This window comes from Amia ocellicauda, chromosome 10 (genome assembly GCF_036373705.1).
Source record: "Amia ocellicauda isolate fAmiCal2 chromosome 10, fAmiCal2.hap1, whole genome shotgun sequence".
Classification (NCBI taxonomy): Eukaryota; Metazoa; Chordata; class Actinopteri; order Amiiformes; family Amiidae; genus Amia; species Amia ocellicauda.
This window is the reverse complement of record NC_089859.1, coordinates 9,193,127-9,481,484: the sequence shown is the minus strand read 5'-3', so window position 1 is coordinate 9,481,484 and position 288,358 is coordinate 9,193,127. Positions and strand designations below refer to the sequence as shown.

Below are 288,358 nucleotides of genomic sequence, written 5' to 3'. Positions count from 1 at the left end.
GTCTCACTAATAGAAGCAAATATATGCATTGCATAAATTACCTGAAACTTACTTTTAACTTGCTTTGCAAGCGGCTTCAGCAGTTCCAACCATACCTGCAATGATATTTCAGACAATGAGCAGAAGTCCACAGATAAAGAGGTGTCTTAAACGTAGTAAATTTAAATGACCGTGAATTTAAATTGAATTTGTAAATTTCACATGCATACTTTGTGCCTCATGGTAGTAGCGACATTTGATCTCAGCCCCCACAGCACATGTTGATGTATGGTATAATTTATAAATGATAAGGTACAATTGTAGAGACATGCTTGCTGTATTTGGATAAAATCTGTTCTTTTCCACTTGCTTTGAGATATTTTAGGAGCATTATCTTATTTAAAGTCAGAATACACATGAACAAGTAAAGTGAGTTTTAGAAATGATAACCTTTCTTATGGTGATTATGAAGAGAGTTTAGCCTGAAGCAAAATTATTAAAAGCATGACAAAATGCAATACTGGGCTTTGACGCTTTTGAAATCGAAGCTGTTGAAATGAATCTCAGTTAAGATATTTAATGTGACATTTATAATACTCTATTGCCGGGTTCCTGGAAGTCGGCAGCAGAATGCCTTCTAATTTTGTTCAAAACTGACATGTGTATGAAGAGGCGCTGCTATTCATTTTAATAGCCTCCCTCTTTCTTCCTTGAAAGCATATCTCAAGGGACTTTTGTTGGAAATAAGCCTACACTAATTACAATTTGAAGGTCTCACAAAACACCTCCAGATTAGGCATTTAGGGCCACATATACACACATTACCATGATAATCTATGGGGCATGCTATAAAGAGCAGCACCCTAGGGTATGCAATGCCTACTAGGGTCACATGACTATTTCTCCTTTCTCCAGTAACTCAAGCGTCTCCCTCTTTAGCAATCCATTATAACCGACATCAGCTGTATTCCTCACGGTTTGTACTGTAGTTGAATGTTTTAGTGGTTAAGATTCTGCTTCTCTCTTTTAGAGGTTACCAGCCCATTACAATATATTAAACTAACTGAAATAGAAAGAAAATGTCTCCCACTTAGGACAGGAGAACAACTTATATTATATAGATACTTATATTATCTGATGTTTTCAAATTAAATTTAGAACTTGGAGGGGATACAGACGGTAACAGTAACATCTTTATGGTGTCTGCAGCTTGCTAAAAAATATTTCCAAAAATGGAATTCAAATATCTGGTAAGTTATTCGCAGTAAAAATTGATATTATTATATATTTTCAACATACAGGAATTTCTCCTCCTACGCTACTGCACACACAGAGCCCAGGTTTGGGGTCAAGTCCACTTTTTCCATTCCAATAGACCTTTCCAAATCTTTTTTATGCCACTGACATAATAGGCTCTACTGGAATTGGAATTGAATTGGAAAGGGAAATGAATTGTAATGGAAAAACGAATCGTGACGCCAGCCCCGACAGTCGCCGCAAAGGACGCACTTACGTAGCTCCCAGTGTGATTCCGGAACTCGAGCCCAAAGTACTCCTTCTCCAGCAGCTTCAGGTGCCCACAGACTTTGTTGTAGAAGTCATTTCCCAGAATTCTTTGCTAAAATAAAAAATAAAGATGGGGCTTTATTGTCAGAGACTAACTGGATTAAAAATAAACAAACATATCCATGGATGTTTTAAACTGTACCTTTTAAATACAAGTCTTTTTTGCATCACTTTCGACATTAAATTGTTACCACTCGTTAATTGCAAGATAAGAGGACATTTAATGCTGCAAAAGGTAGAGGCTTTTTGAATTCCAATTCTATTAGGCACTGTTATAATGTCCACACTTGCATGCAGTTTACTGATTAAGTTACATGGAGCAGCTTCAATTTTAATTAGAAAAGAAATGTAAACTCACTAATTATAAACACATTGTTTTGAAGATTAAATTTGATACTCATTAGCATTTGTTTGGCTTACTTATAAAAGGTAATCTGAAAATATAAAATTATGTTTCTTTTTTTAAAATATAATACCAAGGGGTTACATGGGTCTTACTCAATTATGGTAAGGGATCAACCTGGATTGTACACTGACAGAAACATTTAAAGTTCACATTACTGTAATGAAACACATGGAATTAAAAACAAAGTCCTTGGAAATGTCTGTAATAATGTGAACATTTCAATCAAAGCTTGTCAAGATTTTGGCAGTTCACATTCTAATAAATATTATTTTTATTTTATAGCCCATTTCTATTTTGGAGTTAAAATGAACCATACTCCTTCACTGCAGCTAGCCATGGGTAGAACATGATAATTTAAGGTTGTTAAACAAGAGACGCATGAGTCAGCAACTTCTCGGCAAACGTATGTAATTAAAAATAATCATTAAGCACAGGAATAACAGGAATACCCTGGGTCTGGCAGGAATTGTATTTCATGAAAGATCAGAACTTGAGCATGCATTATTTTATTTTTATTTGCCAAGCATGTATTAGATTAAGTGAATGTTTATTTCACATTTTTCCTTGACGAACTAGTAGATAAAAACATAGGACATAGATTCAGGATTTCTACTTAGCCAATAGCAAATCAAAATAAAAGGAGACTTTTATACCATGCTATGGTTCTAATTGTTTATAGTTTCTTCATATCCTGCAGATACTCCACTTTATGGGGAAACACAAATGGGTTCATGGTATATTTTTAGTTTTCATGTTTCTGAGTTTGTAGCACAGATGCAACTATTTTCACAAGTACAGAATTTATGTATGCATGTATTTATTTAATGAATATGTTCAGAAAAGCTCTACAAGCCAGGTAATTTAAAAAGGCAATGCAAGATGTAAGATGTTGTATAAAACAAACGCAAACAAAAACACCGATCTTTTCACTCAGATCTCTATATCCAGAACAGTAAAGGATGCAAAAATCTACAGGCACATGTCATTTTCATTCACTCTCATGCTTAAATCATATTTTTGGTTAAGTTCAAATAATTAGCTCTCTTCATGTTGCCTCGCATGCCTGGAACACATTAATACGTTTTGACTCATCTAGTAATTACTGGGGCTAGTTGCAAAGGAGTGGGTTTTGCCTGAAGTTGGGTTTCAGTCTGTGAAGGTTGTTGAATACAGAACCCTATTTATGATAAGAAAACAGTTTGCTGTGTTAGGAGCTACAGGAAACAAACCCTCCATTTACCAGCACTAATGAAATGCTTGTTTCTCCATTATCATGTCAAATCAGAAAGCTAAATTAGAACGAGAGAAATGGAACCAGTCATCACCCAGCGACCCCGGGTTTAGTCATGTGTCTGTTTTAACACACGGAGATGTTATCACAACTTCCATATGGAATGCTGTTCATGAAACAGTCAGATGGAAATCAAACCGTAAAATACTGTTTCCATTTCAAATAGAAGATGATTTCAGCTGCTTGATTTAATCATGGTATGATGCCATTCTATGACGACTGAAAAACATCACACAAGATAAAGTAAAACAATACTGAAGTAAATATATCTAATTTATAATCATTAAACAAGTTCCTGTCAGAATCACACAGGTCTATGCATCAAGACAAGCCCAGGTTCCACACTTAAAATGAAGTTAAATGTTAAAGATGAAGTAAGTGTGCCGTGAGATGTGGAAACACTGTTATAGAAGGCTGGGTAGGGGTAGGCATACATGACAATACTGTTCCTGAATTGAGAGGCTTCCTAGGTATGAAGAGAACTAAGTATGAGCTCAGGGTTGTCTCAATGTCTACTCTTATGTAATGTTTCAAAGTGGACAGACAAGGCAAACAATAATTAAAGTTCAGCTATGGAGTAACAGTTTTGTATTTGAGTTTATTCTGCAATTAAATGATAGTGAGAGTACAAAGCTGAGGAATAATAGCTGATATATTAGTCTGCTTTTTTTTGCTGTCGTGTAGCACAATAACATTTTGACATACAGAACATTACAGTGGTTTTACTTCTAGAATTGGAGCTGAAATAAAGCTTTCCCTTTCACTCTCAAGGCTTTACTAGACTTCTACAAATGTTGTTTGCTCATTGTGGTGTTCATTTAAATTACTATTAAAACAAATAATCCAACAAATGTTTATATGCCTTCTAATTTTCAAGATATCATCCAGCAAGGCACTCCATTAATATTTATTCTGAGGTTAAAACATTCAATAGTGTATTTAGGTGAAGACAACCACTCACACACATTCAGAGATATGTGTATCATCAATACATATGCTGCATTCGCACTGCTAAGAACGCAAAAAGCAAGAGGAGCCTTCATGTTACAGAGCATGGCCTGAACCCTGCAATGATTTCTGCCAGGTGAGCTTCTTACTAGCATTTTGATATCACGTTTAATAACACTGTTGCTTCCATTGTCGGCGCTTTCTGATAAATGAAATCCTCTCTTGCATTCTTGTGTCTCGTGTCCTGAGGAAAAACATGTTTGCATCGCCACAGCTAACAGAGGATAAGGTGACTGGATACAGATATAAAAACCAGTATCCTCTCTCAGGGACTAAAGGGTTGAATGTTAAGCTATAAGAGGCAGGTGATGAAATGATGAGCAGACGGAGGCAGATCAGCCAAACTTGACATCTAGGCAGGTGGAAGTACACTGCGAAAGATATTCATGACTCAGTTCATGTTATTTATTAAAATGAGAGAGAATCATCCTGTGGGAATCCCCAGAACAGCTTAAGTCATCTCCCCACTCTCGCTCTCTTCCTACAAAGCAGGACGGGGGGCAGCTGGAGAATTCCACCTCAGTGAACCTTCATGCCTCACTCTGCCTTAGATAAAGCAATCTAAAGCCGGCACACTTCCCAGTATGCTATAATATAGGACTACACTGCTTGGTTTTGGCATTAGGTGCAAACAAAACAAACCAAGAGAGACGACACAATATTCCGCAAACGAGTTATGTGATTTACACAGTAGTGCAAGACTTTATAAACCACAAAAAGCAAATTCAAACAATTAAAAGTTACAAGATTCAAGTAAAACTCAAGGAATGTATACAATAAGTACAATGATGTAATACTCATATCAATGCCTGGTTGATATCCCATCCCCCCATATTTCAAATCTGATGAAAATTGTGATTCATACACAAACACAAGCAGGTTTCATGCTGTAAAGTAAAAAAATAAAAAATAAAATGGCAAGTTAAAACAAATGATTAATTCAAATATCATTGTGAAGATCCATAAATAAATATCAAAGAAAATTACACTTCTCCATCAAATACTCTTTGATCAGGGATTGTGGTTCCCTTATCTTTCCTCACAACTGGGACGTGTACTTTAAGTTTCGAAATGCTGAACTACATGTACAAAAAAAGAGATTCAAAGATCTTATTCCTGCCTTCTGTGACATGAGAATAGATTAGATAGAATTCTGTCTCCTAGTTTTGGAAGGAAAACTGAAAACACATTGGTATAGCTGCCAATAAGCGGTTTAATATTGCACAAATCTCAAGAATTTCCTCAGTTATGGGGAAGAAAAGAGCATGTCTGACGCCTTGAGGTAAAAGGGCTCGAAATGGACCAGTTGTAAACATCCAGGATTTCACCGGCACCCTTTGGCCCGAGGTCACTCTCACATCAGGCACTCAGATTTCTCTTTCTATAATAAGAAACTCTCCATTCCTCTCCATTCACTTATTGTCTCAGATGAAGATGAAGATGCAGAAAATGCCTTGGAGCTGTGGGTTTCAAATGCTTTATGCAAGAAAGCAGCAGGGACTAATGGTGTCTATAATGGGAATACTTTACAAGCATAACATATGGGGGAAGTTAAGGCCCCACTACTACCCCACCTCCTCTAGCCTGTAACTCTGAACGGAAAGTCAGAAGAAGCACAGATGACATTTTACAATCTGGTTAATCGAATACTCACAGGCCACCCCTGCCAACACAATTCACAACCTTGAAACACAATTCTTACTAATATGAATCTGTAATGCACAAACTAATAGCCCAACTGCTTAAGTTAAAATCCATAACATTATTGCAAAAGGGGGAAAACAGACAGTTGTGTATTCACATGTATGAATGTGCTCAAAAGGATCACCTGAAATGTTTGCACCAATCTCCAAGCAAGGAATGTCCTCAGAATTTCCTTACGTGATAACAATGAGGATATTACAGCAGTAGCCCTGCGTACAGGAAGATTAATCACAGATATATATGTAGATATATATGAAGACTCAATATGTAGTCTTCAAGATAACTGAAAATCTTCAAGTATATACCCTAGAACACAACCATGTTTGAAAGCAAAGGTATATGAAAACAGTTTAAGACATTTACCTTTTTTGGGGAGATCCATATTTAAAAAACAAAAACATTTAAAATATCCTGATCTCTCAGTTAGATAACACTGGATCTTACCTCAACCTCAAATATCTGTTCAGTGTCATCCAGAAACAACACTTTTAGCTGCAGGGTCGTTTCTTTGGAGCTCTTGCGGGCCACTGCAGCATTTTTTTCTGGGGGCTTTAAGAAGTCTGGTCTGCCCCTGCTTTCACACATTATTAATCCCTCAAATGGGGTGAAGTTTCTGGAAAATCAAAAGCCAGTGTAATTACACCAAATCATACCAACTGGAAAGATGCAAGACACATTTAAATATTTTGAAGATTCTGGTGACATGATGTGATGGCTTGATATAAAACAAGGTACTTGCTAGACATGTAGACAGCCATGACACAAACAGTAGGCTCATGCCAACTGATGACTTTGAAAAGCTGAGTCTACAGTTAGCCAAAGGGTGAATGTGTTGCTCTACCCCACATCAACCATGCTGTCAATCAAAGTAAAGTCCATCATAATATTTCCATAGCCTGGCACCAGTGTCACCAGTGTCTGCAGTAACCCACCTGCTGGGACTCCTGAATAGGGATGCTGTGCCAGGACTAGGCTGCAATCATGTGGACCAGGATGTCTGATCTTATGCACGTGTGTTAACATACAGCAAAGGGCTTTTACAAAAATATTCTCATTCATAACATTTTAGATTATATATAATATAGTTGCACTGTGATAAACACTTTTCAGTTAGTCCGAATTACCATTACCCAGTATTGTATAAATGCTTGTTTAAATGTCAATCTGAAGACATATAGCATAGGATTTGGATTTTAATATTAAAATGTGGTTTTGCACACCACCTACAAGTGCTTATACTGTACAACACAATCCACATTCACTTTTTTTCCCATTACTACACAAAAGCTTTATATCACTAGCACCAAAAAGACTTATGAAATAAAACATGTTTTGGTTTTACAGTTAATCATTTAAAACATGTTCCTTTATTTCTTAGAATTGGAAATCATACATATTGCTCATCTAATATACGTCACTTTCATCGAAGGCTTTATTGTTAACAACTACAATAAAATGATAATCATACTTACACTATTCTTACTAATAACATGAAAGATTGCACACTATATAGTTTGATTTAGTAAAGACAGGACTGACCACTAAGCTTGAGAACATGTAAGCACAGTTAACCGGAATATGCTGTGTAGTTCCTTTAGATGGCCAGGGTTCTTCTTTTACTGGAAAATAACAATAGTTACAAGATGTCAAAGCCAAAAGTATTCAACATACTTTAGTTATTGCCAATTTACTCAACGAAAAAACACAAAACCTCTCAACAAAATAAGCTTGCTTCATAAGGCTCCTCTGCTGTACCTAAGAATTAAGTAAATTACACGAATTCCGAATTTCATATTTAAAAGTGTAAAATACTATTCATGTTAAATATCCATTTTACCTGTATTGCTTTTATTTCCAGGCATCATAATCCCCCAAATGCACAGATAAATCCTCAGCCGCTGCCACACTGCACAGCTGTGCCATTACCCAGCTTTCAAAGTGACCCACAGGGCAGAGCGCCGAGCAGCAGCGGCCAGTAGGCGAGATAATTGGTCGTCTTCGTGTAGCGCAAATGTCCGCAGCTCTGCGCGGATCTCCACGGCTGCACCAATGGAATCGCTAGGATTCTGCAGATCTGTGCAGTTCTGCGCAAATCTGCGCTACTAGAACGCGAACGTAATTGCCTATTGAACAGAGAAACCTGACTGGGAACACGCAGTGAAGCCACTTTCGCTCTCTGTCGTTTTCCTGGGAAACAGTAAAGCCTGCCCACTTGCTTTTATTCAGGTAATGTCGAATCATATTTATATTTGAACGAGACAAACTATTAATGAGTTATTTTCCACTAATCTTCGGTATTACATTATTTATTATGCTTTACTAATTTTATTATCAAGTATTATCAATTGCAAAGCTGATGCCAAAACACGTACCTCTGTTTAGTTACAAAGATCATACTTCAATTACAAAATGCATTTCAATACTGAGAAGGAACACACAAGATCCAGCATATTAACCATCTATGGTATATTGTGTGTGTCTGCTGTAGCTCAGTGGTTTAAATCACTGCTTATCTTCGCATTAACTGATCAGAATCACAGATAATTCAAATTTAACTAACTTTAAAGGATCCAGTAACTACCCATTCAGCTTTAGCCAAGCAGCAAATTCAATCGTTTCTGCACATAAGGAGTGCAATATACACTGCATGGCCAAAAGTATGTGGACACCTCCTTGTTGAATATCTCATTCCAAATTCTTGAGCATTAATATGGAGTTGGCCACCCCTTTGCTGCTATAACAGACTCCACTCTTTTGAGAAGGCTGTCCACTAGATGTTGCAACATTGCTTCAGGGATTTGCTTCCATTCAGCCACAAGAGCATTAGTGAGGATGGGCACTGATGTTGGCCGATAAGGCCTGGCTGGCAGTAGGTGCCCCAATTCATCCCAAAGGTGTTTGATGGGGATGAGGTCAGAGCTCTGTGCAGGCCAGTCAAGTTCTTCCACACCAATCTCAGCAAACCATTTCTGTATGGACCTTGCTTTGTGCATGGGGCACTGCCATGCTGAAAGAGGAAAGGGCCTCCCCAAACTGTTGCCACAAAGTTGGAAGTGCAAAATTGTCTAGAATGTCATTGTTTGCTGTAGTATTGATTTCCCTTCAGTGGAACGAAGGGGTCTAGCCCAAACCATGAAAAACAGCCCATCAAACTTCTCCAAGATTCGTCCGTTGGGCTGCCAGATGGTGAAGCTTCATTCATCACTCCAGAGAACACGATTCCACTGCTCCAGAGTCCAATGGTGGTGAGCTTTACACCACTCCAGTCGACGCTTGGCATTTTACATGGTGATCTTAGGCTTGCGTGTGGCTGCTCGGCCATGGAAACCCACGTCACAAAGCTCTCGCACACTTATTGTGCTGACATTGCTTCCAGAGGCAGTTTGGAAATTGGTAATGATTGTTGCAACCGAGGACAGACGATTGTTATGTGCTATGTGCTTCAGCTCTCCGCAATCCCATTCTGTGAGCTTGTATGGCCTTCCATTTTGCGGCTGAGTTATTGTTGCTCGTAGATGTTTCCACTTCACAATCCCAGTACTTACAGTTGACCGAGGCAGCTCTAGCAGGGCAGAAATTTTGACGAACTGACTTGTTGGAAAGGTGGCATTCTATGACGGTGCCACGTTGAAAGTCAATAAGCTCTTCAGTGCGGCCCATTCTACTGCCAATGTTTGACTATAGAGATTGCATGGCTGTGTGCTTGATTTTATAAAACTGCTGTCAGCAATGGGTCTAGCTGAAATAGCTGAATCCACTAATTAGAAGGGATGTCCACATAATTTTGGCCATGTAGTGTAGGTAAATAGAGGGAAATTAAACTATAAGGAGCGCATTCTTCCTGGTTAAAAGTAATTAATTTGTTGAGTTTGGCAGTGTTCGAGCGGGATACAGAGAGCAAACAGAAAGAGGTTCTGATGTTAGACTGGGGAAAAGGCAGTTATACTGTGATATACACTCACCTAAAGGATTATTAGGAACACCATACTAATACTGTGTTTGACCCCCTTTCACCTTCAGAACTGCCTTAATTCTACGTGGCATTGATTCAACAAGGTGCTGAAAGCATTCTTTAGAAATGTTGGCCCATATTGATAGGATAGCATCTTGCAGTTGATGGAGATTTGTGGGATGCACATCCAGGGCACGAAGCTCCCGTTCCACCACATCCCAAAGATGCTCTATTGGGTTGAGATCTGGTGACTGTGGGGGCCAGTTTAGTACAGTGAACTCATTGTCATGTTCAAGAAACCAATTTGAAATGATTCGACCTTTGTGACATGGTGCATTATCCTGCTGGAAGTAGCCATCAGAGGATGGGTACATGGTGGTCATAAAGGGATGGACATGGTCAGAAACAATGCTCAGGTAGGCCGTGGCATTTAAACGATGCCCAATTGGCACTAAGGGGCCTAAAGTGTGCCAAGAAAACATCCCCCACACCATTACACCACCACCACCAGCCTGCACAGTGGTAACAAGGCATGATGGATCCATGTTCTCATTCTGTTTACGCCAAATTCTGACTCTACCATCTGAATGCCTCAACAGAAATCGAGACTCATCAGACCAGGCAACATTTTTCCAGTCTTCAACTGTCCAATTTTGGTGAGCTTGTGCAAATTGTAGCCTCTTTTTCCTGTTTGTAGTGGAGATGAGTGGTACCCGGTGGGGTCTTCTGCTGTTGTAGCCCATCCGCCTCAAGGTTGTACGTGTTGTGGCTTCACAAATGCTTTGCTGCATACCTCGGTTGTAACGAGTGGTTATTTCAGTCAAAGTTGCTCTTCTATCAGCTTGAATCAGTCGGCCCATTCTCCTCTGACCTCTAGCATCAACAAGGCATTTTCGCCCCCACAGGACTGCCGCATACTGGATGTTTTTCCCTTTTCACACCATTCTTTGTAAACCCTAGAAATGGTTGTGCGTGAAAATCCCAGTAACTGAGCAGATTGTGAAATACTCAGACCGGCCCGTCTGGCACCAACAACCATGCCACGCTCAAAATTGCTTAAATCACCTTTCTTTCCCATTCAGACATTCAGTTTGGAGTTCAGGAGATTGTCTTGACCAGGACCACACCCCTAAATGCATTGAAGCAACTGCCATGTGATTGGTTGGTTAGATAATTGCATTAATGAGAAATTGAACAGGTGTTCCTAATAATCCTTTAGGTGAGTGTATATATATATATATATATATATATATATATATATATATATATATAAAACTTTGTTTTTATAGCCAATATTTGCTCTAGGTCTTATTATTATTATTAGGAACACAGTTGCTTCTCTCTCTTCATGTAATCCTAGACAGACTCGATGATGTTCCAGGACTCCTGGCTTTTCTTTACGCTGAAGATAGCTCTTAATGACTTTCGCTGTATGTTTGGTGTTGTTGTCGTGCTGCAGAATACATTTGGGGCCAATCAGATGCCTCCTTGATGGTATTGCACGATGAATAAGTATCTGCCTGCACTTCTCAGCATTGAGGAGACCATTCATTCTGACCAAATCCCCAACTCCATTTGCAGAAATGCAGCCCCAAACTTGCAAGGAACCTCCACCATGCTTCACTGTTGCCTGCAGACACTCATTCATGTACCGCTCTCGAGCCCTTCAGCTAACAAACTGTCTTCTGCAACAGACAAATATTTCACATTTTGACTCATCAGTCCAGAGCACCTGTTGCCATTGTTCTACACCCCAGTTCCTGTGTTTTCATGCATAGTTGAGTCGCTTGGCCTTGTTGCTACGTTGGAGGTATGGCTTTTTGGCCGCAAGTCTTCCATGATGGCCACTTCTGACCAGACTTCTCCGGACAGTAGATGAGTATACCAGGTCCCACTGTTTTCTGCCAATTCTGAGCTGACGGCACTGCTGGACATCTTCCGATTGTGAATGGAAGTAAGCATGATGTGTCTTTCATCTGCTGCAGTAAGTTTCCTTGGCCGACCACTGCGTCTACGGTCCTCAACGTTGCCCGTTTCTTTGTGCTTCTTCAAAAGAGCTTGGACAGCACATCTGGAAACCCCTGTCTGCCTTGAAATGTCTGCCTGGGAGAGACCTTGCTGATGCAGTAGAACTACCTTGTGTCTTGTTGCTGTGCTGAGTCTTGCCATGGTGTATGACTTTTGACAGTAAACTGTCTTCAGCAGCCTCACCTTGTTAGCTGAGTTTGGCCGTTCCTCACCCAGTTTTATTCCTCATATACAACTGTTTTCTAAGAAAGTTTACAATCGAGAGGAGGCCATTCGCCCCATCGTGCTCGTTTGGTGTCCATTAATAACTAAGTGATCCAAGGATCCTATCCAGGCTATTTTTAAATGTTCCCAAATTTTCAGCTTCTACCACATCGCTGGGGAGTTTGTTCAGATTGTGACGCCTCTCTGTGTGAAGAAGTGTCTCCTGTTTTCTGTCTTGAATGCCTTGAAGCCCAATTTCCATTTGTGTCCCCGGGTCCTTGTGTCCCTGCTGATTTGGAAAAGCTCCTCTGGTTTGATGTGTTTGATGCCTTTCATGATTTTGAAGACTTGAATCAAGTCCCCACAATCAATTAATGATTGTGTTTCAACCTACATATTGATGATGATCATTAGCACTGTTTGGTATAATTGTTTAATCATACACCTGACTATATGCCTACAAAATCCCTGACTTTGTGCAAGTGTATCTAGAAGAATTGATGCTGCTTTGAAGGCAAAGGGTAGTCACACCAAATATGGATTTGATTTAGATTTTTCTTCTGTTCTCTCATTTTGCATTTAGTTAATTGATAAATATAATCTATTAACATGTCTATTTTTCAAAGCATTCTTACTTCACAGCATTTTTTCACACCTGCCAAAAATGTATACATTAAAAATGCTTGCCATTCTATTACTTTCCACATATTTTTATTATTTGGTCATACATTTCGTTTTAATACAATTAATTTGCCATTTGACTCCATCTAGTGGTTAACTCATAGCATTGAACATAGCGTCTAAAATATATTTTATTTTTCAGTGATATTCACAGTTACTTAATATTTAAGTAGATATTACAGTATAGACTTAAAAATTTGAATATTATACAATTTATTCTTCATAAATACAATTTGAAATTAATATGTGAATATCTTAATCCAGATTGTCAGAAGATGCCTATTCACCACTGAATACTGCAGGGATTGAAAATTAACAAAATTATTGGGAAGTCATCACTGTCTCTGACCAACTTCAACCAAACTATGCTCTGCTCCTACCACAACATATTTATAATCATTTCCATCAGTGTAGGCTATTCTTTCCTTTTTTCTTTTTTAATCATTATGATTATTTTTAACAGGAAAAAAGGAAACCTCAGCTCACAATGCAAGGGTAAAACCATGTCAGTCACCAATAATAGGAATGATATGCCAGCACAATACTGGGCTGCTATTTCTGTAATTTTTTGAGGATTGCAAATCAAAAATTGAACACAAGAGGGCGTTCAATGCACAGAGAATGAGCAGGTCACCTCTACCTTTGGCTTCCGATAATTTATCAGCTGTTCACATGTTCTAAAAGCCATTATTTTTCTTAGAAATTGTTGAATTGTATTTTAATATAACACAAAAAGGCTGATTTAAAAGTCCATAATTCAACTTGAATGTTCATGTGAATGATTGCATTGATTGTGAATCAGAGAGCATGCATTTGACTAAGGACAAGCAAGACATGTTTAATTATACGAATAAGAAGAAAAACATGCATTAGCAAACATCCCTAGATACAGTTAGTGCAGAGAAACTAAAATCACATTCCAAACTGGAGTAACTTCCCGGCGTTGATCTTCAAATACTTGAATAAGCCAGGATAAAAGATGACAGCTGTAGACTGTCAGTTGGGAGAGTGGGAGAGGACATGGTGCCATTATGGCCCTCCTGGATCCCCATGGGGTCTCTGATCTTTAGCTATTCTTTCCATCTGATGATGTCACTGGGACCATAGAAAGGTGACTATGATGTAATGCTTTTTTGTGATCTAGAGGAAGTAATAAGTGAGTAAATATGAATATAAACCAATTAAGGCACAGTTAAGTCTAATCCTCTTGATTATGAGGACATGCTCAATGGGACAGGCCAATAAATCTTGTTTGAATTCACTTTTTAAAGCTTTCTGTATCTGTATGGACTTTGTTACATAACTTATAAAGCTCCTTTATTTAGAGAATGAACAATCCTTTACGAAGAACCTGCTTCCACTAATCCTTTATTCAACAAGACAGGAAAGTTAGAGAACGAAAGACTAATCCCAAAAGTTTGTCTTTAGGAGTGTCTTTAATTCTCCCATCTGTGTAAAAGCAGCTTATTTGTGGACCTACAGAGCAGTAATCTCTTGTTTGATTTTTGCTACAGGTTACAGAACTGAGGTACTGACTATAAACACCTGTTGTCAAGCTTTCTACATGTAATAGCAAAATGCACAGCAGATGGTATTTGAGCACTGAACGGTACCCAAATGCAGGGGAGAATAAAATGCATCGGTCATAAGTCTGCAAAAGAGTATTTAGAATGGGGTAATCAATGAAACAAACAGCTTTCTCTTCTTATCAACTCCAAACCAGTTAAAAAGCCCTGGATACAGACATAACTATTTACAACAATGAGTTAAACACACTTTCTCTTGGTGTTACATTGATCCTTAGTGTGCTGTTCAAAATGCAAAGAACCTCTGTAATTGCTTAGCATGGTTCAGTTTCTGTTCCAGTGCCGTGATACTGATCTGTGATAAGACCCCCTGTTATTACTCTTTGTTGTTTGAAGACAAAGACAAATGCCTTGGAAATTAAACACACTGCCTTAAAACGCAGAGCGGCCGACTCTTGTAATTTAATTGGGCACTTCCATGTATAAGAGCTTTTGATGAGAAATCTTCCCCCCTCGTGACAAAAAGCAAAAACTTCAATGAGTTATTGAGATTGGAGGGGGTTTCCACTTGAGCACTCTACATCGGCATTAAATAGAAAATCTCCCATTATAAAATGTACTTTCCAGGCATTCTGCAGGGTTTCGGGTGTTTTAGGGAATGTGGTTGAAAAAATATCAGCATCATAGTCGTTATAGAAATTAAGACTTTGTTTTGAATTAATTTTAAAAGTGTAAAAAGGAATGTAATTATAATAAATCAATTGTATTTATATATATATATATATATATATATATATATATATATACACTGTTTTATTCTACTGTACATAACAGATTTAAAGGTGATTTAAAATATGTATAACCTTTTAAATCAAGCAACCCCAAATTGCACCTTTAACACATATGCATATAAATATAAGAAAAGGTGTATAATTTACAAAGGCAATTTACCCTGTGTTTAACATTTCACAAACTATTGAGCTCTAAGACAGTTGTCGACAGAAAGGGCTTCAGGCATTAAACATTTGATTTGTAAAACGTGTAGTTTTCTTGACAAGGACAAGTTCAGTGTTTTATATCTTAATAATAAAATAAATAAGCTGCTTGACTCTTGGGCTCAAAATACCTTGATTTTGGAGAATAAATCCCTCTTGAAAACTCCTTTGCTGTCATCCAGAAGGACACGGAGGGGCGGACACAGAGTGAGACCTGTAAAAGTTAGCTTCACTCATCAGACTATTGTATGAATAAATAGCACCTTCTCCACTTACCTCTAATGCAGGGTTATTACTGGGACTCCATGGCAGTTCATACTTCTGGAGGGAGCTGCTAGGACAAGCTTAGGGTTACAGTTTGACAAAGGAGGGTTATGCAGGGGGGGGGATGAAGAATAAAAAGAGTAATCTGGAAATCTTTCATTAACCAATCCACAGCTGTCTGCCAGTGAGCAAACTTTTCAGCTGGACTTTTTTAAGTAACAGTTTTTCATGACAGAGAAAAGCCTCATGTAAATGCTCCATTTTACGCACATCACCCAGGCAAATGTTTGCCACCTTGTCCGGGGAGAAAATGAGGTCGTTTACAGTCTATATGTGTGCAGCCAGGAATATTTGGATAAATATTTAAATATTTAATAACTCCTTCATTCCCAACACTGTCTGTGTCAGAGCCCCCGCCACCACCACACCCCCCGTGGTGTAAATTAAGTCTGTTGCAGATTGCCATCTTGCCTGTGGCTTTCTGTAACCTTTTCATTTTAATGTCAAGACTTGTCATGCATAAAATTGATTCCCGATGAAACAATTTAACAGTAGGGTCACTCCCAAGGAAAAGTGAGCAAAACTAATTATTTCCAATACATTTCAGGACTGTTGTATTTTTGGAGTGAAGGTGGTGTTATCATTACTGTGAATAAAACTCACCTTCGGAGCAGTGAAGAGCTAGTCTTTATCTACCAGGCAACGGATATTTGAGTTGGAACCAAATTAAGCATCCGCACAATTGTTAATGTAGCTGAAGGAGGTTGTGTTGTAACAGCACGGTTACTATGACGGAAAAGAAAAGGAAAATTACGTTTTAGCATTATAACGTCACGTAGAGCACAGCCATTGGAATTAATTATAATATAAATATAAAAAGGAAAAGCTTAACTGAGCATGTTATTCATATTATGGATGTTTATATTAAATTAATCACTATATAAGTTTTATAAAAGAAAACTAAATCAAACTATTATTGCTATGTTCAAGAGAAAATATATTTTTCACATGATTAAATCACCAATATTGTTTTGACAGTTATTTCCTTGAGTAACCACCCTGCAGATTGGCCTCTCTTGTAAGCAAGTAAACAAAAGCAATGTAGTAGGTTAATGAAGTGGAAAATAAGTTGAGTGGGGAAAGCATACGGGGAAAAATACTGGGAATCAAAATGAGTGAATTGTATCTACTGTATTTAAAGGACCTGCACATAAGCACAGAAGGGACACCCGCCGACAAGTCCTAGAGTAATAGTGAAACTCAAAATGAGGTCAGTGAGAAATAAGGAAGTGCAAAGAAGCAAGCATACAGATGAACTACTGCACTACTGTTCACTAGTGTCACAAATGATCTCATTGCAGTTGCTCCCCATTTCTACAGACACCCAAGTGTCTTTTTAGCACTCTGGAAATGTCTAGATTGTGCCATGTGGTACAGATAGTTGAGAATGACCCAGTTGCTCCCCCACTTTATAAAAATACTTGCTCTTTCTCACAAGCTGAAAGAGAATCTGTTGCAAGATGCCAACATCACAGATAAGTTTTGAAAGATGTGGCATAATTTCCTAAACATGACACAATCCAATACCCAGTTTCACACGCATGTGTTAATACACATTCAGCACAGGTATATATTATCAATTGTGTCATGCTGGACATAGAGTAATCCCATTATTAGCTAGCATTTTGAGTATAGAGGCAGTGCCCCCCCGTATAAACAGAGGGGTACTGGTTCACTGGATCATTGGGGGCAGTTCTTTGTAAAACTGAGCGGTGGATGATAAGTAATGCGTTAACCTATTTGCCACCCTCTAAATCCTCTCACAGGATGACTGCCAGCACTGCTTCAAAATTTAATTTCATAACAATCTTTAATTTTAATAAACATAGGATCAAAGTGAAATTGAATATATATATATATAGATATCAAGCTGCTATTGCAAGTTGTTAATTCCTCCAATACAAAACAAGCATGAGGAACTTGTACAAGTGCTCCAACATTATCAAAATGACCTCAATCTTTTTATTTTCTCCCACAAGCTTTAATAAATATTCTAAAGAGAACTTTAATTGAATTAAAAAAAAAAAAAAATAGATTGCATATACAGTACGGAGCGAAGAAAATATGCACATATGAACCACTAATGAACCATATGTTCTGTCAAAGCTCCGAAATAAAATGTCACTTAATGTTCCATTCTTTATTTCTTTTTGTTTTCATTAGCCCTTTTCTTTGCAGGTAACTGCAAGCTTTGTTTTTAAACAGGGAATACCTGGGTAATGGGAAACGGCACCTTGTTCTGCTAAACATCTGCTGTTCCATCACATATCATTACAGTTGTATTTGATTTTCCACACAGAAAATTGTTTGCACCTGTCCACACTTTCCCAGAGTATTTTCAGTGCTCATCATTAGCACTTACTTTTTGTTTTGTTTCCCACTAAACAGCATTTCAAGACTCGGGATAGCTCTCACAATTCATGTCAGAAAAAGTACTTTCCAACATTTATCACAGTTGCCCATCCTCCGCGCAGCATCGTTCTCAGAGCAAGCTTGCACAGGACGGCTTGACAAGCTACGTACACAGCCATATGTAGGACATCAGCAAGATCTTGTTCTATGAAGTTGTGATCTCTACTAAACAGAATGTACACACACACAGACACCAAATGAAAAACAACCACCAAGCTGTCCTTAACTTTGTTCTGAGGGAGATCAGGGTATAGAGAAAATGATGGTGTCTAACCATCCATTGGATGTTAGTTCAACCAGTGTACCTATGGGATATCAGATTTTTATTTTAAGTTTAATTAATCATATTTCAAAGCTATAGTACTGCAACATCAAACTAATCTCACTCATAACAACACAGGGTATAAAGACCATGACATCCGATACAGGCACCAGCAATGCTTTTCGTCGTATAACCCCAACTGTAAAACAACACTTTTATTTTCATAGTTGACATTTTACTAAGCATGAAAGTGTGCTTTAACAACCGATATATTCAAATGTAACACTTTTCATCACTCATGTTGGTGAGTGTGGAAGTGGAAACAAAGAGGTCTTATATACTTCATAGTCTTTATTGCATTCTTAGCTTCAACCCAGCTTAGTAACCCCTATATTCCTCAATGGTTAACAAAATTCTAAATTCACATGAACACTATGTCAAGTCTAAAAAGCAAAACATAGTGTCTACTGTCAGTTTCATGTTAAATCCACTGCTTTTCAACATATCCCGCTAAAACAAATTGCTAAAATTAAAATATTATTTCACATCGCTTGTCAGGATGGTCCACAACATCAAACTGTGAACAGAGAGGCTGCTAAAGAGTAATTAATTTAAGGCTGACAGTTCATTAAATTAAAATCTCGCTATCCTAATGCAAAGACGCCCATTGTATCACCTGCGTCGTGGCTATTGATATCTTGTTACAGAGCTCCAGCACCTATCAGTTCAGTGTTCAGAGTGTGATGAACGTGCTCAGGGATCTGAAGACAAGTACTTACTTAACACTTTGCAGGAAGTAGCTGACTTGGACAAATGACCTCCAACACTATCGCAACCCAATTAAAACTATTAGACAAGGGGTGAAAGTGTGAAGAGTGTGTTCTGATGTCCCAGGGAGGAACTGCTGATTGGTGCATCAGAGGAGAAAGGGGATAATCTGAAGAAGAAATTCGAAAACACGAAGGAACCCATTTTAATCTGAGAATACACGTCAGAAATCTTTATTACATACCAAGAAATAATACACAAACTTTATAAATAAACATGTTTAACAAGGACAGCAACAACTACAAGATTTTGTCAGATTGCACATTGCACAAGCTTTATATAAGGACTAACGCATCATGCAATACAGTTGGAAAGTCCAATCTTATGTAGCTAGTCTTTTAGTGGAAAAGACAACATCTGTTAAGGCTTTGTGATGAGTAATTTTGAACCTGGGCAAGAACTGCTTTTTTCCAATGTCTGCCCAGACTTTTTCCTCGATGTGGATTCCAAAATCATAGCTATTATTTTACAAGGAACGCAATAGATATTTCTGCTGTTAGGTGACCTCGAACAGTATTTCATGTTACACTTTTGCAGCATTGGCTTGCATCTGTTTATGTTACTAAGCATTTGATCAGGATATATGATGAGAGAATTCTGATTTCAGTTCATGGACAATACCCCCCGCCCAATATTGCATAGTTTCCCTTAGTAAAGCGAAGCACATCGATGCATTCCCATGGGTGTACACTATTCTTTCTGCAGAAGCATTATAAACATGCATATCTGGGATTCCATGTGCATTGTGAATGGCAAAGCAGAGCAGAGCATAGTGTCTGTCTGGACAGTACAGAGCAAACAAGTGGTAAGACCTTCTCATCTGACCATGTATACAGTTAAATAATAGAAAAATAAGAAAAAATCTTCTATACGGTATACTTATAGAGATTGAAACTGATGTATTTGTAGTGATTATATATATACACACATATACATATGTATGTATGTATACATGCATAAACAATCTAATTTTCCAGAATTAAACTGAAAAAGTCCACTGGTATTAATTCCCTTTACTGTGACAATATAACCGTAAGGCATTAATAAAGCCAAGGATATAACCAAATACAGGATTAAGTTATAAAGCCAATGACATGTAACCTGTAGCAATCCTTTGATTAATTATAAATGTAAAATTTGGTAAACTACTACAACGGTGACAAATAAATGCAGTCTACAATTGTGAATACTTCAGTCCCTACATGCACAGATATCACTCTGAAGACACCCATTACGCACCACACCCTCCTCTTTGAGAATTGCTTCCCAACGGTGAAGATTATACCAACTGCTGTTTAAAATATAGGATATACTCAGTGTACAGATACTGCTCACCTTCAGTGAAATGTTATATTACGTCTAAGGCTTTGAGGTTTGTAAAAGCTGGAATACTGGAGATAACAAGACAACAGCACATTACATTAACAAAAAAACAAATAAAAGTGTTTTAAAGGGCAGTTATGAAATGGGTTATTTAGTTGCACTGGGGTCACTGGCAGCAGGAAGCACCTGGGAGTACGGAGCGGGCGTCTCAGTCTCTGCAGTGGTCTCTTGTGGGGGATCCTCACTGTCCACATTAGGGTCAACGCTCTCTTCTGACTTGGGGGGCTTACATTCCATGGAAACAGCGCCCTCTGCTGGGTTGGAGGCCTCGGGCTCCTGATGGTCTCCAAACCCAGCACCCTCTGCCTGCCCTCCGTCGCCATCATAAATAATATCTTCTGGGTTGGGAGCCGGTGGACAGAACTCCTCATCTGGAAACAGCTGCTGGAAGATGCTTTCAGCCTGCCAAGAGGAAAAAACTCAGTTCATTAGGGGGAAAAGTAATATTTATTTTGGTAATGATGGGTCAATTTAATGTAGAGTTCCCATTGTTTCTTACTATGCTATAATCTGGTTTTGGATAACATAGAAATCGGGTAAGTGAGATGTCAAATGTCTGAAATGAAATCTGAACTGAAGTGAACTGAACATGAATTTCAGATTGCATGATAGCTACGCATTTGCGAATGTTCAAAGCTTTGATTGAAGTGTTCACCTTCCAGTAGTCTGAAAATTCATGTTCAATTCAAACATAAGATTGGAAATCAGAGATGAGTAACAGGAGAGAAATTCCCTACCAGTCTGACAGAGTGATCGCTGCCCAGTGCCGCGGCAGGCCCAGAGCACACGTGGACATTACTCGGCAGATCGTAATAGCTCCTCTCCACCTCGGAAGAGTCTCTCATGTTGAAATAAAGAGCCCATAACACTGCAGGCTTCTCTTCTTCCGAATCTTCTGTTAAGAAAAAGACCAAAATGATCTGAATCAATTTGAAATGTGATCAACTTGCATAAATCAATACAAATTCTATACTGCAAATTATTACAATCACTGCTAACTTGTATAACTTTCATTATTTCATATACTAAGATTAGAATCAATATTTGACATTTATATAAATTGACAAACGCTTAAGGAGAGAGCAGCAATTTAGACACATTGTCTATGTACATGTATATTTCTGTATTGTAAATTATTACACCGAACTTGTGAAGAAAACAATATGACGTTATGAAATCATTTTCTTTTTAAATGATGATCTGATATAATTCTGCTGAAATACGTTGATTCTACCAAAACTTTATAAATGTTCTATAAATGAAGAGCTTATATAGGCACATGATTAGCACTCTAGGTATTCATTTGTCATACGGGAAGTTTAATTTGGTCTTAAAAAGTGTTGGCATCAAGTCCTTGATCAATATCCCCAGTACTGTAAGCACTGGGGAGAATTGCTGCGTATTGCAGCACATGTTCCTGCAGGGGTTCCAGCTACTAGACTAAATTAAGAGTTTGATCCACAAAAAAGGCAGGATTTGTGAAAGAACAGCTGGGGCTGAAAAAGAGAACCAGATGAAAAGCACAGGGTTTGCTTTCCTGCTGAGAAACCCTGGTGATTGGACAAGTGTGACCAATAGCAAAAGCCCTGCGCATCTCAGCATGGTTCGGGCTATACATCTAAAGCATGGCGGAGAGGGACTGCACGCCTTGGTAGTTGACAAACCAAAATAATCCAAAGGATGAAACAAGCTGTAAAGAAAAAGTGTTGTCAAAAGACATTACGCCCTATGCAAGAGTCAAGGTTTTCAATCTGAAATATAAATACTCTCCCATTCAGTAGACTTGATATTATCAAATAGTTACTATTATTGCAAGGTTTCTAGGAATAAAAAAGGATGTATAACATCTGATTGAGAGGAAGAGCACAGATCAAGTAAGCAGCAGATCCAAATGCAAAATAGTGCTCTATTCCTGTCATTCCCTCTCCTATCTTTACGAGAGCTAAGGGGCAGGAACAGTCGGAAAGACAGCTGGGGATCTTACAGACACAACAACAGAGAATCGCGCTGAACTCGTCTCCACACCCATATGGCAGACACCATGCCAAATCAAAGCTGCCTGGTGTACACACCAAAAAATGGCCAATCGAATAATTATTGGCAAATAACAGAAAAAAAAACGGCACCTTTAATTTCCAAAATAACAACATAACACTGCGTAAAAGAGATACAGTAATATAATTCACACATAATAAAGCAAATATGTACCATCACATTTCCTTCAAGTGAAGTAAGGTAACAGACAAAAACCTATGGTAAAACAATAACTAGATGTGTAAATTGTGAAAAAGGTGTTGCTTTTCTTTATGTCCTATTCAAAAGGTAACAAGATGTCCACTGATAGTCCAACATTTGGCTTGCCAACAGGCAATTCACAAAGTACCATTTTCTGTATTCTGATGTGAATTAAATGTGGAAAGTGCTTATATAAAAATATAAAAATTAGAGAGGGATTCAATCCTGTTAACAGGCGGTGGTTTAAAATACAGTAAACCTGTCACTGTGTATCATTACCCTTTAAAATGCAAGAGACAAAAAAAAGGTGTCAGTCTAAAATGTCAGGACAGTCATTATCAAAATGTCACACAATTACAATATGTGTTACTTTTCCTGTCTTTGGTTGCTGACTGATTTTTAATTTTTAAAGAAGTGAAACCATAGCTGCAAGACAAGGTTTGTTAGTACTTTTTCTAGGTCTTTTCTGGCTCATTCTCAGACCACTATTAGTGCTTCTCTCCACGTCAAACTGTAGCTATAAAATAAAAAGAGCTGGGATTTCATGCTAGATCATCCTGCAACCTGACGTCAATTTGAAACTTCTGGGGAAGAAATAAAATAAAAAATAGTCCTGGTTGTAATCCATATAACCTATCACCTTGAAGTTTAATATGGATTTAGTTAAAAGATGTACTGTAAATTTCTCAAAACATCTTACATCTTTCACTGAAACATTGAGAAATCACCAAAAAGAGAAGTGAAAGTGCATTGTTGAATTGTTTCAATACAAGAAGACAGATAAATACATTGTTGTTGATCTTTTAAAATCAATGTTAATATCCTTTATCATCTTTCATTTGTAACCCTTTTTGTTGAAATGTATATATGATAGAAACAAATGTGAAAAACATGTATAACCACTAACAGATTTTATAACCAAACCAGATGTGCTCAAACAAGTATTCAGGAAATCTTATAACAACTCTTCCGGAAAATACAAATTCATTGATTATTATTCGGTTAAGCTTTACGTTTTTTGTGGGAATTTCTTTTGGCTTAAGGTAAATATTTTCTTGCATTGCACAACAATATACTGCAGAAATCTGGTTTAGTTTAGTTACATTTTTATTGTAAATGTCTTCATCATTGAACCTAAGGTTTTGTTTAACACAAATTTCAGAAAAACAGAGATATTTTCCACTAAGAAGCCTTGTACAAGTTCAGATATAAGATGGAGTTTTAACTTGGTGGAAGAGAATCATTTTAACAGTTAAAATTCCAGACTCTTCCGATCTTCCGATGGCTTCCTCAACATGCCCCGTCTTCCAAATGATCCGACCCAATTATCTTATCTCATAAAATGATGTCAAAGAACAAAAAACTACAGGTATCTTATTTAAATAATGGAAATTATTATTATTATTATTATTATTATTATTATTAATAATACTTTGATTTATTTTTGTGATTCACAAATGTGAAATTACCCCTGCCATTTAATCCCAATGCTTTACAAACTATTTTTATATATTATACATTACATACACACGTTTTATTCGCATTGACACTACATTTCATTAATACTGCTGTAAAATGAAATCATAAGAGCATGCTTCGGATAAAGACCTGTCTATTCTGGGCAGTTACAGACACCCTTCTCTTTTTTCCTACCAGGGTTAATCAATACAGATACAAGCTGCCGTTCCTCGGCTGCAGAGGTAAATTATCCACAATTGACATCAGTTACCCACTCCCAGAACACTCCACAGAAATAACTAAATAATGCCTTTATGGAAGTCTTACAATTACATGCGATGAGAACACCGTTAGACCCACATTACGAGGAGCCTTGTACATCAACATTTTGATTTGGCAGCAGAATATAAAGTAACCTAGCTTCTCTTTAGAATTGCCCCCACCATCGTACACAAAATTGGTAAAGAGACAGTATCACTTCGAGAGGGAGATCGGTTTTGTGTGTGCACATTTCCTTCATAGCCCTGTCACAAGAACAGATGTGAAAAATGTCAGATTAACATACTTTACAGCGAGTTAAAAAAAAAAGGGGGGGGGGGGGGGAGAGAAAATGCACAGCTGTCTCTATGCAAAATACATATGCAAGCTGATTCATCCGTATTTTCTTTTGACAAAATAATTTAGACTCTTAAAATCCAGTTAACTGGAAAGTAGACATTATATATTTTGTACTACATTAACCCTGAAATAGCAAGTCTCTCTCCCCTCTATTTAATTTAGCCAAGAGGAAAGATTTAAACAATTTGCCCCATAATTATAATAATAAAACCTTGTTAAACCTCACATTTCCCAGTTTCTTTGCCTCTCTCCATTTGTTTAAATGAAGTATTAAACACTAAAAACATATTTTCATAAAAATTATTGAAGGTTCAATAAATAAAGGTTATGAACAAAACTAAAATGCTATTACAAATTCTGCAAGAACATTACAAGCATGTAGTGGCGAAAGGGTAAGCCCATTTGAATTCATTTATGCTCCACACAAATGTTTTGCCGGCTGTGCAATTTGAGATTAAGTTTTCTGTGTAGCTGATTTTTCATGCATAGTTTTAAAGTAGGCCTGGTTTGGATGGGAGTTCAGTTGGAAATCTAGTCTGGGCCTTTTAAACTTCAGGAAACTGATGTGAGGCGGCACAGAGGCAAAAATCCATCGAGACAAGGTGAGAAACGTAACGAAAATCACTTACTGTCGCTTCCAGGAAAGCGTGGCAACTGAATGAGCAGCCTGCTTTTGACAGGCTTCATATCTTATTTCTCAGAGTGAACTTTTCCTTTAACAGGATTAAATCACATTTTTCACAACTACTGTATTCGTTTGCACCTGTTAAAAGGGATTACTTATTTTCCCTCAAAATGTTAACATTTATACTATCGTTTGTAGTCCCCACATCCCCCCTCCCCTTCTCTTAACATCAAAACCCCCACCCCTCCTTCTTCTTAGACCGGTAAAATGAATGAAGTGCTACAATCCAGGTGACTTTGCCTCTTTGACCTGTTCTGGCCCACTGCTCCTCTTATCTGGTGATTCATCCTCAATAACTCTAACAGTATTTGTTCTGACATTTTAATTAAAATACTACTACCTCATTCAGATGATAAAAAGGGCCATGTAGCAGTGAAAACTAGCTTTCCAGAGCTTAGCTGCACCTGAGGACCTCCACAACTCCAACAGAGGAGAATTTCAATCATGCAAAAGACTGTCATCATTACCTCGGACAGTTAACAGTTAACAGCGGAGCAGGGGATTGAGATTGGAGGCACCCGTATTAAGTGGAGAAAGTGCTGGCATGTGGCTGTTCTCAGCAGTCTGCTGTAGCATAAAGACATCTCAAGGAATAACCAGAAATTCAATAATTCAATGATATTTCTGTACACAATGAACAATACAAGAATATCATTAAATTACTTGACCTAACAGTATATATGTTTTACTCGGTTGTCTGTTTTCAGTAGCATCCCAGTACAATTGCATTTTTTTCATGAGGTAAAAAAGAGTTCAGACAATTAAATTAAGACGTTCTCAAATGTAACCCTTTTATGGGCAGTGATGTCTCTTGGCTTTGTCAAAAGCTTTTATTCCTCTTATAACTCCACTTTCCATGAAATACAGTAAATAGGATAACAGCTTAACTACTTTTCTGTTAGAATTAATTTCTATATAATACTTTACAGCATATCAATTACTATGGAGAAATGTGTTAATAGCAAAATTGGTTTGATTTATGTTTTTCCTTATTCCAATGTCTCAAACATGTATGACACAAAGTGTTGAAAGAGTAAACGATGTTTAGGGTAAAGTACAGAAAAACTTAAATTCTAAATATGCATACATAACGAACTTAATATTTAAAGTATTCAGAACGTTAACCGTACATTTTTTTTTAAAGGATTGTGTTCTCTGAGAAAGTGAAAGTTGAATTAACAGTATTATTTTGTAATGTAGCTTTAGTAATTTAATACTAGTAGTTTAAGATTTACCAAGGTATGATAAGTAATGTATTACTTTTTTGAGTTTAGAATGACACACACCACAGGGTAGTGTGCAGGAGTTCACTCCCAAGTTCCTCTTAAAGAAGGAAAAAAAAAACATTAAGTTACTGTTTTTGTTCATATCTAATGTAATTTAATATAATTAAAGGTCACATTTAAGGTTGTGCTCTGCTTTTTATCACCAAACTCTAAAGCACTGACAGAATATAATAGAAATCAATGGGACAAGTGCCTAATAATTTAACTTTGGTACTGGCACACTCCCATTAATATCAATCAGATTTATTAGTGATACTTGTCATTTCGACCCTAAAACATATTACACTCCATCCAATTATTTTGGCTGCCCGGATTTCTCAGAGAATAAAACATTTTTTTTGTAGTTTTTTCTAAAACAGTTTTTATATTCTTAGGATGAGTTAATATATAAGCAGTTGTTATTAAACTGTGTTGTTTATGTAGATGAGTCAGCTCGTCAGCTAATTGTGAAAAATAATGGTAAAAGCAATAATATATAAAACTTATCTTAGTGGCCATTTTTTCCCAACCACATTATTCTCTGTCATGTGTACTTCTTTATGATGGGAGCATCATTATAAAACAGACAATGATTACCTGACTGAGTCTTCATAATGAGGAGTGACTGTATGTTCAACACCACTTAAAGAAGAATGAAACAAGTGTAATGATAGATATTCACTTGGACCTGAAAATCTATGAAGCTGTTGGCTTGCTTTACCAGACACTGACATCACAGTCAGTCTTCGTTTTTCCAGGGAGGGCCTTAATATCTACTGTCTTAATGTCTTTTAGGATGGGTTCCTGTGAGTCAATACACTGCTATGGTAACAGAGATATTTTGTTGCAAAGGAGTAAAAGATGGGGGGGATCCTGAGTATGACCTTAAGTTGAATATATCAACCCTCTGTAATAGTGATCAACCTTTTGGATGAAGATTTTTTTTGTATTTTTTTTTTTTTTTTACAATCTAAAGTGGTAGTCATGATCCTTATTGTTATTAGAGACATTTTAGCTCATATCAACATTTTCTAAGTAAAACATATTCCTACCACTAATGTGGTCAAATGGCATTGCATTGATATTTCAAATCGAAGCATTTACCTGCACAGCTCCTGTGAAACAAATAAATGCAATAAAGCCCAGGTACAGAATCTGACTGGGAATGTTATTCTATCTTGTTTGTCTGTTTTGCAAACATCTCATCAACTCTCACTTGCTTCATTAACATTGTTCTTTGTTTATTTTTGTAACAAGGTTTACAATCAGTCACCAGTGACTATCATTTACTATCATGTAGCTAATTCAAACAGACAGAAATAAAATGTATAATTTACTTACTGCGGTTTAAAGTGGACAGTGGGGAAACATTTCACAAGCAGAGATCAGAGTCAGTCATCAGTGATTACAGGTAAACAGTGGAAAAGTTTCAGTTTAGTACGTGGTGTGTGAAAAAAGTGAAATAAAAAAGGTATATGGAAAGTAATAAGAATGGAGAGGTTTATATTTTTATTTTAGGGGGTTATCAGATTTCTTTATGGAAAGTTTAATTAAGCTTCTTAGACCCTTCAATCAATAAACTGCCCCAAAACAGAAAAGCGATGAAAAATCTACAAAATTAAATCAAAATGGAAATTCAAAAGTATTAGATACATTTTAGATTATTGTACAGTTCAGAATATTGTTATTGAGAGCAATGTATTTTATTTTATTGTGTTTGTGACTGGAAATTTAAATAAGACAATACTTTGCAGGATTTCCATCTGCTCTAATTGCTGCCGAGTCCCTTTGGGAAACAGTATCCCAAAGACGCTTGGTGATGGCATTTACAATCTTGTTCCATTTCCCAGTCAATTTTATTTATAGTTCTGCCTTTGACAAACACTTATGCTTCCTGACATTCTCGCTTGAAGTTACCCGCATGTGCTGCGTTTGGTTTAAGTGGGAAAATGGGGTGGGGGGAGGGGGGTCAGCAGAGAAAGTTAAAATGGTTTCTTTCAAACTGTCACCAGGTAGCATATGACATGTGTCAGAGAGCATTTATTAATTTTTGTAGGAGCAGAACCTCAGAGGGCACGGAATTGAAAAACACATGATCAACGAAGGGTTTCAAAATGTCTCTGTATTGATGTTGTTATTAATATCAAAACATCACAAACTGATACGTTTCTGGCCTTTACTCATAGCATAGCCCATAATCCTTCCAATACCATATCTCTTAGTAGGGACAATAAAATTGAGTTAGGTATGTTTAGTTATGATGGGTCAAAGGTATATAACAATATTAACCACTGATGCTAATAATACAACAGTAATAAAAATGTTACCACATCATCAATTGATTCAGAATCTACAGGTCAGTGTTAAACAATTTTATCAGTTATTTCTTACCATTCTCTTCTGCATTCTCATATTCCTTAAAGAGTCTGGACACGACTGGAGTGAGATCCTCTTTAGCAGTCCCAGAAGACTGACAGGTAAGATGGACCAAGTCTGTTGACAAGAAAATATAAATTGGAGTCTATTAAAAGATGACTCACTGTAAAATATTGTGAATCAGGATGTAAAACTAAAGAGCTGGAGGTTTGAAAACATATTGCAAAAATCTTGCAGTTAATAGGCCTTACCAAAAAGATAAGTAGGCATATGTAGCTGAAAAGTCTCTCCATCCCAAGAGCACGTGTGTGTCAATACTGAACATCAGTGAACATCTGCTAATTAACCAGTAGACATTCGCAAAACTATGATACTGAAATTCTGAAATTGGCCCATCACATCTTCAAAGATGATAAAACATGTCAGTAACAATACAAGTTATTAAACAAGTGAAACTGGGATGCTATTCATTCATGGCTCGACTGAAGTATTGTGCATAAGAAAACCTGAAACAAAGAAATCAATAATCATGTTTTTACAGTCACGTTATACCAGTTCAGGCACCTGTGTATCTCTTTCAGGAAAGACAAGAATATTCTAAAGGCCATCATTACACGAACTTCTGAACACCATTTTTTTTTTTTTCTCTAGTCTCATGAACCTGTCACACCTGTGAAAAGGCTCTGATTTATGACATCATCCTTGGTACCTGGCAGACTCATATTAGGAAAATGAATAATGTGAGCAGGTATGTAAAAGGGCCACTACTACTGAGGTCAGCACTCCCCAAGTCCACAAGCTCTCAGCCATCAGCCTTACTTTGAAGTGAACTCCCCAAGGAGAAAGACATTGTGCTACAGCCAGGTTTCTCTCTGTCTCTGTATTTTGTGAAATTAATTTAAGTCGTTGCATTGCAAATTACTTGTAATGGAAACAATTAACCATGAGCACATATAGCGGCAAAGGGATCAATTTAAATATTTTAGTTCCATAGAACAAGCTGTGTGCAAATACAAACATAATATTTACATAATACAAGGTTCAAGACTTATATTCTGTTGTAGTAAATAGTGGTTTAATCATGAACTTTATCTGCAAAAACTAAATTAACAGACATTGTGAATCATTGAACGTTCCTTTTTAAAGTTCAGCTTACAACACAGTACTAATAAATAGCTAAGGTTACAATCTGTCAGACTGTTCTGGTTTTTAATACTTATGACCTGGAATATAAACGAACAAATTTCACTTTAGTACAACTAATGTTAAATACCGCAAATGAGAGATAATGTAACAAGTCACTTCACTGTGATTTTGGGGCTTATCTGATACTGAAATGTTACAAAAATGGTGCCATTGCATTATACTGAATGAATACAAAATTAAATGTAAAGAATGTGTTGGTTAATATGAAATCTAATATAAAAAACTTGTTTCCAAAATACATATGTATATATTTAAGTATTATATATTAAATAAACTACTTATCCTAATGTCATTGGTGGAAAATGTGTGATTGCTATTTAAAGTTACTGAAATTAATCCAACATTTCCTCACCTTGTCCAAGATTTACAATGGCATTTCCCCTCATCTTTACCTATTGAGCTCTAAAGTTTTTAGATCCTCAATCTCCTTTTCATTTCCAATCAGGTACTTAGTGCCTTATTAACTTGATCAGATATGATCTTCAAAGCTCAAACTATATTGCCCTGCAGAAACAACCAAGGGAATATTAGAAACTCGGAAGTGCAAAGGGAATTGATCACAAAATCCCCCAGAGTTCAGGTAGCCCTTAAGTGTTCTCAACAATCCTTTAAAGAGCTGATCTTTCATGTTGGCTAAAGAGATTTCAAAGATAATGTAAGGGGAAAAAAAAAAAAAACACTGTCACTGTGAAGTCACCCTCCTCAGCTAGCAAAAACCTCACCTGAGATTGCACTCCAGAAACTTCTTGTTATAGGCTCTGAGAAATGCCCACCAACATACACAGATTATAGAATATTGTTTATGTGTGCCCAAATCACTGAAGCTAAGTGTGGTCACACCCAGCATGCTATAATCCTAAGCAGAAAGTATAGCATGAAACAGTGAAGTTTCTCAATACAGATTTTGCAATACAGAATCTTCAGTTACGAAAAGGAGCAAAAGCAAATTCAAGTAACATAAAATGGTCAAATGGATCATGTAAACTCTAAAGAAGTTGTGTGCAGAATATGGATATTGGTTCAGTAAGTATTTGAACCTCTAGCAAACTGAAAACAAATGGATCTTCTAAAGTGATTTTCGAAGGAAAGAGCTAAAGGCTGGGTGACATACATTTGCTTAACTTAGAGCTAAGGCTCGGCATTATATAAAATACTGAAATGGATATGACATTTATACATAAGTATTTAGGGAAACAAATTAATCCAGTGTTAGCATAATTCCTAATCTGCACAAACCAACATCAGCTGTGCCTTTTTTTAAATGGTGTGTAGGGTTTAAATCAAACCTTTCAATATTCCAGATACTACATTTTTTTAGTGCATTTTTAGATGGAAGTGAATATACCATTTCCTTTTTTTTTGGAGGCTGAGAGGTTTTTGATAAATGAATGCCCTCCTTACAGTCTCATGTTGTTCCAGCCGTACATTAGATCCAGCACTCCTCTCCCTAAATGATGAGTACTCGCATCCAAAGGCATTGCTTTTAGGACATGTATCACATACCTACAGTTGATTACATCTGCTAAAACAGAGTCAACTAGGACCCATTTTTCTGCAGAACAAAAATAAAAACACTCTTAGATTCTGATTTATAGATCTTTAAGATTTTCAGAGACAAAAGTAGTTGGGAGGGAGGGGGTATGTGCCGAGTTCAGTCAGAAAGAAAATCGCAAGGATTTGTTCTATGAACACACAATTTTAGGGAAAATATAGGAAAACGTCTGCACAAGTTTTTCAAAGCACAGAACAGTGAGGTATTTACACCACCTTATGCCTCTCAACAAAATCACATTAGGTTTATTTTATTTAAAGGGGATGAAGAATACATCACACAGAAATTGTGATTTGCATTATCCCCACGTATTACTTCAGAAAGTGAAAGACAAAGTAGAAGGCAGAAATAAACCTGCAATAAAAGGGTACAACATAAACCCTTGCAGAAAACTGTAAAGGATCACCAATCACAAGTCGGGAATATAAAAATAGTGTGGTCTAACAAGAAGTATGGAGAAAATTGGTCAACAAGACCAAGGTGCAGCACAAGTAGGTCGCCACTCAAGCATCTGATATGTTGCCGACGGATCCTCCTTCACTCCTCTATACCGTACTGATCAGTTGTGGAATTAATCCAGGAAGGTGTTGCCAGGATCCAATAAGTCTTTTCAAAAGCATCCCAGACAGGTTCAATTGGGGTTGAGATCAGCCAACCTCACAGGGCAATCCAGCCTAGTGATACCTTCATCACCAAGGTTGTTGTCAGCCAGACTAGCTTAGTGTGGGAAAGTGTTGCTGTTAAAATAGGTGTGTGAGTGTCATTCCTGTATACTAGAGCAGTTACACTGCAGCTGTCAACGGTGTCACCATCAGTTCAGCCATCTAAACTGATCCCTGCCAGTATTTTCTTGCCACCACCCCAGTAAGTATCTCTATCACATACTGTAGTATGAAAAAGGCAGTGACCGTATACTCTCAATACAATTACCAAGCACAATGTTTTGAAGAAGGTGTCTTCACATTGCATTTCTTCAAATGAGGCCACATTCCCTAAAACATACCTTTTATACCAAACACTTTGAAGTGGGTGTTATAATAATAATGAAGGGGTTCACAAACATGACATTATTTATTTCTGCTGGATGTACACGTCCACAAATAATCTTCTCTGCTATACAGGTCATGTTTGTTCATTTCCTTCATCCATGCTACCATGACATAAGTCATAGGTACAATGAAACCCTTCTGATGTTTAAGCATCCTTGATTTCCACAAAACATTCATTTATCCTCACAAACACTGCTTTAGGTATTTCTTCATCCTGGGAGCAAAGTGAAGTGACTCAGTCCCCTGTTCTTAAAACCCAGATGCACAATGGCAAATTCTGCACAAAATGGTAACCCTTACTGTAACTGTTTTCCTATTCATATAGTATTTATGGATATATTCCATGGTAATACTTTTACTACCTATTATTATATTGCCATTGTAGCACAAGTGTTGTGCTATCACTATGGTACCGTCCTTGTGAGCACATAATGTGTGTGGTATTTTTGTTGATTAATAAACGCCATCCCTTCACAGGACAATTCACACCCCCACGGTGAAAGACAGTTAGTGTAAAATGAAAAGAAGTTGAAAGGTACTAGTCTACACAGTTATAAAGAGAAAGTACTATATGTAGGGTGTCACAAGTAAATATGACCCTCATTTTTGGAATATGAAGTGATCTTAACAGCTTTAAAGGGTTCAGTGATTGACTTGGACCATTAAAAAAGACTACACAACAGAAATCAGAGGGTTTGAGTTTCATTAACCATCTAAAAAACACTGACCTGCTTCATAAACCTGACAGCTCACTCTGGCAGTGTGGTATTTTAGTTTGGTATGTATAGCTGGAGCCACAGGAACTCGTCAGTCTCTGCACTGGTCCTGCAAGAAAGTCTGCTGCTGGAATTGACGAGGCAATGCAAAACCTGACAAAATGTTCACTGGGAGATGTCAACGGCAGAACACACAAACCTGCCATTATACTCTGAAAAGTGCTGAACAGCCGCTAAAAAATAAAAGGAAGACATAAAAAAAATAAAAATGATGGAATAAAAATAAAAAGGTGCTCGTATTGTGAGCTTATCTTAACAGGAGACAGTCATCTCCTTACTTCTAACAGCAACTATAATAAGTGGAGTTAGTTGTTCAAGAACTGGTACCAGGTTACTCTTCTCATCTATCTTCATTGTCTGTCACTGCTCAAGTGATAAAAACAATGAAACACCTGATATTAAAAAACAAAAGTGTAAAATTTTACTTCCTGCAATGAAACTACTAGTTTAACACTACACCCACTGGTATTTACATTGCAATGTGTTACTTGGATATAAGCCCAGCAGTTAAAATTATTTTAAAATCATGACTATGCATTATAATGAAATCTATAGTCTTCGCTCTAGTATTGGTGCACTGCAAAATAAATGCCTTCCTTCTAATAAACTGATATTGCTAAACTTTGTGTTTGTTGTGTGGGTTTTTTGCACTGTGTTGGATATTTGTGATACACTTTTACAAAGTTTGATTCTTTTAAATAAAGCTTTACTACTACCACCATCTCAGCACAAAGATCTCTGACAATCTTACATTAATTTAGACCATGCAAAGAATTTTGTAGTTTTTTTTTTTTTTTTCTATGAAATAATATTTTAGGAATATTTATGTCACAGATAAAAATGTTACATTGATCTTTTGTTATTGCTCTTAACTGTTCAGTACACTTGATGTAACTTATTTTTTTAATTCTCTTAAGCTGTGTTATCTAGGAAAGTATGAAGAACAGATAAGTTGTCAGCTTTGAGGCTTTTAATCTCTTTAGGCAATGAATTCTACTGGGAAGCAGAAAAATGGCAGAAAAAGCACTACTACTTAGTCCAACTCCCCTAGGAAGACTTACAAGAAGAAAAAGCTTGAGGATCCTCTGTGTCTTTGCCAATCGAGCCAACTCCAGACCCCGCTTTGCACATGGGAGAGGTAAAAGAGACGAAGTCTTATCCGTCTCCTCACACAAGGTTCACAGGTTGGAACTTGGATGGAAACAAATTTCCAACTTCCCAGACAAACTGAAACAAACAATCATCTTCGTATAAAATACACTGATAACAAATTGGAGATGCGGATATATTGATTTTTAAATGTTGTAGTTCAAAAACGATACAAACCTTAATATTAACTAAATACAGTTGTTAAAATATGGTATTCGAATTTAGAATCCTGACCTTGGAAACACTTGGTTGCCATTGGAAACTCCAGGAACCTTCTTTACTTTGATCAGACCACACAGGGGGAGAGAGGCCAATGTGGCAGTGTGGTCACACAGAGCTGGTATTGCAATTGACGGGAAGATCAATACCAGATCGCACATTCCGGGACAAGCAAATCCATCCATAAGTAGGGAATACATCATAAGCACCGCAAAAGAAAATCGGAAAAGGGAAAACGACATGTTCTCATAACCCGTAATGGTGTTGGGGCTGTCAGAAACCATTCTGCCCCAAACTCAACTATAAATCACCTTCCCTTATTTCATTTGCGCATCAATAATAAAAATCGCATCATTGTCTTGGGGTCCCGAGTCCTGTGTCTGTCACGCTCATCATTACACAGTGTGATTGCATTTGATCCACTCAGGTATAACTGCATTAGTTAAAGGGGCTCTGACCATTTATCTTACGGTGAAACCTCTAACAGGAAGAGCAATGATTTTGCTTCATGATTCCATCATTATGGACTCAATTCGGCGGGCAAGTGAAGGAGTTCAGTTCCACTGAGCCAGAAACACTGATTACATTGCAACCTTCTCCAAAGAACGATCCAGTGCCGAGAGAATAGACATATTCATCTTAATTGTTAGGAGTGGGTGAATAATTCAGTTCCAAATCAATCTGAGACAAAAAAATAATAATAATAATGATCAACATCAAGGAAAAAATAATAATAATAAATTACTTTTTCAAATATTGCCGACTAATTGGAGTACCTTCCAGACAAATCAATGTTCTGACTGAATGTGACATCTCTATAAAGCATTGGTTTTATTTTCAGTGGCTTTCACAGAAAACTACTATGAGCAAACAGAAAATACAATTACATTTAAAAAATACAAATATATACTTTACTGGAACTCAGTCATGGATACCGAGTATCTCCTTTAGAAAGAACAGTAGTTCACTTTGTTGTATAGGGATATTTGTGCAAACTTAGCTTGTACCCAGAAGGACCCTAATGAAAAAATACAAAAATCATAAGCTTGATTTCCCTTATCATGCTGAAATGATACCTATCTAGCAGATAGTCTGCTGAGGATGATACTGAGGTCCAACTTAGCCCAATTCTTGTGGATGTAGTAATATGCCTACTGTCAGGGGAGAAGTTTCTAGAAGGTCATGTTTAAGGTCACTCATTGATCATTTGTCCCTCGACTCAACACAGCAGTGAAGTGACATTTGTATTGGCATTATAAATTGGGGAGGGCACAATAAAAACCAAAATGCTTAGGGTATCCACTACCAGTACTTAGTATAGTATAAGAACTATGATTGCCTAAAAATAAAATAAAAACTTGAAATGTTACTCTAAACGTATTACTTCTTTACATGGTCCATGTGTTTGTATAAGTAATTTGGGAAAGAAGAGTTGACAGGCAGCTTAAATCCAAATACTGTCAGTTTAGTGTTACAGCTGCTGCTCCCCTCCAACAAATGCCAAACAGTTACAGTCCGAGTCATAGTCTCGCAGTCTTACAAGCTGTGAGAGAAACTCTTCAACATGAAACTGCACATTGAAATTATAACATTTCGTAAGAAATAATTTACAAGAACATGCAAAGAAAAGAACATATGGTGTACTCCACATGCACAAATTCCTTTAAAACTAAGCATTCATGTCTGATATGATTCTGTAAGCAGTCCTGAAAAAATGAATCAAACATTTTGATGTTATTTTATTTTCATTTTATCGATTGTATTTACAAAGGATTCGTTGTTGCTCTTTTTGCTGCAGAAATATTATCAAGTGTAAATGAATTAGCACAAATAAATAAGAGTGCATAAAACACTTAAAAGAAGGGATCAAAAAACATAATTGTTTATTAATCTGATGAAGAATATGGTCCTAAGCTTTGCTAGAATTACATAATTTCTTCAGGAAAAACTTCAGGACTGGACGTGAAATGCTATGCATGAGAAAATGTCATATAATCCCTTTCTTTAAAGTTGATCTGCCCAGGATAAAAAAAAAAAAATCATCCCATTACATGTTTCTCCTTACATTTTGATGGGCAACCATGGATAACTAATAAGGACAGATTTCCTACACATTTTAATTTCCAATTTCTCCCTCTAGAAATATACTGGAAGTATTAATAAATAAAACACCAGTTAATTGAAAGGCCTAGGATATTCATGCAATTCTAACTTAGTCCACAACAGATAAACATTTGCCTGCTGTCTTTCCAGCAAATGTTTTGAAAAGCAATACTGAATAATAATACAATATAAAATCCACCAAGAGAAGTTCAGTTCTGTTCACATCAAATTGGCTCAGAATAATCAATACTATTATTTGTTTGTGCTGGTGAAGCAAGATCCCAGCAATGCAGCATCATATTTTATTGATACACACTTCAAAGTGGATCCATAAAGGCTTAATGCTACCGATAGTATCATTTTAGAAATCGGAAAGTTTTGCAGATTCAAATATGTAGCAGAAACACCTTTAAAAAGTTAACCTTAAAACACACACACACAAAAAGCAGTATTAAATCAGCTTTTCTGTTTTACTTACAGGTGCCTTGCATGCTGGTCATGGCCGAGGAGCAGAGCTCAATAACACGGACAGCAGTCTGCCCAGCCTCCAGTGGAGGGACAGATATCAGAGAAATCTGTGGAACAGCAGCACACAGTGAAACAAATCTGCTACGAATAACGTTGCACATATAAAATAAACACAGATAAAATCAATTACATAAGCAGGCAGGTAACCGGCTGGGCTCATAAATAAATTTCACAGGACTTTGTGTGAATCCCTTCCCTCATTTGAAAACAGATGATCTATTGAAGTAAACTGCATGGTATAATTATGCTCACACAATGCAGTGTCCCATTCTGGGCTTAAAACAGCCAGACAAATAAAGCAGGGTCAGCTTACGAGAATGGACAGCTATAAAAAAGGAAAAAAGAAAAGCAACTGTTCTCGACAAGATATTTTGTGTTATAATGGATCTGATGCCACAATTGTTATAAGAACTGCATTAACAAGACTTGAAAGGAAATTTAATGCGCATAGGAGAATTCTGAAGTCCTCTTTTACTCTCTCTTTTTTTTGCTTAAACAAAGGACAAATTGCTCATTCTAGAAATTATCAATGCAGATGAAGTGTCGGATTGAAAGATTTTGGTTTAAAACGCTAAGATGGAATGTGCACCAATAGCGAACATGCAAAAAAAAAAGCAGAATCTACACATTTAATCTGTGAACGTCCACACGCTGTCATTTAAAAGGACGAACGGCTAATTAAAAATAGACTGAATATTTAATTACATTTTGTCAGACCACCTTGGAATATTCAATTTCCACAGTATGTCAAGAAATAGAAATTAATTTTGTTCTTTACTTTCTACCAGCATAAATTAAATTAGCCTTTTCTCTTTCTTCATATGTAATACTTAAAACAAATATGATTTATGGCTGAGTTGAAACTATTAAACCACCAAACACCAATACAATGCAAGTATTAACTTTAGAGTGAATGTCTTTTAAATAAGTAAAAATAAATGTATTTTTTCATTTTTTTTTGCTGATATGCTTGATTTTAATATTTGCATGCTTATGACATTTCTTTATTTTGTGCTTTCCGATATATTTAAATCACACAGACTTCAATTTCAAATAATATGTAATCTCTAAAACTGTATCACTGTGCCTCATAAAGATATTTCACTTTCCATTATCCTGGTGCTTATAAAATTATACATCACTGAATGATGTGGTTTAGTTAGATTTTTTTTTTTTAATTGCGAGGAAAAAAAAAATCACTGACAGAAACCTAGACACGTACAATAAACACATAAACACGTAAAATAAAACTGTAAATGTATTAAGAGAAAGATTAATAATATAACAAAAATGTAATATCCAAATCCTGACCAGCTTAATATCTATTCTGAGATCAATGCAATGATGATTTGTTAATACAAACTAGTGTGCAATACCTGTTGATCTGAGTCTGCTTTTAACAAGGATCGATCAGTAATGAGAACTGCTCGAGAAATTTGCCTGTGAACACAAAGAGCAAAAATTACACCTTCAACCAAACATTAAAATATGTTCTTTATACAACAAGAAAAGCAGGGATAGAGGGGTTTAAAATAAATACTGATCAAGTGACGTTTTATAAAAAAAAAAAAAAAAAAAGCCCTGAGGTAACACTTTATGCTCCATTGAACAAAATCAACTGTGCATAAATAACTGAAAAGCAAATGTTTTGAAAAAGACAGAACAGGAACTTGAAGAAGAGGTATATTGTACAACAAAAAATACCTCAGGTGATACATACATTTTTTCCACTGAGCAATTTGATTTTGTGAAATGTTTCAAAACTCCAAATGTTTAATCTTAAAAAAAAAAAAAAATCGATAGCAAACCATAAAAAGCAGAAATCTTCAATCTTTAATTAATGCCTTATTTTCAGTGGAGACATACAAATTATCAAACATTTCTGACACATATGAGATTTTCTAATAACTCGCGTTAAATATTGATTCAATTGTTAACTGCTTAAATATTCCAGCAACATTTTTTAAAGAGTTTCTGGGCTATGTGAAATAAAGATACAATTCAATTCAAACCTCTCACCTGCTCTTTAGTAATGACCACAGGAGTGAATGATCATGACCCCAGGAATGGGTCTCACTAAGGGTGCTCACCTGTACTCAACACTCTTGCGCTGTTCATCAGCCACATAACCGTCTTCCACAATAAAGTGGTTGCAGCTGATTCGCTGTCCGTGTGTATCAATCACGGCTTTACATCTGGAGATAAATAAATAAATAAGTGGTAAAACATAGCTTGAACTTATCATTATGGGTTATTGTTTTCACTGACACACTGCCCCAGGAAGATGTGTTCATGAAGGTGTTGGGATGTTCCGATTAATTAAAGGTCAACTTTAAACAAAGCCTTAAATCTATTTGCTACTTGATACATGAAACCCAGAGAGAGAGAGATAAAGAACTGAAAGAAACTAAGAACTTTCAGGTTGGGATCATAGACTTTTGAAAATCTTTTATTTTTGTTTTGTCTTAAGGACTTAAGTCACACACTGAATTATCATCAATGCAAGTATCTTACAAAGTATTTTTTTCCCCATAAGGATTTAAACAGAGCATCTTATGGGCCAAGTGAAAGATGGATAGAGCCCTGATGGAACAAGTCCATCTTGAGAAGCACTAGACCAGGCTGCTTCTGGGTAGTGAACCAGTGATCTCTGAGAATATAGTGCATTTTACTTCCGAGAATTTGCCTGAAGCTGAAATGAGGAACTGAATGAGCTTTGAAGCAAACTTCCAGATGCAGTGTGCTTTGTATGGGACTTGGGTTGGCTTTGGGCATTTTATTTATTTTTATCTTCAAATCAGTGATTTAGTAGAAAGGTTTGGGGTTTATCATTTAAAATATATGCAAAACCAATCACTAAAGCCTGTGCCCATAGCCTTACCAAGGAAGACACAAACCTGCAGGTGGAGAGATGCTTAAAGTGAATGGTTGAAAGGACAGCAATAGCTGACATTTCTGCAGCACATTCCAAAAAACATGAAAGCACTTTACAACAAGAGCAATAAACTTTAAATCTGCCAAAAATTATTCTAATGTGTTAAACCATTTTTTGAAAATGCAGGTGAAAATGTGAAAAAAGCTATTGGGTCAGAAAAATCAATGAAATTAGAAAGATGTCACTTTCATACCCATATTCAAAGTGTTCTAAACAAAAGCACATATGAAGGGAGAATTTTCCAGAAGCACTTCGCAGTTTTCAAATGTCTACAGTGAACACATACTCCCTTATGACCTTCTTTCAATGTGCCTTAGATTAAAAGGTTGAATGGTAGAATCTGTCTGCTTGTTATGTCAAGAGTTATAAATGTGCTTTATAGGGCTCATTATCCAAACTAATGGGCTAAGGGTGACATCCTTGAAATGGACTTCACAACACAATAAAGGCAAGCACACTATGCCAGGGCATAATACTTTACCAAAGAATTGACTGTTTATGTAAATTAAGATTTATTTACTTCGGTTTCCCTACTCAAGACTGACATTTCTAATCAATCCAGATGCAAACGAATAGGATATGGGTGACTTCCGCCAAGTAGTCCTCACGTCACACCAAAGATAAGCTCACTACATCATCAGACTGGGCTGTGAATATTTACATAAGTTATGGTTTATTAGCTTAAGGTCTTAGCAATAAACATTACTTTCTGTAATGAAGTTGGGAGCACAGGGCCATCTGACATCAAGGCTATTCTTGAAGTTGACTATGCATAAACCTTAAACAAGCCATACCTTATACTTCCCAAACTGATCAAAAATAACATAGCCGATGTGTCATTCCAACCTTTTAGACTTAGTTAATGCACTTTTAGGACCACAAAACCGTGTACCTGCCTGATCACCTATTACACTAAAAGTTAATTATAATGCTAGACCCTGAGTCATAAGGACTAATTGCTTTCTCTCCTATTAAAACGTGCGAGGCTCAAGTACGCCTTCACGCCATGGGCAAACTGACCTTCTTGTTGTGAGCTGAATCCCCTTACCTTTATTACTGTAAATTAAATATAATTTTTACTGCATTCCGCTTCATCATCCTCAAGCCAAGCTATTAATGCACATTACAGCTTATGAAATGCCTCTCTAAATGTAGGGTCAAAACCCTGGGGATGTTGCTGTGGGATTCAACGAGAACCTAAAAGGAGCAGTGTTTCCACGGTCAGATTTGTTGCTATATGATTTTCTATAAAACCCAGAATCTAATTCATACAAGACTGAACAATTCAGAGAATACGGTCACTATAAAAATACCACAGAGCACCTAATTTCCCCTGATTTTACATTCTCTACCAAAAAGAAAACTCCTGGAAAAATTCAGCAGGGTGCCACATTCCTCAGCGTTTATTTTCTCCATGATATTTCTGCTCTTCTCACAGGTTTCCCCTCATCCTTCATAACTTTCTGATCCATATTTAATTTCTTTAATTTTACCACCTACACTACCGTTCAAACGTTTTAGAACACCTCAATTTTTCCAGTTTTTATTGAAATATACACAGTTTAATGTCTCAATGTACTCTGAAATTAAAGCATAGAACAAGTAAACAATTGGAGATAAAAAGAAAGCATGGAATAATTTTGTTTAACAAAATGTAATCTCTTAAACTGACAAACCCCTCTGGTCCCTTAAAAGGGCACCAAATCCGTGTGCTTCTCTTTAATCCCATGTGTTCTCTTTACTATTGTGTTGTTTGCCAAGTGTTTGGTATCCCATGAAAGCTGAAACTCTCAGCTTTCTAACGATGAGAAGCATTCTCTTTGGTTTTTACACCCTCTGAATGACAGCAGGCAACACAAAAACTGTGAATTGTACGTGTTTGAGAATGAAACGCGCTGGTAGCCAAGAGAACAAACTTTCAAACGATGTGCGCATTGTAGGAATACAGTGTAACTTTTATACACAGGAGCTATGTGTAACACTGCCAACTAATGCTTAAGAGGGTGTAGTAACACAGTAACTCTGCAATGTACATTTTTTTCAGTTTTTGGTAACCTAAACTTATTTTTTTTTACCTCTGCCAGTTTACCGTTTACCTTTGTATCATTTCAGGTTATTCACTGGACTTTAACTGCTTAAATTTCAATAAAAACTGGAAAAATTTGGGTGTTCTAAAACATTTTACTGGTAGTGTATACCATTATACTTTTAGGATACTGATTAACTATAACAGTTTTAAATAGCAGACTTAGTACAAAGCAGCCTGCGACACAACTACATTTTGTTTTGACATTGTTCTCTATGACCTTTCCAGAATCACCATTTACACCCCCTCCATTTTTCTAATAACTCTTCCAAGTCGGTAAATTAAGTTTGCAATGGTCCAGCTATTGCAGGGCATGTGGGAACCTTCTTGCGTGCCTCTCAACATCACAATCTCAATTTGACAAAGCCAAGCCAAGTTCTTCTAGAACTACAATATTTCTCCCAGGAAAGGGGCTAAAAATGATTTCCTTAATGGAAGAGGGATCTTCAAAATAAAACCTTTGGAGAACCCCGGTGGACAGAATGCTGCAGATAGCCCGCTTAGTATCAGAGCTTGCGAACATCAACAGGGACCAGGACTCCTGATGGTAGAAACAAGCAAGTGAAATTTTGAACTTTCAATCACTGTGTGCACAGAGAAATAAAAATAATACTTTAAGGACACTTTCCATCTGTCACTCTTGGCGTTCCTCTGCTGCCTGTCAGTAGGAGGAGTAGGCCTATGGCCCAGAGGCAAAATGATGCAGATAAAGTGGAAACAGAGTTGATGTAGCACGGCCTGTTACAGGTTTGAATGATGTGTAGAAAAAAAAAAAGAAATGCAGAGGCAAAGCTCCCAAGTTTAAGAACAGCCATGTTTCGTTCAACCTTTTCAATGACAATTTGATAACACAGTTCAGCACAATTCACAACCACGAAGGAAATGTCTCTTCTTTAAAACTTTAATTTAAACGTTGTCTGTATGGTTATACACACACATTTTCTGGTTTTCTACTTGACTAGAGTTCCACTGATATATGTTTGAGACTAGATCCGTTACAACAGAGAAATTATGCTAACAGTGAAATTGGTTTGATAAGGCCGAGGGACTTGCTTTGTAGTGACGCTGCTTTCCTTTTTGCATCTGTGCTTTATAACAAAGATGTCTGCTTTGAATCTGAAGTACAGAGGGAAAATGAAAGAAAAGCCAGATGATTGGACAGACAGTTAAACTAGGCTACACTGTTCAGAATATTCACTGCTAGTGTACCTGAACAGGTGACTGGTACAGAGCACATGTAGATGGACAGGACATCAGGAGAGACGCTTCACTGATTGTTATATTTGAATGTGTTTTTATATTTTAGTTTTTGTTTCCATGATGTGTTTAATTGTCTTTTTCTACAGCTTAACACTTTTTTCAGTCTTTCAATACCTCAATAATTTAGCTTTCCATTTTGTCCTTGTCATTTTGCTTCTATACAGCAGGTCTGATCATAAAGATCCTTTCATCGAACTCTGTTTTGCTGCATGATCTCTGATTGATGTCTGTGCTTAGCCAATTTTGTCTTGTATTGTTCAAGTATATTGCATTATAATTCTCCACCTTAGTTGCTGTAGTCTCCTATACTGCATCTCAAACTGTAGTTGTGTTTAATGGTGTAACTTATTGAATTAGGTTTATGCTGCATCTTGCATTTGTTTTAAAGCACTGTACTTTACTAAAGTTAACTGAGATATAGAATACTCCATTATATATATAGCAGTGCATTTCTCACTGCAAGCTTCATTGCAAAACAAATACAAATATATTAATGCCAATTCTGAAAAGGAAATATTAATTTAAATGAATTAAAATCAATTCAATTAAACCACTGTAATTACCATAAAGTCAATATTTTAAGTTTGTATTCTGACTATAACAAAGGATTTGAATGAAACATTGTAATAATTTACTACAAAGAATGCCCATGAAGGTCAATCAGCAAAGTAAATCATTCATATGTTCTCCCATAAAAAGTGTTAAATTACCCCAAGCAAAATCACCCCAGTAGTCCAGCACTAACAAAACAAAAACTGTATCCTAGATTATAAACCTACCTGTACAGACAGCATATACTGTCATTTACTTGGTTTGCAATGCTGATATCTCTACGTTAATTCATTCTTTTAAAAACAGCTAAAAGAAATGCTGACTACAGTGGATCTTCAGTTCGTCAAAGTATTTCTCAGTATCCAGTTTCTAGATGCTGAGAATTGGAATAATGATTAAAATCTGTCCAAGATCCCAGTGCTGCACACAAACCACCATGCTCATCACAACCTTCTGGCTTTAATGCCCAATAACAAACCGCTATCAGATTGGTATCTGTCACTCATACCATCACAGACCACGGCAGAGAACTGAGGACAAATTAAGTAATAAGTAATGACCTCAACAGAGCAGACACACACGAGGAACAAGAGGGAAAGTCGCCAGCTTCGGAGTTGGACTGATTATGAGCAGTAAGTGCTGGGAGACTGTGCCATATTAATTTCCTTGTACCCTTTTCAGGTTTTATGTATATAATAAGGGAAGACGTACGGTGATAATTTATGATACCTGGTGAATTAAAATCATTGTGGAGGCCAGACACCTTGCAGGTTTTTTCATATTCGCTAAACTTTTTTCAGCAGATGAATAATAACCCCAGTGATTTCCTGCTGGTGAAGTCTGTGCTGCACCAAGAGTGAAACGGATCCATTTAATCAGTTTTTTTATTGCGGTTAATCTGCACTATCTGACATTCTGTTTCTTCAGTGTGAACTACATCGATGGTTTCGGAGCTTCAAAGATGAGCACAGAACCACAGAAGGGGGCTTGGAAATGCAACCAAAGACATCATTACATGGCAATTTGAAACAAATGAAATCTGTTATTCATACAAGTGTGTACTTTGTTTTATTGATGTTTGACCTTCATTCTCAAATTCCTCTCACTAGAATTGGTAATGTAAATTAAGTTAATTTAACTGAACCGATAAATCACCCTAATTTGTATTCAAATAAACCATTGCATGTTGCTCACTTTTATATTACAGAAAAATATATTGTAAAAAAACATAGGATATTGTAACAAAACAAGTAATATTCATGGATTGTCCACTACACAACTGTCATCAATATTATCAGGGAATTAACTTAAATTTAGTACTTAAAATAAAAATAAATCCATATGTTAACCAGGATATCAAAACCTAAATCTCACCTGAACCTTATAAACAAAAAAAAATACTTTGGTAAATATCTTCATAATAAATTATTGTCTTTAATTTAACCCCAAAACCTTCCTTTTAACTTCATTTAATAAACCTAGTTCAGTCCAAGTATGAAGGGAATTCTTACCCTAAACTAAAAACAGAATCAAAGCAAAAAAACGATCCTGATGTTTATAGGAAATATCCCCACAACCCCACTGAATAACATGATGCAAATATGATGGTAGCACCATCATTAAAATAGGGCAATATATGAAAAAAATATATATCTAGAAGTCACTTCAGTTTGCTTTATTAGATCAACGGTCAATGGAAAGAGTTCAGAAATGCTGAAGATGTTTATACAATCTGTTACATACAAAGAAACTAACATTATTTGTTAATGAAGGAAAAGGTAACTAAACATTTGCAATCTAAATCTGTACAGGAACAAGCTTACCAAAAAAAAAAAAAGTTCTGAAAAATCAAACCATTTGCCTTAAATACCCAACAACTTATATCAGAGAAAAGTAATAATAGATTTTTGAACACTCGACTCCCAGCAACAACATTCCCAAGCAGCTATTTCTTACTCCCCGGTGTGACATTAAGATTTTTAGCCTGGGGTCAGCCACTGTAAAGATGAAAGAATTTATCTTTTGAGTAAAAGGGGCTAACCTAGTTTATGACAACAATCTACCTTAAAACTCATTAAAGCTCTTTCTCTCGAAATGACATGCATTATCAGCAGTGATTAATCTGATGAGACTTTAGGTGAACTCAATTTTTTAAAATGCAGTAACAGAGGGCTTTTTTGTCTTCTGATGAAAATCAATTAGTGTAGGTAAGGCCACAAGGAAAACTAACATCACTCATCACTGGCCCCCTGGCAGCCGGAATGATTTGTCTTCCAAGCTTGGGTGATCAGGAGCTGTAGTCCTACCTCAAGAAAATTAATTTCGTATCTATATTCTGGGCCCACTTTCCATGTTTGGAGGACCAATACACAAATTACTTTTAATCAAGGTTGATCCCCGATTAGAAAAGAGAACAAAAGGCTGAAAACAAGGCTTCTTTTGTCCATACACTGAGCACTATTTTTTTTTCTTTGTACGAGCCGTGTGAAAGCAGGGTCAATGACACAGAACTCACCTCCCAGATTCTTTGTCAACCACCAGGCACTGGACAGAATGCCGAAGACAGTAGATTCCTCCAAAAACCGCGCACATCCTGCCAAAGATATACAGACAGATTGAAAAGTTATTTTATCTTGCACATTTTCATCTTAACACTTATCACCACACTTGAAAAATAAAAAAACACATGAAAGTACACCTTTTCCAAGTATAGGTGTGTGTTTGTATGTGCATGTCAGAAAAAAAGGAAATGTAACGTTTTCAGTTTTTTGTTTTTTCCCCCTTTAAAAACAGAGGATATGTACTATATATACAAAACTATGATGTGTCCTTAAAAACCATCACCATTGACCAATAGTGTTTACAAAGGAGTTGTCCAGGTTCAGATTTTCAAGCTTTGAAAGCCCCTATTTGGTTTCACAGACATGCTAAAAATATCATCATTTATTTAAAAAGTTGTATTATTTTACACTGACTGTAAAAGGCAACACCTATATAACGTATCAGCTTTGAAAAACTCAATTCTGTCAGATACTAACATAAAAACCTGTCAGAAGTGTGGTTATTTATAACACCACCAGCAATATGTTTACTGCAGTAAAATCATTTAAGACACAATCTCCCTATTTCCAGAACATTTTAATAAAATAGCTACATAAAACCTTATTCAATTACCTTTTAATGGGAAAGTACAACACTATCATTGCAAAAACAAGGTAGAATCTTCAAAACAAACAAAGTGCTTAATCCTTACATTTCTGTTGCAGGGACATTTCATAAAGAACTTTGCATCTGACTCTGCCAAGTCAAGGGTTTTCTTTATTAAGGTGAAGCTATAGAATAAATAGCAGCCACTGGAAACAGATGCTCTGATAAAGTCACTATATGCCACGGAGGCTTTTAGGTCATACATTGCTTATAAACAGGCTTTTAAGTGTTCTTTGTGCTACTGTTCATGCATTATGGATAAACAGACATCTAATTTGCAACACATCGTGCAGGATGAAAACCATGCAGACGTGGTGACCAGAGAAAGAGGTTGCCACTCTCCGAGTTATAGACCTGCAGTGGAAGACAGGCAGAATGCTTCACCCCACCCCATCTGTACATTATACCTGTCTGAGTCCCACCATATTAATTATGAGACATGACATCTTAATAAAGTGGTTTGGATAAAATCATGAGCAATCATCAAGCCAATCTAATGTCCTTACAATAGACCATTCAGGCAATTTGGCCTTGATATGGAAAACCAGGGAACCCCTTTGATGCCATTAACCCTAAATGACAGACGTTTAAACTGATATTACTCTAATTAACTGGCTGCTGTCTTCAACAATGATGCAATTTTTCCCTGAAAGATAACGCCGACACTGTTATTCAGATTCACCTTTGCCCCGGTGACATCAAATCACATTACTGCTAAATTAACAGTTGTGAAAATTTCAGACCTCGCAGCCCACAGTCCTTTATAGCCTTTAAATGCCATTTCAGTTCCTATCAAGGCAGGAATCGGGGATGTGATTTTTTAATACAGTGGCAAAACAATAGAACCCATTAATAGCTGAACTTTTGACAGCACTGTTCGCGATGATTTATGAGTTTGTGTATAATTTGATTATTCTATTAATTCCACTGATTACTGCTCCAGCTAATGTGGTGAAGGTCACATCCAAAATAAATCTTCATTCCATCCCCATATTAACCCACAGAAAATAACTGCCTCTAACTAGTTGTTTCTGTAATTAAAAGGTAATGTAACAAGAAGCAAAAATAGGCTTAAGGGCTCTAATATCACCTCCGTGAAATACCACTTGAAATAAACAGCACAGACCTGTTAATAATGGCTGTGGTTACATTTAAATTGAAGAATTTGCTGTTAATGGTTCTCATAAAGATTATATATTTCTGTATATACATGGACAAAAACGTAATAATTAAACCAGACTAAGAGAAAGTTCTTAATGTAATGTACCAAGACAGATTAATGTTAAAAATAAACTATTTCTGCTTCAGTGTCCGGCAGTATTTAAAAACTATGGGATGACAAACTGCCTATTACTTTTTAAAGTGGTCTTCTGTGGGGGTCATTGGCTGCCAGGGTTTGGTGTGGCACAGTGAATGTTTTCCTATAAATTGTATTGCTTTAAAATGGTTTGGAAATGGAATTGTTCCATTCTAGAACGTTGTTAATACCTGTGTAGCCATCAATTTCTGTGAGGAATTATGCCCATTAATCTAAATTAATAATTTTAGTGCTGACCGCTATCGGCAGCTTTCATGGCATCGTTGAATCCTGTAGAACAAAGCCAGGTGGAATGCAAGTGGCTTTTGTTTAATAATTTCTATATTTTGACAAAGGTTCATATTGTTTAAGTATAATTAAAATTTTTAGATTTTTTAGGCCACTGGAAAGATTTAAAGCTCCTGAGAACATGAGTACTTTACAAGTACTCCATGTATTAGTAATAAATCCTGTTCTGTCCTGACCATACTAAACCAACAAAATTACCAGACGTACACAGCAACTACAAGTTATGTTCATTATTTGCGAATATAATCTCAGAAGTCGAGCTACAGAATGGCTTAATGGTAGTGAATAATTTAGAGACAACAAGAGAGTGGTCTGCAAATGGCTTCATAGAAATTAAATCCAATTTGATGCAAATAAATTAGACTTTTATCTTTATGATGGAAAAGGCGGGTAATATGATCCATGACCCAAATGATCACGAATCTTCCTTCTAATAAATGTATATTACCTTTCCAACCATCTATTTAATTTCCCCTGCTGGTCTTCGATGACAGCAGAAAAACAGAGCAGTTTGTCTGATTGGAATATCATAATCCACCATGCAAATTAGAGCACAAAGGTACAGCACAGTGACATGCTTTCACAAATGAGTTATTCCCAATCGCCGGCATCACTGGCGAAGAGCTTCTGCCCGAAAGGTTATTTACAAATTAAAAAGTCTTTTCTTGTCAAAACTTGAGAAATAATATGGGCAAGGACACAAAAGCATTCCATAGCTTTATTAACAGCAACGCTCACTGATCTGTGAATAACCTGAAAAAATGAAGATTATTGAGTTACTTTCCCCATCTATCCATCCATCACCCAAGAACAGGTTTCAAAGTGATGGATTATCTCACCTCCCTGCCGTTTATCCAAGTGCGAGGCTCTCCTCAAGGGAAGAACAAACAAATGAAGCACATAAACATAATCAGGCTTTCGCTGCTTAATGTGGCATCATGCTTTCAAGAAGCTGCTCGAAACCTGGGATCAGGAAGAGATACCTGGGAATAATTTCATTATTACGGACCGCACTCCTCCAATCATCTTGTCTGGGGCACAAAGATCATTACATAAGATTGGATGTATTATTATTTACATAAATAATAGCACTTCCTGTTAGTGCAGTACATGGTACACCTGCTATTATACAAAATACCAAGTAATCAATTTTAATTATGAATAGGATTGTGCAAAGGCAGGTATTTACTAGGAGTATAATTGAAACCAATTACTTGTCAGTGCAGTTCATTACTACTGACCACAAACATGAAATAGTATGTGTGTATAAAATGGATTTCAACAAACTAATTTCAGTCTTTTGTTTTCCATCTACGCACCAAATGAAATGAACCAGTTACTGGCAGAAAAAGATATAGCACCCATACGGATAATGGTTTTTTTTTGTTCTAAAAAGGGTGATGTAAAAGAGGGTTGTGCAAGTGATGGTTAGGGGTGGTTAAGCATTTATTTAACTGATATGCAAAAATATTTTGACTATCAAAATGAATGTGAATGACGAGGGTTTATGAACTTAACATAACCTAACATATGAACTGATAAAGGTTGTACTACAAAGTACAAGCGTAATATTTCACTGATAGTAATACCCACATAACAATAATACTGAGAATATAAATTATTATTATCATTATCATTATCATTGCTTTGCATCACCAGTATAATCTGTGGTTTATCATATGTTTGTTATTACTGCTCTCTATGGTCCCTTGGTCCTACCAATTGTCAAACCACTCTTTCTGTAATGGTGGTTTCATTTTCTACACCCTACTGGCACTTATAGGCTCGTTGTGCCGAGTTGCACAGCTTTATGAGTAGCATCTGCTAAAGATATGATCACCAGACACCCCCTACACATAACGGAGCCACCAACTTGGGTTCCTTTCTTAGATGGCCTCAACGCCTGCTTCAGAAAAATATTCCAGAAAAAAAACTAGCTGATGACTTGAGCAGTAGAGGATTTCATTGAGGCTTATATCCACTGTAACGTAAAGCTCTAGTAACTTATTCAGTCATCGTAAACCCAACCTAAAACAAAGCATGTCAACAACTTAATCTTCATATCTTCACTATGCATGATTTCAACAAAAGCAAACGTATATTTTTTATATTTTTACAAAATGAGAGAAAAAATTTTCTCTTACTTCAAAAGTAAGTATGATCCACATCTTGTATTATTTATTTGAACAAGAGGAGCTAGTCTAACGGGGCTTGATACTGCTCTCACTGCAAAATTAGTGTGCCAGGATAAAATAAACTATAAAATGTTTAAGGCAGCTGCAAAGCTTTACAAATAAAGCTAGGTATACTTCCAGAAAGTTATATATAAATCCCAACAGCACACTTCTTCATAGCAAGATGTAGACACTGAAATTTGAAATATGAGATTGGCCTGGCAACCAAGATAGTTTATATACATAGATATCTTCTTTATTTTTACACCAACACAAAATTTGAAAAAGTTATTCCACAGTCATCTACAAACAAATAGGTATTGGCAGAAAAAAGATGACTGCTGCTCCCAGCTGAGAGCTAATAAGGTAAAGCTAATGTAAACTATTACCGATTCTGGAGTATTTAAAACAAATGGTTGAATGACATTAAGACACAGATATATGGAAGTCATCATTGTATTGCATTCACTGCTAAATCCTTTAGTATTCCTCTAAGTACCACAGTTACAGAGAAGTCCCAAATGTATTGCAGTGATAAAACACTCTTTTCGAGTACTCAAAGTGCACTATTCTGAACGGTCTTCTATGAAAAGTAATACCCTGTTACTGGAAACCTCCAATTCATTCCAGTGTTAAAGCTTTCACTATGCTTTGAAAGGATACATTAAATAAAATAAAAATGATCCATTTTTTTATCCCCCTCTTACCCCATAGCTGGCTGCATTCACTATAATTTTAGTGTTTCTTAAATTTGGTTATATTTGGACATATGAATAGGATAACGGAGAGAGACAATACTATTAAATGGATACTCTCATTTTCAAATTCAGACATTAGCTACAATACCTCCTCTGTACGATTTAATTTGTGTTATATGGCTATATTTTGGATAAAATTCAAAATGCACATGATTTTGTAATTTACAAAACTTGTGCATTTATAAAACCAATGGAGGAATACCTTGATGAGGCTTGGTTGTATAAAATAAATTAGCACACCATATTTTCTAATTAATGTTTGTTTAGGCAAAATATTTTAAGCACTTTGTTGACATTTTTTGATATGCTAGTCCAGTGTGAAATTAGGGTTTGCACAAAGATAGTGGCTGATTGTAAAGCCTCACAATCCACCTTACACACTTTATCACTGAGCAGGATAAAGGGCCCAGGATAGGAAGGTATACCGACTTTGTGTTATAATACAAATTCAAAAAGAAATTTTTCCCCACTCTGACCTGCAGAAGCACTGCGGGATTTCTCCCAGCCCGTAGAGTGGGAAGAGGAAGGGCGTGTTCCCATAGCGCCCCAGACACTGGAGGAAGTGCTGGGTGGATTTCAGACCCTCGGTTGTGCTGTCAGCCTCCGAAGCCATGGCGATTGAATGCAAAACAAAATGCTGCAAGTTCTCAGTTAGCTTCTTAGTCTTCAGAAACTCTGAAAATGAGCGGTCTTTGAAATCTACAAAAAGACCAAGAAAAATAGAAGACAAAACATGTTAAAGATTTCTTGTTTATCAGAAGAAAACCACTTTCAGAAGGGGGGTGGGGGGTTGTAGGAAATTCCAACTTTGGAAACCCTACATTATATATGGAAGAATCTAAGCCTTATCATTACTGGATATTAGTCTCATTTTTCACAATGTGTCAGACATGTAGCATTGATGTAGCTGAATAATACCCTAACCCTTAAACTGGTGTTCCTACTGTGGTTAGGCTGTACTTTTCTTTGAGGGGGAGCAGTTTCTATGCCAGATCAGTTTATAAATAAATTAATAAGTAAAATAATATTATTTTTGTTTATTTCGTATTTTTTGCTATATTGTGTTGCCTTTTCAGAATGCTATTTCATTGCTGCTATCTCTTGATGATGTCCTTCACCAAGAGCAGAAAAAAATGTATGTAATTTTCTGTGTAGGAAAAGGCAGTTTAATTTTCAAATCTGCAATTGCAGAACTTAAACAAGTCTGAGGGTCATAACCTACTTGTGAAGTGGACATCAGCCCATTCTCATACAAAGGTACAAAACCCTGCTTCTGCTTATTTTTCAAAGTCACCACAGGAATCCCACCCTCAGTGTCTTTAGTTCTGCCTTCCCTCACCTTCTCTTCAAATGTAGAAAAAGTCAGTTATACCCAGGTACTCTTCGGGATGCTGCTCGTAGTCCATACAGAAGGTCAGGAACTTCATTAGCATTCTCTTCTCCACGACGGTGAGCTGCTTGCTCGCAAAGACATCTGCTCGAGAACAAGGTACCTAAAATGAGGAATAAAGTGGGTTGTAAAAAACTGCAGTTAACTAGGCCTCTTCACAGGTCACAAATCACCTCTGTTTAGTCCAGTCTTTCATAGATGATAAAGTCAGACTTCACACCATGAAGAAAGTACCAGAACACAGACAAACTTCTAACTGTTTCTGTTCCCCTGCCGTCACTTGAGATGCGATTAACAACAAAAACAAATCACAAAGTCTACTTTAAAATATATAACCAGACGTCACTCCATTTTTATCAACCTGATGGACCTATATACATATATAAACATAACAGATAAATGAATGCACTTACTCCATTGGACAAAGGTTCAGTAGTGAAGGAAAGTAAAAACAAAAAACAAATTCCTAAAATGGATTTTAAATTCCTCCCCATTGCCTTGTAAATGTCTGAAATTTTGATTCCTCCGTTTGGGATCATGTTCACTGTCTGACCCCTGTAAGCGGATTGTTATTACTTATCCAACTGAACCCTGTCCTCCTTAATCAGAGAGTTGTCATGATATACCACAGATCCATTACGGTGCTGAAAGATGTCTGGAAGGAGGTACACCTATCCTATGAAACTGAATCAACATAGCATGGGTAGGGATACTGCGTTACTGACGTTTGATTTCAACAAAGGCCCACGCAGAGGAAACATTATATATATATATATATATATATATATATATATACATACACATACACACACACACAGGTACAGGGACAAAAAGAGAAAAACTTTCCCTAGATGGATACTTGGAGAGTACATTCTGTTCAAAAGGAAACTAAGAAGAGACATGCATCTATAGCAGAAGTTATATTCTGAAGGGTATGTTGGGAGCAACTTCTTTCAATGGCAAAAGACAAATACATGATAACCAACTATGAAGTAAGGCTGCATTTGGGTCTGTAAAATGGTGCCATTGCATATTAATGTTAAAACTTCTGCTAATAGACTCTTAACACTGAACTGGAATCTTAGAAAAACAACTTTATTTTTGATCATGCACGATATCACACACTACTCCAACCACTTAATGACGACAACAGGCATTCATTTCAAACAGCCACATTGGGATGCCCACCAAGCCAATTAGTTAGCATACTAAAGAATGCAGTCTGAGAAATCTAGCAAATAAATTTGGTATTTCCAGTCGTCATTGTATTGTCAAGGTATGGTTAGGCAAAGGTTAGAGACTGAAGCCTTTAATTGTTCAGTGATGATCACACATAATAAGCCTTTAATAGAAACACCTTATAAACCACAGCTCACAGAAAATGACAAGATCTGGCTAGACAATTTTTCTTCTAGCAGAGAAAATGTTGGTTAATGTCATTTGACTAAAGAGACACATTTGGAAATAAAATGCCAAATTTCTTACATTTAAAAGGAAAAAAAATAGTTAATCTGTTTATTACGGCTCAGGGCTCTCCAAGTAATTCCCGTTTTATCCACTAGCTAAATGACATTTGCAAATCCTGTTTGGAGAGGGTCTAGATTTTGCATTACATATGCTAAAAAATTACTACATTGTACTCAAATGTTCCATATTCAGCTTTAACAGCTTAATACCATATGCCAGTGGCTGTTAACTGCTTCATGTGTTTAGAAAGTAAGAGTACATCTCCAGGATTGGGTTAAGCCACAGCAGAACATTACACTACATTAATCTTATGATAACTACAGTTTTCACCCTATGAAATATAATAAATACAAAAATAAATTGATGGGCAGGTGACCTCTATAATAGTAACCTAAATTTTACAAATGTCTATATATACACATTTCTTTTTTACTATTGTACGATTGTTCTGTATTTCTCCCTGGTTCATAATGTAAAGCGTTTTAAGATGGTTTTCAGAAATAAAAATGTATGTGCAGAGTGGGACTGCACAGTCAGGGTTGTATGTTTCCAAATGGGCACATTATATGTTCATGCACAGACAAAACAGTGTGAAGACAACCTGTTTACTGCTGCATAATTCAAACGTGAAACACTGGAGTGACTAAATAATTATACACTTTTGTTGCCAAAAAGTTGATTTAAGATTTCTCTACAGGTTAATGAATCCACTGAACTGTTTAAAGTGAACGACATTTAGCTTCAATTAAAGTTTCTGTCTTGCTAAACATACTTTGTGAAAATCCGGCTCACATTACCTGTTGCACCTTTCCATTCTGGTAGGTGAGAATTCTAGTGACGTTTTTAAATTCTGCATATCTACTGACGTTGGACTTGATAAGGAGATCAACCAAGGCACCTCGCGAGTATAGGAGCTGGGGGGGAGAGAGAGAGAAAGATAAGTAAGAATAGAAGGACATCTGAACTCTTCAAACCAGGGATCCATCACCTTTGAGAGCTTTACTGGTATACCTTCGAAACCAGATCAATATTGAACCTTCTGCCTTCTTTCAGGATTTTGGAGTAGGTAATCGGTTTTCTCTTCCCCTCTTCAGTGTCCTGTAGCTGGCTGGGAGTTGGTTTGGTCTGCTCAGCTTCTGGCGTTTCCAAAGGCTCAGTAGGTACGGCATCACTGTTGTTGGTGGCAGTGTGTTCCTCCACAGGTTCTCCTTGTTCTTTGGCCTGGAGTTGGGGCTGTGGGTCAATGTTATCCAGTGTCTCTGAGGGGTGGTCTTCCCTGGTGGTCAGGTGATCTTCCCCTTGTTCTGGCTCTGCAGGGGTCTGTGATATCTGCGGGGGTGATTCCTCCTTCTCCTCATCCTCAGACTCCTCACTGTCAAAAAAAAAAACAAAGCTATTTTATTTCATAGCGATTTAATTTTCTTCAGGTTTCCCAACTCGGGGGGGGAAATTGGTATGCTCGATTTATTTATATTTATATTGCAAATGATAAAGAGTTGCTCACTCATGCCATTACATTAATAATAATTCTATCAAATTGAACAATCAAAGGCAGGCTTAGTATTTAGCAAAATTAAAGGCATAAGACGTCTTCCCTTTTATTGGTAACCAAGCTATATGTATTAACCATGGATTGTGAAGTAAAGTCTTTAATGTACACCAATACAATATATTTTGGAGGCATCTGTGATAGAGACTGTACTTGTTAAATACATCTAGCAGTTGAAGAGTTAAGGAGGTACTAAATCTTCATTTAATCAAACAGGTATTCAATCTACACTTTAAACTTTTTTTGTTGTTTTTCTGTTTTTAATCACTGTAACGAACATAATTTATGATTTACTAGACATAACTCCTTAAAGCAAAGATTTTTTCCCCCAACACTTGAGCAAGAGTATCAATCATACTGACAGCTCCATTGTCAGTTCAGTTGCAACCTGCAAGTGAAGTAGGAATTAAGGGACAGAGCTAGAGATACAGAGAATAAATTAACACTTACTGCATTTGACTAATAACTGAAGTGACTGAAATAACAACAACTTCAAGCAACTTAATCTAAGGTTAAGAAATTACTATACATAATGTTATACACTGACATCCTCAGATCAGATCTTCAATACCTGGCATAGCAGAAGACTTCCACATTGGAGATGGCTTTATCCACAGGGTTCAACAGAATTGCCTCCTCCCCTTCCTGTAACTTATCCCTCCATTCTTTGACTTCAACTGTGCTGTGGCCATCTTGCTGATGAAGAGAAACAACAACAAAAGACGGGCTTTGGGACATCAGTACATTCTCCCCCCTGCTTTAAACATAATTAGTTATTGACAGATGTGCTACTGCTCACCTCAAATGCATAACATTGTCACGTGAAACAAGAGAAATTAAACAAGGCTTAATACATTTATTAGACAGGATGTGCCTTATCCTGTGTGCATCACACCCAAGTAATATTGCCATGTCAATTACATTTGTCAGACAGCAACATTAAGCCTAATGTTCATATTACATTACGTCTGCATCATGTTGGCTGTACAGCACATAAATAATTTCTCTCACTTTACTTCTCTTAAGAGCTATAACCGCAGAAATGGCCTAATCAATGTGTCATTTATCTTCGCTTTTACCCAGTTTAATATGTAGCCATTGCCACGTCAAATGAGAAGAATGTGGCCCCATTGAAACAACCGTTACAAAATATTAATAAACAGGAAATCACTGGAGATAAATTGTTGTATTGTTGCATGACAAACAAAATACGATTTTTCATTATGCACTAGGACTGAAAGAATTAGTTGGCAACTACCCAGTAAGCATGCCGAGGTTGGCCAAACGTCTGGTGAAAGTTGACAGGAGGATATGATTAAGTTATCTGAAGGTAACCAAGGGCCAACTATATTAGGCTGGCCCAACACAAACAGAAAACACTTTCTTCTATAAATCAAAACATTTTATTTTATTTTTATTTCTAGCCCTTAGTTTAATTAAATGTATTTTGATCATTTCAATAATCTGTAAAATCTAGGGAAAAAATATTATTTGTCCGTTTATTTTTTCCTACAATAAAGCAGAATAATTAAAAATAAAACATTCTGGTTATGGTTTTATTGTGTATATATATTTGTTGTGTAGGTACATCTCAATGAACAAGTAAAGCTTGAATTATACCAACAACAATTTCTTTTTATATATATATATATATACACACACACACATACACAGACAGTACTGTGCAGAAGTTTTAGGCAGGTGTGAAAAAATTATGTAAAGTAAGAATGCTTTCAAAAATAGACACGTTAATAGATTATATTTATAAATTAACTAAATGCAAAGTGAGTGAACAGAAGAAAAATCTAAATCTAATCCATATTTGGCATGACCACACTTTGCCTTCTTCTAGGTACACTTGCACACAGTTTTTGAAGGAACTCAACTGTTTGGAGTTTGGCTGTTCCTCACACAGGTTTATTCCTCATACACAGCTGTTTCAGTTTCAGTTAATGATTGTGTTTCAACCTACATATTGAATTGATGATCATTAGCACCCGTTTGGTATAATCCCTGACTTTGTGCACGTGTACCTAGAAGAATTAATGCTGTTTTTGAAGACAAAGGATGGTCACACCAAATATGGATTAGATTTAGATTTTTATTCTGTTCACTCAGTTTGCATTTAGTTAATTTATAAATATAATCTATTAACATGTCTATCTTTGAAAGCATTCTTACTTTACAGCATTTTTTCAAACCTGCCTAAAACTTTTGCACAGTACTGTACATTATATATATATATATATATATATATATATGTCTGTGTGTGATATATATATATCAAATGCACATCTCTTTCTCTTGTAGGATACACCCCATCTCAGTTGCGATAACTTGTTCAATTTGGCATGTATAAATATCGAAATAAACAGCTCAGGAAAAGCACTCTTTCTTCAGTAGTGGAAAATGTAGCTTTACAACAAACGTTGATTAAGCTGTTGTGTTGATCTCCAAAATATCTCTAAAGTAGGCCTTGATGATAATATGTACTTTACATTTCCACATTTAACAAAAATATCTATCAATATATGGTAACTTTTACAAGTTATTAATTGCCACAGAGTATTCAGAAAATACTTTTTAATATGTTAGTTCATCAACTGATCGTCTCAGAGTACTTAATTCTGAAAGGTAATCTCTGTATCTTTAAGATCATCCCCCACTAGATACTAGTCATTGTTGATCTATATTTGTCATGTCAATAATTCTCCAAATGGGTTTAAATTAATTACAAGAAATTACAGTCATATATGATACATGAGGTCTGTGTCAGTAACAAAGTGATGCATTACAAAAGACACTATAGAAGCATATACATCAGATGATTAGAAAATAAATCTGTCCTTTAATTTCCATTGGGTAATCATATTATATCATACTTATTTTGTGTTGCTTTAATGATAATAGCTGAATAGCCTTTTGGCACATTCTGAAATCAACAAACAACTTCGTACTGAACAGATTAGAAAAAAAGGAATATTCAGGTATAATGTTAGGAAAGGCTGCTTAATTCTGCACAGGCATAATAACCACATATACACAACTCCCTTGTTATATCACCCTCCACTATATCACTGATTTGGTTATAGCGCGGTTGCGGGTTGATAGGTAAGATGCGGATGCATGCCTCTGAATAGAATTAACCATTATTTTTTAGAAACCTAATTTTGTGTTATAATATACAGTGCATAGGCCACTGTTACCTGTATTGTAGGAGGCCTGTGCAATGTGTACTTTTATGGTTTGCCATATTTTACTGTATTTAGTGATTACATATTTTCATCTTTAAAGCAATAATGCATAATTTAAAGAAAGAGTTACACTATTGTTTTAGCATCCTAATCATTTCTGTGTTTCTAGATATATTGCTGCCCTGTTTATAATTTCTGAGGCCTGCAATTAAACTAATGTCGGTTTACAGTATTTGTTACTTTTTCTTTGCATCGCGGACCTTCAATATATATTGCAATTTATTTATTGGACCCCAACACCAGCGATATAATGAGGGGGTAGTATAGTTTTAAATACACTTTAAAAACCTCCACAAAAACCCACACACATTTAACAAAATAAGCACAAGATGATTGCAAGCAAAATGTTTTGGTGCTATGATGGATGAGAAGGAAGAAAAAGTAGCTGCAGGTATAACAGCAGGAGTAACAGTCAAGTTGAAGACATCGGTGATTTATCTCCAGTGGACATTGATGAGACAGAAAGCTGCTCTTTTTAAACCACTTCTAACAATTTAGAAGCACGAATGTGTGTGTGTGTGTGTGTGTGTGTGTGTGTGTGTGTGTGTGTGTGTGTGTGTGTATTAGCATATTTCTTGAATTGTATTTACTAAACAAAACCTAAAGAAGCTTAAATTGATCTATGGGGTAAAAAAAAATATATTTAATAATACATCTACATGTTGCATTTTATTAAGTGCATTTTAATGAGATGAATGTTTTTAAAAATATATTTTTCTTCGATCAAAAAAAAAGTTAAAACAGGGACTTTAGAGTTATAGTAATTATATATAGTTTCACATGTATTAATTTAATCTACAACATTGCTTAAGAATAGGTAGGTATCATATCTTTAAGCTTTTGCTATTAATGTCAGCACACTTGCATTCAGAGTAAATCTTTTGTTTTAATACTGTTTTCAGCTGTTAAAAAAATCTATTTCACAAAATCACATTTTCATTTTTAATCTGTTTACACATAACATTTATATTGTGTCAAATGTCTAGTGTTATTTTGATTGGTTCAAGTTCAGTATAATGTGGCTTTGGAAATTCTTCAATTTATATCCATGGAAGAAAGTAAGTGACTGAAAATAAAAACAACAGCTTATTTAGTACTACAAAATAAACTTGTTATAGGAAGAACTAATCATCAAGTGTAAACAAATTACCTTGTAATCTTCAATCCAAGAAAGTAATCCTGAAAATGTAAAACTGGCCCAGTTTCCTGCATAATATGTTCTCCTGTAATATAAAAAGTATAAAGCATCAATGGTGAAAAGAGTTGCTCATTGGTTTTATCAATCTATAGCATTGCGTCAAGGTGTGAAATTCCACATAATAATAATAATAATAATAATAATAATAATAATAATAATGATAATGATAATTTGAATACAGTACTTCCTATGGAAGTTTCACACTGGTCGTGTTGTGTAAAATTAGACAAAAATAATAAATAGACAAAAAAACACTTTATTTTACTCTCCTGATTTAACTGTGAAGAAAAGCAAGTTTGCTTGTTTCACTTCACGTGCACCCATGAAGCAAGACTCAACTTGCCCTCTCCAGATATTATCAATGGGCAACCAGAGGCAGAGCTATGGGCAAGACGGCTGCTGTAAGGTAAGTATGTAATTTAGTTTATGTAAGCAGCTGCGTACAGAAATAATTATGTAATGAAGTATGGTTGTTACCGCCGGTATCAGATGTGTTTATATATGACAGTACATTATGTCTCTAAGGATATTTAAAAACCGTTTTTGCTGTATATAACAGAAATAAATAATCAAGCTGCAATTCAGAACACTGTCAAAAGTGTTGAACAGAAAGTATTATTCTGAATCTTCTCTCAATATGATGCTTACCGATATTCCACTGTAGCAAGGCAACAGATAATACATTGGACATGCTCAGTACTGAGAAATTAAAATATACTGATGCTATTGTAAATAAACAGACATACCTGTCAACATGCAAAACCCTTTGGCCAATTCTGGAACATGCAGCTGCAATGATAGATTCTGGAAGACCTAGAATTAATTAAAAATAAATATATAAAAAAATAAAAACAGATGTGTGTATCATGATTCGATTATTTGGATTGTGCATTCTGCAATGGGTTCAATTCAACAGGAAGCATCTCGGTGTCATGTATAACTATAATCACATTTCACTGTCGAAAGGTGAATGGGCAAAAATGGGCATCAAAGACTGCATGCACTTTTAACAGTTAATGAGAAATATTTTGTGAGATAAGAAACTGGAGCTAGGCTATTTTCAAGAAATATACAATTCGCACAGGAAATACACAATTCAAAATAGGGCCACAAAATGTAAAACTTGATTAAAAACATGTTCTCTAAATGAGATTTAAGATTCTCTTTCAATGTACAAAGTTAAAAGATAAAACAGCTGGGCAGAGTATGTGAGAGGTATGCTACAATACTCTACAGGCTAAAAGGATTACTTTAGTATATGTAATCTGTCTTTTCCAGGTATATTCTGAAATTATATTTCAGTATTCTGAGAGTATAGGATTCATTTGAAGTATTCAGTTATATTCCTCGTATGCCTTCTCCTAGTCCATTTCTAGATTACCATTAGATTAGTTAGTACTACTACTAATAGTAAGCCTATCCCAATATGCCTCAGCAAAAACAACTAGATAAGGACTTGGTGGATGACATTGAGCGCTATTAACACACAGAAGTGACATATCATAGTCCATGTAGGACTGTGCCAGTGACAGATTTTTGGTATTGCCGTGGGGGGGAGGGGGGACGTGGCTTTGATACATTATTCTGAAAAAGTAGGAGGACTCTTCTGTTTTATTGTTCAATCAAACAGTAGCACTAGTTGCTACACAAATACAAAAAAGTTAATATTAATAAATAGACAACAAACACAATAATTTAAAGATTTAAAAGAACAATGTGCAAATTACATTGTAAACTGATTTAAGTGTTATGACTTAAAATCCTGACTTTAAAAGGAGCATTTGACGTAGACTTTTTAGATTCAAATACATATTTTAAAGAACTAAAGTGAATTTGTTTGAATGATGTTCTTGTTTTCAAGTGTTACAAACGTGTGCTTTCAGTTATGTTGTGTGTGGACAACATAACTGAACATAACACAACAGGACTGTCTGGCTTTAAAGACGATCGCACCAAAGTTTTAAAAACAAAATATAAATGGAACCTAAGGTACCTCCCCGCTAACTCAAAATGTTGCCACAACGTTTTAGCAACGTTGTCACAATGTTGTGCGTAAGCTGGGCTGTCAATTTATTATGCACTTTTCATCACAAGATTTTAATAACAATCAATAAGGTCACAGACAAAAGATTGTCATCAACAAGTTCTCTTTTGGACATCACTACTTAAGCTGTGCTAAAAACAAATAGAGCTATAATAAATCATAAATTACAGATTCGTATTGACATACAAATCACATAAATAAAACCCCAATAGAGCTATTAATAAATCATAAATAACAGATACAGTAACTATTCAATTCAGTAGCCACATAAATAAAGCCTGATCACTAATTGTTTTAATTTAGATCGAATACTTTTTAATGTCCTACAATGATTACAAAACAGCCTTTAATTAAATCCTACAGTTACCCACTGCAGTTGTAGTCTTTTCAACTCTTTAATCTCACAATTTTTTAGTGCATAACGCATATCTTTTGAGCGCGCGGCTGGTGTGCACAAGGGGGTGGGGGTGAAATGCTTGATATGCGTGTGACAAACACACTTCTAGCATAACGATACTGAATACTAAAACAAAACAAAAATAGCCCACAATGATAAAAAATAGCTGATTATAATATTTAAAAATGACCTAATGAATTGTCTGGTGTTACAGGCACTTGCTCATGCAGTGGCCACAGTGGGATTCAAACCCAGATCTGCCACGCCACAGAGCAGCAACAAAAAAATTTTTTAATAAGGCCGGTATTGAATTGACGATAAATTATTTTTCAACGCAGTGAGGGCATGACACCATGGTGAGGCGGTATACTGTTTTCCGGCACAGCCGTAAGTCCATGGTCCATATTTCACAAGACATACCCTAAATAAAGGATTGGGGAAGATTCACTTGCACATTCATAAGTCATAAAAACATTCCCTTCAGTGGGATGTGTAAACATAATAGGAAAGTAAAATATGTAGGCTTTTTTCAGATGGATATCCTTAAGACCTTTAAAACTCATCCCACTGTACAAGTCACTCTCATGTTATTATAGCTTAATCTGGCCTTGTATAGATACATCTTGAATGCAGAATAGAAAAATGATTTATTCTTATGATCATACTGTTCAATGGTCTCCCTACCACTAAATTATGACATCCAAGGTAACTAACAAGGAAGTGAATTTAGCTGAAGCAGCTGTCTCACTGAGAGATAAGAGTTCTATTTTGCTGCATCTTCTGCAGTCCTGGAGAATTAAGAAATTAAACCTGCCTGGAGTGACACATTCTCCTGCTTTGAAAGTCAACTACACCAGTGCACTGTGATACAAGTAACAGAGAACCAAATGTATGCTCAGATATGATAGACATCATGTCACTTGCTCTAACCTCACATGTCACACTGCTCCATACTGCGATACATCACAGCAGAATGTCTACCTTACTTCTCCAGATGCAGTACCTAGTGGTAAAAATGTAATTAATAATTGATTGACTGCAACTCTGCTCTGTCTCAATCAGGTCCCTGGGAAAAAAGGTCATTTCTATCTCTGTGCACAATTTTGAAAATGTTGAAAAGTGTAAATAATCCCCTAATGCTGTTTATTGTATCTGGTATTGATTTTTCCACATCATGTTTGCTAAAGACAAACATTACCTACCATAAAATACTCACTCTGCACTAGACATACTATACAATAAATAATAGATTGGGTTGGCAGGACTTTGATGACCGAGCAAAGCCTGAAATGCTTTCAGCAGGAATTGTATGAAATCATAAATCACTCTTCATTTCATAGAACATTCCAAAATGGATTCTATCTCTCTACCTTGAAAGTCATTTCATGTGTTATTTATAGCTGGGGTAAGCTGTTGGACAGCATCAAAGGAAACAAGCTCAGCCCTTTAGCTGAGTGCAGGCAGTGAAGGCACTTCAGTCAGAGAGCTCGCATTCATTGTTAGGTTAATAGCCAGGCACGGACAGCTGCAGTTCGCAGGACACAAAAGGGCAACGGATTTTATTTTATTTCTTAATGATATTGGATCAAAATACAAAACAAGGAGAGCAAACACAGGCTGCCTGTCTCCTGTCTGAAGTCAGCCTTCATTCAGGGACAAGGGACCGTATGGCCGTAAAAGCCTAACAGAATGAAACTTACGCATCCAGTAAAATGAACGTTTATGTTAATCAGTTAATTGCGATTCGCTCCGGGTGATGTTATTCACAAAGCGTTTAGAAAGTTTCTCTTAATTTTAATGCAAAGTGTAGTGAGAGGGAGTTAATACTAGAGAATTCACACCAATCCTTCTTGCTCATATATACTATACATGTACAATTATGTTCTTTTTAAAGAATAAAATAGATTCAAACTCACAAAGGAAGCCTTCAACACTTAATCTTATAGCTCTTTGGACAAAGTTTCATGGATTAAATTTAAGGTTTTAAATCTACTGTATGTGTATTTGTATTTTTACTGCATTATATTGTAACATCCTGCTTCTTAAGATCACTGAGACAAAAGAGTATACACTATAAACCATGAAAGGTATTAATTACAAAGTGTTGTCATCAAAGTACAAAATACAGTAATAAAGACCAATTACATTAATAAAAGTCAGAGAAAGTTGACTTTGGATTCCAAAGCACACAAACAGCTGAGTTAACAAATATTGTGGATCCTTTCTGAATCTATTCAGGTACCAGTACAGAGACCAGTGCTTCACACAAATAGGAACCAAGAGCAAATAATCTGCTGAAGTACCAAGACCTTTTCTCTTTCTTAATATCTCAGGTTGTATTGTGCATTTACCCCCAATGTCAAAACAGTTAAAGTTCAAACTTCAAAGTTCATCCACCAACCGTCCAACCAAAAAACAAAAACAACTGACTAGTGTTTCTAGCAATGAAAGGAAAAAAATATAAAATTCTGCAAAATATTAAGCTTTTGTGGACAAAGGTTTTTAATGACTTTGTGTTTATCAGAAAATGAACTGATCACTGTTGGATAGAAATTAGCTCCACCCAAATGCAAGACTGTTGGTACCATTTTGTTTTTTTTAAATAATACAGTAACATTTCTGATTAGAAATGCCACTCCGAGCCTCTTGGGTTTCTGCAGGAGACAACAATTATGCATTGCACTGGGGGTTCCTGTAAAACACATGAAAAGGACAAACTCAGCACCAGATGCCAAATGTGATAGAAGACACAGTGGGATATTATCCAGTTGAGATTATGTTGAGAATATGAAATAAAAATAACACTACTCAATCAAGTGGTATTTTATACAGTCAGATCCTCGTGCCAAAGAACTCGGCAGTGTCATTTTAACGATCAGAAGTGAAAAGGACAATAGAAACTAGCCTAGACTGGTATATATTTTGCATGATTCACTCAAATTATATCTTAATTTAAGCTTATTTTTACAGGGTGTATAAATGGTTGACTTCAAAGTCATGTATTTTTTGTTGCTCTTGGTTTATATAATATGTACCAGAAGATAGCATTTACCATGCTTCTCTGTATTAGAGATGGGCACTGCCACCAACATACTGCATCAGTCAAATATAATTTAACAAGCTCTTCAGTTGGGGAGGGGATGCCTGTGCTGAAAGTAAGGGGGAATGAACATTGAGCACAGAGAGCAGTCCTTGACAGTGCTCCATAATACTGTAATTGCTAATGGAAGCCATTTAATCCACAGGCACTTGAAAAGCAGAAGAGATGGATTGTTACATTAACAAAACAGCAAAAATGCTCATACAAGATGTCACAGGTTTTATTGCTTTACTATTAGGGAAAGGCTGTACTGCATGCTCCAAGATTGTGGTAGCTAATGGTGCAGCTCACTCACTTCAGATCTGTGTCAATCCACGGCTTTTGTCATGCTTTGTATTAAACACACTGAAAGTAAGGGGTGGTAAGGTGAATTGCATAGGGTAGTTAGTGATTTTCTGTGCTCAGGATTTTTTTTTTTTTTAATGTCTAGAGTTGAAAGTATAATATTATTCCTTGAAATTGATTTCAAGTAAACATGCACTTTAACAGAAGTGAACTAACTATTAACTAGTGTAGACAAAACATCTCAATAATATACCGATATGCTATAATACAAAAAATATTAGTTCATATTTGGTTAATTTGGGAATGTACTGAAGACCAAGAAAGTGAAATTAGTTTAAAACTGAAAATTAAGAGAAGAAAAAGGAACAGTTAAAATTGAAAACTATGCAATATTCAGAAGCTAAATTAGCTTCTGAAGAACATGTTAAACAAAGTACCTAAACAGATTGCAGGCACATGAAAAATACTTTCCAGACTGGAGGATAAAAACAATAGCATATTTCGAAATACACCATTAGAAATCATTACCATTCATTTCTCTGAGCCTCGGGAGCAAATGAAAATGACCTGTGCTCTGACTTGTACGCTACCAGACTGAATTAAGTACCAACGGAAACCACTCAGCTCAGGTTGCACTATAGCAAGAAGTGACAACTAGGAAATAGCCTTGCTGATATAAGAAAGATGTATTTTAAAATGTAGACAAGAGATGCCCTTTGAACACTGTTGTAAACATCTGGTAACACAAGTTCTGGTAGCCCGCAGGTTGAAACATCAGCTGACTAACTGCAGCCACATGAAAGGGGGAAAGAGGATTGTTGAACTCAAGCTCAGATGCAGCTGGAAACAAGGCAAAGTGATTCACAAGCATAAAGGAGCACGTTCAAGAAATATACAAAAACACAGGTTACAGTGCACCAATTCATAAGATAAACAGTACATTTAAACAATTAGGCTAAATCATTACATCACTAATATATTCAGAACAACAGGGCTATCCTATAGGGCTATAAAATTGACAACTCAGACCAAATAACCAACAAATCAATACTTAAATGTGTATGTATTTGGAGAGAACTACAAAAAAAAATCTCATCACATTTCTAACTAAAATGTACCCTGCAAATAAGAAACTACACTAGATTGAAAGAGTGAAACATGCATAGGTAAATATCCAATGATTCTGAGTACTGTTGATCCGAGGTAATTATTATTACATTTCTAAGCAGACTCCCTTATCCAGGGCGACTTGCAATTGTTACAATATATCATATTATTTTTACATACAATTACCCATTCATACAGCTGGGATTTTACTGGAGCAATCTAGGTACAGTACCTTGCTCAAGGGTACAACAGCAGTGTCCCCCACCTGAGACTGACCCCACGACCTTCTGCTCAGGAGACCAGAGCCCTAATCGCTACTCCACACGGCGGCCTCATTCTTAAAACAATTAAAGACAAAATAATGGAAGTAGAAACCAATAGTTTACAGTGACAAAACAAATAAAGAGCATAACGCTAAAGACCTCAACAAATAAATAACAGGAAAACAAGCTCTTAAGCTCCTTTATTGTGATAATGCACCTATAATTTTAGAGCTGCAGGTGAGATACTAAGTGTACTACACTGAAAATAAATATAGTGCAGCATTTGACAACACCCATTTCCTCCCTTGGTTAATCAAGAAAGTCTTGTTGTAGAAGTGTTTCGTGATTCTAAAAATACAACAACAACAACAACAAAAACCTGTACTAGATATTTAATTGTTATGTGGAGTCTTTCATCATGTCCTTGATCTGAAGAAGGCTGTCATCGAGATGAAGCTGTGGTATATAGTCTCTGTGACTCTGGATCATTGAGGAGAGAAGAGATGCAATCACTTCATCAGCATATCATTTTCTATGGACATGAGAAGAAATCACATAACTGCTGAAACAAGTGTCAACAAACTCAGCGTAGAGCTCCAACACATACATCCAACCTTTTTTGTGTATTATTGTATTACATAAAATGTAAACTCAAGTTACTTGGAACTGCTACAAAGTGACTGAAGTATGTCAATGATGTTGACAACAATACGAGGCCAACAGATGTAGAATTCATATTGATTATCATGTTTTATATGAGAAATTAAGGAACCATAGCAGTCCTCGGATAGGAGATGCTATAAGAATATAGTTATCCCTCTCCTTGAAAAGGGAATTATTTTGTTAAAGCCAACAAAGTTATTTCCTTTGCTGCATTACCAGCATAATCTCCTGCTGATAACTGCATGACTGACTACATAGCTTCAGAAGCAATCAAGTTAAAATTGCCTCTTTATGTACTTAGTCCACCTTAAAAGTGATGTGGCAATTACTGTAGTTTGTGATGAAAAATGAAAAGAGTCAGAATTTTTACAATTGTATTAACATATTTGGTTTTTTCAGTATGAGTAATCGTCTCTGAAATGTAATGAATAATATTCCATGACCTGATTTGTGAGCTGGAAAGAATTGTCCCAAAAAACTAAACAAAAAAAAACATGTCTGAGGGAGGGCCATGGGCCAAGCTTGAGACCTTCAAAGAAAGTACAGATAAACTTCCTGACTGGAAAAGTACAAATAGCATATGGTCCTCTTCATATCCCTCAGTGGTGAGGGACAGCCCAGATTTATAAGTTCTGTCCCTGATTTCTGGAAAGATGTCCTTTTGAATCATATTTTGTGGAACACTAAAGCTGCTTGAGGGTTGCATTTCAATAGGTAATTAAAATAAAGTCGTAAATCAACTATAGCCACATAAATAAGGATTGCAGGCAGATTTAGCACTCCTTGAACACCATAAACCAGCATTAAAAGAAGTCTTAATAAAGCACACTGTACAGTGCGTATGACCTGTCAGAAACCAATGTCCCTCTATCTTATCATAATATACGCTTTCTTCTTCCCCCCTTCATTGTGTCCCTGACAAGACCGGCTTGGAGGTTGAGACAAGTTAGACTTGCAGGCGATTCATCTCAACTGACAGCAAGCAAAACCTTGACTGTTGCCTTAACTCATTGAAATGGAAGATTTTTTTTTTTTTATTGAGGGTAAAAGGAGGGGGCTAAAAGAGCTTGGCAGGTTAATACATTTAACCGTGGTGATCTGGGATCAAAACCTGCTTTGTTCTGCAGAAACAGATTTCATCTCCATTATCACCTTAATCAAAAATATCCCCCCCAATGCAATTGCAAAACTATATTTTGTAGTCCTAATGCGGAACACCTTATGTTACACTTCCTATAAATGGAGCTATAACCTTTCACTGGCTCTAGGGTGTGAGTCGCACAGGAGGAAGGTTTTTAAACAGGAAACAGTACTATTGCACTTTGCTTTTTAACTCCTCCACTGAGGAAAGAATAAGTACATCTAAGATCTCTAGGCTATGACGCAGCCTAGTTAAATAACCTTCAAAGCCAATGCAAAATTATCTGGATCTTTATTTTTTGGCCATGCTTGACCTACGTAGCAAAATTATTCACATTCATCTGGCATTTCCTGCTAATTCCCTGCACTGCTCAGTCAGTGGCGCTAGCCAGTGTGAGGCGATCTGACAGAGAGCAACTCCGCGCTCCGGCCCAGGGCTCCCGGAGCTGTTCCCACTGCTGAGGTCAACTGAAAGATCAGGGCTCACCAGATGGAAAGAAGATATCATTAGGACCCACGATATTCATAAACAACTGTTCCCCGTCCATATCTCTGTTCACACGCATGCAGGCAAACTTGGAAACATGCTGTCTGACAACCCTGGCTACCTTGACACAGAATCGGCAAGATAGAAATAGCACTAGTACAGCATGTCACATCCAGCCAGGGGACCAGCTGTTAATAGCGATTGCACAAGTAAAACCTAAAGCAGGACAAAAATATTCATTTGCACACTATCAATCATGTAGAAAAACGTCCCTTATAGCAAAGGCAAAAAATATTTCATCTGCATTGCCCAGCATCAGAGAGTATTTCTAACTTAAGCTGCCCTTATTTCTATGTGAAATAGTAAAAAAAAAAAAATCAGGTCACTGCTTGGTCACCTTGAACTGCAGCATGCAAGAACAGTTTTAGGTGTCTTTAATGCTAGATTCAGGGTCTCGTAATTTACTAAACATATTTTTTTCATAACATGACTAGAACACCTTACAATCCATGTCAACTAGTGATTAAATTAGGAGCTCACTCGGTCTCACTACTTCGTATACACTAGTACTTTTAAGACAAAACTGATTAGTGAAGAGGTTCAAAGTAAAGAGCATTACTTGAGAGTGTCAATTAGATTTTTTTTTAAACTCCCTCTCACCATGTTCCCCTTGGCAAAATGATGTCTGACATCAGATTCCATGGCGAACTGCAGGGCAAATGCAGGCAGCCTATCTAGGCTACCCGAGATGCACAGACCAATAGCTCTACACTGCAACTGGAACCAAGACAGCTATAAATATGCCTCCATTCAGACAGATTTCACACTTCCAGTGTCAGTGCAATGCAATCCATTCCCACAAGGCTCCTGGGTCTGCAGACTTAACTGCATCGTTTTATGAACACCAGTTTATCCATTAATGTAAAACATTATGCAATCTATTCCCAAAGAAACTGATCAATTTACTTTAATTTACTAATCATCTGTAATGTAAACCCACTAATAATAAAGTAATGTATGAAATATGGACAAAGAGAAACATATTTTAGTTATTTTAATTATTTTTTTCAATTTTGTTTGGTAATCTTTGCATATCACAGCATGTGTAGCAGTCTGGAACACAGCAATATGCTAAATTCCTGTAATGCCCATAGGAATGCAGTAGGAAATGCATTAGCTTATCTGATTGAGATATGTAAATGAGAAAATGCATTAGCAAAATCATGTTGATTATTATGGGTTTTTTTGTATAGTGTGGGGCACATTTTATATGTCACATGAAAATAAATTTAAAACAGCATTATTTGGGATTGTGTTATAATATCCAAATGGGAAAGGCCCAAATGCAGGCACCTCTCATCTAAATGACAATCAGAGAGGACCTATATCAGCCTGGGAATCATAACGCTATTATCTATTTGCAGGTACGTATAACATTTTCTCTCTTCTCTAATGGCCAAGCCAGTGTCCTTTGTTTCGACTGCCTTTTTGTGATCATGAAACCAAATTATTTCGATTTTACAGTATCAAAAACATATCAAGCAGAAAAACAAATTTCAGTACAGTTATGAAAATCTGAGAATACACCACATATAAGAATTTCCCATGGCAATATATCCAAATCCCATGTTGAACATGCTTTCAATTAGCTGAGCCAGCTGCACTGTTTTTTCATGGGAAATATTTCACTTGTTCTCTCCATTTGTGTAAATAATGCTTTGTTTTAACAAGTATAGTGCAGATTCTACAATATTAACCCATTTTATTTATAGTTGATTAAAATAAGACTGTCTAACAGTGTTGCTGTGTTGTCCAGCAGTCAAACATTAATTGTATCTTAACGAAGGTTCTGCAAAATTCACAGGAAATGTAATCAATAACAAGCCTTTTTTTTTTATTTGAACACTACAAAAGGAAAATTAAATGAAGATTACTTAAATAATGACATTAACAACTGTCTTTTCTAAAATGATCTCTATAAATAGAAACATTAGAAAAAACATTCAGTGTAACAAAAGTAAAATAACATGATAAAGTATGAATTGGTAGACCAAAAATATCAGACAGAAACAAAGAGCAAAATAAATTTTCCTAAAAAACAAAACAAAAAAGTGTAATAACATATAGTCTACAAGGCATGGGCTGGGCAGATGACCACAAACCAATGATCACACGAGGAGATGTCTAAACCATCAAACATGGGATACAGAGCAGTCAGGATTCATTCTGCTGGGTAATGGGTACCACTGTACATTGTTTGCTGCCATCGGGAGAGTGTGAATGTGGCAGCAGACCCGGGGAAGCTTTGAGTGGCAGTGCATTGTTCTGGTGGTTAAATAAAGAGACCACAGTGTTAACTGTGGGCATGTTTCTCACGGTTTGGAATATGCCTGGTGATTGCTATGAAGGGAACAATGACAAACACTATGTATTGTGACGTTTTAGACAAAAGTGTATTGCCAGCACTAAGGAATCAATGACCACTATAAAACACAATGTCACAAAGTGAAGAGAATAACTTAGTTAAAAGAGAATAGTGTCCAAAAGTTGTAATGGATAGCTCAAAGTCTTAACTTAAGTAAGAAATTAAGACTTGCATCTAATGGGGGAAAAGAAAATCCTCTCTTGACACAGTGCCTGAAAAATCTAAACACATTTAAGTTACAAGCATCAGTGCAGAAGTAACTGTGAAAGTACCAGAGTAATAATTAACCTAATACAGAAAAAGCAAGATTAAACTTTCCAAAGAAGGGGTTATACAAACAAGTTTTGAACATGATGATAAGGTTAAGAAACAATGTTGTGAGACTGTCTAAAGAGATTGATGAATGTTTTTTTGTTTTTTTTTTAAAGCAGAACTCAAGATAAAGATTTTATGAATACATGGAGAGGCATGAAAGCCAAGTTGAGAAACCACACGAGTCAGTGCACGTCAAATCTTCCAAGCTTATAACCACAATGTCTGGAGAGGTAATGAAATCTAGTATAATCGACTTTTAGTGTTAAGGGTTGAAAAATATGCCCGATATTGAAGGTAAACAAAACTATATCTCTAAAATCTTATATTAAACGATAGCATTGCCTTTTAGTATGTTAAAGATAGGAAACCCACAAAAAGGTCTTTCAGTCTATTCAACATCCTGAAACAAAAATCCCATGATGACTTCTGACATTTAGCAGAGCTATGAAGTATGTGGGCTGTTATTGATGTCACTTGTACATTTTAGCCTACATTTTGTTTTTATACTCTTAACCGAAAATGTTTAACAGACAGAAGGTTTATAGATCAAAGGTAATGTTACAAATATTAGGCTAATCCTCCATTTCATTCAACTCCTACAAGTTCAAGCATAAATTTAGAAAGACAAAAAGTCTTCAAAAAAAGTTAAGCCAGTGTATTTATACAGATATAAATTGTTTTAGTACTTCATACTAACCCAAATGACATAAACAGTCCTTGAGCTGCAGAATCTCACCATCCATCATTCTGAGTTGAGTTTTAACTGCCAGATCAGCATTCTTGGCACAGAATACAATTTATACACAAGAAACTTTCATCAGATGGTAAAAGGAATCAGCCTAACAGAAGCATGCAATCCATACGCAGGCTACCAATTGTGTGTCTGTTGTTGTTTTTTACAGATAAAAGAATAGGACAAAGTATATTAAAAAATGTCACTCAATCATCCACAGAAATCACCAAAAAGCAATCTTTAATCATACTGCCTCATTAAGTTTGTCTCGCCACTGCAGCAGTTTTCAATCTGTTTTGGGACGTGCACAACCGTTTGTCTGAGCCGCACCTTCCTTAATCTCTACATTTGTTTTTCAGCATCTGATTATAGCCCTGAGGGAATTATGAAAAATTGTGAAGCAAGAAAGAAAGAATGAAAAACACAACAACAACACAGTTACTGTGCCATTGTATATCAGGATATACACATTTCACTTTGCGTTAAATGTAGCCTATACGCAGTGAATGAGCTGTTGGAGGTTAGGTCGGCGCAACACAAATCTAATTTAAATATTTTAATCACTAAAATAATCTCAAACTATGGATTCAATCATTAACGACAGGTGCTAACATGCTGACCATGTCTATGGGCTACAGCCTAGGTAAACATGAGCTGCAGACTGAATAGATCAAGTATGGAAAATAACATCCCCAAAAAAATTTGACATTACAACAATTTTAAAACAGTATATTCGTAACATTAATATCTGAATCGGAATGTTTGCGTACATTAAAAACAAGTAAACCTGTGTATATTAGCATTAGTCATTCCACAGTGCCTTCCTCACTAGGCTCCAGTCAGTACGACTGCTCATATGGGGCATAAAATATGGATATAGTCAAATCGGCCTGACCCTTGCCTTCTCAGCACTGCACCCGTCCACCTTCAACACAAATCCCACAGTTTTAAAGCCTTTCTTACCTGTTCCAAGTATCACCACATCAAACTCGCTGGGAAGGTTCTCAGCAGCCATCTTGGAACAATGTCATGTGACCAGAAATGACGTGTCCAGTGAATGATGGCAGGCGTGGACGCACATGTGTAAGATAAACAGAGTGACATGTGCAGATGCAGTGCCCTCAAATGTGCACGTACAATTCCTCAATGACGCATTGTCTTATTTCGAAATAAGACGATAAAGCATGCCGATTCGATATAGATATATTCGTTTTGCCTTTTTTAAATGCTTTTGGTCAGAATATCAACATATCTGCAATGCCTTTCAGGAAGGATAGACATAGATAGGATATTTTCTATGTATCTGGTTTAAATAACAATTTTAAACAGCTGGACAATTACAGCTGGAAAATATTATAAACATTATGTACAGATCTCAGATTATTCACAATTGTTTTTATAGATTTTATTTTATTACAGATGTTTATGTATAAAGCTGCCAACTCTGGCATGTAGTCCAGGAGATTTTGTCATATCATAAACCATTTGCACCACAAATGTATTTTAATGGGAAACTATGAAATATTATATATTTACACATTTAATTGCATTTTTTTTCTGACTTTCCTTTTTTATTTTAAAATGCAAATCATCACAAAGATACGTAACAAATACAGTATAATTTACCAACTTATATTTTGACATTGACAATTAGGAATTATTTTGGGTTGTCATAGTGTTATATATATCCCATTATTAGGCCAAACAATAACGTGAACTCCAACCTAGTCAACACCATATATTAAAGCTACTCACAACCCGGTACTCAATGTGTTCCCAAATCATAACCCTATGCCCTAATTAAGTTTAACCACGCAAACTAGGAACAACCTAAATGTAAGAATAATAACATTTCTACATTTTCTTTGTCTGAATCCATAATTAAAATAAAACAAACTCAACATGGCTCCACTGGGGTTATAATGTGAATTATAATGTGCAGTGTAAACACAACACAACTGATTGTGATCAAATGTTCCGATGCATTTGATCCAGATCAGAAATGGCAGGGTAAACGCACCTAGTAGCATGTTCTGTGTCCAGGGCTCTTGCATCATAATGTTAATGCATAGCTGAGGTGTGGAAACAAGCAAACTGCAAGGGCAGGGAAGACAGACTGGCATTGCAGCTAGCTGACCGTGCTGCACTCTGCCTGTACTGTGGAGAAATAGAGGACTTCATTTTCCATCGATGTCAATTTGGTGCCTGTCACCAGCACTTAATTTCTAAACAAGAAAGTCTATGTAACTGATTACAGTATTGTCTGAAGAGACAATGCATCTATATTAATTTGGACTTGGAATAAATTGCTGTTGAAAAGGGGGATGCCTTTGAAAACAAGGTGCTCTGTACATATGTATGTACTTGTCTGTGTTTCCAGTCCAGTCACTTAGTAACAACCAAAGCAAGTAGGGATAGTCAAGAGGTTCTGGAGTTTGACAACACATACTGTATTATCCCATACCTTCCTCAAGCTTCTGCTTTCTTAAAGTGCCTTGTCTTAAAGTGCTATACAAATAATTGAAGGCAATGTATGCATTTTCTATTTTCTTCCTGGTTTTCAGATTTTGCCATGTACTCTGCAGTGCCAACATAGTAACATGTTATCTCCTTTGTTAATGTTTCCATTGAACCTTGTTTCTTGTTAGTCTAAACAATGTCAATGAAGTTTCCATTACTTATACAATATATAGATTTCTCTGGGGTTGAAAGTATGTCCCAAGGTGTCTGTATACTGATGCACACAGACAGAGTTCTGGGATTTTCTTACACACATATGCATTAATGCACATACATCCACACATACACACATACACATCTCACAGCTTTATAATTCTTGAAGCAGGAGTGAATATAATGTTATCTTATTATTAATTGCATGCTTGTGGTCACATTATTAGTCATCTATAATATTCCCTAATGCATTTTCTGACCCAATGCTTATTTGTACAGTTAGGTCCATAAATATTTGGACAGTGACACAATTGTCATCATTTTGACTCTGTATGACACCACAATGGATTTGAAAGGAGACAATCAATATTTTCTTTAAATGTAGACTTTCATTTTTAATTTGAGGGTAGTTACATCTAAATTGGGCAAACGGTGTAGGATTTACACCCATTTGTATATGTGGTCCCCCCAAGTTTAGGGGCTCAAAGGTATTTGGACAAACTAACATAATCATGAATTAAATTGTGAGTTTCAATACTTTGTTGCAGATCCTTTTCAATCAACGACTGCCTGAAGTCTGGAACCCATAGACATCACCAGATGCTGGGTTTCTTCCCTGGTGATGCTCTGCCAGGCCTGCACTGCAGCTGTCTTTAGTTCCTGCTTGTTCTTGGGGCGTTTTGTCTTCAGTTTTGCCTTCAGTAAGTGAAATGTTGCTCAATTGGATTCAGGTCAGGTGATTGACTTGGCCATTGCAGAACATTCCACTTCTTCACCTTAAAAAAGTCTTGGGTTGCTTTCTCAGTATGCTTCAGGTCATTGTCCATCCGCACTGTGAAGCGCCGTCCAATGAGTTTTGAAGCATTTGGCTGAATCTGAACAGATTATGTAGCCCTAAACACTTCAGAATTCATCCTGCTGCATTTGACAGCAGTCACATCATCAGTAAATACAAAGAAACCAGTTCCCTTGGCAGCCATACATGCCCATGCCATAACATGCTACACAGATGAGGTGGTATGCTTCGGATCATGAGCAGTTCCTTCCCTTCTCCATACTCGTCTCTTCCCATCTTTCTGGTACAAGTTGATCTTTGTCTCATCGGTCCATAGGATGTTGTTCCAGAACTGTACTGGGTTCTTTACATGTTTTTTGGCAAACTCTAATCTGGTCTTCCTGTTTCCTGTTTACATCTTGTGGTAAACCCTCTGTATTTATTCTGGTGAAGTCTTATCTTCATTGTAGACTTTGACACAGATACGCCTACTTCCTGGAGGGTGTTCTTGATTTGGCCAACTGTTGTGAAGGGGTTTTTCTTCACCAGGGAAATAATTCTTCTGTCCTCCACCACAGTTGTTTTGCATGGTCTTTTGGTGTTCCTGAGCTCACCAGTGTGTTATTTCTTTTTAAGAATGTACCAAATAGTTGATTTGGCCACACCTAAAGTTTTTGCTATCTGTCTGATTGGTTTGTTTTGATTTCTAAGGCAGAACTGAAGGCAAAACGCCCCAAGAACAAGCAGGAACTAAAGACAGCTGCAGTGCAGGCCTGGCAGAGCATCACCAGGGAAGAAACCCAGCATCTGGTGATGTCTATGGGTTCCAGACTTCAGGCAGTCATTGACCCAAGTATTGAAACTCACAATTTAATTCATGATTATGTTAGTCTGTCCAAATACCTTTGAGCCCCTAAACTTGGGGGGACCACATATACAAATGGGTGTAAATCCTGCACCGTTCACCCAATTTGGATGTAACTACCCTCAAATTAAAGATGAAAATCTACACTAAATTGTTTCCTGATTGTTTCCTTTCAAATCCATTGTGGTGTCATACAGAGTCAAAATGATGACAATTGTGTCACTCTCCAAATATTTATGGACCTAACTGTAGGTGTGGTAAGAGGCTACCTAAAAAAAGTTGAAGAGGCTCCCCTTAGAAGAAAAGCATTGAAAAGCATCTGATTGCAAACAATGCTGTAGCACTGTCTGCTGGATCTTACAGTCCAGGGTTAAAAGACTGAGCCCACAAAAGCACTGTTTCTTCAAAACGAGTTACATTTCCCAGTACTGGAAAAGGAAACACTCTGTTACTGTCAGTACAGCCAAGGAGTGATCATTATTGTTAATCCTCATCCAGTAAACAGAGCAGTAAATACTGTACAATAAAATAAAGATAAAATACTGTGTAGTCAAAATCAAGATTAGCCGCCTTGTTTTAAGACTACTGAACATATATAGACTGTGATCTTATATATTGATAGTATATATTTGAAACAAACGAACTACATAGGATCATACGCAAGGGATTTTATTTTATTTTATTCAATTAACATTGAGAAAAAGGAAATCTGACAGATTTTTCTAGAAGTACCATCTAATATCTTTTTTAGTCTGGAAAAAATATTTTCAATCGGAGGTCATGTTTGTTGAAGCCTGATACATTTGTCAACAAAAATATATACTGATGATACATTTATTTTTCAGATGTTAATCTGTGTACTACACACCTGTTTTCAACAATATATTTGAAACTGCTGGGGATTTGGAATTATGCATCCCTGGTGGGCAAAATGTCTCCAGTTGTGTTGCAAATTAACACATAGACTATCACAGATGATCAAATATGTATTGAAGGCAGAATAGTTAATAATAATCTCAGAGAATACTTAGAAGGTAAGTGTTTATTTTCGAATCCAGAATACATTCTCCTTCAGTCTTTGATAATCTTGGCCAACGTAAACTTAAAAATTCAATTATTTAATTGCATGAAATGAACACAAGTAGTCCCCAATTCGGCAAGGATGAATAACCACATTCAATAAAGCAGATTTAACTGAGCAAATCAAACGCTGGATTAACATTTTCTGCATAACAGACCACAAAATGGACATTAGTTTTGCCAATCAGCTCCTCATTTAGAAACAAATAGAATTACAGTACGATTCCAATCCAGAGTGTTTCAATAGTAATCACTTCATTTTTTTGTGCTTATGTTCTTAATACGTGTTATAAGCTTTATGGGATGATTTTCTATGCAGTACTTAAAGCAAAACCCTTCTTTAAGATTTGTGTTTTTAGTTTTAGAATTTACAGAGATTATGTATTTAAATGGTAAGTGCTAGGAAGTGCACAATGAACTTCTTTTTCAGCAGAAAATATGCATGCATCTATGTTTCAAGAGCTGGGTTAAAAGTAGTTATTTTTATCAAATTGCCTCATTGTTAATAAAGGATGCCCTTTATACCATAAGTGGACTCTTGATCCTCTTCACTTCAATGAAGCAAAATTCAAGGGTTTTCTGCCTTTGAACATACAGTACTGATGACTGAAACAAAATGTCCATCCTATGTAAGGCTCATCTTTAAAATGGTCTCATCTTTATAATGCTGTGTATCATGCTCTTATTTAAACAGTACATCTGATCCCCAACTTTCTTTAGACACACAAAGCATTTATGGCACGAAAATCTGTTGAAATGTTTGTTAAGCAGTTGAATCGAGAAACACACAAAACGCAGTTGAATAGAACTAGCAGGCCTTGTAGAAATTATAGCAGATGTAAGACGATGACAGGTTGATAGATACAACATTTTCTCTTAGAAAATTATAGTCAGTGCCAAAACAAAAATTGCTTTTTGGGGGGAGGGGGTGGAGTATGAAACTGTACCCTGCATGATTGATATAAATTATAATGTAGACATTTTAAGATGTTTCAAATGTGGTTAAATTGCCTTTATTTGGGATTGTCTCCAAAATACAGGGTGTAGATTTGAAGGAATTGACCATTGTGCGAGACCTGTGGATGACAATAAGGCCACACTTTCCAGAGCACAAGTGATCAATGAATGAAGTTTGCATATTCATACAAATTTCCAACATGAAATCCACATTGTGCAATCTTACAAAAACAAAAAGAGAATCTATGATGTAAATAATGGTATTTAATTATTATTTTTAGCTGGCTAGAAGACCTTTAAGGATCCAGCAAGTGAAGTTAGCAATATTTTGACTTCCAATGCAACACAACCTAAATATGGGGTCATTATAGCAAATGCAAGCTTAAAAGCACTTAACAGTAATGCTTCCTCTATTTTATGGCCATTATGTTCTGAAAACACTGCTTTCATGCAATAAAAGATATAGGATTCACTAAGCAAATTCCTTCACCGGCAATCTGCTCCATGACATAAAGTCCCAGTAGGAAGGTACCATGCATCTGCAAGCCAAAAGTCTTCTTCTTAGTAACCCAGAGCTACTTAGACAATACTGAGTATGGTGAGTTTGGAAGTGCAGGAAGTGATAATACCTTTTAAATACTTGAGTTCAAGTGTAGGTGAGGTCACACACGAAAATAGTTTGGTTAAAGGCAGTCATGCACATGCGATTTCACAGCACAATCTGCCATTCTGACTTCACTGAAACACAGGACTGAGGGGCAGGAGAATCGCAGTTCAAGATCAAGGTGCAATGAAGAGGCCTGACAAGACCTGCTTGGTCTTGGAGCAGGTATCATCTTGTTTCCCTTCTCATTGTATTGACAAGAACCAAACTGGCTGGCATAAATGAAACATTTCCCAGTGGCTCAGTGAATTATGAAGCTGGCTGACAAATGACTTCCAGTGCCACGAAAAAGACGGAACCATTGAAAGCAGTCAGTGAAGACCAATAACGGAAATTTGAGGATGACCAAGCACTTATTGTTAGTGACTATGATGACCTTCCCCTTATATAATGGCCATTGTTATGTGAAGGATAAAGATATCATAGGCAGTAGTTTGTTGGTCTGAATGCGAATCAGTCAACTTTCACCAAGACACTTTCCTTATTTATTTATATTTTCATCTCATCATCAACTTGAAACACCAGCATCAACAAAGGACAGATGGTTAATTAACAAGTGTGGTATTTAAAATATATTTTCCTACTGTGCCACAGCTTTTATCAAGAGATTTGTCTAAACTTATGCAAGAAAAGGTGGTTCAATGTCAAAAGTAACTCCTTTGAGGATATGGTGTTTGGTTTTGATCCTGAAAAGAAAAAAAATGACACAATTCAAATGATGAGGAGATTCATCTTTTGCCATGTACCAGTGCATTCTGAAGTTTTTCTTGGCTGATATATCAAGGACAATAACACTAAGTGCTTTGTTTGTGTAGGTATATAAAGTAGTCTTCATTTTCCAAGTAGCCATACCTTTAAGCTGTATTCTTCTGTAAACTTCATTTCTCTGATCGCCACTTCTGAAGGCAAGAGCAGTGTGGTAGTCTACTTTCTTTTCTTCACAGGTTGTTTGCTGCAGTTTATTCTTCTCCTGGAAGAGTCAATTTTTTGTTCAATTTTACCCACCCACTGATGAAATCTATTTGTAGATTGATTTACTCCTCTAGATTACTGAGCAGATCAGTTCTGTTAAACACAGTGCTCTATGTAAAGACCCACAATCGACTGTAAAACTGAAATTAAGTTTTGTAAGATCACAATCCCTACATAATGACTGTTTTCCAACTTGAATGCTAAAACATTGATATTGGGCATCAACTGGGATATCAAAAGGTATTTGCTGGGGGGTACCTCACACATTCAGAAGACCTGCAAGGACGGAGCAGGAATAAATATTCAGCAGATTGATACTTATCATGTTTCATACAATCTTCACACCTGTTTTGGAATCAGATTTAAGCAGTGTACAACAGTAGATGTCATTTACACTGAACGAGGAAAAATCCTGAGCTTGAGCTAGCTTTACAGATACATAATACTAATTGGAATCCATTAATCAAGATTATTAGGCAGCACAGTTTTCATCTGCTAACCTAACCAACCTGACATTTTACATGTTTAAAAAAAGGGTTGTTGATAGCAACTGCAAAATGTGTAAATTCTCTAATTTATTCAGTTACCCTCAGTGGCAAAAAATGTATTTCTATTTGTTAATTTATATAATTAATATATATATATATATATATATATATATATATATATATATATATATATATATATATATATATACATAATATCATAATATCTTTTTAAACATTAGAGGAGGGAATGTAATTAAAGATATGGCAGTATAGTATATAAGATCATTTTTTGAATTGTTAACGTTTTGTTATGGTGTTAGGTTGAAAACATTCAATTGACATTAATTCTACAGTGAATAGTTTGCACCTGTTCCGGGTTCTTGGAAAGACCAATAATTTCACCCCCCTCCCTTTCCTACTGACTACGGCCACTCCAGTCATAAATAATTGGGAATTATAGTGTGAAATTCTGGCAAGCACTACATGATTTAAGTACTACATTCCACAAATTTTTAAAGTTACTTGAGAAAATTATTACTGTACACTTCCATCATTGTCTCCCTATAAGAAAGAGTGGGGTTTCTATTAGTGTATAAATTGATTAATAAGTATTTACTGCTATAGGGTGGATTGACCGTTTAAGATTCTCTGAAAAATAACTGCATGATCAGATATGTTTAACCTCTGATGTAATATTAAACCAGTAATTATAAAACCCTAAGCCTGAGACGTATTATGCTACATGGTTTTGTTTAAAACATTGATTTTTATTTCCTACAATTATGTGACCCCTGTAATGTTAGGGGTAAGTTGTTGTGTAATTATATAGAATTAGGTCCATATTAAATCAAGATTTATAGTCTTTGCTATACTTTATAATGGCTATGGTGATGCAATTACTAAGATTTACGTTATTAGCTCCAGCAAATAGGTTTTTAAGTTTTCAAATTTGCCAGCTTATAATTAGTTTATTTATGAATGAAGAATGCACTGCAGTGGGCTGGCATCCTGTTTGGTTGCACCCTCTCTTGCTCCCTGTTTCCATCGGCTTAAGCTTCTGCTCACCACAGTCTTGTACTGGATGAAGCAATTATTGAAATTGGATGACTGGATGAAGGAAAAATCAAGTTGAAAAAGAATAAGTTATAAGATTCCATACGTGTTATTATATTCATGCTGGTATTGCAAAAAACAAATATAAGCTTCACAAATCAAAAATGTAAATCACGTCTGGCAGCAACACATTGCAAGAAGAGATTTAAAGGATGAACACAATACAACAACACAACAAAAAGCATTTGTTTTTTCATGGGTACAATTAAAAGTCAGCATTGATCAGCTAAAGATTTAATCAGAGTGACCTGAATATCTCAGACCTTGTTTATTTCACATTTTACCATATTGATAAAATGTTCTTGCAATGTTTACACCTATTGCAAACAAAATAAATACAATAAAAAAAACATAACACAAAGAATATGTTAAATATCACATAAATCTCTGAGGATGCAGATTTGAGTTTCCATTTAGGCTCAATATTACTTATTGATTTAGTAACATTAAGAGTTTGTTTTTCCTTTTAAGGGTGATAGATTTAGCAGGGTGGTCAATGCTTTGGGAAAATGAAATATCTTTTGCATTTGTGTCTTCAAGATTGTAGAGAAAAGTGCCGTGACATGACACAGAATCTTTCTTTTGTACAGTTTGTGGTAAAATTTGGTAGCAGTAACAGGGTTTTTATTACTTTAATTATTATAAATGTTTAAATTTCAGTTTCTGTATATTTATCATTATAAATGTTTTTGGGGAAAAGAGTGTCTGCTAAGAAACAAAAACAAAGGAAATTAATAATAATAATAATAATAATAATAATAATAATAATAATAATAATAATAATAATAATAATAATTACTGTTACCAAAAATTCTTCATAAATGCCTTTGGGGGAACTATCCACATTAAGTTATAGATGTAAAATTAAGGAAATGTTTTTCCTGCCTCCTATACTGAGACATTGTATTTGCAGGAGGACCAGGGACACCACACTTTGGCAACAACCAAATTTAAAGGCATCTCTAAATCATGGAAGTGAGCTGCTTTAAAATAATTCAGAAGTATGAGAAGATTAAAACTCAAAGCTTCCCTTCTATAAAATACAGTAGGGAGTGATATTTTACTTGAAATGGGAGTCCATCTCCTTTTGGCATGAAGCATGGTACAGATGCATTACTTCACTGCTGATATATATGTAACATTTCATTTTGCAAAGACAAGACACAGTAATTAATTTAAAACGCTGTAATGGGGATGAATATTTATCATGGCTGACAATAAAATTAAGAAAACATTCAATTACAATCACTAGTAATTTATTATTGTTATTGATTCGAGTTATGCACACATTAATAAAAAGATTTCATTACATAGAAGAGAGATTGTATTTTGCATCTGGCCTCTCTGCAATATTTTACATTACAATTACTCTGAAGACTAGAACTAATAATGGGAAATGGAAATGGGGCCATCTCTTTTTTGTGCTTTAGTTCAGTCAAGCTTATTAACTACACTGCAGAAAAGAAGAAAAGAGGACCGTGCTCGTACCAATCAAAGTATGTCTTCATCTATGTTTAAGTGGAGCCCTATTCATGTCAGATTAAGCCAAAGTACATTGCCCAGTGCATACACAACTGACCATTCTGTCTTTGGTAAATAATCACAGAGCTTCTGTTAAAAGCAGTGTTGAATCACTGCAGTTAAAAAACAGTTTAAAGAGACAGATTGCAGACATTCAGCAAAAATGAGTCCTGAAAAAAAGTTTCAAATTTTCAAAGTATGCTTTTTGTAACTCAATATGGATTGTGTGTGCAATGTGTATAATGAAGCCAGAAGTATATCCCACATTGCTATTCATACTTATAAAATGTATTTTCCTAGTTCATCAATATACTTTGTCTCTGCCTAGAGAGAAGAAAACATGCCCAAAGCCCTCCAATACACCAATTGTTAGGTCATCCACTTATTTTCACTTATAAAGCCCATGGTGATAGAGGACTGATGCCGATCTAACTGATAATACTGCAAAGTCACAGGTGCCAAAAAAATCGTTCATTCGTGAAACAGGTCAAATGTGCCTGTGATTTCATGAGTTATTGTCTGGTAGTTTTTGCTTTTAATTCTGCCAAGCTGTTGTACACTCACCTAAAGGATTATTAGGAACACCTGTTCAATTTCTCATGAATGCAATTATCTAACCAACCAATCACATGGCAGTTGCTTCAATGCATTTAGGGGTGTGGTCCTGGTCAAGACAATCTCCTGAACTCCAAACTGAATGTCTGAATGGGAAAGAAAGGTGATTTAAGCAATTTTGAGCGTGGCATGGTTGTTGGTGCCAGACGGGCCGGTCTGAGTATTTCACAATCTGCTCAGTTACTGGGATTTTCACGCACAACCATTTCTAGGGTTTACAAAGAATGGTGTGAAAAGGGAAAAACATCCAGTATGCGGCAGTCCTGTGGGCGAAAATGCCTTGTTGATGCTAGAGGTCAGAGGAGAATGGGCCGACTGATTCAAGCTGATAGAAGAGCAACTTTGACTGAAATAACCACTCGTTACAACCGAGGTATGCAGAAAAGCATTTGTGAAGCCACAACACGTACAACCTTGAGGCGGATGGGCTACAACAACAGAAGACCCCACCGGGTACCACTCATCTCCACTACAAATAGGAAAAAGAGGCTACAATTTGCACAAGCTCACCAAAATTGGACAGTTGAAGACTGGAAAAATGTTGCCTGGTCTGATGAGTCTCCATTTCTGTTGAGACATTCAGATGGTAGAGTCAGAATTTGGCGTAAACAGAATGAGAACATGGATCCATCATGCCTTGTTACCACTGTGCAGGCTGGTGGTGGTGGTGTAATGGTGTGGGGGATGTTTTCTTGGCACACTTTAGGCCCCTTAGTGCCAATTGGGCATCGTTTAAATGCCACGGCCTACCTGAGCATTGTTTCTGACCATGTCCATCCCTTTATGACCACCATGTACCCATCCTCTGATGGCTAATTCCAGCAGGATAATGCACCATGTCACAAAGGTCGAATCATTTCAAATTGGTTTCTTGAACATGACAATGAGTTCACTGTACTAAACTGGCCCCCACAGTCACCAGATCTCAACCCAATAGAGCATCTTTGGGATGTGGTGGAATGGGAGCTTCGTGCCCTGGATGTGCATCCCACAAATCTCCATCAACTGCAAGATGCTATCCTATCAATATGGGCCAACATTTCTAAAGAATGCTTTCAGCACCTTGTTGAATCAATGCCACGTAGAATTAAGGCAGTTCTGAAGGCGAAAGGGGGTCAAACACAGTATTAGTATGGTGTTCCTAATAATCCTTTAGGTGAGTGTATAAATCTGCACAATGTTGTATTATTCATTACAATACTGTATTAATCACCCCTCTCCCGAAAAATAAGTCTTAAAGTTAACTGCTATTCCTGTATGGTTTTTCTTGTTGGGGAATGATTAAAAAAGGCTTTTTCATTAGCAATCAGACATGGCGTACTGTACTTTGCATGATGTCTCTCTTAATATTGAATAGACAATGATTTTTCCCTTTTTCTACCCACCTGTTTGGAAAGAGCAAAATGATACTCTTAAAATGTTTTGTGAAAAGAGAAGATTATTACTCTCACTTTTCACCTTGACACTGAATGGAGTTTGCTATCAGATTAATACATTCTTATTTCACATTAAGACATGAAGATTTGTAGGGAATGATGGTCTCCTTCAAAATCCTTCCTTTTCTTGGAGCCTATTTACAAGCATACTGATAAATACACTGTAATGGCTGTTATAAGAGTTTACTTAGTTTCCTACATATTGAGTAATTGAGTATTTATATACACTAATAAACAGTCATTATTTCTGGTTGTGTTAATAAGTGTGACAGGCTCACCTTACCTTATGTTTAGCATGCTTTTTTTTGTCTTTGACCTGTTTTTTATTTGGTTCAATTTGTTTATTGTATACTATTTTCAATTTTTCCTTGGTTTGTTTTTAGTCTGTTTCTCCAGCTGGACCTGTGTTTAATGAAAACCATTTATACTACTCTTCTGTACGCCTTTTTTCAGTCAAATAATCTGGCCACCCGAAGGTTTACTAAATTCACCCTCAGGCATGACTCTTGCAGTTGACAGTGAGTGCCCTTCAACCAACTGCAGGCTATCCGGCTGCTCTTTACACTCATGGGGTGTGACAGAGCGATCTTATCCCACAGGCTATTACTGCTGCATCTTTAAGCAACATACTTAATTTGCTCTATATATTATCAAATCACAATTTTGATATATCAGATCCCAATGTTTTCAAACTCCACTATTTTTTTAAACCATTCTGACAGACTAATATATTTCCGGCTTGGTAGAAAGATATTATCCCACTTTTTTCTGAAAGTCATGTTTGGTTGTTAAGGGTTAAATTACACCTTCCACACATTTAATGAAACATTATTTTTTTTAAATCTCCATACTGGTATTAAAACATTTTGAACGATGCAGAGTTTGTGTTGTATGTGTTTGGTTTGAAGTTTTATATTGGTATGCTGTTTTACTGATGTCTCTCAGATACATTATCATGTATAAAAGCTTGCAAAATCAAAAAATGTCTGAAAAATAGCAACAAAGGATATCAGAAATAAGGAAAATTAGATTTAATTGACTTTTTTGATTATTTTCTAAGGGGTGATCGCGATAAGACCTTTAAACAGAGAAACCCAGCAGGTGCAGGAATGTGTATTTGCAGAGACTCCTCTCTCCTCTCTCCTTCTTCACCTCCTTGATAATCAGGCCAACTACTCTTATGAATAGACTACAGGGAAAAACCACAAATGTGGTATTATCTGTTACATATAGATGCTGAAGGTGGCAGAAAGGAGATTTAAACGCTGCAGGGAAGTGAGTCTCAGAGGAAAGGGCAGGATCAAGAAACACACCAGGAGAATCCCAGGCATTTTTGAAGGCTTCAAAAAAATAATAATGTCACTCATTGAAACTGGGATTACAAAAATTAAAGAAGATTCTGACAATCAATTGCTGGATCCATATATTTATGTGAAAAATACCTGTGACAGTTCATCGCAACTAAATAAGAAGCAGAATTTTTACAAAACACTCAGTGCCTGCCTATCCTCACAACTGGATTTAAGGTGTTAAACCCCATAGCTTACATTTCTAGGCTGGAGCTAAAATACCATGCAATATACTGGTTTTGCAAACAGGAGTTTCACCGGTGACCTGACAGTCTTACCACAGAGGATGTCTGGAGTACAAAGGTGTTCTGGGCTTGGCTTGGGTTCATAGTGTAGGTCCATTAGCAGATTCTAAATATTAGAATATTTAGTGTCATTACCAGGGTATGTTCTTAGCTCTTGTCTTCAGTCATACTCATCAGCCATGAGAGGTTCTCCTTGATTGATGAAATAGTTATCTTCACATTAAGACATTAACAGTTTTCCAGCATTTCTCAGGCATAATATCTCCCACAATATCTTCTTATATTTTAGAAAGAAATCTAACTGAATCAATCAGTAGGCATCTCAAGCATAAAGCTCTACCACTATTTTAATTGAATTTAACATGTGATATGTTGGCTTCAACAGCACCACCTTTAGGAAATTACTATTACTATAACAATAATTATTATAATTGAATATAGAGTAGTGTAGTCGATCTCCACAGACCACAAAATACAACAAGTCTGATTTAACACAGTGATAACATAAAACCACTATAAATAATAACCACATGCTTACATTGTGTATTTTAGAGTCATGATTACATGTTTAAAACATTGTTAGAGTTTCCTTTCACATTTACAGTTCAACCTGAACATCAATGAATTAAGAGAAGAAAAAGTGGTTTCATTTTAAATGTATAAATGTATTATTTCAATATTATGTTGTTAAAAGTACAAGGATAACAATCAATTACCCTAAGAAATAATTTTCTGAATCTATATTCTGAGCTGTGAAACTACTTTTTAAATATCAGAAGGAGGGACTTGACACTGTAGATGAATGTTTCTTAACCAGCGTGGCGTGGTGCATTTATGTGCCTTCAGGCAAGAACAGGTGTGCCATGGAATTTGAGAAAAGTCACACATTAAAAATGAAAATGATAATAAATTAATAAATAAGAATAAACCTCTCATGGATTTAAATGAAGTACATGCCTGACAGAAGTAAACCAAGATTGCTGCAAAATATTGTATGCCTTATTGTATAAAAATCAATACCTACCTTAAACACAAAAATCTTCACTTTCCACCAGGATTAAATTAAATTAACCAAAGACTAAATCTATAAACAGTATTATCAATTCTGGACGGTGGTACTGCATTTCAGTGCTAAGTGGAAAGACTAAATCCAGGACACAATTGTGTAATTTCAATAGGTTACCTGATGCATTTTAAAGGTATTCTACTGTTGTTGTTTTTTTAAAAGATACAGCATAGTGATTTATTTTTTAATAAAGACACATTACATTTATTGATATGTATTCATTGATGTGTTTTTTCTAATGAATTATGCATTTTATTTAGTTTTAATGTTCTTAAAATGTTCACTTGTCAAAGGGGAGTCTCAAATTCATAGATTAATAGTCAAATGATCTACTGAGTGAACTAGCCAAACTATTGCAAGTGCTTTTTAACATGTACAGTTAGGTCCATAAATATTTGGACAGTGACACAATTGTCATCATTTTGGCTCTGTACGCCACCACAATGGATTTGAAAGGAACGGTGTAGGAATTACACCCATTTTTATATGTGGTCCCCCCAATTTTAAGGGCTCAAAAGTATTTGGACAGACTAACATAATCATGAATTAAATTGTGAGTTTCAATACTTGGGTCAATGACTGCCTGAAGTCTGGAACACATAGACATCACCAGATGCTGGGTTTCTTCCCTGGTGATGCTCTGCCAGGCCTTCACTGCAGCTGTCTTTAGTTCCTGCTTGTTCTTGGGGTGTTTTTCCTTCAATTTTGCCTTAGAAATCAAAACAAACCAATCAGAGAGATAGCAAAAATATTAGGTGTGGCCAAATCAACTATTTGGTACATTCTTAAAAAGAAAGAACGCACTGGTGAGCTCAGGAACACCAAAAGGCCCGGAAGACCACGGACAACAACTGTGGTGGATGACAGAAGAATTCTTTCCCTTCATAACAGTTGGCCAGATCAAGAACACCCTCCAGGAGGTAGGCGTATCTGTGTCAAAGTCAATAATCAAGAGAAGACTTCACCAGAATAAATACAGAGGGTTTACCACAAGATGGAAACAGGAAACAGGAAGACCAGATTAGAGTTTGCCAAAAAACATGTAAAGAACCCTGTACAGTTCTGGAACAACATCCTATGGACAGATGAGACAAAGATCAACTTGTACCAGAATGATGGGAAGAGAAGAGTATGGAGAAGGGAAGGAACTGCTCATGATCTGAAGCATATCACCTCATCTGTGAAGCATGTTATGGCATGGGCATGTATGGCTGCCAAGGTAACTGGTTTCTTTGTATTTACTGATGTTGTGAATGCTGACAAAAGCAGCAGGATGAATTCTGAAGTGTTTAGGGCTATATTATCTGCTCAGATTCAGCCAATCTGCTTCACAGTGCAGATGGACAATGACCTGAAGCATACTACGAAAACAACCCAAGACTTTTTTAAGGCGATGAATGCAATGGCCAAGTCAATCACCTGACCTGAATCCAATTGAGCATACATTTCACTTGTTGAAGGCAAAACTGAAGGCAAAACACCCCAAGAACAAGCAGGAACTAAAGACAGCTGCAGTGCAGGCCTGGCAGAGCATCACCAGGGAAGAAACCCAGCATCTTGTGATGTCTATGACTTCAGGCAGTCATTGACTGCAAAAGATTTGCAACCAAGTATTGAAACTCACAATTTAAGTCATGATTATGTTAGTTTGTCCAAATACTTTTGAGCCCCTAAACTTGGGGGGACCACATATAAAATGGTTGTAATTCCTTCACCGTTCACCAAATTTGGATGTAACTACCCTCACATTAAAGGTTAGAGTCTACACTTAAAGAGCACCTTGATTAATTAATTTCAAATCCATTGTGGTGGTGTACAGAGACAAAATGATAAGAGTTGTGTCACTGTTCAAATATTTATGGACCTAACTGTATGTTTCACAATGTTAATGTCGGCGACGTCTTTCTCTTAGAACAGTTTGTATACTATTTAATCAAACAATGTTTACCCATAATTTAATGAATATAATTTTTAGACTCATCTCTTTTCCAAGCAAGAAAATTCAGTTAAGTCAGTTAAGTCAGTAGAAAAGCCGCCCTAACCTTAAGGAAAGCCTATGTTTGCTGGGGACTCAAACCCTAACCCTTGCACAGACCAAAACATACTTACCAGTTAACTACATTTTAATGCCAAATTACTCAATTACTAAACAACAGAAATGTATCCACTAGAGCAATACTATCTTCATATATATCCTCAAATTAAATATTAATTTCTGCACATTTTCTAATTTTAGATTTCCCAGGTTCTAATTATGAAACTCTTAACCATTCAACTCGTCTTTTGATACAGATATGTCAATTAAGACCTAGATAATAAGCACAATCTTTATTCTGCATTGCTGTGTCAAAAGGAGAGGACTTACATATATCATATGTCCCAGGAGATGCGAAGCAACAGTGCTAAGTACTCCACTACCACACACCCACTAAAATAAAAAAATTAAAATAAAAAATAAAAAATAATAACTGCAGCTTTGTTTGTCTTTTATATTTCTGTGCATGCAATATATTTAAATAATTACAGAAGGATTATCCCATTTTAAACTATAATATGTTTCTGTTTTAATCTCCCATGGCACAACTGATTCAGCTAATTGAAAAGCATTAGAGTATCATGGACTCTAAAATTGTCCCATGGTACATTTCTACATCAGCAATAGCAACACAGATATCTTCCACATTGGCACACTTAAAAGTGGGTTTGCAGATTGTAAAAGATAAATTTGTAAAGCACCTAAAATCAATTTATCTCTCTCTTAAATGAGTGGTGTGCATAAAAGACTGGGAAAGCACACTGTGGGAATGTGTTTCCTGTAGAGTGCTGAGGATTGATCTAGTTAGAATTGTGAGGAATAATAGTTTGTGCATTACTGTTTGTACAACTTTTATTGTTATTACATTTAAGCTTCTACTCTTTTACTGCTTGTTATGATTTACATTAATGGAAATAAAGGATTGCATTGCCCTCATTTGGAGAAATGTATTGTATCATCAGCATTTTACAGTAGATAATATGGGTTTGCATTTGCAGCCAATGATTTGCTCACCAGCATTTCTAAAAAGGGCAATTAAAATGTTGTAAAATACAACTAGATCTTAAAGATTTGTATCCCCTGATATCTACCTACTTTCAGAAATAAAGGGGTGCATATTTTGGTTCATATCAGGTGCATTTAATACTTCCAGACATTATTGTAGTAGAACAAGAGATACAGGCTGCACCCATAGACACCAATCACTTTGATGGTGTTTCACCCTTGGGTCTCAGGATCATTATTTGGACACTGAGTTAAAAAGTTTTTGTAGTTCGGGTTATGTCTAAGAGTGTGGATAACTAGAATTCCCGCAGGACAGTGATCAATTGTCCAATAAGTGCTGGGGTAGGATAACCTCAATGCCCACACAATAACAACCCCTGTGATTTTCTGGACACCTGGGGGCCTATAGGAGCTGTATTGGGGCTGCCCACTGCCTGCTCTTCAGCTGTGGTCTGGCAGATTGAGTGGAAGCTTATTACCCGAAGCTGTGGATTTTGGAGAACATGTGCATGCTGTCTTCATCTCTCCTGAGCCATTACCAGATTCTAACTGTGTTCTTGTTGATTAACATTTTTGCAAATTGAGTAATAAAAACTGAAATCATCTAAAGAGATATAATTGAGGTAATAAAAACAACAATAATAATACTAATAATACTACTACTACTACTACTACTACTACTACTAATAATAATAATAATAATAATAATAATAATGATAATAATAATATTTCAAAACAATGACACTAAATCTCCCACGTATGGCCTACATGAAACAAGGAGTTTGTTTTACATTTATATCAACAACTTTTGTGGTATTTTTGCATGACCTTTTTCACAAAAAGAATGACCACAATGACCGTTAGTAAATTACATTGTTGTTCTGTGTGAGGAGGACAGACATCTTTTAAAACAGATACCTCAGTTTTTCACCACTACCCATTTAAATAATCATGACCTATTATTATTACTATTATCATTTCTTTCTTTCTTAGCAGAAGCCCTTGTCCAGGGTGACTTACAAAATATAAGAGTGCAATAATAGAGTGTTTTGTTTAAATGTTGTTTTAACCATATTCAAATATTTGTAAAATATAATGACTCTGAGTCCCAAGATTACAAAAAATACATGCATCACATAAATAAATACATTTTGGTGAAAAATAAAATGAGTATATACTTAATCTGTTAATGTAATAACCCCCATGCAAACACAGATAATAATCATCATAATCATAATACTAATCATAATAATCATAATAATCATACAACTACATTAATAAACCATGAGTGATTGCGCTTAAGAAATATAAAGATATAATAAATAAACAAATAAATACATAAATTGCAGGACTCTTTCAAGAATATCATTAGGGCAATGAAAAAAAGAAAAATGCGCCCCCCTAGCTGCAGGATTTTCTAATTATTATTTCAAGAGACCAGGCGATAGTGTGTTTTTTTATTTGTTTCTGTGCGTTTGGGCGCACTCAAACCACAGGGAAAACCATAAACACAGATTATACAAACAGACTCTACTTAACATACCTTCAAGTATTTTACATGGATGCAAAATATGATCCAGACACATATATGCACGATGAAGCACTAGTCTGTGCTAGTGCTGTGGGTTTGTACTACACACACACACAACCCAGCGACGCCTATAAGACATATCTGGGGAACTAATTGCTGGAAAGATTTCATCTAACCTATGGTAACCTATTAATTAATCATCCATTCCTGTTAATGTAAGTAACGTGGGAAAGTATATTCAAATGCACCCATTTTTATTCACTGAGACCGGATAGGCTATTTAGTTTGTTTTTGCACATTTCACAGTCTTAAAAATATTAGATCAATTCAATCTATATCGACAAAGCACTCTATTCAATAAAAAAAAGTAAAACGGCGAGTGTAAAATGAGTTAAGGCTGTGTGATAATTCTCCACATGTCGCATATCCACCCTCCAAATAAAAAAAAAAGGTTATAACCAGCACTCCTACTTTTACACCATCTTCATTATATATATATTTTTTTATTTCTTTAGGTGCAAAATGTTGTCCAGATTTCCAACTCAAATGAATCTGATCCCTCCAGTGTCCTGGCGTTAAGCGTTTAGAGAGAGAATATGTGTCTAATCTGATACACTGCAAATGTATAGATAATTAATGCATGTAACCATGCAAGAATGAACCAGCAACAAGCAAGGAAGTCTTTGAAGCGGGCAAACATCATTTTAACGCGGCGCAGTGTGTAGTGGGACATGAAAAGACACACGCTATGCCCAAAATAGTTTTATTGTGTGTGATATATGAAAAAAAACACACTCATAAATCAACCTGCGACACATGAATAGGCATCTCACAGCGACAGGTTACAGTCTGAGGCGTGGAAAATGCATCATAAAAAGACTTGCATGCCATTCTGCCTATATGAACAACACCCCGAATTAAGGAAAAGTGCATTTTATAAACAAGAGCAAAGACAACCAAACACCACCACCATGAAATACAGAAATGAAGACACAACAAGTACAGAAAAGTTCTCTCAGTGCGTGAGACAGCTGTCAGTGATAACCCGACCCCCTTCACTCCCACACCCGCCCCTTTCCACAGGCTCTCCAATGAGAGCGGCCGCACGGTGCGCTGGCGCAGCCGATTGGAGCACGGAGACGCCACTCTTGTGCAAGGTGGGCAGGCTGATGGGGACCGTGAATGCAGCCCTCAGTTTCCCCACCGCACTGCTAGGACGGTAGTAGTAGCCCATTGCTTACTATCCGGCGTGAGTGAGTGTGTGTGTGTGAGACAGAGAGAGTGAAAAAAAGTGACCATGGCTGTCTCCGCAACTCCGCCGGTGCTCTCCCCCACCTCCACCCCGGGCTCGGGGGGCCTGTTCCGCGCCGACCCTCTGTACAGCAGCCCCGCGGAGTCGCCCCGGCTGACCAGCAGCATGATCAACACCTTCATTAGCGGCAGCGGCGGCGGCGGCGGCAGCAACAGCACCGGCGGCAATAATGAGTGTAAGATGGTGGAGGTCCATGGGGTCAAGGTGGCCTCCTTCACCGTGGAGGGACAGGAGCTGATCTGCCTGCCCCAGGTGTTTGATCTCTTTCTGAAGCACCTGGTCGGCGGGCTGCACACCGTCTACACCAAGCTGAAGAGGCTGGATATATCGCCCGTGGTGTGCACCGTGGAGCAGGTCCGGATCCTGCGGGGTCTGGGGGCCATCCAGCCCGGGGTCAACCGCTGCAAGCTCATCACCCGCAAGGACTTCGAGGCGCTGTACAACGACTGTACCAATGCCAGGTCTGTGGGAGTCAGTGCCACTTCCCCCGTATTTAATACTCTAACTTGTGTAGGAATTAAATGCAAAGCGATTGCAATGGGGGCTTGCTTAGTCTGCACTGATCATGTCTAGAAAAGTTTCCAAACTTTCTGTGACCCGTCAGCTAGCTTAAGATGACTTGTTTATTGAATGCAGTACCACTTTTGAATGGTTCATTGTTAATACTCTCATGTGATTAATAGTATTGTTTTGCTTCTTACAAAGTGTGCACAGAAGATGCTGGTTCTGCGTGTCTCCGGTCACAGTGGATTCTGGTATTATTGTTAATTATAGCAGATCCAGCGGCGCAGTCCACGCAAAACTTTGTCTTTATACTCGCACTGCTCTGCGCTGCGTGTGGCGACCGGCAGCCACAATCCTGCTCTCATCGTGTGGGTGATTTTAAGCACACTTCTCATTTCCTTACTCTCTTGTTATTCGTATCGCGATTAATTAATCATTAGGGAACAGACACGGGCTTAGAGGAGAAACACGTATTTCAGTATGTTGCAAGCAAAGCAATGTAGCTTTAACGCGAGGGAGTGCGTCAGTATTGAATGTGTCCTATAATGTGTCCATCTGACGGTGCGGCAGGTAAAGCGTGGCGTCCAGCGTGTGCAGATGAACCGCAGCTCGCACTGATGCGCAGCCACATGCAGCCACAGCGTGACATTGTTACCCCCGAGTTAAACCGGCACCTGGAAGCGCTTCACTTTCAGACACACCGGGGCTCGAAACACATGTTTGATACATATGAGTCGTGCACATACTTTGTGAGCTGTTGGCTGAAGTTTTGCACTTTATCAGCTTTTAAAAGAAACCAGTTATAAGTAAGCTAATAAGATGAAGTTTTTCTTAATCGTTTGCATTTTCTGAGTAATGTTTATTCTTCGCACTATGGAGGGTGTATTCTAATAGAGACCTTTACAGGGATGCCAGTAAGAGACATTCATTGTTTTTACTAAGCTTGTAAAAACGTGTTTTTTTCCCTTTAAAGGTCAAGTTCAATATAAAGCAATGTATTTAGATAGGCAGAAGTTCGTGGGTAAGTAAGTACATAAATAAATAAATAAATCAATAGTTATTGTGTATGTTACATAGGATTTCATTGATCCGTCGAACAGATGCATGTCTAAGGCAATTAGAAATGCTCTTCTAAAGTATTACAATTAAGGTTTGTGATGCATATATATATATATATATATATATATATATATATATATATATATATATATATATATATTATATTATATTCTTCCTTGAGGACAATGATTTGAGAGGTAACGTTTCCAATTCAACCATATAATATAAAGTATATTCATTTTTATTGTAATATATATTTTTAAATAATGATACGTTTTTCAATTTTAAAAATGTACACATTTTAAGACATTATTTTTAAATTACATTTATAGGGCGTATATATATATATATATATATATATATATATATACGCACAACCAATTATGCAGTTAATGTCGAATAACACAAATATTTTGCTCAAAATCACATCGTGTTTCCGAATATTAGACCCGTAATAAAAGCCTTACTTAAACACAATTTGCCCCGGGAGGGAAATTTACCATTTGTCGAAAATAAGCCTGATTGTGGGACTGCATGCAAATTGTGTTTTGATTTATCTCCCTGCACTTTTTTCCATTTGAATTGATCTTGAATTAATTTTCGCAGAGCGGGCTCTGTGAGGCTGCAGATGTTACCGTGTGTTTAATAAATCAATGAGACAGATCTGAATGAATCACTTCAGATGGATTCTCTGCTCGGTTTGATGTCTAGATGTTATTCTTAGCTTGTTATCATGACAGATGCATTAATGTTCCCATGCACTGCCAGCAATGTCAATGAGAAGGAACTTTAAAGAGGCCGGGTCCCATTTTCAACCAGCTTCATCTCAGGAGTTTGTGTTCAATCGTCTGTTTGTTCATGACTGCGCTGCTCTGGAGGTTATCATGGTAATAACACACAGCTAAAATCCAAATACATACTGGCTTTTAAAAGCTAACGTGTCTTAACATTGTTTTATGTAAAGACGGAGATAAATGCAATTATTGTTTTATTTTAATAAAGTAATTCAGATAACAACAGTCAGAAACACATATTACACTTTGTAAGGTTCAAATATGAAAATAACGGTAAACGCGTATACTGGACAGGACGCTTGACGTCAGAAAGTACCAAGCTGACCCACACTGCCCTTTCTTATAAAGGAAACAAAAAAGAGAAAGAAAAAAGTTTATAAAGCATCTACAGATATTTTTAGTTATTACTAATGATCTGACACAAACCAGCTTTCTAACCTTCTGAGTTATTGTATTTGTGGAACAATAATTATAAAAAGTATTGTACACACAAGTAAAAGACACAGACAATAGACAGAAACAATATTGTTTGCATTGCTTTACTATAAGGACCATTCAGCACATGGAGTAACACATCCTACTTATTTAGAAAGTATAAAGGGCATTTTTTCAAACCTAAACACCTGAGTTTTGTAAACTTGAGCTTTGAAGCAGTTTGTGTACTGTGTTGCCGAACTCAGTTGGTAATTGATTACAAAAGTAAAAAGGAAGTAGCTGCTTTTTTGTCTTGAAGTTTTGCAGTAGGTGCATATAATAGCAATGTCAGTAAAGGGCATGAATGAAGTCTTATAATGCGTTTCCTCTGTGGAACAATATGTATTGAAATAACACCAAAAACATCTGCACTCTGAAAAGCATAAGTGGAATGTATTGCTTACTCAATAACAACAGTCTCCCATCATGTTTGCCAGAAGTAAGCTTAAGCATTTAATATAACTGAAAAACATAGACTCTGTAATGTTTCATTTGTCAGAGTAATTCGGAACATACTGCTGTTGTGTTTGTGTAAAATTATATAAAGTTGATATTGTACAGATTGTATAATTTCTTACAGTTTGAAAAGATTTCTGAAAGACTGCTACGGACTGCATAGCAATATTTTTTATCTAGGATGTGCACTTCAGCCGTAGTGATATTGACAGATTCATAAAGAATTAAAGCGGACTAACCTAATCTATAATTGCTCTTCCTTGTAGAATTACATATCATTACAATTCTCACAATTCAGAAGCAAAATATTGTTGTAGTAGGAGACTGATATTCACCTTTCGGATCCAAATTGGTTTCAAGGTACTGTAATTATAAGAACAACATTTCCTTTACTGCACAGTGTGGGTGAACGCTAAAATACAACACACGTCACCATATGTGCAAGTCAGTTTTGGGTTATCTACTTTAGTGTTTTATTTAAGTACTTGCTTTTTGGGCTATATTTCTGTGTCTTCTCTTGAATCACCGCCGGAAGAATGTGGTGTGTTAGGAGTATTTCTCCTGGAAGCAGGTGCTCCCTTTCACCTAGGCGAACTGCTACAATTACAGAAATTGTTTTGTGTTTTGTGGTGGACACCTCGAAAGTGTGGACTCTTTGTTATTTTCGGAGTGATTTGTGTGTTGTTCTTGTCCTCCCCCCAAACTAAGCAGCTTGGCAAACATGTTTCCTTGATAATAGAGAGAGGAGATCAGACCTAAGCAAACTTCATTTTCATGTTCCGTGGTAATGGTTGAGAGGCTAAGACGGAAAGATTTCAAAAAGACAGCCACGTTGGTGCACACTGAAGTCCAGATGGCCAGTTTTGGCATGATTCAGTAATTAACCTCTTAGCATTCCCCCACCTGCAAATCAGGGCACACATTATTGCATCTCCGTGTTCTGGAGAATCAATCTGCTTTCTCTGGGTTCATTACCAATGTTATTTGCAGGAACTTTTGGGGAAACCATTCGCTTTTTTTTCTGTTTGAAGATAAATGGTTAATAATTTGCTGACAAGATGAAGTGTATGGTAACGGACTAGATTGGAGCAATGAGTCTATAATGAATATCATCTCCAGTGGGTTGCAGGAGAATTACATTTACTCCTGATCTTTGAAGCGTTAAAGCTTACCTGCCAATTTTCCCATCAAGGAAGTATTTTATAGTGATATTTAAACATGATCCACCTCAGAACAACCAGACGTTTATCACGAATGCGTTTGATTTGGGACCAGCCCCCTCCCCGTCTCTTTATATTTTGTGAAGAAAAAACAAATCTGAATGTGAGTCTGCATTAAGTATTTCCTAGTGGCTGAATATTGAGGTAGAGAGTAAAACAGAAATATAAGCACTGAGAGGCATTCAGAGATATCAGGAAAGTAATCAAAACATTTCGACATAATCTTTAAAACTGACACGACCAATTTAAATAAGGGAAAACTTTCCGAATCAGCAAACAGGGCTGAGCACAAAGGGCTCCTTTTATGATTTCTCAGCTTGCAATTGATCTCCTGGTTTTATTGCATTCATTATTTATTAAAAGAATTTGCAAGCTAAACATAACGTTAAACTAGTTTGCACTTGGGGACTGCACTTAGGAAATTGAATGGAAATTGCATTAGAGATGAACATCTGTGCTATTTTTCCACTCCTGTGTTTATGGGCCTTTTTTTTCTTCAAAAGGTGTATTGGATTAGCAATTTTAACTATTTTTGCTCCAAGCACAAAATGTCAGGGTGAGAGTTTTCACTTGCTGCTGAAGAGGAATCCAGTCCATTAGGTCCTTTTTTAAGATCAGATGGGGCACTTGTGTGTGTGTGTAAGTGTGTGTTGAGGTGGGGGGTAAGGGGGTGGGGGTGGATGGGGGAGGGGGTATTCTCCTGAAACCTTCATTTAACAAAATATAAAACTGACTTTTATCTGAGGGAAGCATCAGTGTGATTCGGTTACTTGCAGAGTTAAAAAATAAAATCTAGGATTAACTGGAAGTAAACCCCTTTCTTATTGAAATGCCTGACAAAAATCTAATTGATTTTAAACTTGGTATTTTTATTAACATTAAGTATGCGATGTATGAGTTTGGATTAAGAGTTTAAAGCTGCAGTTAACTGATTAGGTTTTTACTCTTAAGACAGTGCTATACCACATATGATTATCTTTTCCCTTAAAAATGTGTGTATTTATTATGTTTTTGTGAAAGGTGTGGTTTAATATTATTTCAATTGTATTTTTTCACATGTATTTATAAAGCAAGTGTTTAAAAGTATACACTTTTCTTTATTATGAAATGAAACCAAATGTGTTTAAGAACACATATTAGTTAGGTTAAATTCTCTTTGACTGACAGGTGGTTTGAGACACCCTCAGCAAGAGATCTTTAAATGGTCTGTTTGCACAAGTACTGTAATCTCGAAAGTGTGTGCCTGCCTTGGTTTAATCTGAGCCCATATGGATGGCTTTTAGCCTTGGGCTTTGCCGTGGGCCAAAAGACCTGACGTGGGACCAAAAACCCAAGACAAATAAATTTTTCCTTAAGTGCGTTTGCCTTTTATATAAATCATACTTGGGAATAACGGCTTCTTAATGCAAAGCATCAATTATATATCATGTGATTTTATATGTGTGGTCCTATGCCCTTTTCCCCTTTTTTAAATAATGCATTTATCACCAGTTGGGCAAACCCACAGAATGTGAGAAGAAAAAGTGCATCACTTCAAATTTCATTTATTTGTGGTAGACTCAACCTATATAGGTAGGGAGTTTTAAAATATAGAGATTTAAAATATATTTGTGTTGTTTTAGTGTTTTCAAATAATAGAGTTTTAATAGTAATGTGCTTTCCACCTGCTAATCTGACCAATATTGGTTGCACTTTGTCATTGTAATGAATTGCATTGAATAGAACACAAAGGGGCTTATTGTGCCCAGTTTGTTAGAAGCAAGCCTCTTTCTGACAAGACACGGAATGAAATAATACTGCAGAGAGACAAGTTACTATTTTGATAACAAGCCAGTGTATACATTTTAGCTTTCACTAAATCAAAAGCTGTTGTTTTTCCTCTATCTATTTATGGTATGTTAGTTAAATTAACACATTTGTGAATTATATCATGGTTTTATTAATTAAAACAAGAGAGCCCCCCCCACACACGTTATTATAATATTTTTTTTACTTTTGAAGACTGAACATTTTCTTATTGTGACCTTTTGTCTTTGAGATTTATTGCATTATACTATAAAAGCAAAGGTTGTGATACTTTGATATTTTTATGGCCTGCTTAAGGTGTTCTGCATTGAAATGTGTACTGTGTGAACATTCATAGTGCTAAACTTTTATAAAGCGACCTGTGGCCATACAAAATGTTATTAATATCAGAACTAGCTTGTTCATGCTCCGGATTTTTTAATAACCAGTCCCATGCGTAACGAATGAATTAGAACTAAAAGGACACATGCATTTCATTACAAATGAAAATACACAGTATTTTAGAATATCGTCTATGCACGGAAAGCAGGATTTTAACAAATGTCATTCCAATTATATCTTAAATTAGTATAGTTGATGGGTATTAAAATAATGTCAGATTCATTTTACATCCCACTACGTTTTCCCAGTGTGATTTTAAATAAATAAATAAACCAACAAACAAATAAATACATCATAATAAAAACAAAATGTTTGTTGAATTAAGTAAGAAAGTAGATATACTAGCCATCAAAGCCCTGACTATAAAATGATACAGACTGTAACACATATGCCTAGGGGAAGTGACCCAATTAAGCCCACGTACCATATAAGCCCACTTGCTCTTTTATTTTGAAATACAAAAAAGACAGTAAATATTAGAAGGATGATCTGTTTCACAGCAAATGCACAAAGTTTTTCCTGTCATGTTACTTTTTATTTGGAGCCAATCACATTTTTTGTTATTGAGTGATGTATGACTTTGTGCTGCCACTGTGCAGCAGCATTTTTAGAAGTCAACCCAAAACTTTGCTTTATGAGGGGCCCTCCCAAGAAGAATTTGGTGAATATTGATAAGCATTATAGAATGATGTGATTAGTAAATCAAATGAAACCTTATATGATGAATTTGCTTGGTATTTAAAAGCAACCATCTCCCATCTCACCTCACCCACATCCTCCAGCCACTGGACAAGACAGTGTCTGGTCAAGTACAAAGTAGGGAAGATCTGGGCTGATACCGATATCCGATTTTCTTATAACAAGATCGTCCGATACCAATATTTTCCTATTATTTATTGGCCTATAGAACAAGAGCAAGTCATTCATATTTTGTTAAAAGTACACGAATAGAATAGAATAGAACAAATCAGATGCTTAGTTAGACACGCCATCAGAGAGAAATATTGGACATTTTAAAGCAATCGGCCAAAAGCCGATATAGTAATTTCTTGCCATATCGGCTCGATACCGATCGGTGGCCAATCGTTCGGTGCATCCCTAGTCAAAAGGTAATGGAGGAAAGAACTGCGCTTCCATTCCTGTGTTAGCAGGGACACATTTTGAAAGGAGGAATTCCCTGGGAAACTTGCTATGCTTTCCACGGCTCTTAAGCCAGAAAACATCATTGATAGCTTTGAAAACAGTGGAATATTCCCTGTGAGCCAGAGCCGGGTGGACAGACAAGTGTCCACAAACTATGCTCCTTTTTCTGAAGCACCTGTGCAGACTTCCACAGCCCCAACAGCCCTGGCCCCAACACCAACAACCAGCACACCAGCAGAGCAAACTGCCTCTACAAGTGCAACAATGCCATGTGATGGAAATTAGTCTCAGATAATATAAAAATATGATTTTGTTTGGTTAGGTTGGTTATTTGAGGTCTGAATTCAATAATCTATAAAATATTAAGTACTTAATCAATACAATTTGAAGTATTTACTGTTAAAACTCTTGTGGGCTTATTTGGGACACGTGGGCTTAAAGGGTACATATGTACCTTATAAGCCCACTCCGCACTTTTCACTTTTGCAATTAAAAAACTTAATTTAATTTAGTGAATTTATGACAAAATCTACCAGATGTTTAGATGAGAGATTAATCTTTGATTTAATACCCACTGTATTGGGAAGAAATTCACATATTTATAAGAAAACATGTAAAACTTAGATTTTGGTGGGCTTAATTGGGCCCCTATATGTTTTGTAGCATTGGAATTTAAACACGAGGACTTCTGGCCACGCTGAACATGTTTACTGAGACCCCCTTTGTCACTGTCACTTTACACCACTGAGTTTCAATGTAGCAAACGTGTCCATACTGCACTGGCAGCTCCCTGGCTTCAGCTTCACAGATAAAGACATTGTCAGTGTGCTAGTCATGTTAGAAATGTAAAAAGGTCTCCTAAAAAAGATGGACATTTTTACTGGTTTTGAGAAAGGAGACAGAGGGCTTAAACAGCCGCCGCCTAACTAGTTTTGATGGGGAGAGCATTAAGGGTAAATCTTGTGGAGGTTGGGACTCGTCATGCACTCAAGGAAAATCATGTCTTCCTTCACCAAAACTCAAGCCACTCGTGTCATTTTGACTTTGGGAAATATATTCTCTGAGCTTAATGACACATCTGCAGATGGGCTATATTTATTACAGTCATGTAGAATAAAATTGATTGTCTCCTAAAATTAATTTTTCGTTTGCCTCTAGCAGTGCTTTAATAGAGGACATTCGCCTGTGTGCAGAAGTATTGTTTAATCACATTAATATCACAGCCCCCAGGACAGCCAAGATAATTGTACAAACGAACATAGAAATATGTATCTCTAACTTTTATGATTGAATTATGCAAATGACTTATCTCCTGCCCTTCCAAGCACTAATCATCTAATTAGGAGTGATGTTTTAAATGGTTGTTTTTGGATAGGGATATGGGGAAAGCAAGGAGCAGAAAATTGGAAGTGACATTAAAATCGCCAAAGTAGTTTGTACCGGAAGAGCTGGTATTTTGTGCGTTTGTAGTGAGATTAGCCTAAAAGATCATTAATGTAATTTTGTTTAGCATTTCACGAGGTTGTTTAATGAGACCCTTAATCTTTAATTTTCCAGCGTTGACAAACTGTGTTTATTAGTCAAAATATTTGGTTGGCATGGAGCTAGAGCACTGGGGATAGGAATCGTACTGGAGGAGGTGGGGAAGAACAAAATCCATTTGTAGAAACACTAACTAGCTTCCCATTAATATAGGTTAATATTTTATGATGTGTTTAGCGGATTGTGCATTTTTTTTTTTTTGTTAACAGCCATTATCCTGCTTTGCTGGTTGGTTGTGAGTACATTGGAAGGACAAGTATCAACGGGGGTTAAGCAAATAATTTTAGACAGAACTGGTAAAACTGTTATATATTAAAAGAATCCAGAGAAAAATATGCTCTATGTTGTAGTTCAAAATGTACAATTTTCTCAGAAAGCTGTAACATCTGGTGTTAATAAACTCAACATTTACCTCCCATACTGTTCTGAATTTGCTGAGGTATACTCACCTTTAAAATATTATTTGAGGACCACTGCCGACTTTAACTCTTTCATCTCTTGCCATTTTGACACTTTAATGTACACTAAAGTAGTTACATTTATCAAAGGTATTCTACAATGTAATGCTTCCCAACTCGGGTACAGTACATAAACCTTTAAGTCCATATAAATCATATAAAGTGTGAATTGACTATTGAATCTTTTACATTTCCCTGTAGTAAAAGAAAATCACAGAAATCATAGAAACCCTTTTCCATGGTTTGTTGATGTGTTGGATCTTAAATCCTTGCTTTTGGAAAAATACATCCTGTATCGTGTGTGCACATGTGTGCGTGTGTGTTAAGCTAAACTAATCTGTTTTTTATTTTTCAAATTTTAATATTGATGTACATTATTAAATATGTAGAAATGGAACATTATAATAATAATAATAATAATAATAATAACAATAACAACATACACTGTCAAGCTCTGTCATGAAATTTGAAAATCGGTTAAATGCACTTCAGCCTGGGAAAATTATTATTGTGTGGACTCTCGGAGTGACGGGAAACCTACTAGAGAAGGGGTTAAGCAGAATGTGCTCAGAGAAAATGTTTATGCCATCTCTACCAGGCCCCTACTCTGTCTTACCTAAGTAGTTTATCCCCTTGAAAAGAATCACAAGCTCACATTGCGTGTCACCTGCAGTTAATATGCTTTGCTTCTTCACAATTTATGGCAGGGGTGACTGGCAGAATGTTCCTTTTCAACTTTAACATTGCAAATAATGTTAGCTTTCCAAAATGGCACGCTTTCATTTTTCAGTCGTAAAAATATCAAAGAGGATGGCGCCTGGTGAATGTGTACCATACGGGAGCAGCACTGGATAATGCGGAGCAGTGTCTCATGACATCATACAGGGGTTTTGTCTATAGCGGGATGTTTGAGGGATTACTCTTCCAGCAAGAAACCTGGGCCGAATTATTCAATTGTACAACTTTACTTAAAACATTCTGTGGGATCCGGAAGCCCTTTTGAAAGCTGGTTCTGCATCAGTGATCGTGTGTTGCTTTGGTCAGGTTTGGAGATTATTAAACCCTGAATTTCCAATCAGACCATTTAAAATGGAAACTAGTATGGAGAATACTTACAGTTAGATCCTCAGTGTTGTTTACCTTTTTTGTTGCAAATGCTCTGTGCAATTGCCCTTTTAAATTGCAATGCAAATGTGTGCTGCAAATTAGTTGATTTGTATAGGAACATAGGCTCAATTGGACAGTGAATATAAAGGGTGTAATGTATATATGCAATTCAAGTTATTTCAAGAAGAAATGATAAAATACTATGTATTTATTGGAAAAGAAAATGTACAGTTGTGTAGGCCTATATTGTTTTTTCATTTGTTGTTTATTGGGAAACCAGTCCTATTACATTTTAAATATTAGTTTGTTTTGTTTTGGTTTCTTTCTTTGAATTCTGTTTGACAGCTTTGCCTATGTGTCTATGACTATAGCACAAAGTATATGAAAAATGCAAGAAATTGTATATTTTTTAAGTAATCCAAGCAATATACATGCACTTATGTTTTTGTAATTTTCCCAAAAGATACTTGCAGAACTCCAGCTTTTAGTAATTTATTTCCCAGATCTTGGACAAGTACTAATAATAATTTATACCAGATATCAGTAGAGTAAGGTGCAAGCAATAAGGTGAAAGTTAAAGATTTAACTTCCTGAAGTGTTTATAAGAGGCTGTATGATGGCAGCAAGTAACAAGAGCAACAACAACAATTATAATAATAATCATAATTATTATTATTATGATTATTATTAAAGTACCACGTTTTAATGGAAGACATTTAATTAATTCCAGCAATGTTTTTACAGTTTTAACAGCATTAAGAGTTTAGCTATATTTTGCTAAGCTCAATTTCAAATACAGTTGAATGTTTCTGGGGGTGTTACTATGGTGCTTTATTGGCACACCTTCGGTGTAAGCCATTTTTGTTTTTGTTTTGTTTGTTAAATAGAACCTGGGTCTTGCGTGCTTAGTTGAACGGAAACCTGATAGCTATGTCAATTATTGCAACTGTGTTAGGAAAGAGTACATGCCAGATTGTGTATGCTGAAGGGTACTAGGAGAATAAAGGACTGTTGGAAAGGAACCTTCGATTGCAAATGGGAAAGCCAAATCGCAATACTCAAATTTTCTCTTTGGTTTTGAAAATCTAAGTAGAAACTTTTTTTTCCCTTCTCTACATTAAGCTTCTACAATTTGAATGCCACTCAAACCTTTATTACCAGCCCATGTTTTGTACACAGTAGTCCTTTCACATTATTGTATTATTGAGTGCTTGATTTAATGGATGCCCTTGAAGTTCTCCTTTTGAAGAAAGGGAGATGAAAGCTGTGATTCACCAGTAGGACAAAGAGTTAATGTACTGCCGATAACCCATGGTGCCCCCCCCCCCTAAAATAAGTGGTAAAGCTAGCTCTTTTTATTACAGGGACTCTAGAAAAAAAAAAAGAGAGAAAAAGACATGCTCCATTTTACAAAGTATTTAGAGGAGAAAAATTGGAAGCTTATAGGACAACCATAAACCCAGTTTATTGTGAGCATCAGTCTTTTAAAGAACTATCTCACAATGGGTTTTGGTGAAGCCATTACAAGGTGGCGTATGAGTTCCATTTGCCTACAGTAAATAGAATGTCAGAAGTGTCAGTGGGAAATAAATATCTAGCCGGTTAAAAGGGAGCTGAGATGGCTTAAAGCATCGTTGAGTGGATTGATTTATCTGGCATGCTGTAATGACTGCAGATGTGGATCTGTTATTCTAGATGAGCAATGAATTTGATGAGCTGATAACACAGGGCTCGGCCAGCCTGGTTTTAATTACTGATGAGGAATTTATTTGTGAAGCTTGGTGATTTAGTGGGATATTCGCCCCCTCCCCTCTTTTCGATGCTACAGGCAGGTGACCTTGGGTTTTGTCTCTTTGGATAAATCAAATATCCCCCCTCCCATTTTTTTTTTTTTTTACAAAAACATAAAGGTGTGTAGTTGAGTGTGAGGGGGAGGTGTTTGCAGAAATTGGTAATAGTTAAGTACAGTAGGGGATAAAGCCATTAGGGCTGTTGATGAAGCTTGGTGGATATCCAAGAACTACCACAATCAATGCTTTGTGATGCCGATAATTGTTTTATAATGCACGGTTGAATGCCTTTTGGACTAGGAAAAGAACACTTTATTGGTTAAACTCCTGTTTTTTTAACTGATTGTTCTGTGTGTTTGCAGGGTTTTAGGGCTAGGATTGTACTGCCACATTCCCTATGATGCGGGAGGTGTTTATGCTTAAATTTAGTTTTTGTTTTCTATTTCAGCCCCCCATATGTGCAATTACTAATTATGAATAAGATCAAAACAATGACCCACATACCAGAACAGGAGAGAGGAAGACAACATGTACCTGCATTTTCGGCCTCTTCTTTTCACACTAGTCTCAGCTCACAATGCAAACCTCAGAGCTAAGGTAATGGCCCGATGCTGCTCTCAGTGATAACAGTGCAAACTCCCAGGTACCTGGTAAGCCACGTGGGTCACTATTGTGTGATTAACCAATGGACTCTGACTGGTTTTTAATCCACTCAATGCCAGGCGTTGTCACCCCTTGGGGAATCCTAGGCCAGATTCAACCTAACAATGCAGAAAGCAATACATTTTTGATTGTGCAGTCTTCGATGATAAGCATGATCTTTGTACAAAGCACAAATGGCTAGTAATAATTAGAGTTAGACACATGTCTAAAGCATAAACATAACTGTTGTAACTAAGCTCTCTCGAAGAGACAAATAAGAAGAAAATAATACTTCAAGGACAAAATTTACAACACATTGAAAAAATGTATTAATAAAACAAAAAACAGATTAGTTTTTATGGAGATGTTCTACAAGGGGCATTTTTTAAATGCAAAAACAAAATGAGATGTGCATAATGAAAAGGCAGGAAATAAGTCATTTGTCCTGGAGCATTTCAGGTGATTGTTCCTTATTTCCCCAGATTAGCAATAAAGAGCTGGATTCAAACTGAATGCCACCTCTTTACAAGCTAAACAGGTCCCTGCTCTGCACATCATTCGGATTATGAACACAGGATTCTGATTTCACCTCTTTATCGTACAGATGATCCCTTTCACCTCTGCCCTCGTTAACTGGGTATACAGGACCGTCTAATAATGAAGGGACTAACAGGGAGAAAGCAGGCTGGATTGAAAGAAGGCAATAGTTATGTTTATAATGGTCTAAATTGGAAACAAATGATGAGGCACATTTTACTTCCTTGTTTTTAAGAGCCAGGGGAGCTTTATGACATGCTGGGCAAATGGGCCACAGCCAATCAACAAGGGGGATTTTCGAACTCCTGAGACACACCCTAATAATAGCTGCCGTGAAGTTTGTGTCTCCAGTGCCAGTGTAGACAGGAACAGTTTTTTGTTTGTGGGAAGTATTGTTTTACAGGCTTGTATATGGACACCACGTTTATTGGATCTGAGTGCGGATCCCCCTGCCCTCCCAGCCTTCGCCATCCCTCCCCTCTCCAGGTGCTCACTGTTTCTAAGGAAAACAAAGAGTACTGTTTCAACCAGTGCATCTTCAGAGACCCGCTGAAGTAAAACGCAAAATACAACACAGTGTTATCACATATCATGCAAGCTTGGCATTGTGAATCCTATAGGCAGATTCTTATACAGTGAGTGCGTGAGTGGTTTGGGAAACATGGGCTGAACTGTATTGTTTTATAGAGAGATGACTAAATTAAATGTAATGGGTATCTAGTGTTACAAATGACAGCACACACTGTGTTCTTAATATACAGTACCTTTGTAATGAGGGTTTTGCGGCAAAATCAGCAGCAATAACACTCCCCCCCCAATGTTGATCTCTTAAATATTATAATTTAAATAAGTTGTTTCTTAACAATTGTTAAATCATAATTTTTCAATGCTGGAAAGTAGCCTATAAATATGAATACCAAATCCCATCTTCCTGGGACATTGGGCCAATTGGATTTTTCTGGTACTTTTTGAAATATGCCAGATTGCTCAAACCGCTGTCTGTGTCTTGAATTAAAGCATATGAATCCACTACATGCTCTGTCCCGTCACTCTCAAACTGATTACAAACTGCCAGTGCCACCCAGAGTCTACAGGAGTCCCTCATTCCAGAGATGTTCAGCTGGCATGTAAGTTAATTTGCAGGCCCACATAAAGGGATATGACTTCTTTGGCGAATGCGAGGAATCTCATATTGTAATTGTAGCTGCCCGTAGCTTTTATCTTGCTAAAAGCTTATAAGGGGGGGCTCTCTTATAAAAACAATCAGCCTCTGTGAGGTTTCATTACAGGCTAATGTCTCAAGAAATTGTTCCGGGTAGTTAAAATGAAATGAAATGAATTAAGGAACATGAAGGAGAGCATGCAGAACGCTTTATTGCTTTCCTTTGAAGCCACAATGGCAATAATCTCCTTTAGCAATAACTCTGCCTCAGATAACATTTCACCGGGGGAAGATTTAAGGGAGAACGCTTCTTTTTATGTAATTTAAAGCTCTGCCATTATTTTCTTTTGCTGTCCTCTCTCATGCCCTATATTTATACGCACGGGCTAGTGGATATTTGGTGGTTCCTTTTTTATTTTTGAGTGAATGTCAGGTTTTTGGTAGAGCACAAAGCTTAATGATGGCACCGCCTGCATTGAGCATTAAAAGTGCCTTCTGCAGCTGTGCATTCATCCCTAGGTCACTATCCCTGGACAGATGATCTAAGCAAAAATACTGGGTTAAATGGTGTATGCTTTCTATATGGTGAACTGGAGGATAAACTGTGTCCACTTCATCACTCATGGATACAAACCCAGTCTTGCAAAGCTCTGGAAGAGAGTTAAACATTTCACCTATTTGTCACCTAGGCAGTTAGAACACAAGGCAATATTTATTTCTCATTCACTTATTTCAGTGTTTAATTTATCAACATTAAGATCAAATATTATCTTTGTATGGCATCTGTTGACATCTAAAACATGTTTTCTCTCATTGTAATTCCCCCATTTTAGTGTATATGTTATCCAATCGGATGTTTTCAACGTATTGTGTGTGCTTAAAAGGATTGGGTGTTTTGTTTCCGTATCGGGTGAATTATAAAGGCTGCTCACTCCACCTACGTCTGTTACAGCCAGGAAAATAACTGTAACAACTGGCATGAGAGGAATGGTCCTTATTTCAACAAAAGATGGAAGAAATCAACGTACCTGAGAAAACAAGTTTCAAATTCTTGATAATTTTGCAACAACGCTCATGGAGTCTCATTCACAAATACACAAAATATCTTGTTAAAGCAAGGTGATGCTTCTCATCTTTCCCATTCCTTTATTCTTAATGTCACAGAGGTCAGCTGACCATTGATTTTTCAAGGGTTTTTCAGTGAGGTGTACAGTCATCTGTGCCGTTGCAGTGTGTTGTTCAGAGAAAGTGTTGCTCCTCTCACTTTGTACCTTTTTGTTCCCTGGTGGAGCTCATGAAAGTCTTTATCATAAGGTCTCCAAGGACTGTAGTTCTCCTTTATGACTACTGGCTTAAAGGAAAATATCCTTTTTCTTTCTTTCTATGTGTAAAATGAATGCCAACAAGTCTTTTTCGCACACAGCATGGGGGCTTTTAAAAAGATGGGTTATTTTCTCTGTGGATAAATGTCAGTTTCAGGGCAGGTGGAGTCTGCGTTCACCTTTAAAAGAAAGGGTGAACTGTGATTATTTTGTACTCACTTTAGGCTGGGATTAAATAAAAACTTGGACCCACCCACTAATAGAAAACTACAATACTGTACTCATTGGCAGTCACATTTTTTGTAAGATGGTACTTTCTTCTACTAAATATAACCACTATAATGTGTAGTTGTCTATTAGTGGGTGGGTCAAGGTTTTGATTTAATCCAGCCCTTAGTCTTGTTTTTTAGATTATAGCATCCTGATTGGCAAGGCAGCTGCATTTCAGACAAACTACAGTAGTCTGTGAGTAAGAACTGTGGATGGTTACGTGGCAATGCCAGAACTTTGTCTGTATTGAATCTGCTGGCTTTCAGGATTGACTCACACTACGCAGTCCCCTTCTGTACAATTTTCCTTGCCAGTCAGCTGCTCAAATGGTTGCATTCCTGCGATGCACCTAGCTCGCCCGACGCACATACGATCAGAAATAATGTATATCCACACTTCCTGCTCAATTCCCTCTGTGTTGGTAACATAGCAGCACAAGACATAAGTGTCTCCCCCGACCCCCCACAGCCCCTCTGGTCACTAACACACAGCGCAGAATAGAAATGTGTGCGTCTGGTTGTGGATTCACGTCAGCTGTGGCAGTGAGCTGGGCCTGGTGTGTGTTAATGTGTGGAGCGCTGTCGTTTAACAGAAGCTTGCTGGTGTTGACAGATGTCCAACAGAGACACCGGGCAGGGACTGCCTGCTGGTAATGGATCGTCCTCTTTTTATTGAAAGATCACTCTGGCTGGGATGGATTTTCACTGGGCTATAAATCAGGCCCTTCCTCTGCCTTTATCTATGGCTGGACTGTGAGCTACTGTCTCTCTTTCTTTTCCTAATCAAGTCCTGGCAAAAGGAGCTTGTGGGCCGGGAGAGGAGGTTTTATGTGCCTTCTTTTCATGTTGCTGGGACGTCATATTACCTTCAATACGTTTGGGCCCCCGCATGTTTTGGTGTTTTGGCCTTATTTCTGACTGCGGTACTTTTACCTTCCTTGTTTTTTATTTGTAATTCTTTTCATCAAAGTGGCAAATTGCAAATTGAGTTGCGTAGCCTTTGCCATGACAGCACAACGTGAATATTGTATGCAGTACTCAAAATCGTATTTGGGCAGTAGTTGTTTGGTGGAAATAGTTTCCTTTCAGTGCTAATGGTTTGATTTCAGGTGGCTGTGGTACAACAAATATAGATCCTGTCTCATTATTAGAGATGCCTGCATTGTCCTGCATTGTTACAGAGCCGTGCATGACCATGTGATATAATCCCTGTAGCATTATAAAACTCTGAGGGGAACACAAGCACAATCTGTTAGGGATGTTGACAGGTATAAGATCTAATAATGTTTGTAAAAGGAAATAAAGGGGGGTGGGAATGTAGCAGTGGCTGCACAGCAAGTAGCTGCTGCATTAACAGTAATGCTGCTAAACTGTTTAATGAAGTTGGTCATTCAACTGTATCAGCAATGTCAATTACAACAGGAAAGTCAACATCAGGAGACAAACGTGGACAGTGAGACGGAGTGGTCAAGTCTGGTGACTGCAGTGAAATATTCATTCCCTCTTATCTTCACCTTTAGACAAGTATGTAATGGGTGGCAGAATCTGATACAGGGTAGACGTCTTAATAAAGCAGTAACTACAGCTTAGGGAAATAAAAAGCACTCATAATTCATTTATTTGACAGGGTGTATGGAGGTTTTTTAATGCATTTTTATTTGTTTATTGGTAATCAATACACCCCCCACCCATCCTTTTTATAATGAATCTGCATTCCTTGTTATGTATTCTTGATCTATGATAGATTTTAAAGCAGTGCTTGGCCCTACTCAAATTAGCAACCTTGACATATATATGAAATATATGCACCAGAAACAATATCAAGCACAGAACTGAGCAGACTCCAACACACCAGTATCTGGTGGTTTAGCTTTGGGCAGGGCCTGAATAATATTCTACGCAAATGGTTGATATTCACGTTATGGGTGTTACTGAACAGTGATGTTATATATGTGCTTTTATTGACATGTTTGTCCCTTATTTGAACACAACAGAGCTCATCTCATAAACATTAATAAGTGTCAGGAAGGGGGTTTCAGGAAGTGTGCTAATTCTTGGTTTATGCTGTGTTCTGTCTTTTTTTCCATCAGGTTAATCCAAAACAGAGCAGGCCAGTGCAGTGCTACTTGGCTCATAGCTGCATAGCTGTCTGCCCTTGATTACATGTATATAGTAAAAGCCTTTCATGCCGTTTGCTGTAAAATGCTGGCTCTTATCTTTACACATCGCATTAAAACTGCTGAAACAGCACATAAATATCATTTTCTCACCCTATTCTTACAATGGCTGTTAATGACTTAGTTGATGTAGTTGAACATTTAGTTAATAAATATGTCAAGAGTTTTACCACACAGTTTTTTTTTTTCTCCTTTTTGTGCTGTGTTGTGAAATTGCAATTAGTTTTAGATTTACGCCGTGATGACAGACAGTGCTGTATAAATAGAGGTTAAACACACAATTTACATATTAATTTCATGATTCATTTAATCAATGATTTATGTGGATATAGATTGCTTTTAATCTCCCTCTCAGCTGTAGTGTTTTTTTTTTTCTTTTTCCCAAGCATGACAGAATGAACTAGTTTACTCAAGCGCTGTACTGAGCGATCTCTTTGCGGTGCATTGAATTGTGGAAAAACTAGACCAGAATCGACAAATGCTAGACTTAATTGCTTTAATTTTTCAGCTTGTATAGTCTTCATGACATTCACTTATGGTGTGCAATTTTCAAACGCTCTATGATCACAGAAATTATCTGTCCCACGTTGTCTTCTCACATAAAGAGTACTAAACAAATTGATGATGTCTTGGCAGATTGCATGATTTCATGGGCAAGAAGATCCTGGTACTGATAAAGCACAAGACAATTGGTATAATATATATTTTGTGTTGTTGTAGTTTTTAATAACTTCAATAAACAGGATATTTAGTTTTCTATTTTTAAAGTGTTTGCACGTTTACAATAGCAGTTGTGGAGATACAGTTGTTGATTTAATTGTTTATGGAGTGGCAGTCCAATATTTGCATTATTCTTTTCTCCGCACTATGCTGAGTGGTAAGTTGGAAAGACTTTGATAAATGGGACCATATACTGTAGGTATGAATGAATAACAGAATGGTAAGAAAAGTGATCATATTTAGTAGCTAGATCTCAGCTCAGATTTTTCTTGAATAACTAAATACACTTCTATGTATATCTGATTTTATATACACATGCAGTTATAGTATAATTGCACAATCTTAACCAGAGTATATAAGCCCATGCCTATTAAGCATATATGACATTTGTGTTAAATTATATGAAATGTGTATTCATTTTCTTTCAGACAGACAAATCTAATTAAATGATGCCTCCGATATACCCCGACTGAAACTAAATGGAGATAGCATTGGATAGAAATTACCCATATGTATGTATTGTTTAGACTGGAAATTAACTAGCCTAATTTTCACTAGTTTCACTAGCCATTTTTGAAATGTATCGATTGTTGAAGGGGTAATTGTCATTGACCCTGATATCCTTGATATGGAGGAAGATTGATTGATTGGTTTTGCCAAGGAGCTCAAAGGTTACAAAGGGTTTCAGAGAGATGCTCCTCCAGTGTACGAAAACAGGGCAGTCATTTCCTGCAGGTTTCATGCTCAAGTGTTGAGTCTTGTTTCCAGAGAGCCCAGGCCCTGGCCGAGGGATCCTCCTGGGATGGGAACGAGGACACATGGGTCACTGCCCCCTGCTCTCAGGCAATGACACGTGACTTGCAGGGTCTGCAGTGTTTGAACAAAGCAGGCACCTTCACTGCTTCATCACGTCTGAAAGGCAGCCTAAAGATGCTTATCAGCACTGAAGAAGGAAACACACTGTACCAGGTATCAATAGATACATGTGAACAAGATCCCCAAAATATTACTTATGTACCCATTTTACCCTTTTCTTCTCTAGGCTATATGTTATTTACCTTGGCTGTGGTCTTTTATACTTACCACAGTTTATTCAAATAACAAACCAAATTGTACTACTGTCCTGATAACTAGGATATTTAACAGATTTGGTTAGACTCCAGAGGGGCATGTCTTGTGTCTTTTGTGTTTCTCAGCAGTCCTGTCAAATGGCTTTTGTTTTTTGGCGGTGGGGGTGGGGGGTTGTTTGTTTTGTCCAAGATGATTTGTATCTATAATACTTATAGTGAAGCTGCTAGTCTAGACCCAAAGATACTCTGCATTCATTTATGCACCAAGCTAGACCAAGCTAGTACTGGAATTGTCATCCTGAAAGTTCTTCACCAGAGATCGGAAACATTTACAAAAGAAACCCATGTGGGTTTCGCAGGGAAACTTGAGGTTACCCACACATCCACACCCATATGCCAAAGGCTTTCAAGAGAACCCCTCAAAACACAGATTCATTTTAATTTAGTCCATGGATTCTCATCTCTGTACTTCCCACCGCATAGCAGACCACTGTTGTGATTCGGCTTAATATCAACCAAGGACTATGTTCGCACACCCTGACATTTAACTTGTGATCTGTGCTAGATTGGAAACCTGGGCCTCCAGTGGTTAAAGGTTTGGAAGCCTAAACTGCCAGGCCATCTTTCCAGTTTTAATGTTAATCTTTGAAGGATTTGCCTGAAGAGCCTACTTTCCAACACAATTTGATCAATTAGGGGCTATTTTCAAAGAAAATAAGTAAAATAATATAAAATAAAATCCCCCCAAAAGAGTCACAGGAAAAGAGTGGAATCGCACTGTCATTTCTCTGATAGAGTAATGACTGCCTGAAAAGCTGGATCCCCACTCATAGTGAACCTCTTTGACATTTGTTCCTGGGGAATTATTCACACTTTATCTTCCAAGCTGGAGCATTTTTATCAGGACAACAATTGGATTGTGCAGCGGCGGAGAAAAAAAATGGTAATTGAGTATTTTATCAGACGCTTCCGCCAAACGGACTTTTGTAAGTCGTAAATGAAGATTAAAGCCCTTGTTGGCAGAGAAGGAACAAATTGGAATGATTTATTATTGGTGACATCAATATGTCACTGCTCGGAAACCAAATGAAAAGAGGAGAGAGGGAGAGAGAGGGAGAGAGGGAGGGAGGGAGTGAAAGAAAGCGCAGAGTTGCTGCTCGCCCATGGAAGGTAAATATCATGTTTTAATTATTTTCACCCTCAGCAGTAAAAACAGTGAAATGAAAGTGTCATTAAGACTTGCACAGCTGTTGCTGTACACTGCTGTGTAAATTAAACGTGATAAAAGAATCACATTTGACCCAGGGAACAATGAATACCAACATAATGTTTGAAATTATTGAGATATACTGAGAATAAAGAGCTGCAATTATGTATATTTAACCTCTTAATTCCCAGCATATATTTAAATAGAGGTTTTTATATAACAGTTCTCACTGTGGCATTTATTTATCTAAAAACTGGCACATTCATATGGATAATTTTGCATTGTAACAGTTGTAAAGAGTAAGATCTTCCCAAATACCATTTTTGAAAAGGTAATATAATAGACATTTTCAGAACATTGTTTAATTTGATAGTTCACAGTGGTCTCATTCTTGATGTAATTAAAGGTTGCATTGTTCAAAATCATTCCAAACAATCATAAAGTGGGTAAATCCCTACAAAAAACTACAACATGAATTCAGATATTCGGCTATGAATGTAGAACAATTACATAGATTCAGTCCAATCAATGTTGATGCACAGTGATGCCTCAAAGACAAGACTAAATGACTGCGTTATACTTTTGGACTACAAAACAGAAACACATAGAAAATAATAAACATAATATTCATCATCATCATTTGAGGTTAAAGAAATAAAAGGCATGATCTTGTATTGTAGCAATTGAAAATAAGAAGTCCAGAAATAAAATATAAAGGAATATAAAATCAAGGAAGGATAACAGAATTCTATTATTTGTGATAAGATGCTGATGTTTACTGCTAAGAATTTTGATTCCTAGATTACGGTTGGTTAGTCAGACAGACTGATGCAATAGACTGATAGTGTCCTGAGAAAAGCAGAACTACACTGTTTTTCATTGCTTGCTGAGAGTACATCTATAATCAAACATGATATTTCCTCTTTTTCTGATGAAAGTGAGTAGAGGAGGTTATTAAAAAGCATTTCCAGAGAAATCGAATGCTCTCTTACCATTTTTGTTCCCCTGGACTTGCTATTCACCTCCAGGGAAGTTGTGTACCCAAATCTGTATGTGAACATGGAACAGTTTGAGTGGCCTATTTTCCCCCTACTTTCAACTTACTTCCCTGACTTATTTCTCCAATTTCAAACATTTATTATCCATATTCTTAGTTTATTTTGAAAGCCAAAGACAAACACAGCCTGACAAGTGAGTCAGAGGGCCCGTGGATCAGCGATCCCTTCTGTAGTGCTCCCGAGCCCCCCTGGTAAACAAAGAGAGTCACTTCTTTCTTAATTAGAAGCATCTACAGATGCACACCCACAGTCATCTGACTAGCCATGCCTGGATTTCAGGCATGAACATTTAATTAATGTGGATTTCATTTGCATTCTGGGAGTGGGCAGGAGTTAAACTGGAGCTTTGAAGACCTCCAGGGTTGTTATCCTTCCCAAACCATCGAGATCACTCATCAGGAACCTGTGTGAAAGTTTATGACCATTTCCCAAGCCAATCTTCTTTATGGGCATCTACCTGCTTTATGTGTGTGCAAACCCAACGTCGCCAAATTATGTGACTGAGTCTCTGTAGTAGTTGCGTCGTACCTTGGGATGTGAAGTGTGAGGGCACATTCACTCCCAGCATTCACAAGTAAAGTAGCCTGCTCTGCCACAAAATGAAACTTTGACACAACAAACTTGATTTTCCAGTGGGACTCTTCTCTTGAGTCTTGTGCTTTTTTAATAACACAAATAAGCATCTGGTTTTGGGTTCGGATTAGTGTAGTTTGACTGTTTTGGTTAATTGAACTATGCTATACCTGACACTGTACATAATTATAACATTGACAAAAGTTATGTAAAATAAATTTAGTGCTGGTTTTCACTAGAATGTTGTAAAATGTTTCAGGCGTTGGTTTTCCATGCTTTCATAGATCCACTTGACTCTTATAACATGAGTTATCCCCCTTTAACACACTGATAGTGTGGTATGATTTCCATCAGCACATTTCCAGCACTTTCATTAGGATCAAAAGTGAATTGTTGAAAACCAATGAAATGTGTAACTAGGTGATTTTAAGTATCCCTTTAAAAGAACAGTTTTTATAACTTAGAAGCTTCCACTGAATTTACAGTTCATGTATACACTATGGGATGTCATATGTACTAGGCCTATATCAGAGAACACTTAGGTACCAGATAAAGAATGATATTATGAAACTAAACTCTCCTTGTTTTTTTGTTTGTAACTGTCTTCGCAGTTCAGGGTTTGTATGAATACAAGGTCACATTTAAAACAAAAGGGTTCCCAAGACCCAATAAATTAGCCATTCCATAAGGCCTGTGTCTTTCTCATCTGCTGATTTAACACCTGAGTGAAGACCTTAGTTGTCAGGCAGTGTTTTTTATTACAGTTGTGCACACTCCTTTTACCGGATATGGAGTTCACCTTTGAAAACCTGCAGTAACTCTTTCTCTCTGTCTCTTGTGCTCTCTCTCTCTCTCTCTCTCTCTCTCTCTCTCTCTCTCTCATTTGAACTGCAGGCAATGGGTAATTGGCAGTACAGCTAACCCCCCCCCCACAAAAAAAACAAAACATGCATGCTCTCTCATATCCTTTCTCTTTTAAAGTTCCAGTGACCTATAACACAAAGGGGTGCCACTTTCTCCATTTTAGCAATTAAGTAAGACAGCATAAAAATTCCGTAATCAAATATTTTGTGGCTATAGAAGTTTTAATCTCAGTTGGTGCTCCATACTCATAGACCACATTAAAGAGACTGAGCTAGACTTTCCCTTCCTTAAATATTCCTTCAGTCTCTGTTTGTGTTGTTTCGCTTAGCGACATGGGTGTTCAGGAAGTCTCCTCACACTCTTAGGATGCTACATAGAGGTACATTTGAAAGCTGCAGAAATACAATATGGATCATCTGGCCTGAAGAGGGACATGTTCTGTGCACAGTCAAAGACCCCCAGCTTTTACACACCATGGCACTTTACTCAACTGGCAAAGAGCTAATTTCAACACTCACATAGAGGCCCTGTGACCCGCCATTTATATGTATCTCTTGTAAAGGACTTAAAATAAACAAAAGCATTGACGTTTCCTTCCCTTCTTGGTGACACATGAGTTACCTTGACTTTAAAATACACGTCCATAGGCCGGCCTTCTTGGTTACCAGCACAGGGCTGACGAGCATGAAATACAACTCCAATCGTTGTTAATCACCAGAAAACCAACTGTTGCTGCAGCATGTGCCAGCAGGCTGCGTTTTATGCTGTTAAATATGTAGTTCATTAATTTAAATGTAATTTAGGAGGACATGGTGTAATGCTAGTAATTTCACTTTAGAAAAAGATTCCTACACGTAGCCTTGCACACTTGCCACTTCTGTGACAGAATCTGGGTGGCATGCCAAGTAAACTTACAACGGGAGAAAAAGGATAAAAAAAAAAAAGTGCTTAAATCCTTTGTAGACACAACTCGCGGACCATATTAGCCATTTAAATATTTTAACCATATAATTCATTATCCTGCCACGAAAATCATAATTAAATGATAAAATGATAAATAATATAGCGAATCGGATGTATTACTCTCATCTTTTGTCAGCTTAATGGAGTCTTCTTCCGATTTTTTCCTTTTGCTAGTTTTCTACAGATGACATAACATTTCCGCTTTGACAAGGTAAATAATGGATTATGGCCCCTTTTATGAATTGCCTAGCTGGGTGGGAAAATATGCACCTTGGTTAGGCAAGCTTCTGACCTGAATCGTATTAATTATGACATGATTTACATATGTCTCTTTAAGTGACAAGGCATGTGATTTAAGTGCCTTAAGCAAATTCAGCCCCCGCTCCTCCCAAAGGAAGACGTGCTGACCACTACATTGTGGCTACGATTTGGAATATCTTTTTCCTCTTAAAAAATAAAATATTAATTAAAAAATTACTCTGAAAGAATTTGCACTTTTCATACCATGTCTCCTTCATAGTCTGGATGATAAACAGCTTTTAACTTTGAAAATTGAACTTGATTTAAAAAAATATATAGATATATTACAGTATATATGGCTGACAACACGTTATCTTTTGTTGTTGGATGTACACGATAGATACATAGTTAGAGAAAAATAAATATGTTGGTACCGAGGCAGTAATTTCAATAATCAGTGTTTTGCCTGCTTTATTCATGTTTGATGTGAACGAATCTGACTTAAATTTTGATAGCATTTGCATTTTTTTTTTAAATCACACTGTCCTCAGATGTCACATGGGATATATTTGCTTTGAGCTAATTGTAATTATATTACCCCCAACAGTAGAATAAAATAATATGCCTAGGCCAAAAATAATAATTAATGCATCTTAACATACAACAAGCTGTAATCATGGTCATAACCATCAAGTTAGCTTAATGCTCACTAGTTTTTTCCCCTTGGTAGCTGTCCAACCTTAATCACAGCTTTTAAAACTCTTTTTAAATACAGGCAAAAGTGACCCTCTGTCAGTGGCAGGCAGGGAAGTACTTGTCAGACAGTTTAAAGTTTGTCAGGCTATTTTATTGTAACATAATGTAGCCATTAAAGTGTTGTCGTGGTAACTGACAGCTCATTTTGGACGAGAAACTAGCAGCCACCTCCCCTGGGTTGAGAAAATCTCTGGGTTAACTCGATAATGACAAGTTAGTTATTATCACATTGTGCGACTGAAAACAAAATTATAATAACACTAAAAATAATAACAACAATAGAGTGACAGTTATAATTGCTTCGCGATGAAGTTGTCAAGTGCCTTTCATGTTGCATGAAGTGTTTTTTTTTTTTTCCCATAATGGTCTCAAAATGTTTTTTTTTTCTTTTAAATTCCAACACATAATGGTATAGTGTCCCATTAAACATTGTTGTGAGACGACGTATGTGTCAAAACTACAAAAAGTTATGATATTTATTGAATGCTCTTCATTCGGTACAGTGTTTGTGAAGCACTATAATTTCAAGCTTGTGTTTGCCTTACCAATAAAATGTAACATGGGTGATACTGCCATGTAAAAAAATATAGAGAGAGAGTTTTTTAATATTCCTTATTCAGTAGTCTGGGGTGTTGAGGAGCAGTATAACGAATGCCATGTGGCAGGTTCCTCTGAGTGCGATTGTACACTGAATGAAACCCCCCCCCCCAGAAGGTTAACTAATTAGTTCCTGTTTTTCCACTCTTAACGCAATATGGTTTTGTTGATGATATTTATTCATCAAAACACCTACAGACTGATACGGTATCAAAAATAAAACAAATCATGGCATGAGAACATTCTGAATTGTGTCTTAACTGCAGTCAGAGCACAAAACACAACTTTAATTATCCCACTAGGTTAAATATTGATGGTTTAACCACAATTACACATCACAAGCAGATTATATTCGATTTATACTATTAGGAACAATAATAGGATTTGCTCCTCAAACACTGGCCAATTCACTGTGCATACTGTGACTGTGGCAAGCCTAAACCTTAAACTTTGAATTCAAATCAAGAGTGTTAAAAAACCCTTGATCCTTCATAATATGAACTCATATTAGATCTTCTACACCACTATTATTAATAACACTACCAGCAAAAGCATTAGCTCACTATGGTATTTATTTAAGTTCAGTAGAGACTCATCTGAGATGGCTTGTTTAGCTTAGTTTACTTAATTTAAATCTGGAGTTTGGCCAGAGTGGTAGCTGGACTCAAGAAGGTTTTTGCAGCACCCCGGCTGTATTACAGTATGAGGGCCATGTGGCAAGGGTACTTACATTTTTTATGTTTTTGTTTTTTTTAAACATACCCTAGAGGTCTATAGTTTGGAGGCAACACATTATATAAACAGGGTCTTGGCTGTAGCCATTATTGTAATGCTGGTTGGACCTGGCAGTCAGCACCGGGAATCAGACTTCAATCTCTCACGCCCCAGCCGCACACGCTAACACTTTGCCAAAAGCGCAGACCCGCTGGCAAGGCAGTAATTGGAGGCCCTGCACACGCAACAATATTTTCAATTCTTTTTCACTGTAATCACGGGTTTACTAATATGTCACTTCAAATTTTTATATCACTTAAAGGCAGCTGTGTGTGCTTCAGCAGGCTGTCTGATGTGTGGAATGGCAGCTCACCGCTCCAATATCGTGGTGTTGAGATGTAGGACGAGAGTGAAAGCAACTGGTAAGAAATCCAACTGTAGTGTACTAGACATGTTCTGTGGTACATTCGGAAAGAACCATAAACAAATTAGAAAAAGGAGACCTACGTAATGGTATTTCATTTTTTTTTTATAGAGGTAGCCATTAGACCTTTAAGAGCCAGTTAGCTGAATGGGCTGAGAGGCAGTCTGCTGGCAACAGATTTAATTATCTTGTTCGATTACTAGAGGTTAACAGGTTCACAGTAACGTAAAACCTCCCCTGGATACATGCCCAGCACCTGAGCACACACTTCACATAGAAAGAGAGACACGGTGTTTGTTGATGATTTTTGTAAGAGGACTGAATAGGAGTTACCAAATTGAACAACTTAATTCCCTTCATCTGAAGCCTAAAAGATAGAAATCCCAAACTGCAAATGGGGCAAATTAATCTGAGATCGCTCTCTCTCTGTAGATGTTAGTTTAATTGCACCACTAGCTAGCTGTGCAGGAGGAGTGGAGTTCAAGCATGACCTTTGTGCCCTTTGTTACATCCCTCATTAAAATATGGTAAAGTAAATGTTTATTTTAATAAGCTCTGATCCAGAGGACTATAATATAGGCCTCTATCCTTTTTCATCAGCCCATTTTTCAACAGTGTCATTTAGGATCAGGGCCTTTTTGTCACATTGTAAGGTTGCTCTCAAGTATGAAAAAATAAAAAAATTATAATCTTTCAATTTACGCTGTGTAGAGATGGCAGCACCACGTTCTGTGAAATTGTGACATTAATCCTGCTTTTTAGGGAAGAAGGTGTGTCAGGTAACTGAAGTACATGGAACATTTGATGGTTGATGGTGATAATGGTGACAGGAAAGTATAACATTAACATACATTTAAATTGAACTTCAAAGTCCTGGGTAAATAGGCCTGTATCATTATATTAGTTGTCTAATGTGCCTATACTTGATTTTATTCTCAGGGTTTGGTTACCCGGTTTCCCTTTTGTAAGAACGGGGTACAAAGTGTAACCGTATGATGGCGTCTCACCTCTGCCGGCCCCCCTTACAATTGCACTTGACAGAAGACATTTTGGGACAATAGTGGGCCGTCCTCGAGAGAGGCCCAGCCGTTTGCAGGAGGCTTTGCAATTCACAGAAAGCTGATAGGGTTTACCAACTCTGGTAGGATGTCATCTGGGAGGTTTTATCGTATAAAATAATGGCTTTAAGGACTGACTCACTAGCAGCTTGTAGCTGTTTTTGAAGAGGTTTATGAAATCTGTTATTTATTCATTTATTTGCATTTTTATAATATATATATACCTGGTTTATATCTCCTTTTTCGTGTACAATAATAATAACAACAATAACTAATAATAATAATAATAATAATAATAATAATAATAATAATTATTATTATTATTAATATAATATAAATCATAATAATAATAATAATAATAATAATAATAATAAGTATTGCTGCATCAGTTATACTTGGCTTGAGTATCAAGGCTGTGGCTTTCTAGGATCAAGAATATCAACAACCTTCGTTCCTCAGTCTTATTACTGTGTATCTGTCCATTTCTTCACTTTACTGACATCTGTCCCACTGTAACTGGTGTGAGTGGCCTTGTTGACCTCTCACCCTACTCTTTAGGATTTCCTACGGCAGTGTGAGGAATGTTTATGCCCAGTTGACAGTGTGAGTAAAGGGACACCATGCAGGCCTTCTGTCTGGAGCTCAGGAGAAATCCATGCGATTCCTGATTGTATACTTGGACCAACACGTATCATACTTCCTGAATAGGGTTTACTTTTTGCATGTTTGTAATGAAAGAGAAATACATATTCAAAATCCAAAAAATCCCTTCAGTGATATAGACCAAAAAAATCATAAAGAGTTTTTAAAAGAGTATTCATGGAATTAAAATACAGCTTATAATTTGTCCATAACCTTCTGCATGTCAGCCTGCAAGCCCCATTTCTTTCTCTTGTAAAACAGTCGACTGGCTTGTTGTTATCAACTGGCAGGTAAGACTATTTCTAGATTGACTTGCCTTCAGGGAATGTGAATCCAACCTGTGCTTAACATGCAGTATTTATACAGTATGTGATATGATGCATAGTGCAATCTTCTGGTCCCTTTTCCCCTCTGGTAGTAGTATGTTATGTATTCCGTGTAGGATACCATCCAGGGAAATGGAAGGCCAGATTACATTTTTTGTTTACATGTAGATGAACCAATGTTGCTTGTTTGTTTTCCTGTATGGGATGTAGTTTCCTAACAGCCTACAATCAGATATATAAAATCAGTTGCAGACAATGCTGTTGTTTATGAAATACATACCCAATAAGTAATATGTACAAAAAAATGACCTTGACAAGATCCAAATTTAAGATAATTCTGCAAAACATACATGCTTACTTACATACATTTATGAACTACGTGTAGGAATACATTTCTGATTGTGATGTCAGCACACACACACATTATATTAATATTGAACAATGAGAAACTAATTTAAAGATACTAATAGGGCAAACGTTGTAATGATCAGAATGCTGTTTTTATATTTGGTTGATTGGGGGAGGGTGTATGGGGAGGAGGTTCCAGGCTGTTTCTGAGAACAGCTTTCACTGTCACCCTGAGCTCTCAAGGATTCTGGGATGTCTTTTCACCACCCTACTTTAACAAGCTTAGACTAAATCCTTATTATATTGCACTTCAATCATTTTTATTTTACTTCTTGTTTCAATCAATCGTGGTTATTGTCAATCCTTTCTGCCTCTTAGCAGCAGAATGACTTTCTTAAAAGTGAATGCCAGTTTCGAATTGTGGAAGTATCATTTTAGGTTTATCCAATAAATGTTTTTTTTTTTGCGCCCAAATCCCTCGTTTTCTAGTCCCAACAGATTGTAAATGAAAGACTACGGCACCTCTGTTATATTTAACTCGTTTATTTTAAATGTTTTCCAGATGTAACCTTTTTGTTTTGCTCAGTTGCTACAGATTGTTGATAGAGAAAACAAAACAAAACATTACATCAGACAGCTTGCATGTTTTGTTTTGTTTTCAGTCCGATTACAGAATCATCCTGAAATGGTTGACATCACTGGGGTTTGAAGTTGTAAAAAGTGTGCAGGGAATATTTCACAGTTCTGAAAGCATCTGTTGGATAATCACAATTACTTACATGGAGAAATACATACGTTATTTGGATTGGTTTTACAAAAAGCACACTTGTTAATCAATTTGAACAATTAAGTTATTATTGTATACTTGTTTACAGTGTTTTTCTTCACTGAATATATCCATGTGGTTGCAATGGCTCTCAAGTGTTTACTCAATACAAGACTTTGACTGCGTTGTGTATGTTAAAGACACTAAACTCTGAGCAAAAAGCTGCCATCAAAACAGGTACCACCCTGGACCACAGCATAGTACTTCCTGACAGCATGACTTTAGGTGGGAAAAACATTTTACTGCAAATGCAAAACCCCACACAGGGGCATGTTACATACATGTTCCTCCAGATCAAATGTTCTGTGTGTTCCTCCAGATGTTCTTTCAATTGTACTTAGTGGAAATAAGAGACAACCATTTTTTTCCCATTATTCTTCATTATTTTATATATGTAATTGGCCGAATTAAACTTATGAAAAGTAGATAAGATAAAATACCGTTATAAACACAATTTATCTTAACATAAATGTAAACCAGTGCAGTTGACACACTGTTGTTTGTCCAGAAAAGTTTAGCCCTGAGCCAGAAAGGTGAACAGTATCAGTGTCCTTTCGCTATTAAGCCAGTTATTCTTCACACCCCATGGACCTTTTCAGACAGTGTTGCCTAGCTACTAAGCCCAGGTAGACTGGGATGATTTTAATTTAGCTCACAGGATTTCTGTTCAGTAGAGACTGTCTGCGGCCTAGTGAAGCATGTGAACCCACAGCAGCATTTTACAGCCTACTGTATGGTCAGTTTCATAGCCTTAGATTTAACCAACAATGTGCCAGACACGTTGTGTAATGTCCAAATTTAGCATTGCAGAACATTGTTGTCGCCAGCAAAATCAGTTTTTCAATGCATTGACCATATGAGATTGGCATTAGTTAAAATAAAGTGTCTGTGCCAAGACTCCCCAAAGACGCTGCCACAGTAGAGTGAAAAAACAAACTGACTGCTGTGTGTCTCATAACCTTCAATCACACATGACAGTGAGAAAGGGCCATGTTTGGTGAACATCTTGGGTCTGAGGGACTTTTCAGTGTCTCATAGTTCTGATCATATGGCAACGTCCCACCCAGTATGTAGTACTCACAATTTAGACTTAAAATCCACAGTACTTCAGCTACAACCAATGAGCTGTAATTTTGTTGGGGTTTTTGCACACAGTAAATGACTAGCTGATATGCAGAGAAAGAATCCTATAACATCTCTCAAAAAATGTAGTGGCAGTCTAGACCAGCTTTGTGCATTTGAAACCTCAATTTGTGGCTATAAACAGACAAACTTTCCTTACATAACTCATGAAGTAATCCTTTATGAAAAAACCTTTAGCGGTTAATCGCCATGAACCTCAGAAATCATCTCTGCCTCTAAGAAGTGCTGCTGCCATCTTTGAGCAGAACAATATCTTTCAGAATCTCATAGCCCCTTTAATCCACAGCATGCCACAATGAGTGACTGCTTTTACAAAGAGCATAAAGAGGAGCCACAAGTTATTAGTGGGTGGCAGAAGGCTGCCTTATCGCCTTTGTTATCCACACTATAAATTATTCTGCTTCCATTTCAAGTGCAGTGTCCATTTACTTAGATGTCTGCATTTCTACATCTACGCATTATTTTGCTTCAGAGACCACAGACTCGTTTTAAATTGTCCTTCCAGCTCTATATTTATCATTTAGAATGGTAGAGAGCGGAATGATACAAATGTTGTGCTAACTGTATTTGAATAAGTAATGCATAATGTTTGTGGGAATGATCTGTACAAAACTGACATATGATAGTACAAGAGACTTAAAAAAAAAAAAAAAAAAAAGCATGAGGAAAATTGAAGCTAAAACACCAAAGAGTGGTATTGCAAAGAAGAAGAAAAATGCAGCCTATGCAATACAATAGTTAAAGCAGATAATATCACATTGAGATACATCAAACCTTTTTTTTGTTATGGTATGAATACACCCAAGTTGTCAAAGCCACCCATTAGGGAACACCTGATAACAAAGCCATTTGTTTTATTCCTGCAGTCCTGATAAGAAAAAGCATTGAAGGCTATCTAGTAAGGTAATGTGGCTAACCAATATCAAATGACTGAGTTTCAGATGACACAGAGCTTGGAAAACATATCCTCTGAGGAAACACAAACATACAAATTGCTTCAGAAAGAACAAAATGTTACAACTTGTACTGTTATATTAGTCACACCTCAAATAGTGATTGATCTGTGATTTAAAGTGATATAAACTAAAATGGAACAAACACTATATTTTAACTTGCTCCTTCTGTCAAATGTGTCAGTTTTGATTGGTGCACTAAAGTAAGTGCATTTTTGGCTTTTCATGCATGCCCCCTAAAGTAGTGTGGTGATGACTTTGCTAAGCTTAGGACATGACATAAAAACTATTCTGGAAAAATTACAGAATTAAATTTACATATATTTTGAAATGTCCATGACATATTGCAAAACCAAACAAATACATCTCTTTCCTTTCTGAAATACATAACAACAATGATAGTGGATGTATCCACAGATCTTTTTACATTGATCTAATGAAGTGATAATGCTAGGCATCTTTTACAAAAGGATTCAATTTTTAAATAAACTTTAGCCATTCCATTGTCTTTTTTATAACTCTGCTCACTGACGGTCGGATGCTGAGACAATTGCATTTCTTTGCTAAACAATACCCAGTACGAAAACATCCTGTTTTGCTTATAGACTCATAATAATTTAATGAAATAACCCATCCTGTGTTTTGTCAGAGAAAGAATTACTAATCTTGATGTAAATATTTCTACTTTAAGAAAAGTGACAGTTACAAGACTGAATTATTTGGTTTACAATGTTTAGATATTAACACATATTAACTAACAATTCACAAGCTGTCACGTTCAATAGAAACATGTAGCGCCTTCTAGTTCAAACAATTGTATAACAGCATTTCTGAATTCAAGGAACAGTTATTTTCAAAGCAAAAGAATTTCCACAGTGAAGGGATACTGAAAGACTGTAGGAACATTGAGACTTTTTTGTGTGCGTTTCTGTATTTGTAAAGTCCACTCTCCACAGCTCAAACCACTTTAAATTGCTTTCTTCTTTGTCCACCTGTTTGCATGCCCCAGTCTAAATACAATGCAATATCTGCAAAGCTCACACAGAAAGAAAAACTGTAGCAGACATCTGAAAAAGCCAAACTCTGTGATGGATTATACATTTGTTGTGGTCCGGCTGCCTGTCCAGCTGGGTCAATCTTCCTGCAGGAAAGATTTAATTTAGTGTGTAAGACTCCACTGAATATGTCATTTAAGTGCCTTATGGAGATGGCCCACTGCTTCATGGGAAATTTCCCTGTGGTTATGAATTGAGGGAGACTGAAGAAAGCTGAGTCAGATGAAAAAGAGGACGAACAGTCACGTCTTGGCAATAAAACTACTGCTCTGACAGGAATCGAGGGCTACACCTAGTTATTTGCTAGTTAGTCGCCTGTGTATTTATAGAGAGGGTATACACACTTCAGGGCTAATTCGGAAAACTCGGCCTGAATGCCATGCAATCCATATCAAATTTTAGTTGGGATTTAATTTTCCTGCTTCCGTTTTTATTAAAGGGTAGCCTGCGCTGACACAACAAGAAGAGTATCTGCCTCTTATCTATTTCTGGGAGTGTGACTGATAGAGATGTTAAGCGATGGAAACTGTAATTGTTTTTAACCTTGCTTTCCTCCCTGCTCCTTGCCCTGGAGTGCTGCCACATTAAAGCGAAAAGAAAGGCACATCCCGTTATTGAAAACTCCTGAACAAATATTGAGTAATTGGTTTGGGCCAGCAGGGTAATTGGCTTGTTCAAAGAAAGGAGTAAAAAAAAAGGAGGGAGGGGGAAAAAATGTTGATATTGCACAGTTAAACATGATGACATCAGCAGTCCAAAAGTACGGACATGGCACGTATGATAAATAAGCATATCATTAGCCAGATCATTAGCATGTATCCTTTCGCTCTTAAATATTCACAAAGAAATCTTTAAGCTGAACACTCACTTTTGCAGCAAAGGGGAGAAAAGGACTAGATTATATACAGCTGAATAAGCGCTTCTCGTCTCTGAGGAGGTCACTTGTCTCCTGCCGGCCGTGGGGGTCGCGGTGTGAAATAATTACTTAACAGCGTGTAAACAATGCGAGATGTGAAGCGCTCTCTTTCAGCGCAGAGACAGAGGGAAGGGAATTTTCTTCTTTTTTTCTTGCCTCGGTTCCACTGGGAGAGACAACAGAGAAATTTGATTAAATGGATGCCCAGGGGTCACGACCCTGTCTAAACACACTGCAGCTCTCAGCATTAATCAAATAATGTTAAAAAATGTTGACCTTGCTGTGCTCGAGAGTGGAGTTTATGTGGAGGAAAACCTGTTGGGCCTCCGTATGTCTTCTGTGTGTGTGCGGGTGCGTGTGTGTGTGTGTGTGTGTGTGTGTGTGTGTGTGTGTGTGTGAGAGAGAGAGGGAGAAAAATGAGATATTACAGAGATACAGTTTCATCTGAAGGCAGTTGTTTCTCTGTTAAATCACAGCTGTGAATTTATGTTGCTGTTAAGTACAAAGCAGAAAAACTTACTTGCTCATGTTACAGAACATGAATTGGGCAAAACAGTATAATGAAGGGCCTTTTTTGTTTTAAGGTTCACCTTAAATGGCCACAGGGTTCAAGTTCAACATAGGTCACAGAATGTTAAACCTTTGAAGACGTTCCCCAGTAGCCAGTCCAAATAGAGAAGTTGGCATCTTGTTGTTCGATACTTCTATAATTGTACTTCTAAGTGTCATTGAATCGAGAATCATACTAAAACAAGGGGAAAACATGAATCCTTAAAAAAATGATGTCTGCCAGGATAATATGATTTAAATTTCACTTAATCATGGTAGAAAAAGAAACAAAACAATTCACACATTGTTATTCAAATATTTGAATAACCATATACTCCCACCTGAGCCTCCAGTTTAATTTAATTGTATAACATGAAGTACTAACCCTTTCCCAGGGTAAAGCAGCAAAAAATTTGAATTAATTTGACTCGTTGTATTGTTGTATAGAGAAATGGCCAAACAACATGCCTCACTTATGTGATGTTATTAATGTTAATCTTACAAAACCTAATGTTTTTTTTAATTATGGACTATCTGTTGTATCTGTAACAGAAAGATGCTTAAAATGAGACAAACATGAGGTTACAGAGGCCTAGCTAAATTATCTGCAGGTGTAATGCACAGACCAGTTTGAAAAATCAGGTGTCTGGAACGCTGTCTGGAAAGTATTATCGTATTATAAAAATGCAACATTAAGTAGTACAGCACATGCTTATGGACAGACTTCAAACCTACATCTTAATAAATCACTGTTACAGCAGAATCAGTATTTCTAAACACACACACACACATAAACTGATAAATTGTAATGCTGTCAGATACTTCTTTCTTTTGAACTAGCATGGAACCCAGTGTTACATATTTACAGCTGTGTTACCTATTCAATTGTTTACCTAAAACGTCATTTTCACAATATGGAAATCCAAGTAGTTATAGTTACGGAGATTGTTTGTCAAAAAATAAAATTGAAAAAGCATCAAATGTTATTTTAGTTTACTTTTTCATTAAAGTGTTTTCTGTAGTCATTTGATAGTATTACAAATGCAGTTCATTAGTAAATCCTGCATACAAGCTCCTCTGTTGGTTTGTAGAGGTTAGGAGGCCTAAATAAAGTTCAGCACACAGCACAGGGTTAAAATGTCCCTCGCTTCAGTGTTCTCATCAGCTGGAGAAGTTCGCTGGGACAGACATGACCGCATCCCATTGATCATTCCCAAAGAGTGCAAAGAGGCCCCTCCACACAGTGCTAATGAATGACAATGACTTCATTGATGCCGATAGGATTTTCTGCGGTTCTTGATATGCAAAGTGCATTGAAAGAGGAGAGGGGAAAAAAAAGTTTGTGTGATTGTTATAATTCTGCATTGAACCCAGATATGGGTAAGGTTATGCTTTAGAGCTGGTGCAGTTTAAAAAAAAACACAACAACAACAACAACAAAACTCTACGATTCTTCGAATAAAGTGGTCCGGTTAACACAATGTAAAATTCCACACTGGCTGTGGGCTGTGCTTAGTGTTCTGCACAGTCGTCTCGCTGCAGTCGCGCGTTCAGTTATCGAGATGGACGGGTCAACTTCTTGTCCAACGTTCTGCTCTTTATTACTAAATATCTCTGCATGTCTCTTCAGTTCATTTGAAACACACACTCAGTAGTGCTACACTTTTTTATCTGCACTTTCCTAATATACACCAGAATATTAACAGAAAAACAGAGAATATGAATTTATATTGAGTATTGCTGTGTGAGCTTAGGGTTAAGGCTATACATGTATCATTTAGGCCTGCATGCTGTTATTGATTAAAAAACAAGTCGTGTTTTATATGTATTTATCTTAATGTGACTAAGAATATATATCTTTCCACCCACATAATAGGACAAGACGGTCGTCTTCTCTGTGTGCTCTGAATTAATACTTACATTACTTAAAATAATCTGTTCAAAATAATCAAACTTAAAAAGGGCCGTTTACACAGCTTGCATCTTCTATGTATTTAGCTGAACCTGAAAAATAATTTGTAAAGGGAAAAAAACTAACAAATAAAACTGATTTTAGTTTGTTTTCACATATGTAGTGGTTTGAAAAATGGTCAAGTGTGTTCTGACCTACGGTGGAGAACCCAATTATAAAATCAGCAGAATGTGAAGTAGAACTGTTGGAAAAGTGCTTTAATGTCTCATGTATGGTTCAGTATTATATTCTATATACATTTTTTAAATGTAACAACAAGAAACATAAATGCATTGTTTTGTTTGATAAAGAATATCAAAAGCCAAAAGAAAAAACAAGTCTAGTACTCCAGTCTGTGCATTTCATCTCACAATAGACTTAGAGCAATACACAGCACCATACCAAGAAATTAAGCCAAGCCGTCTTATAAGAGGAGAAAAATAAAGCAGCACCATTTATAATGTTTTCTAGGGGATTATTGTAAGTGCACTTCATTCAAATGTAGGGTTTATCTTTAATTATAATAGGAGGGGGTTTGTTAAATTAAGTCTTCAAGAAGCAGGGGCTTTTGTCTTTCCTTCACTGCACATTTCTTTTTTTAATAAAGAACCGGCCTTTATTAAGCTTTAACTCTGCAAAGTTTGCACAATATTTGTTCTCGATTGAAAGACGAAAATTAAGTAAGTGGGGGGCACTCTCAAAAGCAGGGTGAAAAGTATGTCACTAAATTGGTGTTAAGAAAGGTTTTAAAAAGATTGGTTTCTTTTACAAAGCTTTTGATTATTAATATGATTATTTAAAAAGAATGTTGTTTGTTAGAAGGAAAACATATTCAAGCATCGATACAATCTGTTTGATTCACAATCATTACTGAGGCTGTGAAAATAAATTGTATACAGTTCTGAAGGTAATGGCTGAGTGTGTTTAATAGTCCTGGCTGAGTTTGTAGCTCAGTTAGTGCTGAACCCATACATTCACTAAACAGTTAAGCACTAATAAAAAGCAGTCCCTGGGTAATGGAAGTTTAGACCAATAGCTGGCACAACAAGGTTATTCTTCAGGACGTTATTATGACATCTGTGTTCTAGTTAAACAGCTTGCGAATATGCTGATAAAACCAGGAGTTAATTTATGGTGCAATAAAAGCTAACTTCACCTTCAGTTATTATCTGAAAATATTTATTACGTACTGTTAAAAAGTCTGAAATTAAATGTTTTATGGCCATTTATTCAAAAACGTTAAGTAAGCAGACCCAAGCTGTTATTATGAGCTGCATGTTTGTTAAAAACAAACTGGAATAATACAGATAAGATAATTGCACTGGAAAAGGGAAATTTCACTATTCTTGAGTAAACACGCATGCCAAATGAATTCAGTAATCTGTCTCTGCTCTCTGGTTGAGGCTTGCTCAGGAAAAGCAATGTGTTTTTTTCATTCTTTACTTTTTCCCTCTTCATACAAATTATTTCCCAATTCTGGAAGCTTTTTATTATTAAATAGAATCAATTTGACAGAGGGTTCTCTTTTATTTCCCTGTTCCTGCACAACTACAAGGCTGTGACTATGAATCAAACCACTGTTGCTTATTGTGACTATGTTGGTCCAATAATACAGATCTAACTCTGCCAACTTGGCTTTAGTGTCACAAATATAACGACTAATGATATTTAAGAAATGCAAGAGCCAGTTAACATGAATGAGTGACCATACTAGCAACTTAATTTGAGGCTGTCCAGAAAGATTTTTTTAATTTTCAAAGCAATTATGGGGCAGAAGCGTTTTAAATATTACATTTCTTTTTTGTAAGATTGAAAAAAAAAAAACATATTGATGAAGATGCTGAAGTTTTAAAAATTAAGGACTGGCATCAGCAGTGCTATTATTTGAAGAGATAATTATTTTCCATCCTTCCTTGTGTTTAAATTAAGGTGTAAACAATGTATCGTATGCCAGCCTTTCCTATCAATTCAGGAAATGTTTTAGGAAGGCACGTATAACTCTCCATTCTCTGAATATGAATAGGGATATGGCATTCTGTTTTGAATGCTTAATTATGTTTTAGATCTATATATACTTACATACTTTCTGCAAATATAAAAATAGTAATAATAAATGGTAACAGAATAAATGGTAACAAACATTTTCAGCCTTGCAACAAATGCCAGCAGGCAGGACAGGTGGCTATTGATATGTCTGCACATAGTGGGCCCAGGTAGGTTCACCCTAAATTACTGCAATCAACAGCATGGTCAGTTACTACTGATTAGATACTGATGCCCTGAGTTTACCAAAATCAACTTCCTGTGGAATGAGACTAGGGGGCACTCAATGAGTTTTAAAACCTCCAGTTTCATGTGGGTGGCATGGGTGAGGTACAGTTAAGATTTGGGCATCTCACAGTGGGGAGTGGAAAATAGAGGGGAATTTGGTTATGCTTAATCAACGAATAACAGGGCAGTGAAATAATTCACAAAGGAATCCTGTTGCATTTGCCAAGAAAAAATATCTTTAAAGCTGCTTTACCATTTTAATAATAAAAAAAAAAGTAAAAACAAATGTTTTCATAGGTAAATGAGTGGACTTATTTTAAATTTAATTATTTTAAAATACATATTAAAGTACTGTAAATTAAGAAAATATAAGCATTATGTTCCTTGTTGTTTTTAAATTATCCCCACAAAACAGATATAAAGGACTATCCAGAATATTTAAACTTCATAAAAAAAGGAAAAAATGGAATTAAAATTCCTAAACAGCCACTAAAAAGCATGCAGTAGATGGCAGATTATGTTAATCAGCCATATATTTTGATACCAGATCCCCAGGGTACTTCAGTGATGGTATTTACTTATCAAATCATCCAGATAACTCAGAAGATAATACTAGCACAATATATCATTGGATTCATTTCTCCTCTAATCCTGTTCCCACCAGTATATATTTCTTTTTGTTTGAATAATGAGCTGTAAAATTTAATAATTCACTTTCATGTTTACAATTTCTCAAGCCGCCAAAAAGTAGGCTCTGTACTGTGTAGTAGTTTATGGGAAAGGAATATAATAAATTAAATAATTGTTTTACAAACAAGCCGTCAGTAGAATTCCTTCATTTTCATTCTCTGTTTCATTACTTTTCTTTGGCCTTAACTACATTATGAGAATAATCGGTACCCAGAAACTGCTGCCGACAGCTAAAAGGAGATAAAGAAAATGAGAGTTTGACTTGTACTTTGTAATTTAGAGTAAAGTTATTGCAGTTCGTATGATCTTTCAGTCACACATATGATAGGGGATTGGCTGTCAAACCCAGTGAAACTTGAAAGATACTGTTAACATCTACATTGCTTTGACCTTTTATTGTACAATTATTATTTTACATCACAATGGCAACTATGGCTTTATTTGCTGTGGCAGGTGGGTGGGTGGGGTACTGTGTTCAGAAACATACAATACATTTTACAGAAATGTATGGCCTCAGACCCTTTCTGCTGTAATTAGTTTTCAAATAGAGATATTACTCTAAATACATTTATCTTGGAATAAAATAATTGTACTTGATTCACCTTAAAAATATAATAATAATAAAATAATCATAATAAAAAGAACAAAACAAATTTTAATCTGAGTGAAAACAAAAAAATCAGCTCCTATCTGTAACAGTGCAAAAAAAATCAGACAGTAGCAATGGCAGCCGCACCAGCGCAGTCCTTGTTAATGTTTATGTCTGCCCTCTGTTTGCTTCTTCAGTCCCATGGAGTGTTTTGTTCCAATCAAGTGCGATTTAGATTTTCCCAGGCCCATAAAATCAGCCATGAATCAGCAGAGGAACACAAAGAGGACAAGACGACATGAACTTTAAATGGGGTTGGTGGTAGGTGTACCTAATCCCCACTAAAGGCTTCTCTATATCTTCCTAACAACCCCACTCCAGATGTTTGGCTTTGGCTAATTGGATACCTGTAATTAATCTCTGCCGTCTATGAAGTTCACAAGTTGATTGAAATGGCTCCCCCACCCCCCCACCCCGCCTCCCCTCCACACCCTCCCCTTCTCCTCTCTCCCTCCTGCTCCCCAGCTCTTGAACCTAGACAATGAAAACAATGATACTGTAGAGCTCGTTTTCCCCTTACTGATTTCATGCACCAGCTGTTGGCCTCTTTGTTCTTACATTTATTTAACCCTCTGGCTAACTTTTAAAAATAATAATTTTTTTCCACGACCATCTGGTTAATGTAATAAGGTAAATAATGAAAGATGCCGCGGTCTCTTTCTCGCGTATACAAATGCTAACAGGCCCCGGACTGGGGGTCAACTTAGTAAACTCTTGCTCTGAACACCAGAAATGGCTGTCCTGAGGCGAGAAAAATGCGGGATGAATTTTACATTTGCATCAGGAACAACAGTGACGAGAAAAGGAGGATAGGATGTCTTCTTTTATTTCAATCTACAGACAGATAAGTAGAATGGATTAGATGGAAGTTTTTTTAATTCATTTTACTGATGAAAACTTTGGGAAAACAACAATAATGACCAAAACAAAAGACAAACGATTTAAAGAATGTCTGGTAGCTAAGGAAATGTGACGAACGCAGTGCCCCCGTGTTTTCATTTAGAACTGAAATATAAATGTATCAAATCCTGCTTTCCACCAGCATGTTTGTTTACCATCTTCATTGTCAATATCTCACTGTATTGACACATTCATATTTAAGCACATTCATCCTTTTGAATAACATTTTGTATGTTAAATCCCTCTTGCATCTCAACAAGAGAGAAGAGGTCTCAGTCTTTCAATGATAAAACAGTTCTGGAAGTATTAAGAGATGTTTATTAGGAGTGCTTTTCAACAAAAACAGCATCCAAGTTTTTTTATATTTTTATGTGAGAACAATTAATCCCAGATGTAATTCACAGTGATAACTTAACATATCATATGTCATGTAAACTATTTAATATAATAATATCGTCTCTGCAGTTGCAATAGCTCATGTGCGTAAGAGCTAGCAACTCATACTGTACATTTATATACATATATGTGTTGATATGAATATATATGCATGTCACTGGACAAGCTGAAGGAAATGTTTCTTGCTTTCTGTACTTTGTAAAGGAGGATGGTGCATGGCAGGAATCCATAACTATGTCTTTCAGAAACAGAGCCCCACTTAAATAATTCAGGTCTTCTTGCATCTGGTTGTCATTATTACAGAACCTCATAGCTGGGGCTATTTGGATTTTTTATAATGTAAACATAAATAATAAAAGATGCAGTATTACTTTACATAGGGCCTGAGTTCACTCACAGTAAACAATGGCAGAGCATATTGAGAGAAGGCCCTGTCAAGGTCTGACAAGGAAAATGGATTAAAGAAGGAGAAAAACAGCTTTTGTTCACTATTGAACTGAGAATAGAAAACACATATATAATTGCGCTAAACATTAAGGGGAAGATTGCTTTGAAATTCAATCCCATTTGAGTAAAAACATTGTCTGAGCAATTAATTTACTCATGTTCATCTCTGTTTTAATACCTATTTAATTTCCTGACAGTTTTTCTTTTCTCTCGCTACAGAATCATGTTTAACACTTTGGGGGAGTTATACAAAGTTGAATTATGTTTGTTTATTCTTCTTTCTTTGTTTTTTGGATTCATGCAAATTCATGCTCATGCTGAGCTCATATTTGTGCCAGACCATTCAGGTGTGAAAAAATAAAATACAAATCCATTCCAGTGAGATAAAACTAAAAGATGAGCTAGAGCAAGTGTTACTGCTGCTCCTCAAGCTCACAGACAGCAAGGCAAGTGAAGAAGGGAAGAAAAAAAAAGAGCTGGGGGAATGAGAAACACTTTGAAAGCCTTTTAACGCATAATGACAGCTTCTCATTGATTTGAGAACATTGTTTCCTGGGAGTTGAGAAAATAGCGCAGAAGACTGTAGGACACTACAATAGCTGGTCCGTTTCTCTCAAGCGGCTATCACGCCTGATTTCGGCAGATGCTCCTGATGACTGACTGACCGACTGTGACGTAAAGCACCGTTTTAAAACGCTGTCTGAACCAGATGACTGAGGCCTATTAAGATCCAGCACTTTACTGTTACTAGATGACAAATAAGGAGCAAGGTAGCAGGTACTTCTGTGGGCCATGACCATTTTTTTGAAGATTAATTCCAAGAGCTTACAGTGGCTTTAATTATTTAAAATCCGCCCCCCCCCATCTTGTTATTTCAGTTAACCTACAAAGCTTGCTACATGTCCTCGGGGAGCTCAGTCCTGCACATGTTACACTCTGATGATGTATAGTATTTATCTTCATTCAGGCCCCTCGGGAGACTTACTGTTGCGTACACCCTCCCTTTCTTCTCCCATGCTTTTTCTCCATGATCAAATTAATACTGGTAGCCCATCTATTTTCTGGTTCCCTTCGTCCTGTGAAGGGTACGATGCATCTCGTGGCTGTAAGGCCACAGGCTCCCTATTTCCCTTGTCAGAGCAGCTGATGGGAGCATTGATTAGCAAAGTGGACAAGTGCACTGAAGGCACCTCAGAAAGCAAAGATTCAAGGAGATAAGGTAGCTGGCTGGCACTAAGGTTTGTAAATCGGACTCCCTCTGTGGCAGAACAGCCTTGCATGAGCTTCACCTGCAGCCACCAGACAATGAATCAACCAAACTGCGATTAATGTTTTAGATTAAATTAATTTGCGGTTATCTGTGTCTTTCTTTTATTTTTTTAAATAGTAGAATACAGCCTTAATTAAAGATAGCAAAGGTAGGTGTCCAGGTCCAGTTTAAAGGTGTGTTTAAGTATCTAATGAAATACATCATCAATGGAATACATTAGTGGATAAATGGAATGGAAATGCAATTTGACCAGAAAACATCCTGTTTTTACTTTACCCCCAAAAAAAGTTCTGATACTAAACATAACAAACCAATATTTTACTGCTAAGAGATAACGTACAATTGATTTGTGTGAAGAGCACATTAAGCACAAATTAAATAGTATGAGAAACAACATAATAACTCAAAGGTCTTTATGCAAATGTTACCACTAACAAAGAATTCTTCACAAAGGTTCACTGTGTAAATTAATAATTAAATTGCTCCTCACGGAGAATGCAACACATGCAATTGTAAAGGGCCATTGTAAATGTGAACTTCCCCTTTTTTGAAGTTATGTATAGGTCTCAGTGTAAAAATCAATGCCAGCAGCACAGGTTACAATGAAAATCTACCTCCCGTAACCTGAATTGATGTTTCTCTTCCATCCACTACCATGTGTAACTAAACAGCAATACTTAACCTTTTCTACAGTAGATATGGAAATTAAATGTTCTGTCTTATCGAGTGCTGTAGAAGCAATCTCAAATAAATGCCCAGAATAGCAAATTTTAATCCCTAGCTTTAGTTTATAACAAACCAGTTAGTTTACCTTCCAATCAAAGACACCTGGAGGAAGATCTTTACTGTAAAGGGAATGTGGTTGCTTTATCTGCATTTTAGGAAGCTCAATGCCATCTATGCAGGTATTTTTGAAGTGTTATACTAACACCTGAAGAGACCTCGAAGGTGAAAAAGATTACATTTTTAGTCTGCATTACGGAAATAATGGTAATAATTAATTGTCAAAATTATGGACACCCAGAGGCCTGGATTAAATTGGAATGTCATCCCACCCACCAATCTCAAATGAAACCACATACCTAAAACTTGATAAAACCAAGATAGATAGAAGCAAGAAGCCCCTGGCAAACAAGAGAACTGGCATTACGTGTGTTAGTGACAAGTGGGTAGGATATGGGATTGCACTTAGTTTGCCCTACATAGGTTATAAAAGATTAAGCATTAGGTAAATATATTTAGTGTAAATGAAAATATTGTGATTTTTTGTACAAGAACAAGAGTGTACAGTCTGTGCGGATGGAAAGCTATCCCACAGACATGCTCAGTGCTCTTGGGTCATGTGGGGTGACTGACTGTAAATATATGGTACTGTTAATGACTGGTTTAAATATTATTTATTTATTTATTTCAATTGACAAGTTTGTTTTTACACTCTTTTGCAATTGAGCATCCTTTGTGGTGCGTGACTCATCAAAACTGGCATTCTCACAGAACACATGCCTAACTAGTTTATTCACCCAAAGCACCGGAAATGTACGTAACATAACCCGATGCGTTAGTTATTAGAAAAGCTAGATTTCTGTTAAGAATCATTTTCACATAATGTAGTATCTTATTGGAAAAAGTGTAAAGTATTTCCCTTTTTGGTCTAGAAACTTTTTAAGAGAAAAACACTTGAAACTTTTGGCTTAGGGAATACACAAGACAGATCAGATGCATGTTTCTACATTGCAACCAAAATTGTCCTCCAAACTGTAATTTCATAGTTCATGATTCTGAAAAACAGAAAGAAAAGCAGAAAAATTTGTAAAAAAAAAAAAGTGAAAATGTCACCACAAATAGACTATTGACTATACACTCCAGCGAAATGCTAGGCTTATGAGATTGTCAGGAGAACCATTTAAACTTGCTCTGTCCGTGTCCTGGCCTGCCTTTATTATAAGCATGTCGGTGAAATGGAAGTCAGCGTGGCATTAATCAGTGAAGATGAGTGCCACAATGGCTGTGACAGACACATAGCGATACACAATGGCTGGTTATCAACTGATTAAGTGCAAAAGCCCTGTCAGTGGGAAAAAGGCCTCTTCTATCCCCCTCCCACTCGCCTGTTAGCCTTCCCCAGGACCCGAACACAACCTCTCCTGCAGTGAGCCAGGGCTGACCTGAAGATGCCCTTTTCATTAACAGCATTCCAACACGATATTTGTTTAAAAAGGAATCAATTAAATTCAAATCTCTCTGAAACCAGGCTTTGGAAGGAAAACACAGGGCAATCAATGTTTAGATTGTGCAGCAACAGCATCTTTTACAAAAACATACCCTCTTAATTGCTTTATGCAAAAACACACACTGTCCAGCTCTATTTCTGTTTCAGTGTTATTTTCTTTTCATATATTGATTGTTTTGAGTGCAACTTTCGTTTAGAGAACATCCCCCCCTTCTTTTTCAAGTTTAATCCAATCTTGTTTTTAAACATCAAAATTATTTTGAAATACGAAAAGAATCTGGTAAACAAACTGAATGTTGGCTTGAACTGAAAAGCCGAAAATGCACAGCCTGGGCTCTTAGTTACTTCTGAGTTTTTTGGTCTTACATATTTAATATTGCTGCATTTGTTCACACAGAAACATTGTATGTTTATTACAGTGAATATATTAAAGTAGTATTAATGCATTTGAAGAATACATATTTCCTGTCTCTAACTTTAAAATGTAACTATTGTTACTTCCCCTACTTTCAATTCCTTTTCTCCACAAATATCCATATTAAATAAATAACTGAGGTGAAAATTGATAGGCACCATACATTATATCTGAGGTTTGTATCTAAATTTGTGATACTGAATAACAATGATGTCAGCGTCTGATAGCAGTCTGTCCAAGGCATGCCTGCAGTTTTTAATCTTATTGTTGTATTTCCGCACACTTGTCTGTAAATAGGAGGGCTTTAATTTGCACTGTGGGGCATCAATATGACATTTGCATGACAAACCTCGAGGTCCTCCCAACGACTGTGTGATTATTAGGCCGAGAAATGGGAGCAATGTCATGTTTGCCAAGAAAAAGGCTCGCCACCTGTCCTAGTGCTCCTTTAGTCAGTTCTCTGGGTTTTTAAGTCTGCTTTCAATTAATCACCTAACTTGATGAACCCAGTCTTCTCTAGGTTGCAATCTAGATCTGTTTTTCACCCTGACAGTAGATGAATATGTGTTTGTTTAAGAAGGGCAATCACATTGTGCCAGCACTGGTATATGTCAGTGTTATATGCCACTGTTTATAAAAAAATGTATAAAAATCTGCTTGCCGTTTTATCACAATAATGACACAATAATGCTCCAGCATGCCCATGTAAGATGCCTTACACAAGGTGTTGGACTAGTTCAAAGGATTAGTTAAATTATTGACATTTAATTTGGAAGTGCTTTGTGTAGCTCCTTGAAATGTATCTCCTTGTCTGACTGTAGCCATGGTAGCTAATGACACTGTTTTTACTGTTTACACCCATCTGACAGTGGTTGAGTTCCACAAATATACAAATTTATTAAGACTCTTGATGAAGTCTAACTAAAAGTTTATTTATTTAAAACATCGACAAAATAGCATTTGTGACCATTTATGACCAAGCTGACGCTTCGTAATGTTGGGCACCAGGTTTATTGGCTAAAAGTATCCTGATGTATTTTGGAATTAATCCTTCCCTCTTTTCTAACAAAGACATCAGGGCCAGAGGGTAAAAAACGGTAGCATGTGCTTTATATTTGGATTTATACAAAGTAACTTATTCCCAATTTTTTTTTATAAAATAAATATATTACACGGATAGTTCTGAACATACAAGGTGTAAGTTTGGCGGAATGTGTGTTATAAAAATACTTTGATAGGAAGTAATTTTCCCACCTGGTTAATAAAATAAATGTTTTACTCTTGCTCACTCAATCCCCAAAGAGCTGCCATTTAGTTCCTGAAACACAAACACAAACCCAGGCCCAAGCCTTGTTGGGAAAGCCTTGTTAACAAACCTGCAGTAACCCAGCCAAGTGTTGCAGTGCTTTTGACTGGAGGACTACTTTATAATGGTTAATTTTTTAATTTATTTTTTAATTAAAAACAAATATCTGAACCTGTAATTCTCAAGTAGTAGAAATTACAACATTAACTTCCATTTTACTCTGTTGAGTTTAAGTTTGTAATTTGTGGTATATCAATACATTTAGAGGCACTTGCAGTTTGAGAAGATTGGACCACAGAAAACTGGTACAATTGTTTTACTTAATTTGACAAACACTTCATGTTTCAAATAGTAGACTTTAAAATATCAGTGCTATCGGTGTATATTGAAATTATATTTTATAGAAACCGTCAATTTCAAATTGCAACTAGCTTCCTTCCCCCGATCCCTGACTTTAAATGGCTCTATTTATTTATTTATTTATTTCCTGGAGGTCTGAAGCTAATGCAGAATTGAGCCATCGACCTGCCCTTCTGCATGTATGACAGAACTGGCTGCGCTGTCTACATTTCGTCCACTTTGACCTTGCGGTTCTGCAGCACAGTTGGGAAAGTAATGCACTATGACTATGATAATGTTGTTTACATAGACTTTAAGTGGAGTGACATTAGACTCAAGCAAGTGTCACATCACCCCTAACGTGAAGAAGGAACCTAATTACCATAATCCTCTGAATGCTAAAATTTCTTGCTCCTGTTCAGAATGATAATTGAATTCCTCACGTCACTGGTTTCTTTACAGGTAATGCACTAGCAGGGTTTTGCTGCGATGCGGAGTACAGTTGCAGCAGCTTTCTGCAACGTACTGAATTTAATAAAGTTTCTAATCACAGTGACAGCCATATCCTGGATATATAACAGAAAAAAGAATACCCCCCCTTCCACACACACGTAGGTTTCCCAGTAACTAAACCAACACAGAGTTCAATGTGATTTTGTAGATTATTTTACTACACAAAGTTCAATAATTCAGACGGTTCATGGCAAACACCATGTAATACAACCAGTTGTAAAGTTTGCAGCTGATTAAATATTTCACACTACATGGGTTCAAAATAAATAGTTTTTATAGTTCTTGGTAGTGCACTCATATACTTTTATGGCATAGATTAAATTAGACTCATGATTAACAGTTATTGTACTTCAGCTTTTCTAAAAACCTAGGAAAATTAAAGCAATAATAAAGAAATGCAATTTAAAAGCATTAATAATATTAATAATTATAAAAATAGAACACATTTGCATTTAGTTCCTGTCCTTGTTTTCTTGTATACCATGGCATAGAAGAGATAAAGGTTTAGAGACCTCTGTGAGCTCGAGTCACACCCTGCCATTGATCTGTGGCCTTGCTTTAGATATAATTATGCTTTGATGACTGTGTATTAGCTTAGCTAAAACAAACTTTAAAGTAAGTAGCCCTCTGAAGGAAAAAAAAGGATCACCCTGTATATTACATTGAAGGAAAATGAAACACAATTTACAAGCCTTCACTGACTCCTAATGGCAGCAGTGCACTGTGTAAACGTGAAACTGTCTCTTCTCAACAGACCCCACTATTCATATGCACCAAACTGCTGCAAATCGAAATGTGTGACGAATCCATCTGTGAGAGGGCTCCCATCCCTCTGAACTTACCGAGTTTTTACTGCGCTATAAAAGAAATTCTTGAAACAGACTTTAAGTCGAGAAAGTTGAGCTTCATCTTCTCCACAGATACTATCTTCCTCCATTTCACAAGTTGGAAAATGTTCTATAAAGCAAAAGTTGTCCTTCGATATTCTCTGAATCTTAGGGAATCTTACCTGCGGCGGGAAGATCTAGCGATTTCTCCCTTTTTTTTTCTGATTAATTTACTCACTCTAAGAAGGCAGCATGGCACCATATTAAATGATGCAAAAGATCACATTAATGATAAGTCATCCCTCTAATTACTATGAAATTAAAGTTCAGTAGGCGCACTTGAATTGCTTCTGTCTCATTCTTAATTCTATGATAATTTAATGCTTTTTTTTTTTCTTCCACATATCAAACCTCATCTCAGTTCACAGTTAAGGTTAGCCTTTTAGTCTCCTGCAACTTGGAAATGGTCTCCCCTATAAAGCTCAGATACGCTGAATTGGCAATTTTCTTTTCTTCTTTGACCAATTATTGGATTCTATGTCTTATATTTGCCTAGGAAAATCTCAGCAGCCCAGGACTGTCCTTGCAGTGACAGCAGCGGGTTACACAGATCAATTTCACATCATTTGCATTAGAGTGCAAACGTTAAATACCAATCTTTACATTGATTCTGTAGTAAAAATACATTCCCGAGCCGGAGACCTTAGACTTTAGGGCAAGGGGAGCGACTGCTCTGATCTCCCTGACAGACAGGAAGGCGAACTGTGGAAATGACAGCTTGTCAGCCCAATTCCAGTGGCTTTGCACAGTGGGCTTTTTGGAGAAGGTTAAATCTCTCAGTAAGAGAAGAAAAACTTGGACACGATCGCTGGACCTGACTTTTAGTGGCCACACATAGTGAAAAGCACACAAGAAAATATGGGTCATATCACCATGCTGGTATTGTGCTAGGTAGTCCTAAAATCTATGTGAACCTCTCTGAGACTGCATCAACGGTATATGAAGCTTTAGTTTCTCACTGTATGCACGCCAAAGCTAACCTTTAACAGTTTTCCTAGCTTCCTGTGCTCACTTTAAGGACACTACAACCACTCATACGTTTCTGACTAATAATTTCAACATGTATGCCTGGAAACACTGTAAAACTGTCAAACTCGCTTCTTAGGGACATTAGAGAGTGTTTTTTTTTTTTTTTTTGAGAGGTACAGGTATAAGGTAGGAAAAAATCCCGACTAAGTGCCCAACAGTAGCCCCTCAACACTGCCCTTCTTTCCTTCCTCCTGTCAGAGGCTGATTTAAGAGACCCCAGGGGATGTTCCTGTAGTAGTCATGCGCTGGAGCTGCAGTGCAACGGGTGTGAAAAGTGGTCACTGGCCATAAACTCGAGGGCCCTCGGGCCTTTTCCAGGGTCACTGTGTCAATGTTCGCTGCAACAGATACTTCCCAGTGATACAGAGTGATGTCATCACCGTCACAGCCACAGGCTACCGGAGACTTTCTCGAGATAATATTGGCTGTTTCTCGTCATGCCTCAGTTCACTATTACTCCCTGAATGAGGCGGCAAAAGGAGCAGGGGGCTCTGATAGGAACAGAGGTTTTTGCTTTTTGTTGGTTGCTGGGTCTCTGGCAGACTCCAGAAGGCAAGGAAGCAGTCCTTATTCACTGTTATGTGCTGTACTTTAATCAGACTTTTTATTTTTTCCCCCTTGAAAGCGGTGGGAGACACTGTTGCTGCACTTTGCTCCGTAGCAGCATATTTTAAAATCACAAGAGCTTGACTTTTCAGTTTTTAAGACACCCATGTTCGCTGCACTGGAGGGCAGGTGACAGCATGCTGGAGAGCACACTATTAATTGGCATAATGAGTAAACAGCCTTAAGCATGTGAAACACATTTTGTCAGCTTTTTCTTGGCAAATATAGCAGTGTGTCATTTTTTTTTTGAAACATGTCACTGAATCCTCCTTTTGACAAACTGCTCTTCTATTGATACCTCTTACTTGTTCTGAGGCATATACACAAGGGTGTTCAATTTAAAAAAGTTGTTATATTTCTGTCCATCAGATAGAGGGTGTTTAATATTTGCGGTCTGCAGTAACACTTAAACCTAATTTTAAAAGGATAATAACACGATAATAAGAAAATAACTTGCAAAAGGTGTTTTTAGAAGTGAGGAAATAAAAGGACTTTCCCCTTAATTTAGCCTCCGGATAAAACATTTCAGCCACAGAGGAAATTGAATTCCGGCCACCCAAATTAATAAAGTGTGAATCCGTTAATGATTAGAAAAATAAATAAATATATCTGCACATCCATAATTAAATCAACAGCAGGAACCCCCTTGTATGTTACGATTATTTATTCTACAGAGGGTTCAAGTACAACAGTGGAATGAAATAGACACACAGGTAAACACACAGAATATTTCAATAATGCCTTCAGGAAATAAGATCAATACAGACAGAGATAACAAGCTTTCACTGAGGTGTGATTATTGACTCAACACTGAACTAAAATGAAAAAGGCACACAGAGCTCAGGGATATGTAAACGGGTAATACGGCACCTTGGTAATATTTCGATGTCTATGGTAGCAACGATCTTATTAAGTAGAAGGCATCCACTGAAGAAATACTCAGGCTACATAGTGTTCAACAAAATTATTTAAAACTTGACAGTACCAGGAATAAGCTAAACACACTGTATATTTTTCCATTCACAACATCATCCTTTTTTGTCACCTAATAAGTGAAACTTAGCATTTGATCATGTTAGTCTTAGCAGGCTTTTTTTTCTTTTTTTAATAAAGTGCATTCAACTCAGTGCCATGGTACGTGCCGTAACATATTTTTAATAGTTAGCAGAAGCCTGTTGTATGCATACTTCTCACATACATTCTTTGAGATACGTAGGATCAGCTTGGAAGTATTGTTACAGTAGAGGAAAGGATCTGACAATAAAGGGAGAGCATTTCGGGTATTTGAAACAGGCTTTGGTCTCATTGGCTATGTTCTTAGTGTAGGGAGGTAAATGACTGATCTTTGATGAATCGAGAGGTATGGCAGGCCCAGGACTGTCAATATTACCGATGTGTGTGCCTTGTAAAGGTGACGGCACCCTGAACAACGACTTGATGGAGATTAACCTGCCCTTCACCCTCATGAAACTAGATCAGGTTCAGTTGTCATACAAATAGAAATCTCAGTGCCACGACCTTGGGCACTCCTCATTGTATTAATTTGAATGGTTTTGCTTTGTTTTATTACTTCAAATGAGCTTCTGCTTGCTGTGTGTCTTACTGAACAGCTTGACAGCTCACAAACATTAAAGGCCTGCTTGACAGACTGGGATGGACTTACAAGATCTATTACTTCTGTAATGAAAAAGATTTATTAATGCCTTAAAAGTAGACATTAGTCAACCAGAATATTAATGGGTGAAATCCTATGTGTATCTGTGTGGTTTCTTTTGAAGTGTTTTTTAGTTTTTTGTTGTTGTTAAATCAATGAGCATTGAGTGATTTGTTCCATGTTTCCATACACTTACTACTCATTGACTTAATATATGCATACGTGTACTTTTTTCTGAGAACCCCAAAACTGCAGGCCTCTTCCATGTAACGTCTTCCACAAAGAGTAAGACAATAAGAGGATACAGTACGTGCAACATAATACAGAATAGCTTTGTAGTGTGCTATAATATTATAGAATTCTGTAATTTGGTATTTCCAAATAATAAATCATGGCCTCTCTTTTACCCATCTGCTAGAAGATGTTGGATAGAGATGGTCAACCATGAATTTGATGTCCTGTTCCCAGAGTTTGCTTGACAGCATAACACCAGTTTTCTCTCTGTGTCTGTGTTCATGTGCTGTATTAATGTACACTCCCCTGCTCTGGAGATAACTCAAAGCAGTTTATAAGTGGGTCTTGTTACTGTCAACACATTTATCCTGTGTAGAGAGATGTACAAACACAATCACATCATACATCTACAGCACGTTATAACATACGGCTGGGATGCTGGGTCAAAATGTGAAAGACCTGAAAATGACATAGGAAAGCTAATGCACATGCAACAACATTCAGGAATGTTCCCTTATGCCACAAATGTTTCTTTAAAGGTTCAGAATAGATCATTTTGAGAACATCTTAGTTGTTATCTTAGCTGTATCTTGTAAATGTTTGGGGTTACCATCTATACCGATTAACTGCAATATATTGGTTCTTGAAAGGAGAAAAGAAAATAGAAAAATTTGATTTACTCAAGCTTGACCTAAAGAAACCACAACAACCCCTTCCCCCCCACAAAAAAACTAAACAGGAAAAGACTATCCTTTTATTAATGATCTTCTTTAAATGTATCCTTTTGTTTTTGGTATGTCTGCATGTAGTAAACATAATATATATAAAATGTTGTAAGTAACAGGGCTGGTAATAGGAGCCTAGTACACAGCAATCTGAGCCATTTCAGGTTTCATGAGCTGAAGGATCTTATATATTTTATACAACTACATGCACTGTGTATTTCATGTGTGTCAGTTTAGGTATGTACATTGTTGTTAAAATACTATGTAGTGTTTTCTGCTTTTTAGTACCATTTGCAGCTGGTAAAAACTGAAACCAATCAAAATGATATGCAATGGGAAGCTTATTTCCATCTGTGTTTTAGAGAACACAGGGAATCTTTGTATTGTCACTAAAGATGGGCCTCTGTGCTCCTCATAACAAGGCCATGTGAAGGCGTGGTTATTCGCAGCTTCTTCATTTAACAACTCTGTTTTCCCTCATTTTGACACATCTCATTTCTAGTGGGGTCCTGTCTGGTTGCCATGGGTGCTTGTGCGATTGTTTCTCAGCTAGGGCCTTCTTGTTCTGCTAACAGACTCTGCCGCTTCTCCTCCCACCAATCAGCAGCGCTAAACCTGCACAATAACTGAGATTTATCATGTCATCTGGAGCATGAATCTAATCTAATTTGATGTGCAACAGAAAGCAAGTGCAAACTCATCAAGCGGCAGCACCCGGAAAAAGCCTTGCCTGCACAACGGCTCAGATCAGTTTGAAGGACAAACTTTCAAGTGCGGGGCAATAAACAATAACAACAACAGAAAGAAGAAATAATGCATTTATATTATTTTGTGGTTTATTGAGATTAGGATTTCTGTGATGAGTTACCTGACCAGGATACTGAATAAGAGTCACCTTTACACAGGCCTAAAATAATCAAGTGTGTGAGAAAACATTTTCATATCTGTTGAAATGCCCAGATTGGAGATTCCATCTTTAGACTTTTTATGAAAGTTGCATATAAAGTTCTGGTGTCATGTTAGGTGGGGGGTTCTTGAAAAACATGTGGGCATTTATTTTTCTGGAACACTGGATAAACTTTCCAAATAGAAATGCTCTTTGTTAGTTCAGAATCCTATTATCTTATTTGGCTTATTATCTAAAGACAGTTTAGTTTTTTTGTCCCCAAAATCTGATGCCTTTGGAGGCAGTGTTGAGGGAGGAGATCATACAGTGACAGACAGAGCTGCAGTATCATTGCCTACATATGTGCACAGAACTGAAGCCGGGCAGTGAGCAGAAGTTAAAATTAGTTTTTGACAATTGTACACTGATGTGGGAACAGATAGAATAATCTAAATATCAGTACCTTTGGCATTCTCTCTCAGTGTATAATATGAACACTCAGACACACATATATTTCTTTTGATATGGTGTAACGAAAGACAAGAAAATTAAATGTGTCTTTGGGAGCTCTGGAACTATCTGATCAGATGTTACTTTTGCTCTTAACTTGCTTGGAGCTGCTGGGAGCAGTTAGGTATCATGCTGTGCAAATGTTAACAATGGTGAAATGATTAAAGAGCTTTCCTGTGCTGGGTAAAAAGCAAAACAAAACAATAAAAAAGCCAGGCAATCTCATTGTGGATTATAAATGGATGAACAATAATTGTTGATTTGGAAAATAAAATAATAATAATAATTAAAAAGCCCAAGCATAATTGTTCTCTTTTTTTCTGCTTATTAATTTCTCTTCTGTCCTAATCCAACTGACATTGTAGATTCTTTCTTTGTGCGACATAGCTGGCTTCCTGATTCCTGCATATTGTTTAGCAACATCAAAAGATTAAGTGTTGCACATATGTTGCGTATACTTCAGAAAACCTATACCTTATGGTATGCATTACGCTGTAAGTGTTTTCATATGAAAGATTGATCAATTGAGTATCCATATCATTTTGAGGAATTTACTTTTTAAGATAAATGTGTATTTGTTCCACACTTTCTCATAGTTTACTGAGTCACCCCTTGTTGCGACTTAATTCTTATTAACCCCCATAGTACCAGGGTGTTATACATCTTAATATTTAATTGAGCCAATAAAACATGCATGAATTTTCGTTGCTCAGAAACTATACCTTTGCCAGGAAACTGACTAATGGGAATGCTTCCACAAAGGTAATTTGTTTACTTAAGCAAAATGCTAGGAATGAATAGAGCTAACTATTTCTTTATAGCTTTGGAGACTTTAATGACACTTAGGGTTGTGAACTACCACAGACTGGTGGTAAAACATGGGGGCCTGTACTTATATTGTAAGCATCAGAGCAGCTTATTGTACAAGAATTAACAGCATAATTCAATCTTCATGCATTACTATTTGATTCAAAATGCCTTATCTAACAAAGCCATTGTAAAATACATGTTTCCATCCCTCTTACTTCAAAGGATTGGGGGGATTTGTGTGCTGTATGCATCAAACTCTAATCCTTTAAAAGGTCTGTATTTAGTAATAGTAATGCAAATACATTTTGGAAATATGTTTTTTAAAATGAATACTTTTTAAAAACAATACAATTACAGCTAAAATGACTGTAACCTAATCCTCCTAGATAGGAATACATAAATAAATCAATAAGTAAATACATAATTAAATACTAAAAAAATGAAAACGCCCCCAATATACAATTCCTGTTTGTATTTAAGCAGTAATTGAATTGAAACATTTTTTTTTGTTTCAATCTTCAACACCTAGTTTAAAAGATTGTTTTTCACCCACAAACGTGAGTCACAAAAAACAGGCCTTCCCCTTTGAACTTCCCTTAAGTAAGAGTGCATCCAATGCAGAGAGCCATGCTCAAGTCCTGCTCTGTACAGTAGCAGGAACGGGAGCTGCTGTTTTTCAGGGGGAGGAATATTATACTGCGTGTTTAACCTTGACAGCACCCTGACTTGGAAATGAAGGCAGTAAAGCTGATGGGGTTTCAGCTGTGTGGATTGGCGCACCTGTGAGTGCAGGCTGTCGGCCTGCTCCCCGGGCCCCTGGAGGGTTCCTGCCGCAGCTGCTCCATCATCCCGGCCACTCCCTCAGCTCCCAGGGGCTCCGCTGCAAGAGCGTGCGCGGGTAGTGGTGTGGTGCCAGGCCTGGGTTTCTCATCCCCTTTCCTATCAGGCCATTACTCAGATTTTTGGGATGCAAAGTAAAAGCCAAGGTGCTGAAGATTTTTTATGTCCCAGGTAGACACATTTACATGTGTATTTGTATTGGGGTTATGGATAAAAAGCAAATTGTAACTGACAAAAACAAAAGTCTATGTAAAAGCATAGCTTCGCTCTGTATCTGGTCTACTCATGGGTACAACTCATACACTTTTATTTGTCATTATTTATTGTTGTTCCATGTTTTCAGCCATACTTTTAAGAGAGGCTTACATTGGCTCCTGTATTTTAAAGACCTATCCGTACCTCTATATCCATTTGTCTTTCCTTGCCTTAAGTTTGCTCTGGGTTTTTTTTTCTTTTCTTGTGCTCTGTCAGGCAGGAGTTGAGTTGTAATTTGAGTAAATGGTTATGTAAAAAGGACACGATAAAGCTAATTGGAAATGCCTTGGAAGAGAAATTTTAATGCCATTGCAAAGCAACTGCAAGCCTTTGATAGTTTTAAATCCTCTCTATGGCCTATTATTGATTTGCTTTGCATCAAATTAGGGAATACTGGTATCATATATAACTGAAAATGCAATAATTGTAATGCATGGGTGACAGAGAAAATAGTGTCGCTTAGTCTGAATTATTTTTTTCCAGTCATAGTAAAGAGAACATTGCCACTGACATCGTACTTCAATAACTCCGACTTGAGTTAATCAGGGAAGGAGAATCACAAGAGAGACTGGCTGCATTTAGAGAGTGAAACGCAAATCTTGCTCTATATAGGAGTCACTTTTTGTAAGGGTTGCAATGGTGAAAATTGGATGCATTTGCCTATTACTCTTGAGGAGGTATAGGAGCTCTCAAATTCATGAACAATGTAGGGATTCAATAAAGAGAATATGTAATGCCATTTCATTGCAGCTGTGTGTCTTTGATAGATTTAAATCCTCTCTGTGGCTCTGTATCAATTTGTTTTGCACCGAATTAGGGGATATTGGGGTTGTATACAAAAGATAATGTATCTACTTTAAAGCAGGGGTGAAGGGAAACCTATAGGGTATGTTTTCTTTCAGGTGCCTGTAATTTGGTCTGATAAACTGTAGTGCCATTGTGGAAGGCCCCCTTAGTCAGGTTAGCAGTTTTGTTTTGCTTCTTTGTGCAGTCAGTGACTGGAGAATCTGCCCTGGGGCAGCGACTGACAGCGAACCCCATCGAGAGTGTGACAGCCCCTAATATTAGCTGGGGAATAACAGTCCCTGATCTCTTACCTTCCCCGGAGACCACTGGCAGTGCAGTGTTCAGTGACCTTGATTATAAACAGAGCCTTACTGCTCCAGTCTTCATTCTTAAAGCGAGATAGTTCAGGATCCCCAACCCAAAACCTACCAGTGAAATATAGAGAGAAGATCTACAGAATACAAATGAAAATGTAATTGGCAAGGCTAGGAGCCTGTGTGCACTGTGCATTACTTGGGGCACAAAAGATATCGCAGAATGTTTGAATTAAATTCTAGACTACGTCAAGGCAAGGTTTCCTTAGAACTAAAATACTTCACACCATTTTTTAACTTGTGCTTCCTAACACAATCAGGGTTTGACAAATATGCAGTATACATTCTACACAGTTTCTGTAAGAGGTATAATTTGTATATATAAACTTGTAAACCATTAACATGCGAGTTACAGCCTTCAGATGCAAAATAAGCAATTGGGAACAAAGTCCCAGCCAGGGTTGTATTAGATTTACAACTGCTTCACAAAATAAAGTAATACAATGAGCGCCATCTTCCTTGGCGTTCAATTTGAAACAGGATGCTCATGCATTTCAGTGTTTTCTGATTAAACCGACTGTGTTCTAATTTAATTATCCCCTTGTTGTTCTCTTAATCTTGGAGGACTTTTCACTCTTTCCTCAATCATCGCTGTGGCACAAGGAGGTGAATCAGTGAAAGTTTTCAGCACTTTTCTCCTCCCTTTCTCATATCACAGACAAACTTGTAATAGCCAAGAGAAGGACTGACATCTCGCACGGGCTTGATTTAACAAGGTTTTTCCCTGTTGAGGTCCATTTAACTTTATTTCCTTTTAAAATAAAATATTGACACAAGCCATATTTTAACATAAATTGGAATGTTTAAAATAATCGCAGCTGTGAAAAATAAAAATTAATAAATGCATATTTCTCCAGTTTAGCATCGCTTCAGTCAAGTCAGTTTTCAGCAGGTGTGAGAATGTCTCCAGTGGGTGACGGAGCTTTTTAACACCTGGTGGGAACTGACTGACTGATGTGAATGAATGTTATTCTGGCAAATCTTGATTCATTTTTTAGCAGCTCTAATTGTGTAGGCCTGATTGTCTCTCAAGGGTTGTTTTAAATAATGCTGGTCAGCTTAAATAACAGAAATGAAATCAGAAAACAAATAGAAAAACAACATTCTTACTGAATTGTAACATAGATTTGCTCCATTGTCATGCCACAATGCTTGATAAAACTATGCATTGGTATGTGTCTAATAACTTTTCAAATGCAAGAGGCTTGATTTTAAACAGATTTGAAACCGTGCACTAACAGTGTCTGTAATATGCAGCTCTGATTAAGATTAAGAGACCACTGCACAATTATCAGTTTCTCTGGTTTTACTATTTATAGGTATGTGTTTTGGGTAAAATGAACATTTTTGTTTTATTCTATAAACTACTGACAACATTTCTCCCAAATTCCAAATAAAAATATGAATGGAATGGAATGGCTGCCACGCATGTAGAGATGCTGATTTAACAAAAAAATGCAGTGGTCTCTTCATTTTTCCAGAGCTGTATAATGTAACCATCTTCATTTATGTAAACATGTTGAAGTATTTAAATCTGAATAATATATGTATAATTGCTGCATAAAGCATGTATATTATCATGTGATATTAAATTCTTAAATTGAAGTGGCAGATACTTTTAAACAATCACAGAAAGAGCACAAAAGTTAAGTGTGTCATGTATGAAAATAAAATGTTAAAAACCATGATACACATGCCGTTAACTTTTAATCAAATTTTAATCAAAATCATCGCCCTTTTTAAAAACATTTTTTTTTTTTTCTTTAAAGGGCATTTTGTGCTTTTTTTGTGTGTGTGTGTGTGTGTGGGGGGGGGTTCTCTGCATCAACTCTTTAGCAAAGTGTTTCTTTAGACACAGTAAATGAATGCTTCTTTGTGCCAGGAAAGAAATTATATACTAGGAGACACTGTGTCCTCCTATTCTTCCCATTTATTTTATATTTTCTTGTTTTGTTTTCTTCCAGTGCTGTTCCTTCCGCAAAGCAAACCTTTCTTTCTGACAACCGCCCGTCCCTCGCTGGCATGAACACAATATGCCAGGGGGGGGTCATTGTAGTTTTAAAAGGCCGCATTTCAGAATATGATGTGTGGGGTTCTCTTTCTTTTGTCGAGCTGAGAGGAATTTTACCGTGACTTATTGTCGGACCTGGTCTTGTCCTGAATAGCTAAAAGCCAATATCTTCTCCCTGCGGCTGCAAAGCCCAGCGCAGTAACTTTGTTTATGGAGCGTAAAAGAAAAAATTGAAATCAATAGAGGGATATTCCCACTGGACCATCCCATGACATCACCAGTACTGCATTATATGACACCTGATTAGTGGTGACTTGCTGAAAAGACTTTGTGCTGAACTAATGCACAATCAATATGTTGGAGGGTAAAAAAAGAGACCCATTTTAGCTACAGGTGTAGCAGCTTATTTTATTTTATTATTTTAATTGATGTGCCTGCCTAATCAAGTTTTGTATTTGTTAGTATATGGAGTATATATAATAATTAAATATTCTTTACCGATTTTGATCTTTACTGAAATGTAAAAGTTGGGTGACAAATCTAAAGATCCAAAAAATAGTTGTATCTCTATCTTGAATACTGAGAACACCCCCAAATAAGATTAGTTGTACACATTTTAGCAACTTGAATTGCAACTTGTATAGTTTTTTTTCTAAACAATTGTATAATCACAGTGGTTTTCAGTATTAATCTCCTTAAAGTATGTCCTTTTGTTAAAGAATGGGGATACTAACATTGATATATTTTGTAGGTTATTTAAGTGGGCTATGCAAAGTTTTATAACGAGTTTATAAGCTATCAAAACAACACTGACGTACTACAGAAACCTATTCTACCTATGTCTGTGCATTGTCTTTATCAATTGGATCGCAGGCTGAAGTATGTACTCAAAGACCTCTTATATAACACGTATGATTATTCACGGTAAATTGAAATGTACCGCACTGTTTTTTTTCCGCACTCTAATATCACTTCCATTAGAGACACGGCCTTTAAACAAACAGAAAGTTGACCTATTGCTTTCAACAACATTACACATTGACTTACTCAGTGTGGCTGGACTTACGTTAAATGATAAATTGTGTACGTGCCACTTTAATCTGTTAACTAAATATGTTAGCAAATGTCCAGCATTTATAATTAGTATTTATGGCCACAGGAGAATGCCTCAGTTAGAGCAGTGACAGGAAATTGATCAGGTTAGGTCACCATGGTAACCAGTGGGCCTTTGCTTTCTTCGGCTGCCTTTATCCTCTTATGCTCTAACCCATGTTTAGAAATGTACTTATGAATTGTACAGATAAACTACTCAATAATGCAAAGAGGCAGGGATGCTTGAAATGCCAGACCGAGGGGGCCCTAATCAACGGCTGAGTGCCTCGATAACAAGCTTAAGTGTTCCGTGGTCGTCATGACATTTCTTTTACAAAACAAATGATGTATGAAAACACCTTAAAATTAGCAGAGAAACGCACTGGGCGCAGGGACAGTGTGAAGCCGTCACTCTCGCAATAATAGAAAATAACCAATGATTTATGAGGTGTCTCCATGACAACATACTATATCAGCACTCCTTGGTTACTTTATAAAAGGGAGTTTTAATGGACGACTTGTGTGTCCTCTGGATGTTTGTCAAGAGGCCCATATAGAAGCGGCAGAGCAACTCCCGTTCTGTCTCTGGGCAAAACTGGCAGAGGCACTGGAAAGCTGTCTACATGTTAAAAAAATTAATAAAAAAAATGTAGTTGTCTCTTACACAGGAGTTCTCTAAGCCAGTTGTCCATTCACTAAGCAGAAGCAGTATGGCACCGAATTTGATTATCCTTTTGACCAATGAAGTTCATACCCTGATTCCTAATATCCACCACCCCCCACACCTTTTTGGCTATGGGTGATGCCTCCACCATCTTTCCATGGATTATTCCATATAACCCGTGGCTCCCGGTTGTGTGTCCCATGCATTTTCCATGCCGTCTAAAGTGAGTTTGATTACATTTTTTTTTTTTCCTCTGTCAGGGGGCCATGGTTTATTTTTGTCCGACTTTTCCTCCTCCCTCACGTAGCCCCATTGTCTAATGTGCTATGCTCTCTGATAAAGCTGGCCCCTGTGGGTGCGATAAAGTACGTACTGTGTAAGCTCTACACCTACCCATAAACAATTGTCATCGCAGTTGATTTTACAACAATTCGTCACTTTTATTTATTTCATATAGATATTTATTTTACTGCTTGAAAAAGATGCTAGAGAGATTAGTATGTTTTTTTAATGGGGGAGGGAAGGGCTAATTCAAATCAGAGGAGTAGCGTATCATGCATTTCTCTATTACTGTTTCCCCGGGTCTGTAAATTCGAACTAATTTCAGAATTTGGATGTATATGCCTTTCATTGTTCTTTGTTGTTTTTTTCATGAAAAGCAAGATCTACAGTAAAGCAAATAAAGAAAAAATAAGTTAAACCTTCAAAGACGATGTTTGAAAAATCTCAATCAATTGAAGTAAACAGATTGTACAGTTTAAATAATTTAGTAGCAATTAATATAGCATTAGTCACAGTACTATTAGTACTAGCAGTTACTGTTAGTATTAAAAGAACTTTTATATTTTCAGAAATAACAAATATACATAACTAATAATTAAAAAAAATATATAGCTCTTTACTCATTTGGTTTCCGTTCATAATGTGTTCAGAACAACCTGAAGACACAATAACTTCTCAGTTTTAATTGCTGAATTTGTGAGTTCACTTTTCACATAAAAAGGACCTTACTTTGCAAATTGTTTTTCAAACTACAGTAGCTCTTACTGAGAGTCAGCTCTTGTCAGAATTGTTAGGGCAGGAATGTTAACAATCACTTTGGAAAAGTGCACTCTGATCTGTGTATTTATATTCCAATGCTATGCTCTGTCAATGTAAAAGGGATGCAGTATCTAGTATGTTCAAGAATTTTCTCAGTGTTTTAAAGATCAAGGTTTTCCTACAATACATTTAATCATTTTATGAACAATGCAAATTTGAGATTCACAAACTGTACTAATAGATTTTGTAGTCGGCGTTCAAAAGCTTTTATTAATATATAATTATTTGGAAACTTTACACTTTTTTTTTCTCTAATAAAGACAATATTTATTCAGACTGCTGTTTGAATCTTGAGTTCTTTTAGATTTTTTTACATCCTTTCTTTGGAGGGTCATGCATTGAAATTCTGTTAAACAGTTTTGAAATATTTTCTCATGGGAACTCTGTAGCTATTTTTTTATTTATTATAATCCCATGCTAAAAAAGAAAAACAAAAACAACTTCCTCCCCACCAAAAAAGAGCACTCAAGTTTTGAAGTACCCCTCACTTTTGAAACAGTGGATTTAGGAGTTTCAGTTCAGACTGTTTGTAGGTACAAGGACCAATATGCTCAATGTTTATATCTTCCCATGACATTTTCCCTCCGATTCTGTTTTTAAACAGATTACTGAGCAGAATATTAAATAAATAAAAGAAAGTTGTTCGTGTTTCCCAGTTCCCCTGGCGCTGAGTGACAGTAATCCTCTTGGAGATGCTGAGAAACGAGGTTTGTTGCCATTAGTAAAATCCTGTTATGCAGCCCTCAGAACAGTTAGTCAGACAGGTTGATAATGTCAGAGAATTTAATCCTGCAGCTGCATGCCGACACTCTTATTGTTTGAAGACGAACTTGCAATCTTCTGTGTCAAATGGGATGCCCTTCTACTTCATACTCAACTTGAGTAAAGGAGGAGGGACATAGAAAATGGATTGCTGTCAGCTTTGCTCCAAGTGGGAGAATTAGGGAAAGCAGATCTAATTTAATTGAGAGGGATCTGAATCGCAGAAGGAGTGTAGATATTTCAGCAGCTGTGTTCCCTTTGGGTCCTAATTTAGCCATAATATAAGCTGAAGGCACTGCATGGAAAGCTGTTGCTTTTTTTCTGTGGAAAAAAAATAAATTAAAACATGCATATTACTTTCATGAACCACACCGCCGTTGTTAAAGTCCTTGCATTGGAGTCAGAACAGAACTAGATGTGCTTAGGGGATCAATATTAAATAAAGGTATATAGGTAACTTGAAGACAGACATTTAACTTTTTAGCCGACACATTTAATTTCCTGATTGTTTTATCAGTTAGTGCAGTACAGCTAGTTTTGCCTAGGGTATCCATGGGGTGACAGGATGATATCAGCTGTAATGTTTCAAAGCCATGAAAAATAAGTTTAAAAAAATCCTGAATTTAACATAGAATGCAATTCAATAGTCTGTAGTCTGTGCCACATGGTTTGATTACTTTGGTCTCTATTCAGAACATTCAGAACAGTTACATAGACACCAAAGCTTCAGTGAATCTCCTTTATTTACTGGTCACTGGCCAACTTTCTGTATTAAATGGTCAGTCCTTCATATTAAAGTCCCTTCACCTAAAATAAGAAGTGAAATATTTGTTGTTCTAAGAAATAAAACAAACTTGGTTTTCCTTTAAAAAAATACATGAATTCATTGCAGGTCTTACTATTTCTTTTGCAAAAGAATTAGTGCAAATTATCATGTTCAATCCAGGCTGATATCCTTGCCTGTCAGCAGTACAAAGTCATAAACTTAAAATATTACAGATGTGTTGTTCATATGGTGCTTGGCAGCTCCCCAGCCAATGTGTCAGTTTTGTCTCATGTATCATAATAAAGTGACCTGTGGTGGATTCACGTGCACCACTTCATTTACAAAAGTCATTAAAAGAGGCCACTGCAACCATCGTTGAACTGTAGCTTTTCCGAGGTTTGCAGATGCTCACATGACTGTGTGTGTGAGCCAGTGAAAAATTATCGAAAGGGCGCAGGGGAAAGGCATGGATGTTGATAATTCCTCGGCTGATATTCAAACCTCTTCCCTGCTGTACCTGATAAAAACCATACTTAACTGGAGAGGCTTACAACTGTTAATGTTTAAGACCTATTACAACATTGTTCTTATTGAAAAATGAATACAATTTAAAGACAAAGATAAAAGTGTCCCCCACCTCCTCCCCAACCCAATTGGAGTGTTTTAGAATCAGCATTTGTTAATCAAATGGGCTCACAACTTTCATGATAGCACAGGAGAGATGAAGACAACATATCAACCACACATACTCCAAGCGGGTGTTATCAGACCATCTTCTGTGTGGTGTCAGAGGTGTGGACTGAGAGCAATACAAATGCAAGGAAATTGGGCCATATTGGTAGGTGTGTGGAACACATTATCCAGCCATATTGAGGATGCCTGCTCATCTGGACTTGTCATGAATCAACATGATGAAGTTCCTGGACAAGTAGGCAGCTCGCAACAGGACAAAGCAATATTGTCTCCTGTCGATTGTACCTTTTCTTCTGTTCTTTAGAGATTGTCCTGCTGCCAAAAAATCCATGGAATCCATGGACATAAATATTACATTTAAGATACAGTGGGAGCTGAACTCAATTTACTGTAATGATTTGTTTTTAAGAAATGTCATTTGAACGTGCCCATATATTAAAGATTCTTATTAAACCAAAGGAAGGGCTACTTAAAAACATTTTTTTTTTTAAATCTAAGCAATACAAAATAATGTCAGCTTCCCTTCACTGGAGAATCACTCCTATATGTTATTACATCCTGATATTTCCTTCGCTGTGTGGAATAATTGAGAGGAGGTTTAAATATCAAGAACACGGTGTTGCCATTTTGTTTAGTTTTTTTCTAGGTAGGCTTATAATAAAAATAGAGTGATGTTCTTCTTGAACATTCTTGCTTATCATGGGAGGGTATGAACAACAATGTTTAATTGCATAGTTTGAAAAGAAAAGAAATCAGGTGGCTAATATTACTGAAAACACTACCATGTGTTCTTATCCAGTTAAAGTTTAACTTGACTGAGGCTGTAATGCTGGAAGCCTCAGCTTATAGTAAATGTCAGAATTCACCCCTTTCTCTGCCCCTTTCCCTTCTTCTTTCTTGCCGTTGTGTTGAACAAAATAGGCTTCATTTCGGTGATGTGCACAAGGTTTGCGAAGAATGAGTGACAGTGAATTTCTCAAATTCTTGTGTATTTATTATGAAAAGTGTTCTCTGCAGAAGTAAGGGAGAGATATAGGAGCAACTGCTGATAAGAGCACTGTGTAACTGTCAGAAGATTGCCGCATAAAGAATTGAGTAGCCTGAGGGCATTTATGCCATGATAAAGCATCAGGCAGAGGGATTTATTGCATCTGTAAATCCGAACTGATTAATAACGACTAGCAGCTTCCAAATATCCATAGGAAGAAGGAAATGTCTATAGAAACTGACTGAACATGTAAAGGGACACTACGTTATCTTTTCACTGAAAACTTGAGTGCCACAGCATTGTAAAATCCAACGCAGGCTGTGTTGAGTTTTCCTTGGCAGATAATGGACATGGAATAATGAGTATGTCTTGAAATAATTGTAAAGTACATTATAAAGATATGCCCAGGAGCAATGTTCCCATTAGTTTTTTCCCCAGACATGTATTTACAGATATATTACCCATAATTCAGTGGTTCCCAAACATTTTCACACTGCGGCCCGGCTATTTCTGGTATTAAAGTATCACATACCACTGCAATATTAACTCGACAGCCAACATACATTTTATTGCATTCAAAACATACACACATTTATTATTATTATTATTATTATTATTATTATTATTATTATTATTATTATTATTATTATTATTATTAATTTATTGCTAGATGCCCTCACCCAGGGCGACTTTCGCAAGAAACCTTTTCAAAGTATTTCGAACAAAGGAAATTGTAATACCAATACAGAACATTTGTAGCATTTTCAAATATTGTCTTAATGTTTTGATGGTTTGTTTAATGTGGATTTAAGATTCATGTGATGGTGTGCAGGATGAAATATACTACAGACCGGCACCAAATGTGCTTCAGACCACTGTTTGGTCACTGCATTAGAGTTCCCTGAAATGATTATTGTTGGTTGACCTGAAGTTCCCCAGCTTACTGGAATGAGTAATCACTTTGCTTTCAGGATTTTAATGAACACTCCTTGGTGTACTGTGTCAAACTTAGGTCTAGTCCAAATCAAACTTTTGTAAATTGTACCTTTACATTTATCATGCTTTAATCTAAAATTGTAGAAAGTAGCTTTTAAAAATAAATGAATAGGGTACAGATTTGTACTTTGTGATAGGTCAAAGTTTGGATTTGGTCTAGCCCTTAGTCTATGGAACCCCCAGAAAAACATCTTTAGAGTTTTCTTGACACTTCAAGTGTTCAAGGGCAGACGCTGTTTCGTCTGCACAAAAAGGGTCAGCTATATCAATCTGTATTATGACTCTGGCCATGCTGTTTAATTAATGATGGACATGCACTTAATGTGATCATTTTAGTCTCTAATGCGCAGTGGCTTTAAAAGTAATTGGAGGATACCTAACCATCAATATAGCCTGGCAGGCGGAGACAATGGGCACCAAGACTGTCAGAGGTTCGATATTATACCAGCAGCCTAACACAGACAGACTTGCACTGACCTGCCTCTGGCATTTTGCCTTCCATCAATGTACATGTTTCATTCACACTCTGGCTGTGGGTACTTTAACATACCCATTCATATGTGCAGAGTGAGTGATAAACTAAATGTACAGTTGCAATTCTAGCAATACTGTTGAATTTGCATTTTGCTGGAGTACTTACAATGCTTTTTAAAAGCATTATACACAGTAATGTAAACAGTTGTCTTCTTAACTGCAAATGTCATTTATCAAAATGATCTTTAATGCAGTGGAGCACATTGTGTTTTAAATTCTGTAACAAACAAAGGTGTGAAATTGTACTGTGGCAAGGTTCAACCACAGCTGAAATTACATTGCAATTGAAATCAATTACATTTACAGTTTTAATTGGCCTCAAGTCTGATAGGAAGACAAATCAACTACAGCAAGAGCCCCTTAAAGCTCCACCAGAGGTTATTAATGGGTAGTGGCATTTCACTTTAAAGCAGAGCGCTCAAATTAACTTCTTGTAAATACTGTGATGCACTGAGGATGAGGACTTTATGATATGTTAAGGAGGAAAAACACCCAAACAAAATGGATAGTCTAGCCTAAGAAAGGGAGTGCAGAGAAGACACCACGGGCCAGATGGTGACAGGGGAATGAAAACGAGAAATGAACTGAAAATAAATGCGTTGAAACCATACAATACACAAAGGATATCATGAAATATAGCAGTCATCACAGGTTTGGGGACTGAGAGGAGACCTTGGATACTGTTCTCATGGACATTATACATGAATTCTACACAATGTGGGGCCTTTAAATTGAAGCCATGGCCTGCCAATGGCTCTCTTCCTCTCACACATGAAACAGCGAAAGGTGCAAACTCCAAGTGTACAAGGGGTAAAAACCAATCTGAAAATGGAGTAACCCTTCAGAGTGGGGGTGTGATGTGATGTGATTAATGAAAAAGATAATGGACTAACAAAATCCACAAAAAGGACACTGAGCACTCACCCTCTGGACACTAAGGAAAGACATTTGACATTTATTCAATACCATCAGCAGCTCTGAAGTGCTTAATCTGACCAGGAGAAATTATGAGTGCAGGCTACTTAAACTAAAAGCTGAGCTCTGTCAGTACACAGTACCACTTAGAAAACTGTGTGTTGACTCCCAACTGTAGAAAGTGCCCCGTTTACTTACTTTCTCAGGAAATAGATGGATCGTCTGAAATGTGTATTGTACCAACTTGTCTTCCTCCTTTCCTACCTTATTAAAATAAAGGTTTTTTTCAGTCATAAATTGAGAGACCAACAAAGAACAGCATGTGATGTGACCTATCTGTTAAAGAAAATTGAGAAATGTGGTTTATTTTTGTTTTGCTCAAGAGGCAAAAAATCATTTGCAGCTGTCTGCTGTACCTGCAATATCAGTTTCATTTGTAATGTTGTCATTAGTATAAATATTATTAGTAAAAGTATTTAAAACACAGCTCTTAAATAGAAAAATAATATATTAAGGTGACCACTATTAGAGGAACAATCAAATACTTAATAAGGTACTTTTGGATTCAAACAAGTGACGGTTAACATTCCTGCACACACACTTGTAACAATAGTTGACTCTCAGAAAGAGGTACTGTTGTTTTATCTCTCACATGCAAAAACACCAGAATGCTTTAAATGTTCGAAGTAAAACAAATGAAATCATTACTGATCACATATTACTTCATATTATGCTCCAGTTAAATGGTGTTTTGTAGGAACTTGAAAGTAAAATCCAAAGGTTCCATTTTCAATATGAAACAGATCCTCCATCAGAACAATTTCTCATTTGTTTAAAAAAGAAAAAAGAAAGAAATACATGCTGCTGGCAGATGCTGCACCTTTTGTCCCTATGATACACCAAAAAAACAACTGTCTGTTAAAGTGACAGTGCATGAAAACACAGCATCTTTATTAAATTATTGCCCTGACTGGGTCATAAATTGAACATTTCCCTACAAAAAAGCATGAATCAGGTGAGATCTGATGTTTTAATATATAAATAGTTACTCTTTATGTGCTTTTCATTAAATAGCGTTAAAAATATATACTCTATTAATAATTCATCTGCCTAATGTTGTTCTTTGCTGGATTAGTATGTCATTCAAGGCTTTTTTCTCCATTCTTTATTTTTGTTTACTCATAAATATTTGGAAGATTTTAATTTTGTAAGTGTCTGGAGTGCACCAGACACATAAATAAATAAATAAACAAACAAACACACAAATAAATAAAACACTCAATGAAGATTATGGAATATGCTAATTATTCCTTCTTCCATATGCAGTAACTGATAGTATTTTAGAGAAACTGAACAAGTAGAAAATTTAATTGAATTAGGTAAGGTGAGAAGGAACTGACTTTCGGGTTTAATTTTTATTATTATTATTGGAAATGATAATGTATTTCCTTCAATTACCCACATAATATTTTACAGGACATGCACTATCAAGTGAAAATAAAACCTCCAGTTACAAACACTTAAGTAACGCTAATAGTTTTAATTAACAGCATATGGCAGTGTTGTTGTATTCAGATTTATGTACAATACTGCTAAAGCAGGGTACAGTCTAGTGTTATTACAGGAACGTTACAATATGTCACTTTCTTTCAGCAGCTTTCAATATTAGAAGGGCTTAATCGTATTGAAATGAAATTGCTTTAAAAATCCAATTCAATAATAGACATGACACGGCTTAAGCTATGGTAATCCCAAGAAAAAGGCACTGCAGTACTTTCAAAGAGCCGCCACTGGTGGTATGTTGATGCTACAGTAAATGAATTCTCACCTTGACCTCATCTCAGAGACTTTTGACTCTGCAAGACAGAAACCCTCAACTGCTTGTCAGTAATTGAGCTCAGTTTTTTTTTTTTTTTCCAGTTTTAGATTATTTTTTTAACTTAGTCTTAGAACCTTATATTATTAAAAATCATAAAAGTAATAATAAACTGTTTACGCATATACATGTTAATGGTGTTCTGTGGACATGTAGAAATATATACATAGAGTGCTATGCTTCTGGTGCTTCGTCATTTAATTTAAAATGTAGGTGTTGGTTGAAAAAAATTGATTATTTTAAGATGTTTTAAATGGTAGTGCAGACATTTTATTAGATCTCTTAATTAGATCTCTTGAGGAGCAAGAAACATTTCAATGTAATGCTCTAGAAAGAGCAGCACAAGAACAGTCCTCTTGATGCGAGGAAATTACAAAAACTGAAAAAATTATTTGAAGTTGCAGGCTTTTTTTTCACTCACTTCACTAAACATGGGGTACATTAGTACATTATTTTTTTTATTTCCTTGAAAAACTGATGATACAATGTATAACAAATATTATTCAACTATTATATTTTTCCCTGTTAGTCTTTACTTGGGATAGTTGTTCACTAACAGAAAAGTGCTGCTGTGGAAAACAAATTAGGAAGATTTATATTTCATCACTTTTCATTTTTTCCTGTTTCTTCCATGAGTGACACAACTCACTAAAATCAATGTTGAGTCCATATTTGATGCACTTATGTCAGAAGTAGCACATGCTTTTTAACACAGACACGTGTGAACAGAGATCACGGATGTTTATTTGAAGTGTTCAGTTTGATGCTGTGAAACTCTGACCTGACTGCAAAGTTTCAGGTAATGAAAAGGTTAAGACATCGAAGCATGAAATCATTGTATTCCAAAGCCTTTCTGGATACATTTGCTTTATCCTTCCCATCATGGACGTTTCTTGTTTCTTTTTTCTTTTTTAAAAACAAATGCTTAACCATAGCATTCATAAAGCTGTTCGTAATTATTCTGAACTCAAAGCTGAACTGCCCCATCGTGGCAAGAAAAATCCTGAAAACAACGAGGGTTAAGTGGGCTGTTATGGTATCAAAAGATGAGAAACAGCAGTGGCAAAGTAATTTGCTGAGTTGTTTCTGCATAGCCACAAAACAAGTTGACAGCATTGAGATTAATACAGCCAAATCAAAAGCCTTCCTCCTCACTAAGTGTGTTTAGTTGAATACATGCGTTTTCATGAGTATTTTTCTTGGAAAATGTTAAACTGAGTTAAGTGAAGTTATAAACATAATGGAAGTTATGAAAGCCATGCAAGCCTTCTTTCTCTTCTGAGGGCTGTGTAGGCCATGAGATCAGACATCACTTAATTCTGGCATGGGATGATGTAAATTATTAGAGCACATATTAGAGCACTTCACAGAGAGATGAAAACATTGTGTTTATGATCAGTAGATGTTTGAACAGACTTTCCTTTCTTACACCCCCCCACCCACCCAAATGTAAGATGGGCATTCATAATAATAACTTTCTATAAAGGAACTCCATATCCTTATTTGGCTTAAAAATGTCAAGTGTTTCTTTTCTATTTTATTCTTAGATTGTTTCCCCCCCACTACTATTCCAGGATTATTTTGCTTGTTTCCATTTTTAATAACCTAATTCAGCTATTCATCTAACGGCTTGTAACACAGACATAAGAAAGGAAAGATTCTTATTTGGCAATAGAGGGTACTCAGATCATCTTTATTTTTTGACGTATTGAATTGTAATGAGGTTAATCCAGGAGAACATGGCTCAACCTTCTTCTGACCTTGTGGGCCAACCAAATCAGATGGGACTGTGAGATGGGAGGTACTTTTTCCACACATCAAATGCAATGTGTTGGTTTATGAAGTCAGTCACTTAGCACCTTTCTTTAATATATACCTTATATATTTGCATCTCTTATCCTAACCATTGGAACACTTCTTCATATCCAAAAGGTGTCCCACTAAAGCCTGCCGTGACTATTCATACCAGAAGCATATTTCAGCAATACAATGCAATGGAAACAAATAACGAGTGTCCATTGATAAGTGCAGTAAAAGCTGTTTGTAGGGAGGGGATGTAAAATATGTTATCTGAAGGTGACCGTTCTAACGTCAATCACCTAGGGCATCAATGGAAAAATATAAACTGGTATACAACATTATAGCTCGCAATGTTATCGATTGCCTGAAAGCATAGTTACAGATGGACTAATAAGCTTGAAGGCCAGCTCTGATACTGCCATTTGAAAAAAAAGAAAAAAAAAATCAAAGAGAGAAGTAAAGTAGCTGAATAGAACTCTTCTATGCAATTGCACATGGCAACAATAAATGCTTGTAATTGCCACTTTCTAAGCAAATCAATATCTACAATGTAGGGATTTAAAATGAAGCAGGGAGGTAATAAAGGTGGAATTGAAGAAATGTAATTGGCAATGTAGAGAAGAATGCAGGGTACATTCGGATGAAAAAAAGGACATCAAACAAGGTGGAAAAAAACAGTTGTGGCAAAAGCAGAAAACAATTTCTTTTGTTTATTACCTATTAAAATCAGGATATTACAAATGGCTTATGGATTTTATTGTTTGGGGGGTTTAAAAAATATACGAAACCTCTCTTTTTAATAAGCAATTGTCACCTTGGGAAATGGGATTTTGCGCATTCTTTCTTTATAGTAACATAAAGAGATGTGAGATAAATTAAGCAAATACAAATCGGATCGCTTTGAGTAGCTATTTACTGCTACATGTTTTTCTAACATGTCTCGAATTGGCCTGTCCCATTGAGCATATGGTAGCTCTGTGGAAATGGAGAAAACAAAGTCATACGAGGCCAATTTTTTCTGTTGTGGTGTGGGTCAGTGGCTCTAGTTTATATCTTCTAGGACTAGACCTAGTACTGCTCAGACCAGAGTTAAATCCGAACATTGACCAATCTCTCAAGTGCAACTTCACAAATCAGTTTTGCTGTGTTCCACTGGGTCAACAGAAGAAGCCTCTGACAAACAGGAAGCCAATATCAAGTGGCATGTGTGGAAATTTTGATTGGCAGGTGGATTGAAGTTTTTTGTCCTAGTTATGGTCAGGCAGGTCTTATTCCTCAAAACAAAATACATTTTCTGAGAGAATCTCCTTTCCTATGTAAGACTCAATTACAGTTATAGTTGTTTCGATATAGGTTTATCAGAGATGGACATTGACTCTAATGCTTTTCACTGCACCCAGTCGCACATACGTACAATATTTATATTAAAACATTTAAAAATGACAATGTCTTCAGTGATTTTGTGAAAAGGAAATTAATCAAATTGCTGGGCGAGCTCCAGTCATGTCATTTTTACATCTCAAGTAGTTAGAATCTACGTCTGTGAGTCAGTAACAATTTAGAGACAAATCTCTCTTATTTTGCTTTTTTTTTTGGGGTCCGTAACTGTCGTGTCCCTCATTTTCAGCCCATGAGGCAATGCCGTCGTCTTGCTGTTGTTCTTTCAGATAGAACCTTGCTCTGCTCATTTAATGTTCCACCTTCAGTTGACAGATTGAGATAAAAAGAGTACATCAGATTGTTGTCAGTAATCCTGAATGCAGTTGGTGGTGCTGGAGGGATGTGTGTGTGTGTGTGTGTGTGTGTGCGTGTGTGTGTGTTGAGGGGGGGGGGTTGTGCAGGCTGTAAGGAATGGACATATGGAGGAAGCTTTCTCTTGGGTACCAGTGGGTACTGCGAGCTTCTCATTCCGCTTGTTGGCACAGTGGCAGCCCGCTCCCTGGGAAAGGCAGTGCTTTCAAACATGAGTAATTGATGAATTGTATGCAATATGCAAATGTGAATGCATAAATCTCCTGAATGACAGCTTAATTTATGTGAGCCTTTAAGAATGCAGGATTAGATTTTAATTAAATATCTTCAAAGGCACCCTGACTTGTACAGTTTTTTTGGCTACCGTCTTTGTTGTTTAAACAATTTCCCATTAAAATGTTGAAATCATCTTTTTTTTTATTTTTCTTATCCCTCCACAAAATGTTCCAGACCTTTCAAACGTTCTTCTCCTCCTTTGCTAATACAGGACTTTGTAGATTTTAACTGGTTGATGTTTGTATTCTACACCGAGTGAAAGGTGTCGTTACTTTATATCCAAATAGCAGGAGTGGTGTAGTAGTCGTGTGGTTGTAATATAGTAATTAGGTTCTAAATAAAATAATGATGATACAATACAATGACCACAGGTATATTCAAGAATACCTGGCATAGGCATCCCATAATGGTACTGTATATGTAAACATTTATATTATACAATCACCTCTACATTGGTCTTTGATGTATAGCCTATTAATCAAGACTTTGGACAGTTTAGGAAAAAGGTTGTGATATCAGATGGCATCTTTGTTGCTGAAATCTTCACTTACCAAGTCAACGATTATGCAGCTTAGTCATATTTAAACTTTGGTATAAAAAAGCTATAACTGTAACAAAATACCACACACACAATGAAGCAGACACACACACACTGTATTTGGAAACTTGGACCTGTGCATCATGGTGGGCAAGATGACAATGGGATGTGGAAGGGCGATATTTAGACCATAGGTACTAAGTACTGTGGGAGGATTGGATAGTTCCACTATATTTGACAATACTACATTGCCTATCATTAACTATAAACTCTCTGCTCTGCTATTAGTCACATTGTCTATCACTTACTTATTCAATTATATTATTATTATTTATTTAGGTGGAAAGTATTATATTCCAACTGCCATATAGTGTATCTGCAACTCTGCAACACAGGTGACATAAAATATGTATTGTCTTTTTAGGAACGCCGTTTAGAAACGCAAGTGGTGGGTGCAGCAATGCGCTAACTTTTGTTGGTTCAGTATAAATATTTTATAAGGCAATTGTCTGAAAAATTACAAGGGCAAATTCAGACAAAAATAAAAAAAAGAATAACCTAGTAAAAGTTAGCTGCAGCACAGGGAATTTCAAAAGCGATTTGTTGGGAAGTGTACGTTGACAAGGTTTTTCGCTGACTTTTGATTGTAATCTGTGGTAATGTGTAAATGACTTTGTACTGCCATCTGTTTCCCCCTGCCTGCTAGGACAACACTTTACAAATGAGGAGAGGAATCTCAATGAGGCTTCTCCAGTTCAATATTTTTAAACCTTTGTAAGTGTTTCACATCCAGGATTATCTACTACTGACCAAATCAAAAGGCTGTCTCAAGGTTATCAGTCCATTGAATGGCAAATTATCATGGAAAATCTTCCCAATTTACGCAGGTACTGTGAGGCAGGTAGTTATCACAGAAGATCAATATTAAAAGAGCTTATTATTCGGGTTGTTGTTGCTTTTATGATTATAAAATGGCATTCTGGGCCTCGCTGTAACTGATGTCCTTATTTACTGTTCTAGAATCGTATGGTAAAATATTAAGAATGTGTTTTACACTTTCCTAACCAACAGACAATAGTAAAATACTGAGCATATGTCAATATTTACATTTTACTTTGCTTCTACAGAGTGAGGTTGTCGCCTCACACACAATGTTCTGTCTAGCTATCATTTCGTTATCTTGAGACAGATATAGCACTAGGTCTTTTGCATTCACTTGTACTCACGTTGGATTTGGACTTGGTCTACAGCAAGTAGCTTAAAACTCTTGACAGCTTTTGGCAGGAGAATGTGAATGTCTGCACTAATGATGGACATTTATATTATTTGTGTGCAATGCAAGTTAGAAATTGATTAAATGTATTTTAAATCCAGCTGTTTGAAAAGAAACACTACAGGCAAATAGAAAAATATATGTAGATAGTGTCTGTGATGTGTTAAGGTTTTGTTTTAGCTGCACTCATCTCTTATGCAGGTCGATTGTGTTTTGTGGAAGGTGCCCTGCTTTCTCTTCGAGTATGAAACAGTGGGACTAGCAGGGGATTCACCACATTACCTGGAATGTAAATGGCAGCAACTGGAACACGGTGGCCTTTTAATCAAGTCAAAGGGAAGCACCTGTCATGACTGAGGAAAAGACTTCTTGAGGTTTAACAATACTAGTCCAAGTGGAACAAAAGAAGAAAATAGGTTTATTACTCCTAAGGGAAATGGCAAGCATGTTACAATCACCTCACGGAAAAAAAGTAAAAAAAGAAAAGAAAGAAAATCTGTGCTCTAGCAGCACAAGTCTCCAAGGTTTTCAGCTCATGCTCATCAGCAAAGGCATACATCAGAGTGAGTCACTCCAAGACAAATAAAATCGCATTATTGCCTTATACTGAAAAAAACAGGCAGCATGTTAGGAAAGAAAATACACTTAAAAGGAAACCCTTTGACTCTAATGTGAGATGTTTCAGGAAGTGTCTGGTTAAGCAGCTAAAAACGTTCTTTTGACTGGATCTATCTCAAGTGATTTCCAATGCAATCCTGTTGGCTGCAGATAGGTTTGAATTCCTCTCCCTCTCTCTGGGTTTACCCTGGCTGTTGTTTAGCTTGTTTTTAATATGCTTTCCTCTGCGGAAACACACACACACACACACACACACATACACATAATAGGAACATTTTCATAATTGATTGTTTATTACGAGACTTTCAGACTCCATTGGACCTAGAAGCTACTGGAACAACTTTAACTCATATAGTGCCTTTGTAGCCAGATTATGCTATATATTATATACATGTATATGGACTTGTTTTGAAGGCTTTACATTTCTGTTATGAAGTCTAACAGTGATTTCATTCTTATTTATTCCAGACATGGCTACTAAAATCTCAGCTGTATTAGAACAATTGTTACCTTGTTATAACCCTTTTTATAAGTATGTTAAAGATCAATACATCTCTGATTCATGCTCTTACATCAAGGTTGATTCATAGTCCATTGCTTCATAGCGACATTTTCCCTGATACAAAAAATGTCATTGGTTCATTGTTATGTGTTTCTGCTTTTGTTTACAAATATCCCTTTAAGAGTCACACGTCTACCAAGTTGGTTATGTAATGATGCAGTTAAAACTACATTACAATTAACAGAAAAAACTATAAAAAGTTAATTTGAGACTTCAGTTAGATTTCCACTCAGTAATGGACACTGTTTCCCTTTTCTGGCTAACTGGTCATGTAAAGTACTGACAGGAACAAAAAAAATGACTATTTTAGATGGTTAAACATCAGCAAGAAACAAAACCATAATCATTGTGTATTTTATATTGGTGACAGCAGCATTGACTGTCTTTATAATCCAGTAACAATGGATCTTGCTGTCTGCCAGGAAAAAAAACTTGATAAGAATGTACATTCATGACTCATTTCAGTTAAAAGGTACATTTACTTCAATTTTTGTGTTTTAAGAAATGTGGTAAGTAACTTTTTGCGGTTACATTACTCATACAATGCACACAATTTTAATTGAACTATGATTGAACTATATGTTATTCAAATATATAATGCAAATATTAATAGATATAGTTAAAACTATAAACGTCATAGTTTCCTTTAAAAACATCACCTGCACATATACAGTCGTCATGGATATAGGTCGGGACATACCTCAGGTCTCCTAAAAAACACAGATATAGTGAGAGTATCAGATTTTGCTGGACTGCCAGTCTTGGCAGGAGAACAGTGATTAAAGAGTAGGTTTCCTCTAGGGTTAGGAAGTGAAAATCATTCTGGAGTTGGTGTACCTCACAACAATATAGTACTAGGAACTAAGCAGGATTATAAGATTGGCAACTCCCAATTAGATTATTCTGAGAAATAAGTATTATGTGAAATGGTGAGATTTCAGTTCACTTTTAATTTCCCGCAACCTGCTTGAAGATGGGAGGAATTCACAGTCAGGGTGTACGCTCAATGGGAAACGGTGTAAGCAGAAAAGTGGGAGAATATTAAAATGTAAAAAAAAAACAAAAAAAAAAACTCTTTTTCGAAGTGCCACAGGATATTGAGGGTTAAACTCCTTTTTTCCTAGCTGTTGGTATTTATGTAATTTTGTTTAATGAAGTTTTAATTATGTTGGCTAATCTTAATATACTTTCTACTTTTTCTTTTTTTCCTCTCTTGTTTTTTCTGTTTTCCTCTGAAGCCTTGGCAATCGGTGCTGGTAGGAATTTCAATAGATTTTAAATGTTTGTTTGGCACAACTGAAAGCTGGCAGGAACTATCCTTTTTATAATACACAAAAAATAATTTTAGTGCAGTCAAGTGGACTGTATCTTCAAACAAACACACTCTCCTTTAAAGAGTCGAGAAAGGAGGAACACTTGATAGCAGCTTAAAGGAACAAGGACGGCTTCAGGAAGCTGATTTTAATGTACTGGAAATTTAAGAATACTTTATTAATATGGAAGAGTTAAAATCTATACTGTATTTCGCAGATCTCAATAAGTTATGAGTTGAGGACAACTGTACCTAAAATAATATTGGATAGTCAATGACTAGTGCTAATTTGGGTGTGTGAAACAAACCCTTAATGTTTAAAGCTTAATATTAGAACAACTGTTTCCCCCCTACAACAGGAAGCACCAAAATAAGTAAAATTACAATTCACTGAGCGCGGAGTCTATGAAGTGCAATAAAACAGCACTTGCTTGTTCATACACTGCAGTTAATAACATGAGGGTTCCAGTTACAGGCTACAACAACCACAAACGTGATTAATGTTGATTGCTCTTTTTACATGGCTGGGTGTGCTTGCCATTAATTGGATTAGTAATGTAACAGAGTGTGTTTGTTCGGTGCTCAGCTTGGTTTGCCATCAACAAGTCACAGGGTGTCGGGTTGCTACGGGGTATAATAATGCGTCTCGCCTAAGTGACGCTGAGAGGTCAAGTAAAGTTTAACTACTATCAAAATCGTAGCCGTTCGATATCGAATACAAACGTAATTGGATAATTGAATTTGTTTAATACAGTGTCTATTGCTGGAAATTAAGCACAGTCGTCAATAGAGTAGCAGTGGGGGGAGATCTCACAGTGCTATAGCCAAGTGCTAGGTCTGTGGAACAGTGAATGTGAGGGGCAAGTGCTACTCATTATTTGAAATGACTGTAATCTGTGCATCAGCTGGGTTGTAATGCAACCTAAGAATCAATGTGCAGAAGATAGATGCTTGTACCATTCAACTGTGCAAATATAAAGGGATTGCTATTATTCCTTTGGTAAGCAAACATACCCCTTCGTTTGGTCATTAGCATGGGAATGGAGATTTTTGAGAATTAAAAATAAATATATCAACTAGTGGTAAAGGATACTTTATTTGAGTGTAGCCAAGTTATATTTCGCAAGAGGAAAGGCATAAAAAGTTAATCATGGTGCAAAATGAAGGTGAAAAGGACTATAAATTGCTATGTGTTTTGTGACTGCAAAAGATTTTAAAATACAGTGAAGGGCTGTAACCTGATGTGTCATTGGTAAACTGATTGAATTATGAATGTTCAAAATGGAAAAGATAATTTTGAAGGCTTGTTGCTCAGTCACATGTGAAAATTGTAGTGGTGTACAAAAGGTGACCTCTTCTATGAGTGATGTTAACTCTTTGGTGTGATGTTTATTAAATAACTTATATATGTGCAAATTAATCCTGAAAATCAGTTGACAAGAGTGAATTGAAATAACTAACTAAAAAAAGAAACAAAAAAAATTACACAAATGAAAGATAAGCCCAAATATATAGTATTTAGGTTGAAAACTGGAGCCCATTTTATTTGCTTAAAGTGTTGTAGTTGCTTGGAAATAAACTACCTAATCTTTACAAAACATCATGATACATTTTGTGGATCAATAAGTTACATACAACCAAACAAATGATATAAGCACATCCCATTTGTTTACTTTGTTCGAATGGTCTCTTTAATCATAATGATGTTCATTTGTGATTAATTATAATCAGAGCTATTGAATGGTAATTGATGGCAGTAGAAAACAATATACCAAGCTACATCATGTTCCATTACTAAATGGTATGCCTGAAAACTTTGTGTCACCTGCTTTGGTATACGTTACGTCTGCTTTGGACAGAAGTACATGACTACAGTGTTTAGTGTGTGCGTGGGGTCACATGGTGCAGCTGCTTTGTTCTAATGGCAACATTCTGTTTGGAAAATAGATAAACAGGTACCGATTTGTCCCTCCAGGTTTTTCTTCACTCTGTTCTCAGTTCAATTCAGCTTTCCCTTTTATCTTGAAAAATAAAGGAGTAAACAGCAATGCTTTTGTCTCCAGAGCATTGTCGCTGCCTTTTTCATGTGAGGTCCAACCAAGCTTCTAAACACTGTTTTTTTTTGGCTAATGTTGGGTGTGCTGTGGTCTTATTTATTTTTTTCAGATGTGCTCGCAACATCACCCAAAAGCCTCCTCCTTTTAATGCCATTTTTTTAAATAATTATATACAACATTAAATTAGCATTTTCATTCTCTTTCTTGTCCAGGTGATTTAGTTCAGACCATGTTGGACTATGTGATTTTGTCAGAATGTTAAGAATCAAGACAAGAATATAGTATTGTTAATCTTAACACAAACATTCAATCAGTAAGAGCGATAGTGCAGTTTTTATTGAGCATGATATTTAAGTTAATTCTGGAAGAATTGGAGTCGATCGTTGCATTTGTAGTGAAGTAAAAACCTGATTTTGAATCTGTTATAATACATGAAATGCATATCTAACATGCAATATGAAGTCTTGCCTTTTCTGCTGTGTACTACTATTGTAGCTTAAAGCAGACATATCTCCCACTAAGTAGCTGAAGGACTAGCAAACCTGTGCCATTTTAGTTTGTTTGTATTTGTAACTACAAGCCCACAAGGTCTGGCTGCCAAATTGCACAGGAAGTGTCATATGTGATTTAGAAGGTGGCAGTAAAATTTAGGAGCTAGGGAGCACCCTCCACAGAAAATAAAACAAGAGTAATCTTTTCTGGAATCATCTTAAATGTCTGAAACAAGTTTGAGTTTCACTCGTGTGCTGTAAGGCTGTAAGGCTGTGTGCACCCTTTTACTGAATCTGCCTTGTGGCCACAAACTGTCATTTGAAGGCAGAGCTACCAAAACCAAAGGACCAACTTAAAAATGGCATTCATCATATTGGTTTACCTTTAAAAGTTACCTCAAAATCGTCCAATTATAATTATATTATGATTTTGGCCCCGGCATGAATTGTACCCTACTAATCTTTCTGTCATCACACATTTTAAGACTTCAAGCCCTAAGATACGCCGCTTTTTATAAAAACTGATGCTTTGATATTTAAGTTCATTCTGGTATCAGCCCTATGTATTGGCAGACCGGGCTCAATGTGTTCCTCTCTCCCTCTTTCCCTGCAGTTCCAGACCTGGCCGCCCCCCCAAGCGCTCCCTGGGCGTGGCCATGCAGGAGAACTCCCGCCTGCTGCCCCACAGCGTGCACGGCCTCTTATCGCCCGGCCTCATCTCCCCGTCAGGTAATGAAATCTATCACATCATCAGCAGCTCGCTTTGTCCTGCGCTCTGCTTGAAATTAACTAATATTGATTCAACTGACTTGTCCTTCAGATTCAGTTTCTCTGACATACCAGAGGTTACAATATTGGATTTTTAAATTTTATTTTCCTATTTTTCCAGTTTGTATTCATACATATATATATATATATATATATATATATATATATATATATATATAGATGTGTGTGTATGTGTGTGTGTTTATGGTAATCAAATCTTGCCGATATACCTAAACAGGCTGTGGTGTATTCACAGTATTTTAAAAGCTAATCATGTGTTTTTATTTACATGTAAATTATTTGTTATAGATTTTAATTAATTACATATGTGTATAAATGCGTATGTATAATTAAATACAGCATTTGGCAAATCACATGAATCAATTATCGGGGTAATGTTTGCATAATTCTTCATGTTTCCTTTAAAGGACTTGGTTTGTTATGATAGTAGATGTTTTTCCAAGATATGGTTAGAATTGACATTTTATAAAAGTTATTGCAGTAGCAATTGATTTCAGTTTCAATTACATTCCTTGTTTTCCGTGGCAAATTCATTTGCTGGCAGTGGTTTGTTTTTATTAAAATCTTCCAGTCTTTCTTTTCATCTGCATTTGTCCATCTCTGTAAGAGCTTAATTTTACAATTATAGGAAAATTAGATGAACAATTTACATAGCAAACCTGGCATTCTTTATTAAGGAACTGTAGCACATTCAGAAATCCCCAAATTATGTTGAAGTGTAGTGTTTTATCCTGCTTGAACTGTGAATAAATGTATTTTTCAAAGGAACATTTCTAGTTAGAGTGAATGTCAGTTAAGGAAATGATTGCAGACGATTGTTAACAAATTAAAATCTTTTTACAATAGTACGAAAAAAACTGTTGCAGGTTAAGCTACATTCATGTAAATGTTAATTACACAGATGTCCTAGTTATGTTTTATCAATCTAAGGCTATTTCAGTCACAGTTTTCTTGTTCAGATTATAGTGTTTAATTACAAACTATATAATAAACATTTTATACTGAACATTTTTAAGAAAACATAATTATATTATATGAAGTAATTTTAGTAGAGTTACATAATTTTAACATAACAATAGTACTTAAACAGACCACTTTAACATCACTTTTATATCATCAAAAGACAGTGCACAAGATTATTATTATTACTATTATTTTAGTAGTGTTAAGCACTTGTATTTCTCATATGGCATAATGACCCTCATAGATTTTAAAGCTGGTATTGTTGCTTTTAAATGAATGTAAAATTTAAAATAATGTATGCACCAACAAATATGCAAGCTTCGAAGTTGTGGGGTAGAATGTATAGATTTAAATATATATATATATACGTGTATTTTAATTCCAGGCTACAAAGGGTGGCTATTTATATAATAAATACTATAGGATTCCAGTTTGTTATGTACAGAGGCCTGTTAAAGTGGAATAGTGCATTTTTACTAAGCCTGTTAGATGTTTATTACATATTATTTATACTGTGTTCTTAGAGGTTATTTATTATTTTGTGTAATTTACAGAGGTTGACTTACACTTTAAAATAGGTCTGATTTTATATACCAGAGCATCTTATAATGCTTATAATGAAGGTGCCCTGAGTCCTGGGCAGACTGCAGATTCAGGTCCCCAAGGTGCCCAAAGAGCAGGTCAGATCAGCAGGCCTGCAAATATGTACTTTAGGCTGCATTCATTACAATCCGAACATGGTCTATCTATCGCAAGTGGTATTCAGTGGGGTCAGCGACCCCTTAATCACGTAAACAGAAAAAATTGCCATTAGTGGGTTCATGCTAATCCAGTTACCTGATATGAATACCAGCATCAGTGCCCCAGCAGTAGCTGTGGTCCCAAGCAAACAGTGCTCTTCTGGCACTACAATACTGACCTGTAATACAGACCACTTTGAGAGCCCGGGCTCCGACTGGTGCTTTGATGGGGAGCAGTCTGTGTGGAGCTGAGCGTGTGGGTTTCTGTTCTTATTTGAGGTCTTCCTTTTGCAAACCCTCCATATAAAATACTGATAGTATCAGCTCAGAGTATGAAATCATAAATTTACACTTGAGCATGTGTGGCCACCAGCGACATGGGAGGCTCTATCGGCTGGGTCCATGAGAACACATTTTAGGTAAGATTATACCAAATCAATTTTGCAGCAGAATTATGCCTAACTGTGTGGAAAGATAGTGTAAGCTTTTTGTTATTCGTGTCGACACTAAAGTATCATGCATTTCCCAGAGCTGAAATAGAAAGATTAGACATACATTCCTTGAATAAAGCCCTGCATATTGGAGTGAAAGAAAGTATTAAAGGAGGATTGTAGCCTTTGTATGTAGGAGCTATTTATTCCTTGTCTTTTATTTTTATTTTTTTCAGTTTAGTTGGAAAAGTTTCATATTAAGTAGTGTTGCAGTCTGTGGCATTCCTTATCCATATCAAATGTTAAACCTATAACCTCAACCCTTCTATATTTATTGAATAGCTAACATAGACAATCCCACAAAATGAACTTTTGTCTGCCTGGAAATTCGTATGAACCCTCAAAGACCCTGTCACAATATAAGGGACTTGAATAAGATCTGAGATGTTAGAATACATTACATAAAACAATTACCAAACATCACCTTGACATTACTATCAATTGGCTAGAGTGCTTGTGATAACAAATTGTGACCATTTAATTGAAGGCTTATATAGAATTACTGTTCATTTTCTTTATGCAGAGAATAACCATGTCCTAATTTTCCTGTGCCCGTCTGCTGTAACACATTTAATGTGTCTTTGATTTTAATTCAATAACACTAAAAAAAAAAAGTGGAATATTTTACTGTCATCATCACTAATGCTTTTTTTAAATTTTTTTAAGTGATACGAAAAAGTCTTGTTTTCCATTTATTTTTTATTTGCATTGCTATTGACAGAAACATCCTATTTCTCTCCAGGGAGAAACCAATAGCATGTCTGAATTAGAATTCCGTTTATACTTTTAGTCGTGTTAAACATGATTTTTCACTCATCTCGGAGCCATTGTGCGAGTGAAGGCAATACTGTAAACGGAATCAATTTAGGTCAAAGAGACGTACTGCTGTGAAATAGTGGAAGTGTTCCTGTAGCTGGAGTGGAACGAATCTTATTATTGTTGCCGAAGATTCAGTCCCTATTCCCAGCGCTCTTCCTCCCTCTAATGATCTTCACATGGTGGCAAGCCTGGCAGGTATTACAAGGGGCAGGGGCCGTGCTTTTCAGCTGTGAAAGGTGAAGTTTGTTGTTTTCAAGTCAGAAGTTAGACATATTTGATATTGTCAGTTGATCTGAATCTACAATTTGTGAACATGACTGTGTTTCATGGTGGGACATAGTACTTTAATGTATCAAGGTAGTGTGAATGTGATGGTTCGAAGGGGGCGAACTCAAGTTCAGCACTGATGTTGCTCTTGACGGTTTTGTTCACCTTGAAGTTCTCAACACTGACCATGACTGAACAACAGCATTTGTGTGAGCAATGAGTCAGCTCCTACCCACAATTGCAGTTAGAATGGATTTGTAAATATGTGTATTTTGTTCACAAAAAATAGATTATATTTTCTCTATATAAAACCGTGAGTTTAATCAGTAGGAATAGGCCTGACAAATGTTCCTTTGTCCCCACCAAGGGTGTCAGAATTAGTTATATTGGGAGACTGAGATAAAGGCATTTGTATGACTTAAATACCTAAATAGGATATTTAAGGTAGATGATGAATTGGACACAAACCAGTTGAAAAGATGCTGTCAAATGTATGTATTGATTTGTTTGTTTGTTTATTCATGTATTTATTGAACATGTTATTGTAGTCTTGGTATGTTTTGTAGTCGGTAGGTCATTCTGTCCCTCTGTGTAAGTCTTTTCCGTTCTGAGTTACTATTTTAAACATTAAAGCTTGCAGGCCTGCTCTGATTTTGCCCATGTCTGTGTTCAGTTGCTGGTGGCGTGTGTGCCTGTCTTTTTAACCACCAGGTGGGTTTCTCACTGCTCTCTCTGCTTGACTACCCCACAGTGACTTGTGTGATGTATAAGGCTAATAAATTAATATGATGGAGTTAATGAGAAGTACAAGTGTTGCCAAACTGCACCAGTCCAGCTCTAATGGTGCTGTGACTTATACGTGGAAACTCTCCCCATACTAAGAGGAACCTTGCTTTCCAGTGACTGTGACTTTGATAAATGACATATCCCACTGTGCTCTGCTTTCCATCTGCTCCGTCCCTTAAACCAAACCTAGAGAGAATTGCTCTATCAAACAAACGGCGTTTCATCCTGACAAATTGTTTTTAACTGTTTTTTTGTTGTTGTTTTTTTCTGGTTCTTATTAAAGCACGTCAGCGCTTTAAAATTAACCTGTGACATTTCCACTTTTAGCAATGGCATTAATGTAGGAATGTGAGGATTATTTCAGTCATTTTGTGAGTAGGCGCTAACAACGACGATGACAAAAAACAAAAAAATGTGAAAGAGCATTTTTCCTTTTGCTTACTGTTTGCAGAGGCATCATTGTGTGACTGCCTGACAATGTATTTTTGACCTTCCACATAAGTGTAGCCTTGATAGTCTGTGAAATTTGCTTCTGTTGAAACATTGGTGCCAATTCAGCTATAAGGAAGATAAAAAGAATTGGGTTGTACTTTGTGTTTACTGTCACTTTAATACTTAATAAACCTGATGCAATGTTTATCACACATGAGCAGCTTCTGTGCATTTCCGTCTTCCACATGTCCTATCTATGTCTTTAGCATGAATATTTACACCTACACAGGACTGATGTTTTGATAAAAGGCTGAATATAAGCAGGAGTATATGCCACTCCACTAACAATTTTAGAACATGGTGCTGTCTAAAATCCATGGGAATTAAAAATTAAAGTGGATGCTACCCTCATTTAAAAAAAAAATATTAATCCACCTTAAAACCATAATATGTTTTGACTAAACTAAGGCCTTCGGTACAGGTTTGGGCAAAAACATCAGATAAGATATGAATGTGTCACAATAAAATGTTTTTAATTTCAACAAACAAGGGTGGGGCATCAAAAATAGACTCTTTCTGTCCACGATGTGTTGATTCACAAGTGTCTGGAGATGGTAAGGTTATATCATATGACACATTGTATGGCCTAAGTATAGTAATTATTCCATAATTTAGTAAATATTTTATTTAATTCTCTATTGTAGCTGGTTGATCATCTAATACATGTAGAAGTGTATCCTATCCCTTAATTACAAAACAGTACTGTTGTATTTTAAGATTTCATAGATGAGACTTTTATGGCTTCCTGGGTAAATGTTTTCTTTCTTGTTGCACATCAGTCAACATTAATCTGCAGGATCTACTAATTCATAATGATTGACTTAGTTTGAACCCCACAATAGTAGAATTCGGACAGTATCTGGATATCAAATCATTGTTTGTATATACAATAGAAGGTGGATGACTATTGATTTTATGATTGAATGTCTAAAAAAAAAAAAAGTGATTCTCAAAGATTTCAAAAACCTGTATTATGTATGTACTTTTCATGTGTAAGTTGGTCTAAACATAATTAAATAACAATAATAAAATATGTGCTGAATCTATCATAACAGCTTTTCTCTAGTTCACTGTAGCAGGAGTGGTCTACTTCACTATGGAAGCCCCTTGGGGTAGTTACTTCTTATAATACAGTATATTGGGTTGTATTACTCTTGGATTTGCACCTCACAATAGCTTCTATCTTGTGTGAATCCCTCTGAAGGGTTAAGTTTATGGTAAAATAACTTTGAATTATTAAAACATGGAAGCCAGTTTAGTGACATATGGACCAGTGCACTTGTCCTGCATGCTAATGAAAAGCAGCTTTCCAAAGGGCTCCACTATTCTACAGTGTGTAATTGGCTACTGCTAAGAATTTAGATATCTAAAGGAGACATTTTAAATATTTTCCCCAGTTTAACCAGTGCGTTTTAATTTATGGCTGTCTTAACCCATATGTTTTTAATATGCCAATTTGTATTTTGTTTCTTTTTAAAATAATCTTCTTTCAATAAGGGATCGTGTTTTCCCAAAAAATCTCTAGTATTTTTTTTTTTTTTTCCTTCTTCATTTCTGGCCAATGATGTGATAAAAAAACAATAAACCCTAACTTGTAGCATGTCTTCAATGCACATCAAAGAACTTGTGTAAATCTCTCCTTCTGTTTAACTAATAGTGAAATTAAAAGGATACATTATTTTTTCCACTACGCTCATTAAAAATAAACAAAGTGCTTTATGGATTGGATCAATTAAAATATGAATGGTTATCTCAAATAAAACATCTTTGTAAGCCTTGAAAACACAGTACTTTGTTCAGGCACATGTATAGTACTGGAATGCAGAATATTTCACTCTACCACTTAAACATTCCTCTCTGAGCATGATTTCCAATCAGGAAGTCTTGCGGACATCATGTCATTGTCCTGAAAGACAATTGGTGAACATTGCCAATCTTTTGGGAACATCGGTTCTGTTGGGCACTCTGGGACAGTATTCACAAAGCATTGGCTGCTCTACTCTTTGTAATAAAGTTAACTGAACTGATTATATTTTAAAAACTAGAAGAAGCTGTTGTTCCTATGTTATGTGTATGAAAGACCTTGCCATGGCACCACCTCTGGTCAAGGAAAAGCATGTCCATGTATTTATCAGAAACTCATTCACATATGAATAAAGAAACACAGAAACACTTTGTTAAATTAAGGTTAATGTATTAATTACAATTTTCTATAAGGTTACATTTCTGAACCCTCCTTCCTGCAAAAAACAAACAAACAAATAAACAGAAATGTATCATGTTTACACCTTCTATTTTTTCCATTTACCAAAGGGCAAGCGATTTAGGAATGTGTTTAATCATTTCATGGCTCATCTACAGTTGCAAAACACTTCAGAGTTATTTGCGAAACGTTCAGCCTGTTGCTAAAATCAGCATTTATGAAGCTGGACTTTGTATGGTAACAATGAAGCTGAATGTATTTCCCCCCCACCCGTCCATCTTGAATAAATTATGTCAGTCTTAATTTGAAATAGACAAAGAAGAACAAAACATGTTATTGTTTATGTCAGCATCAAGCTATGAAACACACAACCATAAACAGGCAAACTTTTTCAATAATAGTCAATGAATTTTAGTATTTTAATTTAAATAAAAACATATGTTTCAGTCAAACATCACTTGACAACTTTTAAATATGTATTACCCTTTATGTACCAGTCGATAATATAGTTAAAACATTCCATTATCAATTGCTCAAGGAAATACTATAAACCGAGAGTTAATCTTATTTTCCTTGTTTACGAAAACAAACTATAGTTGGCAGAGACTGCCAAAGATCTACAGCAGGTTATAAATTGAGCTGATAAAGAGCTCAGACTGAAACACAAACTGACAAATCAGGAGTTTTAAATACAAGAGAAGGGCCTCAATCCTTATTTAATGAAGCTTTAACTTAGAAGTTCGTCACCTGTCATCAAGCACTTTCAAAGGACTTGATGCCTGGATACCATACATGTTCCTTACATTGCATAAAATACATACAGTGTGGGAGAAATAAAAGGATTACAATTCAAGCAGACCTGGTTAACATTACAGGCTACAAAAGACAACTGTCATTGTACAAATATGATCTTCCTGAGTCAAATAATCCTTTTAGAACATTCATTACTTTGACCTTTTGAGTTTAATATCAATATCAATAGCTGCACCTGGGTCACAAAATAAGTATTTCAAAAGGAAGTTTGCAATCACAATATCAGAAGTTGGTTTGAGAAAAACAAGCAAGTCTGTTTAAGCTCTTGCAAGTGCTCATGATAGTTGATCGTTTTATTTTGCCTATATTTAGTACAATACAAACATTAGTCTAAACTTGGGAAGCAAATGTAATATAAGGAGATGATACAAATTTTTAAATATTACATTTCATCAACATTTAGGTCTTTACATTTTTAACCAAAGACAGAAGAAAGCTAAATTCTCCCGCTTTACCGGTTATTGTGTATAACCCTGCTAGATCTGAGCAAACCCCCCCCGCCCCCACCATTTCGCACATACAAGAGAAATAAACACTTTTTCTTGTGTAATACTTATTAAATGCAAATGAAAACAGTTAAAGCAATTATAGATTGCTATGTCTGATCACTAGTGGTTATTACAAATCACAGTAGGGGAATACTACTTAATAGCAATTACAGTAATACTGGGGACAACTAATTTCTTTAATATCTGTCAGTGGCAATAAAGCTGTTGCTGCTCCCACAATAACTGTTCATTCTGTCTCACTTGCAACCAATGCAATTCATCGAAATAAGTAATCTCTTTTGTAGTCTGCTGCATTGTAATACATATCTTATGTGCCTCTCTGATTTTTGTATATCGAGTCTGTCTACTTTACTGTTTCTGTATGTATTTATTTCTTCTTATTCTGCTTCTTTGCCTTCTACTTCAACTGTATCTTTGGTATAATTGCTATTACTAGTGTAATTAGTAAACCAGCAATTAAATATTTGTGTACTTTAATATTTAGTCATGTTCTGACAATATGCCGCTGACACACAGAAGCTTTTAAGTATACGGCATTAAACTTTTGAAGTTCTTAAAGACGCCTCTTCGAATCGCGGCTCCTCGCTAATTCCTTCTTGGTGCACTTTGTCGAGGAGAGGGGGCGGCCGGTGTTCACGGCGGATTAGGAGAAATAATCCCCCCAATGACATCGCCCCAGCGTTCGCCTTCGGGTTGTGGATTAAGGAAATTGCCGTCACAAGATGGATTAGCTCTTGTCGTACACAGCGAGCAAGATGTATCCTATTCAGACTGGCTGACAGAGGGAGGGACTGAGCTCGGCAGTGGCAGAGCCAGCCTGGAGCCAGTCAAGAGGGGCCGGCCACCCATTCCTATTGTACTGGTCCACGCTCCCCCCACCAACACCTCCATAGCCCGGTAAGGGACAGTAATAGCAACAGCGCTTGTCAGCAGCTGCAGTCGCAGGGTCAGCGTTTTCTCACTGGCTGAGACACCATGGCATCGTCGTGTGAAGTCAGACTTTAATGGCTCATAGTGGCAGGACAGTTGCACCGCCGGGAATGCGATGAATTCAGTGAATTCCCAAAACGACTTGGTTTCTCTTAAGGAGCCACATTGCCAACAAGCTGGCCATGAAAGTGCCAGAGAGTCAAGAGTGAAGATGACAAATTTACTCTGTCATGTTATTGGCTGGCAAAAACTAATTAGTTCTTTGTTTTCCTTTAGAAAGCATTTTTTTTTTTTTTTTTTATCTTTTACCCATATCATGTAGTTGAAAGATGAAGACAAAAGGGCAAGAACTTTTGTTGGCATGCTGTCCTTCTAATAGGCCCTCCCAGTACAGAAATAAAGTGGTGTATGGTGGTTTTGTCCATCTCATGTCAAATGTCCCTTTTCGAGGGATGATTTCAAATTATACTGTGAGCTGATTAGTGGAACAATGCCTTCAGCCTAGGAACGTAGCAGATTGCCGGAGAAGCAGACGTCCCGCATCTGCCAGCACTGATGAAGACACAACTATCTTTCTCAGCAGCCCCAGTTGTGAGCGGTTGATATTGTCAACAAGAATAGTGTAGGTGGCAGAGACAGAACACATGTATTACGATCCCTATCAAGATGTGATGCGGCATTCTCAATGAGACTGTCATTGATGGATATTTTTTTTATAGTGTCTCAGTGAGTGCAGCATCCGATGTGTCTGTCTTGCCTAATAGCCTTTCCCCAAACCCTGATCATCTGCTACCTGTGGATTTGCATTGCAGTACAGCATTAAAGCACATCTCTCTGATTTCAAACACATTTCAGAGACTGCAGCTAAGCAGACAAGATATCATTGCATAACACTGAAAGTCAACTGACCTAATGATCACAGGGGTTATTTTGTCAGGGGATCCATATGAGTCTGGGGTGGACATTTTCATTGAGATTGCTCCTGCTGATTTTAAGCAATGTCATCAAATCAGGATGCACTAGTATCAACAAATAGATGCCTTCTGGACATGCAATGGACGTCATTGTGAAAAGTGTAATTTTTTACACCTTTGTTTCCAGTCATTATCACATTTCAGAATAATAAAATGACCCTCTGGTGGCCACATGGTGTATCACAGAGTCCACCTGTAATAGAACTTTCTACCGTGCAGATTGAATTACAGGAAGGCTAGCCAAGAATTCCTTAAACAGTAATCTGTGTGGAAATGTCCCAAAAAAAGCAAATTAGATACCTTACTGCCAAGTGATTTAGCCTGATCATTTCACATACAGGATGTTTTTAATACTTACCAAACCATGTTCCACATTTTAAAAACTAAAACAAATAAAAACTGGCCATGTCTTTCTTTAGTAGTGTGACTGGATATTAACTTACTATTTGTAGTCTAGATTTTCTTGCTTTATGATAATCATGGAAGAAGCTGAATATCTTTTGGTACTTGAATAAGGGTTATTATTACATTTGGCATTCACTGGATAAAACAAGTAACTCTTAGGGGCAGTTCTGTTACTCCCATATGATATGAGGTTCATCCAGCCATGTCTGAGGTATCCATTTCAAACATGCAACGTTCCCTTATGCCTCTTTTATACATCAGAAAGTTCTGAGGCTAAACGGTTGACAAACACATAACAAAAGCCCCAAAGATGTTTTCTTCTGGGCATAGATTGCAAACAGCTCACTTGTACCCTCGCTCACTTATGTACCACAGATATCTGTTAACATGAGCATCCAAATTCTGGCATACATTGTACAGGGCTTTTACATAATGCATAAGGGAAACTGATGTAGACACTTAAACCAGAAAAAAAGGTATGTTAATTCAGTTTTACTGCTTACTATGCTCGCTGCACTGCCCAGCATACGTTGACATTTTTTTTTTCTTTCTTCTGTCAATAATATATCAATAAAGTCTTGCTAATTTTTACAAGGAGGTCCAAAGATTTGCTCTCATATGCACATTTTCTACATCAAAGTTCACAATCTGGCACTGCTAATCTGGTATTAAAATGAAAAGGTGACCTTGTCTAAATTAATAAGTCAGTGCAGAAATGCTCTTTCAACATGTAAAAGGTTACAGAAAGGTTATCCCTCAACCCATTTACCTCCCTTCTCTGTGGCTCTGACTGATTCTTGAGCTGATTCTACTGAGACAGCCCACCCCCTTCCGACAGCATTATAAACAGAGTGCCAGCTAAGTAGCCGGGCCCCGTCTGAAGATATTCAGGATACGGCATGCTGATCTGGTGCAATCTATACTGAGCCCTTTTGACAGAAACAAGGTTAATGCTTGGAAGCTCAATCACGAAGGCACATGCCCAACACGGCAGAAGCAGATCATTCTTTGTCCTAATATTAATTTAATTGACATACATGCATATAACTTGTCAGCATACACATACACGTATATAATAAGCATAGCAAGCAGACTGGTGGTCATTCTGGAGTACATGAGGTCCAAAGTCCATGGTAAGATTCCCGAATTTCTAATTAAGAAGAGCAGGAAGGCAAACTCTGGTACCTTGGCTGAATTAAATGCAATTTCCGGTATTACTGCTCTGCCTAACTTCAAAGATCCTGAGAAATTGTATTTGTTTTCCTTCAGGTCAACACTAATTAAATTAACACCCCACTATGGATTTATGGGACCAATGTAGGAAAAACTAAAGAAATAAAACCAGTTAATGTAAGTGTCAGATAATACATCTTATATGAGACAGACTAGTAGTCATCATTTAGAAGCATTCATCATTTTAAATTCAGGAATCTTACATTCCTTAAAATAATCTGCCCCCCAAAAGCAATTCCACAAAGGAGAATAGATATGTCAAACCTCTTCTGTAATGGGGTAGTTAGACAATAAGGCCATACTTATCTGAACCTGTGGTAAAAATACACAGGGAATGCAATTTCTGACCTACGCTGCTCGCCCTGCCAAACTTTCCCCTGTCTTGAATTGGCAGAAGTAAGACTGTCCTACCTTCATGCCACTGAAGCTATGCTGTCGGGTGCACAAAGAGTTAACGCATACTGTACTGAAGCGAGCAGTTCTGCATATACAAGCAGAAAACAAGCTAGCCTACCCTGGTATGCTCAGTACTCCGAGGACTACAGTTAACTTGGCCCGGGTAATCACTGAGCAGGTGACTTGATTACATTGAAATCAGGCATAAAATGTCCTCTTCTGGCCACTCAAGTGAATCAGTCAAATTATCGAGTGGCAAAACTAATTCTGTGCCTTGGGCCACTGGAGCTGCCACTTCCTATAAGTCAGACCTTCACTCAGTGTAAAATTGTTTTTATTTTATTCTCTGTTTCATTTATTATGGCTATTCGAGCTAATCCATGCAGTAAACTGGAGCCAGTCAGGCTGTCAGTATTGTTTCAGTCCTCTGCTTGCTAACCTATACACAGTTTCCACAGGGAGCCTTTTTTCCCCGTGCAGGTCTAGAGTTTGAGAAGACCAACTTCTGAGATGGGGCGTCGAAATGCCTCTTTCATCAATCATATTAACATCATTCCACTGGACTTTCTCCCTATCTCCATCCCTGAAATGGGGATTTTGAAGTGTGTCTAGAAAAATTCCACACTTTTGCGACTTCAGAGAAAACGGGAAAAAGCCACAGAAGATACGAATGTAAAAAAATGTTTAATCTTGTGTCTCTAAAACGCTTAGTCTGATCAGTTGTGAGGGACTTCTGTTTGTAGGGATGTCGTTGCCTACTTCATTTCTCATAATGTGTTCAGATCTCTTTTGACTGCTAGATAACGAGTTGATGTAATCCTTTTAACTCTGCGCCAAAAGCAATAAAATATCATACAGGCTACTTTACATATCTTTAGGTACAATTTAAGGGTTAAAGTAATCAAAGTAGTTGAATTTAGATCAGACAACAGCTCAAAGTTAACAGCAAAGTTTGATTTCTGCTGGGGGTCCAACTTGAATAATCACCAGGAATCCCCCTGGAATATTGGGTGGTCTGTTTTAATGATCCATGTACTTTGTAGGCCTTTGAAGCTAGTACGAGGTAGCCCTTTGTTCTTCTGTAATTAATAATATTTATAAGATGGTCAGTAGCTCACTAGAAAATGGCAACAACATTATAACTGTCTTAAAGCAGATTTCATAACAAATTTAAAAATACATCTTTGAATTCTTTAAAAACACAAGTCTCATTGGAGACAAACTGCACAAGAAAGTGGTTCCTCAGCGATCTGACACCATTCTGATGGCTGCTGGGATCTTTAGGGTTCTTTTACAGAGATTGAGCACCAGGGCTTCTTGGTGTCACAGTGCTATGGAAGTATGTTTTGATTTGATTGAATTGGTTTGTTATTTTACTACCTCATGGCGTCATTGCTTCTAACCAGGTGTTTGCACGATTCCTCCACTGAGGACAGTTCCCACATAATGAGGGCTGAGAAATTAAAGTGTATTAAATCATACTATTAAATTTTTTCTGTGATTTATGTAGTTACTTGTTGAATATATTATAGTGCTGTCATACTATGTTTTAAAATCTCTTTGAACGTATTACCTAACAAACAACCTTGCCGTACTATTCCAATATAAACAACAGAAGAATGACAGGAAGTGACACCCGTGGTGTTGGTAATAAGTAATCTACCAACCATTGTTGTTCCACTGCAATGACCTTGATCCTGAAGTACCATAACCAACATCGTTGTAGTTGCTGTAATATTTTAAGTCACATACCAAGGATCTGGGGGCTGCTGGGTAATAACAATGTAACAATGAAATAATAGAGACGATAATTTCCACTGTAGCCCCGAAAAGGCAACACAACCTGAGGGCTACACTGAACCTTTGGCACATGTATCGAAAAATGTCCTGTTGCTACAAATCTTGGTTTTCTATTCCCACTATTGCAGTTTATAACATGTCAACATGGAATCATGTTCAGGGTGTAGTAAGAGGACATGTTTATGATACACATTCTGGACACATGACACAATCCTCATACTTTGTCACGCCATCGCCGGGGTCATGGTGGGAATTATGAGTGATTCAACATTTCCCAGCTGATTTATGACCTAGGTTATGCGAATTAAAATATCAAAACAATTGTAATTATGTAGGGCATGGTATTTTGGGAATACATAAAGCACACTGGATTGCAAATGTGAGGAGTATATTCGCTGTTTAACCTCACATGTTTATGAAGCAACGTGCTTCAGCATTGGGTGGCAATAAACTGTGCAATGCTAGTTTGCTTTCCCTGCGAATTATATAAATATACATACAGGATATATACAACTATACATCTTTTTTGTCATTAAGTATTTGTGCAAAAACATGCATTTTGTAATAAGCCAGTATGTATGTTAATTACAGTTGGTGTAAGGACTTGTAATGATTGCGCCATTGTGTCTCAGGAGCTCATAATAATGTGTGATGCAGAAAGTCTTGTACTGATTTGCATCTCACGTCATTCAGCCTGTTGTATTCCACTCAATTTTATTTTTCCTTTCATGGGTTGGGGTGGGGGGGTTGGATGCAGAGATAGCACTTATTTTATGCTAACAGTTTGTGCTACTTGTTTTCAGGTGTGTAGTTGTAGGGGTCTCACTGGATCTCTGTAATGTCCCCCCTGACAACTTTGCAGCTGAGCACTAGTTAATCCCCAAGCATTGACGGCAGAGACCTGCAGAAATTGGGCCAACTACTGTTACAAATAGCTGGTGCACATGAAGCAGTAATCACCGGCTTCCAGTCTATTATTAGATTAACTTCACAGGGATGGCTTTTCCTCTCTTGTGACTTGATGCATAAATGACATGTTTTACCCTCCAATAAATCTAATAGCAGTGCGGCTCTGACACGATGTTCCTACCTCTAGGTCCCCTGACAGATTATTTTTGATTGCTGCAGGGGTTTACAGCATCTCAAAAAGAAGGAAAAAAAAAAAAAAAAACATTTGAGTTTTAAAGAACGCTGATACAATTTCACTGAGAAAAATGTCACTTCCTCGATTAGCGCTACAACAGATATTGGAGATGAAGTTGTTTAGGTTGCGTGTCAACACTGATATAAAATAAAGACACCTGCTCGCTGGAAACAGTGAGCTGCAGGCCTTACATGAGAGAGATGGAAAAACAAACGAATGAAGAAGCAACACACAAAACCACTGGAGAATAACTAATGACCAAGAGAAGGCCACAGTGTTACAGCACAGGCCAGCCTTTATGACATGTCTGCATATGTCTATACTGTCTTTTTTCTTAGCCTTTGCTGTAGTAGGTATACAGCATGTGTAATCATGTGTACCAATATCTGATAGATAAAAAGATGTAAACAGAGACAATATTTATTAGGGGCAAAATGGGATCATATGTCCATATATATAAATTATTATTATAATTTACACAGAAATGCCCCATGTATGTATGTATGTATGTATTGAGAATTTACCCTGAATACAACATAGTATAGTAAGGTCTGGGTAATTGGGTAATGTTGAAGAGACCTCAGATTAAATTGAACAGATGGTTAATATATTGTCAGTGATTTTTACTGTGCCTCTGGATGTGAAATTTCCTTGTACATTCTATCATTCTTGTGCATTCCTTGTGCCAAGTATGGATATTTTCTCAAAGCTGTTAATACTGACATAGTCCCAATAAAATGACTACCTGCCTGTTGAAAAGCCTTTGAGGTGAATACCTAATTTTTTAAGATGAAAAGCATTTCTTGTATAAAATCTGGGTTCCACAGGACTGTGTCCGAGTCAGCCGAGTCAGTGTTTCATTAGCAAAAATGCGTTTCATTAAAACTGGAAAAAACGGCACCCTATGGAATTCTTTATAAATTACAGTGCATACAGACCAATATGGTTGGTATTGTGGCTTAATCACGGCTTGCATTCTGTGCAGTGTTGTATGTGGAACACAAGAGTATTGTGCAAACCTAGAAAATACATAGAAAATACATTTGCTGGCTAATTTTAAACTTTTTAAATGGAAACATTGTAAAATTACGTAAAAATAGTGTGCATTGAAGATTCATGTCAAAAGTTAATTATATGGGTAACGTTCACTGCAGAAAGACCAAAAGATACAATGTGGATGTTAGGCAGGTGTGATATGTGATCTACAGCCCTTTAATTCATATATGGTACACATTTATCAGCAAAACCTTCACCCTTGATAATGCTTGCTGTGCCTTTAAATATGACAAAGTCGTTAATCTGAACACTATTTTGTTTCTTTTGTTCAGTGTTAATATAACTATAGCCTGGAGCTAACCTCAAGTCACAAAGTACCAAAAATATATAACTAAATAAATATCACTCAGTTAATTAGGGACTATGCATGGAAAACTGCATTCTGCACATTTTCTAGCCCCGCAACACACACACACACACACACACACACATGTTACACTTTGTACATTTGGACCATTTATTTTTGCCCAATCGTGGATTTTCAATACTAGTCACTCTTATGGCTTTTTCCATTAAACATTAACAAGATCCTTGGGCTAAGCAGATGTGGTTAAATCAGTCATTTTACTAGGGGGGGGAGAGATTTCATAAGGTGACATGGAGTAACTTTGAAGATGGGAGGCAGCACACACAGTTAGAAATTAGAGAGCGAATCGTGTGTTCATTACCTGAATGAATCCAATATGGCCAACACTGAACGCTTAACCCCATTTCAGAATCGATGGACATGCAGTGCAATGCATGCAGTTAATCAGTGCCTTCATACCCAGTTTCCTCACTCTTTTACACTCCTTTACGTGTGCTAAATAGTGTTTTAATGTTCCTCGATTCCATTCAAAACACGAGGTGATCTTCAACTGTCTTACTACTTGCAAGTTTCACTACTATTGTGTTGGGGTTGTACTGTATGGTACTGAAGGTGATATACATTCCTTCCATGCCTCAGGTTTGAGACTTTTGAAAGCATTTAGATCGTTCAAGCTTTCCTAGCTGCTTTTTTTCCATGCTGATGTGTACAAACATCTATGGCATCAATGATAATACCCTGTATTACCTGTCCAGTTTTTACACACTTTTTTTTATTTTGTTGTTTGATTTAATTTATAATGGTTGTGGTTTTCAAGTCATAACCTATTTTCTGTCTCCAGATCAGTGTGATGCCAGATTCATTAGGGCTGAGAGGCCTAATTAGTCAGCCAGGCTGTGCACACATACTTTAAAGAGGAACCAATTATGTAGAGTTTAGAAGCCATAAAAAATGATATTCCTGATTTAAAATGTTTAATACTGTGTAATAAAGTACACGTGTATCAACCAAGATATTTTTTGTTCACTGCCGCATTACGAAATTAGTTTGTTTTCATTTTGAGAGTTTTATTGGCCACTTTTTTCTTTTGCTTGTACATATCGCCATAATACTGGTAAATGGCTAACAAGGTGTTGCTATGTGAAATATGAAGGGCATTGAAACGCAATTTACAAGAATAACCACTTTATTTCATTTGGCCCGTCTCCAGCACTAATATAAACAATTGAGTCCTAGCTGTATTGACGTAGCCTTTTCCGTTTGTTATTAGTATGAACGGCTGCCACCGCCTGTTCGATTGTTTCTCCAGATCGCCGTGGCGTTTTTTGATGGCCGATGATAGCTACAGAGAAACAACAGCGCATTAATTAAAGCTGGGGTGCAAGAGAGAAAAAGAGGGAGAGAGAAAACAACAATATTAAATGTGATCACCACTGTTTACTCTACCATGTTTAAAAATAAAGAAATTATATGTGTTTATTCAATTTCCACATAAAACCATTGCCAAGTAAATTAAAAACTCCTAAAATAGTAAGTAAGTGGGAAATTAATTCAACAGTTTAATCTAGAGCTAATAACAGTAGCAGCCTCTGAAAAAGATTGCTACAGCAGGGAGTTAATTAACAGCTTATTCCCCATTTGATAAAAGTAATCCACTCTAATTCTAGTGTAATTTTACCTTGATGTAATATAAAACCACAAGCTGCTGCCGTTGCTGGTAATTATTAGCTCTGTCCTGTGGCCACACTGACAATAAAGTCAGCAGTATCTTAATGCTAGACTGACTGCTAAATGCACACCATTAAAGATGTAATATAAAATCGAAGCATGGTAACTACTTACTGGAGGATTCTGTCTTTGCCATAACTTTTCTCTCTTCCATATTTTGCGTCTTCATTTGAGCAGGTATTTATTATTTGCTGGAATCCCCTTCTGTATTTTTCTAATGGATTTATCTCATAATATCTCTATGTGAATGCGGTAATGAGATGTGTTTCTTCCCCTTCTCTCTCGAGACAGTGTTTCCAAAGATGTGAAGAGCTATTTCTCAAAGGCCGGTGGGATTTATTTATTAGTTGCAAGTTTGGCATTTGGGGAGCAGTAGCAACGAGTGAGCAATTAAAAAAAAAAAAAAAAAAGAAAGAAAAAATAATAGTGTGCTGTTTTACTTAAACAAATAACAGGTCTGCATTCTTCAATATGCATCCTGCATCCTGCGTTTTGAAGTTTGGACACCAAAAGAATGCTGACAATCCCAATTCTTGTCTTCAGATTGCATTGGTAGATTTAATCTTCATGTTCAAAAAGTAACGGCAATATACAATTCTAATGGACAAGCTTTATTGAAACTATGGTTGTAAACACGTTGCTGCTCCTTGATAGCAATAAATAAATACTGAATGCGATTGTTATAACTGAGGGTTGCCTTCTTAGTGTTTAAAGTGTGATTGCTAAAATGCTGGGTAGTGTTCAGGCCAGCATCTTTGAAAAAGACACAGATTGCTCGAAACCCATTGACATCAGTCACTCCCGACTTCCTCCCCAGACCAATCTCGATTGTTGACTTCTACACATAAAATAGGCCTTTTATGTAACGCCATTTGTTTTTCTTCAGACTGGTTCATGACTAAACAAGGCCCAGTTTTTTTATAATTGATTTGACTTTCACATGTATCCCGGTGATGGGTCAATCAATCCATTTTTATCAAATGTCTGCAGTACTGTAGGTCACATTACAGCTTGCCTATTTTCAGAATAATGCAGATCTTTTAATCATCCCCTTAATAAAGGCATATGGCAGCCTTTTTTCCACAAAGTGCTCTCTTCAGTGTCCTAATAAGGACACACTTTGAAATGAATACCTCACTTAATTAAGACTAATTAAAGTCTTTAGAGCCTTGTTTAGTACTGTCTACTAGAGCAAAATAGGATTCTCTGGATGGACATAATGAAACTACTACTAAGATATATATATAAAAAAAACTAAAACTAAAAACACAGAATCAGTTTTACTAGTAATGAATGTATCAGTGTATACCATTTTACTATTTTAAATACCTATTGTTCTCTGAAACATCTCTGAATCACTTTAGTCTTAATAATATTAAAGTATACCTTTAAATACCCACCAATCATAAACTTCAGATTTGACACTTGACGGTAGCTTTGCCATCAGCTTCTGGGTCTTGAGTTTAAGATTTGGCAGGTGGGTGGAAGATTTGATTGAATCTAGACCTCTCTCTTGTGGATTTCAGACTTGACTTTTGTGTAATTCCTTTCCCCCAGCTTTTGCTTTACTCTTATTGCTTCAGGGAAACATTTGCATTGCTTACTACTGTTATTTACTTTAACAACAAGCACTATCTCCCTCTATTCTTTTTAATTCTCACAAATGTACCAGATATAATATGCTTCTAAGTGGATAATCCAAAATGTGAGAGCCGACAGCTAAAAATAAACATAACAAAAACATCATCTCTCCACACAGAAAATCAATATGTGTATTTTTAAATCGGAGTACACTACCACAGCTTCTATACTGTAATGCCTGATGCCAAAACAGAAAAACCTCCTATTTGACTTGTGTTTTGTTTGTTTGTTTATTCTTTATTTTTCCATTCCCTTCATACTAGGTACCAGTTGAGTTTTTTTCTTCCTGTATGCACAGCCACAATGTTAATTTTTTACATTTTGAACAACAGTCTGTCTATAGTGCAATAGCAAGCACTGCTTATAAAGGCATATGTGTTGTGTAAGTATTGTCAAGAGAAAATCAAATAAATCCTTACAAAAATGTATGCTACACCTTAGGTTCTTCGTGTTAATTACTGCATCAGCCTTTAAGGTATTATAATTCACACTTTATTTAGCGATTCCAGCTTGCCCTAATTTTTTGGTTTCTCACCGTTTTAAGTGCCAGAGATACGATTACACCTCACAGCTATCTCCCTTTGTTACGCACTCATCGCGCCCTCTTTCTTCTATTCTGAAATACCGGAGTTGAATAAAATATTTCTTTCTTTTTTCTTTTGTCCTTTTTGCAATCTCAATTTACTGAAAAGGTAAAATAGGAAGGTAATATTTATCAAGCGCTTTTGATAAAGCGAGACCTCGTTTCACGTCCGCATAATCAATCAGACACAAAATCTGATACTTTATGAGGAACTTTGTTCAAGCCCCAAATATAAAATAAAAAAAGGAAAGAGATGGAAAATTAGAATGTTTCTTGTTGTAAATTATGCAGGTGACCCTTTTTTTGTAAAACATGATCTGATAAAACTTTTTTTTTTATAGGTAGGTACCTTTCAAATGTAGGCTGAACTAAATCTTTGGAAAAAAGAACAATGCTTCTCACAGTCAAAGAATATGTCCTCTTTGGCAAAATACTTTTGCTTGTAACTCACTAATAAAAATTACAAGTCTTTTTCTTGAGTGTTCAGCAAGATTGTACATGTGTCTGAATGTGATACAGTTTGCAACAACAGCACAGTTATTTTTGAAAGTGCTAAATTCTTTCCCATCGCTCTCCTGTCTACAGTATAGGAAGAATATGTTTGGTGTTCAATTCACGTAATAATATCCTGTACTTCCCTCCTATTGGTATCCATTCTCATGCAGTCATTTTAGTATTTTCTGGGATTAGTTTTCTTCAGGACTTCAAAATAAATGATCTCCATTCACAGCAATAAAAAGTCACTCATGTAATTTCCGCTGTAAGTAAAAGAAATGCACTACTGTAGGTAAATTGTACCTAAATAGGGTGCCTTTTTTTAACATGGTCCTGTAGCCTAGGTAGGTCTCTTAAAAAACACTGTATTCAGCCTTTGTTCCACCATGCAAAATGTCCTTGTGTCTAACATTAATAATCAACATGATGGAAAATCTTTTTTCTTTCCTCAAGTGGAGTTTTCTTGACCTGCTTATTGATTCCTCTAACTGCAGGGCAAACACAATTGAAAGACCTCAGGTTTGGACTATGAAGGCAAAAGTGAGGGTAAACAGGGGTGGAATTTAAAAAGTGTGTAAGAGTGTGTGGTGTTTAGGGTTTAACACATAGTTATAGATGGTATAATCTCTGTTGAAGTATGCTTTTCAAGTCAAGGCTTTGTTAGTTGCTACCTTGTCAGAAGCTTGAAAAGGTGACTGTTTAATGAACTTATGATTTCATGGTGGAGCACTGCAAAACACACAGAGTTAATCTTGTGTAATTTATAGTGTCGATGAACTAACCCCTGTTCATCTTGGAATCTCAAGATCAGTTGAAGCAGCGTGGGAGGCTGGGATTAGTAACAGTGTTCTTTGAAATCATGTTTAGATAAAGCTTTCATTTACTTTGAGAACAGCCTTATGTTCTTTCCTCTTGTAAAGGATTTGCAACCAAGAAAAAAAAAAAAAAAAGCAATGACAATCTTAAACACTTGTAAAAAGGAAGATTTTTTTGTTTGCCTCCAAATACGTTATATTTGCGTAACATACCACAAGATCTGACACTAAAAGAAGCAGAGCCAGACTCAGAATCTTATTTATCATATTATTTGATTAATTTGCAATTATTTTCGCAATATCCTTCAGCAGGAGTCAGAAAATACCCATTAGCTCAACAAAGTATTTGCAAAGGTATGGAAAGAAGCCAGACCCCTTGTTGACTCAATTAAACTGTATTTCAGAAAACATATAAAAATGACTTAATTCACATCTCAACTCAATGATTTGGGCAATGATTTTGAACTCCACCATTTAAATGCTCAATTTGTGTATCCTTATACTGTACAGAGCCATGCTAATTCACTTTGACACTGGTGTTGCCTAGTGCTTTATTTCAGGGCAAAATCCATTCAGTGGACCTCAGGGTATTTTTATTGAAAGGCTTGAGTGAAAAAAAAAAAAGAAGGTCAAATTGCACTTTAAGATTTTACTTACTACACACAGACAATATACTTTTTTATGAAATGGAAAACTACTTCAGTCTCTGGTTTGGGACTCCAGCAAAGCCAGCTCGGGTATACTTTGTAAAACTACACAAGAGGCCACGGCCACATCAAAGACAAAAAAGTTCAACCTGGGGGGAAATGTATAAAACTGCACTGTGAATTTGAATATATACTGTACACAGGACCGCTTCAAACACAGAGCTTATTTTGAAAAGATTACATGGCACAGAGGGAATCCCCTTAGGGTTGGGCTATTCTTTGCAAATATCAGGTCTCAGGTAGTTTCCAAATGTACATGGTACATAACTAAAGAACAGAAGCTAGGTTCAAAAAGACAGGAGGTCCACGGAGCTCATCAGGTTAGGAGGAACAGTTAAGGTACATTCTGTTTTAGTTCACATTTTGGCTAATGATTTTGCCTGGTAAAACTTTCATGTTCCTCTTAATGCTGTCTGTGGGCATACCTTTATTATGACATGTTTTTGTTTGTTTGCCTGTTTGTTTCTCCTTTTTTAATGTAGCTAAAATGAGATACAGAAAGTATTGGTTCAACAAGTGCATCGTAACTTTCCTAACAGAGACCATCATTCGTGCCTTAATATTAGAAATCCACGGCTGCATTGTGTTCTGTAACGTATATTTTGCGGTACGGTTTTGTACTTTGTCCAGTAGTCAGAAACAGGTTAAACCTACCTCTGTGCTCTGGCCTGGGCAGCTATGAAAAATACCAAATGCCCCTCCTTAAAGATGCGGGTGAATGCTTTCTGCCACCACACAGAGAAATGAAACATGAAGTCAGAGGCCAGCAATTTTAAATATGGCCAATATTAGCCGCAATTGAAGTATTATATGAAAACTAAACAATAAGCAATGTATTTGGCTGGCCGGGAAAGCTGCAACTATTGCTTCCCTTTCATCTCCAGTGTTCCATTTCCTTGGGTCATGACTTTAGTCAAACATCAATTACTGTTACTTTTTTGATCTCGGTCCCTTAAAAACAGTACCTTTATAAAAAATAAAAAAAAATCTCATGAAGACAATGACACCATTGTATATTTTTATGCTCCTGAAGGTTTGAGACCAAATAGGACTGTCTGATCTATGTGATGGAAGCTGCCTCTAATGGTACAATCAGTTTTATGTCAGTGACAAGAATCAAACAGAGGCATTCTTCAGAGTCTCTTAACTGGAAAAAAAAGTCCCCCCCAGGTCAATAGAAATGTGTTAACTACCACTCGGTGACTGGATTTTCCCTTTTAGATGGAAAGCTGCTGTAAGTTTATACTTGACTTTTGTACAAATAAATTTGCTTCTAATAACTCCTTTGCTACTCCAGCAATTAATCATGCTGTGAAAGTAGTACAATAGTTCGTGCCCACCTTCTTGTTTTATTTATAATAGTGTTCTCCCATGCAGAAATCTGTACACACAAAATATAGCCAGGCAGCAAGCCAGGGCTTCAAACGGACCCCCACAAAAATAGTCCAGTTACGTAAATACATTAAAAAGACATACTGATTTAACTACAAAATGAATTCATAACCACATCTTTACATGGCATTTTATTTCTCCTTGCAGGAGAATGCAGGTGAGTACTGCAGGAATGGTATAGTAATACCGTATTCAGGGAATCTCATCTACAACAATCAAAACAGAAAAATAATCCGCGTTTGCTGTAAATTATCCTCAGCCTTAATTCAAGTATATTATACATTGAATAACCCATATGTTGTTGAACTGTTGTTATATATTCTTTCTGAAATGAAACTGTAAGCATTTTATGCTCTGAGACCAGTTTATGGCGATATATGCCATTACTGTGTGCTGTTTTACATCCATTGAGACCACTTAAGTGGAAAAGATTTCCATCTGCCTTCAAACAGTCATTTATATATATTTACTTAAAAAAACCTATCTGTCCGATTTTTACTTGTTTACCCTTTCCAAATTTTACAATCCCAATAGTTGAAATAGTTTCCACGAGCCTTCTGCACAGGGTTGACTCTGGCGATGTTGATGTTGATGTTGACTCTGGCGATGAAGTTATGTTTAAAGGCCTAGTTTTACAATATTCTGATTCTTACTAGAATATTTTATTTTTTCTCCTCTCAGTTCATTATTGTGACATTAATGTGACAGACAGATGTCGAAGTAGTTTTTAAAAGCGAATTGTGGATTGTAAAATTGCTGTATAGGCAACACTGCTATATGTGACCTATTGAATGGCAAGTTAAGATTGATCATATTTAGGAGGTTTGAAGACGTGATATTTTTGAGTAGATAGTATCTCACTCTAGTAAACTTAGGACTTTAACCACCTGTGTCCAGAACCATCTTTACTTTCTTGAAAATGACTCAAAATTATTATTATTATTATTATTATTATTATTATTATTATTATTATTATTATTATTATTTGTATTATTGTAGTTTACCAGGTTTGATCCTTACGTGTTTAAACATGACACATAGAGAAGTCCATAGACATTCAATGAGATAAAATAAGCAAAAAAAACTGAACCCCGGAAAAAGAAAATGACTTCAAAGGGTCCCTTGTGAAACAGAGAGATTCATTTCCCATTGAAACGCAGTCTTGGCAATTGTGTTTATGTAGGTGTGTTTTTCTCTTGTTTTTCTGACTTAACATTGACACAATTCAGTGTTCAATAATAAGCTTGGGTTTCTTTTTAAGTAAGCACCAGCCACATTTCTGACAGACTGTTGGATTAAGCCACAAAATTAACTCATAATAAAACGAATCAATCATTGTGACATTTTGTTTAACTGTAGCTATTGAAAACATTATTTTTTTATGCTAGTTCCGTAGGCTTCATCAGAAATGACTGAGATGCTTAAAAATAGAATTAAGCTTTTTTTGTCTGGGGGGCTTAGATTTTTTAATTTGAAATTTAATTATAATAATTTACAGATGTATTTTCTTCCTTTATATTATGGAAAAGGAGCAATAATGGCATGGTACCCTACACTTAATATGTGTCTTTCATGAAATTCGGCACTTGACATCTGAAATTAAAGCATTAAAACAGCGGCATCAGATAATGAAAAAATAAACTAAGTTTGTTTATATATGTATATATGACTTTCAAAATATGTAGTTTTCTGAAAATAAAATGTATTTCTATAAAATTATTATATTGAAAATACTGTTTGCGCATTTTTTTGTTTTAATTTACTTGTGCATCGTGTATTTAAAGTTGTGTAATTTCAAAATGAAAAATATATTCACTTATGTCACTGTAGTGACATATATATTCACTTATGTCACCAATCTGTTTTTTATGTTCTATATTACTTGTTCAGGTTTGACTTGCAAATGCACAAATATGTGTCAGGAACTACATTGATATGTTACAGTGTAGATTTACAATCTGTCCTGCATAGATCTTTCTGCCGGGCCGGTCTAAACCAATATTCCATCGCTCCTCCTTAATATTGCTTGCTGACAGGGAGGATATGCAAGAAAAAAAATCTGTGCAATTATGCAGCATTTATAACTCCTTTGTTATGTAAATAGGTTGTCTTTGTACTATGGATTTGGTTAATTTATTATCTGAAAGTTGGAGTTTGTTTCAAAACCCAAGTGAGCATAACACTCATTACAAATATTTTTCTCATTCATTTGCAAGGTTTACATAATGGGATGAGTTACACATATTTCCTTTAACAATCCCTTGGATAATGTTCAAGTGCTTACCATGTTCTTTGTCTGAAAAGTCTTACATCTAACCAGCGAGAAGGAAACAGGCAAAATAACAGCAACATGTTTAAGTTTTCTAGATAGACATATTGAAATATTTATAAATCATTCAAAATTGGTTGCATACTTTCAAGGTATGTTTTTCCTTAAATACATCTGATCTGTTCATTGAAAATAAATAAATGACGTCTCTATATTTATCATAGCTGTGGAAAGAAATTATGAAACACTGCTCTAAATTATCCACATTTGTTTGCACACTGTACACACTGGACTTAGTACAAGTTTAAAAACTCATCATGATATATACAAGGGAAAAAATAATAATGGCACAGTATTTGAATAGTTGAACAGAAACAGATGGTGATGCATACAGTGTAAGACTATATATTTTGGACTCTTTTACTAATTGTTTGTGTTGACGTATGCAGCTACTGTTTTCTTTATACTACAGTCCGAGCTGAAGTATGTATGTGTGTGTGTGTGTGTGTGTTCTCATAGCTGATCTGGTTTGTATTGCAGGTCTTACAGCAGCTGCCATGGCTGAAGCTATGAAACTACAGAAGATGAAGCTTATGGCCATGAACAACCTTCATGGCACAGGCAGCCAGAATGGCACAGAGTCCGAGAATGAGGAGCTCAACTCCAATGCAGGTAAGAGGCGCCATGTGTACTTGTCATCACATCGCTGTATTGCTTGTCTATACCTCTCCTTGCCTGAGAACCTGCAATCTGTGGTCTTCTACTGCTAGTATTAACAGTGTTCAATGTGCATGTGTGAGTTGCTTATGCTGTAGCCCCTTTGATTGTGCCCCATCTTTGCTTGCTGCTCCTCTTGCCCACCAAGCCTAACAGATGACCTTTTCTTTACATTCATCAGTTCAGTTTTACAATAACCATGAGCACAAGATTATCGCATTTTGTTTCTCAGTTTCACTTTCTAAAACAATGAATTTCTCCACAAGAAACCAATAAATAAATTACATTAAAAACTTGCCTCCATCAACTCTTTGGCAAATGTGGATGATAGTCTTCCCCACCTCACCCTCCTGTGCTTGTTGGCTTCAGTGACATTCTGACATTTTATTCAGTTCAGCCCCATTTTGTTGAGTTTTTGCCAATACATGGGTCATTCAGTTCTTCCTTGGGCTTAATCTGCTATTTCATTATCACATTTGATGTTTAATGTTCCTCAAAATGGTAATTATGAGTTACTATATCCAGATAAATATACAATTTACAGTTTAGACCGACATGTTGAATCAAAGACCTACTTCAATTGAATAAAGACTCTTAAACACTACTTTTTTCAGACACTTTCAGTCAAAGGATTTAGCTGACCCCCATACCTTGTATATATGGGGCAAAATTATGGCACTTTTTATTCTTTCTCTACTTTCAGAAAAGGCTTATTAGCACGTGTAAAAGCCCTAATGTCATACTGTATGCACTGCAATGTATTTAGCGTTCCTTTCATGGTGGTGTAGGGGAATCGCACACAAGAGACATCCTCTGTATTTTATACCATTTACAGGAGCTAAATCAGAACGAACAGTTTATTTAGGAACGGGATTGTTTAGTTATAAATCACTCATGGCTTGTCTCACTCTATCATTCTAGTTAGGAGTGATTCCAGGTAATTGGTTCTGGCTATGTGTCCCATTGCTTAGATATGTTTTATTGAGGCTAATAGCCTCCTTAATAGCTGCGACCTGACTGTGCATTTAGATTGCTGTGTGACTAACAACCTGGTATAGAGCTGTTCAGCTCAAAGATGACAGAAGCAACGTTTTATTGTTTTTTTGAAAAACGGCTTCCATTCTACGCGAGCGTGAGCTTGAAAATAATAAAAACTTAAAGAAGTTCTCATTAATACTCAGGCCGGTGTACACCAATTTCCAAACATTTAACTAAACGCCGGCAAAGTCCGCAAAACACAACCATTAGGCTTTAATTTATACCGTAAACGCAGAGGACACACACCTAAATACAGCTGTCCTGAGTCACTGAGAATTTACAGAGGCTCCTCCCGCAGTGCAAATACCCATTAGAAGTAATTTAATCTTTCATTGATCTCGCTAAAATGACATCAGATAAGATTTTTCACTGGAACAGAGTCATTACCCAAAGACATTTCACTTTTTTTTCCTATCCAGATGATGATCTATAATGCTTGTGACTAGAATACTTTTTTTTTTTCCACACATAATCAGTATTGCTTTAATATACTAGAAGGCAAGAGTAGAAATGAAATAACTGAAAACCGAAAAGCATGTTTTAGTTACAAGCAAAACATGTTGGATTTTGTTCTTCTGTGTACCATGATTGTTGAGTGATACATTTTTAATTATTTGTCTCATATGTTGTACTATATAACTCCATAGAGACACATCCACTTTGCTATGTATTAATTAGATAAACCACACGTTTGATATAGTAAAAATGAAGCTTTACTCCAGCTACAGAATGTAATTGTCCTCTCCTCCAATTAGTTTACTTAGTTTAAGTTATTAAATTGTGTCTACTAAGTCATTAGAACCATGACACCTGTTGTTAGGGAGACAAGAGGAAGTATTGTACAGAAGTAAAATACAGATTGTGTAGGTTGAATTGGTGTAAATTCAGCCAAAGTGTATCTTTTTAATACAACAAATGGTAAGAAAAGAAAATAAGAAGTGAAACATGATGGAAGACATAATAAAGAAAAAAATAAAGAGCTTAAAGGACAGAGAAAAGCAGAAGCACACCGAAAATACTGTACAATAACTGAATAATAAACAGCTAAAAGAAAGACATATTTAATCAACTGTTTATGGCAAGGCATGAAAGTGGCATATTTTTCACTACTAGGTATCATCTTTATAAGGTCTTATAAATTGTGTTAGGAAGCACCGAGAGGATGTGAAAGCAACTCACATTTAGCTGTCAGAAGCTCCTCTGTGGAGGTTTCTGTGCCCTTATTACTAACTATTTAAAGTGGTATTAATAATAGCAGCAAAAATGGAGCCCACCTCGCCACAAACATGCAGCTTCAAATTGCGAACACAGCTAGAACCAATGGAAACAGCGCTACAATTCACAACCTTTTACGTGAAGTCCAAATCCCATAGCTGTAAACGTCTGGGACGACTGTCTTTGGTCTTCTGTGGCAGCAAAATGCAGGAACCCCATCAAGCTGCACAAGCAATAGTGAGCTAACCACATCTTAAATACCTCCAAAAATAGTATTTGAATGCATTTAATTTGCTTTTAACATTTTTTTCACGTTTTATACCAATAGCTTGTTGTTGTTTTTCGAAGTGGCCCAAACACTCCTACCTGTGTTGTGTTCATTGGGTGACAACCAAAAGCTGATATTTTATTGATTGATGTTATTAAGGCCACGCATTGTGATGTGAACAGAAAACACTGCTCCTGCTTTTCAGTAGTCAGGAAAGAGGCTTTTGTTTCACTTTGATTTATTGCCTGTATAAGTGCATTCCACCAGTCTGTCTTACACTGCTGTTTTATCTCATTTTGGACTCAAGAACCACACTTTAAAGCAGCTCACATGTGTAGTTCTGTGTCTTATGTATGACAGTGTTTTATCCATTTGTGGTTTATTATGTGTGACTATTTTTTCTTTGAATATGAAAAATACATCCTTTTCTAGAGTGTCAAGGTACTTCATCCTCCCTCCATAAAGTGTAAAATCATTTTAAACCATGCTGTTTGTGGCTCCCATTAATATTATATTTTATAATGCATATACAGTGCAATTAAAAAAAAAAAAAAACTGCACTTGGAACACAACTGTTTGAAAATTATTATGTTTTGGAGCTTAAATACTAACTTATTTAGTCACCCATCAAACAGCGTCAGAACAATTTTTGTGTTAACCCTTCACTGTTTTTAGTCCAATGCCAAGATAGTCCAAAGAAGCAACATTAAAGCAAACACTGCTTTTTTTTTCCCTTCTTCTTTTTTTTTGTAACCACTCACGGCTGTTTTTGTAACATCATATTCATGGCAAGCTGCATAAAAGAACTTCAAAGGGGCTCTAATCTCTCTGCACTGCAGATTTGTTGCAAAGTCTGATTATCTGAAGAGACCAGTTGGGAGATAGGACTGATTTCAATCTCCTTTTTTACACAAATGCTACCAATAACTTCACAGCCTTCGAAAAGCATCTCCTATTTTTCGTCTTGGATGTTGATTCAAAGGAGAGTGCTTTGTCGTTGTAAGTGTTGCATAGTAATCCAAGTAAATTAGTGACGTTCTAAAGGAGTTATGGGCTCTCACTTGTCCCCAATCATGGACGTGGGCCAAACAAAGATTTGGAAGTGAGCTAGAAAAGAAAACTAAGGACATGCTTTGACTGTATTATCCAGGACTATACATTTGATTTTCAAGCAACACTGTTAAAGTGATTACTTTGATTTCTTTTAAGTGAAGCCAGGGGTGTTTCATGTATGAGAGTTTATGTCTTTAATGCCCAAATCTGAGAATATGGGTACCTGACTGGAAGATTGAAAGTGAGCAGAAACAAAACTAACATAGAGATAGCTTTTTGTGACTGGTCGAGAAGTTTACAATGCAGTTAATGTAGAAAAGATAAAGATTATACTTATGCTACATGCAAACATGCTGATCGTGTGTTCTGCATCCTCCAATCTCTTTCCTTGAGAGACCTTATAGGTACACCCTACACCGTATGTAAATCCAAATGTGAGGAAAACCCACGTGTTACTCAACCTGCACCTTTAAACATGCAAGGTTGCATTTTAGATTGTCTATAAGCTGCGTTCTTATTGCAGCCGATTTCAAATTATATGATTTAGCGTAGTTGTACATGTATAAAAGTTTTATTTTTATTTTTATGATGGGTCAGATCTCTTAAGTATAAGGAAAATTGTGTATGTAAGGCTTCAGTGAAATGGTGTCTTTAAATATAAATACAATACACTTCTGAAATCCTGTAAAAAAAACACACACACATCTGGCTCTTGTAGGAGCAGCAAAAGAATAGCAAAGAAGTGAAAAGCTCATTGGTTTAATGGAGCACTGTCAAAGAAAATCAGCATCACCAATGACATAAGAGAAGAACTGATATTTTTCCTCTGACATGTTAAAAGAAAAATTCCATGCATTATTTAAGAAAACGCTGGAATCTGTCAGGGCCATGATTGCCGAGTTAGCAAAAGCAGGTGCTTCTTATGCCATTGAAGTTAACAGGACTGCGTAGGCACAGATCCATATTGTGTAACCTTTTGTGTTCGACACCCACCAAGATTCACTAACTATTACATGGTCAGCATTTTTTTTTTTTTTTTTTTTTGCCAATTCCTTCTGAGGGCAATGTCACTCTTTTCTTAAAAACTACTATATGTTTTGATTTATTAATGGCATTTTTAGAAGTTTAAAGGAGCAATGTTGCTTTTCCGTAGACAGCTCTTTGTTTCTTTGACAGAATAGTTGTTGTTGTTCTTGCTTTGTTTGTTTTTGCTCTTTTAAGGTGTATCTTAAATAGAAGACAAATCCTTTCTGACATCCCAGTCACGAAATTGTAATGTCTTACTAATAGGGTAGTACTCAAAAGCTAGGTTTTTCCTGAAGGAGATGGAAATTACCTGTGAGTAGAGGGGCTTTCCTGTGTCTACTAAGCTTTCTCTTGACAAGCTGTTATTAGTCTCCTAACAGGTTAGTTTGTGAAGGCTTACTACTGTTGTGTCTCTGACAACTACATTATAAACACTAACATTACATAAAAAGGGGAATTAGGGATTTGAACACTTCAAATCAAGCAGTATCAAGTCAAATGAAAGGCTTGTTTGACCTTAATCTATTCTGTTTGAGAGTAATTTTCACTTACTTTATAGCAAAATACACATCAATGTAAAAGATCATCTTTAAAGATTGGGTTTAAAATTCCCTATATTCATGAAGTAGAATCATATACCAACAGAAAGCTTATTTTCTAGTCTTTAAAATCATGCCTGTTTTACCACCAATATAATGATGAATTGGCATTAAAAACAGCAACCCCAATGCTGAACATATTTTTGTTTCGGTATGTAGGTCATTAGATAGGGTGAAATGTTCTCGGTTGTATATGTTCGTTTATTTATTTATCTACAAACCTGTATGTTATTGTATTGACATTTTGAATTACATGTTAGATTAAGCTCAATATATAACAAGCAAAAAAAAAAAATGTGTGTAGTCCTAGAAAAAAGGACAGTGGCATTCAACCAATAAAGGCATGGGCTTCTGTGTAAAGAGATCTAATTCCTTTCAGAAAATGACCTTTACGCTCATTTCAAATAAGAAACCTACATTTTACACGCTTAAACAAGTGTTCAGGGCCTTGTAGACATATTTGCCCAGAATCAGAAATTCGTTCTGTTCTCAGTGAGTATGTGATTTTCAAAGCTTATCATTCCATACAAGGACAGTTGATATTTGGGTTGGGTGGTGGTGCTGTTGTCGCTGTGGCTGAGGCTTGGAAGACTTCTGACAGTGTAGTAACTTTGAAAAATAAATATATGGAACAAATGGCAACCCATTCCTTTCACGGAAATGAAACTGGGGGGAAAAAAAAAAAAAGGAACAAAAATTGATTACCTCGCTGGGAATATTCGGCACTTAGCAGTTGCACTGGAAACTTGTTTTGCCTAATTAGCTGCCCAAGACCAGATAATTCTGAATTATCACTGGTAAGCACTGTGCAAGATGCAGATGATGCACGGCTATGCCAGGGAGTAAATTAAAAAGAGATACGGCGCTTCACTCATTAAACAGGCAGCTTTTTCATCCTGCCGTACATGTGTTCATGGTTATGGTGGATTCAAAGCTGTGATGGAAGAGATACACACTTCTCAGCAGAAAGCTAAGGCTTCTGCTTGGCTGGCAGTCCCATTCTTTGACACTGAGTGTCATCTTGTGGGTGCTCTGTCACTCGGTCCCTCTGTGAAATTCCCTGACTTCCATTAAACAGACAACCTAGGTACTGTATGCTAATTGGTGTAGGCTTTATTTTGCGTTCATGTTTCCCAGTTATCTCATTCCACAGTAAAGGAAAAAAACAACTATAAACCCCTCACCTTACTGAGGTATTAATTTTACTCACTAATTATCTTTTCATTTTTACATATGTTGAGTCATATGCACATTGTATTATTTTCTTGTGTATTCTGCTATTTTTACCAAGGTCTTCCACATTAAAGTTTGCCAGGAAGTCACGTATATGATATTTAACTACACCATTGTCTGTTTACAATGTGTCTACCCTCATTAACAATTAGGTAAAGAGAAACTCCGCTGTAAGGGGAGAGAAGTCAAAGTGTATTTTTGTTCTTTAGAACTTAATAGTGAAATCACTACTACAGCACAAGTATCTGTTCTTTACCTTGCTTTACACCTTAAAGGCTTACGCTATACAGTATGGCCCAATTCAGTATTTCCCAGTAAGAATTTGAACAGTATTACTATATCTAGCCCAGTCACTGACTTATTATTTTCTTTTCTTGGCATTGCAATGTGCATGGCTCTTGCGTACAGCATCGAGCCAAATTGGAGCTGACAGGGATTTGAAGTGTGTTTTTTGGATTGAAGAACAGGTTGTTACAGACCGGCTCATAAAGCCTGCCATTTAGAAGGCAACATTTTTTTTCATGCCATCTTTCTGGAAATTATTCTATTGTCTTGATGATCTTGTTGTAAGTGGTCCTGTGAATAATAGATACCACATCTTTGTTTTAGACTTGGTCAATGACCTTCAGCCTGCCATATAGTTCACTACACATAAACCGTGCAAATGGACTGTAGGTTGAGCGAAAGATCTTATCAATAGAAGCAATTCTAGGTAGTTGCAACACCTAGGCTCCCTGTAAAGTTGTGCTTTCCCATAATCTGAGTGTAATCACACATCTTCCTTCTAATGACAGCCCTGCTACACACAGGTAGTGTCATTTGATATTTTTAAGAAGTCTGTTTTTCTTAAAGTGTTGACTCAACACAAGTGTTTACACAAAGCAGGTCCTTGGTATTCTTGCTGTTGGTGAGGGAGTATCAGGTTTCACTCCCCTCATCTTCTTGAGCCAAGTCTTTCCTGAAGGAGAGTGTGCGAAGAAATGATGCATTGAACACACACGCTCGGAAAGACAGTTACTCAAGTGCTACAGCTTGACAGTGAAAGAAACACGAATGTCCTTAAGAGTAACATGGATTGAGCAGCATTTCTGTTTCTTTCATTCCTTTAGTTTATTTTCCTCCCCATACATATGAAGCCCTGAAAGTTACATTCAATTTTAATTAAAAGCCTTAAAGAGTTAGAAACGATACATGTTCTCTCACACTACTTTATAAGGCAGGTTTTCAGGGATTTCAGGGTTTTGGATAGAGGGTTATTTGCATTTTCACAGTTCAGATTTGTACTTCAGACAATGCAAAAGAGCACCAGCCAAATGGGGACTAGAAACAAATTAGAAAATTAAAGTGTCGGCTGAATAATGAGATGTTTAGGCATAGCCATAAGACCTTTAAACACTCAAAGATGTATTTACACAGTTTTATTTTATTTTATTGGATTTCAAAATAAGACATGCTGACCGTGGTGCCAAAAGATTGTGTTAAGTAGCCTTATTTTTCCATTACTACTCAATTAACTCAAAGATTGAATACATAATAATAAAACTGAATTTCAGATAATTCATATATCATCATTATCATCTTCATCATGTTAAATGTACGAGGAATGCTATATATGCAATCCACCAAAAAGACATCCACACACATGAACAGAACAATTGTGTTTTCCTAGGGGCACGGGGTAGTGTTGAATCAATAGCTGTGTGTAACATGCTTGTAAAGCACAGCCTTTTACAATGACAAGAGAATGACTTATCTAGAAAAAAATTAAATAAAAGCTTTCCTACAGGTATATATGATTGTAAGCTAAACATGCACCTGTTACGTTGCCAGTGGCAAAGATATCCCAAGGACGGTTATCTCATCCAGGAATCCATTGCACAGAGACACATGTAGTCCCCCCCGTCGGTTCAATATTACTGTGCCGCTGGCATTTCAGCTCTGTGACCCCGAAAAGAGTTGTCAAGCTTCTCACGCCCCTGAAGAAGTGTATTATGGGAACTGTAGGAAACATGGTAGGGTGCCGGTCTTGGCTTTCTTTAGCCTTGCCTTTTGGTTTGATCCTGTTAACATACTGAGAGTATAGCACCTCATTACAATAAATACACCCAGGCATGGTTATTCATTCATTTAATTTATTTGGTGTATTGTAATGAGTTGATATTAATGAATTAATCAACCAATCAATTAATTAATTGTATTGATTTCTGTATTTATTCATTTTCATTTTTAATATTATAAAAATCCAAAGGTTCGCCATTAAATATGAAGGCACAGCGTGAAATTAGTAAGATACAAAAAATTAAGTAACTCTGCTAAACGATAGGAGGCAGTCAAACAGCTGTAGGTTTCATCATCGTCTTATACCGTTAAAACACTGCTGGTGTAACTCACTGGTCTACACCCTGTGTGTCTGACAGGAAGATTTTCGTGCCTCAGTTACTTCTAAAATTGGTTGCAAATTGAATTGAGTTAGGCCTGCACAGTGCTTTTCTTTCTTCTTTTTTTTTCACAGAGACTGAATTAAACCAATGCCATCACCTCAAACTACCATTCTTTTTGCTGACCGCTTGGAAATTCGTGTAATTCCATGTACTCCTTCCCTGATCCCGGAGGTCCAGGCATCAGAAATCAATGTTCCGTAAAAGCATTGATCTCTGGGGGAGCAGGGCTGTATACAGTGCATTTAGAGTAGACCTTAGTGCACCTCACGGCCCTGTTCCCTGCTAATATGGACGTGTTTCTGTGTCACTTTGCCACATATTACAGTAGGTAACAAATAACTGTGTTATACGAGTACTACATTTTGAGTCTCTTAAACTACTCCCTTATTATACAGACATATTAGGACTCGTGGTGGTTTAACATTTCCTGTCAGGAATAAATGCAGGCTTACTGTATCTTTCCACAGCAATTTAAACCTCTGAATTCACTCTAGTTAACCTTCTAATAATGTTAATGGTTTTGCTGTTGTTCCTAGCAGTAGAGCATCAGTGTAGTTGTATAAAAATGTAACACTAGAACAAGTGAAAGCAGATAAAGGTTAGACTTGATATCTTGATACTGAGCAGCTGTTATCTAATGTTTCTCGATTTCCTAACTAATACACACACACGCACACACACACGCACAAACACACACACACACATGCACACACAAAAATTATCTGTGATTAGCAAAAGCAGTGTAATCACTCTTAATAAAATAAAACTGTACACTTTGTCATTGATTGTCAGTATTTATTTTTTACTTTTCAGTATATGTATTGCTTGGTATATATATGTACCAAGCAAACAAATGAAAAGACTAAGAGTCCTTCCTAACTTTGTATTAATCTTGTTTATGCATTTACAATTTGATTCTGCTGTAAACAAAACAGATACTTGTGTATCCTAGAAAGATCATTAATCCAATCAGGGAGTTATCACGTAAATTGTCCCTGGAAGGTACAACACAATCCCAGGACATTTTGCACAAAAACAGCAGTGGTCCAGAGGGATTCAAAGCTGGAGGCCGGTATGGATGATATTAATACAAAATCGAAAATGGAAATCTGTGCAGTTATATTTTTGTTATTCATCAATGTTCTGCAGCTAACTACAAAAAAAAGAATAAAAAGAGATTAAGAAAAAATAAATTGTATTTGTTCATGGCTGTTTCATCAATAAGCTTCATAAATAACAACCATATATTTTTAATGAATTCAGTAACGAACCACATAAACTTTTATAAATGTAAAATAAATCAATAAACTAATAAAAAACACACTTCTTTCCTGTAAATTACAATGACCTTGTATAAGTGTGTCAGTATTGCCTTTCTGAAGTGTTTGGTCTTTCTATGAACAGTAGGTCATCGCAGGAGCAGTCACTCTGAATAGCTTATTGTGTCTCTTCAAACAGAGATGCGATTGATGTGTAGAATTAATTCTAATGCCATATTTTTTTTCTTCTTCTCTTATTTGTAAAGTAATGATTGGGGAAAACAGGTTTCCACACAAGAAGGCCTGGAAACAAGGAAGAGTTTTATGAGTGAGGCCCAGTATTTAGTCTGTGCTTTCAGTCAGGCTAATGGAAATGTTTTTTGTTTAATGACCCCAAATTCCTGTTTGTAATTAGATGTGGGAATTGCTTATGCTTTGTAACAGATGATACTGTATTAACAGTGCAAGTTACGCAACACAGAGACTGTTCAGCCCAGCAATATGTATCATTTTTCATTTTATTGACATGCAAGTGTGTGAATGCAACAAAAGAGGGATTGATTTCAATGAGCCTAAAAATTATTTCTAATGAAAACCTGTAAGACACATTCATTTAAAACATATGATGAGTTTGCTTTTAGTAGGTCAACCGATAAGAAATATTTCTGTATAATCTGTGATGTGAATATTTCCTCACTAAAAATGTTCAGTGTAGTTTCTTGTTTCCCTCTTTTTATTTCCGTTGCAAACTTGGACAGCTACATTTCTCAAATGTAGGCAAAAGGAGCAGATAAACTGCCTCCCAGCCTAGTTCCCTAGTTTAATTGTGTTAGTAGTAGTAATAGTGTTAGTAATTATTATTATGTATAATGTATTGGTTATAATTGACTGAGTATACGGTAACTTCAAATATTACCTACATAAAGAGAAATAAATTAATAGGACCGAGATTATTTTGAAAATAATTGTCTTTCAAACAAACTTTCACATAACTCCTATAAGTACAATAAGTCCCTTCTATCACAGTTCTGTAGTTTCAGTTGCTCAGGTCACCATAACAGAAAGGAAGGTGACTTATATGAATATTAGGTTTAGATCATTTTACAACTGAAACCTGCAATGCATCCCCTCTCATACACCTATCTATCAGATCTTCATTTGTTTAATTTCAAATAAATCTGTTCTGTATTAGCATTGAAATCAACAGAAAATCAAAGGTAAACAGGCTATTTTCTACCGTGACTGTAATAATGCAGTTTCTTCCTGCACGTATTCACGAGCCCCACTAACTACACTTGCACAGGGAGCATAATAAATAATAATTGTTCAGCTTGTCTCTTTGATCAGTCTCATTGATATGTAAACACAGAAAATCAAAGAAACTTTTCAGAGGAATAGTGGTTATGATCAAAGAAGTGCCTGTCATAAATCATTCAAAGGGAACAGGACTGATGCTTAGCATGTTTCCGTGATAAGGTTAGGCTAAAAGACATTAGGTGTGCCAGCAAAAACAATCAAAACCAGTTTAACATATAAATCACACAAAAAGTGTGATAAGAAGTAGAGTCTAACATGAAACAGTAGTTTGATGATGTCATTGTAACATAACAAGGCTGTTATTCACTTTTAGGTTACAAAAGAAAACTAAAACAAAAACCCTTACTATAGGCTGTATAATATACTGTCAAATGGTACTCAGCAGTTTTGGAACAGCAGGAAGAAGAAGGAGGCTTACGTATCACAAAATGTTTTCTGAAATGTACATTTTCAGAAGGGTTTCGCTGAACTGTAGAAACACGTTTTACACTGTCCTTTGTCTGACTACTGAAACACTAAGATTGTTTCTTCTTAATACTTTCCTCTTACATTTTCCCGACAGGTTACTGCTATTTCTATTCACTTAACTGCCACAGTGGAAGAGATATGTAGAAATTAGCATTAACGAGAGAGTGCTGTCTGTAAATCAGAAGTGAAAGCATGAATTGTAATGAAGGATATCATTTAGGACATTGTTGTGTGGCACTTATTCCCTCATCTGTGCCTCTGTTTCCATTCACAAAGGTTTCGATTTTAAGTTTTATTTAGCATTGCAGATCCTTGAAGCTTTAAAATTGAATATACATTATTTTTCCCACATTGGGTGGTACATTTTCAGACCTTCTCGGCTTAGTATACAGATTTTGTGAATCTAGTCTCATATATTGTATGTGTAACACATTTCAGAACATCCATATTTGTCCATTAATTGGGGGGGGCAACAAGAAAAAAAAGTCTGTGATACAATTTTTAAAGTACAAGTGCCACCTTACTATTCTACATGGCATTACTACATGTACATGTATAGTGCTTGTTAAAGACAAACTTAACTTTAAATTCCAGCTTTTGAAGTTACCACAATGTCAGCAGCAATCTTTAACTAGTTTGCCTTTTCTCTCAGATGGTGTTTAACCTGACTGACTGTGAGCCAGTAATCTTAGAAGTCAAGTGCTGCTTCGTTTGCCAATACTTGCCAGTTAACTCTAAGCTGCTTTCTAGACTTTGGGTGGTTGTCTTTGTGTTGCCTGTAATTCCCCCATGACTGGATTTGCAGATTTCTCATGCAAAACAGTTTGAGAATAAAGCTGCATCAATAAGGTCAATCTATATGTCCATCACGCAGAAGCTAGGCGATTCCTAGAGACTGGGAGTAGAATGCATTTAAATGATTCAACTCCAGCTATATCTGTAAAAGAGAGAGAGTCATTAGGTGACATTTGACCTGGAGGGAGTTTCTCCACTGCAGCGACAAATATGCACATTAGGGGCCTGTATCTTACAGATTCTCTTTTAGATGTTACTGGGCCACATTAACAGGTCTTTTTTTTTTAAGTTTTGCTTTTTTTAATAGCTATATGATTATGCCTGGCAATTATGTCATTGGTTAAAGGGGTGTACGAAGGAAGACGTCTGGGATTGGCTGGACTGTTCCAGCTGGGAGGGATGTACCATAGATCACTCTTCCACAATACTTCAGGTATGGAATCAATTGTGTGAGAAGTATTCGGATCTCATAAACCTATTTACTGGGCTGTGTTTATTGATTCCTCATGAATAGGCAATGCTCATGTGGAGAATTTTATAGAGAAGGAGACAGAGTATCCTTGTGTTCAACCTTAAAACTTTACAATAGTGTAAATCCCAACTTAAACACAATTGGGCGGCTTCACATCGTCTGAAAGACCACACCACACAACATTCTAGCATTTCATCACCGATCGCCATTTATTTTGTATTAAACTACGGCCATAAAATTCAACCCGTCGACATCAATAGCTTGTGCTTTACCCTCTGCTTTTAAGATGCCACTTTTCATTAAGAGTATCCCAATAAATGGAAATGTGCAGTTTAATTTGAACAAGTGCGATTGAAAATTTATTTTAAATGCAAATTAAAGGTTATGTCCTCTGGGACTTTATAACACAATCAAAGTGGAAAAAAAAAAGTAAAAAAAATTAGGGGGACATTTATATTTATTTCATAATCATTATTTTAGATGTTCACCGTAAAAGCATTATAACACACTCTGGGCAATGCACGTCCTATGAAACATACCATTTCTAAGGTGGTTAAATGCTGTTTCACCTTTGTTACCACCCAGGGTCTGTTATCATATGAATAACATGCGTGGCCTAGGTCATACTTCACATATACACAGTATGTAAAGTACTGTGAGTCATTTCTCTCTCTGCCAGTAAAATGGGGGATGTAATAAAATAACAAATAATTGCACTTTCTCACACTCTCTCCCTGTTAATTGCAGTGCATTCATCAGAACTTGCTGTTCGGTTGCTTTGCTCTGCGCAGGCCCAAGGCAACCGAGATCCCATCCTTCCTTAGCCGGCATCCTCCATCACAGCCTGAATCACGTTTCAGTGAATGTAGAGGAACTGACACAGTTTTATTAGGAAATCTGCTTTGAGAAGTTTTGTTTTTAGCGTCAATAAGAAGATGGGAATGAGCGTCTCATGACCACGGGCTATAAAAGCCAGTGAAGCAGCCGTCAGATGACAGCACCGTTAATGCCAGAGCTTGGATTCTGCACCCAGCCGTTTTAGGGCATGCTGCAGCAATTTAAAGCCACCCCTTCCACACGTTCACCAGCTCTAGAGAAGGACTGGATCTATCATTGAATTGACTGCATATGATATTAAAATGGTACTTATCCTAAACCTAGCCCAAACTAAATTGTAACCGTAATTTAGAATCAGTCCATATCATTGTGGTGGCCTAGTTTAGCACCTGCACTGACAGCAGTGTATGTGTATTTGTGTGTGTGTGTGTAGTTCAGAAAGTCCACCTTCTGATAAACCACTGAGAGCAGTCTTTCCAGTATAATCCATTCTTACACTCACAAGAAACAGCTGCTCAAATGTACAGGTTCAGTATGGCACAGACTCGCATAATGTACAGAAATCCGTTGCGTGCTCAATGTTAGCAACCACATTAATGCAGTACAACTGGGCACATTACAGCTCTGCTTCTGCATAAAGGCCTAAAGATTTATTTTAATAGTTTGTTTTCTTAGGGCATTAGCAAGTTATCATAAATCTATGAAAAGAGATTAATTTTCTTCCTGTCATGGGCTTTCTACCTCCAACTTTCATCCATTTACTCGGGCAATTAACACTTCATTAAGAGATCTCTTTAATCATTTTTTTGTTTCATTTCAAACACCTTTGCAAAATCCTCTAAGGTTTTTCTATATTGTTTGGGGAGGGAATTAATGACTGACATTTTTTTTTTCTTTTTTAATACTTCTTTGTTATTGCATTTAAATTGGATTAATTATGATTTTTTTCTCCGTTCAGTTATGCAGTTTACATAAACATGAAAATAAAAATGTGTCAATATTTTTATAACACTTAGCTGGGGCTGTTTATTTTCCCAGAAGTACAAACACATTTATGTAATACGGCTGCTCAAGATTGTAAAATACAGTTGTTGCACTGGACATTTGTTTTTCTTGAAAATAAATACATAAATAAACAAATAATAATAAATTAAAGTGCTCAGTGTAGATATGGTGCCTTTGGCATATTACTTTCCCTATGTGTAAAACTGTCTTGGGAAATAAAGTAAGATTTACGGTCGTTGTTAATAGGTGCAAAGCAGCTGTAAGATATAACACAATAACTGGCTCAAAAACTGGTTTACGCTTGCTAATTTTCCTGGACATATTCCTTTCCGTGTCAAGTCACACCTTGAATTTCTCATCATGAACACAGAAATCTGGTAGCCAAGGAGACCCGTGCTAATAAATAGTAGTTTTGTTTTGGTTCCAATTAATGATCCCTGGAGGAAGCGAGACCCGGAGGGAACGAAGGACATCTGTGGTGACTTGGCGGGGCCAAAGAAAACCTGGCAGGGCCTGTGTGAACGGGGATGGCAGGAGCCACACTCCAGTCCCCACAAACACATGGCTGTCATGTCTTCCTCCGAAACAAAATGTCCGGTAGCCTGCCCTTTCTCTCCACCACAGTTTTTATCAGTCTTTTTATTATTTCCACCAAATCTGAGACATAAAGTGTGTGTGCAAATATATATGTTTTACTTCTCAGTATATGTATACGTATTCATATCATTACCAACAGCTAGTTAGACCCATGGTTGAGTACATGTGGTGGAAGAGCTCAAGGGATTTTTTTCCCTCCTCGAAAATACAAAATGTTGACAGTCACACCTTAGTGCAGACAGAGGTATAGGTGTCTCTTTGTGATATTTTTACTGGGTGATTTTTTTTCCAGTGCTGTTTGCCTTGGGCAGAAAAGAGCAGTCTGAATGTGGCCCATTGTGAGAGCTAGAATAAACTGTGACTCTGTAATGCAAAGAAACTCAGTGGTGCAGCAGAGGGTATCCCCTGTGTTTTACATTTAGACGTATATAAGTCAAGCCAGTTGAGTTAGTAAGTGAAATCAGTTCTAATCATGTAACGCACTTTAACATCATTTAGCTCCTTTTTATAGCAGCCTCCATTGGAGACATAAATGTAAAGATGAGGTTTTCTGCAAAGGAAGTTGTTTGCTTGTTAGCAGACTATAGCAAGTGGCATTGTTTACTTTTAACTACAACATGCATGACCAAGTTTCCAGATGTTATTGTTCACCAATTTATTACTTAAAGTTCTACATAGCCTTGAAACTGTGCTGAACCCCCAGTACCAGCCTGGATGTGCTGAAGATAGCCCATGTGTTTCCTTCCACCTGACAGAGAGTAAGCCAGAGTTAGTAGTCAGTGAGTGGCATAGACTAGATTTTACTTTCATAATAGAAGTGGTTCTACACATAAAATACAACAGTAATATCATTGAAATCGTGTTGTTATGGACAATGGAATTGGATTTGTTTTGTTTGCCTTTCATGCAAATGTATTGTTCTAATAGTACTTCTCTTTTGAGTATATTGTCTTTGATGATAGGACGCTGAGATAAAAGCCATTAATTCCACTTACATTCGCTGTACAAATTGAGATGTTGAACAGCTGTAAAGAACACTTCATTTAAACTTTTGCATAGCACTGAATTGCATGCTTTCAGAACTGTGCTTTTTGTTTATCAATACTCACAATGGTGGAGTCATGTGACATGATAAATAAGGTGGTTATTGATCAAAAACAGGAGATAAGCAGTTCTTATTTATGGAGAAGACAGATTTGATAGCAATATTTTAATGAAATCAGGAGCTGTTAAAAGCTGGAACGTAAACTGGGATTGTAACAGTGTTCCTCTTCACAGTCAATACATGCAGTTAAACATGGTTGGACAGAAAGCATGATGGCACAGTTTAGTCATTTAAGTTTTGCCATCCTACTGTTTCTCTTGCCAGCAATGATTAAATTACCATAACAAACCTCCAGATTTTTCCATTAGGATTACCATGTACAATGTATTTTGGTTTTGTTGTTTAAATTCATATCAGACACCCTTACCTTGTCCCAAATAAATCGTAAAATAACAATTGGCTGTATCTGTAGCTATGCACGATGTATTGGCTCACTACATTTCCACAATAGAATACACTGTGTTGGAAGGATTTACTTCTGAATTATTCTTATTCAAACCATGAATTGCAAAGTGTTATATTCCCTGTATGTTAACTTTAATTATCATACATATGGAAAACACTGTTTTAAAGCCACAGATTACTATGAGATCAGATATTGCAGTGCATATTCTGGTCTTTCTACGTATGTACTCTGTCTGATTAGGTAACTTAGATATTGCACTACTTTTTATATGAAACCATGTCAAGCTTTATAAATGCTTTGGAAGCAGAAACATACATTGCAGAGGTTTTATTTTTTAATCTCTCCAAAGTTCTGTTAAAATCAGTAAAGTACATAAAGTAATTATGTGCAAAAAGCATCAAGAGAAAATCGTGATGTGATTATATCCAATTGAATTTCTTTACTCACATTTATTGTTGTATTTATCCCAAATCACTTGATGAAAGAAAGAATAACTCAAATTGATATGAAAGCAGTTTTCTGTGCAGGGTTTCTAAAATGCTTCTATGACATGTATTTTGTTGCATCAAGCAAATACATATTAATATACTTTTTCCCTCAAAACTAGATAATGGTATGACCTTTACATATACTCTTTCACTATTCACAGCATGTAGTAAACTTAATAGATATTCCAGTCAAGTAAAGAGAGAAATTTCAGTAGCATGAGACAGAATTGTTAGGTTGTTAGAGTAAGAGCCCTAGGTCATCCTAGCATAACTCCGATTGCATGTGAAATATGCACTTTGTGATATTGTGAATACCCTTCCCTGTGTTTTTGACCTGTGAAAAGTGTGTACATTTGATCTCCTTTTTTGTGTTGTTTATTCTTTAGCTGTGAGCCTCCCACGGCAGACTACTTTTGGACCGTTCAAGGTTTAGTTTGGTAACTGACACTGCCACCTGGATGGCAGATGGCATTGTAGTCATGATGTTTTTTAAGAGTTTTTGAAAAATTAAGAGGTGCTTCCAAATGAAAAGATGGGCTGTCAGTGAACTGCAGCACAGGTGGAGACACTCTGGATATCACTGTGAGTTCCTCACCTGTAAGGCTGTGGCTGCAGTGGGAGTATTTGCTCATTGCGTTATCGGTTGACTGATTCGACATGTGGAAAATCCATATTTTGTATCTGTATTTGAAATCTTTACACAGCTGTACTCTTAATATAATTGTTCTTACACTAGATTAGTGATTATAGATGCCTGTGTCTGGTTTGAACTTTAATTATATAGAAAGCTGTGCTGGCTGCAGAGAAGATGGCAAGCTGATCAACACACGAAGATGGTTCAGGATCATATATGATTATTAATGTGTAAGCAGGGGGGTATTAGTAAGTTACCTTGTTTTTGGCATTGCATGCTTTACGCATATTATACCGCATAGCTATTTTTTCTGCCTCTTTGTTTACACCCCCTAAAATATTCTCGAAAGATCCGTTTGTGTGGCTTTCATTGTGTCAGAGATCTGCATCGATCACACATAGGTTAGGCATACAATTGTTTATGTGTGTGATAACTTCTGACGCAGATCCGGGCAGAGTGAAAGAAATGTTTAATCCCTGGTGACCCAGAATATTCTTGGAGAGTTTTGATGATGTATGATGAGCATTTCTTTACTTTTACTTTTTTGTCCATTATTACACGTCATGTCAGAACTTCTAAATTAACCTAATATCTGAAGGCAGTTTATTTTAAGAGTCCTAGTCTCTGAATTTGAACTGAAAGTTCCTGTAACTGCAAGAGCTCTGGATAGCATATTTGTCATTAGCTGGAATTTGCATGTACCTTGTTGAGTAAAGGGCCAGGGGAGCTAGGCCAGAAGCACAGCTGTAGTGCCTGCTGAACTAATTGCCTCTCCATCCTCAGCCTCATTTATCTTCATTTCTTCCCAATTACACCAAATTATCAATAGTCTCAGTTGCATTACCAACTTAATCCCCTTTTTTTCAGGCAGCATTAGGCAGTGGCAGATGATTCCTTGGCGGGAGTCAGGGTAAACAGCCATGAAAATGCCACCTCTGGCAGATGGCATGGCTCACAAGAAATATGACAAACACACGCAAATGTGCTACCCAGCACTGGTACGCTAAAGCAAGCTGTCATTTTTTCCATTTTTTTTCTTAAGTAGTGTTTGGATATGTTTTTGTTTGTTTGTCTTTATTTCATATGTGTGCATATAGCGGGTAAAAATAAGATGAGACGTGTGCTGCAAGTCAATTTCACTCCCAAGACAAAAGAGATGGAGGAATTATTGCTCAAAGGTACACAACAAATAACTAACTAACTAATAAAAACATTCTGCTTTAGGAATTGAGAACTTACATGGAGTTTTAAGAAAATTAGAAATTGTGTGTATTTTAATTGAGCAACTGACTACAATTATTGAAATGGCTTGATTTTTGAATTGTTTGTATGAAGGAATGAATACATTTCTTCTTCCAAAAATAATTTATCTGATTCTTCAAATGGAAATGTTTGTTCAATATTCAATTTTTATTGACAGTAATTATAGCAATTGTATTTTTTGTGTGTATCTTTAATTGTAAAAGAGCAGCTTGGAATGGTAAATATTGGGCATGTTGGAAAATAACAGATTTTAAAGTAACAGTGCTGTAGATTTAAAGTGAAATATTACCATTAGGCTGTTTATTTAGAAGTAAACATGCTTGCGTTGCACTGTTGCTCTGGGCTGAATGGCCCAGTCTGATAAACAAATTGTATAAACAATTTCCAAAATCACCAAGACACATTAAAAAATATCCCTGTTTCCTGTGCACATTATTATAACTCAACCTTTAAAAAATAAACTAGAAAAGGCATTTTTTTTACACAAAATACCATTATATGTAGAACAATATAACAAAACCCCAAAAACATTCACGCTCTGTACTTTACACAGAATATGAAATCCTCTATTGTACCAACACCAATTATATTTTATCTGTTCATGCCAGCTTCCAACAAAAACAGTGTCTTTCAGGCCAGCGATAAGACCTGGTGTGTTGTATTGGCCCAGAAGAAAGGCTAGAAACCATACTCCTGTAAGTGGTTTCAAATATCCATGAGAATCTAACCCTACAGTTAGACAATTAAACACGGCTTTACTGAGCAACTACTATGCAGCAAATCAGAGCAGAGCTGTGATTGCCCTTGTATTTCAATTGCTAAGTTAGACACTAAACTGGTGCTCCATATATAAATGCACATTACATTGAAATCACAGTGGATTGGTATCTCTTCCATGTGCAAAGGGGGAACCATGGGAGAGTAGAAAAGCAGGACATAGGACATACTGTTACAGTCAGGAATCCTGCAAAATGACCTCTTTCCACCACTAGGCACATATGTCCAATGTGGTGTAATTCAGCTGCTAGGCTTCTCCCAAGCAAGATCCCTTCATGGTGTCAATTTTGGGGGTCTTATAGATGTTTTTGCAATGTGTAATAATGTCAGCAGAGGCCCTAGACCAACCTAGACCATATCACATGTTATATAACCTCAAGTCTCCAGAGGTTAAGCGCTGAAAAATGCAAGGAAATGAATCCTCTAAACAACTTTGCCCCTTAAGAGCAATAAGTGTCCCTTACAGTGATTTAGGGGACTTTTTTTTTTTTTTAAATCTCTCCCCCCTCACACACACTTTTTATGACTCAAGTAACTACAGCAGCAGGCTTAACAGATTTAGCACACTTTCTAAGGTTCAAAGCCACTCCTTCCGCTTAATAAAAGTCTCCTGTGCCAGAATTATATTTGCTCATCCCAGCCCTGTTGAGATTATGGCATTGATACCTGAACGCCCTCCACATCACCTTTACGAAGGCTGGAAAGTTAAGTCTTTAAATCTGGTCGGAGTTTTTCCGAGCACGGTGAAGTCAAAGGGAATGATTCAAGTGTTCATCCTTTCGGTTATTGATTAGGAGAATGTTATATACCAAATGGCCCCTAAAAGCCACCGACATGGATTAGATATTTTTTACAAGGTTCATCCAAACTGCCAACATCAACAACACTCTGACTCCCTGCGTTTTGAATCCGAAGGACAGGGGAAGGTACCCTGTTATTTGTCAGATGTCTGGGCTACAACAGGCCCCTCTCTCCACATCTCCCTTGTGGCTTCTGTCTATGTTCAAAGATAAAACAGATTGACAATCGTACGGAAGTAAAAAATAATAATAATAAAAAAAATTAAATGTGCACATTTGTCAGAGAGGGGGGGTGTTGCTGATGGTGTTTTGTGGAGTTACTTCTTCATTCTTGGATTCTTTTGTTGTATTATTTTTAGTGGGGCTCAGAGAAAATAAAAGGGTCAGCTGACAGTGTTTTGTCGGACTGATTGACTGCACCGTTACTTCATAATCGTATTATAGTGCCGCCTATTGTGTGTAGCTCTCTCTATGTATATAGGTCTATCGTCAATTAGGAAGTTCCCAACAGCAGTAGGGCGCAATTAATAATAATGCACAGTATTTAATGATGAGAGGCAAACTTTTTGCTGTGAGTGTGTTAAGTTAATGCGCATGGTTTGTCTTCAGTTAATTGATTTTCTTCCTATTCAAACATTCTGTTGATGGATAAGAAAAGAGAGAGGTGGGGTGGTGAGGTGGATAGTGTTATAATTGTATTCAGATTTTTAAAAAGCCCTTTAAATATAACTGTCAGCGTGTAGCTCTGCTGCGCTGTGATGGACATATTTTCAAAGTATGACTGACTGATGGACAGATCTGGGAATTGCTATATTAATGGCTACATCTCACGGTTTTGGCAGAGCTGTGCACTAATTACATTGGCAGGACCATTTGAGAAGTTCTTGGAAAGGACCCAATAGGGCCATCAGTAGAGGCCTTAGATTTTTTAACACTCCAGTCATCCTGATTTACTGTTAACTTACGCAGGGATATGAGCTGAACCAAGACTAAATGTTCCTGTATAAGAGGTCGACCAGATGAATGATTAGACTTGGAGTCTATTAAAACACTAAAAACAAGTGCATTTTTCTTGTCAGTCAGAACTCCCTTTAAAATACTGTGATTTAAATACAACTTAAGGAACAAGCCTATCCCAGGGCCGTGACAGAAACTTTTTTCCCCCTGTATGAAGATATACTTGAGTAGACTCATGGCTTGGGTTTAATATCCTTTACTTTAGATAGTCAGACATATTCCTAAAACATGGACCACCACCCATTTATGATTGTTTGTTTCTTTTTATGAAAAATAAAATAACATGCTGCGGTAAGACACAAGATCTTTCATAACGCCAACTTAGGGTTTTATGAGAAATTTTAAGCTTTTATTTCTTATTTTAACAAACAATTAGTTGCAGAAAACACTTCATAATATTATGCCCATGAAAGAAATTTGAGTAAATCACAAATCATGTAAGCATTTCTTTTTTGTGTTTTGTGCAAGAGGTTTAAGAAAACTTGTCATGGAGGGATTTAAAAGTGCTGAGTTAGACCTTCAGTGTCATTGTAGCTTCAGCTGTCCATCTGTTATTGCTGCTATTAGAAATGTTTGCTTTGTTCAGTAGTTTTTTTATATTTGTGGATTGATTTCCATTACTTATTGGGAGCTGTAATTTCAAAATCTGGTACGTGATACTTAGTACATTTCTGCCAATATTGTTATTAAAATGGAGACAGGTAAGCAACAAAGAAGGAAACGCAAATATTAATTACATAAACTGCAATTAAGTTTTCAAATGTTTCAAATGTATTACAATTGTGTAATTTGAATAAACAAAACTTTGGCTGGTGATTTCGATTATAACCATAATATTTATAAACTGTAATTACCTTGCTTCTTTAATCTCCAGTTACTCGTTGTAAAGGCTTTTCCTGTATTATTTTTTAACTTGTGTAAAATAAATACACATAACTGTAGTGATACTATTTTAAAACAAAAGTGGGTTTAAGATGGCATTTTACAACTATTTTGCACCTTCAATTTGGATTTATTGTATGGTTTACATTTTCCAGTTATCAGTTCAATTTGACAAAATCCCATGATAATATCGATACAGATCCACATTTTCGGTGAAATTTCTGTGGATTATTTAAAATGTCTTTTTATTTTTTTGTATGCTATTCCTCTGGTGATTTATTTTAGTCTATTTTTTGTCTCAATGGCTAATTTTCAAGTAGTTAGATATGTGTTTCAACTCTCCTGTTTGAATTCAGCTGTGGCATTTAGTGTGAACAATACATCATCCCCCCAGCTGATGTGACGTTTGGGAGAGAAACTCATGTGACTACTTGAAAAATATTTTTTTGGGACCCTTTAGCACATATTTTAAAACAAAACTCTGGATTTAGTTTTTAAAGAATGCACAAGCAAAGCAAGGTGAGACAAACAAACCCCTCTGAAACATATTCCTGACACATCAGCTTCCTGATTTACATTTATTTCCAGCAATTGAAAATAAAAACAACAAACAAAAACTAAATAAAAATGGAAATGGATTGGGCAAACTCCGTGACATTGTCTTATGTATCCCATGTTTGGGTGAAACGGATGTTCCAGGACAGAAATCTCTTCTTAGATCCTGAAATTGGGGTGTTCTGAGATGGATTATCCAGAGTTTAAATCCACAGAACATCAACAGTGTTCCCTTTAAATTCTAATGTGGAACAATTGTGGACAAGGTGGTCCACGTGCTGTACAGTTCACACTGATCTAATGACTCCAGTGTCACTTAGGAAACTAATTACTCAGGCTAGCTCTGTTTCACGATCATTGCATGCTGTTTGCAGTCATTATGCGCCGCTCGCTACTTTCATGCTTTGCTAACAATAGCCCAACTTGATAACACGGTAGGGCTGTGCTAGCCTCAGGTGTTAGCTAAACCATTAGTTTAGTTGTATTTTTGTCTCATTGAAATTGCTCCCTGATGAAATTGTTGGGATCCTACAGAGGAAGAATTTAATTCATATTATTATTAAAAGAATCAGTCATAGCAATCTGTTGCAAAAACACCATCTGTTATTTCACTCGAAGGACTTCAGTTGCTTATTAAGCAGAATTATACAAATTATTTTGATTCATTTTTGCATTTCAACTTAACCCCTTTTGTGACTCAACACAACAGGCCTGTTTGTTATTTTGCGTGGATTTTGTGTTTGTCTATGGTTTTATTATTCATAATCTAAGCTAAAGATTATCGTATTAAATGACTTGAGAAAGCCATGTCATTGTCTTAATGATTGCAATTTACTGCATTAGATTGATTGTAGATAAATATGATATACAGTGGAAGATTATCAAATCCAACAACCCCCAACCCTGAGATGGATGATTATTGGCAATGGTCTGCTGTAGAGGTCTTTAGAGTGTAGTTCTCACAGCTCCCAGGTTTCTCAAAGATAACCCAAGGGATTCTGACAGATTTTTGTTTGGAAAATTCTCATCATAGGAAACAAAATGAACTAGAAATCAACAAAGCAGCACAGTGTAATCAAAAGATGTACAGATGTTTAACTTCATCATTGGATTTGCTGTCTGCAGTTACTCATTGCTATGAAAACTGTATATATATATGCAAAACATTTAGTATGTACACAGTAACTCCACAACTCAATGCGGTTTTGTTCTCATTTGGCTCATGTGCCGTATGCTTATTTGTTTTATAGATCGTCCTTTGCAACAATGTGTGGGAGGTCACATGACTAGATTATTTCCTCGGGCTCTGTATGTGACCAGTGAACAGCTTAGCAAAGAACACTTCAGAAGATTTCATGTCGATCACCACATTCCCTGTTTAAGTTGACACCTATTTTTTATTTTGAGGTGCCTGCTGACACTTCCTGTTGGAGGCAGGTGACCACAATCCTTTCTTTTGAGGTTTTGCTCCTGTACAGCAGCTCCTTCAAATTAACACTCCAGCCTTGAACTCAAGGAAAGTAGCTTCAGATCGTAAAATCTGTCCCACTTTTCTTCAGAAAATGAAAATGGAACATTATTTGTGCCAATAATGCAATTTGCACCAATCACTTCCTGGAAAGCTGACAAAATCTGGACACTCCAACCAAAATTGACCTTCTACGAGGCTGTGTTTAAAACGAGCTCCCTGGTGATGTGCCGTCCTGACGTTTCTCTTTCTCTCCAGGTGGGAGCGAGTCCTCCTGGGATAAAGAGAAGCTGCAGTCCCCGTCCTCTGCGGGGGCCCAGCACGGGGTCACCCACGCCACTCTGTCCGGGCAGCATAATCTGGGCAGTGCGCACCCCCTCAGCTCCCTGCAGCAGAACCATCTGCTAGCTAACAGTAAGTGCAGCGCAATCGCTCTGCCATGTTCTGCCCTTCTTCTGCTCTCACATCCCATTGCATACATTTGTGATTCATCAGTCGAGGTTACAAACAGAAAGTGTTGCTTTATATTGAAGTATTTGCTATTTTTGGTCTATTGGTGCTGTTTCGTATGGACAGTTTAATTCCTAGCTTTCTGTGAAGAAGCGTTTAGCACTTCAAATACGTGCTTTTCTTGAAGGAAAAAAAAAATCCTTGTAAAATCTCTGGATAGCTTATATCTGCCTAAGGCTGCATGTAAAATTACTTCTGAAATTAATTATCTCAGTCCATCAATAGCCTACCTCTTAAAAACTCACTGGGATGGACTCTTCTATGGGAGACGACCACAATCATGGTGGTGCTGGCTTGAGATCAGGATTGGGGGGGAGATGTAGAGGTTTGATACGGTTGGTCCCTGTGCTCTTTCTCTCTCGATAGTCTTGAGATTGAGGCTTCTCCCGTACAGGCCAAACCTCAAATATATACTTGATCCACGTGCTGAATAAAGGCCTTCTCTTCATTCAGTTTTCTCCTATGGACTGCTACACTATGAACTTAATTTTTATAACTGCTTTAAACTCAACATTTTGTATATGCACAAAACATCTAAGCAAAACGTGTGTGCAAAATAGCATTAAAAGCGGAGAGGAAAGGTTTTCTGCTTGGTTTACAGACTATAATATTGGCTCAAGACTTATTTCATAAAACTAAATCTCATTCAGGACAGCCCTGGTTGTTTGTGGGAGATTTTGAAATCCAATGTACTCCGGAAGGGGGAGTTGGTGGATTGTTTGTTTTCTTTTTTATCACTCACATTTAGTCCACTTTCAAAAATAAAGTAATAAAACGAGAATTTAAATACTAGCAAGATACTATTCCAACAATTTTTTTTTTTAGGGAAAATCAACTCTAAAGCATGGCTCCCTTTTCTCCAGTGAGAGCTCGTCGACCTGCTTTCCCTAAATTATCCAGTGGGGTTAAAGCTTCGACTATAATCATTTTCAAGGACAGAAATATGTATTCTGCCTATCTATATATATATATATATATATATATATATATATATATTACATTGAGAGGTTGAATTCAGAGAAGCCGCTCAACGACAGGATTGTTTGTGAATGTGAAAACCCAAGCACAAAAAACCTATAAATGTCTTCCCAGGACTAGACCTGCCATTCATGATGATGCCCCACCCCCTGCTTCCTGTCAGCCTACCTCCCGCATCTGTTGCCATGGCGATGAACCAGATGAACCACCTGAATACGATTGCAAACATGGCTGCAGCAGCTCAGATGCACAGTCCTCTGTCCAGAGCAGGAGCCTCAGTGATTAAGGTAAGAAAGGTTTCACCCCACCACATCAAAACCAGGTTTACTATCGCTCCACTGCTTTTCAGTTCCCACAAAACGCAATGCCATGGTTGTCACAGAGCAATGCCAGCATGATGGTATTTCTTCTGTTGATAAGGTTGTTGTTGTTTTTCTTGTCTTTTTTTTGGTTTGTTACCTTTTTTTGGTTTGTTTGTTTTCAAGGGAAATATTGGTCTTTCTGAGCTGTGTACTACTAGATTGAAATGCTTCAGGAAGATGTTTCCCTCGAAATGAACGGATGATTGGCTTCCTGTGAATCAGGAAGCAGCTCTGAATTGATTTCCAGAGTTCAATATGGATCTCAGTTTGGAAAAAGAGGAGCTCGTTAGAATGCTGTTGTCTTTTCAGATGTGTTATGAAAGAAAAGCCGAACAGTAAAAATAAATGCAAATTACAAATAAATACAATCAAAAATAAAATCAGATGCATAAAGCTGAGATGCTAAACCTTATTATAGGAGTCCTTGTAGGGTTATTGGTGAAATGCAATATTGTACACATCCAACTTGAAGTAAAGGTGTAAATGCAGGTTTTGTTAATCATATGCCAGTGATGATGGACAACCTGCTCTGAAAAGAAAAAATGCAGGTGAGTGGGATGTGGAAATCAGGTGAGTGATAAATGTTATGTGGGAAAACATACTGTGACAATTCTCCAGTGCTTCCTCTCTGTTTCCCCCCTCTCTCTTTTCCATGAGTGATCCACATACAGAACACCTGATTCCTCCGACAGTTATATCACCATGACAAATGAGGTTGCATGCAGTATATTTTTAGTGTAAATGCTCTGTTGGTTGCAGAGATCTGCTCTATTTAAACAATGACACCCGGCCTGCAGATGGTACTGTATGGGAGGTCTGCGTTTGTATACATATTGGGTCTACATTCTAAATGTGTTTGTTTTATCCTACATATATATTAGAGCAGAGAAGGAGCGCGTGTCCCTGGCTCCTTGGCATAATGATACCCGACTGCACAATGAAGTGACATTGTGGGCAACTGCTTTAATTGGAGCTGTTGTACATTGGGATTAATGGCCAGCACACTCAGTATGAATAATCACTGCTACATGCCTACAATTTAATGGGGATATCAGTTTCTTCTATTTCTTGCTTATTAGGCCAGCATTTTTGTTTTTCTGAGACTAATTCAAATTTAATTTACTTACAAAAGTATTATTATTTTCACATCTATCTATCTATCTATCTATCTATCTATCTATCTATCTATCTATCTATCTATCTATCTATCTAACTGATATTCTGTTATGCTTACAGTCTTGAACGGATAAAATATATAATTTGTCTAAAATAAGTATAAAATATTTATTTTAAATACTAAAAAATGGACAGGGACATATTTGTAGTACATATCTGTAAAGTACACCCTCATTGACCCAGAGGTGTGCAGGGATATTATGCTTGAATACTTAAAGTACCGAAAACAATGTTAGATACTCAACAGAAGCTGTGTAAATAAAAATAGCAGGCTAGCTTACTTCATATGAACAACTATTGTTAAGTGTGTTCACTTGGGAATACTCCAAGCATCAATCAATACGGCAGGAACATTACATTTGAGAAGCTTTTAATATAATGGCTCTGTTAGTGTTTTAGCCACAAAAAACATTATTTAAGTATAGTTTGATTTAATGTGGATAAAAAAGAAAGCAATTTCTCAGTAAATATGTTTCACTGCAGTGAGCAGGTGTTCTGTATTTTGTACCATAAAGGTGAATGGTAAGTTATACCAGTATTTTAACTTTTGTTTTTAGAACAGATCATTTCAATTTGCATCCTTTTTGGTTTCATAGTAAAATAGATTTGAGCAAAAACTTTTTTCAATACTCTTAATTCTGACTTCAAAAGTTTGCCATTCTATATATATATATATATATATATATATATATATATATATATGTGTGTGTGTGTGTGTGTGTGTATAATATATACAGTATATATTAATAAATTAAATAGAAATAAATATATGTATTTATTTAGTGTTGTTTTCAATAAATCTTTCTCAGACAGTATTACTGCAAATCAAACATTTAATGAGGGTGCACTGTACTGTTATTTAATATAAAGATATGAAAACATAGATTTTTTTTTTTAATTATTGTTTGTTTCTTTTGGGAGAGAGGTGGCCTGGCTTATATAGTTTTCAGTTCAAAACAGTTCACATTTTTATATATTTAGTCTCCTCTCAGTAGATGCTGTACTAAAACTTTCTCCTACAGGAAACAGCATATTTGCAGTCTACTAAACAATTTTGTATAGATTTGTCCTGTCTGTGTGCAGCCAAGCAACATCACCAAAGTGTAGCGCAAAACTGGTGTCTAATATCAGTGAAACACTGATGTAATCTTAGGCTAATTGACTTCCTTGGTAAACTTGTTTTGTCAGAATGACTAGATAACATGACAAATAACTTCAATGGAAATATCATTTTTCAAGCGCAAAAAACTGTAAAGAATCACTAAATTTAATTTCGGGGGGAAAACTGCTTAAAACTGTAAATAGCTAAAAGAAAATACATTCAGTAGGTTTTATATTCAGCTTGTCTATGGGAGCATGTTATCAAAGTTATTAGACCTTGAATCATTGGTCTAATTGTCCAATTAGACTATTGTTTAATTTCTGTTGTCATTGTTTTATGCAGATCTTCAGCACAAAAGAAATGTATTGATGTATACCTTGTTGGAAAATGCAACTGACTCTTTTTTCAACCAATATTCAAAATGTTGCTGGCAAAGGACACATGCCTCATTAAATATTCTGGGCTTTGTGCTGGACATTAGATTAGAGGAGCAGAAAGCAGAAAATCAATGAGCTTCTGTTGGCTGAATGAGCTCGGGACCCAAACACGTTGGAGATGACTAAAGATAGTCTCACCGAGGTCATTAATTAACAGGGCTCAGCTGAATTCTGAATTTCAATTTTTGTGTGAAATCTAATGGTCTTAGTTCGGTTTAGAGCCAAACATGTTGAGAATAATTCAGAAAGGTGTCCAGTTAGTTGTGTTGTGTCCTGAATCTATTGTCTCTTTGCAGGAGAGGGTCCAGGACAGCCCATCCCCCTCCCCATCCCTGGAGGACAACCCTCGGCCTGGGAGCCACCCCTCCTCGCACCCCAGCAGCAGTGCGTCCAGCTCTCCTTCCCCCCATGAACACAACTCGGAGCGTCTCGGTGGGTCTGCCTCCTCTGGAGTAGTCTCCCTTATGAACCTTTTCCATGGTAAATTTGCATAGTAATTGTGGCACCATGGTTTCCCCCCTCCATTGGTTTGGTTTTTCACTTTGTTGTCCTGTGGTTTCCCCATACCTTCACTTTTGCTACAACTTTTAACAGCTCTCTGATTGTGATTGTGACTTACCATAGGAAATGCTCGGCAAAAGGGCTGGGTAATAATACCCTTTTGATCATAAATCACCAATATCATGGATCTGGCCAATCAAGAGCTTGCGGTTATCTAGTGTTTTGATTAATAAAAAAAGGTTCCTAGGTTTCCATGGTAAATTTTGTTTTTCCACAATTAAATAAAGTTAAAAGTAAGTATCTCTGACCAGAATTTACACAAACACAATCTATTGAGTTAAACAAAACATTTTTGGGTGAAACATTAACCATTTTAATCAAGGTTGGAGCACACAGAGAACCATCAGCATAATTTAAAAAAACAAAACAAAAACTGGCTATATCATTTTAATATTTCAGCAAAACATCAAAGCGTATTCTCAATTGTCCTTTGAAAACATAAAAAAAGTTAAATTTTATGTGAATACAGAAATGGAAATGAAAATGGCAGTTACATTAGTCATCATCGTTAATTAGTTTATTAAAGGATATTTAGGCACTGAGGACGATGTTGCGTACAATGCAGAAACTACACTCAGTCGTTAGCTAAACATTCAAAATACATCTATCAGCATAGTTCATAGATTCCAAAAAATCTACAAAATAACACAATTCTCTGATATTCTCTACCAAACTAGTGTATTTCCCCGTTTTTTTGTGGCAAACGGATTTCTAGGAACCTTGTTCATAATGCACAATGATTTCAAGGCACTCATTCAAAATGCTGACTAGGTAACTGTATGTTGTACTCCTAGTGCTGAAGTTCCTTGGCTTGAGTGGGTAGTTCTTTTCATCCTCTTTTCCCAGTTTCTGAAGTTGAACACCAGTTTAATTTCCAGTCTCTGCCTTCTTTAGTAGGCCAAATCCACCGAGGTGTTTTTTTTACTCCCCGTGCTGCTCATGGCAGACTGCTGTATGAGAAATTAGCTATTTGTGACTCAAGCCATGGATGTGTGATACTGTGGCAGAAGCATTCCCTCTGAGATCTACTCTCCTGCAAGAAACCGTGAAGGGTTGTGATTGTCTCCTATCTCCAGCTGATGTATGGCCTGCAAGATGTAAATAGCAATAGGAAGACTTAAAAGAAATGGAATAGAAAACAAAATCTTACTTTTCCTGTAAAAGTCATTATAGGGAATTATCTCTGGAGATGAGTGGGAACAGACAATTGCAGACATCAGTGTAGGCCCCCTACATCTGAAACTAAACTATCAAGTGTAATACTGTTTGTTAAACTTAGCTATCTATCCTCTATATTATTGAAGACTACCTAATCCTGGCACCTAGCAGTTCATATGTCCTAGTGAATTGATTAATTTAAGATACAGGGAGCCAATATTGATGGTTGGGACTTTAGATGTATTTATTTTATTCCTCAGTATACCACTTTTGACCCTCTCTTGTATTTTTCCCATTGCAATACTTTTATCACTTGTACTTTTTCTTTTCATGCCATTTCATGATGAAATACACTTCAAAAAGACTCCCTAGCTGCACAATTCTTCTTTTGGCAAGGTTCTGCCTTCAGATATCTGATCTCTCGGTCAGATAGTGAGCTCTCGACAAAAGGAGATAGTATCTTGCAGTGCGAGAATGTCCCAGTCAGCCTTGCAGTAACATACAGCGCTTATGTGTGTGTGTATGTCCTCGACAGTTCTGAATAACCCCAGAGACGTTGAGATGGCCGATCGGGATGCAGGCCTAAACATGAAGAAGATCCTGAAAGAGAAAGGTGATCTTTCCTATCTTTTCCAGTCCTTTCTTTGTGTTAAAAAGGCTGAGAGACAACAGAGAGAGCCCTAGAATACTACTCAGGCTCGCTTCAGTCATCATTTTGTTAATGTCGCTTTTACAGCAATCATAAAAGCTTCAGAATTGTTGTTTTCACAGTTCACAGGGAACCAGGTAGCCTATGTCTTCCTATAGGCACCTATGCTTTTCTACCTTGTGGCTCTTTATTTGTGAATAAGCATCGTATATCCCACAAACACAATTACTTTCTTTTTCACAAACAGCCTAATCTGTGAATGGCAAGCTTACTGCTACAATTCTGCTGTAAGCAAATGGCAACCAAATTGCCTTAATCCCAAGGCTGGGTCTACAGGATTCAAAAATAGGGCGTAGGAATCTATACATTGAATTAAAATATATTTTAATATTTGATGTTAGCCAGAGTGTCAGTAAGGAGTTTCAGGGGTACTCGGTAGAAACCTAGAAGACATGTAAAAAGTAATGTACAGCTAAACCATTAATTTGAATGACAGTGGTGACGGCATGACACCACAGGGCTGTGACTCGGCATCCCTCTGTGCTTTTCCCTTCATGCAACAAGTTCCTATTATTGTAGAACACAGTGCAATAAACCTCTCATTTATCAGTGTCACACAGAATTAGGTTGTTTGCGAGCAAAACAGGTGCACAACACGTGGAAGACAGTGAAAAGGAGAAATGTAGGAAGCAGTTCAGGTATATTCTTTGTAAGGGTTGAATATTTTCTCTTCTTCCCTTTGTGTGTGTATATTGTACACACAGGCTGTAGTCACAGGTTTATATTAGTAGTATATCTAAAATGCATATTGAAATGATTTTGCTGGTGAATGATCTTACATGGCATACATCTGAGCTGCAGCATATTGCTTTGCTTATTCTGTTTCTAATAAACCTTAAAAATGCAACAAAAGTGTTTTGTAATAGTGTTACACTTGGAGATGCTGTCTAAATGCTCACTGCATAACAAATGGAATGAAGATATAATTGTGTGGTCAGTGAGCTGCAGTTTCAGCTGTAGTATGACACACATTGAATACATGCCAATATTCTTGATGTTGGACAGTTGTTGCTGTTTTTTCCTGCATGGTGTAAACTACATATCATGAAACCCTACAGTACACTGACTACAAGCAATCTCTTAGCATCAGGGCAATAACAGAACTCTCAGATTATTTTTTAATTGGAAAAGTCTTTCATTTCCCCCTCGCTCTGGTTCAAAATCTCGATGCCCATTTCACTTCTGTACCTATGCTTTGTGCATTGTCTCATCTCAAGCCATCTCTCTGTCTGCATTACTGATAAGGACATTGTTTAATGAAATACCTTGAAGGTATGCGGTTTGGCTTTCAGATAGTTTTTCTAACGATTAGTGCAAGGCAGGGTCTAACAGAGGAGATGGTAATTGGAATGTCAAATTCAGCGCGGTGCAGGAATGTGCACAGAGCTGAGTTCATACACGTCACTGCACAGCCTGGGAAGATGGGAGAGGAGAAACCAGTTGGAGGCTTCCATGCCATGGTCCAGATGCCTTATTTTAAATGAGGAATTTGTGTGCCTGTGTACAATTACTGCAGCAAAACAATGGTTGATCCATGTAAACCCCAATATACTGACCGAATCCCTTCATCTTACATGCATATAAACATATTATCTCACTATGCTCAACAGTGTTCATATTAAAGAAAGAAAAGTGACACATCTGTTATGCCACATTCAGAGTGTCTATGAAGATATGTATTGTGAAGTTTGCTAATCATGTGCCCCAATAATGTACTTCCTGTTTATTGTGCTTCAGTAAACACATGAGAAGTCTCGTGTATCTTTAAGATATGAAGTCTAAACATATTATCCCACCACAGTATACAAATGGGAATCAGAAATATTGTATCATAACAGGTTCAGTAACCTCTGAGAAAATAAACAAAATCTATTTTTATTCAAAAACACACTGCAAGTTAAAACATGTAAAGACTGAGATATAAGAATCAGCATTATGTTGACAAGTACTACTACTACTTTTGGTAATGTTTCCTAATATTTAGCAGAAATAGTCAAATTGAATTTAAAATAGCGTGGTCCATGGTCACCCAAGCAAAGGTTGTATGATAGTGCTGTGAAGTAGCCAAAGTGCAAGCACAGCTGGTCTTTACCTTTTTACACAGTGGTCTGGCAAGTCCCTCGCACCCACAAACTGACTTCTTTTGTAATTATGTTTATATGGACTACTAGTTGGCTACACAAATGTTTCAAATTGAGTTCATTTCTGGACACATTAACTTCAATTCAGAAATATCACTGTATCGTTTCTGTTAAAATCAGTTTTAGATTCATATGAAATAATGGACATGAATGTGCTAATTCAAGAATAGTTTGTTGTAGCTGCCCCTTTGTTGTCAAAGAACATTTTAGGCGTATGCTCAATTTTGTGTTGACTTTGATTTGTTAAACTTCCTATGTGTTTTCTTTGGAAAGCACAGTGATTCTAAGCAGAAATAGAATAGTTAAAAATACAGCCATTTTATTAGATCTGTGTTTCTGAGAATTCAAGAACATTTCTCTCCTAACCAACTAACGGTGATGACCTGAATGGCTAAATGTGCACTGTAGTAAAAAAAAATTGGGATATTTTATTCAGGCTTTCAGGAAGAGGGAGATTAGTGCACATTATGGCTTGGAATACATGTATATGATGACTTACATGTTTCTTTGCTTGTTTCCAGATCCTGTGACACCTGTGTGCTTTTTGATATTGCAAAGCTCAGTTTTTGAATGATTTATGTATGTGTAAAAATGCATCTGCCTCAGCAATCTCTCTCCTGGATCTGTGAATGAGGCAGGCATCAGCCGAAGCCACCTTCTGCCCTGGCACTAAAAGTGGACAATGCGCTGCTAAGTGGAAGTGATAGTCGAGAGCCAAATGCATGTCTTACTAGCTTTTGCCTCTCAGGCAGTATCTGTTGAGGCAGACCCATTTGAATATGTATAAATCATTCTCAACTGAGATTCAGAACCTGCAACATGGGATATTTAAAATGCAAGAAGCATGGGAGACACGGGAAAGGATGAGGGGTGTGCTTGATCAGGGTTTCAGAAGTGAGAACAGCACTGGGGTGATTATTGTGCTAGATTGTGATCAATACCGTTATTTTTTTTTATTTTCTTTTAATGATCCGCTGCAGCTTGCAGGTTACAAATCCTGTAGAAGCCTAAAATTCATTCTAGATTAATATAAACTATAGAAGGTGGTCTCATTACAGGGCTCCTAAACAGTGTTTATTGTAGATGAATCCATGTCACTGGAGGTGAATTTTGAAGCTTTTTCTTTCTGCTGCACCCCTACCCAGTTCTGGTTAGTAGATCCAGATTTGCTCTGGTGACAGGTAGTATTATTTTTACTTACATTCACAGTGATATGAGCTGCCTAACTCATTAACAGAAGTGGGCTTTCTATCTGAAGTTCATTGTAAGTGCCACTTCATTGGCCACCTGATGAGGTGTTATGCATCCAAATCCTGTATTACACATTGTGAGACTGATCGTTACACTTTAGTGTGTAAATATGTATTAGAACAAACCTGGTCATTAAAGAGATAAAGAGAGTGTACCTTTCAGTAACACAACCTTACTCAGATGCTCAGGAAATCTACAGCCAGCCACCCCCCCCCCCCCCCCCCCATCTACCCCACTCAATGCTGGGGTAGATTGGCATCATGTTATTCAGGCTTTAAGGTTTTTATCGGGTCAGCCACTCGGGGCCTCTTGAACACACAAAAATGTTATGCCAGCATATTTCCTTAATCCTGAACACCCATGATTGTGTTTATACATTCCCAGTTGGAGTTTAAAAGAGTAAAATTACATTTCATTAGATTTATTGCATGAACATTTCCCACTACGGCTCGGTGTGTGTGTGCCTATGAGCAGGCACACGCATCGCTATTCTGTACAGCTCTCCCGGCCGAGGCGTCTCAGAAGTGGAGCTCGGCTGGTAAAGCGGTTCTTTGGAGGTTAATGCACAATATATGCTGTAGGGATCAGCTTGAGCAAAGATGCCTGAAGGCAATTTTTAAAAAGATTCAATCTGTACCTGACTACTACCATATTTTATTTATGTGTAGGGAAAATAGACCTGGCTTCCCCCCCCCCCCCCCGTCACCCACCCCCCTCTCCACTAACACACACATACCATTGTCTAACAAAATCAGCATGATATCCAAAAGGGGCAAAATGAAAGCCAGGCTTCACAATACACCACTGGATCTAGGTCACTAGCGTGGTTCTAAAAAAAGGCTGGACATGTGGTTTATTTATGCCTACTTTAAAAAAAAAAAATACACACACTCATCCACACACTCAATAATGATCCAACTAAAGTTTACCCATAATGATTCGACCTATTTTTTATTGGGTCCCTTGAAATACAATTAGATTTAGTAAACTCGGAAACCAGGATAGAAAATTGAAAGCTCGGCAGATAAGATTTAAGTACCTGCATGGGTATGTTATTTAAAATAGGTGATGGATTTACTGTAGTTAATGCTTGATTTTGTATTCATTGGGGTCATGGCTTGCTGTTGTTTTATTCTGTGTCAGATTCTGTATTCATTTCTATCCACCATCACGGCTGGAATCAGGGACAAACAGCTACACTTTGATCTCTCCACATTACTAATACAAAAACAGGCTGGTGTCTACAACCTACCTTCACTGCAGCCCAATAGAAGCCATTAGTACCTAATTCTATAAATACAGCACAATAAAGTAATCATTAACTATCTGAATTGTAGTGCCAATAGCAATGTGTGCTAAAAAGGTTAAATCTTTTCTAATAATTATTGTGCTTGGCTTGTTTACTGGGCCATATTTGAGTCTACGGAAGAATGATCTTCTATGATAAACAATGTGACACGTTTGTACATAGTGATAAATGGGCCGCCCTGGGCTGTGTGCACCTTTGTGCAGAAGTCCATTGAATGAACCCAACTTGGAGTCCATAAATCATGCTTGCTGGTCAGTAAATGTGCATACTGCCAAAGGCAAGGTCTCGTTCCCCATTGTTTGCACACTGGAGTGAGCTAAGTGCTGCAGGAGTAATATGTTGCATTTAATATAGATGCTTTGGCTGGTTTGAAGTTCACTCGTATGTAAACCATTTGGGACACATTCCCTCATTTCCTACCGTGTAGCTACGTCGCTGCCTGTGACTTTTCCAGGGAGAAACCTGTTTCACTAAAATTATGCAGCGCATATCAATAAGTAGAGATCTCTTTTTGTGCATGTAACTCTTTCAAAATGTTCTTTGTTGCACCATCAAAGGAGCTGATAAAGCAGGGATTTCGAATAATATTCCAGAATTACTTTTTTCTTCCATAATTCTTCAGACATTATAATTTCCATCTTTTGGTCTTTATTATTTCTTTCTGTCTGTCTGTTTTTCTTTCTTTTGTTCTCTTTCTGTTGTTTTCAGGATTGGCCTCAGGAGACAATTGATAGTGTCATGTATCTGGAGTGTCCAGCATGACAGTTGGCAAAGCCAGATACTGTAAAAACAATACCTTGAATGGATGCCTTATATAAAGGAGAATGACACTAAAGGGGGAACTGAATACTTGAAACAGATCAGACTTAACTTATAAAGCATTTTAACATGTGTTCTTTTGATTATGGTAATACAATTAGCACATCAGTAATACAGTTGGCACTGTGGGCTACATTTGACAACTTTTCTTTTGCCATCTAGTATTTGAAAGAGTACATATTAATTTTGAATGTATCACATGGTATCTTTCCTTATGAAACTGCTCCTTCCAGAAAAGACTGGGTACATATGCATATCATATCTATGGCAATTGGAGATTAATTGACTTCTTGATTTGACATAGATATATTGGAATAAATGCAAGGTCCTTCATCTTAGCATATGAAAGACCACACCTTAGCATAAAAAAACAGTAGCTGAGTGTGTTTTATACACCCATAGTGTTGTATATTAAATTATATTCTACAACTGTTAATAGCATCATCATTAAACAATCATGTTAATAGATTATTTATACATCATGTAAAAACAGGTCCTGAATCGTAATTGTTACTGATGATTCTACCAGGATGAGCGGATGGGGCATTTTGGGCTGAACACAATACAGACAGATGTTCTGCAGAACCAGCTCTATTGATTGATCATGATTTCCATTGTTATGTACCCAATGTACTGGAAAATGATTCAGGGCCTGAAAAAAAGCATAAACTCTAAGATATAATGGGAATATCATATTTATTAGGCTGACCTCAAAGAGAGAACTCAAAGAGTAATTTAGGTTTTATAGTTCTGCCAAAGGAAGCAACAGATGGCTACCTATGGCTACTTACTCTACTTTCTCAACATCGCTTTCAGTAATTTACCATATTGTGTAAAGTATATGTATTGATATAACCATTCAAACTTTTGTTAGGGCTTTATGAACACCAGATGATTTTTTTAAGCATATACATATACAAGGGGCTATGAGTGAGGTCATTAGCCCCGTGGAATATACAGCCAAAATCATAACTGCACATAGACGAAGAAGGTCCCTCCGAAAAGTCGAGTGCTTTGTCTGATAGATCCCTCTTGTAATTGTTGTGTGAGTTCCATAAAGGAGATAGCAGCATCTGGTTACAATCAATGTTTCCTTCTGCCATTATGAAATTAGCTGTGCGGAAATGATTTGAAATGGTCTGTAATGATTTTTGATAGAAATGTGCAGTATTGTTCGGCCTTTGAGATAAAGAGTTGGGAAATCAGTAAAACAAATGCGAAAGCCATTTCCAAAAGAAAAAGATAGCAGCTTTTTCCTGTTCCAAGCCAGGAATCTTTCCTTTAACTGCTAGCGTTTGGCTAATTTTCAAACTGATAGCCTCTTGCTTTGGCGACAGAAACAATTCTTCTTTGAAGGGGAAAAAAAGAAAGAAAAACTGTATCCAAACCAAAAAAATGCAATATTTTTAAAAGGTTGTGTCCCTTTTTCTGTTTGTGTATCGAGGCTTGATGTTATGTGAAGCGGTTATTAAATGTGCGAAGGAATAAACCCACTTGCGCTTTGAAGGCTCTTTTTGATCATTAAACTGATTGCTGTTCTAAGCAAGTTTGTGATGGTTTAATTAAACTTGAATGTTTAGTTCTGCCCCAAAGCTTTAAAGTGTCCCCAATAGCCAACAAGGGCATTTGGCAGGTTGCACTTGGTCTAATTCAATGCATCCTTTTTAGGACTCAAACTCAAATTAGCTTACTGTTTGGAAACATGTGTACGTCTACAATATTAACATCAGTGTGGATCGGCAAAACTGATTAGGTTCTCAAATTTAGGACAAGGTCGTTAGTGATTGAAAGTCGTTGCTCATTAGTCTTGCCTTTAGGCCTATGTTAAATCAGTTCTCTTGTGGTTAGCAGGATGTCTATCAGACAGGTGTCTCTGTCACAAAGACACCGGGACATTTGGCATTTGCTTCTAGTGCTTTTTCCTGCAAGTGAACACTGGTTTGATGTAACTAAATGTCCAACTTCTTGTTCTAGTTCTTTGCCCTGGTAAGATGGCTAAACTTGCTGCATACTACAGTGCAGGCCATATTCACAATGCCTTAGTGGGACCAGTTTTCTTTGCATATAAAGTAAGTGGCTAGTTCTTAAAGAAAGCAAGGAGTCTGAGATTCTAACATAAGTGGTGCCACTCCATTTTTCACACGGCTACAAGAAGGAATTAAATCTTTCTGGGGTTGCGGCACCCTGATAATATCAACAGTACACTGTCAAAGGACCTTAGTTTAGTGTGAAAACAAAACCTGGGGAACATGAATCAACATCTTCCCCACAATATTTCTGATTTGAAAGCTGACAACATTAAACTGAGCTTACGGTTAAGATACTGCTTACTGCGTGTTGCGGGGACCTCTGTAGTGATCAGGGTTCAAAACACGACTGGAGAGCAGCTGAACCTGAATGGCGTTGCTGTCTGGAGGGGAGTGGAGATTGATCATACAGGACTGTGAAATTTGCAGCGTTAACACATCTCTACTCATATATTTCTGTTGTTGTCGGGTTTTTTTTTTTGGGCTACAATGCCAGAAGTACAAACTACACTGAAAAGCTAGAACATTGTTATGAGACAGAAAATGCTGTGTTTTATGTTTTATAATAACATAAACATTTCCTAGTTAGTGTATTTATTTTAATTCTAGCCCCTATGTTTCCCTCCTTAAAATAATAAAGAAATGGGGCCTATTCAGTGTTGTTATTATCTAGTTAATAATTAAAGAGTTACTGGATCTCAGTCCTGTATTTCTTCATGTGTTTACTCAAGATTTAGTAGTAGTAGTAGTAGTAGTAGTAGTAGTTTGTAATAGTAAAAGTTGAAATAGTATGAAATAGTGCTTACTTGAACTATAAAAAGACATACAACTATAAAGATAATATTTGTACAAAAAGAGGAATAAGAACATTAATACTTTCATTTGATAGAGATTCTTCTTTACAAAGTGTCTGTTGGTTTATCTATTTTAATTGCCATGGTTGTGTTTGCAATTTAGCTCAAGGATATACCTAAGGGAAAACAATCTATTCAAACAGGTATTGAATCAGCCCTTGGGTGTTATTGCATTCCTTAACTCTGTTAGAAGGGAAAAGGCATTTCCTGTGAATCTTGCCCACTGCTAAATATGCATATGCTTTTCAAAACAACATTCTGAAAATAATAATACTATGCAGTTACTCAGAGGAACAGCTCCTCTCAAAGCTCTGATAAAACAGTCTGGGACTGTCAGAGAAATATCAAGCATTCGTTGCTGTTCTGGTCGGCAATGTACAGATTGAAACGCAGTCGGAAGCACATCTGAGACACCCTTGGGGAAATTTCCCAAAATTAATACGTATACGGTGGTGTCTGACACAATTCCTGTATGCGTCTTGGTGTTTTTTTGGCGGCGGGGGGTTAAATGAATTATACACAATACACACTAAAACAGTGTAGTTACAAAAGTCTGAGGTTTGATTAAAAAAAAAGCCATTCCACAGATTGAATGTTGTATTGCTAGTTATCTATTAAAAGCTACAGAAGTATTTCAACTCCTATACTGCTCTCCCCCTAAGTAAAACACCCTACCTCCATTCGGGTTAAGTGGGGAAGTTTTGACCTACTAAATCTCTTATTTAATATTCCATATATCACTATACAAAGGCTAATTGGGGGAAAACTCATTAAAGTTAATTTCATCTAAGAATATTCATCAGCTGTTAAGGTTCAGAGTCAAGCAGGCAGCAACATGCTGAAATTGCCTCTAATTAATAAACACTGTTTTGTTGCTTTACTTTTCTTTCTTCCTTCTCTCCCTCTTTCTATAAGTTTTAACTACAATCAGGATGGTTTTCTATTAGAGGGGGAGCTTGTTTCAATCATTTACATTTTGCTTGTATTTCTTGCATTAGTTTACATATTGCATATCCTTTTAAATAATATAAGTAAGTTCCTAACAAGTGGAAGCTGTTCTGGCTAGTTTAGATGCTGGCATTTTACCAGAACCTCATCAAGCTGCTTTTTGATTGATCCCATTGAATAACAGCCTTGTTAAGTAAAATGTTCACAACAACTACAACTGTTAAAGTAAGAAGCACCGCCTGTATTCCACCCAAAATACACCTCCACATAACTTCCATGTATGTTTTCTGTTCCTGGTTTACTCTTTGAACTTATATTTTGATAGTTTCTGTTCCTTTCTCTTCTGAAGTTTGTGTAACTGGTGCTTGCTACTTTTATGGATACACCTCAATAATAAGCTGCATCATGGGTTTGGCCTACTGTGCAAATTGATCATCTGCTATGTGTCATCCTTTATCTTTAACAGTCATTTCTTGGTATCCCTTACTAATATGTTTGTAGTTGTCTAGGAAACTTGCCATACCTTGAAGAAACAGCAGAAGGGCATTTTTCTGATTCGCTGTGTTTATTGACCACTCACTGCCTCTCTCGTTTCATGTTTTTTAAGGGGGTAAGTTGATTGTTTACTCATAGGAGAGACCACTGAAGAGAGTTTAGGTTCAGAATTGGGTTCCCAAGTCTTGTTTTTGTGTATTGAAGAACTTGCCACATTTCTTATATTTTATAATAATTATTGACATTGAATAAACATTGATTTTCTTCTTAAACATATTGCATATATTCTAAAACGGAAATCCCCAGCTGCCACATTTTACCCCAAGGGCACATATCAATTAAATAAAGTTTGTATATGCTTTAGTGTATCTGAAAAATAATAATTGACACTTTAAATTCTTTTAAATTTCCAATATTCAATGCTTCACTAATTGAATACTTATAGTCCCTTGTATGTCAGTTAAGTTATAGTAAACAAAATCCTTTTTTTTACTTTTATCTGCTGATAATAATTACCATTCTCTAGGTTTTTTCACATCATTAACTTTACTTTAACTTTCAGCTGAAAACCTGGTTTTAATGTACAGCCAGATTGTAGTGACGCTGGACTGCTTAAATCTTCTTATTTAAAGCAGAACTAATGTTTAACACTCAAGGCTATTTGAAGTAGTTCAGCGTGCAGATTAATGGTTTAGCCAAGGGCGACTGAAACATTGTGAATTCACTGGAGTTTGTGGTATGAGGGTGTTCAGCTATATGCTTCATTGTTAAAAATGTAGGTAAAATAAAAAAAAAAAAGGAAAGAAATATAGAAATGTTATTCCTTGAATACAACTTATTTTGTGTTGAATATTTTAGGGAAGCTAAAGCTTAATTGTATACTACTACTACTACTAATCTTAACATGTAACAATAACAATAATGGTTGACTTGTTACTGGTAATTATGGATACTATCAGATATATGCAAATGCAGGAATAAATTGGCAGTGTGGTCTGGAGTGAGTGTGCACGTACATCGTGCAATGACCATCTGATGTTCAAAAGTGATGTATACATATACACCATAAACATATTTTGGCTGTGACAACATATTCTGATATAGGACAGAATAAATTTGCCTTCTGACAACTGTCAAATAACAGCTTCCTCCATCTGGAGAATTACTGCCTGATATATTCATGTAACATTTATTTCAGTGTAATTGAGCAGTTACGGATGTGTCTCATTACAATTTAACCTATGGATATATTCTTTAGGTCTTGAATGCCTGTTCTTATTAGGTGCTCTGACAAACTGTCAGTTTTACTGAGTAGTTGGACATATTATGACTTACTGTAGTTAGAATACAATGTATGATTTGCATTATTCAGTTTATTTCAATTTATTCAACTTTCCCGTAGAAGAATAAATACCAATGAAAATCTGTTATTTTTTCGTTGTTGCTTTTTGTTTTTCATGACAGAGAACTGTAGTTGGAAAACGAGACAAACCTCACAACATCGCAGATTTCCAGTTCTGTTCTCAGTTAGTTTTTTCACTTGTAAGAATGAACACTAATGACATGTTGAAGTTTTCTGACTCTCCCAGTGAGAGACAAAATAACTAAAGAGCAGGTGTCTGTAACATCTTGATGGAGTATTACAGATGTTTACTATGCATAGATATTTTCCCACTCCGCTTTATTTTTTTAAGCACTATAAATACCATGAAGACATTTAGTTCCCAACGCTTTATAGCTCCCTGGACACCTCATGTCAAAACTTGGTATCTTATTGCAAGTAAATACATTGTTGGCAGCGAGGATATCTGTCTTTTCCCCTTGCTTCTTGCTTTATCACCAAAGCTACTATTATTACTGATTGCTACAGGGAGAAATGCATCTTTATCTCTCCAGGTATTTTCTTGTTGTGATTGACACATGTCTCCCACATATCCATTAACTGCTGAGTCACTGTTGACAATCAGTTACTTATCAGCAATGGAGCTGCTGTTAAGAGTAAAGCATTACAGGTTGTGTTTGTATAAATAATATTACCCATTCTTTTGACATGACGTTTGAAACAAAACTGCGTCCACACCTTATCCACAAGCCAAAATTAAATTTGTTTAAATTGATTATTTTAAATGGCTTGCAGGAATTCATAATCATGTTATGCATGATTTAAGCTAAACATGGAGATTTTAAAGCATTTATATATAAACTACTTTTGTAACTGTATAGACAGAAATTGTTTCAACACTGCAAAACCGAATTCTGAAGACTTCAAACAGACAGCAGCCTAGAGGACAACACGCCTGCACGAATAAGACTTGCTTACTTACTTACAACTTAAGACTTACTTGTTCAGACATATAACTTTAAAGCTTACAAACTCATCATGATAGGAAAAAGTCTATGTCTCCCACTTAAACAGTAGAAGCAACACATGGGGATGTATATTTTGTTAATTATTTGCTCTTTGCTCCTTAGCAGTACAACAGTACAAAAGCACGTAAGGCTATAGCTTAGGCCGATATAAATCACCTTCTAATTGGATTCCTTTGAATATTTAGTAGGCATCACCTTAACAAATGCAAGAGAACCAAAAACCCTTTGGGGAAAAGGTGCAATAAAAATACACTGAAGTAAATAGCATGGTTATTGCTGGAAATGTATATTTTGTTCACTGACTTTACTTTAGCATCTGTTCTCCCATATGGAGGCATGAATGCCTACCTGCAGTTAAACAGAGGCGTGAAGTGCTTTAAATGAAACACAATGCGTCTCCAGCATACAGAAAGAACGATGTAACCAGCAGCATTAAAAAAGAGCAGCGTAAGAAAACAGCCTATACTGTAAGCTGTGTTTCATTGCTGTCAGCTTACATAGGCCTCAGGTTCTCTTAATATCTTTAACCGCAGATCTGTCTCCGCGATGCTTGTTGAAGATTGTCCCTGTGGATGCCGTGGGACTGCATATTTTACAGTCAGTCATGTGTTGTACTTTAGGGATAGCCCCTTAGGGGACTACACGCTTCTAGTGCAGTTATTGGGCTGTGGCCTCAGGCAATGGTTGCTAAGCGTCAGGAGGGCCACGGGGAGCTGGCTTTTGTGTAAGCGCATTTGGGAAGTCCAGGGAGACTGCTGGAACTAAAGAAGGTGGACTGGTGTTGTGAGAAAATTAATTCTCTCACATACCTGTCACTCCATTCACCTATGCCAGTAAGAGTTTTTTTTGCTCAGAAAAAATCTGTGAGTAGTAGTTAAAATTATAGGTCCGTATCGGATAACACATTTGAAACTCTGAATGGAGCCACTTAGTGCTATTTGTCTAAGGTTCAATTTGTCTTCATTTGAGTTCCATTGCCACTGGTATTGATACACAGAGGCCTCTTTCTAAAATAGTTTCTTGTCTTTTCAATTCAATATTGTTCTTTGTTTTTCCTCTTTCCGGTAGCTTCCTCCAAGTAAAATACTGTATGTAGTATGTTGTTCCTATGTAATTATTATCGTATTTGTTTAGGCAGTGGAAAGGTGGAAATGTATGTTTACGTTTGATAACTGCAGTCAGATTTCCTGTGGCGGAGTGATGAATGATGTTAGAAGATACAATTCTCAAAGGTTTTAATACATGGTGTTGGTCCCTAAATATAAAATGTTATTGTCTTCTCTATGTTGAAGGCTCTTTACCCCCAGTATGCGTTATGGTCATCTTGCAGCTATTTGTATTTATTTTTGAGATCTGAGCCCAAAAACAAGAAGGGCCACAACTTCAGTTTCTCTATTAATACACACGCCTCAGTGATAAACTGCTAATGCAAATTTAAACTCTGTAGCCTCTTAAATTCACTCGCCTCTTAGCTCTCGCTGTATTAAACATGTTCACTTTGCACTCCTTTCTTTCATTTTTTTTCCCTTCTCCTTCCTCTTCACACTATAATACTGTGACCTTGATCTGCGAACCACTTTCGGTCGGTACAAAAACTTAATCACGGACTGTCACAAGGAGAATTCTTTTTCTACTTTAATGCCCTTTCCAGTACAGGGAAATTTATTGCTTGTGGGACAGGTAGAATATGAACAATGGGCAAAATGGAGTATGGGGTTATCTCATCTGTGGAGAAGTGCAGCTGGAAATCGATGTGACCTCTGCTACACTGTCATCCCAATTCCCACCCTCAGTGTCCTATTTGTCTTGCAGGGGAAGCTCAGATCGGTGTGTCATCTCTTGGGGCAGATTATCAAAATGAATCATGGCCTGCACTACTCTTACACTTCTATTTATTTTCTCTGCGTCTTGGTCCTGTCGAAGGGGGGTGGTGGGGGGGGTGTGAAATATGATGCCTTTTGCATCTGGTCCCTTTCTACTCGCCTGAGCTTCAGCAGTGTCGTTTAGCCCCTTAAAGATGAACTATACGTTATAGAAACTTTCACCAGCACAGCTTTGTATTCTGGCCTCAGAAAAAAGTATTTGATCCCCTGCTGATTTTGTACATTTGCCCACTGACAAAGAAATGATCAGTCTATAATTTTAATGGTAGGTGTATTTTAACAGTGAGAGACAGAATAACAGCAAAAAAATCCAGAAAAACGCATTTCAAAAAAGTTATAAATTGATTTGCATGTTAATGAGGGAAATAAGTATTTGATCCCCTATCAATCAGCAAGATTTCTGGCTCCCAGGTGTCTTTTATACAGGTAACGAGCTGAGATTAGGAGCATTCTCTTAAAGGGAGTGCTCCTAATCTCAGCTCGTTACCTGTATAAAAGACACCTGTCCACAGAAGCAATCAATCAATCAGATTCCAAACTCTCCACCATGGCCAAGACCAAAGAGCTGTCCAAGGATGTCAGGGACAAGATTGTAGACCTACACAAGGCTGGAATGGCCTACAAGACCATCGCCAAGCAGCTTGGTGAGGTGACAACAGTTGGTGCGATTATTCGCAAATGGAAGAAACACAAAATAACTGTCAGTCTCCCTCGGTCTGGGGCTCCATGCAAGATCTCACCTCGTGGAGTTTCAATGATCATGAGAACGGTGAGGAATCAGCCCAGAACTACACGGGAGGATCTTGTTAATGATCTCAAGGCAGCTGGGACCATAGTCACCAAGAAAACAATTGGTAACACACTACGCCGTGAAGGACTGAAATCCTGCAGCGCCTGCAAGGTCCCCCTGCTCAAGAAAGCACATGTACAGGCCCGTCTGAAGTTTGCCAATGAACATCTGAATGATTCAGAGGAGAACTGGGTGAAAGTGTTGTGGTCAGATGAGACCAAAATCGAGCTCTTTGGCATCAACTCAACTCGCCGTGTTTGGAGGAGGAGGAATGACCCCAAGAACACCATCCCCACCGTCAAACACGGAGGTGGAAACATTATGCTTTGGGGCTGTTTTTCTGCTAAGGGGACAGGACAACTGCACCACATCAAAGGGACGATGGACAGGGCCATGTACCGTCAAATCTTGGGTGAGAACCTCCTTCCCTCAGCCAGGGCATTGAAAATGGGTCGTGGATGGGTATTCCAGCATGACAATGACCCAAAACACACAGCCAAGGCAACAAAGGAGTGGCTCAAGAAGAAGCACATTAAGGTCCTGGAGTGGCCTAGCCAGTCTCCAGACCTTAATCCCATAGAAAATCTGTGGAGGGAGCTGAAGGTTCAAGTTGCCAAACGTCAGCCTCGAAACCTTAATGACTTGGAGAGGATCTGCAAAGAGGAGTGGGACAAAATCCCTCCCGAGATGTGTGCAAACCTGGTGGCCAACTACAAGAAATGTCTGACCTCTGTGATTGCCAACGAGGGTTTTGCGACCAAGTACTAAGTCGAAGGGGTCAAATACTTATTTCCCTCATTAACATGCAAATCAATTTATAACTTTTTTGAAATGCATTTTTCTGGATTTTTTTTCAATGTTTTGCTTTGAAAAATTTGTTGTTATTCTGTCTCTCACTGTTAAAATACACCTACCATTCAAATTATAGACTGATCATTTCTTTGTCAGTGGGCAAACGTACAAAATCAGCAGGGGATCAAATACTTTTTTCCCTCACTGTATATGCTCCATTTGCGATTGTTTTTTGTTTTTTTCTGCTCATTTCACTTTTTCCTGTGTTTCTTTTTTTAACCCTGTGGAAGACATGGTCTCTGGTATGGCTTTTGATTGGATGAAACTAAAAGTGAAACAGACTATGGGAGGAGCTTAGAGTAATGCTAGCTTTTGTTCTCTCAAAAAATAATTTGATGATATTGAATGTCTGGAAATGCAGAAACAGGCAGGTTGTTCACAGACCGTTAACGTTAAGATTTTCGCAGAATGCGTATGGAAACTAAAATTGGTAAGCATGCCATTACAAAGAAAGCAAATGTATCATAATTAAATATATATTTATTGTCTTATTTCTACATGTATCTGTATGTTCAGTTAATGTTAAAGAACGAGTAGTGAAATTTTACAAATACAGCTTTATTAGTCACATTATTAACATAACAATTTTTATTTTATTCACCTATCCTTCCCGACTGATGTTGATTCCCTCCCACATCTCCCCTCCATCTTTTTCTATACATGTATCTATTTTCCTTTCACTATATCCCTCTACTAGGCATTTGGGGCACTAGGTATGGTAGCTCAATGGAATAACATCAGTGCTCCTGTGTTTTTCTCTCCAGATGAGACCCAGCTGGCCCTGCCCATCATGAAGCCTGGGTTTGACAAACTCCCCCTAGCGGGTCAGGCCCTCCCACCTGGCTTCCCGGCTCCCTTCCTGTTTGCGGACGGCCTCTCCTCTGTGGAAACCCTCTTAACCAACATTCAGGTAACTTGCTCTTGCCTAAATACCAATGTATATGTCTAAGTATTTCTGGGCACTAACTCAAGAGTGAACCTCCACCCCAGTCAGGGATGGCTAATCAGCTTGTTTGATCTGAGGCTGATTTCATCTCATCCAGTGGTGAAGTGTAGATATGAAGTCTTTAAATCTCTCTCCACAGGGCCTGCTGAAGGTGGCGGTGGACAACGCGCGTGTGCAGGAGAAACAGATCCAGCAGGAGAAGAAGGAGCTGAAGATGGAGCTGTACAGGGAGAGAGAGATGAGGGAGAACCTGGAGAGACAGCTGACCTCTGAACTGCAGAGCCGAGGTAGGAGTGCCACTCCGTCCTTTGAAAATGACACCAAAATACAATTTATACAAACGTGTATATACCAGCTAAAATATTTGCCTTGGTGAAACAAAAGTTAATTACGCCAGCTTTACTCTCATTGTAGAAGGATGACGCAGTTACTGCATATGTTGGGGCTTTTTATTATACAGGCGCAACATGAACAGTGAAACATATTTTTCAAGGTAGTTCACTTGAGCAGCGGTGAGTCGACTGATAAGAAATATACACAGTAAACAAATGGCCCTGGTAGATGAGGAAACATAATATATGGCCTCTCTCGTATGCAGCCTTGTGTGTAACATCAGCTTGTTTCCTTGGCCCAGTGCTGAAAAGAAAGCAGTACAAAATAGCCCTCTGATGGCACCATACTGAGGTACACATAGCCACTGGCGAGCTCCAAGTAGGGTTGTGATGAAGTTTAAATCTGAATTCGTTTTTAATAATTTATTTAGTTATTAATTCGAATTTGTAGAAAAATATTTTTCTGCTCATATGTTCCAGGTTTTATTCTAAGCACACGCACCACCAAGTTTATTTATTCGGGAATCGGTCAGTTCAGTCCAAAGTCATTTTGGCTGAGGTTGATATGGCAAAAATCTATTTGGCACTTGCATGTATTCTGTTCCGTGGTATGATTTTATTTGAGACGTATATTGAATAACTAATTCTATGTCCACACATGGCTATATACACTCACCTAAAGGATTATTAGGAACACCTGTTCAATTTCTCATGAATGCAATTATCTAACCAACCAATTACATGGCAGTTGCTTCAATGCATTTAGGGGTGTGGTCCTGGTCAAGACAATCTCCTGAACTCCAAACTGAATGTCTGAATGGGAAAGAAAGGTGATTTAAGCAATTTTGAGCGTGGCATGGTTGTTGGTGCCAGACGGGCCGGTCTGAGTATTTCACAATCTGCTCAGTTACTGGGATTTTCACACACAACCATTTCTAGGGTTTACAAAGAATGGTGTGAAAAGGGAAAAACATCCAGTATGCGGCAGTCCTGTGGGCGAAAATGCCTTGTTGATGCTAGAGGTCAGAGGAGAATGGGCCGACTGATTCAAGCTGATAGAAGAGCAACTTTGACTGAAATAACCACTCGTTACAACCGAGGTATGCAGCAAAGCATTTGTGAAGCCACAACACGTACAACCTTGAGGCGGATGGGCTACAACAGCAGAAGACCCCACCGGGTACCACTCATCTCCACTACAAATAGGAAAAAGAGGCTACAATTTGCACAAGCTCACCAAAATTGGACAGTTGAAGACTGGAAAAATGTTGCCTGGTCTGATGAGTCTCGATTTCTGTTGAGACATTCAGATGGTAGAGTCAGAATTTGGCGAAAACAGAATGAGAACATGGATCCATCATGCCTTGTTACCACTGTGCAGGCTGGTGGTGGTGGTGTAATGGTGTGGGGGATGTTTTCTTGGCACACTTTAGGCCCCTTAGTGCCAATTGGGCATCGTTTAAATGCCACGGCCTACCTGAGCATTGTTTCTGACCATGTCCATCCCTTTATGACCACCATGTACCCATCCTCTGATGGCTACTTCCAGCAGGATAATGCACCATGTCACAAAGGTCGAATCATTTCAAATTGGTTTCTTGAACATGACAATGAGTTCACTGTACTAAACTGGCCCCCACAGTCATTAGATCTCAACCCAATAGAGCATCTTTGGGATGTGGTGGAACGGGAGCTTCGTGCCCTGGATGTGCATCCCACAAATCTCCATCAACTGCAAGATGCTATCCTATCAATATGGGCCAACATTTCTAAAGAATGCTTTCAGCACCTTGTTGAATCAATGCCACGTAGAATTAAGGCAGTTCTGAAGGCGAAAGGGGGTCAAACACAGTATTAGTATGGTGTTCCTAATAATCCTTTAGGTGAGTGTATAGCTTATTTGTGCATACTCAGTATTTAAACAAATTTGATCATGTTATGTTATCATCGGTATCCTGACTGTATTAGTACTAATTACTACTTCAAAAAAATATTATGAAAGTCTATTTGGTAGTACTCTACAGATTTGCCACCTATTCTGATTTTCAGATTTTTCAGAAAATTTCCTAATTTCTGAAAATGTTAGATCAACCTAAAATGAAATATTTTAAAATCTGCATTCGATGGATGCAGATTTCTGTCAGCTCCGTCACATCCCTAGCTCTTAGTGACAGTGTAACACTGGCATTCAATGCTTCCAAATGTCGGCAAATATTAATACAAAATTAATTCATAAGTATGTGAGTGAGGAAGTATTATCCAATCTGTTGTTTTATCAAAATTATATAACCAGAGTTTTTCAGTGCTCAATTAAAAATATATATACTTTATATATATATATATATATATATATATATATATATATATATATATATATATATACATAAATATATATACATTATATATATATATATATATATATATATATAAATATATATACTTTAAGTATGTCATAAATAGTCATACCAATGCTTACATTTCACAAGAATATTTCATTTAATTCAGTTTGCATGCATACTTTGTGTTACTTTATGGTGAGAAAACTAAAATACATTAGATGTGATATCTGTATCCAGAACATTTAATTTTGAAATGAATACTATTTGCATTGCTTTTTTTGCACTATCATAAAAGACGCACACTCAGCTGCTTACGTTTTCTCATAAAGCTTGAATATGACATTAAAGTAAATCTTGTAAAAGAGATGCCAGAAAACACAACCGTAGTATAATACTTATTCTTAAATAAAGTAAAAAAAAAATATATATATATATATATATAATATATATTTCAAACTGTCTCCGGCATAGCTCCTGATCCCCGTTAAATATACATGTCAATTTTTTAATGATGTAACACTGTCTGATATTAACGTGTTGGTGTATCTAACTACTGAATGGTATAGTTGAATGGCAATGATGTGGTTCATATTAACCTGGCGTCACTGAAGTCAACTGCAAGTATCTCCTAATCACTCTTTCACTAGAAGCCAAGGCTGATATACGCAATGCCAGTGATTGGAACAGCTGAAGCAATTCTTGGCTTGTTGTTCTGAGTTATGATGTATGCAGAAGGCATTTACATAATGGAACACAGAAGTGGATGTTATTCCACTTTTAATAAAATTACATTCATTTTTTTTTATTTATTTATTTTTAATCCTGGGCACTGAGCATTAAAAAAAAAAAAACACAATTCGTTGCATTTTGGCTTGGCAGTTACATTGGCCTATGCCGACGAGTTAGTGTGTGTCGGCTTAAAATTGAATTTATTTTTGCCAGCCAAGAAATTAAGGTAATTAGTTGCTTAAATTATGCAGTTTAACAATATGTACAGTAATTTTAATAATTTATTAGCCAAGCCTGTTATCTTATTGTGTGTAATTTGAATTTATTTTTAATAACAAGGTCTGTCAGTGGGAAAAAAACAACATATATCTAATTAGGACATTATACATTTCTTATAGTAACAGAGGGAGCACGGCTGTCTCAAAATAGTGGATTACTGTATGGTGTGAAGTGCGTTTTTTCATGTGACGCAAACTTGGGTGCTAAGTATATTGGAGAATGACGGTTGTGCCAGTGGAGATTAATTTGAGATGTTATGATTACTTAATCTCCATTATTTGTTACCCATATGCTACTGGCACACCCAGGGTAAGGGGAGCTAGAGCCAAGGTACTCTAGTGTGGTTTCAAATCAGCCAGCTTGGCTGCTGGAGTCAAAGCCATACAGTTGATTTCACACATCTTGATTGTGTTCCCTCCCTTTTTATCGTTGCCCCCTCTGTTCTGGTTTCTTACCTGGAGGTCACAGGGTGCCACTCACTGCCCTGCTTTCTCTCTCCTCCCCTAGCAACAATTCAGAAGCGACTTAAGAAGGAGAAGAAAGCCAAGAGGAAACTGCAAGAGGCCCTGGAGTTTGAGTCAAAACGAAGAGAGCAAGTGGAGCAGGCGCTAAAGCAGGCAACTTCACCCGAAAGTCTCAGGATGTTAAACGGTAGGCCTCCATAGGATTAAGAGAAATGTCAATGGCTGCAAGCAGCTGACGTAATGCATAATTGTACAGGAGATCTGTGTATCTGTCATAATCATTTTGCTTAGCTTGGATTAACACACACACATTGCACAGCTGTTTCCCTCTGCTCTACCCATCAATAAATTCAATTTTAGTTTTTACCATAAACCTCCATTCTTTGTTAAAAAGTCATTTTGCCCACATGACAAAAGATAAAGCAGCAGAGAAATCTGTTACCAGCTGACACAAACAATTGAACACAGGTTTTACTGAATGAACATGCAGTAAACAGGCAGTAAATACTATTTATTTTAAAATGATTACAAAAGATTTGCAAGAGAAAGAAAAAAAATTTTTTTAAGTTTTGCAGTACACACACTGTATACTGTAAAATGATACAATCAAAATAAATATGAGGCACATAAACAGTTTTCAGGGTAATATATTAAAAAATGCTAGAAATCTTTATTTTATTATTTTTTTATTGGAGAAAATAAACTCTTCCAGGGAAAACAAACCTTGCTATAAAAAGAGTGTCTCCACATTCCCTTAGTGTCAGTACCAGATTCATTGAAAAAAGACAACAAACATTGCCATACTAAGAATAACTAAATGTCATTTTAAATAGTGTCATAGAAGAATGTTATTTCTCCTTCATATGAATTCAGAGATAGGGTTAGACAAGCCTATAGAAATACATGAAAACATGTTTTGTTCCTTCTAAATGTGCATTATTATTATTTTTTAAATATGAAGAATCCACTAAAATCGTAAGAATCAGATATGCACCTGATTGAGATCTTGGAAAGTGTGAACAAACAGTTAGACATACCTTATGAATTACTGATGAACAAATACTAACATTTCATTACAATAGCCCTGTGTATTGTTGGAATATCTGTACAGCAGAATTAATTCAATATGTTTGAAACATTATGTAGATTTCATAATAATCTGATAGTGTTGTCTGACATGAGAAACAAACAGGTATATACATATATCTTCCCGAGTCGAATAAGTACCAGCCAAACATTGTTAGAACATCGTTGTATGCTGCACGAGTGATTTTCTATGTTTTTCCGTCAGTATTAAATCAAGCGAAATCTCCAAAAGCACATCATTAAGGAATTAAAGCAGGCTTTCCACATCAACTGAACTGCTAACCACGCCTAATCCATGTGTGTATCTCTCTTTAGATGCAGTTATTCCAGAGGTGGAGCCGGAACACAACGGAACCCAGCATGAGAACGCAGCTGTACAAGGTCAGCTGATCTCTGTTTGAATCTGCACACATTTCTTATCATCGGTATCCCCTCTCTCAAATTCCTGTATGTATTTTTTTGATCCATGTATAATTACACAGCTAATGTCTACAACAGCTTGCCTTTTTGTTTTAATAAAATAGAAATAGAAATAAGTCTGCTGTTTTTTTCCCACCTTTCTTTAGTCACGTTAATAGTTCAAAAGAATTGCATCTGCATGTATTATTCAGATATTAAGTCCACTGTAAATCAGACCAACTTGTCACACTTTGCCTTTGTTTCCCTCCTGTACGAGGAGGAACTGAAAGGCGTCAGAAAAGTTAAAGCACCCGTGCACAGAACACCGCGTTCACATTACTGAATTCAGACCATGTAATGAAACACGATGAAAAGCATTTGATGTATCACACTTCGGCGTGATAGGGCATGTGGAGCTAATTATGAAACAGCAGATTGTGGTTGTCATTGCCACATGGCCCAGAAATAATGGGGTTCCAAATTAAAAACACTTCTTGAATTCTTTTTCCTCATGACGTTCAACTGCAACAGAACCTGCTACCTAATTACATAGGCCTCTCGTGCAGCATTTCGAAAACGAGTGCAGCAAAATCAGGTCGTTTCATCCAATGGGGCACTCCGGCAGCAAGGCGGAGAGAGGGACTGCTGTCTGCGTGGTAGTATAATAGACTGAAAGAAAATCAATGCTCTGAAACACTAGCACATCCTTACAAATACACGGATGGAGTAAAGCCCTTTTGTTTAACTTCTAAACAGCCAAGTATGGACTGGTTTTCTCATTAAAGTCAGGTTGTTCGTGCACTGTAGGGTATTAGAACTGAAACATATGCAGCAGAATATGACATTCTGCTTACCTTGCATGAGCACATCCTTTTTTCTTGTTCTTTTTGGCAGTTTTATCCACTGTTACAAATCAGAAGACTTGGAAGAACACGATTAGTATTGTCTTCATTTTAAGATCCTCCATTGACTGGTTTCTTACAAATAAGAAATCTGCTTATTTGCAAATCATCCAAAAATGACAGCACACAAGTTACAAAGTTAATTTTAACTCACTCTCAGCTTGTTTTATGAAAATGTATATAATACTTAACAATGAACCAAATATCCCAAGGGCGGCAGTAGGTAGTACAGCAGAGAGTTATACGAAGGGACAGATGCAATCACAGTAGGGAAGAATGCTGATTTTCAGATAGATACAGGGAAAATGTTTTTCTATGTACACAATACACAATTTGCGCAATACACAATGTGTTTTATTATGTGTTTTACTGGACTACTGAGAACCTGATGAGTGTAGATGCTTTGTTTCAGGACTACTGAAAATGCTATAAAGGACCCCCCCTCCCCTTGCTTTGTACTGAATCTTTAGGTAAATTACATGTCTGCCTTAGCCTTTATGGATAAAAAAATCCTTGGCGATGGACCTCTATTCGTATTTATCTGCTGCAGTTTACACAAGTCACAGGCGATTGCACATGACCCGAGTCCTTTGAAAAGAGCCCTGCACTAATGAGAGTGTGACATTATGAAATCAATTCATGTTTATAGTACTTTGGTGGACTGACCTTTACAACCATGGAACAACAAGGAATACGATTTGCACCTTCCTCAGTGCGTTGTGCAGAACCACGTTTACATACGTCTGAGAAAACAGTTGTGGGTACGCAGAGAAAAACACAAGTTGCTTGAAAGGATAAGTTAAAATATATCATTCCTCATTTACAAACTAACTTTTTTCTGAAATAGGCTGTAGTATTATTGTCATAATAGAAGGTTCCAAGGGAGTTTTTTTTTTTTTTTAAGGTGGAATTTTTTGACAAATATACATATAGGTAGACAGATAGATTTACAATGGTGTAAATTAGTCTTTTTAGGTACATTTTGTGAAATGTCCTCATTTGGTATTCTTATTAGGCCTCAGTGGTACAGTTATAACATTGTATAATGAGTGACATAAATGTACGTTTTATAACCGCTGAACTGTACTGTTGAAATAAGTGAATATGAATTTGTGTGTGGTATGAATACTTCACTCTTTCTTCTGTTAATAATAATAAACAGAATAGGAATTCAGTTAAACCAATAGAAATTAATATGTTAAATAGATCCACAAAATAGTTTCCAAATTATATATGAATACATTAAAGTTCTTGCTTAACAGTATTTTGTTAGATGTTAATAGTTTGCTTTATTAACAGTTTTGAAAAGATTTTTCTTTTCCATTCCTAATAAGGACACTTGGAATCTTGACCAGCCAGCAATTTAGGAGTGCTTCATGAATAATATACATCTTTAAATGAGTAATGTCCAAAATATGTTGGTACAGTACTCTGTTCATTGTCCACAAGAAAATTTATTAAAATCTTCTACCCTCTTTTATTATATTTTTAAAATAATAATGTGTATTTAGATTAGAGACAAATGGCAGAACAAAGTGACATCAGAAAGTCACAGTCACTGAGCGTTGCAGATGGACTACATTACCAAACGCAATTAGTGTGACTGTGAGCACACAGATAGTGCTATCCATAACACAATAAGCGTTGCCAACAATATAATATTTTGTCTTTAGTGCCCTGCACCATTTATCTATTATACTAAAAGAAATCTAATTACATCCTTTTACTCCCAAGTCAGACTTCACAGTTTTGCAAGCTTAGCACTGACAACTGATTTAATTAAGTTTGATTGCCCTTGCAGAGAATGACTTGATTTCACTTAAAGAGCTAAAAGCTTTTACAGTTTCTCAGGTTCCCTGTTTGCACATTACACCGACTGTGTTTTTAATTAATCAAGATGAGCCGAGGTAACAGAAACTGCTGAACATAAAAAATAAAAATAAAGAAGACATGACATCATTTTACGAGCAGGGGGAAGAGCACTTTGGGGCGGCAGGCTTGTTTGTTTCGCGTGAACCTGCAGGTGAATTTACACCATCGTGTCTTTCAGATGGGTCTTACCTTTCCACAGCAACTGTTGAATGGAACACACTTTTAGGCTAATTAGATGTTTGCCAAGCAAGCACAAACAGTCTGGTGTAGCACCAAATCTATATGAAATAATCCTCCTGGGATTCACCTACTTAAAAAAGTTTGTGTAAGACTAATTGGTTACATAGTATAATGCAAACTGCTGAGATTTAAGGTTAAGGTTTACAACTAGGGATATGCTATAAGTAAACAGTTTGCAGTATATGCATAAAATAATAGGGCCAGGGAGGCAGATGCTTATTAATTATGGATAATACAAGGGAAGGAGCATGTCCCTTATGGAAAACAGCTGCAGTAAAAGTGCAGTAAGTCAATGCAAGAATGCCCAGTTTAGCCTAGCTTCTTTAAAACGACAATGTGATCTAAATCTGGAAAGAAGGAAACTAACAGCACAGCAACTTACATGGAAATGGTTAATTTTCTAACTGTGCTGCTGTTTGCGTTGCTGCCATATTACACATTCTCCAAAGCAACATAATTTTTACTGTAAGAGCTAGTTTAAGGATGCTGGAATAGGGGCTCGGTTTGTTAAAAATGTACTATTTTCCACATTCATGTTATATTAAGACTTGATGGGAATTAATAGAACATAATTTGGATGTCCTCCTTTTCTGGAAGAAAGTAAAACAAAGTGTCACACTTCATAGAAAGATGCCAAACAAATGTGTCATGTGACTGAGGCAGTAAGCATTCACGGTTAACATAAGGGGCTTTCCCTTTTAGTTTTTATGGAACAACCCCAAATAAAAATGTGGTCAACAGGAAACTGAGAATTTTACAGCTGGGGCATAAATGTGATGGGCAAGACAGCTTCTTCTATTCCCAGCTCTTGGAGAGGGGACAACACATTTCCTTTCACAGAGTAAACAAGTGACTTGAGATAGGCGCAGGGAAAAAATAGTCCTGCACAGTGCAAAAGGCAACATGTTAAAGGCCATTTATTTCTAGAAGAGGATAACAATGCCAAAATGATTTCAGTTTTTACTTTAAATAATAAGCTTCAGAAATATAAGCAGATTTTTTAACTAGGCTATATCTATATCTATCAATCTATAGGCTATATAATTATATACAAATTATTTGCAACATTGAAAGACAAGGTTTCCCAGGGGGTAAGAAACTATTAAAGCTGTATCAATAACTGTAAGCACTAGTGATAATGCCATTGCTGCCTTTTATGGAAATAATCTGAAAGTGACACGGAAATACAGATTTCTCTCTTCAACTCCAGGATGTTTTCAAAGATTCCAGGATATGATCACTATCTTCAGATTTCCAAAACCCTCTGAGTACATAATGTCAACATACATGATTTAGGGAGAGGTAGAAAATGGGGCAATTCTTATCCTAAAGGGGGCATTGCGTTATGTTTCTTAAGACCAGTGTAACCTTGCAAGACCACGGCTTGTTGTCAGGTTTGCAGAATCTTACTGATAGCCTTATGTTGATTTGTATTCCTGTGTTTTCTAATCCCTCTATGTTCCCGTCAAGTAATCTTCTGCAAAGTCATCCCTAATACTAGAATTACACACCATCTTCTGATTGTGCTGCTCTATTTTTAAGCATATGCTTCTAAAAGGATGATTTCAGAGGTTTGCTACCACACGTGACATCAAGAAACATTGCCCTCACAAGAAACATTTAACTCCACGTAACTCAAGACAATGCGTAGTTTTTTTTTATCATTCTGTTAAACCTTTCAGAGCACAGTTTATGTCAGTGTTGGAACAGACACACAGGGCTGTTGGAATGGGTTTGCTGTCTTTTCAAAGGTGGTGGGGAGCCAAAGAATCCACCCCCATAATATTGTAAAAGACATTAATCCTTCCGATACAAATGGTTTACCAACCATCAAAATTTTGAAAAATGTGTGCAGACCAGCAGATTAAGCAAGAGATTATGAATTATGTGAATTTCATTATTGTGTGATTGTCCTGAGTGGGTGCACCACATGTTAAGCTGATTTATTAACACCTTCATCTATCATTGTTTGCAGCCAAAAAGCATCAATCGATGGTGCACAGTTACTTAAAGTCAGCCTCTTAGTTCATTGTTCCACTTCCCATTTATTGCTTAGCTGATTAAATATAAAAACATACAATATTGTCAATGTTTTTAGCTGGTATTCTTAAAATAGAAATTACTATAACCAGAGTGCTGTCTAATCCTAGAAATTAAATATTATATGGGTGTCTTCATATTTCACACTTTGGCCCCACCGATCCTCCCTGTATTCCTTTTGCACTGCAGTTAATGACCTTGTTAACTAATGTCATAATGACTCCCAGTTTATCTGTTGTGTCAGGATTGTCAGGGAATTAATTCAAAGGCAGGTGGATCGAGTAAGTAGGAAAAGTTGAGGTTGAAGAAAGAAAAATAAAAAGACAAAACCTACAGCAGTGTACCACCACCTGCTGTGGAAACTGTGTTACAGGCTTGGAAAACTGCAGACAGTTTGCCAACTTCGGAAAGTATAATATATATATTTACAGAATCTCAAAGAACAAGAGAGGATTTTTACCTTCTTTATTATACAGTAGGTCTGTTTCTGCTTTACTCTGTACAAGACATACGCGTAAATCTTTTTTTTTTCCAAACAGGAAGCTCTTAGGCCTTTGCAAATGTTTTTGAGTACAATCTTCCACTGTACATCTGGAATTGGTCTTGATTTTGCAAACAAGACACCATGCTTGTGCTGTATTTCAGTTTAGGCCCAAACTTTCCAAAATAGTTACAAAAAAACTACTTAAAAAAATATAATCCTTTTTATTATTTGTATTTATTATTTTACATAAAACACAGGTAATACACAAAGCACTTGTACTCTTAATTATATTAAAGTGGGCAATGCAAGGAGAACTGAGTCGAGTGGCATCCATATTTCCTGCCATTCATAGATTACATAAACTGCATGCATAAATTTATGTTTAGACACAACCTCTCATTTACATACCCATTCGCACCCAAACACTGTCGAGCAGGCTCCAAAACCCATGTAAATGCTTACACCTGAATACTCAAACTGTGCACTGTGTAACACATACCCACACACAAATACACAAACACACCACAACTCAGACCCACACACAACATGCACACACACAGTTCCCAGACTCCAGAACATTCCTCCTGAGACTTCCCGCTCCCTGCTTTCCCTGATTGCTATTCTTGTTTACATCCTGAATACATATTAGATCATCTGTTCAGAACTCAAATACAAACCCATCAAAAATACAAAACACTTACTTACTAATTAGCTGTTTCCTGTTCTTAATGAACTGAACACACCATGTTCAGATTAAAATTCAACTGCTGCTCCCCTTTACTTATGTTTCCAGCTGTTTTTGTTTTATCTAGCCTTTCTTGTTGACAGCTAATACTAAATGATAAATCACCCATATTACGTCCGATGCAAATTGGATTAGAATAGTAGCAAAATCCATAGGCTGTCTGGGAAACACTGTTCTGTTTGGATACATATATGCGTGGTCAAAGACAAATGCATTCACGCCTCTGCATAATCTGGGCAAAATAAGGAGTATGGAGTGTGATAACGGATAAAATAACATTCATATATTAAACTTACAACCAAAATACAGCCATACAGCTCTGGAAAAAATTAAGAGACCACTGCAGTTTTTTCTTAAATTAGCATCTCTACATGTATAGCAGCCATTCCATTCCATTCATATTTTTATTTTGAATTTGGGAGAAATGTTGTCAGTAGTTTATAGAATAAAACAAAAATGTTCATTTTACCCAAACACATACCTATAAATAGTAAAACCAGAGAAACTAATAATTTTGCAGTGGTCTCAATTTCTCAATGATACAACTAAATAGATCATATTGTTTAAAATCTATGTCTATTTGTAGACCTGTGTGTGTCTCATGGTAAGGCTTTGGTACGCATTGAAAGTGCTTCAAGGCTAAATTATATCCATATAGAGGTATGCAAAAACCCAAAAAGGTTAGATATGTGAGTTGGGTATTCACATACATCTACAGCATTTACTTTACTTAAAGTAACACAATTACAACAATCATCAGTTTTATACTTCATCCGCTTCCAATTCTACAACTGTGCTAAATAGCTAAATGGATAAAGGCTGAATGAGAAAGTTAAATATTAGGCCTTAGCTGTTTTAGGTTACATCGTTGGAGCCTTTGTCCTGTGTATGGATGTCATGTCCGCTCTTGGGAACATACAGATGTGTGCTATTCTGCCTTAGAGCTAAAGACCAATTATAAAGGTGTTTACAGAACTGCTGGCAGTGAATGATGTAGGGTAGAGGTGAGCTGAAAACAAGAGCACAAGACTACACTGCACACAACGAGATCCTGTATTGTTATTGTACATGACTGGGTGTGTGGTATTAATATATCATGCATAGTCCACCTTGTGAAACATGAGGGACATCTATACCGACACAATGGAAAAGTTCAAAACAGGGTTTAGTTTCTTTCCTCAATTTTCTATACTTACTCATTAAGTATTAATTTGGTTAGTATTTTTTTGTCTGTTATTGAAGAGAAGCCATACCCTCTTGCCACAGGCTGTAATCAGTAAAAGTACTCTGGTTATTTAGCTGTGATACATTGTAAAGCCCTTCAGTTAAATCCATTTCACGATGAATGCATTTCTCTGTTGTAATTAAGAAATACAAATGTCTAAATAGGGAACGATTTCACTCGTGAGAGAGAGTAGAAAGGTTATCTAACAGAAAAAAAGAGTGGGAATATGTTTTTAACCAAACAAATGTTATTATGGAGTGATTGATTTAATTAAAAATCTATGCCGTAGCTCATATCTATCTATATCCTGATACATAGTCTGTCAGGGATGTATGTAAATAGCTATTTTGCATATAGTTGCAGTATATTATTGCTCATTATCAAACTGTTTAACAAATAGCTGTATGTTTTTCATTCTAGAAAACAGACCGTACATCAAACCCCCAATAATGTACTGATTGGAAGTCTTGTTCAGCAAACCTTCCCGGATGCAGGGACCTGCAGGACTGGACGGCTGCTTTACCCACTCGCAAACTTTCTCCAATCAGTGGCCTAACCAACTTGCAATGCCTTCAGTAGCCAACATTGAGGAACTGTTTATTGAACCCGAGAAGTTTTGTGCTGTATTGTAGCGGTACTCCAGCACGTTGTTAAGACAACTTGTAAAGATATTATTATTTTTTCTTTTTTTTCCTGATTGAGAATGGACCTTTATAATAAAGAAGACACAATTGGAGGGCCAACGTACCTTGCTTTGGATTATAATTCCCCACATTAAGCACATAAAGAAGCCTTTTTCCCTCTCACCTCCCCTTCAGTCGGAGCTGAAATGTTTTTTTGTTGTTGTTGTTGTTGTTCTGTTTTGCTTTTTTGTTTGTCTGTTAGTTTTTTACTCTAAATGCCACAACTGTTTCTGAACAGCACAATAGTTCTGCAAGGCCTGTGCGGACTTAGTCTGAGGACACCAAGAGCTGTGGGAAAAGGACAAAGTGTAAAACAAAACAAAAAACATGTACATTTCTACACACTGCTTTGTTTACTCAAACTGTTTCTCAATATAGTAGGAGACAAATGGAAGAATGTGTGTGAAACCTTTTTATCCCTCTATATTTCTCTTTTTGGAAACTAATGATGTAGAAAACAAAAAATGTCCTACCATTAGATGACTGATGCAATAATTTACCCTCTCCCACTCCCTTCCCCTTAGCAAAACAATGGTGGGTCTCTTTTTTTTTCTCTCTCTCTTTTAAAAATAATAAAAACAGCTCAGCCTGAGGTGAATGGAAGAGACATTGAAACGTATACAGTAGACTCTTAGAATTGGTTTCTCTGTTGTACTGTATTAAGTTTGAAATTCTTTGTTGAAATGTTCTTGCTAAAAAAATACAGTATTACAATAATCCTTTCTGTTTTACCCTTGTTTATAAAAAAATGTAAAAAATGCTTTAGTGTCTGCTATTATGATGTCAGTAAAAAAGTGGATACATTTTTAGTGAGAAAAAAAAAACTTATGCACATCAGAAGCAAGCATGGCAAGTAATATGACACTGGTAAAATGGACATGTACAGGTAAAGCTGCCAGTTGATTTATTCTTTTCTTTAAGCTTTTTTCTGGATTTTTTTTCTATGTCACTAGGCAGCTACCATCTATGATGAACTTGTTTTAACAGTGACGTTGCCACATCTTGGATTTATTATGGCTTTGCACATAAAAAAAAAAAAAAATCCTTCAGACATCTTCGTAGATTGTTTTTAGAAATAAAAGTTGAAATACAGAGCTTTCGTTGACGTTTTATCTGGGGAAGAGATAGGTGATTGAGTGTAATTCAATCAATGTGTATAGGCCCCAATAGGTTTCATTCTATATATCTCTTAATCTCATCTATTTGTGTGTTTGTACTCTTAGTTCAGTTCTTTTAATATATTTGGTCACATGACATTAAAACCCCTTAAGGTTACACTGCATGTTTAAAATGACAAATCTCTTCAAGTATGGGAAATCTTATTCTTTAGAACTCATGACAAATAAGTCGAGTTCAAAAAAGGTTGTATCAATTACTAGAAAGTGCTTATTAGAAGAATGCAATCAAAAAATAATCAAGTGTTATAATTACATAGCTTGATTGATTATCTGAAGTTATAGAATGAAGGAGCATTTGCATTTCTAGGTTTTTGCAGCACTTGAAGTGACTAAAAGCTTACACAAATACTACAGCTCATGGAAGAGATGGAAGGGGACAGTGTAGATTTCTATGTCGGTAACACACATGCTCAGACAAAAATGCAAATTTCTGATCAGGACACTAATCAATACCAGTTGTGTTGCTCCAATCTTATTGTACGTATTGGCCCATCACTGCTAAATGAAAAAGACACTGGATCAAGGAAAGACGTGTCAACCAAGGGTCTCCCACAGATGTTTATCCTAAGGTAAGTCATTGTAGCCGTATAATATGATTAGGCTGGGGGAGGCCTCCCATTGCTTGAGCACAACACAGCCTAATATCCATAAAGAGAATCTCACATTTATCATACAAGACAAAAGCAAAGAAAATTATTATTACCCTGATTACAGTGTGCAAATGGATTTGATGTGTAATGGAAATTTTGCCCCGATCATTACAGAATAGCTTGCACCGTGTTGCACTGAACATGTCAGTCAAGCTGTTATCGTAGTGGCTGAAATGGACCAAACAGAATCTGGGGTATGTATTTTGTGTGATTCCTCTATAATCAAGATACTGAGGAAGTGTCACAACCACATACAATCAACACACATAAATACTTTCAAAATTTCCTTATTTACTTCAGGAGGTTGTAGGACAAGGTCAATGTTCAATCTTTAGATCAAATCACGAGGTCAGTACATTAGGAGGAAATTAGCAATTATTTAAGTGGAAGTTGAAAGTTGCGCTGCATGAAAAGATTTTTCGATTATTGGGACAAAGCTCCCTGGGAGGGGTGAACCAGGCTGAGGGGTAATTTAGCACTTCAATTAAAGAAAAAACGTTTGAAGTTCTAATGATTGCCCAGTTTGATTTTCTTTGTAGGTTATGCAAATAGTACAACTATTTAATTAATGATAGGTGATTTTCATGTAAAAAACTAACTGCAGCAGAGGCTATTTGATCAATAGAAAGACATTTGCATGATTTTCATTAAAATTGAATTTGATTAAGACTAACAAGACCTCAAAATCAAAACAAGAAATTGATGTTTGGGGCAGGTAAGTTAGTTAATTTAGTTATGTTTACCATACTCCTATCCAGAATGGTCTTGGTCTCTCAGTGCAAATTAAAGATTTCCTGGGGATGAAGCGATAAAGCAACGTGAATCAGTATCACCTCACTCTGCATATAACTCTTAATACAAACTCTAATATACAATCTGGAGTGAAGAATAAATGCCAGTTTTGCATGAGATTGTAGGCCATCAGAGTTAATGTAGCTTTTATTTAAAACTTTACTGGACCATCTAAGATTAAAATACTTGTTTTTCAGATTACTTGTTTTGTGGGGTTTAGGTGTGTCATATCCAGAGTCACATAAAAGGTGGGCAAAGATGGTACAGCAGGCAGTTAGACTGAGCAAAGGCTTGCAAATATGTAGCCTACTGCCTTGGACAGGTCAATGAGGAAGCGCAAAGTGGGAAAGTGTACTGAATACAGCATGTGGAGTAGTGGTTAGGGCTGAGCAGAGGGTCATAGGTTCTCTCCCAGGGGGGCACAAAACTGTTGTACCCTTGAGCAAGGTACTTTACCTAGATTGCTATACCCAGCTGTATGAATGAGTAATTGTATTTTAGAATAATGTAATATATTGTAAATTGTCCTGGATGAGGGTGTCTGCTAAGAAATATAATTATAATACTCTCTCAGAGAATAATGTGTAGTAAGGGGATAGGAGCACAGTTTTTCACTACCTTTGATGCACTTTTACACAGATTTTTTAACGTTAGGTAATAGGCATCTCTCATGAATGGATTATTAACATTTTTAAGAAGCTGCCTGTGTGTGGCAATATACATACATACAAACATACATACATGTAAGGTGTACTACTGGCCATATAGAATAATACCAGCAGGACACCTGTCTACACTAAGACGGGAGCGCACCTGCTGCCAATATGGAGCACACACCCATCTTCATTACACTGTACACGAGGTGCGGGGGGCTGTTTGGAGTGCTAAGAAAGCACTACATGCAGTGAGGGAAAAAAGTATTTGATCCCCTGCTGATTTTGTACGTTTGCCCACTGACAAAGAAATTATCAGTCTATAATTTTAATGGTAGGTGTATTTTAACAGTGAGAGACAGAATAACAGCAAAAAAATCCAAAAAAACGCATTTCAAAAAAGTTATAAATTGATTTGCATGTTAATGAGGGAAATAAGTATTTGATCCCCTATCAATCAACAAGATTTCTGGCTCCCAGCTGTTTTTTATACAGGTAACAGTGAAATTAGGAGCACTCTCTTAAAGGGATGCTCCTAATCTCAGCTCATTACCTGTATAAAAGACACCTGTCCACAGAAGCAATCAATCAATCAGATTTCAAACTCTCCACCATGGCCAAGACCAAAGAGCTGTCCAAGGATGTCAGGGACAAGATTGTAGACCTACACAAGGCTGGAATGGGCTACAAGACCATCGCCAAGCAGCTTGGTGAGAAGGTGACAACAGTTGGTGCGATTATTCGCAAATGGAAGAAACACAAAATAACTGTCAGTCTCCCTCGTTCTGGGGCTCCATGCAAGATCTCACCTCGTGGAGTTTCAATGATCATGAGAACGGTGAGGAATCAGCCCAGAACTACACGGGAGGATCTTGTTAATGATCTCAAGGCAGCTGGAACCATGTACAGGACCGTCTGAAGTTTGCCAATTAACATCTGAATGATTCAGAGGAGAACTGGGTGAAAGTGTTGTGGTCAGATGAGACTAAAATCGAGCTCTTTGGCATCAACTCAACTCGCCGTGTTTGGAGGAGGAGGAATGACCCCAAGAACACCATCCCCACCGTCAAACATGGAGGTGGAAACATTATGCTTTGGGGGTGTTTTTCCGCTAAGGGGACAGGACAACTGCACCGCATCAAAGGGACGATGGACGGGGCCATGTACCGTCAAATCTTGGGTGAGAACCTACTTCCCTCAGCCAGGGCATTGAAAATGGGTCGTGGATGGGTATACCAGCATGACAATGACCCAAAACACACAGCCAAGGCAACAAAGGAGTGGCTCAAGAAGAAGCACATTAAGGTCCTGGAGTGGCCTAGCCAGTCTCCAGACCTTAATCCCATAGAAAATGAGATGTGCAAACCTGGTGGCCAACTACAAGAAACGTCTGACCTCTGTGATTGCCAACAAGGGTTTTGCCACCAAGTACTAAGTCGATGGGGTCAAATACTTATTTCCCTCATTAACAACATTGCATTGCAAATCAATGTATAACTTTTTTGAAATGCGTTTTTCTGGATTTTTTTGCTGTTATTCTGTCTCTCACTGTTAAAATACACCTACCATTAAAATTATAGACTGATCATTTCTTTGTCAGTGGGCAAACGTACAAAATCAGCAGGGGATCAAATACTTTTTTCCCTCATTGTATGTGTGTGTGTGAGCGTATGGTCTGATTTACGGGCTTTTCGACCTTGGTTTGACTGACAACCTGCTTCTGTATATCGACCATGTTTATGGTTTTACAGCCTTTGTAAAGGTTACTTAGATTTTTTGCCTCCTGTATCACCAAACACAAACTAATCAACCCTGATCCCTGCGGACATGCAGTCCCATCCCTTTACTGTGTCACAGTATATGTGTATATATTAATATAGTTGTACAGTTCTTATTCTGTGCAGGGTCCCCATATTCTATCAACTAATTCAGTCTAATTGGATGAATATCTGTGTTCCTCAGAAGGCTCTACACTTCTGCTGTGTTTGTGTTTGTTTTCTTTGGTAAAACAACCAGCACCCCAACCTGAAACATGCATCAGTGTTCTGCTAAATACGGTGGGAAGATGACTGCGCTTCTCCAAAACAAGTTGCCATTTTATGAGTGAGCAAAATTACATTTCCATTCGTTCCTTCATTTCTTTTTTGGCAGCAGAGTCTGTGCTAGTGTTGATGATTTCTTGATTTTTTCACCACAGTTACTTTTATCAATGTTTCCATCCACAGCCCACTAGATGATTGCAGCAAATGTCATAACTAGTCTGTTGTTATTGGTTTTTGATTATTTTGCTTTTTGTGGAAAATATTGTAAGACTGACCACATGAGAAATATTTGCTTACCTTATAGTTATATTAACCACATTTGCGTTATTTCCTTTTGTCTCTGGGTATGCCTGACGTGAAGCAGTGCCTCAAAATACAAACACTTATTCAGACTAATATGGCTACAGTCAGATTAGAAAGTGTTTTCATATGGTTTGAGCTCACGGAAACAGAAGGGCAGAAATTTACAGAAAAAAAAACTATCATACAGTGAGGAATTTACATTTCAGTACCCTGTGATGTCACCTATTGTTCATACAATGTAATTTATTGTTTGTTTCACACCCTCCTCGTTCATTGTTCTTGCTTAAACCAACACTGTCATTTGACATTTTAAAGACATTTTTAATTGCTTGTTGGAAAAACAAGTTTTTTTAAAAGACATCTGAATGTGAGGCAATAAGAAAAGTACATGATTATTGGATAAGGGGGAAAACAAATGCACACTTTTTTATTTTAAAGATTCTGAGACAAATATAGAAGGACTGTTGATATAACAGCTAGATTAACTCCATATTGTGCACAATCCACATAATTCACCTTGTTTCTAATGATTCTTTGTCTCGTATTGGCAGAACATAATTAATGGAGAACATTTTTAAGAAAATGTGTCATTGTGCAGGTGTCACATTTGTAATCCTTGACAATGCTCTCCAAAGCTGTTGGTAAATTCTGCTAAAAGTGACTTTCCTAGAATAGTTAGTTACCTGTTATGGCGAACAGCAATCTAAACATAAACAACAGAAAACATATAGCACAATTAATGTACTGGGCAACTTCTAAGGACTGAAATTACAGAAAAATGTCCATGTTTTTTAAATTGTTTTGGGAGTTTAGGCACTGAGGTTGATGATTAGAGAGGAAATGAATGAGTTTGCTGATTCTTTACTTGAAAGTAAGCACTGGGATGATACTAATCAAATTCAAGCAGGGTTGTTCTTACTGGCAAATGAGGAAACAAGAAGCAAATGTGGTATGGAGGTGATGTTCTTTGATATGAAGGCTGAGAACCATGTGGATTTGGTTAACCTATCGTATTCAGAAATGGTCTGCATGTTGAAATTAATAAAGAGGGCCCAGGGGAGAGCTAGATGTGTTTGAATTACGAGAACAGAGGTTAACAGAGGGAGTTTTATTATTGTTATTATTATTATAATTATATTTTTTACTGAGGTGATTTAATTAAATATACACATTAATAAATTATGGTGAATTCAATCTAACACACTGAAACTGGGAAAAAAAAACAATCTCACATCATAGTCTTTAAAATAAATCTGAATGATTAGTTTTCGTTTTTTGTTTTACAATGTGTGCTACACAATCCAAGAATAGTGTCAATTTCAAAAGTGCTCTTGGGCTGTTGTGATAGTTAGTCTACATGCAGAATCTTTTATTCTCTTCCATTCTGATAAACATTAAGCTAAATCCTCTCCCAGTTCTTGTGTTACACATACCACTTTGTACAGTGATTCAACTGGATGGCTGCATTTTTCTGCATTACTACTAATATCAATTCATTATCATCAGTAGTATTAGTAATTATATTATTAGTATGCTCTTGGTATGTGTACCTTCATCTGACCACCTTGGATGAGCGGTAAGTGACCATCTTCAGCAAAGTATCATCAGATCATTTTAATTCTAGTTAGTACTATGTCCTTAATACTGTGTAATCTCAAATTTGCTATTGCTAATGTCTTGATTTTGTAACTTTGTATTGGACTTATGAAGTTATAAGTGTTCTATAAGACACATAGGTGATTCTGGTATTTAAATGTCATATTCAATTTTGTATTTTCTTATTTTTATAATGATATTATGAATTTGGATTCAATCACAGTGAACCCTAGTGGGCAGAACACTGAGGGCTTGTTTTCTCACGTCAAGAGGGAGGGGTGTACAATATAATACATTGACGCTGTTATCCCCTAAGGAAATCAATGTAAGGAAACAATCCCAGAACATTAAGTAAATGGAGTTCATACTCAAAACAAAATATCGTTAGCAAATGGTCTTTTAATAGTCATGTTTTTACGGACCTGTAATATTCTTACCGATTAATTGACCGATATTTGTTTTGGCAATTAGTGTTCTTCTCATCAAAGTAAGCTATCAATAAAATATAAGAAAATTATGTGTTATCTAATTTGGAATTAAGCAGATTATAATATAATATTAAAATAGTTGCAGCAAATGCTTAGATGCCAACTGCTCCTTGGTGTTTTCCAAAAAACTTAAGCAAAATCAACCAAGTGTGTTAATTTTAACTAGGGTTTGCGATTTACAGAGCATTAAGTTGAATACACAAATGTTATGTCTGCCTTCTAAATGAAAAAATGCACACAGGAAACAAACTGGCTGTAAATGAACCATTCAAACTACAATCAAAATGTGGGTCACCTCCTTTAACATACATTATTAGTGTGTTGTAATGATAACTCTGTTGTTTTGATCTGCAACAGTGTGAAAGCAAGTCATTCCACATAACAACTGCTTGTACTTCACATCCAAACACTGGAGAGACGCACTGAGTAGGACGTAGGAACTTGGAAGGTAAGGTTATTATTTAAGACATTCACTTCTATTGAAAGTCTCGTCCTCATTCCAAATCATCCTGCAGATCGAAATAGTTGTTCACCAATACAAGGTGTACTGCATACTGTACAATGATTAAAAGAGTGGACTGACCTCTTAAGTTATTTTGGAAACCCATCACATATGGGTTACCCATCCAGTCTTCTCTATGGAGATAAATCATTTTGCAGTGCAGTTTGGTGAAGAAAGGAGTAGTTCTTTTGAAGTGTTAAACTTTAAATTGAAGCAAAGTCATGCATGTGATTAAAAATTCCCCAAACAAAACAAAAACAAGGCAAGATTAACTATTTAAAACTGTCGCCACTGAATAGACATCCACAAGTCGAAATAAATTATGGTTCTTTTACAAGTCTAGAATACCATATAAAAATACCACGGCGTCAATGCATGTTACCTACAGGCATCATTAAAAGACTCTGCAAACCTTCACTTTAAATCTAATGATAAATAGACGGCATGTGGGCCTGGTACACAGAAACACCAAGTCCCTGCATAAGCTTGACATTTTTTTTTCTTTTTTTAAGCGAAAGTCAATGGAGCTGATGCTCTGCTAGTTAATTTGGATCATTTATAGGTTTGCTCGAACTAACTGCCTTGTTAATGATTTATAGATATGTATACAGCTGTGGGGACTGCTGTGTTATCTAATGCTTGGAGAGAATAATTACTATTGAGTTGAAGTACGACAATTACAGCAGAGGGTTTTTTCAAGATTTAAAAGTTAATGTATTTAGCTCTGCATAAGTAGTTACACAGATCCCAGGCTGTGGTGTTAAGTTGAAGAGTATTGCTCTTGAAAGCTACTGCACGTGTCTCTGTGAGCTCCATCTATTTTACTTACTTTTATTGTAAAAGCAATTTGAATCCCAAATGAAAATGTTAAGAGTCCCATATATATTACAAGCTAAACAACAACATGCAGTAGTACAAAGTATTTGTAAATTGCATTATGCCTTGAACTGTACTGTATTATTGCACTTTGTATTGCTATTACATTTTGTAAGTCACCCTGGACAAGGGCATCTGCTAATAAATAAATAAATAAATAATAATACAGTGCAAGTGCTATAATTTATTAATTTCCTTCACTGATCTGAACCCCTATAATGTATTAAATATTGTTTTTGTTTTTTTAAGTAAATTTCAAGACACAATATACTATCTAGGAATTTAAGTATTATTTCATCAGCACTTTGCAGTTTCTTTAATGCTCTCAGACTCTTCCAGTCTCTTGAAAAGATATCATAAAGACAATGGCTAGTTATATCAGGGGTAGCTAATTAGTTTCTAGCTGAAGTAAACAATATACTTGTTCTCTTCACACATTCAGCTCTATTTTGTTTTGTGTATTTGTTTGTTGTAGTTAGCTTTGCGCCTGTGGCATTGTGGTCTGGGAAAATATGCCAAAAATTGCAAAAAGTGCCCAAATACGACTCTAAAAACAACCTTTATGTAATTTCAAGACCATTTCTTTCTTCCCTCATTAAACCTCACCATGCTGCTGTGGTTCCCTGCCTTTGATTATGTAGGCAATCTTCAGACCACCCAACAGCAGCTTGCAGACTATCACTTGTCCACAGACCTTCATTTGAGAACCTCTGCTTTTGGGTGGTTCATCATCTCCTCAGCTGCTCTAACACAAACAATGGTCACCCATCAATACTCACAATTCTTCTTTTTTTTGTTAATGCTTGGACAAATTAAGACTGTGTGCAAATCATTTATTTTCTGCTTTGACATAACAGAAGAACTGTACTGCCAATCAAAACAACACAATTTCTTCTGTGTTGGTTAATAACAGCATGGTTACAGTTCCATAAACCCTAATAAATAAATACATAATTTTAACTTTAATGGAGAAATCAGCAGCTGAAATAACTAATTCCTTACACAAAATATGAAACTGGGTGAACTCGAATTGGTTGCTTTGATGAAATAACAAAGGATTTGTCCAAGCCTTTGAGCAGGTTCCTTTATTTGCCAGTCAGTGGTGATAAGATGTTGTAAGATACAATAGAAAGCACCTTCAAGTAATACAGAGATTGCTGTGCTTGGCCATTGCTGTTAATTATACTTATAGTTGTTAACTAACAATTGTCAATTATTCTCATTGAGTTTGTTTAATGGATAGATCACTATATTTAAAAGTGTCAACATCCATCTGAATAGATTTTGTTAAATGTGAAAATGTGTGATTGTAATTCCCCATTATGGTCCACATGCAGAAGACAAAGCAACCCAGAATATTGCAATTTCAATATCTTCAATTTGCACAACAGATAGCTACAGCCAGAAACCAATGGCCATTTACTAAGCATGTAACATTCTCTTCTGTTAACCCATAAACCAAATTAACAAGGGTGAGACTGAGAATGGAGAACAGTTGTTCTGTTTGCATTCACTTACGTGAGTGTTTCAATTTCTGGTTTTAACACCTACGAGTATTTTTTGTCAGCAGCCTGTCTTTAAATCAAAGTGTTTTGCAGCGTTATATTACTGTGGGCTGCCATCTACTTAGTGCCTGGCATGGGCCACCAGTCTTCAATGCACTTACTCCCTTAACTAATTTCAAATCATTCCCCCAGTCACATCACCTTTCGAACCAGTGGATTATCCACTGGGCTTTCTCAGAGCAGCCACCTGCTAGACATCCACCAAACTCCTCAGTCTGACCACTCAGTCACAGTATATGACTCCACAATGTTCTACTTCTGCTTTTTACAACAAATGATTTCGAACTGCATCACAATTCACTGCCTCTGAATATAATGAAGTGTAGTAATTGTATTACCTGTTATAATTACTAATATCATCTCTCATTAAAAAATATTTCAGAAAACTTTGTGGGAACATATTGGCCTAGTCTAGTTCATTGGTTATTCTGACAGTGGTTTGGGGAGGAATACAGAACATAATGAAATAAATACAATTATATTTTCTGCAGACTAAAAGTGATGGATGATGTACCTGCATGTTTCTTTCCATGTATTCTGGTTAAAACAATTTAGAACCAGACATCTTAACATACAGTACAGTATAGTACATTTCAATGATACTATGTTTAAACAAAATGTTATTTTTTAATTCTCATGGGTCTCCATATTTAACTATTACTTTGAATATTCCGAATTAATATAATCTTCTACTAAGAACAGCAGACATTTTGTATGTGGAATGCAACCTGGTAGCAGATTAAATAAATAGAGTAATTCTTCAGAAAATTATACAAATACAGTGCCTTTTGTAAAAGAAATAACCTCCACTACAATGTATGCAATCAACGCCAATATGGGCTAGACATGTGAACATGTGCAAGAGGAACATTGACATCATGAGTCAGGCAGGACCAAACATAGAAGGTAAGATAAAAGGTGAATACGTATGCCACTGACACAGGTGTGGGAAGACTGGTAAGCTGAATTTTAATATGGCAGGGCTGTCTAGGTTTTGGATAATAAGCCATCAATATGTCTTGCTTTCTAGTTCATCTGTGTTCCTCACCAGTAGTTTTGCCTTGCCCCAGAGGCCTGGTCACACTTCCCACTTCGCAGGCAGTTTTGGTCTACTGCAACAGGTAATGGGATCACTATGGAAACTACAGAGCCATGCCCAAAGTCCTTCCATGAGAAGCTAAGCCAATGGCCATGCAAATGACACATTTAAAATGTGCTAAATTCGAGCTGCTGCTTCAGATGATACCCCTTCATGTCACTGATTAATAGTGCATCACTGACTTCCTACGACATGGATTTACTTATTGGCAAGGTAATATAAACTAAAATCTAATACTGAATTTGTTTATGTAACTGCTATGGTTGTGCAATTTTGCTGGCTCTTCAAATCTACTGGTCTTCTTCTATAGAAGCACCTTAAAAGCGTTTGAAACTTTGGAAGAGATCTGTGTGTCATTAATCTTCTTGAAACATCCATCCATTACTATGGAGACCTTATTAGTACACCCAGCCATTTGCCATAATTGTCTTGATGAATTTCTATCTGAATTGATGAATACTTGCTTTTATAACAAACATATTTGATAACATTTGAATTACCCTGATTTAAAAATTATTTAACCACTTATGTCCCGTCACATGCTCTTTAACATTGAAGGTAAAAGTCTAATCTTGCTTAGCTTCTGCATCAGAGCGTAGGCTATTAGATGACTGATTCATATGTGTAAGCAGATTGTTTTCTGAATGAATGTCAGACATATTTGTATGCTTACACTTGCAATATAATATGTTCTCCATAATCTGCTCTATGAACTAAATATGGATACATTTACTTTGTGATTAAAAAAAAAAAAAAAGTGTTGAACTTGCAGTTTCATCAAATGTGACCCTTAGTACTCTCCACCATGTTTACTCTGTAAATACTTGAATTTTCCAGGGCAAAACGGGCAATAACATCGTATAATTTATTAACTCCACCATTATTTCTTCTGTATCCATCACTTTCTCTGTCTTTTCTCCACCTCCACCTTTAAAAATGCAGGTTGTGATTTATGCTTTTGAGAACAGTGCAATACGACTTGACATTTTCCAGCTGAGGTGTAGCCTAGTTCCTACTCCATGCTTCATTACATTGCATTCCCCATGTGAGGATGAATGGAATAAAAATAGCCTGAATGGTTTAAAATCTAAAATGTGCAAATGAATTCACATCAGATGCCCTTTTCTCCTGTCACCCCCTTACAGTAGCACTGGATAAACTTCTTTACACTTTAATTCAACAAATATTTTGGATTGCTTCCCAAATCCATTTTGCTGCAGTTTTGAAAGACATTTGAAACATTCAATTTAATACCTGACACTAATGCCATGTGATGTGTTTTAGTGTTTGTTGTTGCTTGTGCGCTTGGGCCTGACTTCAGTTTAGATTTCCACCTATTTCTTGATTAATATTCCATATTTTCAGATCAAATGCATATTTACTCATTTAGATATTTTTTTACATTAATTTATGTGTATCTACTGTATATTTAGATAGTAATTCACAATACGTAGTGCTTTATTAAAGTGGACAAGTAAATGCATGTCTTCAGCTTTTTCTGCCCTATTAGACTTATATTGTGTTGTGTCCTTTTATTTGTAACATAGCCATGAAATAATGTAGTATATCTTTCCAGAGATTCTTTTGGTGAAAACCTATGCATTCATCACAATACCTTTCTGTTGCAAATAATTGCACACGTGAAAGACCCCACATTTTCCAAGTCAGCTGCTCTGATCCAGAGATCTTTACTGAATTGGTGACACAAAGCAGTTTCACAGTAAGCATGTTTTCTGACATTTCACGCAATCTAATACATTTCCTATTCATGGATGATAACTACATTCTCCCAACAAGACAGGCAGAGTGTCAACAGAAACGAGGAATTTGATGAATCAAATAGGCTCTCTGTCTGACTAATATGGGTACAATATCTGCCGCTTTTCTTCAGTTACAACTTCTGTAGCTTTAAATCTAAACCCCTGTGTGTGACATTGTATTTAAGGTATGCTGGTAAGATGCTCTGCTAACATTTCTTTATGCATCTCACAAAGAGCTGATATGGCGAGACTTTGTGAAGCGTCTGAACTACCCAATTCCAGACTGTGTATATAGCTGTCATTCAGTGATGGATAGCATCATCATGAGGAAACCAAACAGTACAAACATTGAAAACAGTGCATTCCCAGAATATTACCAATTTTTTCCCCACTCAATAAATAAGGACATTTAACTACACGTCCTGATGTCTGCCAGTGATAAGGCATGGTTAGCTGCAATGGCAGGGGCCAGTGCGGTTTTGAAAGTCACAACATTTTGAGAGAAAAAAAAAGGAAAGTGAAGGTCGCTGATTGAAGTAGTGCTCTCTCACATTGATGTATTTCCTCAGCAACAATCAATAATAGGTCTTTGTAGAATATAATAGAGAATTGAATCCATTGCTTAACATTCAAAATGTGCCACTTCACAAGCCTTGCATTTGCAGTCCTTTGACATCGAAGGCACGCTTAGAAGCAATCGCTCTCAATTTGAACATGCCAATTTTCAGTTATTGTCTCAAATGAAAAAGTAAAATATCCGTATATATAATGATTTAAAAAAAGATTACATAAATTCAAGCTACACTGTAATCCAGTTTGTCTTGAGCCATTGCAATGTTGTGATACAAGTCCCATCAACCATCACGGGTCATATTGTGCTGTGAGAGGGGCAGTCTAGAGTACATTAGGCTTCACTCAAGGAATTTGTGTTTGACCAAATAGGAGGTTTGTATGAGCACCACACAAAAGAAAGCAAGCTCCATGTTAATATTTAAATTCCAGTCTTATTTGCTGAAAAAGGGGCAAACATTTGTAGTCAACAAATAGCATAGGTAATTTCATTTTATTGTTCCTGGTTAATTTGATGTGCAGGTCTGAGTCTAAAGCAAAAATCAACATAATTTTTGAAAGCAGGTACCCATAAACATCTGGTCCTGTTAACCCAAGGTTCAATAAATAGCAGAGCACAAATTTATGTAAGAAAACAGTGTCCTTCTTGGTAGAAAAACTAATGTATTTATCTAGGGCATGAAACATTTATGATTTTGTACTAAACAAACAATTGTCCACACAGAGCGGACAGTTTTTCTTTCAACACATCTTCTGTGCACTTACCTCCTGCCAGCTATCGCACAAGGCTGCATGCAAGTGTGAGCAGTTAGAAAGGCTATGCACATTTCTAAAAAGGTAAATTAGCCCAGTAATGGCAAGGCATACTTCTGGAATAGCATGGGAAATGTGCAGGGTATTCTTTAATTTTCAAATCATCCAATGGACCAACAGATCATCATTTAAAAATGAAGACCATCTTAAATACATGCAGACTCAGCATTTTTGTTTCAAGTTCCTCAGTGATATCCTGCAATGATCCCACTGTAACAGGATTAGAATTTCAGTCAGAATTGAGTTCAGTTTGTGAGCTAATCCCTTTGGAACAACACAATGTTTTAAAACCAAGACTGAGATCAAGATTGGACTCTGGGTCTGGAATCAGATCCAGTTGGTAGCACCAGTGGAATTTAAGATGCTGCCACAGCAAAACTAGACATTTTGAATAATGCTGAAGGTAGACAATGTTCTGATGATACATTTCCTGGCAAACAATGGACCTTAATCAAGGTATATCTACAACTGTCTTAAAATCATTAAGAGTATCAATAAAAGTTCAATAAGCCCATGTAGATGAGAGATGAGTTGGAGTTTACAGTAAACAGACAATGGGAATACCAAAGTCAAGGAGAGAGAAACCCTCTAACCACTGTGTTTCAGTCTAAACTATTTCCATCCATCTTCAGTTCTTCTCTCCTTTGTATTCTGAGCACAATAGTGACCTGCAAGCAGTTGCATCCATTTGTGGATTCACAATAGCAATGAAATACTTTCAATCTAATGTTCAGATATTTATAACAATGACGGATGCGAATTCACAACTTCATTCTTGAAAGAACCCGCTTGGCAACATTTTGACTGCTGTCTTTTCACAATAGATGTACTTGCAGCTGCAACTTCATTAAATAGATTAAATTTATTAGGCTTGGATTTCCTCCTAGAACAGAGATTGTCATAAAATGCCAAAGTTAACATATAACAAAAAAAGATTTGAAAATAGCAAAAGACAGCATTACAAAAAAAACAGCACTTTACACTATTTTGGCTTCATAAACAATACTTATAACCACTGAGCATTTTTCAGAGTGCCAATTTTACAGAGCAATGAAGATAAATCAAGAGATGGGCAAATTCAGTTATTCAGTTATCTGACTTCTTGAAATTTAAACCGCAAACAAGCTCATTAACTGAAGCATACAGTTGTAGTCAGGTGTACATTAATCCTAAACCTGGAAGTGTACCGTGCGTGTACCTTCCCAAGTGGATGACAAGCCAAAGGTAATAATCACAAGACAATCAGTGTGTATTGATTCACAGCCCGCCACTGCAAGGCCTAGCTGGGTGTTGTTCACTGGCTCTGTATGAGAGACCATTCATATGTGAAGCAGCAAATCACAGTGAAGAGATGAACAAACTCACCATCCCCCTGACTGCTGATCTCAGTGCATTTAGACAACTGATGGATTGTTTTGGTTCTCCACTGAGTGCAAAGTGAAGCAGAACCTGTGAATTATAAATTGCTCGTCTGAGGGGTTTGACCAATTCCAGTGGATGGGGTGTGGTGGGGGGAGGAGGTGAAAGGTCATCTTTACATATCAAAATGTTTTGTCTGTATTAGTGGGCAAGAGGCAGTGGCTATGAAGCTTATAGCCAGCTTCCAATCTGATTCTGCTGATGTGACATGATTAACGAGATGGGATTCCCAGGGAGGTTTCTTCTAATCAGTGGGCAGATGGTCAGCAGAGGACAGTGAATTGAAATATATCAGAAAAATACCCAAGCTGCTACTGTCTGAGTTACTGTATATTTGAGATGTGATGGTTGTGTGTGCTTCTGCTGTATTTAGAAGGAGAAAATAATTGTATTCTTTTTAAATAATTTGGTGGATTTGATTAAAGGCGGTGAATAGGTATAGCCAAACCAAAGTCCCTCTGAATTCCCAAATTTGATTCAGGCACATGAGCCATAATGCAGATTTCCCCACAGCGCCCCCTTGATGCACAATTCACCACGTATCATGCAGCAAAGGACGGAAACTAAGTAGCTGAGAAGTAAAACTGCAAAACTTTCGATCTCATCCCACGCTATCCCAAAAAATGAGCCCACCCGTGACGTTTATTGGCAGTATTATGTGATGACCACTCAATATTATCATTGTTATCCAACAAAAAATAATTGTATTTATTTACGCTCCTCCAATGGGTCCCTGTTTATGTATTTTATCCTGTTTGTGTGTAAATCAAAACCCAGAATGAAGGTATGGTGTTGGCTGCACTAAATATGACTCCCTGGAAGTGGGCTGCGTCAGGCTTCTCCCCTCACTCACTGCATCTCCATCAGAATAAACCCTGTAGCCACACTGGAACTCCAAAATGCCTTTCATTACCCATAATTCTGCTGGGGAGGATCTCAGTTTAAAAACACAGTAGCCCCCCTCCTGGCACTACAGTGTCCTTCCGGGAACTCATAGGACTGAAGTACACGAATGCACTGTACAGATACTATTTTCATATTGAAACTTATGAAACATCTCCCTCCAGTGGCAACAGTCCACTATCTGTCTACAGCAATTGGATCAATATCTCCAACAATAAGTGCAAACGGGGTGTGCAGTCCCTTAAAGCAGATTTTAAAGTGTTAACGTGATTAACTGTTTTCAGGAGTGCTACAGGATGTCTGTTAACACTACAGTGGCCATTTTTTAAATTTCTATAATCAACAATTGAAACCAGCAGTGTTTTGCAATAAGTTCGCTATTGTGTAAGACAGGCACAGACATGGCAAAGGGACAGGATAAGACACCATGCTAACTATCTACCTTGCTTATGAAGTGTCAAACACAAACCTTGTTTATTGCCTACATATCTTTTGGTACCCCTGTCTTTGCAGTTGAAGACTGATAGTCTCTGCACTTGAAGACTTTTCAAGTGACAGCAGGAGAGAGATTGATTTATATATTCATAAATCTTTCAAACCTCATAATGTGAAAAGTCCCTTAGCAATATGGTCCTTGTAAACAAACAGTGACATGTTTTGTGAGGTGTTAGTACCTTTTAAGTAAAATTTTTTGGCAGTCAGTAGATCAATGTAGATTTAAGTCAATGTGCCATTAAAGACCTGAAAGCACTTATGTAATGCTTGTGATATTCATGGCAGAAATCCAAGCAAACAACAGCTAAATAAAAAATCTATTGCCTTGTTTTTGATACACTGTCTTGTTGTGAATTGCAGTATGTAAAATATATGGCACTGACATTACATATTGTATTGGAGTAATAGATAGAATAGGGTACCACTTAATTATATGTACATTTACAAGATTAATGTATCACATCTGTGTGGCTAGCAAACAAATGAAAACAATAGAAACATTTGTTTTTAGTTGTTTTTTTGCTCTCCTGACTTATGCCATAAGCAAATTTAAATTTGTGTTTTTTGTATTATTTATGTGTAAGAGTTTGACATTCGGTCTGTTAAAAATGGTGATCTAAATGCCATGTGTGAATTCTCAAACAGAATAAAAACAACAGTTCAGCATAGTTAGGTCATTAATTCCATTGTTAATTCTTGGCTCTTACAGCCAACTCAAAGCCAAGTGAACAAAAGGTTTGATACATTTTTCCGGTGCAAAAATTTATAAAACGCATGCCTGATAATAGATTGGAGCCACAAATTAGCTTGGGTGTGTTTTTAAAGTATTGTGAAACTACATTTTTTTTTTTGAGCCAACAAGAATTAGGTCTACCTATTATACCATTGGTAATATATGTTGACAGTGAACTGTTGTTGCCAGTCAGAACTGGGTTTAATTACGTAAAGTAACATTGATTCAAATGAATCGGGGCTAATCATTTGAGAACCCAACATTAAATTAATGTTTAAATGCAGTTAGTCATTGATACCCAAATGCAATGTTTCCAGCAGTTGCTTTCTATTTAAGATGAAAATTTAGATGAGCAATATTGGATGACATTTATTTACCACACTCTGTGAGAAAGGATAGATTGAAGCTGATTAATTTATGGATATGTAACTCAGTAGCTCATCAAGAAAACAACTGTCCCTGAGGTTGCATTACTGTCATTGACATTTACAAGCTTTAGAGCATCTTATATGTATTTATATCTGGGGGGTTTTAAACGGATTCGGCTAACAGAAATTAAATCTCAAGGTGTACCTTCTGAAAGAAATATTACTCTTGCAGAATAAGTGTGTAGTGACCAAAAACCTTTGCTGTACTCTTGAGAAGACATCTTTCCATGCTGGCTATATGCTGACTTCACACAGTGGATAGCCCTGTGAGAAATCATTTATTATTCACTAATCCAGAGTGACTTATAGTTGTCAAAAACATTCAAGAAACTTAGTACAGTAAGAGAATACAATACCCAACTTTCATTCTAATGACCATAAAAGTGTCTCAGATTAATGACAAAATACAGTACATTATTCTAGTTATGCATTCTGCTTCTTATCAAACAGCATTAGCACAATCAGAGGAATGGACACTGTTCCTCATTCATACAGGTGTCTTGCTGTACACAGGGGCCACTGTTGCACGGACTGGTTGTGCACTGCCTCTTGGAAGCACCAAGTCAGTCAGCTAATGGCAAATTTAACAAGGAGATCTCTGGACTGTAGCACTTAATCAAACAGTCCTTTACTAGTTGAGCCAAATCTGAGTTTTTAAAAAGATGTAGAAGAAACCCACCCAAGTGCTTTATGTGTTTGGCATGTACTTTCCTCTCTTGGTCTGTGAAGATGATGAGTTGATAATGACTTCTTCAGGGGAAACAATACAACAGACTCAATGGTTTTATAGAAACTGAATCATGTTAATGGATCCAGTTCTGATCCATTCTCCGGCTCTGATTGCTGGCAATAGTATGATCTTGTGCAGGGTGTCCCACAGCTAAACTGACATCCCATTTGCATACAGACGATACTCAGTTGATACTTCAAATAGTCTGGTAGCAAAGAAGTGGGTCGCTCACCTTTCAGGTTGCCGATATTTTCAGTTTTGCAAATTTTACAAAGAACCCGACAAATCAAAAGATGTTTTAATAACCGTATACATAAGGTTAAGAGAAAGCATGCTGATTTTGTCTATTTTACAGTCAGGACACTTAGAAATGACTTAATGACATGAAACTGTAGGTTATGCTCCTAGCACTACCACATATGTCTCTATTATAATGCAGTTTACATTTCCATCTGCTAATATGTATGTCTGGCATGCAAGCTTCGGTGCTCGTACTTCCGAATCATATAGGCTATTATTGATAAGCTCATCCAAGGAGGTACTAACCTCATAAGCTGCTCTGCTCTTCTGAGAATGTTTAAAAGTGCGAGTCTCTTTGATAGCACTAAATAACTCAATTCATTTTTACACTTTCGCCACATTAGTGTTGCCATTATTGTTCCCTCATTTGCAAATATAATAGGGATAAAGTGCAGAGATAACCCCTTTGACCTTCACCGTGTTTTAGGTTTGATTGCACTAGTCACGAATTGGTGGAATGAGAATAGGGATTGTCCCCTTGGCACAGATTGAGTTGTTCTAACATAGTCTGTCTTTGGAGATCTGAATTCACCTTGTACAAGTATGATACTTTTAACATGCCTCATTACTCTGAGCTGACATTATAATTTGTTGAGTGTATAGTGAATATTTATATATTATATATATAGAGAGAAAGAGAAAATATACCATTGGACCTGAAAGACTAAGGTGTAGTGGGAAGAAAAATACAGTACAGGTTACAGGACAATACAGATCATTGTTG

At 36.7% G+C, this 288,358-nt stretch overlaps 3 protein-coding genes across 8 annotated transcripts in view; 1 reads left to right on the top strand and 2 right to left on the bottom strand.

The window, feature by feature from the left end:
* Positions 1-8,698, bottom strand: part of LOC136759841 (FERM domain-containing protein 7) — an 18,405-nt gene extending 9,707 nt beyond the window's left edge. Inside the window, exons 1-4 of the mRNA XM_066714921.1 lie at positions 7,494-8,698; positions 6,399-6,567; positions 1,493-1,597; positions 53-95 (exon numbers count right to left, since the gene is read on the bottom strand). Of these exons, the coding sequence (XP_066571018.1) occupies positions 53-95; positions 1,493-1,597; positions 6,399-6,539 (289 nt within the window). The 5' untranslated portion in view covers positions 6,540-6,567; positions 7,494-8,698. The remainder of the gene's footprint in view (positions 1-52; positions 96-1,492; positions 1,598-6,398; positions 6,568-7,493) is intronic.
* Positions 8,699-19,305: 10,607 nt separating this feature from the next.
* On the bottom strand, positions 19,306-75,209 carry chm (CHM Rab escort protein). Of its 2 annotated transcripts, none has more exons than XM_066714919.1 (15): positions 75,127-75,209; positions 61,951-62,017; positions 61,157-61,229; positions 57,324-57,448; positions 56,215-56,575; positions 56,001-56,117; positions 53,719-53,839; positions 52,823-53,045; positions 47,117-47,194; positions 39,859-39,963; positions 39,145-39,208; positions 37,719-37,815; positions 29,202-29,303; positions 21,287-21,444; positions 19,306-20,951 (listed from the first exon to the last, which is right to left on the bottom strand). In XM_066714919.1, the coding sequence occupies exons 1-15, from the start codon at positions 75,176-75,178 to the stop codon at positions 20,637-20,639; spliced, it is 2,058 nt and encodes a 685-aa protein (XP_066571016.1). In that variant the 5' UTR covers positions 75,179-75,209; the 3' UTR covers positions 19,306-20,636. The 2 variants fall into 2 exon arrangements, with proteins under 2 accessions (XP_066571016.1, XP_066571017.1); XM_066714920.1 differs by having other exon boundaries at positions 21,287-21,441.
* A 20,525-nt stretch (positions 75,210-95,734) lies between these two features.
* On the top strand, positions 95,735-268,831 carry dacha (dachshund a). 5 transcript variants are annotated; one of them, XM_066714915.1, is made up of 12 exons: positions 95,735-96,326; positions 178,374-178,489; positions 205,048-205,179; positions 230,501-230,656; positions 231,845-232,017; positions 235,104-235,239; positions 237,062-237,139; positions 253,739-253,884; positions 254,060-254,207; positions 258,107-258,250; positions 259,465-259,530; positions 267,477-268,831. In XM_066714915.1, exons 1-12 carry the CDS (start codon positions 95,851-95,853, stop codon positions 267,512-267,514), a joined length of 1,809 nt encoding a protein of 602 aa, XP_066571012.1. In that variant the 5' UTR covers positions 95,735-95,850; the 3' UTR covers positions 267,515-268,831. The 5 variants fall into 5 exon arrangements, with proteins under 5 accessions (XP_066571012.1, XP_066571011.1, XP_066571015.1 ...); XM_066714914.1 differs by having other exon boundaries at positions 235,104-235,287; XM_066714918.1 differs by lacking the exon at positions 230,501-230,656 and having other exon boundaries at positions 235,104-235,287.
* Positions 268,832-288,358: the final 19,527 nt, after the last annotated feature.

Excerpts from the sequence above, each read along its gene's own strand:
- chm (XM_066714919.1), bottom strand. The coding sequence starts at position 75,178 with ATGGCTGCTGAGAACCTTCCCAGCGAGTTTGATGTGGTGATACTTGGA. Across the intron at positions 56,118-56,214 it reads ATATTGATCTGGTTTCGAAG|CTCCTATACTCGCGAGGTGC; the intron begins GTATACCAGTAA and ends TCTCCCCCCCAG. Across the intron at positions 21,445-29,201 it reads TGAGAATGCAGAAGAGAATG|AAGATTCGGAAGAAGAGAAG; the intron begins GTAAGAAATAAC and ends TTTTCTTAACAG.
- dacha (XM_066714914.1), top strand. The coding sequence starts at position 95,851 with ATGGCTGTCTCCGCAACTCCGCCGGTGCTCTCCCCCACCTCCACCCCG. Across the intron at positions 205,180-230,500 it reads GGAGCTCAACTCCAATGCAG|GTGGGAGCGAGTCCTCCTGG; the intron begins GTAAGAGGCGCC and ends CTTTCTCTCCAG. Across the intron at positions 237,140-253,738 it reads GAAGATCCTGAAAGAGAAAG|ATGAGACCCAGCTGGCCCTG; the intron begins GTGATCTTTCCT and ends TTTTCTCTCCAG.